The 240,000-nt window shown below is 36.2% G+C and overlaps 3 protein-coding genes and 1 long non-coding RNA gene across 18 annotated transcripts in view; 2 read left to right on the plus strand and 2 right to left on the minus strand.

Moving 5' to 3' along the window:
* Positions 1–24,519: 24,519 nt before the first annotated feature.
* Positions 24,520–119,859, plus strand: BMAL1 (basic helix-loop-helix ARNT like 1). Of its 9 annotated transcripts, none has more exons than XM_074273138.1 (21): positions 24,521–24,706; positions 58,405–58,578; positions 66,105–66,224; positions 69,240–69,374; positions 73,990–74,137; positions 74,719–74,739; positions 76,265–76,303; positions 76,592–76,633; positions 78,507–78,664; positions 83,975–84,054; positions 94,617–94,709; positions 97,934–98,051; positions 103,535–103,684; positions 104,389–104,632; positions 105,870–105,976; positions 107,152–107,302; positions 110,452–110,540; positions 111,064–111,172; positions 112,507–112,600; positions 118,062–118,164; positions 119,179–119,859. In XM_074273138.1, the coding sequence occupies exons 5-21, from the start codon at positions 73,998–74,000 to the stop codon at positions 119,337–119,339; spliced, it is 1,899 nt and encodes a 632-aa protein (XP_074129239.1). In that variant the 5' UTR covers positions 24,521–24,706; positions 58,405–58,578; positions 66,105–66,224; positions 69,240–69,374; positions 73,990–73,997; the 3' UTR covers positions 119,340–119,859. The 9 variants fall into 9 exon arrangements, with proteins under 9 accessions (XP_074129242.1, XP_074129239.1, XP_074129247.1 ...); XM_074273136.1 differs by having other exon boundaries at positions 24,522–24,706; positions 104,386–104,632; XM_074273137.1 differs by lacking the exon at positions 24,521–24,706 and adding an exon at positions 25,103–25,207 and having other exon boundaries at positions 104,386–104,632.
* A 582-nt stretch (positions 119,860–120,441) lies between these two features.
* Positions 120,442–203,207, minus strand: BTBD10 (BTB domain containing 10). 7 transcript variants are annotated; one of them, XM_074273151.1, is made up of 10 exons: positions 202,564–203,207; positions 178,003–178,054; positions 174,456–174,613; positions 143,947–144,143; positions 140,968–141,253; positions 137,095–137,197; positions 132,156–132,276; positions 128,845–129,042; positions 126,396–126,506; positions 120,442–121,570 (listed from the first exon to the last, which is right to left on the minus strand). In XM_074273151.1, exons 3-10 carry the CDS (start codon positions 174,554–174,556, stop codon positions 121,260–121,262), a joined length of 1,428 nt encoding a protein of 475 aa, XP_074129252.1. In that variant the 5' UTR covers positions 174,557–174,613; positions 178,003–178,054; positions 202,564–203,207; the 3' UTR covers positions 120,442–121,259. The 7 variants fall into 7 exon arrangements, with proteins under 7 accessions (XP_074129252.1, XP_074129249.1, XP_074129250.1 ...); XM_074273148.1 differs by lacking the exon at positions 178,003–178,054 and having other exon boundaries at positions 202,564–202,909; XM_074273149.1 differs by lacking the exons at positions 178,003–178,054; positions 202,564–203,207 and adding an exon at positions 175,167–175,344.
* A 16,068-nt stretch (positions 203,208–219,275) lies between these two features.
* On the minus strand, positions 219,276–223,342 carry PTH (parathyroid hormone). The gene is made up of 3 exons (XM_074274882.1): positions 223,221–223,342; positions 220,072–220,162; positions 219,276–219,915 (listed from the first exon to the last, which is right to left on the minus strand). The coding sequence occupies exons 2-3, from the start codon at positions 220,155–220,157 to the stop codon at positions 219,630–219,632; spliced, it is 372 nt and encodes a 123-aa protein (XP_074130983.1). The 5' UTR covers positions 220,158–220,162; positions 223,221–223,342; the 3' UTR covers positions 219,276–219,629.
* Positions 223,343–229,743: 6,401 nt separating this feature from the next.
* The window catches only part of LOC141547986 (uncharacterized), a 106,517-nt gene continuing 96,260 nt past the window's right edge, over positions 229,744–240,000 (plus strand). Inside the window, exon 1 of the long non-coding RNA XR_012483714.1 lies at positions 229,744–229,844. This is a non-coding gene — a long non-coding RNA (uncharacterized LOC141547986). The remainder of the gene's footprint in view (positions 229,845–240,000) is intronic.

Here is a 240,000-nt window from a genome sequence, read left to right on the forward strand (position 1 = left end):
TTGCCTTGTGCATAATAACAATTTAATAAATGGATTGAATTTATTGGCTGAATTTGATAACTCATATTTTTAGTACAATTATTTGCTACCACCAGATATGTTGTGTTTTCAACATTAGATTGAAATCATTTTAAAATCTGAAGTCCCACAATGTCTTCTCCACATCCTATAAGGGAAATGTCCACAAATAATGGCAATTTCCCTAGATCTGCAGCTTGATCCCTCCAGCTCTTCTGTGCAGAGCAGTTGGAGTTTAGGTATGGGGAATAAATGAAAAGGGCTGCTGTATTGAGGAATAAGAGTAGGGAAGAGGGATGGATATAAGAATTAGCAATGTCAGTGGCAAGCTTCTACTTGCCTGAGGCAATGGCTGAATCCACTTATTCTGTTCTGCAATCCATTGGCTAGCTGAAGGTTGGAAAAGGACTGTATGGAGAAAAACACCTATCTTTCCCTAAAAAGACACTTCCCAGAGAACACTATGTCTCATTGCCTGGAGGCCAGTTTCCTTTCCTCCCTCTTTTTTCTCCAGAAATTAGATTTCAACTCGTGACTGGGGAGCTCCGACCAAAAATATAGGTCACGATACCCTCCTTAGGCAGCTCCATGTTGTGTCATGTTCACTTAGCATCCTCCTATTAGAAGTCAGACCCTTGAGCTTTAGCTTTATCTACTTGTCCCTGTTCTTCTATATGTGTTGTTTTCTCCTATTTGAAAGTTTCTCTAAGACAAGGGAGGTCTTACCTTCTTATATTTATACTACCAAGACTCAGGTCTAAAATGCTTTCTCAATTCATTAATTCCCAAGTTCACTAAGATCTTCAGTCCTATTTCCTGGACTGGAGTTGCCTGGAGTGTGTGCATCTTCTCTAGATGACAGATCCTGCTAGATTCTTATATTGAATCTCATATGGAAACTTTAAAAAAATATCCATTTGCTGAATTGCAGAGACATACTATATAGGGAATGAACCAAATTCATAAAGGGCATTTCCTGGAACTCCTGAGTTTGAAATAATTTCTGAACCATTATGAAGGACTTCTGTGTTCTAAAGGAGTGGTCATCTCATAGCCACGTGAAAGATGGTTAGTTTTTATGAATTTTCTTCTTATTATAAATCAATTATTTATTTATTTGTTTGTTTGTTTGTTTTTTCTGAAGCTGGGGTTAAGTGACTTGCCCAGGGTCACACAGCTAGGAAGTGTTAAGTGTCTGAGACCAGATTTGAACTCAGGTCCTCCTGAATTCGAGGCTGGTGTTCTATCCACTGCGCCACCTAGCTGCCCCCAATCAATTATTTATTTACCTGTAATGAGCGTAAAGTAAAGAACTTAAGCATGTTTGTCTGCTTTTATGTATATCAGTGTCCATGTGCCAAGCTCAAGAAGGAAATGGGGGATGATCAATAGATATGGGCTTAGAGTTACACTAATTGGGTAAATCCACTAATCAATACATGTTGCCTAGAGAAAGAAGTAGAGCTAAAGGACAGAAAAATTCTTCCTTCTAAGAGAACCATAGATGATCTGGTAATTTAATCCATGATAAACACTTCTTTCCAGAACAGCAGCAAAAGACCATTAGGAACAAGATCATCTATACTGAACTGAATAGTAGTAATGAAAAGTTGTCAGTACAACCTATAAATAGGTATAATTTAAGCTACTTGAAAACCTGGATTTACACAAAAGTCAATTAAGAAAGGGGTAGGTATTAAACCAGTTCCAATTGTTCAGTGATTAAGAGAGCCATCTATACCCAGAGAGAGGACTGTGGGAACTGAGTGTGGAACACAACATAGCATTTTCACTCCTTCTGCTGTTGTTTGCTTGCATTTTATTTTATTTTTCAGAGTTTTTTTTCCTTCTTTACCCGATTTTTCTTGTGCTGCAAGATAACTGTATAACTATGTATACATATATTGGATTTAGCATATATTTAAACATATTTAACATGTTTTGGACTACCTGCCATCTAGGGGAGGGGAGAAGGGAAAGGAGAGGAAAATTTAGAACAGAAGGTTTTTGTAAGGGCCAATGTTGAAAAATTACCTATGCATATATTTTGTAAATAAAAAGCTTTAATGAAAATTTTAAAAAGGAAATAAAAAGAAAGAGATAAGTGTTTTACAAGAGATCTCCTTACAAAAGGATTCATAGAGTAATTTTAAGTAGTAAGAAGATCTGATCTGATTAAAATTTGAGTCAATTTACAAAGTTTCAATTTTTTGCTATTTTAAAGGATTGTCATTTTGTAATGGGTGACATCTTGTGATAGGATAAAAAGTATATAATAAGTTATAGTTAATTATTCTGCACAAGTAAATCTCTCATTGTTAAAGTAATCTCCAAAAAAAATCAGAAAATATTATGACAAATTTTCAATCTAGCAAAATCCTTGTTAAGTGATGAATATATAAATCTCAATTATGTTTAAAATAGGATAAAAAAGCAAAAGAATAAATCAGAAACTCAATAAAGAGAAGTGGAACCAATGGTAGAAGCAACAGAGAAGTAGATTTCAGCTCAACCTAAGAGGGAAAAAAAAAACCTGTTTAGAAGAATTGTAGGTGAATGATATCTCAGCAAGGAGGCTGCTGAGATGGTGTATGTCTCCAGGTGGTTGGAACACACTCCTAAGATCTCTCTCAACTCTCAAGTTCTATCACTCAGAATCTGCTTACTATACGACTACCTATCCTTGCTTTCCCTGCTCCAAAGTCCTCTTCTAACTCCCTTCCGATATGATGATAAAATAATGTGCAATCCATCACAACAACTCTTAGAATTGCTCATGAAGCTTTTCATAATGAAAACAATTTGAATTTGTGATTTTAACAATGAAAAACTATGGATACAATTTTTAAGTATTCTTCTTTCTTGTAACTCTCTTACAGGGATTACAGATTTTTCAATAAATAAAAAGATCTTTAGAGAAATTCAATTCAGGTCACATAGTGACATCAAGCTGGCACAGTGTATGATAACTTTGGTACCGGAGTCAAAAAAACCCAAGATAAAATCTGGCATCATTTGCCAACAATTGCTAGCTGTATGACCCTGAGCAAATCACTTAACTTTCTTTCCCTCAGTTTTCTCATCTGTAAAATGGGAATAATAATAATAATAATAGCACTTACTTTCCAGGGTTGTTGTGAGAACAAAAAGAGATTATACATATAGAGAACTTTGCAGACCTCATAGTTCTATATAATGCTAGCTATTACTATTACATGAAATAAAAACATTTTCCTTATATTTATAAATTAGTAAATGTATCATTTGAATATCATAAAAGGAAAATACTACATTTTATATTATTACATAAGAGGAAAGATAACAGAGTGTGATAGAAAGAGTATTAGACATAGCATACAATTGAATTCAAATCCAGCATTAGCTACTTACTGGTTATAATCTTGGAAAAGCCATCAACTTCTCTGAACTTCAGTTTTCCCATTTGTAAAAACAAAGGAAGTACTTGTGTTACTTCATTTCACAGGGTCATTGTAAGTACTAATGTAACAATAGACCATGCTTTAAAGCCATAATGCATCATTTTCTTTTTTTCATCCAGGGGAAATAAAAAAAAGGAATTCTATGAGAGAATTTTCCAGGAAGAAATTTTGATCCATGATAATATATGACTTGAAAGAAGAGTTTTATTTCTAAAACCCCTGAATGAGGTTAAAGGGCTTGGAAGGAAGGAAATATTGATACTAAATAAACCTCAGATGGCAGGTGCATACTCAAGTATCACACTTGAGTATGCACCTGCCATCTGAACTTTGTCATATGTTACTACTTCTGATATTCTCACCATCTCTACCTAAGTATGCATAGAAAGCATTGTTTTGGATGAATGTGAAGGAAATCTCAAACACATTTGAGCAAAATTGTTATCCTCCTTCCTGTTATAATTAGCAGAAATAATTGTGTTGTTCTTAGTATTCATTAGGTTTTGGTAGGTATCCTTTTTTGTGGATTTTGAAAACAAAAGAATTTTCCTGGAAAATGAAGACATCAGGAGATGGTTTATGGATGACCTATGAGTTTGTCAGTATGGGAAACTCCTTCCACCTACACAAATTTCAACCCATCTATGACTGACTAGTCTCAGAATGACTTGCCCGTGGTTTCACAACTAGTATGTGTCAGGAAAACCTAGGTCTTCCTAACTCTAAGACTCCTGCTCTAGTCACTCTTTTACTTAGAGAGTAAAACTTCCTTTTCATATAAAATATTAATTAGGCTGGCAGCCAATGCATTTTTTCTGACAATTTTTTATCCGTTAGAAATTCAACCCTTAGAATTATATAGCAAAAATTATATTAAATAATCCTACCAATGACTTCAGCATCACTTCAGCATCTTCTGATTTAATGGTCAATCAATAGACAATTTTAATATAATCCTATTCATTCAGCCAAAAATAAAAGGGAAAATGTTTCAAAAGAGCCAGTATTGAATAGATTGGGTATTGGGGATGGTGAAGAGAAAGAAGAAGGCTGAGAAGCCTTAGTTCTTTTCCTGGGTACTCAGACTGTCCCTGAGTTATGGAGATGGAGGGAGGGCCCTAGATAAAAAGAGAACTAGGGTGTTGTGGAACTCTTTAGTCTTAAATATTCCTTTTGAGTATAGCTATTTCCAGAGCCACTGATCTCAGCAGCAGAAAAACTGCTCAGCACCATTTTCTTCACTATCTTTTTGCTTTGTTTTGTTTTGCTCTAGTAAATTTAGCTTCTATTGTGGAAATTTAAAAGGCAACTCAAAATTTTTTAAATTAATCATTCAATAAATATATGGGACTCACAGCCTTAGGTTCTTGACTGGAATTTTCCAGGGATTCCTTTCCATCAAATACATGTTATCAAGAACCAGTTCTACTCCCTGTTCTTCCTACACCATTAAGAAAAGAAAAAGGGGCAGTTGGGTGACACAGTGGATAGAGCACCAGCCCTGAAGTCAGGAGGACACGAGTTCAAATGTGACTCCAGACACTTAACACTTCCTAGCTATGTGACATTAGGCAAGTCATTTAACCCCAATTGCCTCAGTAAAAAAAAAAAAAGAAAAGAAAAAAAGAAAGAAAAAGAAAAAGAAAAAGAAAGAAAAAAAGAAAAGAAAAAGGAAAAAGACAATAGTCTTAATTTAGCTTTCATTTAGGGAAACTGACAAAGCATTCTAATGATAAATCCCTTAATTTGTTAAATCTGTCATTATTTGATTAGGCATGAAGATTCTGGCTAAGCACCTCTAAAAAGTATAATAAATAAAACAAAGGGCTTTGCTTGGATATTTTGATCATAAGCTGTTTGGGGTCAAGGACTATTTTGTTTTACACTCAGTGTGTAGCATTGGGTTATTAATGAATGTTTTCTGGATTTAATTGAATTTACTATCATTCATATAACACAGACTCTCTAGGTCTTATCTGTGCAAATCTTGGTATACACCATAGACCCTTGATAATGGAATTACTCATGAAAGACATGATATTGCTGTCTCTCGATAATGTCTGTCATTTCACTTCTTGCAAGCTGGTTATCATAAGTATTATGCTGCAGCCTGTTTACATAGGTTATGCATTTTTCAGAATCCTTTGACTTGTCTATCATATTAATTCTTAAAACAATGATAATTTTCCATATTCACAGCCATATAGTATCACTGGAGAACACTGGTATTAAATAGACTCAGTTGCAGTCAACAAAAGGACAGGGATACAGGAAGTCCTAATCTCTCAAATGCAATCCAGCTTTATATCATCCTCCTATTCCAATGTGGACCTAGTTTATTATTATTTGCAGTATTTATCCATCTCTCTCTCTCTCTCTCTCTCTCTCTCTCTCTCTCTCTCTCTCTCTCTCTCTCTCTCTCTCTCTCTCTCTCTCTCTCTCTCTCTCTCTCTTTCTTTCTCTCCATATAGATATATATGAATCTATCTGTCCAATCACAACTCTATTTGATCTTCCTATATCTGACTACCTTTCTACCTATTTCCGACTATATATCTCTCTCTCTACCTATCTACCTATGGATCTGAGTTCTTCTAATGGCAAGGGGACAATGAAGAAAGTAGGAAAAATCATAGGGGCAAGCATTTACCCATAGCCCCAAGTTTCATTTTTTTGCACTTGGAGAGACTTCCAGTCTAACATTCATTCCATTCCATTCTATTCTTTCCATGCTGTGGGTGGGAAGGGTGTCAACCTGTTGCCAGCATGCTACTTCAGCATTTTGCTGAGGCTGCCAAACCTGGGGCCACTTGAGTCAGGAGAAGCAAAAGGCGAGCTGGGACAGATCCTGGAGAGTTATGGTAGTATAGAAAGGGCCCTGGAATGGAGATAGACCCAGGGTGTTTCAAAGGTAAGAAAGATCAGCAAAGGTAAGAAAAACCGATACAGAATACCAGTTTTATAAGAGACCAACTCCTGGTAACTCCTATTGAATTTACACTGGGAGACTGATCTCAACCCTTACCCCCACCCATCCCCATTTTCTTGGTTGTTGTACATCTTCTTCTAGCAAGTTCCCAACATGCAACTTATCACCTAATCTTTTTCCTCATGCTTCCAATTGGGAAAGACTATCAATCAAAGCAATCTATACTTTTGCTATTTTACCACAACTTTATAGTTATTTAACATTTTAACAAATCATTTTGGACTTTGAAAAGCCAATCATCCAAGTCTTGTGAATGAGGTTGTTAGATGGAGAGTAAGAGTTTTCCTAGACCCAGGATAGGGATTTAAAGCCATATTGAGGTTTCAATAATTCTAATGTTTCAGAGTGCTATTTCATTTTCTTTTCCTATATTCCTAGAATCGGTATCAAATAAGGGCCAACCACATATCTTGAGTCCTGAGAACATAGAGTGATGATAGGAAAACTAAGCTAAGAGTTTAAAGGTAAAAGCACTCTGGTGAGCAGTGCAGCCTTTTGGAAAATCCACACTTGAACACTAGATGCTCTTCCATGAAACCAGTTGATTGATGGTTTAAGTTAGTGTCCTCTGGTGGACAAATTATATGTTACAAGCCTTTGCTAATTGTTTTAATGACAGCCTGCTCTTCTGTGGGTTTACTGATAGTAGTAAATGAACTTGGTGTGAGCTGCTACTGCTATGGCCGTATCACAAATGTTATCTGGAATATTCAAGTGTATGTAATATACTGATACATCGATTAGATAGGCTGCCTACCTAGCTGCATGCATCCTATCCAGGTCCTGCTCTATCACAGCCCTTATGTCTATACTATCTCCTTCTCCTTAGCTTTTATTACAATGTCAGATCTTTCCTATTATAAGAAGAGCCCTTCTTTCAATCCTTCTATCACTTTCAAGCTATTTTTTTCTCCTATCCTTCACTACCAAACTTTTGGGAAAAGTTGTCTATAGTGTTGCTTATACTTCCTTATTCACTGATTCCTCAAGTCCTCTGTCTCCATCACTCTACTGAAATCATCTTTTCAATATTATTGATAATATTCTAATTTCCAAATCCAATAATGATTTATCAGTCTTCATTCTTTTTTATGTGGGCAGTATTTTATTTTTTCTAATTAGATGTAAATGTGGTTATCGATACTCATTTTCAGATGATTTGGAATTCCAAAATTCCCCTCTCTTCCCCAAGCAAGAAATCTATGTGAGCAATCATGTTAAACAAATTTCCACATTAATCATATTGTGATAGAAGAAAGCAAGCAAAAGGGAAAAAGTATAAAAATAACTAAAGAAAATGAAAAATAGCCTGCTTTGATCTGCATTCAGACTCTATCAGTTCTTTCTCTGGATTTGGATAACATTTTCTATCACCTCATTCTATTTTTTTAATCATTCAGCAGCATCTTATCCTGTTGGCTGTTGCCCTCCTCAACACCCTCTTTTCTTTCTATTCACAGCCCTACAATCTCATGGCATTCCCTATGACAGCTTCATCTTTCTTAGTTTATGTCCCCTAAGAGAAAATGCTCCACAATTCAGTAACATCAACATCAATAAATGTGTTGAAAGGAATCAAATTTATTGTAACTACAACATGCAAGGCCTTGTGCTATGAGGTTAGGGATCCAAAGATGAAGAATAATATGATAGGAAAAAATTAGAATCCCTCAGAATTGGAATTGAAATCTAGAGATACCTGAACTCAAATCCTGCTTTCAATAATTATTACCATTTTGACCAGAATGAAATCATTTAACTAATCTAAACCTAATTTAAGGGGGAAAAAATACCTATCTGATAGTACTATTGAGTTTGAATGAGTAAGTGAATGTAAAATACCTGGTAGACCTTAAAATATTATATAAATGGCATGTATTATTGAAGACAGTCACTGTCCTAGGAGTTTGTTCTACTGGGGGTGGGGAAGGGAATCAGGGAATATACATTTATTAAGTCCCTACTGTGGGCCAGGTATTATACTAAGAGCTCTTACAAATATCTCATTTGATCATTATTATCTCTGTCTGCAGTTGAAGAAACTGATAGACAAAAGTTAAGTGACTTGTCCAACATCACACACATGGTCTTCCTGATTCCAGTCTCAGCCTTTTACCCCTTGTGCCACCCTTCACAATGTGGATAGCATTTTCCATCACCTCATTCTGTTTTAACCAAAGGGCAGAGTCTGGAAGTTCTGAGTCCTGCTCTTGTTTCAGACACAACAGTTGTGTGAATGTTGGAAAGTTCTTTAATCTTTCTTAGTCTCATTTGAAAAATGGAGTTAATAATGTTACTTACTTCACAGGGTTACTGTGAGAAGTAAATGAGATCATTTAGAATGCTGCAAAAGTCTTAGTGCAAATTTAAGCTTCAATTACACTGAAATCTTTGAGACACTATGTGTGTGTGTGTGTGTGTGTGTGTGTACTATATATATTATATATGTGTATATATGTATTATATATATTATATATTACATATATAATATGTATATATAAGATTTTAGGGTCAATCTTCATATTTACACATGATCTAGTTAGAGTGATTATCTCTCTCTAGTCTGTTATTATCCCATTTTCCTTGTCATATATGTTTTGACATTTCTCGATTAATCACTAAAATTATAATATTTATCTCATTAATCAATTAGCTCTGGGCTCTTGCTAAATTTGTGAAATATTATATATTTTAAAGAACCCCAGAGAAATCTGTCTGTATATCGATCTCCTGATCTCCTAGGTTTAAACATAAAAGTTATTAGCTATGTAATTTAGTTATAGTATAACATATAATAAAATTTTAAAAAATATTAACTACATGAGCTAGAGGAAGATAATAGTCAAAGTCACCCTTAACCATCATTACAGATGTTGACCTCCTCAATTCTAGAAACACAGTCCAGTTTTCTCGAGAATGCAGGCAAAGTCTTTTAATAACTCTCTTTATACTGTTTCTTCGGAAGATAAGATTTAAAATTATTCCTTTAGGGAGAAAAAAAACATTCTCTTCATCCTCTTTAATTATAATGTAAGTTCCTTGAAGAATCTGTTTTTATCTTTCTCAGTATCCTGGAGCTCACTATGGTCTGTTGGCTTGGTGGCTTGCCTGATTTTTCTCTGTACTTCACTCAGTCTTTCTTCTGCCATGCTAGGTACCAGTCTCACTAAAATGTCAGTTAAGTTGCCAGTCTTTCAATGTACAATATAGTCTCTTAAATATAGAGTAATTGTGTCTATGATCTCTGTGGGAGAGGCTATTAAAGCTGACAGTATCTCTGAAAGGAATTTTGGAAACTTTAAAGTGTTATAAATGGCTGACCATGGAATGAAGACAGGGTAGAAAAGGAAGTGAGGCTAGAAAGAGAAGAATTGCTAATTTATGAAATTATGAAATGGGACAGGTATACTTGATTACTTGGATATTCTCTAAGAAAAACTATGATGGGAGGAGGAAGTAAGGCTTCAATCTTAGTTTAATAAAGCTCAGGGGGTAGGGATTAGTAGACAAAGAACGTACAGAGACAAGAGTGAAAGGAGGAAAAGGGTACAGAGATGGTCAGTATGGGACTGGGGATTAGTTGGTGGAGGAATGCAGGAGTAACTCAAGTAATCATGGATTTTCATTGGGAGCACTTAGAAGCATGGATCCAGTGGTGATGAAAGAATACTTGGGGGCAGAATTTTTGTGGGGAAACAGACTAATTCTTATCCATGCCACCTTGGGACTAGTCTATTAACATATTCAAATTATCTTAAATCTGCCAGTAAAATTTTAAACTTAACATCTCCATATCTTCTCAAAGTTATTAGTAGCATTTGGTATTCTACTAATCTTATTGGGGAATATCTAAAACTTGATGGCTTTCCTTCATTTATTCTCATTTTCTTAGGATATGAAATTTGCTCAATGTGTGATGCAGTTTGCAAATTGTGCTCCCTTTATCTTTGGAATGATCTGCATGTGACTTCTAAATTCTCTTTTACAATATTACTTCCTTCTATTATTCCTTTATACTGGTGCTTTAAACTTACTATACGTCAAATAACAATGAAAAACTAGGAAAGGCTTAAGATCTAGAAATCATGATAAGGACAAACAATAATTTTTTTTTTAAATAAGTAAATGAGAGAAGATATAAAACAAAATATCTTAGAGAAAGAAATTTCAGAGTTCAGGGTCTTGAAGGTAGAGCAGTTCCAGGCAATGGGAATATCCAACGTATGATAGTTAGAGGAAGAGCTGAAATAGAATAAGAAATCAAAATGTTGAGGAGGACATCCTATGATCTATATTCTAACCTTTGCTCAAACTGGAAATTCTTTAATATCCTTGAAAAGTACTTATTTAGCTTCTGATCCAAGACCTGCAATGATAGAGACCTCACAACCTAACAGTTTGAGAGATCAAGAAATCAAAGGTAATCAATACAGATGATAAAATCATTAAGGATGGTTAAAATAGGAGCTGAGATGGACTAGAGTAGAAATTGTAGTCATTAAGGTGGGTGGGATATTATTTTTAAAATCAGCTTGTTAGTGACTAAGACAGAAAAAAGCTGGTCAGAGAAAGCCACAGGAATTTTAAGGAGAGGTTGCTGATGTACATTGGCCATTGAGAAATGTACCATCTCCTTCTCGTGTCTCTGTATTCAGGGGAGGAGAAGGAATGAATGAGAGCCACATGTGCTCTGTGAGAACTAGATTTCAGTGAGATAGGAGTGAAATAGAAAGAGATTGAGGAAGGGCATTAATTTACAACAAAATGGGAATTCCAAGGAGCAAAGTCAAAGGGAGAGGCTGTTAGATAGAGTAGACAGAGCACGACTTTATGGAGTTAGAGAATATGGATTTAAAACTTCTATTTACTCACGCTCTGTGGGCAGATGCCATTGTCTTCAGATCTCTATTTTGACTTCTACAGCAAAATGAGTAAAGAGGAAACTCTTGAAGGTATTTGTATCCCCAGCCTTGAGCTGAATTTATATAAGACTTCAATAAATGCTTGCTGAATTGCAATAGAGCATCTCTACAATCCCTTCTAGCTCTATATTCATGATTGCTTGGGCTGGCTAAAGATGGTACAAGGGTAAAATAGACCTGTGGAATGAGATTGGTAATTAGGGGAGGGGAAGAGCAGAGAGTGAGTTTGAACCTAGAAAGCAATTCAGGCTCACACATGAGCAGGAGTTTTAGAGGCAAATTGTAGGAATGCTACTCCTAGGCCGCTGGATGGCACAGTGGATCAAAGCCTTGGCCATAGAGTCAAGGAGATAAGTATTCAAATATAGCCTTAAATACTTATTAGCTATGCGATCCTGACCAAGTGCCTTAATCTTGTCTGCCTTAATTTTCCCACCTATAAAATGAAAATAATAAATTGCAGGGTTGTTGTAATGATAAAATGGGATAATAATTGTAAAGCGTTTTTTCAAACATTAAGACAGTGGTCCTCAAACTTTTTAAAGAGGGGGCCAGTTCACTGTCCCTCAGACTGTGGGAGGGCCAGATTATAGTAAAAACAAAACCTCACACTCTGTCTCCGCCCCTCAGCCCATTTGCCATAACCTGGAGGGTTGGCCGAATGTGGCCCCCTGGCTGCATTAAGGTATTAGGTAAGTTATATCTATTATTCATAAGAGAACAGCCAGGTGGTGCAGTGCATAAGTTATCAGGCCTGGAGTCAGGTCATCTTCCTGCATTCAAATCCAGTCTCAGACATTTATTAGCTGTGTGATCCTAAGTCACTTAATCCTGTTTGTCTCAGTTTCCTCATCTGTCAAATGAACTAGAGAAGGAAATGGCAAATCACTTCAGGATCTTTGCCAAGAAAACTCCAAATGAGGTTACAAAGAGTAGAAAGTAGAATAACAAAGTATTCATAAAAGGAGGCAGCTAGGTAGTTCTGTAGATAAGACGAGAAGTCTTATCTACTGGACTTAGAGTCAGGAAGATTTGAGTTCAAATCAATTATTATCTGTGTGACCCCGGGCAATTCTATTAGCCTCTGTTTGCCATAATCCACTGGAGAAGGAAATGGCAAACTATCCCAGTATCTTTGCCAAGAAAACCCCATTAACAGTATGAGGAGGAGTTGGACACAAGTGAATGACTAAACCACAACAATTATTCATAAGGGAAGGCTAGTACAGAACAGACAGAAGTTTGGGGAAGCAATGCTGAAGATATGAAGCTGAGGTAACCATTCATTTATTCAAAAAGCATTTATTAAATGCCCTTTATGTGCAAGATATTCTGCTAGGTCCTGGGAATACAAAAACCAAAGTAAAAGAGTTTCAGTTTGTAAGAAGCTAATATTCTCCAGGGGGAGATCATATGTATTCAGTTAAGTAAAAACAATATAAATACAAGATTTTAGAAAAGGGACAAAATAGTAACAATTAGGGGAATCCGGACAGGTATCTTGTAGAAGGTGGCAATTGAGGTGAATCTTTAATGCAGCTAAGAGTTTCAAGGAACAAAAGTGAGAATTTCTAGGAATCCAGTTCAGCATAATCATGGTTCATCAATACTAATGGAAGTAGTAGTAGTTCATCCTTCACACTCAAAGATGACCATTATATTTGCATCCATGACCTCTAGTTGGATTTAGACAAATGGAAGATCATATGAGAGGCTTAAGTCTTCAGTAGTAAGTGACCATTGCTGTGGCTGTTTCCTCCCAAGGAATTCCTGCCAAGCCTGATAATCTGTGCCTGATCTATGGTGGTTGTTTTTTTTTTTTTTCCTTCTTTCATCTCTGACTTAGATTAAGCTAGCTATCATGTGCCAGTCTTATTTCATTCAGAGCCACTATTTGGATGTAATATTTACTAAGCTATCTCACAATAAGAGCCCTTTGTCTTTCAGGTCTACTTCATTTCATGTTGTACATGAGCATGTGAACATTCTATTTACCAGTGGTATTATTGGTGAGTAGAATCATCTTTGCAAAAAATTTTTGTATATTATTTTGTATTTTGACTGCAGAATAGGATTCTCTCTTCCCCAAATCACTCCCTTTTCCCCTACTCTTGTGCTGAGGTAAGCAGACTAATGTTAGGTAACTTAAAAGACAATTTTTTGGTCACCTTTTCTAGCCCCTTCCTCATTCCAGGAGCAGTGGTGTGGTCCTTAAAAATTACTATTTGGCAATTTTCAACTATGCCTTAAGGGCTATAAAAATGTGATACTCACTGATCCAGCAATATCATTACTAGGTCTATATATCTAAGAGATTTACTAAAAAATAAGGGAGGAAGCATCTATTTGAAATAAAACATTTATAGCCATTTAATATTTTGTAGTGGTAAAGAATTGGAAATTGAGAGGACTCTCATAAATTGTAGAATGGCTGAACAAGCTACAGTATATTATTATAATAGAATATTACTGCACTATAAGAAATGATGAGATTTCAGAAAAACTTGGAAAGACAACACAAACTGATGCCAGGTGAAGTGAGTAGAATCAGGAGAGCATCTATATAGTAATAACAATACTATATGATGATCAGCTGTGGATAAATTAGCTCCTTCTTTGTTGATCCTTCCTTCTTGAAGGAAGAGGACCATAACATCAGGGAGGTGATACCATAATATGAAAATAAGTTGGATTTAAGTGAGGGTAAACTGTGCAAAATCACCAGCCTCACTTTCTCCTCTAAAGCTATCTGTGTCCACTGGCCAGATATAGATCAGGACGATTGGAGATGGCCTTGAATGAATTGGGAAACCTTGGCCTTTTAAAGCTAAGGACTTTATCAAAAATAATTCCAAAGGACTTATGAGGAAAAATGTTATCCACCTCCAGAGAAAGAACTGATAAGTCTAAATGGAGACTAGAACATACTATTTTTTCACTTTCTGTATTTTCCCCCTTTGCGTCTGTGTCTTCTTTCATAACATGACTAATATGGTAATGTTTTGCATGATTGAACATGTATAACCTATATCAAATTGCTTACTGTCTCATGAATGTTAAAAGTTGCCTTTACATGTAACTGGGTAAAAATTATATATATATATATATATATATACAGACATACACATATATACACATATAGAAACACACAAATATATATTTATATATACACATATATATAAATATATATGTACATACAAATATATACATATACATATACATATACACAACACACACACATGGGGCTGCCAAATGTCATTGCTGTTTCAGGGCAGTGAGAAGTTGACTATGTCCTGGGCCATCTGGGTGCAGGGTTATGAGTATAGCTTCCAGTATATCCATACCTGCTGTTTGTCACTAGCCCATCACCATAGGACTTTAAGATGGGTAAAATAGCAAGACAGCAAAATAGTAGCATAGGGAATTATGGGAGATGTCTTGACTTGCATGTAAATTTGATTTAAATGAGGCCAAATCACACAAAGTCATAAACTTTGCTCTTTCTTCCAGAGTCACTGAAGTACAGTGACAGGACAAAGATGACTAGCAATGACTAGGATGTAGTGGATGACTTCGATGTCTGACCAAACTCTAAGTCCTTCACTTGCTTATTTCAGTCATTTTCGTGATTATTGGACAAATTGGACAAAATTTTTATAGCTTTTTATTGACAAAACATATGCATGGGTAATTATTTTTCAGCATTGACCCTTGCAAAAACGTCTGTTCCAACTTTTCCCCTCCTTCCTCCCACCCCCTCCCCTAGATGGCAAGCAGTCCCATACATGTTAAATATGTTAAAGTATATGTTAAATACAATATATGTATATATATTTATACAGTTGTCTCGCTACACCAGAAAAATCAGATTTAGAAAGACGGTAAAAATAACCTGGGGAGAAAAACAAAAATGCAAGCAAACAATAACAGAGTGTAAATTCTATGTTGTGTGGACAAATTATTCTTATTAAGCCAGAGGAAGTCTTCACTTGGGGTAGATATCCCCCTAACTCAGCAATGGGTTTTAGATTTGCTGGTTGATCACAATCTGGTTTAACCCATGACAGTTTTACTATATTATGGCTACTATACATCCTATAGTTTCTTGGAGCCATAGGTGAGAATTGGGTGACCAGCTAGGTATCAACGATGGATGGCTGCCCTAAAAATGGCTTGTTAAGTCCTCACACCAGAGATGTTAGTCTCCCTGAATATACCATATACCCCCATAGAGGAGGAGGAAGAGAAGGAGGAATAGCAGGAAGAGAAGGAGAGGAGAAGGAGGAGGAGGAAGAGAAGGAGGAGGAGGAAGAGGAAGAAGGGAGGAGGAGGAGGAGGAGGAGGAGGAGGAGGAGGAGGAGGAGGAGGAGGAGGAGGAGGAGGAGGAGGAGGAGGAGGAAGGAAGGAAGGAAGGGAGAGGAGGAGGAGGAAGGGAGAGGAGAAGGAGGAAGAGGAGGAGGAGGAGGAGGAGGAGGAGGAGGAGGAGGAGGAGGAGGAGGAGGAGGAAGGGAGGAGGAGGAGGAGGAGGAGGAGGAGGAGGAGGAGGAAGAAGAATAACGGCAACATTTGTTGCAGTACTAGTCATGATGGTGGTAGTGGTGGTGGTGGTGATGGTAGCAGTAGTAGTAGCATTTATATAGCCCTTTAAGGTTTGTAAAGTGGTTATCTCTTTTGATGCTCAGACAACATTGGGAAATAGGTTCAATTATTACCCTCATTTTAGAGAAGAGGAAACTGGACCCAAGGATTAAATGTCTTACCCAGGCTCACATAACTAATAATTCTCTGAAGTAGCATTTGAATTTGGAGATCTCCTGATTCCAAGTCCAAATCTCGATGCACTGTACTATCTAGCTGTGACAGGAGATGAAATGATGTATACAGGGAATAAGTAGATCCATTTTGGTAGAATACAAAGTATGTAGGATGAATAATTTGTAACGAGCTTGGAAAGCTAGGTTGGAGCCAGATTGTGAAGAGTTTTAAATACCCAAGAGAGGAATTTATATTTTGCAATCAAAAGCCACTGAAACTTGAGCTTCTGTGACATGCTCAAGTCCAGTCCTTTCAAAATGTCAGTTTTAGATGTGGAAATATGTATAGAAAAATTGCACATGTTTAACATATATTGGATTACTTGCTGTCTAGGGGAGAAAGGTGGGAGGAAGGGAGGGAGAAAAACTTGGAATACAGGGTTTTGCAAGGGTGAATGTTGAAAGCTATCTTTGCATTTATCTTGAAAATTAAAAGCTATTATTAAGAATAAAAAAATTATATATATATATATTTTAAATGTCAGTTTTAGAAATGATAAAAGAGATGACTTTGGAAAAGCTTGGGAAAACTTCTATTAATTGACACAAAATGAAATGAGCAGAACCAGGTAAACAGTATGCACAGTAATAGCAATATTGTAAAGATGATCAATTGTGAATTGCTTAACTACTCTGATCAATATAATGCTCCATCATAACTCCAAAAGACCCAAGATATAAAATGCTATCCACATCCATCTAGAGAACTAATGGACCAAGAGTCCAGATTGAAGCATATTTTTCCCTTTATTGTTCTTGTATTTTCCCCCAGAACATGTTCATAACTTAATATATATGTGTATATATATATATATATATATATGTAAATATGAAGTATACCTGTGATTTTACAGGTGTAGAAATTCCCTCCATCAGAGGTTACATAGCAAAAGTCCTCTGATCTAGTATATGATTTTTTGAGAGTCATTGAAAAACTGAATTTGTAGAGTTTACCACTCACAGCCAATCAAATCTAGTAATGATCCTTTTTAAGTGTGGCAGGGTTGGACTTGAAAAATACACACACAGTCATTACCTGAACATGTACTTGAACTGAAGCCTTAACTTCCTGATAAGACCCACCAGAGATTGAGCTTTATTGTCATTGATGCCATCCCGTGCCACCCAGCAGGAAATCAGGGCCTATCTGGGCACCTTGCCATTTGTCCTACACAAACAACCTTTTTCTTTTCACTTAGAAAATCCTCTTACTTAGACCTCTAAGATAGATCATGTTCCTCCCTGCAAAGGGCAGTAAAACTGCTCTGGTCTAGAACTAAGCTGTGCTGGTTGGTAGTTTGGGCATTTTGCCCTCTGCACTGCCACCACAAGTCTTTCACATCCCACTCTACCCTAAGCCCTGGCTTTTTACATCTTGCTCTTACTTTGAGAACATTAATAAATTGGAAAGGACCCTAATTATACACTGACCCATGGCTCAACTCACAATTCCTGTTTCTTCCCAGGCCAAAACTCCCTTCCCTGGTTTACTGTTGCTCTATATGTGTGGTATCCTGCTTTTGGAATGTAAGCTCCTTAGCAAAGGAATTGTCTAACAGCCAGCTTCTTAAACTGGTTCATGACCCCATCTGGGATCCCATAAGTGAATGTGAGGGTTGCAAAATTATGAGTATCCATCAATGTTTGATTTATATACCTATTTAATATATTTGTTACCTGGGGAAAACGTAAAAATTTCTTGAGTGAAAAGGGATGGCAAGTGGAAAAAGTTTAAGAAGCCCCGTTTAACCACACACACTGTTTGGCACATCCTAAGTGATTAAATTATTTTTTCTTCCTTCCTTCATGACATAATGAGTCACTAGAGGATAAAGATCTAAGTGGAGGTATAATATAAACTGTACTCTAAAGGAACTGAAGCTTTATTTATTTGCAGTACTTATTGCTAATTGTTCTTGATATCTCTAGTGTACTTTGAAATACAGATTTGATGTAATTAAAAATAAACTTGGCTAAAATAATTTTCAGCTTTTTTTAATTCTGCTTCATCCAAGTTTTTATTTACATATTATAATACAATATTTTTATGGAAAGAAGTAAATACCAGGAAAAGGCTTCAGAATCTTCTGGGAAATAAATCCCTCTATGATTACTTCAATTTATAATCCAATTTAAAATCACTTCATTTATTATATCTGCACAGGATATAATGAATTGTTGATCATGTTAATGCAACATGTGGAATCCAAGAGTAGGAAAACGGATTTTTTTTTAAGTAAAATAAGTGTCTCTGTGATGATTTGGCAAAGTCTTTGATACATAGCAAAATCATTTTTCAGTTCAATATAATAATTTATTAAACATTAGCATATACATAGCACTATATTAGATGCTGAGTATATAAAGACAAAATGAAAATGACTCCTGTCTTCAAGCAGCTTCCATTCTACCACAAGGAAGCATTCATTGGAGGCCTCAAGTTACCCTCCTCTAGCTCTTCTGCCTTTTTTAACCATACTCTTAGAAAAAGCTGCTTCTGCTTCCTCTCTTCTCTTCTCTGTCACTCTCAATGACTTCTGAACCTTTTTGCAATTTGACCTCATTGTTTATTTGAAACTCTCTCTCTCTAAAGTTAGCAATGATCTCTTAATTGACAGATCTGAGGGCCTTTTCTCAAACCTCATTCTTTTCAGCCTCTTGGCAGTATTTGACACTCATGATCATCCTTTCTTTCTGAATATTCTCTTCGTTTTTGTGATACCATTTTCCTTTGGGTCTCCTTTTGTCTGACTGCTTCTTGATTTCCTTTGCCGGCTCATTATTCATAATGTGGTACCTAACATTGGGTAAACTTCAAAATTTTGGATTGAGTTCTTTCTCCACATTTTTTTTTCGGTGACCTATTAGTTCCCATGAGTTTAATTATCATCTCTACACAGATGATTCCTGCATTTATTAAGTACTTACAATGTGCCAATGACAGAGCTAAGTACTGGAGAATACAAGGAAAAGAAACAGGCCTTGCTCTCAAGAAGTTCACAATCTGTTCTTGGAGTTGTCAGATTTTCCTGATGAACACTGGCCTTGCCCTTTTGCTTCAATGTCAGGACATCATAATCATACTTACTTTTCTAAACATTGGGAGCATGACTAATGCCAGTCACTGAAAATTGGTAAAAAACCCCAATATGGTCCAGATCTCATACTGCATACCAAAGATCTTTGGAACAAATACTTTCCTATTCCTATTCTCGAATTTAAAACTTCACTTGCAACTTGACTTATGGTTTTGTTCTTAATGGAGTATACAAATATAAAGAAAAATCAATCTCTAAGGTGTTCTGCACAGAAGTTTGTGTCTTCTTTGAGTGATTGAACAGTGCTCAAGACTTACTGGATTCAGTGCTGTCTAGAGCATATGTTCTCTACACAATGGCAAAGCAAAATGGCTTTAAAACTCTCATCAAATAATAGGTCTTGGTGTTATTTAAGGTGTTTAATTCATTATAATTTGACAGTTGTGAGACAGCTCCAAAGAAATGTGAAAGGTTTTTTTTTTTTTGGGGGGGGGTTGGTATTTAACACACACACACACATACACACACAATTGCAGCATAAAAATGCTTCCTAATCTAAAACTTGAAGCATTTTATAGGCTTCCCAATAATTTTAGTATTTTACTTTGTTTCATTATGTACATTTATTGCAGATATCCTTGTTAAATATTGAAAAGTAATAGTCTATCATTTTTGTCTGTATAATTTACAGGAGTTTAGGCAGAAAATAAACTTTGATTCCAGTATTACTGTTTCGTTTTGTTTTTAAAGAAATTCACAGTCTAATAGAAGAGACAACAATTATGTACAAATGATTTACATATATGATAATACACACACATATATGACAAACTGGAGGTAATCAACAGAGAGAAGGCTTAAGCAGTAAGGTGGAATTGGACACAACTTCCTGTAAAAGGTAGGATTTTAGCTGAGACTTGAAGAAAGGCATTGCAACCAAGAGACAGAGGAGAAAAAGAATTCTAGGCACATAGTACACACAATAATACCCAGTGTCTTGTTCAAGTAACAAACAGGAGGTCAGTGTTCCTGGATGGAACAGCCACAGGAGTGAATGAGTTATAAGATAGGAGGAAGTGGGATTAAGAATGGTCTTGAACAACAAACAACTACTTATAAAATACTGCAAATGTATTTGCCTTGTAGGTATCTCAACATGTCCAAAACAGAATTTATCATCTCTGTCCTCCAAGCTCAGCTCTCTTGTGAACTTCCTGGTTGCTTTGGAGACCATCATTATCCTTGTAGTCACCTAGGTTTTCAACCTTAGTATTATCCTCAACTTTTTACTCTCCCTCATTCTATAAATCCAATCAGTGGCCATATGTTGTCATTTCTGCCTCCGTGATATCTCTCATATCCATCTTTTTTGTCTTAATCACAAAGCCACATACTAGTTTAGAACCTTATCACCTTTCACCTAGACTAGACTTCTAATTATTCTCCCAACTTCAAGTGTTTCTTCTCAACATGACTCCCCTACTTAACAAACTGCAAAGACTTTTTGTTCTTTCACATAGAATATAAACTGTTCTGCTTGGCTTTTAAAGCCCTCCAAAACTTAGCCCCAGCATACTGTACATTATTCTGGAATCCAGGTGACAGGTAATCTTGTTCCTTATACATAATATTCTAATTTCTTGTCTCTAGCATCCTTTTTTTTTTTTTTTTTTTTCCAAATTTAGTCAAGAGTTCCCTTCCATATGAAGTCCTTCCTGGTCCCTCTCTACTTACTCCCCCCCTCAAATTATCTTATATATACTTGGAAATAGATTCATAGATTTAAAGCTGGAATGGATATTGGAGGCCAAGTACAACCGTTCATTTTATACTTGAGGGAGCTAAAGCAGATACAGGTTAAGTGACTTGTTCAGAGTCATTCAGCTAGTTAAATGTCTGATGCTGGATTTTAATTTAGATCTTCCAGATTCCAAGTCCTCAAGTGCTTTGTCTACTGTGACAAAATACCACAATGCTGTGACATAATTAGAGCTTAATAAATGTTCTTTGTTTTTGTTGATAGTGTGGCTTTTCTAACAGGGTTGGTATAAAGGCCAGATGGGATTCAATTCTTCAAAAATGTATAAAGGATACTTGGTTAGTCTGGTATAACCTGTTTCTGAAAACGCCTTTCTATTTATTGTAATCCTCACTTCCTTATCTAAATATTCACTACTATATCTTTAATAAAACATTCTAGAGTAGGGATTCTTTTTTTGTATGGCATGGGCCTCTCTTTGGGCAGTCTGGAAAAAGCCTATAGACACTTCAGAATAAAGTTTTTAAATGCATAAAATAAAACATCTAGCATTAAAAGGGAACCAATTATGTGGAAATGCAGTTACCAAAATATATTAAACAACAATAATTCCACAATGCAAAGCAAGTTTCCCAGACTGCAGTATTATATATCCTTTCAAAACGTGGTTGATATAAACTGGGTTTACTGAACCACTTTTTTCTTATTCCTTTTTTCAATAATGTTTGTTACAAGGTGTAAGGAGAAGCATTTCCAATCCCACTCATATGTAAATACAGAAGGCCTAAGCATCTTGTTGACTCATGAAAAGTAGATCTGAATAACTTTAACAAATTTGAGGGGCAGCTAGATGGCACAGTGGATACAGCACCAGCCCTGAAGTCAGGAGGACCAGAGTTTAAAATCTGGCCTCAGACACCTAATGCTTCCTAACTGTGCGATCCTGGGCAAGTCACTTAACCCCAATTGCCTCAGCAAAACTGAAACAAAACAAAACAAAAACCTCTGTTCCCTGTTCCAAAGAGATCAGAGGAAAAAAAGGACCAAAATAAATTTGAAAGGATTTTCAAATCAACTCAAATTAAATCTGTAGACTTTGGGCTATTGGATGAAAGCAAATAACCCGCCCCCCCAAGAAGAAAATGCTAAAAGCTATTTCCACATGGGTAGATAAAGGAGGGGTATATTCTGAAGTGAAGGTAATGCCAAAACAAAACTTAAAAACAAAAAAAAAAGACATTAACCATTTAAAAAAAATCTCACCTGCACTTTCACTGTTGTGGAAAGCTACAAGCAAGGAATTTCCTCTGCCAAAAGAGATCAGCAACCCCTCCAAAATCTTAAAAGAGATTTGCCTGGGGCAAATTAATAAAATTCATAGTATTACAAGAAAATAATTATTTTGAAGTAAAATTATCAAAAGAAATTTAAGTTAATGAATCCTAGATTAAGAACTCCTAGATTACATCAAGAGAGGGATTAGGACAGCATTTTTAAATTTGAGAGGAAACAAGCTGAGTTAGGTTGACTGCCCATCCTATCTCCTCATTCCTGCAGTAATCCCTTTTTAGATTATAAAATAAATTATCAGCACCTTTCTGAACATCTCTTATCTAGATGCCTGCTAGGTATCTCAAACTCAACTCAAAATGGAACTCATCTTCCCCCCTTTTAAACCTGTTCGTGCAGATTTCCCTACTTCTACTGAGGACAACATCCTTCTAGAATCAGTGGTCGTCTAACTGTCCCTCAGACTGTGGGAGGGCCGGACTACAGTAAAAACAAAAACTCACACTCTGTCTCCGCCCCTCAGCCCATTTGCCATAACCCAGCGGGCGGTATAAACGTCCTCGGCGGAACCCCTGTTCTAGACACTTCTTTCTTCTAGACAGTTCCTTTCTTCATTCATAGCAAATCTCTCCTCCTTTCCCCAGATCCTAACCGTTAACAAGTATTGTCAATTCTATCTTCCTAAGAGTTTTCCTGTTTTCTCTTCTCACCTCATACAGATAACTCCTTTCGATCAAACCCTCATCAGCTTTTGGTTGGGACCTCAGAAGCCTCCTATTTGGTACTGTTTCCAGTGTTTTCCTTCTCCCATCCTTTCCCCCCCATAGCATTAATTCTAGTTAATTTGATTAATTTTAATTCAGATCTTCCCTGTTTGAGAATCACTTCCCTATTTCCATATCACTTCTATTGAAGAATCTCTAGTGCCAGTTCCCTTTTGCTACCCCTGACATCTAAAACTCTTTCCAGTTTAGCCCTAGTCAACCTCGTCCCCTACACATATTTTTCCTTTCTACTTGTTCTTAGAAACCATAATTCCATCTTCCGCCTCCATGTCTAGGTCGGGGAGTTTCTCTGCCCCACCCTCACCTCACCAAACACTTTCTCCTCCCCTTTGCTTCTCATAATCCATAATTTTCCTGGAGATTTCTGTTTGGCATTAGGTCCTAGTCCGTTTCTTCTCCATTTTTCTTGCCCATTCTTGTTTATATCGCCGAAACCTACAAAATAAACCTTAGGAATGGATTTTTTTTAAACGTTTGTCTTTGTAGCTTTAGATCCCAGCACCGCGTTCTGCACAGGGTTTGCACCTAATCAATTTCCTGCTCTGGGAAATTAGGGGTTGGCCCGACATTCTTTCCAATTCAAAATCTATGGACCTGAAAGAATCACAAAGTGAGCGCTTAATAAGTGCTTGTGGACTCACTCTACCCCCCTCTCGGGGGAGTCGAGGACTGACAGATGCTGAATTTGCTAGAAAAGGACCGTGCTGTTTTTATAGGTCAGTTTTAATGTGTAACCTCGGAGAAGGCTCTGTAACTACTGCGTGCCTCAGTTTCCTTATCTGCACACACAACGGCTGCGGTAACCTCAAGCGCCCAGGCTTCAGGGAGCTCCCGGGAGGCAGAAAGGGTCGGTGGGCTAGAGAGCTCCCGGAGTCTGCAGGGAGAAAGCGCCGAGGGTGGCGGCCAATTCCAACGGCGGCCGCCGGGTCGGGAGACGCCGCAGCCCCGCGGCCAGCCCAAAGGAGCCGGGACCAGCTGGAATGACTCGGCATCGGACAATGCAGGGTCACCGAAAGCAACAGGTGTTCAGCCCGGAGCTGACTGAGGAATGCGGACTAGAGGGGCAGTGGGGTGGGGAGAAACATTATGGAAAAGGAAGCGTACGCGCTGATTGGAGGCTTCTCCAGGGTGTGAACTTAGGTGCGTTTGCTGATTGGTTGGGGTGAAGCGTCAGGTAGACCGCTCGGCCTTCCTGCTGCCCCGCCTCCTTAACCTCCCTCCATTGGCCAGAACCGCTCCCAAGACTCTCAATGATTGGTGAATCTGATCCTCGGAGCCGAGAGCCGATTGGCGAGTGTTGGCCGCCGAACCGGGGTCCCTCTGGGCCTTCTGATTGGCTTGCGGAGAGAGGCAGGTATCCGGGCTTCCTGGCTCCTCCATTGGAGGGAGGAGTAAGGGGGGTTGGGCCCTACGATTGGTGGGTTGGGGGCCGGGCCTGGGCCGGCGGGGAGCGGATTGGTCGGAAAGTAGGTTAGTGGTGCGACATTTAGGGAAGGCAGAAAGTAGGTCAGGGACGGAGGTGCCTGTTTACTGGAGTGGGGCTCGCAGTTGCCTCCTCCTCTGCCACCGCCGAGCTGCCGCCGCCGCCGCGGAAACTGAGGAGAGCTGGGGCCCCGGACCGCGCGCCCTCCGGGCAGCTCGCCCGCCCACGGTGAGTCCCTCCGGCTGGCCGGGTGGCGGGGAGCCGAGAGGCTCTGGGCCCCGGCTTGGGCTTCTGCTGCCCTCAGGGACCGTTGACGCCCTTAAAGGCACAGTGTCCCCGGGCCGCCGAGCACCCTCGGACGGTCTGTCCCCCTTAAAGGCACAGACCCTCTCCCCTAGAGCTCCCCCCTCCCCCGGGACAGAGAGGGCAACCTCTCTTAAAGGCGCACAGTGACCGTTCTCCCTCCGGTGGGTTGTCCCCTAGCTGGAGCGGGGGAGGGGGGAGCGGCCAGGGTTCCTGCTGTCACCTTAAGGGTGCGGAGTTCCCAATTCACTCACCAGACCCTCCCCCTTCCCTCTCCAATTCATTTCTACCTGTAATGGGGGAGGGGAGGCTGCTTCTTCTTAAAGGGACAGTCCCTCCCCAGAGAGAAATTATTGGGAAATGGGGAGCTGTGGCAGCTTGCGCGAGTGTATTTCAGGGAAGCGGGGAGATGGACGTAAGCCTCGGGTAGGTTTCGAGAAGGGGAAGGAATCCTTCTATTCTCCATCCCCTTCCCATCTTCTCTTTGAGCAATTCAATTCAATTCAATAAACATTTATTAAACGCCTGCTGAATGTCAGCCACTGCGCTGAGTGCTGGGGACATAAAAAGAGGCAGAGAATGACTTGCTCCTGTGGGGCGGGGTGGGGTGGGGAAAGGAGTGGAGATGCCAGGTAGTGGTGGGGGACGGGGCCTCCCACCCCTAGACCCCGGCAGGTGTCCGGCTTACATTGTGTTGGGGCCAATTACTGCCCCCTGCCCGAGCGTTTTGCAGGCAGGATGGCTGGATCGCCTCCCAAGCCTGAGAGAGCCATCGGGTTGGACTTCCACCCGAGATCTGCTAATTGTTTGAAATTTGGACCCGGGACGGTTTTGCCCAGAATTGTCGCGAGCAGCTCGGAGTGGAGCTGGTGCGTGTGAGCCCCTCGATCCCTGAGACGGCCTCGGTGCTCCTCGCCGAGGCCGAACGCGGAGGTTGAACTTCCAGGGTTTGACAGATGTCAGATGGAGAGAGGGAGGTTCTCGTGTTTGTCTGGTGTCAACAGCAAAACTAACCCTTGTTTGCTCAGTGAATGGGACCGAAGATAAAAATAAGACTGGCTTTCGGTGACTCTCATGACATAAGTCTTTGCTTCGGCTGAAAAGGGGAGGGATTTAAGACTGGGAAGTGTGTTTTGGGGGTGGAAAAAGTCATTGCACTTGATATGGCTTTAGTTATGTTTGTTTCTCTTTTTTAAAGTTTAGGTTGAGATAACTGACCTGAATTAAACTCGCTTGGCATGGGTCCCTGCCTACTATTTACGTTCCTCTACCTTCAAGGTTTCACCCTTCAAAATACAGAAAATCAGGATGAAAGTTTTTTTAAATTGTGTTTTGAAGAGTTGATTTAGTATTAATCGACAAAGATTCCCAACTACTTGATTTTGAAAAGATACTTTTTAAATTTGATGTTTAAGAACTACATTTTAAGTATCATTCATTCTAAGAGGTGTCTGTCATTTATTCTCTCATCTTCCATTGTTATGTGATAAATTATAGATAAAATGTTTATTATACTTGGTAAAGACTTTTTCTTCTGATGTAAATTTAGCTTGGTGGGATTCTTGATTCATTGATTGTTGCATTTAAAATAATTTTTACCATTAGTGATTTTGAATTATCTCTTGATTTTCTTCCAAATTATTCTTCTTTTGAGTTGATTTGTTTCGGGTTTTTTTGGCAAAGATACTGGAGTGATTGGCCATTTTCTTCTCCAGCTCATTTTACAAGTGAGGAAATTGAGACAAAGGGACGAAGTGACTTGCCCAGAGTCATTCTAAGTTCCTGAGACCAGATTTGAACTCATGGAATTGAGTCTTCCTAATTCCAGACGCAGCGCTCTTTCCTTTGTGGCTATGTACCCACCCCTTTCCTTCCAAAGGAAAAGCGTTTTTTAAAAATTTGGTTATCATCTCAGTGTATCCTGAAATGTTGAAAATTTCAGTTTTCAGTTCACATTATGTATTGCCAAGTCTTAAAAATGATTCACTTAACATATTTGAAATGAATTTTAAAAATTAATTTCTGATGCAGGATTTGAAAATGTGTACAGACAATTGGAAGTCTAGAATTTTCATGTTCTAGATATAAAATGTGAATAGCTTGAATTAAAACTATAATCCTTGGCATGATTTAATTTTGCACTAATTATTACTTTAACATCAAATGTAAATGCACCTACTTTGTGACATATAGCCAACCTTTTATAAATGTAAGAAGATTAAGGTGGAAGTCAGGAGATATGAGTATAAGGTACAATCCTGGCATCAGCTACTCTTGTGCTCTTGGGTAAGTCATTTTAACTGTAGTGAGCCTTAAAGGTCTCTTATCTGTAAATGAAGAGGGTAGACAAGATGTTCTCTAAATTCTGATCTTTTGAGCTCTAACTTTCTAAATATAACTAATTATAAACTCAGAAAAAAAATATTTACCTGCTGAGTATCTCTGAAATGTCTTTCTTTGAAAATTATTCTGAGGTAAACATTTTCTTTAGGCTGCAAGATATAGATGGCATATTTATTAAATTTTGAGGAGATTAAAAACCTAGCCAGACTATTTAAAATTCACTTGGGATCTGAAAGAATCTGCAGCGATGACAGGCAAATTTAATCAGAGCTAAATTTAATCAAATAACAGAGATAAATGTAAAGTCCTCTATTGGGGTTAATATTTGTCAGCTGAACAAACTATTAAAGATATATAGGATGAGGAAACCATGGCTAGCTGGGTTCATGTAAAAAAGACCTTAGGGATTTGAGTGTTATTGCAAACACATCAGGCCACATTGTTTCAAAGCAGCCAGCAACACTAATGTGATCTCAGACTGCACTAATAGAAGCCTTCTAGATAGAAGGAAAAAGTTATACTGTATTCTGTCTTGGTCAGATCACACCTAAAGTTTTGTGTTTAGTGCTGAGTTCCACATTTTAAAAAGGACATTGACAAAGTAATGTATGTTGAGAGGAAGGTTATGAAGATGGTCAGAGTGGTAGAGATAGATATGCTGACATTCTCTCATCGGATGAAAGCTTGAAGCAAAAAGGACTTGGAGGGACTATAGTCACTGTCTTTGAGAGATGGATGAATCTCCTGCTTGGCCTGATAACTGGAGGAACTTTCAGGGGCTTGCTTGAAAGAAGAGGAAGAGGAAAAAAATCCTTCCTAACAAGGAAAGCTGACAAAAAAAAAATGGAATGGACTGTTTTGAAATATAATTTGTTCTCATTTGACAAAAGTGTTGCAGAAGAAATTCATGCCTCAGTTGAAAAATTCATATCCTAGATGTGGTCTGATAAGAATAGAGTTCATTGGATTTATTAGTTCCTAGGTTTAAAGTAGATGAACTCAAAAGTCCCTTCTAATTCCAAGATTCTCTGTTTCTGTATTTATGGAATCATTGAAGTAGAATTGGATTCAATGTAACATTTATTAAGCACTCTCTACTTCAAGGCAAGCTCCCTCATTTTATAGACAAGGAAACAAGCCAGAAGTTCAAGTGACTTCCCCAGAGTGATACAGATGATATCAGGCCTAAAGCCCAGCCCTTCTGATTCAGCTTCCAGTCTTTCCATTCATTCATACTATGTTTATTACAGGGCAGGAAAAGAAAGTGAATGTGATTTCTTCCTTTATGTCAGTCATTTTTTTTTGCATTGTTTATGAATTTAGGTTTTGTGCTAGCAATATAGATTGACTTGGTTAATGAGAACACCGGGAGCATAATGATGTAAAAATTAAACATTTTCTGACCTTATTTTGAAATAACTTGTCTTCTGTCCATTATTTATTATTGACTTATTTCTGATGAAGTAATACTTCTGCTAGAATCAAAGGTCTTGCTGAGGAGATAGTCCTTGTCTAGAAGATTAAACAATTCTTGTCTACAATCATGTAAGATTTTAAATTTTAGATGTCCAAAACTGTTGTTTCTTTGATGTTGTATTGTTCTTCCATTGTAGACTGTGATAGCTTCACAACTAGGTATAATTCTCTTGAGAGTTGCAATTTTTTTCTTATTATTATTGTTTATGTGTATATTTGGGAGTTATTTGCATGGCAATGATCATTAAATCACAGAAAGCAGTTAATTCACCTAGGGAGAGAAAAAATTGGTTCTGGACAGAGTTTTAGGGGACATTAATGCTTGGGGGTGAAGGGTAGGAGATTGCTGTGGCTTAACAAAGGAAATGTTCCAATAAATAAATTTAAGACTTTATTCCTTAAAATAATGGCTTAATATAGAACTTTCCCCCACAAAGTTTATAAAACCCATAGTTGGTATTTTGATTATATACTTATGTAGTTCCCCCCCACCCTTAATGTGCTGTGCGTGATACAAAGTTGTGCTAAGTATTGTTCCTGATTCTCTAAGGAATTTATAGTTTAGTAGGAAAGATAAAATTCTTTATTTTGTAATACTCAGTGGAATGTAAGCTCCTTGAGGTCAGGGAATGATTTCTCTCTTTGAATTAGCATCTGGCCCATAGTGAGCCCTCAATAAATGTGTGTTGAGTCAAATTGAATTATATTTTTACATGTACACACTTATGTACACATATCTATATAAATAAACTTCTATATGGCTAGAGCAGAGAATCTATAGAATTCAGATATCTTAGAATTGGAATGGATTTTAGAGATTATTATTGTGAAATAGGAATCTCTTTTTCTAGAATTCCTGATAGATAACTGATAGCCCCTGTGTGAAGACTTCCAGTGATAGAAGCATGTTGTTTGATGAAGTGGGCAATCCCATTTTAGGAGAGCTGTGATTGGTAGGGAGGTCTTCCTTAAGCTGAAACAAAAATATTCTCTAACTTTTGACCTTTGACATATTGGACACATTTCTCCCCCCTCCCGCCTTTCCCCCCCCTCCATGTCAAGCATAATAAATGTAAATCTCTTTTCCACATGAAGACTGAAATTATGATCTCCCTAAATTTTCAGAGTTGCTTTTATGGCCCCTGAGACCTCCTTCAAAAGGGTACCCCCAGAGAACTACTACAAATCACTTTGATCAGTACGCACTCAAAACCATTAAGTCCACAAGCCCCCACCAACATATTGATTAAGAGACATCCAAAAAGTATGGAAATTCAAATGACATAGTTAAATAATTGACAAGAACAATTTTTCCCATTCATACATCTTGGCCTTCCACATGTTATCATATTCCATCAGTGATAAAGGAAGATATATAGGATCATGGCATAGAAGAGCATTACTGTAGGCAATATATATGGTCATATATGACCAGAGGAGGTCTTAACTCCAGTTCTGTGGCTGTTAATTCTCTGGTAGAATAACTTTCTGTTGGGATTTTCATTAAAGTGTTTCTGCTCTCTACTACCACCTGCTGGTCATTACCTGAAATTCAGCTTTTTTTCCCATAGGAGGCAGTTCTATGAGGTCCTTAGCTTATATTTTGTGATGCAGACCCCAAACACAGGCTTTTAGCTAGAGCTTAGCAGAGAAAGAGAGGCCAATAGATAATTTCAAATCTGTTTTTGATTTTTGTTTTGCTCTTTCCCATGTTGCTGCTAAGGTTCTTTAAGTCTTAATTCTTATCTCAACTGTGGCCACAAATTCCTTTCTTTTTTTTCCTTTTTAAAAATAATATTTTATTTTCCCTTCAGTTATATATAATGACAAATTAAACATTCATTTAGAAAAAATTTTTGAGTTCCAAATTTTCTCCCTCCTTCCCTAATACTGTAAGCAATTTGATTTAGGTTATATATATGCAGTCATGCAATACATATTTTTATATTAAGTCATGTTGTGAAGGAAGAAACAAACCAAAAGAAGAAAAGACAAAGAAAGTAAAAAATAGTATGCTTCAATCTGCTTCAGATTCCATCAGTTCTTTCTCTGGATGTGAATGACATTTTTCATCATGAGTCTTTTGGAATTGTCTTGGATCATTGTATTTCTGAGAAAAGCTAATTCATTAACATTCCTTACAATATTGATGTTACACTAGATTGTATATAGTCCACTGGTTCTAGTCACTTCACTTTGCATTAATTTGTGTCAGTCTTTTCAGGTTTTTCTGAAATCAACCTGCTTGTTATTTCTTATAATACAATAGTATTCCATTTCAATCATATACCATAAGTTGTTCAACTATTTCCCAGTTGGTGGCCATCCTCTCAATTTCCAATTCTTTGTCAGCACAAAAAGAGCAGCCATAAATATTTTTGTACAAATAGGCCCTTTTCTTCTATCCCTCTTCGGGATACAGTGGTATTTCAACTCCCATGATGACCCTGATTCTTATACAGAGCAACTTGGGAACAAGACTGAAGATGCTCTGTGAGTCTGGTAAAGCAAGCAAACTTTACCCTATTTTCCCAGCAACCAGAATTACTTATTCCACAAATTATGAAGCACCAGCCTATATGTTGATTGCACAATTGTTCTTAAGCGAATTTTATTCTCCCTCCCTCATTGATGAATTGTGCAGCTTATCATAGAGTAGGTTTGGTACAGTTTTGGCCTTTGTGCTCTAGAATTAGTAAGGATTCATGAGAGAAAACATGTTTTAGGAGAAATAGCATAGATCTGGGGACTTGATTTGGAATCCCATCCTTGTGTGATCATAGCTAATTTGCTTCTTTCAGAACTTTGGTGTCCTCATCTGTAAAGAGACATTTAGGGTAGATAGATAGCTCATCTCTAGGCTCTTTTCTATCTTTAAATCCTATGAAGCTGATGTAAATGTTCTTTTAAAAAAAGATCCCGTTGTGTATATTTGTTTCTCTTGATTTTTTTTTTTCCATCTTCCTTTCTCCTTTCACTTTCTTAATACAGGCCTTGTGGATCCTGTTCAGTCAGCTCTTTGGTGATGTGGGAGTTTAACAATTCCTTCAATTTCAGTTTTTTCCATATCTGAAAATCCCTTACCTTAAACTCCATTATTTCTCTTATTGAAGAAACGCCCCTCAGATTCTATTCCCACATTCTCTCCTTTCCCTCAGCTTTTCGGCTCCTTGCCAATTTCTTAATCTAAGAATGGGGGTTAGGTAGGCTTGTAGGATTTTAAAATACTGTCTGCTAAAAATAAATTTAGAGAGTAAGGGAAAACAATGTTATGTCAAGAACATGTTATATAAAATGTGCTATATGTAGTTCTCTTCTATATTATACAGGGAATTGATGTTCTGTATTTTTCCAAAGAATTAAAATACAGTAAAAGTACACTGAACATAATTTAATGTTTGATTTACATTTAATTTCTGGTGAAACATATCTACATGGTTTATATTTTAGCTTGGGATTTTTAGGATAATCATTCTGCTACATATACAGCACTTGACATAGTGCTTGGCACACAATAGGTACTTGCTAAACACTTGTTCACCTATATGTAGCAAGTATTGGACTTTGAACTGAGCCTGTTTTGTCCCTTGAACAGGCAGTGAAAGTGGTTTTGGTTTTTTTCCCCTTAAGTCTTAGCTTATTTACTTTTGTTTCTCTTCTTTGTTATTTTGTTGCTTCTTTGTTTCTTATTGACCTATTTATAGTATGCCGGAGCTTCTTGGCTTAATTGCTGCTCTGGCCTCCTAACTGATCTTCCTAGCTTCAGGCTTCCTCCCCACCCCTTTCACCCTCCTCCCTCCCCCCTTTCTTTTCTGCATACCACTCCAAACTTACCTCTCTTCCTAATTTACTTCGACTACTTAGGAGCATCAAGTCTGAACACTTATGCTTAGTTTTTAGGGACTCCCTCCATAACCTGGCCTCACTCTATCTTTTCAAACTTGTTCTTTTTCAACATAAAATTTCAGTTTTAGATACACTAGGAGTTTTGTGACTATACCTCACAATATATTATTTATTTTTATATTTTCTGATCATGATTTCTCTCTCCTTAGAATACTTTTTCCTTTGCATTTGAACCAGTGATTCAGCTCAAAAAGTAAAAGTCATCATGTTGAAAGTTGTAGTAAATAATACTTCTGGGTTTCAAAAGTACTCAAAATCTATGAGGTCAACATCATTCAGCAATGATAGTATATATATATTTTTAAATTAAATTGTGTTTAGTTAACAAAAAATCTATTTTTCTTTCCATCTCTTCTGCTCCCCCTCTTCCACTGGGGGGAAAAAAATGAAACCCTAAGGAAAAATATGTATAGTCAAGCAGAACAAATTCCTATACTGGCCACATCCAAAATATGTTTCATTCTGCATCTGAATTTTGTCACCTCTGTCAGGAAGTGGATCAGATACTTCATCTTTTCTCTAGAATTATTTTGATTATGGTGCTTAAACATAGTCCTTAAGTTCTTGCAAGTTGTTTAACATATTTAACCATATTGTTGTTGTTGCACAAATTATTTTCCTATTAATGTTTGCTTTGCTCAGTGTCATTTCATACAAGTCTTCCCAAGTTTCTATGAAACATACCTCTTATAACACAGTAGTATTCTATTATATCTTATATACTGTCTTACAGCACAGTAATATTCCATTATATTCATACACCATAATTTGTTTAACCATTCATCAATGATGGGCAGCTCCCTGGTTTCTAATTCTTTGGCTCCACCAAAAAAGCTGCTCTAAATATCTATCTATCTATATCTATAGGATGTAGGCTTAGTAGGTCAAAAGAGTGTATATGTGTGTGTGTGTGTGTGTGTGTGTGTGTGTGTGTATTAGTTTACTATTTTTGGGGGCATAGTTCTAAACTGCTTTCTAGAATGGCTTGACTAACTCACAATTCCACCAACAGTGCATTAATATCCTTTTTTTTCCCCTTATCACTCCTCTAATATTTATCATTTTCCCTTTTTAAAAAAAAAAAAAAAAAACAACTTTTCCAACCTGTTTTAACTTGTATTTTTCCAATTATTAGTGATATGGAGGATTTTTTTCCCCAAATACTGCTCATTCACAGCCTTTATCATCAGTTGAAAAGTGATCCTAAGATTTTTATACATTTAAGTTGGTTACCTATATATGTTAGAAAAGAAACTTTGCCAGAGAAACTATTAAAAAAAAAAAAAAATTTAAACTAGTTTCCTGTTTCCCTTCTCATTTGGCTGCTTTGATTTTGGTTTTGCAAAAACTTAAATCTTATGTATTCAAATTTGCCTATTCTATCATCTCTGATCTTTTGTTCCTCTTTTTTGGTCCTAAACTCTTCTTAAATCCATAGTCCTAAAAGATCAATTCTTCTTTGCTTCTCTAATTTGTTTATGACATTACCTTTGATGCCTCAGCCATTTGGTGCTTATCTTGCTACATAGTGTGAGATGTTAATATTAATCTAATTTCTGCCAGACTGCTTTTCATTTTCTTCTGTAACTTTTGCCAAATTCATATCTTATTAGATAGAGATTTTGACTTTATCAAAGCCTAAGGCATTCTATTCATTTGCTTCTGTAGTTATATACTTAGTTGGTCCTATTGATGAGCCCCCTCCCCATTCTGATGAGCCTCTCTTAAATAATATCAAATTATTTTGATGGTTACTTGATTGTAGTTTAGTTTGGGATCCAGTATTGCTATGTCCTCTTGCTTCTCTCTGTAAGTGAAAACTATTGCATCTTCACCAGTAATACTAATTTGTCTAAATAAACCCTTTCTTACAATTCTTCCAATAGGTACTGTCCTCTTCCTCCTTCTTTCTTCTCTTTCCAAGCAATTAAAGAGAAAGATGTTTTCTTGCTACTCCTTTGCACTTAAATTTAGAGTTATGCATAGCTAGAATAGTTAAACTAAACCCTAAAAATGATTAAGAACATAGTTCAATCATCTATGAATTCTGTATCCATAGTGAAATGTGAGACTAAGCTACTTACTTCCTCATTGATTTAAAAGAAATGTAGATAAGATTCTTGAGTTTCACAAAAGATAATAGATATATTTTTATATTCTTAAGTTAAAATGATAACTATAGTTTTCATTCTTTTGAAATGTACTTGAAGGTTTTTCAAGGGAAATGAATTAATTTGAGAATGAGAGTATGAAATCAGAAACAAGTTTGAAATATATTCATTCAGACTATTTTTGGTGTAGTTGGGAAAAATATAATGATAGTTATGGAAACTTTTAGAGGAGTTGCATCCTTTTTGCTCAGAAACATAAGGTTCCTGCTATTTTATATGGATAAAAACTTCCTGTTCCTATTAGCCCACATTTCCCTTTCTTCTCTTTTTGGAGTCTGGTTTGTCACTGTCATTACTGTGGGTGTTTCATGGTTATCATAGGTAACATTTGTAAGCCTTTCTTTGCCATTTTAGAGATTGTCTTTTGGTGACTCTAGTGATTATGGTCATCATTGAAATCTGTCTTCCTGCAATGTCTGCCTTTTCCTTGTAACTCTACAAGACCTCAGAAGGGGCTAAACAGAATAAGTCCAATCCAAGTCATAGGCTTTGATGAAATTAGTAGTTTTTAGATCTTATTTTCTTCTTTTTTTGAAAATGTCTTTGCCTGTTTCCATTACTATGGTTATTTTCATGTGTTTTCCATGACCTTTCAAAGATCACTGACAGAGCTAATAATCACAAAGGACATCTTGTTCTCATAGGACCATATCACTCTTTTTGTATTTATCTTCTGTTAACCGTATTTCCTTTCATCTTTTATGAACTTTTTAAAAAACCAATTGATGGATAGGTTCCCTATGTAGTTCCATAAGTATTTTTTAGACAGCTCTCCTTTTTCTGTTTCACATTTGTATTTATTTCTTCAGAATTTCATTTATCTTGGACTAATTGTGTTCTCAGTCCATGAGATCCTATCTATTCTTTGTCCAAAGCCTTTGGAATGAAATCCATTTCCCCAAAATGTGGATTGTGTATTAGATTATGCCTGACTTTCCTCATTTTTTCCCCTCATGGTCCATGGCATTTTTCCTGAAGCAGTTGGTCAAAATCAGAATAGCAGTACCTAGAATAGCAGTACCCATTGTTCACTCCACTTTTTGATAAATGTAATTGTTAATAAGGCAAGTCAAGAATTTTTCAGTTGTTCCAGTTTTTGTAAATGTCTGATACTTGGAGTCCCCCATAAAAATAATATCCTGTCTTTGTGCCAGATCAACATAGTCTTCTGAGAGTCCAGGTGGTCTAGAGCAAATATGTTAAATCAAGTGGAAGCTGTGGGCTACTTAATCCATACAGACTGCTTATTGACTTAGTTTTAAAATGTAATATTTTCTAGGTCTTTCTATATTTTTATTTCGTTTGTTAAATATTTCCCCATTACATTTTAATCTGCTTTGGGCAATGTTTGAAAGACTACATCCTTGGCATCTCTGAACCAGAGTATAGTCTGTTCCTTTTTGTTTATTTTTTTTTACTAGGTTTCCTCTTTCTATTCCTGTATTTTCTCATAGGTATATTTTCAGAAATGTAAAATTTCATTATGCCTTTATATTTATTCTATTATTTTTCAATAATGTATACTCTTATTAGCTATATTTATTCATGAACTTCCCACCAAAATTCAGAAATACCTGAGTTTGCCTTCTTGTATTAGGATTTGTTTATCTGATCCATTATTCAGACTTCATGCATTTATTGTTCTTGGCTTTCATATTGGGCATAATTTCCTGTATTATCCAGCTTCTATTGATTTTCTTTTATTTTTGTAATAGCTACTTTTTTTGATGTCTGGTTTGGCTGATGCATGTGGACAGCCTTCTCTCTTCCCTTCAAATTTCAACTTAAATACCTCTATCATTAGATTTGGAAGACTCCATGCAACTATATTTTTACTGGTCCTTAATAGGTAGGTTATATCATTGAGCAAGAACCACTCGCTATATAAGTTGTAGTACAGAAATCTAAATATTATTCTTTTATACAGCTGTTCTCTTCTTAAATCATTGTTTCTCTTAAGAAACCCCTACTTTCACCTGGCAGTGGTGATGAAGGCACCATGATGAAGGTACCCTGTGGTCTTCATTTTCTGTCCCAGGATTTCATCATAACTAGATTGCTTCTATTGGTATTATTTGTGCCTCTTATTTATAAAATCTGAGAAAGTTTTCTATTTCCATTAGATAGATACCGCCCCCCAAGAAGATGGCAATCTTTTAAATTATTTATATTATGTTAGCTATGATCAGCATCTGTACCCTCTCATCATCAGGGTGTTACTATGTCTCATTACTCTTCTCCTTTTTTCCCTCTGGCAGCTAATGACTAGATAACCTTTATGCAGATGGTACCTGTGGGTCTACATCATCATTTTTTGAACAAGAGAAGCTGCTTCTTGCTCAGGAAATCCAGCTTATTGTTCTCTGGTGAGGTGAGAGCCTCATAGATATTAGTAGTGATCTACTCTTGTTCCTTTCCTTAGGTTATCATCCTTCAACTTAACTGGCTCAGATTCGCTCTTCCTTCACCTCCTTCAGAGAAATTTTTTAAAAGCTTTCTCTTTGAAATATGGTTTTTATTCTCTCAAGTAAGATAACTCACTAGTCTCCTCAACCCCATCTCAACTTAGAGAGGAGAGAGGTTCTTCCCCCTTAACTTCTCTGGTAGGGAGGCCAGTCTGTGTTCTGAATATCTATGGATGTTTATTTGTCACTCATAGAAATACAAATGTAGTAAGTATACTTATCTCTTAATGTTACTACAACATTTTTAGTCCTTTCCTTGTTGTAAGTAAAAGCCTCTGGTTTTCTTAATTAATTTGTAGATCTCCTAGCTCACTTTTGTAACCTCCTGAATGTGTGGACAAGTACAGATTTCTCTCTCTTTTTGTGTATGTGTGTGTGTGTGTGTGTGTGTGTGTGTGTGTGTGTGTGTGTGTGTGAGACTGTTGTCTCTCTCTCTGTCTGTTTCTATCTCTTTCTTTTCTTGTCCGTCTCTATCTCTTTCTTTTCTTGTCCGTCTCTATATCCATGTCTGTCTCTGTCTCTGTGTTTCTGTCTGTTTCTCTTTGTCTCTCTGTTTCTGTGTCTGTCTGACTCTCTCTTTCCCCCACTCCCTCTCCCTCTCTCTTTTTCCCTTTCTCTCTCTCCCCTCTACTCTTCCCTTTCCTTCCCAGAAGAACCTCTGACCTCAAGGTTGCCCTGGAGGTTTAGCAGTATTATCTCCATACAGGGCTAACCTAGATATTCTAGGCAAAATCTAGAACAGCTCTAGAAGAAGGCTCAATTTTCCATTATTTCTTGCTATTTCTAGCATTTAATACAGTCCCTTACACATAGTAGACAATAAATGCATGTTTGCTTAACCACATGCTGCACAATAAACTGGATGAAAGTACAAGAACAGTTTCCAATTTCATATCTACATCCCTACATGCATTTCCTGAATGACAAATGATCATCCAGCCTTGGAGCCTCTCCCAATAGGAAATCTCATCCCACAGTGTAGGACTGCCCTTTATGCTTTTGGACAACTGTATTAATTAGGAAATATTCACTTAGCACATCAAAATCAATTGCTTTAAGATGAAGACTTTTGGTTTTTGGACATGGACAATGTAGGAGTTAGTTTTGCTTGTTAATGCTTATTTATTCTGAGTATTTTTTTTTTTAAAGTTTTTTCCCCCTCCTTGAGGCAATTGGGGTTAAGTGATTTGCCCAGTCACACAGCTAGGAAATGTTAAATATTTGAGATCATATTTTAACTCGCGTCTTTCTGACTTCAGAGCTAGTGCTCTATCCACTGCACTATCTAGCTGCCCCCCAAAGAGGTTTCTTTTCTTTTTTCTTTTTCTCAATAGGGAAGTGGGAGTAGTGAAGAGAGAAAATTGATTATTTGTTCATGGGGAAAATTTTTAAATTAAGTTTTGGAAAAAAAATCTTCTTAGATGTTTAGTACTTAGTGCTTCATTTTAAATTTGTCTTGTTACACCAAGAAAAACAAACTTAATTCTTCTTGCAAAAGACAAAATTTCAAATATTTGAAGATAGCCATCCTTTTATCTCTCTTCTCTCCCCCTCCAATAAATATTCTCTTCCCCAGGATAAACACTCTTCATTCCTTAAGTTGATCCTCACATGGTTTGGTTTTCTAGTCCCTTCCTTCTTCATACCACAAGTTATAATATATTACCTACTTGGACACTGTTCTTTTAAAAAATATAGCCTAAGACATCATTAGAATTATTTTTGACTGCCAAATAACACTTATATTGCATTTGTAGTCTATTACAATCTCTAGAAAGCTTTTATATGAACTACTGTCCAACCATATTTAGTGCTTATGCAGTTGTTTTTTTAAAAGTGTAAAACTTCACATTTCTCTCTATTTAATTGCATTTTATTAGAGTTGGCCTGTTATTTTAGTCTCTGGAGACCTTTTAGTATCTCATATTAAAATTCTTTTGCCAACATGTTTGCCATCATTCCCAACTTTGTGTCATTTGCTGATCTGATAAGTGTGCCATTTATGGTTTTAATCAATGGCATGGTTAAAAATCTTGAAGAGACTCAGATCAAGGGAAGGTCTGTGGTACAGTTGACTACCACCCTCTAGTTTAACATTGATCTATTAATGCTTACCCTTTAGGTTTGAATGTTTAATCAATTATGAGTCTCAGTATATTTTCTATCCAGCTGATGTCTTTCTCTCTGGCCTATTAACATATTCTATGAAACTTTGTCAGATTTCTTTTTGAAATATAAATATATAAAATCCATAGCATTCCCTTAATATGCCAGTTTGACAGATGTCAGATCATTGACCCTGTCCAAGATAATGTGTATCCTTCCTTTGTTCTCAGCCCAGCTAAAGATATAATCAAAATGTTCCTGAAATGCAACTTCTACTTGCTTCCAATGGATAGAATCACCTCCTATACATGTTTCTTCAAAAGTCAGCTTCACAGTACTGTATGAGGATGTATTCTGATGGAAGTGGATATCTTCGACAAAGAAAAGATCTAATTCAGTTCCAACTGATCAATGATGGACAGAATCAGCTACACTCAGAAAAGAAATACTGGGAAATTAGTGTAAACTGTTTGCATTTTTGTTTTTCTTCCCAGGTTATTTTTACCTTCTGAATCCAATTTTTCCTGTGCAACAAGAAATTCTGTTCTGCACACATATATTGTATCTAAGATATACTATAACACATATAACATGTATAAGACTGCCTGCCATCTAGGGGAAGGGGTGAAAGGAAGGAAGGGAAAAATAGGAACAGAAGTGAGTGCAAGGGATAATGTTGTAAAAAATTACCCATGCATATGTACTATCAAAAAAAAAAGTTATAATTATAAAATAAAATAAAAAAATTTAAAGTTAGCTTCAGCCCCAGTCTCATAAGAAATCTTTCCTGATTTCTTACCCTTCCCACCTCCCAGTGCCTTCCCTTCCCCCTCCTCATAGTCATATATTTCTATATGTACCTTTGGTCTCCTCTGATAAATTGTAAACTCCTTAAGGATGCTTTTGTTTCTGTATCCTCAGTATCTAGAAAGTTTCTGGCACATAGTAGGGTAGGGATTGAAGCTGCACTTTTAATTTCTTTGGTATTGGAAGCGTCGCAGTGGGGAAAGTTTCCTTTAACGTATAGCTAGAAATCTTCCCCTTAACCTAGAACTGCCTGTAATATTTAGAAGTGACTTGGCTAGAGTCATAAAACCATTTTTTTTTTTCAGATGTTGTCTTGAATCCAGGTCTTCCTCTACTTTGCTGTGCTGCTTCATAGGTGTACAGAAGGTATACAGAAGAATAGTGGTTGGTTGGTGATTCATTAAACCTTTTTAGACCTAACTTTCTTCATCTGTAAATAAATATGAGGCTATTGTACTAGATGATCTTTTAAAAAAACCTTTCTGATTTTAGTATTTGATGATTACAGAGTGATACTATCTTGGATTTTGAGTCACAAGTGACCTATTTGCTTCTTTTAAGATAAAAATATACCTTTTTGGTCAAGAATATCAAAAGAATTATTGAAAAAATGCAAAGAACTCTTATTATAAAACAATAGTCCTCAAAACTATCTGGAATTGGCTAAGAAACAGTAGTAGATCAATGGAATAGGTTAGATACATGACAATAATCAATGACTATATTAATCTACTGTTTGATAAACTTAAAGACTCCAGCTTCTGGAATAAGAATTTAACAAAAATTGCTGGGAACATTGAAAAATAATAGAAATAGAAATTCAGCATAGACCAACGTCACACCAAAATATCACATCTTATGTCAAAATAAGATCAAAATGAGTACATGATTTAGATGTATAAAGAGTGATACAATAAGCAAATTAGGAAAGCAAGGGATAGTTTGCCTGTCAGATCTTTGAAGAAGAAAGGAATTTATGGCCAAAGAAGAACTAGAGAACATTATGCAAAATGGATAATTTTGATTACATTAAATTAAAAAGGTTTTGCACAAACAAAACCAATGCAGCCAAGGATTAGAAGGGAAGCAGAGAGCTGGGGACAAAAAATTTACAGCCAGTGTTTCTGATAAAGGCCTAAATATAGAGAGAACTGAGTCAAATTTGTAAAAATATAAGTCATTGTATAAATTGATAAATGGTCAAAGAATATAAGCAATTTTCAGATGAATAAATCAAAATTATCTAGTCATATAAAAATGTTCTGAATTACTATTGCTTAGAGAAATGCAAATTAAAACAACAGTGAAGTGTACTGCCTTACAATTATCAGATTGACTAAGATGACAGAAAAAGGTAATGATAGTAGTGGTGAGGGAACGGGAAACTGAGTGTATGTCTATCAGCTGGGGAATGGCTGAATAAGTTAAGGTATATGAAAGTAATGAAATATAATTATTCTATAAAAAATGAACAGGTTGATTTTAGAAATGCTTAGAAAGATTTATCTGAACTGATGCTGAATGAAGCAAGCAGAACCAGAAAAATATTGTACACAGCAACAGCAAGATTGTGCCATGATAAACTGTGATAAACTTCGTTCTTCTCAATGTTCCAATGATCCAGAGCAAACACAATAAATGCCATCTACATCAAGAGAAAGAACTATGGAGACTGAATGTAGATCAACACATACTATTTTTACCTTTTTTTTCTTGTTTTTTTGTTTCTCGTTTTTCCCTTTGGTTCTGATTTTTCTCACTCAACATGATTATTATGGAAATGTTAAAAATGAATGTACATGTATAACCAGAAAAATTATTTTACATGTAACTGAGGAAAAAAATAATAAAAATATCTTTTTTCTATCTATCACCTACTCCAAGAATTAGTTCTTGTCCAAGATTGCAAATAGATAGTATTTGCTCACTAGCCTATTACCAGCAGAGTTGACCTCCCTTTTCTTGACCTCTTGGAGTTCCTCCTCTTTTCCTATGTGGCCTATTCTGTAGAGCAGATGACTACCTGGGAGTATTAGTCCCTAAACTAGACTTCAATTAATTCAGAATGCCAAAATTTTGCTGACCAGGTCTAGTTTGATCTGCCATCTTAGTTTGGGAGATCACTCTGCAAATTTGAGCACTAGTTTGTAGGCCTGTGTCTGTGTGATGAGAAAGTAAGCACTGGCTTCTCTTCCCTGTGCCTGCAATTCACTGCTGATTCAGTCCATGTTGGTCCAGTTCAAACCTTCCTGTTAGCCTTTAGCACTACTGAGTTCTTTGTACAAGTCGAAATCAAGTTAGAGTTTGTGGTTTCCTTCATAATTTCCATTTTAGTTGTTATTGATGCCAGAAGTATTACTCAATAAGGGTAGAATGGAAAAGACGAAAGAATTCAAATGTCAAACCTGGAAACCTGTTGCCCATTTGTATGTGAAGCTTCCATGCTCTCCACAAGCTCAAACCCCACTCTCCCAGGGATCATCTCAGAGGTTGGGGACATTGACCCTCTTTTAGAACTAATAGCTTTTTATCCTGGCTTACATTCTTGTTGTGTGGCCTTAATCATACTGTTATTAAATTATTTCAACTGAATGCTTTTCAGTTTCTTTAGTGGGGCTATTGTTGGAGGCTGTGCAAAGTCACTAGTCTCACTTTCTCCTCTGGAGCCATCTGGATGATTGGGGGTGACTGGATGCAGTGGGATTACCTTAGCCTTTTTAAACTCAGGTCTTTAACAGGTCTCATTTTGACTTAGGCAATACCCATTCAATGATTAAGGTTAGGTAAGAAATGAGACAAAGAATGGCCTCTTTTACCTAGTCAAAAAAAAAAAAAAAAAAAAGGCTGCCCAATGCCTTCTGATTTATTCTTTGAACTTGAATCAGTCCTTAGAAATATCTTTTTAATGTTCAAAACAAATGGGAGCTTTGTGGTTTCAAGTAATATCTGGCCACATATTATTGTTTTGCCTTAAAAAAAAAAGAGAGAAAAGAAAGTTCTATAAGTTTTAGTCACTCTTCTGTAGAACATGAAGTCAGTGGCAGCAGAAAGGCTAAAATGGGTTGATCCAGTTTGCTGTCATAGAAACCTTTTATATGAGCTTTTGATTAAAAAACAAAGTTGCCAGTTGACTAATTTGAGAAAATTTCCCCCTTCATTTTGATCATTTAATAGTAATTGCCTGATCACTTCAACTGAATTTGCTTCCTGCCTAATTTGAACCATGCCTGACTGACTGAATGCTCTTCTTTTGAAATTGAACTGAATTTTTACAACACTCATAAGAGTTGGAAGGAATTTCAGAGGCCACCTAGTCCAACCTAGAAATGAACAGGAATTCTCTTTATAATAGACTCAACAAGTTGTCATTTCTTTGTTAGAGATTTTAAAGAAAACATTTTCCTTGCCCCTTGATAATCCAAAATAGAAAAATAAAATTTCTGTTGATGGCATGATAACAAAAAGGATCTCTCTCTCTCTCTCTCTCTCTCTCTCTCTCTCTCTCTCTCTCTCTCTCTCTCTCTCTCTCTCTCTCTCTCTCTCGACATTTCAGGTCTGATTGTGTTTTTATTGTAAGAAGCAATAATCAGTTGCTTCAATAAATTCAAATATTAATATATAAATAAATTCAATATATAAAATAAATTCAATAAATTCAAAAATCAAGTGGGAAATACGCATTATACTACATGCTACATGTTGAAGGTTGGGACACTCAAGTTTAAGACTTTTATTTCTGTAAATTTTATCTACTTAGATTAGCTTAGTTTTGCATTGATTAGATATTTTAAAATTCAAATATGTTAGCCAGCTTATATACAAATTTAATAAATACCCTTGAGTAAAAATGTTGACCCAAACAAAGCTGATAATTGAAATTTTGATATATCATTAGAAATTTTCCTTCAAATGGATTGAATCAGTCTGTTATTAAATATTTATTAAATGCCTACTGTGTACTATATAAGCATTAAGCACTGGGGATATAAAAAAAGGCAAAATGCAGCCCCTATTCTCAAGGAGCTCACAATCTTAAGAGGGGAGACAATAAAACAACAAATATGGACAAACAAGCTTTATTCAGGAAAAGTAGAAGCTAACTAAAAAAAGAAAAGAATGCTAAAATTAAGAGAGACTGGGAAATGCTTCTTGAAAAAAATGAGATTTAGTTGGGCTTTAGAGAAAATCCAAGGAAGTCAAATTCATTAATAATCACCATTTGTATATAGTTGTTCTTCCAACTATGAATTTGTAGTTTTTTTAAGCTTTTGTTTCTCTGTCTTGTCTACAGGAATATATCTGAAAGACTTTATCATATACCTGGACTAAATCATAATACATAATCCTAATATTAAATCTATACTATTTCTCTTATCTGTCAATCTAGCAAAAAGATAAAGGCACTAATTTAGTATGACTTGTTCTTTGTGAATCCATGCTAGCTCTTAATGATGACCCATTTAAGTTCTCACAAACCAATCATTTAGTAATCAGCTCTAGAATTTTTCTGAAAATTAAGATCAAGGTAACTTCTGTATAGTTTCCATAATCTGCTATTGCTACCATTTAAAAATTTTGGACATCATTTGACCACTTCCAGTCTTTTGGCAATTTTTTTGTCAACACTTATTTATTACAGTTCAGCAATCAAATTGATTTTTTTTTCAGTATTCTGAAATGTAATTTTATATTAACTAGAGGATTTGAATTCATTTAAAAGAGCTATTATTATTTTATTAGCTCCTCGCCTATGTTGGGATTCAGTTTCCCATGTTTATTCTTTCCTTTCCAGATTGATTATCATTTTCTTTGGCAGATTAAATGAAAGCAAAACAGGATTTTAAAAGCAGCTCCGATTTTCCTGTCATCAATTAATACTTTTTTTTTTTTTTTAAATAAACCATCTGCCCCAAGGAAAGGGCCTCTGTGTTCCTGGTTTTTCTTTCTTCAGACATACTCAGAAAAACTCTTAAATTTATCATCAGTATTTCTTTCAAGGCTCAGCTCATTCTTGACTTTAGCCCTTCTAATACTATTCTTGCAAATCCATGCCACTCATGTATTTGTCTGTTATGTATTTGTTGTTAGATAGTGCTTTTTAGTTTAGTTTTTTGTGTGTGTACAAAAAAGGAAGCTAGATGATTCAATGGATAGAGCGCTGGGCCTAGATCAAGAAGACCTGAATTCAAATGGAGCCTCAGACATTTACTAGCTATGTGATCCTGGGCAAGTAAGTCATTCAACCTCTCTTTGCGTTAATCCATTGGAAAAGGGAATGGCAAAATACTTCAATATCCTTGCCAAGAAAAACTTGTGGACAATATTGATGTACTGTGGTTCTGGTCAGGAAGAGTTAGACATGACTGGATAACAACAATGTATACAAAGGAGTAGAATTACTTAGAGAGCTTCATATATAGCCATATTAGTATTTCAGATGTGTTTTTTTTTCCTTCTTTTTTAGAAGCTTTTGAAATAATATCATTAGAATTAAATTTTTTAAGACCTCAGGAAAATTTCCTTTGCAGTCTCTCTTGTTTAAAAAACTTCTTCATTAGATTATAAACTCTTTGAGGGTAGCAGACAGTCTGATCCCCAAGATAGTACCTAACATATAGTTAAGCATTCAATAAATGCTTATTGACTTTTCTCATATAGAAATGTCTGGTTATGCGTATCTTATTCTTAGTGTAAGAAGGAGCTCCAGACCATCCCCCTTTTTTTATTAAAGCTTTTTATTTATAAGATATATACATGGGTAATTTTTCAGCATTGACAGTTGCAAGACCTTTTGTTCCAATTTTTCCCCTCCTTTCATCCACCCCTCCCCCAGATGGCAGGTTAACCAATACATGTTAAATATGTTAAAGTATAAATTAAATACAATATATGTATACATGTCCATACAGTTATTTTGCTGGATAAAAAGAATCAGACTTTGAAATAGTGTACAATTAACCTGTGAAGGAAACAAAAAATGCAGACAAAAATAGGGAGATTGGGAATTCTATGTAGTGGTTCACACTCATCTCCCAGAGTTCTTTCACTGGGTATAGCTGGTTCAATTCATTACTGTTCTATTGGAGCTGATTTGGTTCATCTCATTGTTGAAGAGGGCCACGTCCATCAGAATTGATCATCATATAGTGTTGTTGTTGAAGTATATAGTGATCTCCTGGTCCTGCTCATTTGACTCAACATTGGTTCATGTAAGTCTCTCCAGGCCTTTCTGAAATCATCCTTCTGGTCATTTCTTACAGAACAATAATATTCCATAATATTCATATACCACAATTTATTCAGCCATTCTCCAATTGATGGGCATCCACTCAGTTTCCAGCTTCTGGCTACTACAAAGAGGGCTGCCACAAACATTTTGGCACATACAGGTCTCTTTTCCTTCTTCCAAGATCTCTTTGGGATATAAGCCCAGTAATAGCACTGCTGGGTCAAAGGATAAAAGTTTGATAACTTTTTGAACATAGTTCCAAATAGTTCTCCAGAATGGCTGGATGTGTTCACAATTCCACCAACAATGTATCAGTGTCCCAGTTTTCCCACATTCCCTCCAACATTCCGCATTATCTTTCCCTGTCATTCTAGCCAATCTGAGAGGTGTGTAGTGGTTTCTCAGAGTTCAGATCATCCCTTTTAACAAGATCAGAAGGTTTTGAGTTAAAAGGTAGTTTAGATATCATCTTTTTTAACCCCATTCAATTTCACAGATGTCCCAGGAAAAATTAGAAAAAGAAGCTTAATATATGAATAAAAGTTCATATAGTGCTGAAATCACCAATCTCACTGCCTGTCCAAAGGATATTCTTTGCCATGGGGTTGTTTTAGTCCATTAATAAAGGGTCAATAGGGGACTCTTCAGAAGAAGAGACCCCTAAGTCTCAGCTACCAAGAGTGAAGGGAGTGAGAAGAGAAGAAAAGAAAGTAAACGTTATTTTATGACTTTTTTTTACAGTTCATTATTTGGAGCAAGAAACCAAATCTCTTATAGTAAAATGAGACAAGGGTGGGAAAAGGCTCAAAGAATGCTGAATTGATTGACCATAACTCAGAATGTTTCTGACCAAAGTATATTCTACTTGAATCTGGAAAATAAACTCTGAATTAAATTAAGCATCATTTTTACAATAGTTGAGGTTTCATAAGAGGAGATACTATCTGGCTCAGTGTTTCTTACTCTGGAGTCCAGGGAACTCTAAAGGAGGGCTTCCCTCCAAAAAGTCCTTAAATAAATTTTGAGTCTGTGAACTTGCCTGAGGAAAAAATTGCGTATTTATTTTTTACTAATCTCTAATTGAAATCTAGCATTTACTTCAATTATTTTAAACTATTATTCAGAAAAGACTAGAGTTTTCTAGATTGCCTGAAGGGACCATGACATATGAAAAACTTAACAATCTTTGCTTTGTAATATTTTCATCAAGTGGTTATTTGGTCTTGTGCCTAACAAATACTTTTATTCTTTTATAGAACTTTTAGAGTGTCTAATTTCCTAATGTCATTAAGAATTTTTTTTTTTAAAGTGGATACCTGCTTTGGCCTGTTTTATAAAAAGCTGATGGAGTCAATAAATATCTCAATATACTGTGGCTTATAGTAATTACTTAATTTCCCAAATATACATCTATTTTACTTTATTTTAATCTGAATTTAATGAACACCAAAAAAAAGAAACATTTCCATATGTGTATAAAATAGATGAGAAAAAGAATATGTGTATGAACTAGTGACTCTTTTACATACAACTTGCTTTAAAATATGAGTGTATGTATGTGTATATACATATATGAAATAATTTGACATGTTAACTGTCAAAGCTGTCTGCTTATCTAATATCCTTATGAACATTTGTGCATAAAAGTCGCTTCAATAAAAATTCTCCTCTTCCTCCTCCTGTTCCTCTTCATGATCACTAACTCCCTTCATACTCTAAAATAGAGGGTTTGAGGAAAGAAAAACAGCATTTTTGCAACAAAGATGCAAAGCCAAGCAAAGCAGATTCTTGCATTTGGCATCTTCAGTCAGTAAAGATATATTAAGCACCAACTATATGCCAAGCACTGTTCTAAGCTCTGGGAATACAAAGAAAGGCAAAAAATATTACTCAAGGAAATTACAGTCTAATGGAGGAGACAATATGCAAACAACTACATACAATTTAGATAGATACAGGATAGATCTGAAATAATTAACAGAGAGAGAGCAGTAGAATTAAGGAGAAATGGGAAAGGCTTTCTTTGGCTCAAAATTATGTCACACTCTGCACCTTGAGTCTTATGCTCCTTAGCCAGAAAGTAAGTAATGGCCTTGCCATTGCATTGGTCTTATAAAGTTATGATTGGTTATTGTATTGATCTGACTTCTATAAAATCTTCAAAATTATTTGTAATTTATATTGTTGTTTTATAAGTTATTCTGGTTCTTCTCACTACATTCTCCATCACTTCATACAAGTCTTCCCAGGTTCTCTGAAACTCTTCCTTTTATCATTTTTTATGACATAGGAATTAAAAAACCCAACTTTTTATCATTAACAAAGAATTATATTCTCTCTTCTCTCTCTGTCTCATCACACACACACGTACACACCACATACATACAAATACACACATGTACACACCACATACCACCCATTTCCATGGGGATAAAGACAACAAAAAACATCTACATAAGAAATATGCATAGCCAGAATCATAATTAGTTACTGGATTGATCTGAGTTCTTAAGTCTTTTAAAATTGTTTCTTTTTAGAATATTGTGGTTGTATTGATTATTTATTTGGTTCTGCTCATTTCATGTGCATTAATTCATATACATCTTTCCAAGTTTTTCTAAAACCGATCTTTTCATCATTTTTTTTTCATTTCTACATGTAACACTTTATATAAATTATCTTTACAACCAACCCCAAGATAGATAGTATGAATATCTCTTCATTTTACAGATAACAAAATTGAGGCCTATAGTGGTCCCTAACTAATGGATACTCCCTTGATTTCCAGTTCTCTTTCACTAGAAAAAGAACTGGTTTAAGTATTTTTGTACATATAGGTCCTATTTACTTGATGTCTTTGAGGCATAGCTCTAGTAGTGTTATTGCTGTGATAGTATGCCAATTTATTGCCTTTAGTTCCAAATTCTTTCCACAATAGCTTGATCAACTCCCCACCAACAGTGACTTGTTCACTATCACATTAGGTTACAGTAGATGACTAGTTGACTCAATTCCTGGGTCATAGGATCATTCCATTACATCAATGTGCTTTCAACCTGATAGTCATTGATTCCTATTAAATTATTATGAGCTATATAAGATATATATTAGGAACTTAGGATATTAGGAATTTAGAAACAGCATAATAATATAGGATAATTAATCATTGTAGCATGTAAATTATAGGAATTTAGACTTCTTAATCTACCATTAATCCACAATATTTTTAATATAAGTGATGATAAATCTTGTCTCTCCTGTGATATCCCACTGTATTTGTAAAAAATAATGATGTTTTCAGTGGCAAATCATTAAAGATCTGTTCTGATGCCTTGTCATGGTACCCTTGCATCATTTCTTATAGTATGATAATATTTGATCACTTTCAATCATTTGTTCAGCTGGTCCCCACCTAATGGATACTCTCTTGGTTTCCAGTTCTCTTCCACTAGGAAAAGAACTGCTTTAAGTATTTTTGTACATATGGGTCCTATTTACTTGGTCTTTGAGGCATAGCCCTAGTAGTGTTATTGCTGGAATAATATGCCAATTTATTGACTTTAGTTCCAAATTGCTTTCCAGAATAGCTTGAGCAACTCCCAACCAACAGTGAACCAGTGTTCCTATCATAATAAATAGTTCCTAATGTCAAGGAACTTACAATCTACTGGGGGATACCACATATAAAGAGACGAAAATATGCATGATCATTTAGGAATGGGGAGAAACAACTAACAAGGGGAATCGGCAAAGTCCATACGAGAAAACATGTGAATCATCTCTTTTTAAAATAAAATTTATAGGTACATTGAATTTAAACTACAAACATTTATAGATTACTCTTACTTTTTGAGAGGTCTTTTTCCCCCAAGTAAAACAATTAAGTCAAATTAATAATACACTGATCTCATCTGAAAGTGTGTGGAATATTTCTTATCTTTAGCATTACTCTTTTCCCCCCATTTTTCTTTATTAAAAATCTTTAATAGAAATCTGTTGTTTTTTTTTTCTTTCCCCCCAACTCCATAGGGGAAAAAAAGATTTAAAAAATTATTGTAAACCAATATGTATCATAAAGTAAAGTGAATTCCCTCAATGACTGTATACAAAAATATATATGTCTCATTCTACATCAAAATGGATAGCATGTTTTATCATTATTCCTTTGGCAAAGGCTAGGAGTTGGGAGTGATGAATTATTGAGCCTAGTTTGGCTGAAAATGTGAAGAGGAGTAATATTCAGCAAGCCTGAAAGGTAAGTATGAACAAAATCAATCATTTTTAAAAACCAGGCATTGTACTTATCTTCTCTCCCTCCTCCCCGGCCCGCCACCTTTTAATAATATTTTGTTTTTTTTTTTTCAAACATATGCAAAGATAGTTTTCAACATTTACCTTTGCATAACCATGTGTTCCAAATTTTTCTCCTTCTCTCTCCCAAGACAGCAAGCAATCTGACAATGGTTAAACATATTCATTTTTTCTAAAATATTTCCATATTTGTCATGCTGCACAAGAAAAATCAGATCTAAAGGGGGGGAAAATGAGAAAAAAAGAGCAAACAACAACAACAAAAAGGGGAAGAAATTTTATGCTTTGATCCATATTCAATCTTCATAGTTCTCTCTCTGGATGCAGATGGCACTCTCCATCACAAGTCTGTAGGCATTGTACTTATAAAAGGCTTTAAAAGGCAGTTATCAAGCACCTACTGTGTACCAAACATTGTGTTTGTAAAAGCTTTAAAGGTTAAGCGTGATAGCACATTCCCACTCTCCATGTCCCTGCTATTGAGGAGATTGAGGTTAATGGATTGCTTGAGTTCAGGAATTCTGAGCTCAGTTAGTAAACCAGTTAGATGTACGTGTTTAATAAGTCCACCACCAAATTGGGAGAGTCCTTACTGGCAGAGGTTCCCGAGGCTGCTGTAGGAGGAGCAAACTGATTGGGTCAGACAAGGAGCATATATCAAAGCTTCTGAACTGATCAGGATTGAGATCTGACCTGTAAGTGGCTACTGTACCTAGCCTGTGTAAAATGAGGTGAGGCTCAAATCAATGACAAGGAGAATGCTCTGGCAATGTCTTTGGCTAGGCAGGTGCATCAAACCTGGGACTGGAGCAGAAGGTCTCCACTCATCTTCTAGTAAACTTGCTACTTAAAGGTGCCACTGTAATAACAGGAGTGAGACCATTTTACTCTTATTTTTATTCTTATTGACCCATAAGTTCTTCCTTGCTAGTACTTCTCTGACTTTGGACTCAGCTTACTCATCCACCCGCCCTATTCACGTACTCAGAGAGTGTCTACATGCTCTTAGTGATCAAAAATGAAGCCAACTGCCTGTCCATGTGCATTTTCAGGTGTTGACAGTGGTATCACAGAAGATTATATATAACTATTACAAAAACCTGGGTATTTCCCCCCCTCATTTTGGGGATTTTATTTTTGTTTTGCAAACAATTTTTATGTATTAACACTTGGAGTACTTAGTTATTTGAGAATATCAATTGACCTAATCTTCATGTAGTTATTGTTAGTGAAGGAAATATGCATTGATTATGCTGGAAAAAAGTTACTTGTCTTTTCTTCCTTGTGGTTCTTCTTAATTATTCCCATATGGTATTTTTAATATTTTAAAGTCATCTTTTTATATATCAGCATTATTTGTTCATTTCATTTGAGGTTGGAAATGCTCATTATATTTAGCAGTATTTGTACAATGCTTTTGGGAGGTGAAGAGCGATGGAGACAATGACCTGCAGTGTAGTCATGCCACCAGAGGCTTTAATTTGGCCTCTGATTTGCTGGAAAGGAAGTTCTGTGGGTGTAGCATTAATATGATGTCCAGAATAAATGAGATGATAGTCCCACTGTATACTGTGAGCCTGATGGACCATATGTAGAACATTGTCTAGTTCTGGATATGATGTTTTAGCAGTGATAATCACAAGCTGGAGCATGTTCAGAAGAGGGCAGTCAGCATAATGAGGACTCGAAATCATGTCATATAAGAAGGAACTTGGGACTATGAGGGACTGGGAGGTCAGAGTATAGGAGGTAGGAGGAGATTTCCCAACTCTAAGCCCCAAGACTACCTATCCAATCTTTTCTCGTAATACACACTTGCCAACATGAACCATCTCTTCTAATGAACTGCCCTAGGACATGCTCAGCTCATTCTTGCTTTTGCATTTTTCCTCCTATTTTTCTCTCGTGCCTCTCATCCTCCATTCTTGTAATAGTTTCCTTCTGCCAAATCTGGATCATCTTTAGTGTTATATCCTCCAAGAAATCTGATCTAATTCCTAGTATTCCCACATTAAGTTGGGCCCTTAACTAAAAATAACATCAATGAGAATAATTCCTGGAGGGCAAGGACTATTTCATTTTTGTGTTTGGAGCTACAGCATCTTACATAGTGCCTGACATACAGTTGAACATGTCAGTAAATGCTTCTTAAATGATTGAATATATGTATATATTTCTAGCTATAGAAACTTTAAGATTGATAAAAATTATCTCTATTCTCTGATTGTCCTGTGAGGTGAGTCCTTCATAGGTTTTATCCTAATTTGTAAAATAAGGAAACCAAGGCTTAAGCAAATTAAGCTGATTGACCAGGTACACCGTTAACAAACTGTAGAAGTAGAATTTAGGTTTCCTAAAATCAGCCTAAGCACTTATTTCTTTTGTCTTGCAGTGTTCTCTAATTGTTTCATCATATCTCCCAAACAACTTTTAAAAGGCACTAAGGTTCAAGACCATGTTGTATTCTTTTGACCTCTCACAACCGGAATACATAGCAAATAAATATTCAGTTAATACTTGAGTTGAAAGTCAGTCAAAGATTTTGGTATTTAAGATGATTATATGAGGATTAGTTTATAGCTGGAAACCATTTTATTACAAATAATTGCTTCAAAGTCTTGATTTTTAAGTAGCAGCCTAAAGGACAAGTGTTAAAAGTAGTGAAGGAACTACAAATATAATTTCTTTGGAGGGAGTATTCTCAGAGTGATGCTTCTTTGGAAATATGAAAATTCTGTTTCCTGCTCGGACAGTTATTTTAGCAGTCTATATAAACCATATTAAGGCCATTAGCATTTGTAAGGTCATAACTTCTGTATGGGCATAGAAGTAGACTTTGACAAGATCTTAATAGAATGGTCTCTGGCATGGCCGATCTTGGCCTTGGCAAGCTCTGTGGCTTACCACATGATGGTGATCTCTGAACGCTAGTGATCTTTATTGATTTGTGCAGATCAGAGGGAAGGGATTGATGCAGCTTTTGTTGAATTCACCAGCCACTTACAGACCCTACTTTAGTTGACCTACTTTGGGGTTGACCTTGATTTGCACAGTGAAATGTTATTAATATATCCATGATTAAACCAGACATGTAATAAATCAATGTTTTTTCAACACACATAAAGATGTACAGTGGGAAATTTTAGGGTTTTACTGCTCGCGCATTTTAACTACTTATAAGGAAAGAGTCTCATTTAAATAAAGTGAAGCAATTATTTGAGTATGTTTAGGACACTGGGCAAAGACAGCATGCTTTGATTCTTTTCTAGATGGAAGCTTAATCAGGAAATGGCCTAGATGGCATTCTTTCAAGTAGGTCCTTGAAGTATCTTGGCAACAGTCTCAGGGTCATAATTGGAAGAATTTGGCTCTGTTTGTCTGTGGGTGTTTACAGTGTGTTATAGGGCACTGTTTCTTTTATTTATAGAATGTTATAAGCAACAAGCAGCTGAAGGCTGAAAAGTCACTAAATGTGGATTTATTTGGAGCAGATTCCATTTTAAAAAGCACCAGAATAAAAACAGAGTTATTATAAAAATATATTATGGCGGCACTTGACATCTATAACTATAGGGTTGCCAGTGTTTGTTGGAACCACATTTTAAAGGCTTTATAAATCAACTCTTGTTCAAGCCATGAACTTGGATTTGAATCGTCTTCATTTGGATAGAGAGTATAGTTATATCTAAGTGAATAATAGTTTATCTAAAAAAAATGCATACTTTCTAAATGAGGAAGGTGAGGCACATGTCATTGTGGTCCTTAAAGGCTGTGGTAGTGGAGGGAAAGTTCCAAAGGTCCTACCAACCCAGAAAAGGTAACAGTTGACCAATAGAAATTTTTTTTTTCATTTGAGGGTGGTGGTCCACAGCAGTTCATGAAGATAGCCTACAAGGCTTTAGAAGAGTTTATGCCTTGATAGAGGAAGTACCAGCACTAACTGCCATTTATTCTGTCTTCTCTTCTCTAAGCTTAACATTTCCAGTTCCTTCAGATGGTCATTTTTAGCACAATCTCACCATCTTGGTTCCCTTTCTCTAGCTTATCGTGCACTTTTAAAATTCTGGTACCTAGAAGTAAACACAGTGTTCCAATTATGCCCCCACTAGAGCAGAGAATAAGATTGTCACCTTCCCAGTGGTAACGATACTATATCTCTCCTGCTATAGCCAAAGATCACATTAGTTTTTTTGGCTACCATGTGATACTGGTGACTCATGGTGAACTTTAGTTCACCAAAATTCTCAAATCTTTTTCAGACTACCAGCTGACTAGACACATCTCTATTTTGTACTTAGTGAATGCTGATTTTTTAAAACTCAAGGATAAGGAATTTGTGAGGTGTAGAGGATAGAATGGTGAACCTGAAGTCAGGGAAACGGAAGTTCAAGTCTGTCCTCAGACATATTCTAGCCATGTGACCCTGGATCCCTAAATCTCACCCAGCCTCAGTTTCCTTAGCTGTAAAATGAAGATACTCTCATCTCTCAGGGTTGTTGTGAGGATAAAATAAGATTATTTGCTGAGTGTGTTGTAACTCTTAAAAATGCTGCATTAATAATGCTAGCTATTATCATCAAAATAATTTTCTTGGTTTTAAATTTCATAATATTAGCTTCAACCTAACATTCTAGTCAATCAAGACTGTTTTTAGAGCTGTATTTTATCATTCAGTATGTTGATCCACATTTGGTAAACACTCCAATTATGCCCTTATCCAAGTAACTAGCCATCTCTTTAATGATTAAGAATTTTTCTAAATTTTGATGATATAGTTTAGAATTTTTCTGAGATTTGAAGTCTAGCTCATTGTCCTACATTTTGCAGATTCTATTCTTTTCTTAGCAGGGTACCATAGAAAGTCTGCTATTAGATTTGATATATAAGATGCATGTTTGAATCCCAGCTTTGCCACTTATAGCCTTGGTAAGCCTGGGCAAATGGTTTCATCTATTTGGGCTTCAGGATTCTGTAAATTGAGGGTGAATGACCAGGTGATTTTTAAGGTTCTTTCTAACTCTAAATCTATGATCCTGTTGTCATTTTTTGAAAATCAGATTACTTTTTCTTTTCAGGATGCCAATTTTCCATAATCTTTCACAGATTTCTGACAGCAACTCAATTATCATATCTGTTAACGTCAGAACCTCAACTTGCATTTCTTTTGGATTTAAATTATTTTAACTCATCAAGAGCTGTTAACCACTTTTTTTGCAACCATCTTATTTGTTTTCAGTACTCTCCTAGACATCTTATTTTTGTCCTTTTCAGTCCAAAGACCATTCTCCTTAGCAAAGAAAACAGAAATAAACTAAGAGTTGAATGACAACTTATCTCAGCAAACTGAGAGAACAGCCATTGTCAAACATCCAGTGATACATGCATTTTTCATTGTGCATAAAGTTTGCTTGAAAGTTGAAGCCATCTCCCCTTGCTTCCCACAAGGCAATTGGGGTTAAGTGACTTGCTCAGAGTCACATAGCTAGTAAGTATTAACTGTCTGAGGCTGGATTTGACCTCAAGACCTTTTGACTCCAGGGCTGGTTACATTACACCATCTAGCTGCCCCTGAAGCCATCTTTAAATGTCAGGTGGGAAGACTATTGCTAACGTCAGTAGCTTTCTAGCACTGGACAGCAGCTTCCTGTAAACTCTGAATGATAAATGATACAATGGCAATTTATAGTAAACTATTGTTGTTTGTAAAGTTCAGTGCTAGGAATTTACAGATTATTCATGAACCTTCACCTTTGGATGATTAAAGAATCAGCAGCTCAAATACTCACCAACTATTTCCAGATAAAATCGGGGGGTGGATCTTTTTTCTTTATACTGCATCTGCCTTTAAAATATGCTTATGAGCTCTTAATTATTGATTTGTATAATGGAATCTTCCTAGGACCTTGCTACTGAGACTTATGTATTTGTAGGTTAACTGTCAATTACTCAGATACTTGTTATGGGGAAAAAGAAATTGATTCTTATCTCATTGACTTGACTTATAAAGGGAGGATTTGCTGTCATTCTTTTAGAAGTGCCTAGCCAGTTTTTTAAAAATCTGGAAAATGTATAATGGAATCCATTTTTCTTTCACTAAGTATGACACTTGTGTTATAAATTCTGTGCCATATTGTTATTTTTATTATAAAGGTAATTAAGTTAACCTGCCTCTTGGGACTATATAATATTTAGAGCTAGGAGAAACTTTAGAGATCATCTGTGCTGAACCTTGTCCCCATCTAATTCCCCCCCCCCTTATTTTTTTTTAACAGAAGAAGAAAGATAAGGTATATAATAGATTGTAAAATTAAATGACTCACCCTTGGTCATATACTTAATCAATTGCCAGAATTGTCCTTGAACTCATCTGTTGGGCCTTGAACTCATCTTTTGAATCTAAGATTATGTCTTTTTGATTATGTTGCTAAGTTCCTGTTTCTATTCCATTACAAAGTCTTAGAGTTGAAAAGGAACTCACTTAGTGTTATTTGTATGTGAACAGGATTTACTTTTATGATTTACCTCTGAAAAAGACTAAAGTGATGAAAAAACTGTTTATTAGGAAGGTTTTCTACCTCTCCACTCAAAAAGAATGAGATGAGTGAAAAATTTCCTAGGGCACTAAATTTGAGATCTTCTGCTTTGACATCAACCCAGTAATCAGTATTCAGATTTAGAGCTGGAAAGGAACCTTAGAGGCTATCTGGTCTAACCTCCTCATTTTACAAATATGGAAGCGGAGGCTTGTAGAGATTAAGTTATTTGTCCATGACCACACAAGTAGCAGAGATGAGGCTTACACCTTCATTTTCTAGACTTTAAGGCTGTTAATTATATCTACTGTGCCACAAAGTAACCCCACCTTTAAAATGGAGCTTACTGCCAGAAGAGGGCCATGAACTCTGAACCTTTCAGTTGAAAGTCTAATGCTTTAATTACTTTCAGAGTCATAACCTGATTCATTGAATGAATTCCAAATCTATTTAATTATACTGTCATCTAGTCCACATTTATCCATTTTGGCCAAGATCACATGAAAAATTTTGTCAAATGATTTGGCAAAATCTTTTTTATTCACTTTTCCCCCATTTTTCTGTTTGAGAGCAAATGGTGGGGAAGGAGTGGGAAGAAGGAGGAGAAACAGAGACAGAGAGAAATGCAGCAGAGGTATGGTGGATTTCCCAAAAGAGCATGACTATCAGAATCAACTCTCCATCTTTCCTGATGGGGGATTTAGGCAGAGAAAGTGGCAATATATGTTAAAAGAACATTGGTCTTATCTTCAAGCCCCACAAGAAGATCCTCAAGGGGACAGGAAATATTCCTTCACTAAGAATGCTTTTATTCAAGGCAGGCCCTTGTTTTGTATGTTTTCCCAAATGAAGATGATGAGCCCAGTTGTTGTCTGCCATGACTATCTGTGTTGTGTCCAAAAACCAGCCAGTTCTAGAAGTCCCAATAGACTGGATAGTACCCATCCCTTAGAAGGTGGTTCACAAAAGCATCCTGGGCCAAAAGGAGCCCCAGAAATTCTGAACGTTTCGCATACTAGTAGTACATGTGTAGCTTAGCCTGACAATAAAAGTGTCTTCCATCAATAAATGACATATAATCTATGAGATTCTCCTGATGTGCCACTTTAGTGATCCTGCCCTCCCAAAAAGAGGATGAGAGGATGAAGTTACTCTCTCACAGGGTGCTCTTGATCTATTCATGTTTCAAGCATCATAAGAATAACAGAGAATTTTGTCAGAAATCAAAATCATATTCACGTCTATAATTTGAAAATTTTACTCTCTTCTCTTTTAGGAAATTGAGATGACATTTACTCACCCTGAGTTTTATAGCCTCCTCTCTTCACCATTCTTCCTGAGTTTTTGAAAAAAGATGAAGATCACCAGCAATCCTGACTGCCAGTTCTTTCAGTACCCAGCAATGTGTTTCATCTAGATTTGGTGACTTGATCACATCAGGAACAGCCAGGTACTTTCTCCATTTCCTTATTATCTTGAATTTCAACTTCCTGCTAAGCATTTTGATTCTATGCTTCCTAGAAATTCCAGAAAATGTATTCTTCACAGAAGAAAAAATTAGAACAGAGTGATGAATAGTTCTGCCATTTCTGTTATCTATTCTTATTTCATCCACTCTGGGACTCAGCCTAACTCTTCATTAAGCTTTTTCTTGCCCCCAACACAGCTTAAAAGCAAAAGAAAACAAAACCAACATTCTTCTATTTTTACTTTTACATTTGTTGCCAGCTCCAGTATATTCTGAACTTTAACATTCTTAATGTGTTGATATTTTTATACTACTGTGTTGCTTTTTTAATTCAGTTAGTCAATAAGCATTTTATGTTTTACTCTGTTAAGGCAAGGAATACAAATACAAGTAGAAAGTTAGTTCTTGACCTCAAGGAGCCTACATTCTGTTGGAGGAAGACGGTTCATAAATAGGAGCTGAAAAGAGGAGGGAAGGAATGACAAAAAAACCTGTGGGACTGATGATTTTAGTAGTAGAAGTTCATAATACCTCCAGAAGAAGAATGAGTCATGGTGCCTGTGTGCCCACCTATCAGGGAGGTGCTCTGAGGAGCCATCTACATGGAGGGAGGGATCACAGGGGCAGAAAATACTTCTAATGTATTTATTCCAAGGTTGGAGTTAGGGTTATGAATAAAGAACTGGGCAGTGGTAGAGCATATCTGGAAAGATGCCTTAGGCCTTTGTTTCCATATCTGTTCATACCTTTTTTAAAAATCCAAGTTGATCTTTCTAAAACAAAGCCAAGAGTGTTGAGTTTTTAGTTTTAAAATCCAAGTTGCTTGATAACTTTCTCATGCATCTACATCAGTCTCTTTTATTTGCATTGTTCCTCTTTTATTTTCTTCTAGAGAGAGTAATTTGTGTTTGTATTAATTCAAATTTAGAATTTTGAGAGCATCCCATCCCTCTTTAGTTGACTTACATTTTTATAATACAGAATACTATTTATTCTGAATTCTTTGGAATCCACTCTCCCAAACACTAGGAGCCTTTTCCTTTCTTTCCCACATGAATTTTAAGAAGCAATAGATATTTCTTTGCAAGATTCACATTTTTTCTACTTTGATAAATGTTTTCCTTCTCATTGGTTGAAGAACATAGAATCTCCAAGTTGGAAGAATCAGAATTGGATCCTGAATAGCAATTTCCCTCATGGCTTCCCCTGCTTTTCAAAGAATGAAATTATCATTAAAACAAGTCAAGAATTTCAGCTGCTTTGCCTTTAGCTATTGAGAGCACTTTAACAGATGGCTAGTTAACTAAACTTTGCCATCACTGTTGTATCCTGCCTCTGTGTTTGGTTTGTGATTTGTTTCCTGAATTTTCACATCTGGTCTTATTTCATAATGAACTTTTGTATTTTGTCTCTTCCCTTCTGTCTTCACAACCTTAATCCAAGCTTTCTGTCTGAACTTTTACCACTTTACCTCTTGACCCTAAATTTCTAGGATCACCGTTTTGTTTGTTGTCTTGACTATTCCTTCCTATCCTTAATATCAGTCAGTCAAAAAAGCATTTATTAAACTCTTACTTTTTTACACTTGTGTAACAGATTTTTTTTTTTAAGTCCAAATATAAAATGGGGGAAGCTTAGTTAAACAACCATCATTCCGTGTGAAGATCCAGAGGTTTAGTAGATTTTAAGCTAAAAGAGGAGTCAGCACTATGATGTAGCAATCACAAATGCCATTATGTCCTGTTTTAGTTGCTATGTTCTGTTAATGCAGCCTAATTCTCCTTTACCTTGAGGTTTTCTTGGGAAGATTGGATGACTAATTTTTGGATAAGGAATGGAGAAGATTTTTGGTTAGGTACCTATAGAGAGAGCCCCTGAAGTTTCTTCTAGCTCTTAAGATTCTCTGACATTTCCACCACTGTCTACCCTGATCAGTCCATATCTAAAATATTATATTTATTTAATGAAATAACAAATCTCTTTGAACATAGAGAGGCAGCTTAAAGTAGTGAATAAATATATTGGACTTGAAGCCAGAAAGGTATTAGTTCAACTCCTATCTCTGTTACATTCTGAATCTTAGTTTTCTTATTTGTAAGAATAATATGATAATACTGTAGTATTGAATTCCCAGGGTTATTGTGAGGCTTAAAAGAGATGAAATATGGAGAAGCAGGTTGCAAACCTTATTATTACCAGCCTCATAGAACTGTAGAGAGCCTATGAGATACTTATAAAACACTCTGAAACCTTTTGAAGTGCTCCATAAATGGTTGCCAGTATTAATTTTAGAAACTGACTTGTATAAATTCACACTGATTTAGTAGCCTGAAAGGTTTGCGCTTTGTAACTGAACTTGCCTCCTTCACCTCAGAGTTGTAGTAAAGTTCAAATGGAGTAACACATACATAAAGCCTTAAGTATTATGTTAAAGAGCTTTGTGATCACAAAATGCTCCAGAAATCTGAACTGCTTTGGCATAGGCATGAGTGAGAGTCTAATGACTCTCTCTAACTTCTCTTCGTTTAAAAAAAGTAAAGACTCTCAAACATATCTGTAACATTAGCTTTATTTTAAACATTTGGTGGTGTTTTTTTTTTTTTAATTCCTAAACCTAGATAGGTACCTTTAGTTCCCTTATGTGTTTGCCGAGAAATTCAGATTAGATAAACTAACTGAGTTTTGAAAATTACACAGGTTATATTGGTTGTAGAAGCCAATCAAATCCTTGATTAAATGCATAAACTGGGAGTCTCTGAGACACTGGATTTGGTAAGCTTATGTCTTTTGAGAGAGTGTATTGGATGTTGTGTGCTGATTTACGTACTGCCATAAGTGTTAGCATGTGGAGCTGGGATCATTTTGAAGATTGTAGTGCTGTCCTTGTGCCATCTTCTTTTGTGTCACCTGAAGCATACAGAATTCAAAATAAGGTTTCATTATTATTATTTTGACAAATAAGATTTCATTATCTTGAACATTATTCCAGTGAATGAGCGTTAGTGTTATTTTTTCAAATAACCAAATAATTTCCTTGCCCTATGGAATGCCATAGAGGAACAATCATACAAAAACACCTCTTCCCCACTTCTACCTCCCTCCATTTATGGATAAATGATTCAGGGTTTGAATATCATTTGCATTGTTGCAACCAATCCCACATTCTTTCCTTGCATAGTGTGGCAGCACTATTGTTATACCTTGGCAGGACTCTTATATTTCTTATAGAAAAGCATTTCTGTATGTAGAGAAGGCTGACCCTCACACACAGCATGGGGGGATATTAGTTGTATGACTCAAAGAGACGCAAAATAGACATATTTAGCTTCCTTTCTCTCCACCCTTTTCCAAGGGAGATTTTAATTCTCACCAAGTAGAGAAGCAGGAGAGCAGAAGAAACTTGGCCACTTTGTTCTAAGAGAGAAGGAATACCAAATTATAACTGTCTATGTATATGATTTTCAGGTTCACATTAACTTTTTTAATTCATGAGGGAAACAGGATCCCAGCTTTCTATCCAAGGCTTAATTTCCTACCATATACATGTTCTAGAATGAACACACATTTCTTTGATAACACTATCAAAGAAATTCATTTATCCAATTCAGTAGCAAAACAGAAATCAGAGAAAGTATACATACAGAGTGAAGGACCTCTCCTACTGGGAGTAAGGTAACTCAGCTTAACCAAGAAAGAAGGTCCCAGATCTCTACCAAGGGGAAATTTCCAGAAGTCTCTAGTATAGCAAGCTGAGATAAGGACGTCATTGAGACCACCAGCTGTTTTCATTTCAGCTTCTTCCCAGAGTTTTTTCCTTTACCATCTTGGAGTGGGCCTAGCTTCATCCATCTTTCAATTCAAGCCAAGAAGTGCCTAAAGTCCAACAAGACTCAGTGACTACAGAGCTCAAAAACTCTGCCATTTCAGCCCTACTCCTCACATCTGTGCAAGGAATTGCTCTCCATGGGATTTTAAGAAGAGGATCTCATACTAATGGGCTTCGGGACTGGGCTCACAGTTATTAATTATAGCACTCAGGGAACACAAATGACAATGGTGATGTCATCCTGGTAAGCGAAATTCTTTAGGTTGAGTATGTAGGATAAAGTGTTAAGTGATAGACCCAAACTTAGATAGTAGTAGAGCCAGGATTCAGACTCTTGCTGATGACACTTACATTTGGGGTTCTTTTTACTTTATCAGGCTAGCATACATAAGCATAAACAAAAGAAAACGAGCAAGTAAAAATATACTCAAAAATAAAATTTTGAGAGTAATTCCCGAGATCTGTGGGAAATTTATGTGGAAAGGACTGGTGATTTAATAGATTGCAAACTTAGAATGAGATGCTGGTTTAATGTGGCTGTCACTTAAACTTAGTCTTAGGCAGCACTAAAGGAACTGTCATTCTGTTACCTTCAGTGAGAAAGGTAGTAATCCCATTGTATAGTACCTTAATCTAACTCATTATGGAGTATAGGCATATCTTTGCCCTATGTTGTTCATTAGTTCTTCAAAAATCTAACTTTGAGTCTAGAAGTATTTTAGAGAGCTTTCCACTTCATGGAAATATTGTACATCATGTGATCAGTTGAAGAACATTACAACAGGATTCTTGATATTCAAATAGTTTGGCTACAACATGAAATGATTTTGGTTGGGGCAGTATCATTTAAGGTGTTTCGTTTTGGTTGCCATACTTTGGTATTGACAAGTTAAAGTATGTCCAAAAGAAGGTGACTCAGGTGATCAGGAGCCTGGAAAACTTAATTATATGAACAATAGTTATAGGAACTGGGGATGTCTAAGAAAAAAAAAAGAGAGAGAGAAAAGAAAACTTATGGGAAGACATTATTATTTTCAAACTTCTTAATGCCTATAATGTGGAAGAAAACTTGATTTTTACATGGGATTTGTGAGAGGACAGAAATAAGAATTGCATGAAATGACAAGGTATGGCTGGCTAGAGAGGGCTGTTTTAGAAAAGGTGTTCTTATTGATGGAACAGTGGATCCACTTAGTCTTAAAAGTATTTTCTCAGTCATTTTTTATGATTGAAAGGCAGGGAACATCACAGTCTTAGAAGAAGCAGAATTGCAGGTGACCCAAAAGACCATAAAGTGGTATTTATACATAGACTCCAGCATATTACCAACTGTAATTTGCAGGCAAGCCAATTTTTTTTATTAAAGCTTTTTAATTTTCAAAATATATGTATGGATAATTTTTCAACATTAACCCTTGTAAAACCTTGTAATTCAACTTTTCCCCACTTTCCCCCCACCCTTTCCCCTAAATGGCAAGTATTTGTAGTTATCTTGCTGCACAAGAAAAGTCAAATGAAAAAGGAAAAAAATAAGAAAATAAAATGTAAGCAAACAACAAAAAGAATGAAAATGCTATATTGTGATCCACTCTCAGATCCCAGAATCCTCTCTCTAGGTGTGTATGGCTCTCCTCATCACAAATCATTGATAATGGCCCGAATCACCTCATTGTTGAAAAGAGCCACATCCATCAGAATAGATCATTATATAATCTTCTTGTTCCTGGTTCTGCTCATTTCACTCAGCATCAGTTCATGTATATCTCTCCAGGCTTCTCTGAAGTCATTCTGCTGATGACTTCATCATAGAACAATAATATTTCATAACATTCATATACCACAATTTATTCAGCCATTCTCTGATGGTGATTCACTCAGTTTCCAGTTTTTACAGACAAGCTTATTAATGTAATGGGATGAGAGTCATTTAGTGAGACCAAGGTGGACAACTGTGTGCTGGATTGTTACTGCCAACATATTTTCAAAAATCAGAGAGAGGCCTCTCGTGGTTTGGATAGAACCTCTGTGGAAAGGTATGCAAGATCATGACACAGGATTCAAAATTCCAGATAAGCTGAAACCCACACTTGGACAGAGTTTTTCTACACTAATGAGATGATCATCATTCTGTTGAAGAACTCATTTGAGCAAAATTCCATTAAAAATATTAGGTGCCCTATGAAGTCAGTTTAAGAAGAACTTTCTGATTTGGGGGTTCTTAGAATGCCACAATTAGCATTAACAACTTTAATAATTGTTATTGTTGTTGTTATCATTTTTATCATGTGATAAAAATATGTGACTTCTTGGGCTAGAGATGAAGGCGTAACCCATGGAAATAATCTTTTAAAAATCTCTTTAGCACATACTGTGCAATACACAAAGGACATGGTTAATGAAATCAAGTAGGTTTCTATCCAAGGGAAAGCGAGCCAGCCTTCTGTTTTCTGGATGTGACTGAAAAGACTGGCTAGATGAGAGAACAGAATAGATTTGATTCTGAAACAAGCTGTTAAGACTCTTTTAATGAAAAGGCAAGATCCAAATGAATCTTGTGAATGAATCAAACACAAGAGAAACCATAAAATTTTAAGTGCCAGCAAGTGCTGTTTTATAGTCGGATGAAAAAGCACAGATATTCATGTAGGTCTCTGAGGCAGAATGGGGGAAGGCGGAGGATCAGCAACATGTGTAGGTGCAAAGAATCAGCTGTGTCAAAAAGAAGGTGAAGAAAAACAAGTTCTCTATGGGAATCTGAAGAGAAAAGAGGAGGAAATTGCTTCCTTCTCAAATCAACTTTAGTTCCTTGGAAGGAATAGAAGAAATGGGTAATGGGATTCAGTATAGAAATCTCATTAAAATTAATTAGTTCTTGGAATTTCTTTCCTTTGACTTCATATGTTGTTCAAAAGTTATAACAATTCCTTAGATTTTTATTATGAATTCCATATAATATCTTTAGTAATAATTTTCAAGTGTTATATTAGGAACAGCTAGATGCCATAGTAGTTAAAGGCTGGGCCTGGAGTTGGGAAGATTTATCTCCCTGAGGTCAAATCTGGCCGCAGGAACTTGCTAACTTTGTGACTTTGGGCAAGTCACTGAAACCTGTTTGCCTAGTTTCCTCATTTTTAAAATGAAGTGGAGAAGGAAATAGCAAACTAGTATCTTTGCCAAGAAGACCCCAAATGGAATCACAATAAGCCAGATGCAAAAATGACTGAACAACATTATAGTGTTATCATTTTGTTTCAGAAAATGTTTTCACCTCCATCTTTACCCAGTTGTCTACTATAGGAATATTACCTATATGGGTAAATGGACATTAGACTAAACATTTTTTTGAAGTTAATAAAACAAAAAAAATCTGTCTTGCTTCCTTTTGAATTGGTATTTAAAGAACATAGGAAATATTCTTTACAGACAGCACTCTTCACCAGGCCCTCTCCCTCTTTTTCCTATTATAGCCATATTTTTAAGAAGATAATTGTAAATATAAATTGTAAAATAATTGGTTAGACTGGAAAGAGATGGGATCAGGAAATATCTGATTGTCACTATCTATATATGAAAGCCCTGTAAGTGAACCAAACTCCCCCTTATTATTCTTTCACTTACATTAAAATTATCTTAGTGGTTTTTTTTTTTTCTTCTTCTTCCCTTCATGTATTCCCCTTTCTAGGATTCTGTGAGAAGTTTATGGACTGGAAAACAAGAGGATATGAAAAAAACCTTTAGGTGACAAGCACACGGTGGAGAGCCGGTTCCTAGTATAAATCTGGATTTCAAAAAATATTTTCAGGTAAGGAGTTTATCCCCAATAGATATGCTCACTTTGTAGCTATTTTAGTGGTTATCACTAAGGTTGAACTATTCATTTCAGAAATGTAGGTCAAGTAATAATAGCTCATTTTTCTATAATGCTTTCAGGTTCCTTGCCTTTAGAGAATGTGTTCACATTAACTAGCTGTATCTGAGTTTAAAAAACAAAACAAAACAGAATAAAGCACAGACTTTCCACCTTCTAGGTCTGATTCCTTGGTCTCTTTGACCACATATTCATTCTTTTGCCAGTGGGTAGCCCTAAAAGATATTATCTGAGATTGTATTTATCCTCCATGGTAATTGTCTTAAATATTAGATTTTTAAGACAATAGGCTAAAGGACCAGGTACTTGTTGTGGTTATGAAACAGGTGTCTCACTTGGTTGTGATTAGACTACCTGTTTTCTGTCTGAGGTTCTTCCACCTCTGAATTTATATAAGTTTATATCCTTTGGTTTTCCTTTATTTTTACATGCATATGAATTCCGATAAATGGTTAAGATATGATTGTAGTTCTTTACACTATGCTGTCTTTCCCCCCAGTGGGCTATTTTTGCTCTGTTTTTGTTGATTCTATCCTTTATTTATTTCATCAATGTGGGTACTCCCTCCATGCTTTAACAGATATGAATTTCTGTGACCAAAAACATTCATCCCCTGATGAACGACTCTTTGATGGTGAATCTCTATAGTGAGAGTTTCTTTACCTCGGATTTCCCTGTATCGGTGACATCACAGGTCCTAGGTTCTATCCCTACTCTTAATTATAGGTACATTGGTCTCTAATTAGAGTTCATCTTTACAATCCTCCACCCCTTTGGCATAATTGCTTTGTGTAATGACGATTTGAAAATATGGTGGGATGCATTGGACAGAAGACATTTAGTCATTTTAGCAGATACTAATCCTGACATGTTCTCCCTCGCTCTTCATCTCTATTTCTCCACATCAGAATGAGGGTGCCACTTTCTCTTTGAAGCCTTCCTTTGAACTTGTGCATGCTTGCACATACTCATGTACATGAACATAGACATATACTCATGCATGCATGCACAAACTCTTTTGTACACAATGTTTTCCCTCTTCAGATTACCTTGTATTTGCTTGTCTCAGTACATGTTCTATTCCCTACGCAATAGAATTTAAGTTCCTAAAAGGCAGACTTGTTTCTTTTTTAGGATTCTACTACTTACACTATAACTTTGCTTATAATAATAGAAACTTCATAATTGTTTGAAATAAATAGAATTGAATTGAGTTTTAGGAAAGCTGGGTTCTATCAGACATTCCCTGCTCTTGTGGAGCTTATAGCATAACTCTTGCAACTTTAGGTAAGCCTCTGCCATTACTAATATTTGGTTTCTTTCTCGGTACAATAAAGGATGCAGATAATCTGTAAGGGCTCTGCCAGTTCTAATATTTTGATTCTTATGTTTCTCCTTTATCCTTGATCTCATCCAAAGACTCCAGGTAATGCTTTGTATTCCAGGCACTCTACCTATATAATACTACCTTATTCCCTTCAGAGAACAGTTTGGAAATGGAAGTCTCCCTAATATTCTGCTATATAGGCTACAGCAAAGGGATTAGTGACTGGGATATTCTTTTGCTCATAACAGTCACGGGATTACCTTTTGCCCTCACGGTAATTTAGGAATGCCAGATTTACTTAAAGAAACTTTTTTTTCTTCTTGGATGTCATTCAAAATACTATTCCTAATTTCATGGCCCTTAAATTCTAAGTAAAATGAAATCTAGTTTTAAGTTTTTTCAAGGACCTACTAAATTTAACAACTCAAGAAGCACACAAATTGCTGTAATGTTAGAGATGGAGGAATATCCTCACAGATCTGATGGAAACCCTTCCCCACACAGCAGAAGAAATTAGTAAACAGAGGAAAAATTGAGGTTTTGTAATGTTTTGTAAGGTTTTGTAAAATAGTCTTCTATGGTTGGTTCACCCATTATGCTGGGGTCTCTCTAAATGTCTTGACATAATGTAAATACAGCAGTAAAATACTTGAGCTGCTATTATTATTATTATTATTATTATTATTATTATTATTATTATGCCACTTCTCATGTTATGACTGCTTTACCTCCTTTTCCAATTAGGCATTTCTTAATGCCATTCTTTGGGCCACCATTACATTGGTTAGACCAACTCTGAAGAATTTATGAGGTTATGAACAAGAGTTACACAGGATGAAACATCAGATGGGTTGAAATCTTCATTACTGGTAGAAGTATTCATGTAGAGCCATGATGCATACAAGCAAGCCAAGACATCAGTATTTTTTTTTGTGTAATATACTACATCTTGTTCATGATTATACCATATTGTATCTTTCATTAACCCTTTGGGCAATTAAGTTGAATTCTTTGGAGATTGTCATATTCTAAGATTTGCTATTATATAGCTGACAAGAAAATTTTTTATGAAAACAACATTACGATTATTTTTGTTGTTTTTTCATATCATTGTCACTTCTCAATTACTCTTACTGGCCCCAAAAACTAATAAGTGCAATTAAGAAAAACAAATCAATACCGTGCTGTGTCTGAAAATGTGTGTCCACCTACTTATATTATATACTTATCCACCTCCACTTTTCTGGGAGGCTAGAGGAATGCTTCATTGTTAATCCTCAGAAGTCATACTGCTTACAGTTTTGATCAGAGTTCTGAAGTCTTTTGATGTTATTTTCAAAAGAATATTGATGTGAAAAAGTTGGGCCATTGTGTCAGAGAGAAGACATGGAATCATGTAAATTTTAAAAATGCTATCCAGCTTCTTTCCTCCTTTTCAATTCTAGAGGAAATTCATAATCTATTATATCTGTTCAGGATAAATGCATTGATGGTGAACCAGCTTTATGGATTGTCTATCCAGCTGCAAGTCATAGCCTAGCAACTAGGCATTCCTCATCCAGTTGCTTTTTCTTGTATTAATAATAAGGCCAAATAATTGAGTGATTTGGGATTTTGTTTAGGAGGCTCTACAATGTTCTGGGACTTGATATCATCTGCAAAGAGGAGCATATCGAGGACCTCACCTTCTAGAGGGAATTCCTCTTCATTTTAAATTCTGTATTGGACATCCTCTGTGACCCTAATAAATATCTTTGGTGAGTATATATCTCTGTGTTTTATGCCTCACTTGATCTCAATAATCGATTTTCAAACTGTTATACCTTTTAAAGAATCTCATATGATTTGAACACCTTTCATGGGAGCCACTTTGCATAGTGTAGAGCCGTTAAGGTTCTGTCAAAGAGTATTTGCTGATTAGAAGAGAACAGATGTGATGGGATCTTCTGTTCACCAAACTTTTCAGTCAGTTATGTAATGGATGGAGAATGTGACTTACGAAAGCCTGTCTGTTTGCTTCTTCATCAAATATACCTTTTGTAGGTTATTCTCATAAAGATTATATAGAAGTGAGAAGGTAAGCACAAGACTATGTAATTATTGATTTTTTTACTGTCCCTTTTCAGGTAAGAATAACAATGTCTTATATTCTCTCCAAGCATTTGGTATCTTTCAGATATGTACTTTCATATATCTTGAGAACTGATCCCTCAGCACCTTTAAAGTTGTATTGTTTTAAGCATGAAGTTACTTTGTGATTACTAGGGCTAATCTGATTCCCAGCTTTGTTCCCTTTAGTATAATTTCTATCTCATTGTGTAATATGTCAGGGACTGAATTTAGAGTTCATTCATGGTGGCTCCAGTGTTATTAATGAAGAAAAGCATTTATCATAAAAATCTTGATGACTTTTTTTCCATTTAGGAGTTTTTCTAAGTCTTTGATATGTTTGTTTTTCCTCCATTGATTTTTATTGCATATAAATTTTATTTGTAATAAATTGTTGTTTTTGATTGATATCTTTCTCTGCTGGTCAATAAAATATAGAATAAGTGGATGGAAATGGTTTGTAAGCTTCTTCATTGTAGCAATTGACTGACACTAGTTAATTTAGTTAGTCTATTCTAGGAAATGATGATAGTCTCTATAGTTCTTTTATCCATTTCCCATTTTTGGTGGCAGTAGTTAAATCAGTGAGATTGGATTTGTATTAATTGTACTCAGTCTTCTCATTTTCTTCTAATGTAATTTTAATTTTGTTTTTTGTCTTAGAAGCTGAATGATTCACATGTGGATTATCAGTTTTTTTCCTATCTTTCTATAAAAGTACAAAAAATCTATAAATTATAATTTCTATAAAATAATAATTTCTAAAATAATCTTTCTGCAAAATTCGAAAAAATAGATTTCATTTATTGCGATGCTGTATGTATTTACCATCTATAGTAACTCCCAACTTTTTGAAAAAAGTATTCATATATGTTTATGGTTCTTTTGTTTTTTGTCTTAGAAGCTGAATGATTCACATGTGGATTATCAGTTTTTTTCCTATCTTTCTATAAAAGTACAAAAAATCTATAAATTATAATTTCTATAAAATAATAATTTCTAAAATAATCTTTCTGCAAAATTCGAAAAAATAGATTTCATTTATTGCGATGCTGTATGTATTTACCATCTATAGTAACTCCCAACTTTTTGAAAAAAGTATTCATATATGTTTATGGTTCTTTTTTGCATAGAGTTAGAGAAGCTATCCCAAATGTTCATATGGACTATTTATGCCTAACCTGTGGCAGAGCATTCCAAGCTCATTTTGGTCTGATCAGCCATAATTGGATACAATGTAACTTGATTCTAACATGGTGATATCATTTTGGTCCTCTTCAAGAATGAGGAACAACAACCATCCAACCTTGTATTAAAATATATAAAATATATATTGATTTAATTTAGAGGGACTTAACAGATTTATTGTAGAATTTCTCTTACCTCTTTTACCTCCTCATCCTCTATAGCAGTTGTTGGTGTATAGGGTGTATAAGGAATGGAAAGCTTTTACTAAGCACCAACCATACAAGTATTATGTCATTTTCTCCTCACAATAACCTTGTGAAATAGGTGCTATTACTATTCCCATTTTACATTTGAGGAAACTGAGGCTGAGAAAGACTAAGTGACTTTTCCAGAGTTATACATTAGTAAGTGTAAGGCTGAGTTTGAATTTGGGTCTTTCTGACACCAGCCTCAGTACTTTATCCATTGGTCTATCTAGTTTCAATTGTCTTCATGAAATTATTTTTGCAAATGCTTATCCTGAGTATTGTACTATAAGTGACCAAATGGCTCATGAAAATTTGTTTTTTTAAATTGTTACCTTTGGACCCACAATAAAACTATCATTTATTCTATTTCTCTAATCAGAAGCTGAGAGTTATCTCTTCTGGTTGCATCTAAAATGAAAATATAGATTGATATAATTTTCTTCATGTAGTTCTATGTTTTCTTATTGGTCATTGGATAAAGATTTCACATTTAGAATACCAACAGTTAAGTTATTGTTTTTAGATGGTTGAAAAACATTCTTTTGCACGTATTTAATCTAAATCAAATTGCTGTCTCAGAGAAGGAGAGCTAAAAGAAGAAGGGAGAAAAATTTGGAACAATTAAATGAATGTTGTAAATTATCTATACATGTAATTGGAAAAGTATAATGTTCAAGCTAGCTTTCTAGAGTTCCTTTGGATGGGCCTTAGTCTCAGCAGGATAGATACCACGAGAGTGATCAAGAATAGAGCCTAGATTCTTTATTCTGGCACAGTCTTAATCTTAGTGCAGGAGGCATGAGAATCTCCAGGAGGATGGTCAAAGATAGAATGTCTATCTTCCAGACTTTCTTAGCCTTTATATACCCTATTACAATTACATCATTACAGCATACTATGTATATGTGACCTAGAGAATCATTACATCACCATGCTAAGTACTAAGTATATGTATGAACTAGAGAACCATCATCTCATCAATTCTACTGAGTTAGCACCTTGTTTCAAGTATACTTCTCCAGAGTTCTCTCTACAGAAAAGTCAAATGCTATTGAAAATTTTTAAAAAGGACAACCTGCTTCTTATCATCTGTTCCATTTTCTGCTACTTTGCCACCATCACTGGCAGAAAAATTCATACAAAACTGAGGGTCATTTGCTACTTTCTTTTGGTTTTTATGGCCAAATGATTATTTACCAGATGTCTGATGAGCCTTTTACCATTTATCAAGATGGTCCATGGACACCAGATATTATACTGTGTTTCTAGAGAAACCATTGCTATATGGCAAAAACCTGCCAATGCTTATAGTTCTCTGGAAGTTTTCAAGAACCTAGGGCCATATGATGAGTATTAGAATATGTATTTTCAAATAATTTTTCTCTGCTCCCATAAATAGTTTACTTCATTCAGAGTTTTCTTTTCTTTCTTTCTTTCTTTTTTTTTTTTTTTCTGAGGCAATTAGGGTTAAGTAACTTGCCTAGGGTCACACAGCTTGTAAGTGTTAAGTGTCTGAGGTCAAATTTGAACTCAGGTCCTCCTGACTTCAGGGCTGGTGCTCTATGCACTGCACCACCTAGCTGTCCCTTTTTTCATTTTTAAATCAAGCTTCATTCTCCTTTCACTTACCCCTACCACTTCTAGTCTACTTCCACCCTCTCATTATTATTCACTTCCTTTTATCACATTATTAATTTGTCTTTTACCTTTCTTTTTTTACTGCTGTTTATGGCCCCAGTTCCATCATAAACTTTGTGCCCCACACCAAAGTTTATATTCTCAGTATTATTCATTATCTCCTGCAAATACATTTTATAGTACAGTAGTATTTAGAAATAGCTTTCTTGAGCATTATTTAGGATGTGTTTAGTTAGAATAGATACAGTTTGAAATTTCTTTGTTTCATGTTCTCTTTCCCTCTTTCACATGCCTTGACTGTCTATATTTCACCAAAAGGGAAGTGAAAGGAAGGTTATTAGTTTTCTGTTCGTATTATGTCATGGATAAAAAATGAGTAGGCCAAATCATAAGCATGATAATATACTTTTCTTCTCTATCAGGCCTGGACCAACATCACCCTTTTTGTAATATAAGGAAATGAAGCCTACCTGTCCAGTGTCATTCTTACTAAATAGTTGTAGATAGAAGTCCTGAATTTCTTACCTTTATAGATAATCTTATAGTATCTATATGTACACAACAGAGATGGTAGAATTGTACAAGGCCCCAGTACAAGGCACTTATTACTCAGGAAAGGAAGAAAAGAAGTGAGGGCAATTCCTCTAGCCATTAATTAGGCTTAATCCTCTTAGCATATTAATAAATTGTCACATTAGAAAGTATAGTGACCCTAACATAAGAGAATGATAATAGCTACAAAAAGTTCTGGTGCCAAAGATCAGCATGGTGTGCTAGCTAGAGGGGATAATAGGATGTTTGATGTGCCCTCTAGAATAAGCTTGGCTGTAATGGCATGGTGTAATGGAAAGACTCAGAGCACAGGGACTTAGATTCTAGTTTTGTCTTTACCACCTTTTTGATATTAGGTAAATCACTTCTTGATTGGTCTCATTACTATAAAATGAGAAGATTGTACTGAGGGCCAGTTTCCAATCGCCAATCTCCAAACCAATCCAATCTCCAAGGGCCAACCTTCTGTAATTCCACTTCATAATTTGACAAGGACCTAGGAATGAGACTTGCTTAAGAACTTTGGTTGTGAGATGTTTCAAAATTTGGGATATTGTTGGGTATTTTGGGTCCCCTTAGTCCATTTGAATATGATATTTTAATAATTGGACTTATTTACCTTTCTTGACATTTTCAGAATATTCAATGGCTGACCAGAGAATGGACATTTCTTCTACAATTAGTGATTTTATGTCACCAGGTCCCACTGACCTCATCTCTAGCTCTCTTAATGCTACTGGGATGGATTGTAATCGAAAAAGGAAAGGCAGTTCAACTGATTATCAGTAAGGATTTAGGGTTTTCTTTCTCTTATTTAAGTTTGTTTAAAAGTGGTCAAATTTAAACTTTAAGCATTGCCTTTTGTGTAACCTTGAGGCTGTGACCTTATTCATTGTAAGGAAAATAAAAAATCATTCACCAAGACAATTATGCATTATTTTTATTTTTGTGTTTTCTTCTTTCTCACTGACTTGTGTTTTATCCTCTCTGCTCCTATATAAGCTAAAAGAGGAGATTTAAAAAATAGATTCTACAATTTGCTAAAGTTTTTCAATTTCCTTCTAGAGTTCAGGTCTTTAATATTTTAAATAAGATTCTCAGTAAATGTTTGTTGAATTAAATGAATGAATATTTGTGCATTTTGTCTGTGCACAGTTACCAAGTGCACCCTTTACTAAAGAAAGGTTTCTCTTCTGCCTGTATAGTTGATAATCACATCTAAGATCATTCATAAGTGAATGTGGTAATTTTTCTATTTTGAGAGCAACATTAGAGCACTTGAATAGGATTCAGATCACTGACATTTTGCTGAAGATACTATAAGCTTGTATCTGTTATAATGAATAGTATTTGTGTTTCTTTTCAGACTCGATGGCTTTTCTTTTGAGTAAGTAAATTTTCACATTAAAATTTACACTTCTACCATATAAAAATCTAAGGAAATAATGTGAAAAAGTATTTATCATTTATGGACAAAGTCAAAGTGGAACATTTTTGAAATCTTAAATTTTAATAACTTAAAACTTCACTAAGACTTTTGTGACAGCCTGTATTTGTTTTGTTTTCAGTTTGTTGAATGTTTGAATTATTGTCCTAATATCCATTTGATATTTTGGGGGGTTTTGTTGTTTTTTTTTTTAAGGGAAAAATAGAATTCATAGAGTAGCATATCCATTAGATCATATGCTCTTTTTTGCTGAAGAATTATGATAGAATTAAAGATGTTAGAATTTCTTTGGAGATGGTTAGTAAATCTGCATTTATTAAATTCAAGATAATTGGAGGGGGGAAGCGCAAGTGGAATAATGAGTGTGAATCTAAGAAGCTGCTTTCCCTTCCTTAGGAAGAGTTGGACGTGCTTTAGCTGAGATCTTTTTCCCTGATTATTTTATGTTGTTGACATGATCCAAATTTTAGATATTCTAGATTGCTCCCTATTTGCCTTGATATATATAAAGTTTTGCCTCTGACATTCCTTTTCTTAGGAAGTTTCTCTAACAAAAAGATGAGGCCCAAAAGAAAAAGACTTCTTTATTTAGCCCTCCCTTGTGGCAAAATGTTGTTATTCTAATGAACCTTTGGAACCACTAGGTTTTTAGTTTTTTCCATGGACTTTCAGAGTTCAGTGAGGTATCCATAAGAATTCCCTGAAAGCAAAATAAGACTTATAACATTTGATTTATGCCTGTGAGGTCATATTAAGACACACACACACACACACACACACACACACACACACACACACACATACATTGATTTTCTCTCTCTCTCTCTCTCTCTCTCTCTCTCTCTCTCTCTCTCTCTCTCTCTCTCTGTCTCTCTCTGTCTCTCTCTCTCTGTCTCTCTCTCTCTCTCTCTGTCTCTCTTTCTTCCCCCCTCCCAAAGAAGGAAGGTTTCCCCTTCTAAAAATTTGAAAATTCATGGTACTCAAAACTCACCAAATAAGAAGGAAGCAAAACATATCAGGGCTTTATGTCATTCTCTGGTCTTAGTATTCAAATCTCTTTCCAGTTCTCATAGGATATTGTTTTTGACCCATCTTGGTACTTTGCAAATAGATGTTCATTTATCCAGAATGATCAGGAAGTGGAGTGTGTTCTGGTTACATTAATATTCTGTTTGACTGAATGGTGCTCTGTATGTCATACTGATTTAAAAAGAAAGCACAGTAAGACACTTTACAATTTATGTTAATACCATATACCCAAGTATAATTTTTCTTTGATCTGAAAGAGTTACTCTGTTTCATCACTTAGGAATATCCTTCACTTATTATTCTTCTGGGGTTGAGGCTCTTGTGTAATTTGATTAATTTGGCTGTTGACTTCTAGACAATGGGAGCTTTTCATATTATGAAAAAACTTTTTTGAATATTTTATTAATGAGTTTGAATATTTTTGTTTTGTTTTCAGAGAAAGTATGGATACAGACAAAGATGACCAGCATGGAAGGTATATCATGCATGTTTATGTTTCAAAAGACTTGCTGCTGTTATTTTTTATGTTTGCTTAATTTGCATATAAACCAGAGCAGTTACTCCCCTTCCCCTCCAAATTGTGAAACAGACAGTAATGACCCTTATCTCAGTCACAGTACCACTTCATGGCATTGCTCAGGGGACACCAGGGCCTAAAGGTAAATAACTTAGTATGAAGTAGTTAGTTGAGAAAAGAAATGGGAAAGAAAATGACTGACTCTACCACTAATCTTCTGGGCTTTGTGGGGTTTTTCTCTTCTAGGTTGGAATACCCAGACCAGCAGGGCAGAATCAGAAATGCCAGGTAAATATCCAAACTCATCACATGTTTTACTTATGATGACTGATCCTGATGGATACCAAAGAAGCAGTATCATTATATCCATTCATTAGGGACAAGGGAGGAGGAAGGAGTTGCTGTGTAACCTGCTGGGCCTTGTGCAAGGCTCTTTTCTCCAGGTTAAGTTGGCCCCAGTCTCAGCTCTTTTAGCAGATTGAAGGCTCAGGGGACCATGGAGGCAGCAAAAGATGTCCCAAAGCTAAAAATAGCCCTGCAGCTTTAGCAGATTATAGATTATTAGAGGGGCTTTTACCTGCAAGGGCAAGGAGGTATCCCTAGATACATGGACTTTCCTCCATTCTGAGCCAGAGCAAAGCCTTTATTAGAACAGGCCAGTGTTTAAGCCCAGATTTGGCTGCTGTTCTGCTGTTGTAATAAGGCCAAATGGTGTATCTCTTACCTATGCACACCGTTCAAAGCTGACTGCAGATGTTTCCTGAAGTCAGTTATCTCTACCTTGCTTATTGTTTTTAATAGGGATCTTTTTTTTTTTCTTTACTATTTCATCATGCCATGAATACAGACACTTAGGCTGTGTCCTAGCAAACAGGATGTGAAGCCGTGAAATTTGTTTGAACTGTGTCACCAGGGATTTTCCTTAGGTTGTGTAAGTGGCAGAACTAGTGCTTCTGGTGCCTCCCGTATGGATCTTCTGTCTAGATCAGCAGAGCACGTTTTGATTCTGGTTCTGTTTGCTCTCCACATACAGACCCAGCCTTAGTCTCTGTTTGAGAACAGTTATAGAAGGATGGTGATCACCTCTCAGGGAGATAGTGTCTGCTAGCAAAGGAGATATGACCTGAAAGGTAATGTTAGTGTTTATGGTGTTATGGCTTAGGAAAAAAGTTTCTTCCGTGGCTCTGAGTGATTGGCATGTAGGTCATCCCAAAGGAGAGCGACTTTTTCCAAATAAAACCCTAGGTCAGGTGGCCAATCCATTTGCATTCTAGGGGTGGGGGTGGTAGGGGTAAAGCAGTTCATAAAAGGATGTAAGGGTTATTAAACTGTGACTCATTGAATGAGTCATTGACAGACTATTTTTTAACTAGAAAGATACCTGAAATATACTTCCTAAAGAAAACCAGTGAGGTCTTTTTTAAACTGAAAGGATGGTTAACTGATACAGATTTCCAACTAACAACCACTGTAAGAGGAGGGGAGGAAGTGTTTTTCTTTCTTTTCTTTTTTTTTAAAGGACAGAAAGTAAGAAAGTGAAAAGAGAGTTGAAAATATTCATATTACCACATTAGTTTGAATCTAGGCCATAACCCTAAAATGAGATCTCTTTTGAAGGCAAAAGTACATGTAGTTAGTATAATGTTCTAGAGCAGTTTATGTGAAAAGGAATTAAATTTTTAAGGAAGTGAAAGCTTTATTTTTTCCCCCCTACAATCATGAAATGCCAATTGAATATTCATTATGGCCAGCAGTTTGAAATATTACTTTGGGGGCAATAGGAAAAGAAGCTTTTGTACTAAAAGTATAATTATAAACTAAACATCACATTTTATCAGATTTGGGGAGTGAAAATATAGTTTTTATGTGTGCTAAATTAGTAAATTAAACAAAAGAGATAACTGTTGTAATGTTCCAGCTAAGTCTAGGACTAAGTAAAATAAGATAATTATAATATAATTAAACATTGAGCCAAGAATTAATATGTATGTAAAAACATTTTGCAAACCTTATATAAATGTTAACTATTACTATATAGTCAAACCTCCAGTTTTGAAAATTGTGTAAATTTTAAATTTGATGTCAGATGAATATTTTAAGGATTTTAAGAATATTTTGACTATTTTGTCCTGTGAATAATCATTTTTATGTTATTGATTAGGGAAGCTCACAGTCAAATTGAAAAAAGACGCCGAGATAAAATGAACAGTTTTATTGATGAACTAGCTTCTTTGGTACCAACATGCAATGCAATGTCCAGAAAGTTGGATAAACTTACTGTATTAAGAATGGCTGTTCAACATATGAAAACATTAAGAGGTGAGTCATTTTTGTCAGAGAATTTGTGTTTTATTTGTTTTCTTTTGCACTCTAAATAGCATATTTTCCCATATTTATCTTAAACATTTCAAGGTACCTAAGCAAATATCAGTTGAAAATTTTCATTCTTTAAAAAAATGTATTGCCATTTTATCAATGAATGGGCTACTAAACGATCAATTTCTGCAGCTATATATTAAAAACAGTATGTTATATTGCAACAGATGTTGCTCTTAGCATCAAAATACCTGATATCAAGTTCAAGCCAACTTCTATTGAGTTGTAGAAACAACATTGGAATTCAAGTTAGAAAATCTGGCTTTAAGACCCAGAACCATCATTTCATATATATATATATATATATATAGTGACTAAAACAAATTGCTTTAGCACTTCTGAATCTCATTTTTTTTTCATCAGCAAAAATGGAGATAATGATACTTGCAGGGTTTTTGTTTAGTACATGAAAAGATCTTTGTGACTATTCAAGTATATATATATATATATACATATATATATATATATATATATATATGTATATATATATATATATATATATATATATAGTATATACATACATACATACATATATATATAAAAGAACCTTTCATATGTATAGAAGACATGGTATTAATTTTGTCACTTCCTAACATATACATGTGGAGCTATATGCACATAAAAAAGAAACGTTGTTATTGATTCACAAAAATAGTACTCCAATATCTCATTTCCTGGAGGTAACCTAGGATTTTTGAAAGCTATGTCAGTTTAGGGGAGGTAATCGGGAGAAGGAGGAGATAATTTGGAAGAGAAGGCTTTGCAAGGATTAATGCTCAAAAATTATCTATGCATATGTTTTGTAAATAAAAAGCTTTAATAAAAAAATTTTTTTAAAAAAAAGAAAGCTATTCAGTTTTGGTAAATTTGGTTAATGAAGGAAGACTGTGTTTGCTATCTGCCATCAACCTAGTTAATCCCAAGATTAGCAGGTGATAGACTTTTTTGTTTGTTTGTGAGGGGAAAGTTCAGCCATACAGAACCATTAAATGAAGAAGATAAAACCCAAACTCTCTTTGTAACTTCATAGCCCTCTTCAGCTTTCTACTGTAGCCGTAAGAAGGCACTAAGAATCATTTTTAAACCGCAAGCAGTTTAAAGATCAATATTTGGTCTTTGTCTACCAAACAACAAGTTGAAATAGTTGGAAGAACAGAACTGTCACAAAGACAAATAAAAAGTAGTAAGAGATTAGTTGCATCTCATCGCCTTTGGGTGCACAAAACTTCATTTCACAGCCCCCTTGGTTATCATAGAGATTAAGCAAATAGACTCTCATGAAAATATTTGCAGTATATATATACTCTCATAAATATATATATGCCTCAATAACCATTGCAGAGGATGAAGAAATAGAAATACTATTAAGAATTTGATAATATTCTTCAAATCAAATCAGCATATACCTTGGTGTATTTTTTTTCCTTAGGCAATTGGGATTAAGTGACTTGCCCACTATCACACAGCTAGGAAGTATTAAGTGTCTGAGACCAGATTTGAACTCAGGTCCTCCTGACTTCAGAAGGGCTGGTATTCTACCCACTGCACCACCTAGCTGCCCCATACCTTGGTACATTTTAATGTAAATATGGGCACAGAAAAAGACAGGAACTAATATGTTGGGAAAGTTGATTGGGGTTTAAGAAAAGAAAAGAGTTTAAAGGCTTATAGATTCCTCAAAACCTTGTATGTTGTGAATATATTCTTCAAATAGGAATGTTTGAATTTGTTGAGTACTTTACAACTTAAACCATTGAATTATACCTGAAAAAGGAGAAAATGAATCATTATAGGTTTGGCAGTTATTTAAAAAACAACTATCTGTGGTCAGTTTTACGGAAAAGAAAAAAAAATCAAGTAAACTACCAGATTTTAAAAAAAGATAAAAATTAAAGGAGATAATACTGTGTGCCATTAGAGCAGCTTAAACTTGGTCATTTTGAACAAGATTGTGACTGTAAAAAATGCAAAATGGACGGAGAAAAAATCATTGACTTTGACACTCTTTCTTAGAATAATTTAAACAAAGCAGTCACCACATTATGGAGGCTCAAAGTACCCCCAAATTTTCAGTTTATCTAGCAATTACTGTAGACATGTGGTATTTAAGAGCAATACTGGTTTAGAGTAAGAATTTACCTTGAGAATATTAAAGAACAGTAGGAAACAAAACAGGAAAAACTCAGTCAATTATCATTGATTAGGTGCCTACTCTGTGCCAGGGATCATAAATCCTAACTCTTAAGGGACTCACAATTTTGCGGGGACTTTGAGAAAACAAATTTGCAAAGAGCCTAGCAGGAGAGCTAGGTAAGTCACAGGACCCAGAAAGGATTTAAAGAAGATATTCAAAGGAAAACAGGAAACCAATGGAAGATGAAGCAGTTGTTGGCATTTCTGATTTGATCTGTTCTCATCAGTAACAGTAGTGGAACTACCACTTTACCATTGTAGTACATAAGGAAAGGGTGGTGCATCTACAAAGTCAGGATGAGTGTTTTAGCCTGACATACCTGCAAAGGAAAGTCTTTTCAAGGGACTACAGATGGAACAAGAAGGTTGATTTTCACAATGTGCCCAAAAGGGCAAGAAGCTAAAAAAACAGAACATTTTAGATGGTGCTTTTTAAAGAAATGGATGGCCAAGAAGATGCAATTAAAGTCTATCTAGATAGCTCATCTTTTATGAGAATGATTTCTGCACATATGGAGAGGATCTTTATTGAATACAGGAGATGAAAACAGGCTTTCAAAGGTCATTTTTAAAATTTAGTACATTTTTATAGTTACACAACTGAGAAAATTAGACACTCTTACTGTGTCTGTTTAGTAAAAGCATTTAACTTGACAAAACAAGATGTTGCTTTTATAGTCCTCTTTAAGGTGTCTTTCACACATATGTTAAAACAATTTTGAAATCTGACAGATGCAACTCTGAAAAGTACCTTGTTCAGTGACTGAGTAATAATATTCAGTTAGGTATAAAATAGAGATACATATTTATCTTAAGTATTTTTCAGTGTCAGGGAAGATGATCTGCACAAAGTCTAAATAGAATAATTCCCTGTTAGTATGTAGTGAAGTTTTCCAGATCCACATCCATCAATGTCATGATGCTAATTATGTACAACTTTGGAACACCACAGGCTTGTATGGTGAAATAATATAATTACTTTAAAAACATCGTTTTAGCCATCCACACAGGCAAAAGAAAATGGATGAAAACCATATTATTCAGATTGTGATTTGCAATGGAATAGATATTTCATTAAGTATATGTGTTCTTTTAACTTTTTTCATTGGCTACTCTTCAGATATTAGAGGCACTATTTATACACACATTCTGATGCAGTGAGTATTGATACTCACTGATACAGATCCATAATCTATGCCTGTTATTAATAATATAACATTAGTTCCTTGTATGTGTATACATATTAAGGCAATATATGTATTAGAAGATATAGCTGATGTCATAAACTATATGTGGACACATACGTGTCCATTTGGATTACACCCAGATACCTTATAAAAATCAGAAATGTAATGTACATCGTGACAGATAAGGAAACTTCAATTGTTAGAAGTTAATTAATTCTGATTCTGATAAAAGAATGAGCCTTATACTGCTTTGGACATTTTATTTTATCAAGCATGGGCACTGATGGTATTATTTCCTTCCAAGGAGAAATCTCTATTGAAATATTTAATGCTAGAAATCTCTTATTTTTGCTCTCACATTTTCCTTTAACCAGCCTTCCAATGTAGGAATAAATTGGGAGGCAGGTACTGTGGTGTAGTCATGTGGTTGGAAAGATTACATATTTAACTCACAAACACATAAAGTTTTCATTTAATTCAGCCTCCTCATTGTACTAACAACAACGAAAAAAAAATTGAGGGATCAGTAAAATCAGAAATTGATCTAAGGAAAGAATCATAGAAATCATCTAGTCCAACTCTTCTCATTTTATAGATGAGGAAAGTGAACTGCAGAAAAGTTAAGTTACTTGGTCATGGTCACACAGGCTGCACCTAGCACAGACTCTGAATTTTCCAAGGTGCACAGCTGATTGAAGTGGGCCTGAAACCTTGATCACTTGGTTTCTAGACCAGCATTATTTCTAGGCCACCAAGTAGCTGCTCTATAGCTATTAGAAACACAGACCTAAATTCTTTCCATTTTTTTTTTTTTGCTAGTAGTTGGAAAGGAACTAATATATTCTATTCTACTTTGATGCTGATGTTTTAAATTTGATAGAAGATTGTGTAATAGGGAAAGAGATGTGGGAGGAATTTTTAGAAATCTCACACAACTGAAAAAGAAAAGAGTAGAAAGCTTGAAATTGTGTTGAAGAGTTGTGGATCAATATACTATTGTTCATTAATTCATATGCAAGTCTTCAATTCAGTTATATATACTGCTTTCCCTTCCATAATTCATGTTGGTTCAATCACACTATTTCTTTTCAGTATTTATTCCATTAACCAGGCAGAAATTCAGGGTCATCTAATAATAATAGTGATAATATAACTTAGTTTTTTTTTTTTCTTTCTTTTTTATAAACTGCTGACTTACTCTTCCTGAAAGAGTTTAGAAACGGCAGTGTCTGGACACAGAAGTCCTGTCTTTGCTCAGACACTTGTTTTTCATTGCATTTCTCAGGAAATGTATCACTCTACATATTGCCTGCCACATTCTGTTCATTTAACCCCCTTAAAGAGGGACCATCCCTAAGTTGTTTCAGGCAATGTCCCTATTTAAAACCATGACTGGTGGATTATATCTTCCAGAAAAAGTCAGAGTCATTTACTAAAGAATGATTTGCTTTTCTTACCCCCCCAAAAAAGGTCAAAATCTTTTGAGGTTTGGTTGGCAAAAAAACCAAAGCCAAAATCAAACCTAATTTTACCCAGCCTGTTTCTAGAATCAATTGAATGACTAAGAAGTTAAAAAGTTCAAACTTCCCTTAAATATTTCTCAGTTTTCATTTTAATGAGAGAAGCACTTTTTTCTTCCTTCCCCAAGATCCCAGAACACAACAGTATTCACTGTTAAATGAATTATCTGATATTTTCCAAGACCAAATTCAGACCAGTTAAAGAAAAGAAATGCTTTCAATTTCAGTTCCCTTTGTGGGCATAGTCGTTTCCAGAAGGTTTGAATAGTTTTTTGAAACTAGATATTAGAACAGTTTCTCTGTGTATTTTTTTTTAAGAATATGAACTGTTTGTTTTTTTTTCCCCTTCTAAGGTGCCACCAACCCATATACAGAAGCAAACTACAAACCTACTTTTCTGTCAGATGATGAGCTAAAACATCTCATTCTCAGGGTATGTTGGGATTGCTTCTCACCTTTTCCTTCCACCCCATAAATCAATGAATTATTTACCATTATAAACTTTTAAAACATGATTATGTATAAAATTGGTCTTCAGGAAAACATAATGAACTGATTTAGTTTTGAACTATCAAAGCTTCTTTTCATGACCTTCCATGTCAACCTGATATTCCCTGTCGTAAAATTTTATTTTATTAGACATTATCATTATTAGTCATAAGATGCTAGACTTTTAGAAATGGAGTTAGTTATTTACAAGTCATCTGTTTATGTGATTTTTCCAAATGGGGACAAGGAACATTTTTAAAAATTACTCAACAGTTTTATCTTTTTTAAATGACAAATTTTGGTCAAATCATAAAGTAATGGTAATAAAGCAAAATTTATATTGTTTGTAGTCACTGATCCATGATAGGGAGTAGAGAGTGATAGAGAGAAAGCTGGGGATTCTGCTAATCATTTTTATGCTCTTTATCTGGGTAGTAGTAAAAACAAATGTATCAAAGTTTCTCTAAGTTACTATTTTACTATTCACTTTTTTGGCAAAGTCATTATATTGGATAAGAATTATACCACTTCAGGATGATCAAAATGTAACCTGGAATTGAAAAAGACATAATAGAACTAGATTTAACCAAAAAAAAGTCCCTAACTTTAACAGAAATTTAAGCTGAAATATGCAGTCGTTTCTCAAAATACCCAAACCCTTACCCACAGGAGAATAACTCCACAGCCCTTCAGCCACCTTTCTTAGGGCACACTTGTCTTCTATATCTTGAAGAGTTAATCCGTCTTCAGGACCTGGACTTTTCTTTGAATATTGTCATCCCTATGTGATCCAGCCCACTGATAGGCCAGATTTACTGCTCCTTGTCCTCCCTTCTTGCTTTGCTTTACCTGCCTAGGCTCCTTCATACAGGCTTACCACCTTCTTATATTTGCAGCCAGGAATTTTATGCTTATGCTCCCAAAGTGGCTGGGTTCAAATCCAATGCCTATTAGAAAGTAAGCTCCTTGAGGGCAAGGGCTGTCTTATTTTTGTTTTTTAGTCCTAATAACTGGTACAGACCTTTGCACATAGAGGCTAACCATGTGTTTAAATTGAGTTAGACTGAAATCTATCTCTGTGAAAGAACTAAAGTCCCAGATTTTATTATGGTTGATAAACAATGGGTCACCATATGACAGCTACAGACCAATCCATGGTGCTACAGTCTCTGCTTATTCAGGATTAGTCCGACCTGTGTGTCTATTTATAAAAACCCTGATAAAAAAGTTCAAAGCCTTGCTTTATAATTTAGTTACACTGTTATCTTGTTTAGTTACACTGTTATAAAATGGTTCTCTTCTAGATTTCTCCCTCTTCTAGTAAGCAGGCCTGCAAAGCTTGAGACTCACAAGTCTGGGATTGTATACTTCATAAAGGCAAGAACAATGCCATGTTTATTGTTGCCTCTTTTAGTGTCAAGCACTATTATTCACAGATAGTAGACACTTATATGGTCACATGAATCAGGAAGTGAAGAACAAGTATACAGCCAGTTATCATCAGCTTCTCTTCACTAATAACCTAACCTACACAAATCATTTCCATCCCCCCCCCCATCTCCCAGCCCTTAAGAGACAGATACCTTCATAACAGGGCCAGGCTGGTCATCTGAAAACCTGTGTTTTTGTTGAAAACACATTCACAGCATAAATGCTTTTATTACTGAGCAAAACCCCTTTTCCCTCTGCTAAAGTAGGAACCCCTTGCTGGCACTTTTATGAGTACAGCTGCACAGAATTGTTACCAGATGGATAGAAGGAGTGGCTCCCTTGAATTGGCCACCTCTCTGAAGAGGAGGGAATCATTTGTTTACCTGCTAATAGCAAGTGGACCTTTTAGATCTTGAACATTTATATTCTTGCTCTGGCAGGAGCAGGATTTCAGGACCATAGACAGTGTTTGGTTGCTTTCAAGCTTTCTGACTATCATGGTGAATAGTAATTTCCCTGTCTTTAGAATTCCTTTAGCACTTTAATATACCTTACAATTTAATACTTACTTACATGTAATCCCACAGTGTTTATTGTTATATAGTCAGACACTACCAAGCTGGATGCAAGACCTTTCAGTTATGTTCTACATATGAGGAACTAAGTTCTGGAAAGGGGAAATACTTTGCCTGGTTCACACATCGCTTTCAAACAGTCAAGCTAAGATTAGAATTCCAGAATTCTTTGCATTAAGTCCAGCATTCTTTCCCTTAGGCATAATTTCATGTGTGTAATTAAATCTCCATTATAGACTCTTTCTGAATAAACACTACTTCTATATTCCTCACAGAAGTAACTCAGATAGAATTAGATCCCTGTGGGAAATGGGATTTGCTTATTGACTTAGAAAACCACAAATTAAAATTATCTGTTGCATTTTTATTTACATTTCTGCCTTACAATGCCTTATACAGAATTGAACCCACTGTAGATGGTAGACTGAGTGACTAAGCTAAAAATTAAATTCCTGAACACTAGCAATGAAAGGTCAGTTTACTATCTAGCCTTCTACCTATTGTAATATATAAACTGATTAGCTATTAATTACCATACCAGTCCAAATATTTTCATTATAATTGGGACTTGCCCTGTTTATATAATCATCTGGTAGGTTTAGTAATACTCTTCAATGAAGGGCTTGGTGAAACTCCATTGTGAAACTCTGTTTCAGATTATGGAACACTGGAAATGTTTTGTTGTGATAGAATTTTGTTCAAAACAACACAGTATGAGAAATTATATTCCCAGTCCCCAGGCTACAGAGATGGAACATGAAAAGTTACCAGGGTTCTTTTTGCTGATTTAGCAAATAGGATGAGGAAAGTTGGGGAAATGAGTATTTGTTGGCAGCTACTCTGTGCCAGGTACTGAAGCACTTTACAAATATTATTTCACTTGATCCTCCCAACAACCCTGCAAAATCGATACTGATTTTATCACCATTTCATAGTCGAGGAAACTGAGGCAAAGTGACTTGCCTCGGGTTACACAGCTTGTGGGTATCCAAAGTCATATTTGAATCTGAGTCCTCTTGACTCAGTGCTTGGTACATTGTGGCACCCTTAGCTGCCTCAGGAAAGTATGATTTAATGGAAAAAATGAGAAATACCCCCCATCCTACATCTGCTATTTTTGTTCCTTCAAATGACTAGAACTTTTCCACATAGCAGTAATGTTGGTTTAGAAATACTGAGAAATGGTTGGGTTGTTTTTTTTTTTTGTTTGTTTGGTTTTTTTGGGGGGGTTCCCTTTTCTCATGGTAAGATACCAGGGAGTGGTGATTTGGGACATGTAAGGTAGGAAAGGTCATAAATCAATCAATTATTTATTGCCTACTCTGGGTCAGACACTATGCTGAACTCAGGATATGTATGAGCATGGAAATGAAAGAGTTCCCTCATTCAAGGAAGTTATCTTTCAATAGGGGAGACCACATATATGTACATAAGTACTTAGAGAATATAAACCCAGTAAATCCAAGGTAGTTTGTTAGGTTGGAGGCACTAGCCCCTGAGGGAGTAGACATCTGGAAACACTTTATGTAGAAGGCAGCCCTTGAGCTAAACAGCTAAACTACTTTTATTAGAGAGTTAACATGACTGAGACAGGAAGTCTATTTGCCATACCCAGATCAATAAAGCCCTGTTAGAACTGGTCATCTGCTGGGATTATGAAATAGGTATATTAGTACAGTGTTTGACATGTAGCCAGTGTTTGATAAATGTTCATTTATTATGACAATTTGGTGTGCAGAATTTGGAGTCCTGAGAAAACCTGCCTCTAACATTGTTGGTTTGTCCATGGGCTAGTGACCAAATCTCTCTGAGTTTCATTTCCCTTGCTGTAAAATGAAGATAATAATAACATTATTTCAGAAAGAGTTATGAGAGTTAACTGAGTATATATGTGTGTATATAGTAATATTATATATATACATGTACTTATTTACAAACATTTTGCAAACCTTAAAGGACTGTAAAAATTTCAGTTATGTTAATAAAATTCAAAGAAAGAAATAAAAGGAGGTAAAAAGAACAAATGATAATTGTAGAATATTTTATGAAATCTTTAAGTTGGAGAAAGTGGCTTTAGAGGCCATGGCTCCTATTTTATTTTCCCACTGCTGCATTCCCACTATTTATTTATTTAACTACACTTAATTCTAGTGCCTTCCTTTTTATTTATCCACTATATTGTGCTTGTATTTACTTGTTTGTATGCTGTCCCTCTATTTAGATTGTAAGCTCCTTGAGGTCAGGGACTATCTTTTCTACCCTTTTTGTATCCCTGGTGCTCAGCACGTGCCTGGCATATTGAAGATATTTAATAAATGTTGATTGATTTGTCCTCTTTCTTTTTTCAAAGCCCCTTAGCATTTTCAGATCCATCTTATACATGGCTGCCAGATCTCAAATGCAAATCTGATCATGCGATTTTTGATATTCAGTTCATTTTGGAGACTGCCTAAGTCACTAGGGTAAAATACTAGCTTCTCTCTTTAGCTTTTATAGTCCCATGCAATTTGGCTTTCACCTATCTTTTCAGCCCCAGGGATATTGCTCCCTCTCCACCATTCTCTCAACTAGCCAAATTTGTATTCCTTCTCTCATTTGTGTTCCCTACACACAATGTTCATCTGCTCCATATGTGCGTATCCATGCTTTCCCCTTGGCTGTCTCACACGCCTGGAATGCTCTTTCTCCTTACTTCTGCCTCAGAGTCCCTCTCTTCCTTTAAGATGCTTCTCAAGCACTATCTTCATGAAGCCTCTCCTGATCCCCTCAACTGTTAGTGCCCCTAGAGTACTCCCTATACACAGTATGTATTTACTTTATATTTATGTTGTATATTCTACATACATTCTTGTCATCTTCTTTATTAGAATGTAGATTATTTGCTAGCAGGAATTATTTCATTTTTTGGTTCTCATCTTACGTGCCTGGTACATAGTAAGTGGTTAATAAATATTTGTCAGCTATTTTTTTAAATGAAAATAATAATCTACTGATTCCTATTTAACCCCTAAACTTCAAGAAATTTTCATTTGATCCCCAGATGTAGAGCTGAGAAATACTATTACCTGAAATTGAGACTTACAGTCAACTAAAACTCCAAGACCTTTTTCACTTGGACTGCTTTTAATCCATATCCATGCAGTATTTTAAAACATATAAGTATGATATTTTACATATATATGTTAGAAATGGCTTGTTTCTACCCATTCTTCTAGCTTGTCAAAAACATTCTGAATTTTTGTTCTGTCATCCCACCATCCACCACCCCCTCCATAATCTTCCAGTTTGATTAGGGCAATGCATGACTATGTAGATAGAGGCTTCCATCCAGGTGGGCATTGATTCATTACTCACAAATCTTTGGGTATGATTACTTATTCTACATGCTGTGTCTGCACATGATAGTTCACATTTTTTCATTAAACTATAGTAACATTCTCTCATCAAAATACATTAGATCTTTAGTAATTACTTGTTACACTACTCTCCTAATTGTATAAATAAAGGATTTAAATGTATTAGGTATTATTGATTTTCATGAAACTATACTTTTTCCCAGCCCTAATTTCCTTTTCTAAATACTCATAAGTCATCTATTTAATAACCCAGGCTAGTGCAGTTCTGTCAATCTAACCAATCCATAAATTCTCACATCAACTGTTCCTTACTCTTCCTTTCCTTTTCAGAAACTGGGGTGATGTTTCCATCTTTTGGTACCTTTCTTCTTCTGCATGATTTTTTTAAAGATTAATGAAAATAGCCCTGTAATCAGATTTGCAATTTCTTTCAGTGCTCTGTACTTATTCTTTTATTTTTATTTTCTTTTCAACAAAGATAGATGCTGAATTATATTGCAAGTCTTTTTTGCATCCACGGATAAGATAATGTGATAGTTGTATTTTGTTTATTGAAATTATTCATATTGATTGTATTTCAAATACAATTGTATTTGTCCTATTTTTATGACTCAATTCTTTTGATTATAGTTATTGCCCTTAAAAAAGGATTGCTATCTTCTGTTGTTGACTTTTTACTATTAAATATTTTTGCATTTACATTCATTAATGAGATTGTTCTTTATATTTTCTTTTTTCTTATGTTTATCATGTTGCCCCTGGCAACTTTTAATTGTGATCTTATTTATGTAGATTGAGAGACTTCCCCTACTGATATAATTGCTGGTCCTTAATATACTGACATATTTACCAAGTAAACATTAGAATCAAGACCACATGAGTTTCATAAAAAGAATTGAGTAGCAGGCCATCCTTTTTGCTCCCTAGAGAAATGTTTATCTAATATGGCAGTTCTTTGAAAGGCTGAGAAATTCACCCATAAACTTTTGTGGAACATGTATAAAGTTTAAGAAAATGATTTAAAATTTCTTCCTCTGAAATTGGTCTAAGCCATTTCCTGTCTTGTCCTTTTTTAGGTAATTCATATTTTTGGAAATGGTTTTCTATTTCATTAAGGTTCTCCAATTTCTTAGCATGTAGCTTGAATATAATATTCCCCAAGGTTCTTTTAAATTTCTTTTATTCTTCTTGTGATCTCTTTTCCCCTCACTTTAAAATTTTGATCATTTGTGTTTTCTTTCTCCTTTTTTATTGAAATTAGTTAATGCTTTGTCAGTTTTATTGGTTGTATTTTTAAAATTCTTGGACTAAATAATTGAATTGAATTAGTTTAATAGAATTTTTCCATTTTTAATCTTTTTTTCTTTTGTCTCTCTCTTTTTCTACTTCCCTTTGTTCCATTATTACTTGGTTCTTTTTCAAATTTCTTTAGATACTAGCTTAATTTCATTTCTATTTGCTCCTCATTGATATTGGATACATTCCACAGATTATGATAAGTAGCATATTAGGGTTATCATTATCATTTAAGTATAACCATTAAAGCTTAAAACTACTAAGACTTTTAGGACACCCTATATTCTGATATTATTTTTTAAAAATTTCTTCTCTAATCCCCTAATTGTTTCCAAGTAACCTTTTACTTTACATGATTAAATAAGTATTTTTTAAGTGTCTGCTGTGCATGTGGATTAGCAATACAACACAATATAGCAACACAAAACTAAAATAGCTCCTCCCCTCAAGAATCTTATGTTTGACAGGGCAGGAGAAATGTTTCGGAGGGATTGAGGATGTGGACATAATAGGCACATAAGTATAAAGTCATTTGGGATAGGGTGAAAAAGCATTGACAATTTGGGGGATGAGGGATGGTTTTATGTAAGAGCTGAGCTGAGCTAAGCCTTAAATGTGGTTGAGGATTAGAACTATATCAACCCTGGGGAACAGCTTCATTCAGTAACATGTATCTATTAGGTATATGATATGAGCCAGACCCTATGCTGAATGCTAGAGCTGTTTTCACTTATTTCTAGCTTTATTACATGATTGAAAATATAGAAGCAGAATCAGAACACAGGGCTTAATGACTCCAAGGCTGGCTCTAATGGCAAATGTTATGTGTCATTTTTGTAGTCTCTCCATTGTGATGTTCCCTTTCCTCTCTTTGCTGATTATTTCTTGTCACATTAAAAAAAAAAAATCAACTGACCATTTAAAAATAGGCATAATCACAGGTTTTTTATCTTTTCCTTATTATAATGTAGCTATTAAAAATTTTAACTTATTTATATTTTTCTTTTGAAACCTATGTATCTTGCTTGAAGTCTTAACTATAGATAATGACAGATAATTCTAGGTACTATAATAAGAAAGGTGGGGAGAGGAGAAGGACATTTAGCTAATCAATCCCTAACATTGTGGCATTTATTAACTAATATAAGAGGAGGGGAAAAAATACCATATTGTCTTTGTTTCAAAGAAGGATTTATTTGGAGGGAAGCTAGCAAGGTCAGGGACATATATAGTGAAATTACTGTGTTGTAAAATATATTTGTAAAGCTTGAATTCCTACCCATCCTTTTTCATTTCTGTTAAACAGATAAAGAAAGAATATGAATCTTCTTTCATTTCTTTGATGTGTTTCTTATTCTTATTTATTTTTCATATTTCTTTGGACTTAATTTAGTAATGTAGAACTTAGTAGTTTTTTTTTTTCTTTAAAGTTATTTTAATGGCAGGTTTTTTAAAAAGTCAAATTGGAGTGTTTTTGACCTGTTCATTATCACTTAGGTTAGTTTTGTTTTTTCCCTTGGGTTTTATGGATTTTGTTTTTATCTAATGTATTATGAGGAAGAGGACCCTTGTAGTCAATATGGTATAGTGGAAAAGGTCCTGGTGTTGGGATCAAGAGACCTTGGTTCCAATCCTGGTTATATTGCTTACCAGCTGTGTGATCATGGGTAAGATGTTTCTTCATGTGGGCCTGTGTTTCCTCATCTGAAGAATGAAGGTGTTGGACTATATGATCTTTAAGATTGTTTTTAAGTTGTAACAGGCTGTGCTTGGAAGAATCCTCTCTTCTCCTTGATTTTTTCAGAAATCACTGAAAGTTACTCTGTAATCACCTCTGACTCTATAAGTGTGTTTAAGTTTAAGTGCTCTTGGGTGGGCTTTATGTGAGCCAGGGAACAAACTCAGTGAGGACAGCTAAATGTGTAGCTGCCTCCCCTCACATCATCTTGAGGTGAAGCTCCTTATTTACCATTTTTTTTTTTTTTGGTTCCATCCTTCCAAGTGCAAAGATTATTCTCCTTAGTAAAGAAAACAGCAGAAAAATAGAGGTTGAATAGGTCTGCTTTCTCTATGATATCATACCTTCTACCTTTCTTTGATTATCTTCTTTTTTCTAATATAGCTTTGCTAGCCGAGCAAAAATACTGGCAGGGCCAACCAACTATGTCTCAAGCATAGGCCTTGCTAAAGACTAGATATGCCTTTTTTTTTTGGCCTGAAGACCAGCTAAATCAGTTTGAAGAGGCTTATCATAAGGTTGGCCACAGAGTGATTAGTTTTGGGTATAACAGCTCATGGAGCCCTTTTACTAAAGGGGTGAAAAACTCTATTAGTGAAGGAACCACTCACCCTGAGTCTAGGAGGAGTCCTAGATCTTTGAAATGTACTAAAGGGTCTGCTTTAAGTGTTCTTACCAATAGGTGCCTGTCAGTTGAAGTTCCCTCACAATCATATGATCCCATATCAAAATTATTACTTTCTCCTTCTTGTGAGATGATCTTTCCACCATAATCTGACTTCTCTTTCACCCTCCATCAATACAAACCCATGGTGCTCTCTCCATATGCTTCCCACACTATTCATGTGTCTCCTCCCATGTGTATGTTCTTAATATACAATACTCCCTGCCTCCTTTTTATTACTCTGCACCTTGTGGATGAAGCATACAGTTCCATAACTAAAAGTTAGAGAAAAGTCACATCCTATTTGGCATATCTCTGTGATACTTTGAAAGTCAAAATTGCCTCCTTGTTTTAAGATCTGCTTTATATAGTTTATAATCCATTCTGTGCAGTTGCTGATAAATATCTGAGGCTATTTTTTTTAAATAAGTAATTTTCTTGGATATTGTCTCCTAAGAGCAATATGCTTATCCTTTTTTACTAGTATCCTTTTCCCCTCGCCATATCTACTATTCTGTGGTAGTATTTGGATGTAATGCTGAACATTCATAAGCAGCTTAAAGCTCTCTTGATCAAGTCAGACTTCATACTCTTACCCTATAACCCCCAATATGTAGTGGTTTGCGATCCCCATGAATCAAAGGAAATCATCTTGATTTGACCTATTTGGTAATTACTATTTTTGAATGATAGAATTGAAGGGGAATTGCTATTTACTAAAAAGTTTTCCCTTTCCTATATCAGATTACAGTAGGACATAGTAATCAATTAGTTGCAGGATTACTTACTATTGATATAGAGTACATGGGATTTGATGGAGAAATCATGACTTCTACAAGGCTTCATCTAATGCAGGGATGGGGAATGTCTGGCCCAGGGGCCATACAAGGCCCACAAAATCATTTATTAAAGCAACCATGACTAAGGATGGAACTGAAAACTAGGTAGAACAATCTCCCACTGTTTGGGCTCTATAAGTTGATACTTTTGTATGGCTTACAAATGATGTTATAAATATCCAAAAGTCCCTTGGCAGAAAAAAGGTTCCCCAGCCCTGATCTCTAATAGGAAACTACTTTGAATATATAGCCTCCTGATTTATGGTGGGACTTACCATCATTATTTCACATTTAGACTTGTAGGTTAGTATGGGGTGTGGGTTTGTGGGTGTGTATGTGAGAGAAAGGGAGAAACACAAGAAATAGAACTTTAAAGAACATGTATATTTGCCTTGGAAAGGAGGATAGTGCCAGAGAAGACTTATTTCATGTATATAGAGTTTAAATTTATAGATTTTTTTAGCTTTCTGTTCTCATGCATGTGTAATTTTAGTGAAAATATTTGTTTTGGGGCTTCTTATGAAATGAGTATTTGATTCCATTTCAAAATTACTGAGAATCTTATTTTGTGAATGTGCTAATTTGACAATCCATTTTTCCTAATTAGGCGGCAGATGGATTTCTCTTTGTCGTTGGATGTGACAGAGGAAAGATACTATTTGTTTCGGAGTCTGTCTTTAAAATTCTCAACTATAGCCAGGTACTGTTCATATTCTTGTTGATGAGCAACTTTAAAGCTGTCATAATTATGGTGATATAATACCCTATAAACTTCAACTCTTTTCCACAATAATTGTAGTGTACAAGCCACATATAAAATGTTTTGACTTTTTATTAATATCTTCCCTCTGCAAATTGCTGCTTCTCTTAGGGTAAGTTAATTAAACCTGGGGATCTGTGAAAGTGCATTTTTCCATAGGAATGTGTGATTCTTCTCATTAGTGAATCATTTCTTTTTTTTACTACTATAAAATAAACAGTTTGTTTCCATGTTGGGGATAAGGAAACATAAGGCGAAAGGGGGAAAATCACAAAATGCACATGCACGTGCTTGGAACACATGACATTAATCAGTGAATGAATAAGAAGAGTATAGAATATTGAATCAGAGGATTTGGGATAGAGTCTGTGTGGGTAGAGCCTTATTGCCTGTGTGACCATGGACAATGTTTTAATCTTTTTGAACCTTAGTTTCCTTCCTTCCTTCCTTCCTTCCTTCCTTCCTTCCTTCCTTCCTTCCTTCCTTCCTTCCTTCCTTCCTTCCTTCCTTCCTTCCTTCCTTCCTTCCTTCCTTCCTTCCTTCCTTCCTTCCTTCCTTCCTTCCTTCCTTCCTTCCTTCCTTCCTTCCTTCCTTCCTTCCTTCCTTCCTTCCTTCCTTCCTTCCTTCCTTCCTTCCTTCCTTCCTTCCTTCCTTCCTTCCTTCCTTCCTTCCTTCCTTCCTTCCTTCCTTCCTTCCTTCCTTCCTTCCTTCCTTCCTTCCTTCCTTCCTTCCTTCCTTCCTTCCTTTCTCTCTCTTTCTCTCTTTCTTTCTCTTTCTCTCTCTTTCTTTCTTTTTTTCTTTCTTTCTTTCTTTTTGTAAAAATGAGGGAATTGATTAAATGCTCATGTTTGTTGGAATTAATTTAAAAAGAACATTGATTTAAATTTTTAAAGGTGATCTCTCATGTCCTATTCATCTTTGAATGTGGTAATCCTTATGAGCTTTCCTTTATAGTAAGATTTTTACATGCAAAAAATTGCAGGGTTATAATCCAAATCTAGAAAACAATAATTTTTGTATTTTTATGGTACTTTTAACTTTTTGGAGGTGCCTTCACATGCAATAGATCATATATTCTCACAGTAATTCATATATATAATTTATTATCATAGCAATTCTTACCATAACAGTATCCTAAAAAGAAAAACCTAGAATGTTATAGAATATAATTGTTCTATAAGAAATGATCAGCAGGATGATTTCAGAAAATCCTAGAGAGGCTTACATAAACTGAAGCTAAGTGAAATGAGTAGAACCAAGAGAACATCATACATGGCAACAAGTTCATACATTGATCATTTCTGATGAACATGGCTTTTTTCAATAGTGAGGTGATTCAGGCCAATTCCAGTGGTCTTATGATGGAGAGAGCTATTTGCATCCAGAGAAAGACTTTGGGGACTGTGTGGATCACAACATAGTATTTTCACTGTTTTGTTGTTGTTTGCTTGCATTTACAGGTTACAGTGTGTGTGTGGGGGGGTGTCTTTCTTTTTCCTTTTTGATCTGATTTGTGTGTATGTAGCATGATAACTGTGGAAATATGTATGGAAGAATTTCACATGTTTAACAAATATTGGATTACTTGCCATCTAGGGGAGGAGGATGTGGGGAAAGGAGGGGAAAAAAACCACAAAGTTTTGCAAGAGTGAATGTTGAAAACTATCTATGCATATGTTTTGAAAATCAAAAGCTTTATATATGTATCAACCTAGATCAAAAGAGTAAATTACTTAACTTCTCAAATGTCACATAGACAGTGACTAACTAATAGAGGGAGGTCTTGTACTTAGGTCTCCTGACTTCCAGTCCTATGCTTGCCATCAAAAGGAAAAAAAAAAAAAAAAATGGCAGAAATTCAAAAAAGGAAGTATATATCACAAGGCTGCTCCAATAAAATCCTTCTCCAGTTTTTTTACCTTGACATGAACATGACTTTAATTTTTGAACTTGTGCCAGTGAAGTTTAAAGTTTGGAAGCCTTCATGTACTAGAAGAAAGGATCGGCCTATCTGAGCTCAAAAAACCAACTGACGTCTTGGGGGGGGGGAAAGAACTCACCTTAAATGGATGTTTATCAGCATTGTTAGAAGTACTTCATTATATCAATGAAATCCTGAATCTTTGGAAGTAATTAGAATTACTTAGAATTTAGGAGTAATTGTGTTATACTGCCTCAGCTTAATATAAACCAATTTTGCAAGCATAACTACCTTCCCATTCAGTAATTTTGTGATTTATTTTTTTATTCTTTTATTATAAAAATTATATAATAGCTGCTCATGTCACTCTCCTATCCAGAAGCTTGCTTCTATGGTAAAAGGGAAACTCCTCACCCTAATGTTTAAGAATCTCTGCCATCTGGTTCCCACCTTTCTTTCTAGCCTTACTTCATATAGCTGTCATTTGCAGGCTGCATTCCAAGCCCAGCTGCACTCCTGGCTAGGTCCCGAACTTGAACTTGATACTCCCTCATCTTTGCCTTTCAAAATTCTTGCCATAAGAATAACTTGCATTTGTTTGGTTTTTTGACATTTGCAAAGGATTTTTCTTATAACAAACTTGGAAAGGTAGGCAGTGTAATTATCATTCATCTTATTATTGTTATTATTATCATCATCATCCACATTTTTAGATGAAGAAACTGAGATGAAGTGATTTATCTTTGATCATAGTAATGATGGAGCACTTCCAACCCAGATCCTTCCTCCAATGAATTCCCTCCCTCCCATGCCTAGAACAGTGCCTTGCATATAGTACGTGCTCAGCAAATGTTTATTGAATTGAATTATAATAGTTTCTAACTATAAGACATATGGCATTTGCTCCTTAAAACAACTCTGGGAAATAAGTGGCATCAATATAATCTCCATTTGACAGATGAGAAAACTGTACTTTAGAGAAAGTGGGTGATTTGGCACCAAGTCACTCTTCTCGTAAATGATGGAGCCAGATTCATGTCTGGGTTTTTTCCATTAATACTTTGTTGGCTTGATACAAAGAGATATTATATATTCTGAAGAGACTTTTTAACTGGAAAACTCAGGGAGTTCTCATATTTAAACTATATGACAAAATGCACAGATTTAGTAATGCTTATTTGATGATTTCTATTCAAAGTGCTATTTATATTTAACATCAGTTTTTAACATTTCATATCTACAGAATGATCTAATTGGTCAGAGTTTGTTTGACTACTTACATCCTAAAGATATTGCCAAAGTTAAGGAACAACTGTCTTCTTCAGATACTGCTCCAAGAGAAAGACTAATAGATGCAAAAAGTGAGTAATACTATTTTCATTATTTTATTCCATGCTCTCAGCAGTCTGTGTTTTCATTGGAGTGGGTAGTTCTCCATTGGAGTAGGTTGCAATCTATGCCTCTTAGATGAGTTGGTGTATCTGAAAAAAAATTACATGGCCTGGTTCTTGGAAACACACATAGAAGCCCATCCCTAGCCCCCAGTCAGCACCATTCCAGTTCGGTGTAGGGCTTCCCAGAGTATTTTCTTCACTGGCACAAGCTATTAAGAACCTAAGGTTGCTTCTAGGCAATGATAAGGCACAAGAGGAAGAAGCTGTTGCAGGAAGACAAATAAAAATCTTGAATTTAAAAAACCTTGTGAAGACAACGCTTCTCTGGGCTTACAGTAAAGCAGATGGTATAAATGTTATTGTTCTCATTTTATAGAGTAGGAAATGGATAGAGAGTTTGAGTGACTTAGGAATGCCAAGATGTGGCTGAGTCCAGGCTTTGGATTCAGAAGTGTTTGAGGCAGACTGTGCTGCCTATCAAATAATGACTCACTCCTCCTACACACAGAGCCTTTCTGTAGCAGACTTAGATAAAAGAAGTCATGTTCTTTATAGAATTCCTCCATATCCTTTCAACAAAGTTAGTATTTACCTTGATATTTCATTACTTAATTGTGATGGTGTACACTGACTGGGAAGACAGTAAATTGGTTCAGGGTGAAGAATGGCTTCAGAAGTTTTATAGTATATCTTCTTCATTTTGAAGCTGCACTACGTGGCTTTAAAAAAAAAAATGAATTTCTTTGGTTTTTATATCCCATGTATTTCCCAAAGCGTCTCTCCTCCCATTACTTTCCACCTAGAGCCATCCCTGAAACAAAGAATTTTTTAAAAAGAAAAAAAAATTAATAACTGTTAGAAAATAAATTGTTGAAGGACATGGAAGTCATTTTAGGATCTATTGTCTGTGTATTGTCACTTCATCCAATAGTTTGAACAAAGGTTGAAATCAATCTCAAATAAGAATATGAGAAGACACTGGGTATAATTTTACACTTGCTCCCATCTGATATGCTTAATATGCTATCCACTCTGAAAAACAGGAAATGGACAAAGTTAGACTTCATCTCTATTACCATTTGTTTAATCAATGGAAAAGTTACTTTAATGAAGAGGTCAAAAGAGTTTGGAAGGAGGCTCAGCCAACAAACACTCAATCTCCTTGTCAAGCCAAAAAAAAAAAAAAAAAAAAAAACAACTGGCAGCCAGAGCAGTTTAGAGTATAGGCTCATTTTAAAAATATTATGGATGAAAGATTATGAGCCGTGATATTTCAAAAAATAATCGAAGGGCTAATGAGCTGACAGGGACCTTGGTATGAGGCTTTTGCAAGTCATATCAACCTGATAAGTTTTCTACATGAAATTGCAAGGAAAACAACAAATAGGGAAATAGGAAAGCAGTTTGACCTTGCTAAATACATACAAAAGAAGCCCATACAAGAAATAACTTTTAAAGGCATTCAAGAATCTGCTGAAGACATCCCAAAGAGATGAAGTTCCAAAAGAAAAAATATCCAGTAATAATTATCCATTTCCCCAAAAAGGGGAATGAAGACCAGCAACTACAAACCTTATTATAATATAGCCTACTTTCTTATCTCTCTAAAGCCTTTGAGAAAATCTATATAGTATGAAGATATTATTTTTAGGATATGAGAATGATAAGCTTTTGGTCAATAATTTTTTGGAAAAATTTGCCCAGATCTTTTGTTTTTGTATCAGAAATTTTTAAATATATGCCTCCCCCCACATAGCACACTTTATTATAACAAGGAAAAACATCTAAACATAAACAAGGATATAGTGTTGATACAATGACCCCATCTGAAAACATAATCAACATGTTTTCCTGTTTTTTTTTTTGTTTGTTTTTTAAGCAGACCATTTTTTATGCTTGCAAATAGCATAGCAACCTTTTTTTTCCCCTCTTAACTTGGGAGAACATTTTTCTTGATAGAGAAAACAATTTTTTTAAAGGGTTTATTAGTACTGCCTTCTTTCCATTGCTTGTTATTATCACCTAATCCTGACTTCACAATAAGCAGCAGTCTTATTGTCCCTTTTGATTTTTTTTTTTTTAATCTTTTGCTTACCTCCACTGTGGCTTTTTTTGTGACTTGGTAATTTATTGAGAAAGGAGGCATAGCTGTGGTTTTTATACTCTATTAGTACTTTGGATGGTATTTCGTGCCATCCCTCCCTGCCATCTCTACCCTTTTGAGACCAAGGATTAATGAAAATCTGTCCTTTATCTTCACATATAAATTCTTTGAGCAGGATAAATGATTTTGGTCAAGTGCTTTAAACTCTAGAATGAAAGCAATTGTATTTTATTTTACTTTGTACTTCCAAAGATTTTTGAGGTAAAGAGAAAATTGAAAAATTAATTTTGCTTCCTTTTGTTTATTTCTGACTTTGGAGTTAATTATTAGGGGTGCCAAAAACTGAAAAGATCACATAAATAAAATGTATTTTCTTTTAATATCTTCATTTTCTAAGATTGACATGACAGATTATAAAGAGAATAATAAAACAATCTCACATCTGTACGGTATTTTAATACCTGAAAAGCTTTATTCCCCAGTTATTCTTCCTGATTTATTTCCACACTATTCAAGTAAATAACCATTCATTTATTTATTTGTTCATTCCTTTATTTATTTCCACATTGTCCTTGTCACCTGGATTTAAAATCTTTTTTTTTTTTACCACTTTTTCTCTTGTCCACAGATTCATTTGTATTCTAAGTTCTTTTGATTTTTTCTTTACAAAATCTTTCATACTCATTTCTTCCTTTTCATTTCCACTAACACAACCCTGGTTCAGCTCATCAGCACTTCAAACCTGGACAACTGTAGTAGCCTTCTACTTGACTTACCTGCATCTTATCTTTTCCTCACTCCAGTCCATCAGGCAGATGGTTGATAATTTTCATTATAAAAGTTGCAGTGGTTTTTAAACTGAATCATGTGGATCTCAAAATATTTCAGGGGTTCCCCTTTGCTTGTAGGCTAAAGTTCAAACTCCTCCTGGTACCTACCTACCTCTTCCTGTCTTATCTCTTACTGCTTCTATTAGTTTTCTCCCCTTGTCCTCCAAATAGGCCTTACGTTTCCCCATATTTGGACCTCTTCTTATGCTGCTGCATTTTCTACAGAATGTCTTATTCGACATTTTACAGCACAGAAAATTGAGGCTCAGAGAATGAAAGGAAATTGCCCAAGACCACACAATTAGTGAGGGGCAGAACCTAGTTGGGGCTTTGGATTTCCAGGCCCAAGCACTTTTGCCTTAGCACTGAACTCTTTGCCAAGATTTATCTCCCTGCTACCCTATTGGGAAGGGGGGCCTTTCCTTCTGAATAATGCTTACCCCATCAATGAATTGGGATCTAATATGAACCAAGTCAGCAAGCATGTAGTCAAGACCTACTCTCTGCCAGGCACTGTACTAAACACTGGGGATACAGAGAAAGGCAGTAACAGCTCCTACACAAACCGTTCCACAGTCTAATGGGGAAGACTGCAGCCAGACAACCATGTATGGATGATATAGATGGGATAAAGGAGAGAGAATCTCCGAGAGAGGGAGTGGCTTTAGGGCCTGTATTAGTTTCTTTTTTTCATGTGTCACTGTTCTTTCTAGATTGTGAGCCCCTTAAGAGCTAAGGGTTATGAATTTTCTTTCCTTGTATCCTCCATATTTCTGAAGATTGTGTTAAGCAAAAATAAAAGTTATTTAAAAACCAGTTGACAAGAAAACACCCTGTGTTTATTCTCAATTCTTGGCAGTAGGAAAGAATAAGTAATAGGATTCTCATTTTCAAAAAGTTATGTGTTTTGCCCAAAGTTATTCCTTTGGTCCATTAACAAGCATTTAAGTAAATATCTACTATGTCTCGGGCACTAACTGTGCGAAGTACTGGCGATAACAAAGACAAATGTGAACTATTCCCGGAGTGTGTGCACGCATGCATTTGTAAAATAAGTAGAAGGTAGTCGGTTGTGGTTGTTTGTGGGAAGAGTAGAAGAGGATAGGCAGCTGAGAGGATCAGGGAAAAAACCTCACTAGGAAAAGGGGCAGTGGCGAGAAGGGAGTGTAGTGCCTGCCATAGGACAGTCAAGACAAAGACACAGATGGGAGAAAAAGTACCACCTTGGAACCCGCTTGACTGGAGCAGAATTTGTGAAGGCAGAAGTAATGTCACTCAGTCTACTTAGTAAGCATTCATTATATGCCAGGCTCTGTGCTAAATGCTGAGAATATAAGGAAAGTCGAAGATAATCCCCACTCTCAGAGAGATCAGGCTAATGGAGGACTAATGAGGAGTAATGAGAGATGTCAGACTGAAAGGATAATTCTAAAGCCAAATAGAGATGTTTGTATTTGATTTCAAAGTAATAGGGAGCCAGTGGAATTTGTTGAGTAATGGAATAACATGAGCAGATCTATGCTTTAGGAAAACCACCTTGGTAGCAACATGTACAGTGGGTTGGAGTGAGGAGAGGCTAAAGGTAGCAGCTTCAGTTGAAGTATGTATGGGCCTGAAGTAGGTGATGGAACACATAGGGGAAAGACAGGACAGATTCTAGAGACGTCGTACAAGGAAATATAAAAACATTGGATTTCTTTTGGCTGGGGAGAGGGAGGCAAAGAATAGCCATTACAAAAGCTTAGTTAGGAGAAGAAGGAAAAGTAGAGTAGGATAGTCAGACCATGAATGTGCAGAAAGGAGTAATCTGTAAGAAGTCTGAAAAAATAGAAAGAGGCTTGATTTTGGAAGAATTTTAAATGTGAAATTCAGAAGCCCCAATTTTTTATAGTAGATCATAAATAATTCTTAGTTAATAATGAGGGTAACATGGTCAGGCTTATTCTTAAGGAAAATTACTTTGGTCATTGAAGATGGATTTGGAGTAGTGAGAGACTTGAAGAAGTAATCCAGTTATTGCTGTTGCATTCAGTAATGTTGCAGTAGTTTGTAAGAGCTACCCTAAGGACCTGAACTAGGGTGGTAGCTGTGAAATCATTAAACTCATGGGCACAGAGGAGGTCACTAAGTAAAAATAGAGAAAAACAGTAGACCGAAGACAGAGCCTTGGAATATACCCACAGATAGGATAGGTGCTGAGTTAGCACAAAAGGTAGAGATGGAGTAGTCAGGTTGACTACAAACAAAAATCTCAGAGGGGAGAAAGTATCCAGTGATTTCGGTGTTAGATGCCACGGAGAGGTGGAGAGGGATGAGAATCAGAAGAGGCCAGACTGGACAGTTTGTGATAGCCTTGGTGCCCCACGACCTGTTGTTCTGCTCTGTGTTCCTTCCAAACAATAATTCATGGAGGGGCCAATGGATTAGATAGACCTAAGACTCCTTCCCAAGCAGAGATTGTGTGATTTTGTAAATGACGCTTTCTAGTGGTTACATTCTTATGTATTTCTTTACAGCTGGACTTCCAGTTAAGACAGATATAACCCCTGGGCCATCAAGACTATGTTCTGGTGCCAGACGTTCATTCTTCTGTAGGATGAAATGTAATAGGCCTTCAGTTAAAGTTGAAGAGAAAGATTTCCCTTCAACCTGTTCAAAGAAAAAAGGTAACATTTGATCAGCTTTTCAGAAATGGTACACAGGGTGGGATGTTCACGTGGAGATGGAGTGGAATGTGAAGCTTTTTAGGTAGTTTTCCTATCGGCAGAAGACTTACTTTAATGATCAGTTATCATCAACCAAATCAGTAGATGGCATGATGACGCCCATTACTCTGCACTTCTTGGGATTTGTGGGTACTTCATGTGACTATTTGGACAGGAGTAGGTGAGGAACGTGGCCCCGTAATTATCAGCTTTAAAATGGAGTATCCAAAAGAGCCTCTACTACTATACGCTAGACTAGTTTTCAGAGCACATTTCACAAAAATCACAAAGTGAATTCTTTTTTGTTCCTTATTCATGCAATTCAGCAAGTCTTCCTGCAGGTGGGAATGTCCCCTATTTGTAATGAGGTAAAGGAGCCAGAACCGGAAGCAGTAACAGAACAACTGACATTTGGACTTGGGCCAACACAGACAAAAGGAAATGCTCTTACTTTCTGGGGTTTTTCCTCTTTGGCTCTGTCCTCAGGAGCTCCTCTAGAACCAGCCTCTTTGCTCATGAGGCCCTGATGTGCAAGGGCACCTAGGGAAACAATTCTTTTGCTTCTCCTTCCCTGACCCAAATGCTGTAAGGATGACCACTACATAGGCGATCGCTGAGCCCCAAAGGCTGTGTTGACACCAACTGTGGTCTTTGTTCTCTAGCAGACCGAAAAAGCTTCTGCACCATCCATAGCACGGGATATTTAAAAAGCTGGCCACCCACAAAAATGGGCCTGGATGAGGACAATGAACCAGATAATGAAGGCTGTAACCTCAGCTGCCTTGTAGCAATTGGACGGTTACATTCTCATGTCGTTCCACAGCCAGTGAATGGGGAAATCAGGGTGAAATCTACAGAATATGTTTCTCGCCATGCAATTGATGGGAAATTTGTTTTTGTGGACCAGAGGTAAGAGCCTCCTTGTAACACTGAAGTAAAAAATGGTGACAGAAAATATGCACTTGGTAAAACTGAGCTAATTCAACCATTTGCCTTTTCCTAAGCATGAGGAAAATTAGGGGGAAAAAAAAAGTTTGATACAGTGATGATTTTTGATACTCAAAAATGATAACTCACCAACAGTCAGTAAAAATGCTGATTATTAGATAATTGCTCTGTGTCATTTATAAATACATGTGGACACATTTATTTGATGATTACAATTAAATGTGGTTTCCCTAGTAATTTCTAGCACACCTCAGAAAAACCCAGCATCTTGGAACTTTGGAACTAATACGCATAGCATTATACCTCCTCAGATTTTCCTAGGGTTCTTTATGTGGATCTTTTTTTTTTTTTTTTTTTTTTTTTTTTTTTGCTTCCACTACTCCCTACCTTGTATTTTATTTCTTAATATATATGCTAAGCTCCTTGAGAATAGGGGACTCTTTTTTTTTTTTTTTTTTTTTGGTTTTAGTATCTCCCATCCTTGCTCATAATATATGCTTAATAAATACCATTCTGAATTAAACTTCTAAGCTAGAAAGACCCTTAGAGATTCATCCAATTCAAGCCCTTTACAGAGCAAAAAACTGAGGGCTGATTAAGGGAAGTGACTTGCTCAGAACCATTCAGGGAATTAGGGATGCAGCTGACCCTCAACTCAGATCACTTCCCCAAAGGCTAAACTCCCCTGGCTGCCAAACAGGGCCTGTAAAATCCAAAATTCTTTGATTTCCTTTCATGCTTTTTTCCTTCCCCTACTACCTGCAGATTTATGCCACTGAAGACAGCTATTGGATTGATGCAAGAGAAGATTTTTATAATTTGTGTTTGAATTTAATGTTACCAAAGGTCTAAAAATTGAGTCTTTAGACCAATATTTGGACTTTATGAAGATCTGTCTTTTAACTTGTATGAATACCACTGTAATGTTCTTAAAATATTTTAAATAAATTAATTAAATATTTAAATATTAAATATTTTAAAGATGCTTCCTTTCCTCCTGTTTATATGCCCTTTGAGAGCTTTTAAAATCTTTGCTTAAAGCTGAAGAAAATATTTATGTATGAAGCTATTTTGGGAAAATCAGCATGGCTTTTATTTCTGCAGCATCCTGCTCTTGTCTTGCTTCAGGAGACCCCTCTGAAGGGGGGACACTTCAACCTCTGAACTCATTTTGCCTTTTTCCAAATGTCATTTTTAGGGCAACAGCAATTCTGGCATATTTACCCCAAGAACTTCTAGGCACTTCGTGTTATGAATACTTTCACCAAGATGACATAGGGCACCTTGCAGAATGTCATAGGCAAGGTAAGATATCCAGTGTGAACTTACTCTAAAAACAAACAAAATCACGTGTTCTCAAGATAAAATGTTTTCTAAGCAGTGCAAGGTATTTACTTCTGGAAGCAAGGCCCCCCAGGCTAAGATCCATTTGCAGGGCTGTGTAGCCCTGTACCAGCACTCATCCTCCTCTGAGGCCCTCTTTGGGGCATGGACCCCAGCAGTAGGGTATTTGGGAAACTACAGAATCTGATTCTCACCATGCATTTCCAGTCCTGCCAGACCGGAAAGACTTAGGCATGATGATTCTTAAAAATTACAGCAGTGGCTAGCATGTATGCTGACTGCATTTAGATGCCCAAGTGATGCTACAGGCCCAGGGCATTTCATTGGTGTAGTCTCATTTGATCCTCACAGCAGTGCTGGGAGAGAGGTGCTGATATTCACATTTTACAAATGAGGAAGCTGAGGCAGACGGAGGGTAAATAGCTTTCTATATTTATATCCTACTGAGCGTCTGGGGCTGGATTTGAGCTTAAGACTTGCTCACTGCAGCCTTTCGTTCTGTAGTAGCCCCTGATAATTGTGCCACTCGAACCAGCTTCACTAAGCTCATAGGGTTAGAGTTGGCCACCTGGTGCCATGTTCTCCTCAGTGTCTCATGAAGAGAGTCACTGAAGTGGCGTGAGATGGGGTGTTGGAGGCCCCAGGGGAGACAGTCACCGCCTTCTGTGAAGCCCCACAGTTCAAATGGTCCAGAATAGCTGCTGCAAACCTGCTCTGTCTCAGAAAAAGAAAAGGCTTAAAGAAGCACAGGTTGTCCTTGGACATCATCCAGTCTAATCCTCCATTTGGAACAGGAGTCACTGAGCTTGAGAGAGGGGGAAACAGCCTGGCCCAGAAGCCTAGTGCGGCTATGCTGCCCTTGTCCTCCTCTGATGGAGGTAAAGCAGATCACGGGGGTTGAATTTTGGTAGGTTCTGGGAAGTAGTCATGGATTTAGAGTTCAATGGAAACACTGTCTTCTAAAGCTGATGAAGGAGCACAATTCTCCCATGAAGCTTTTACTGCCATAATTTTAATACCATAAATTTAACAAATTACAGTGTTCCATACAATCCTTAGTTGTCTTGGTAATCTTTATGGCATTTTCTCTTCATGGTGAGGAAACAGCTATGTTCACATTCTCTTTACATTTTCAGTTTTACAGACAAGAGAAAAAATTACAACTAATTGCTATAAATTTAAAATCAAAGATGGTTCTTTCATCACATTGAGAAGTCGCTGGTTCAGTTTCATGAACCCTTGGACAAAGGAGGTAGAATATATTGTCTCAACCAACACCGTCGTATCGTAAGTGTTCCCTTTTTATCAGCTGTGCCCTTCTTTCAGAAAATGAAAATGACTCTGATTTGACTTTGCTTATCGGGATGGGACCCCAAGACTTGTCAACCAAACTCATGCAGGAATGAAAGGAAAGGCAGTGAGGAGAGGGAATAAGCATTTAGACAGCACTTCTTATGTTCCAGGCCCTGTGCTAACAACCCTATGAAGCAGGTCTCATCTCCCTTCTCTCCCCTTCCTATCCCAGTTTGTATAATGTAATAGGAAGTAACTAAATTAGTCTTCATTTAAAGCACAAAGATACAGATATATTTTTTTTAACTTTAGTACAGGTCTAAAGCTGTAATTTTTAAATATTCATGTTGGCACTAACTTTTAGCTGTTTCATAAATTCACTAGAGGCAAAATCTATGCAGTATAACCTGAAATATTATCTTGAAGATTATAATCACTAGTTATAATCTTCAAGATTGAAACACTGGAGTAGATGGAATTCAGTGGGAGGGGTGAAGCAAAGTCTGTGTAAGTACCCTTTTGAGTCCCCCCTACTGTGACTACTGAACAGTCAGAAGATGGGCAAGGAGCACAGTGTAGATTCCCAGAAAAGCCCCTAGGGGAGACAGGTATTGCTAATACCACTGGATGTTGGACTAAAAAGACCCATAGAGAAAAGCAGCTGAAAGCCATATATCACCCATTATAAAGAAACCCATCCTAAAACATCTCATTTGCTGACCTGTCAAGGGCCAGAAATAGAATCATGCAATGTAATGTTAGCAAGGACTAAAAAGGCAATTTGGTCCAATTCATACCTGATCTCTGCAGCATCTCCGACAAGTGGTCATCCATTCTCTGCTTGAAGAACTCTAGTAAGGGGCCATTTACCACCATTTAAGGCAGCCCACTCCACTGTTGAATAGCTCTTATTGTCAGGAAGTTTTTCCTTAGATCAATCCCTAAATCCATCCTCCTATAAATTCTACCCACTATGCCCACGTCAGGCTTAGATTCACTGAATTAGAACTGGAAGGAATATTCGAGGCTTTTTGTTCCACTCCCTCTCCCCCCCTCCCCAATTTTATTGAGGAACCTATAGAGGCAAAGATGAAGTTCCTTCTCCAGGATCACAGTGGTAGTAAAAGGCAGCCCCAGGATTTAGCTAGAGCTCTTTTGCTTATATCCCTTGGCTCTAATCTCTCTGTACCTACATGGTCCTTGGCACATAGGAGGACCGCTCTCGTGTTCTCTTCCCTGCCCAGCCTCTAAGTTTCTCTTCTCTGGGCTGCCTAATCAATCCTCTCTTGGCCATCCTGGTCGCCGTCCTAAGACATTCTGTAGCTGATCAATATTCTTCCTAAAAATGTGTTGCCCAGAGATGAACACCATGCTCTGGCTAGATGGGTTCTGACGCCGGAGGACGGCTGAAGGCTAAGGTTTTATTGGCTTTCTTGGCTCCAGCTCATGCAGCTGTCATGTGGCACTGTTGACTGATTGACTCCGCCTCTAGAGCTTCACAAGATCTGCGACCTAACACGCTTCTTCCTGCATCTCACATTTTTGAAATGGATTTCTTGAACTTCAGGGTAGGACTTTACATTTATCCATATTAAAGTTCATCTTAGTAGGTTCAGCTCCATATCCCGGCATATCAGAACTTTGGATTCCAATTCTCTCAGACTTATTTGCTCTCCCTCCCAGCTTGGTGTCATCTGCAAATGTCATAAGCATGCCATCTGTGCCTTTATCCAAATCATTTATTAAAATGTCAACTAGCAGAGGGCCAAGGTCTCATCCCTGAACACTCCACTTGAGACCTCTTTGGAGCTGACTATTCAACCAGTTCTGATTACATTAGACTTGCCTATCGTAGAGCCCGTATCTGCTTCTTGTCTAGAGGCTTAGTGTGAAAGACAAGCAAATAAATGCTTTGCCAAAATCTAAGTGAACTGTAGCATGGCCTTGCTCGACTACTTTATGAATCCTGTCACAAATGAAAATTAGGTTAGTCTGACATGAACTTGTTTCAGAGCCAGACGGTTTTTTCATCACTGCTACCCTTGTAGATGTTCATTAATTATCCCCTTGATTTCGTTTTTAGATTTTGCCAGGAGGAATCGAAGTCAAACTCACTAACCTAGTTTGCCCAGTCTCTTCCCTTTTGGAAAATGGGAAACTTGCCCATCTCTAGTCCTGTGGCATCTCTGTCAGTCTCCAGGATCTTTCAAAGATCATTGACAAGTAGCTCAGTAATTCCGCCTGCTGGTGATTTCAGTACACTGGAGTGGGTTCATCCAGGCCTGGGAACTTGACTTTGGGACTGGCGTCTAAGTGCACTCTTACTGCCTCAGGATATTCCTGCCTGCTGCTGTATCCCTCCTAGAGGCTTGGGAGGAAAAAAGAAAACAGAACCGAACTAAGAGTGGAGCAGTTCTGTCTTCTGTCACATTAAATTATCCTCTAGGCACCCTGATTAGTGTTCCTCTTCCTTCTTTAATACCATTCTTTTGCCTGATAATTTTAAAGCCTATTTTTGGTTTGTTTTTATTTTTATTTTTTAACACTGTCAGCTTTGGCCTGAGCTTTAATACTTCTGACATCTTTTAAGACCATGCCATGCTTTTGTTTATTACATCATCTTGTTAGCAATTAGCCCATGCGTCTACCCTCTGTGCATGCTTTTAAAATCCAGGTTGGTCAATGAGTTTCCTATGTATTCATATAAATCTCTTACACAGCTCTCCTTTTTATTCATCACTGGAATTATTCCTCTTTGTGTCTTCAGATTTTTGTTCTTGAGCTTCCCATTCCTCCAAGGCTAACTTTGCCTGTAAAATTTAAAATCATGGAAACATACTCATCTTTTTTATGGACCTTTTGAAACCGGAGAGCATGTTAGACAGTACCTGGGATTTCTTTTCTCTAGTACCAATTCGAAGATATTATGGTCAGTACCCACCAAAATTCCTGGCATTTCTACCTCCATAGCTACTTGTGGGTGAGAATGAAGTCCAGAATAGCAAAACTCCTTTTTTGGCTTCCTCTGCCTTTTAAAGCTAGAATATTAGTAAGGCCAGTCCACAATCATTGATTTTGTGAAGATGAAAGAAAGTTTCTAAACAGGAATGACTCATTTTATTTTATTGCTGGGATGTTCACAGAGCCAACGTACTAGAAAGCGGGGACCCAACTTTCCCACAGCTCACAGCTTCCCCCCACAGCATGGATAGCATACTGCCCTCTGGAGAAGGTAATTATGTTCTTTGGGGATATTGAGACTAGCCTCACATCACATTCTCTATTCTAAGGGGAGGGAGGGAGGGAAGCAGAGAAAGGAGACACTTTCATTCTCCTTAAACAGACTGGGAGTATCAAAGGATCCTTATAACTTAGATTTTTCTGTGGATCCTAAAATTTTTAAGCAATTAAATGTAGTTGTTGAGCCTAATCTTCCTCACACTACCACCACCCTCCCACATACAACTATCCATGATGAATTTCTCCATCACCCCCAGCAGGACTTGAAGATTATTTACAATCATAGAGGGGCCATTGACCTGTGCCAGTAGATGTAACCACCCCAGTGAAGTTGTAGATCTTTGAAATCTTAAACTAAAATAGTTTAATATAGATTCTTGGTGTTCACTTAAAATGTGTCATAGATCTAGGCCATTTTTATTTATTGAAGTTAGTTACTCCAAGGGAAAAATGCATTTTCCCATTCCTTCCCCTTTCCCTTGAATGCTCTCTGTTCCTTCCTATCTTTGTTATAGGAGGACAGAAGAGGAGCCATCCTACTGTCCCTGGAATTCCAGGTGGAACAAGAGCTGGTGCAGGAAAAATTGGTCGAATGATCGCAGAAGAGATCATGGAGATACATAGGTAGGTAACAGCCTACAATTTGCTTCCCTTGAAACAGTTGAAGAAATTTGCCCTTAATACAGTGGTACATATCTTAGGTATCCCTAAGAAAATTGCAACCATCAAGCATCATGAAAAAGGATTCATTTGGAATGCCTCAGATGCATTTTAGTGTTTGAGACTCAATTTAGCTGTGTGCCGGATCTCATTCCGTCCCAGGCTCTGGGGCTGCTTTGAGGGTTGGGAAGAAGAGTTGGTGCTTGTGATAGAACCCTTTACAACATATTACAACCCCTCATTGGGAAGGGAGTTCGGCTCTCCAGAATTCATGCAAACCAACCAGACTAGTTCAGAATATTAGGGACCACCGAGAAGGAAGGAAATTTAGTTAGGAGGGGCACATGACAGTTCTTTATGAAGTGATTTGATCCTAAATTTAAAACTTAATGGACCAGCCTCAGAAGATAAGCAGTCAGTTATTTAATCTTGCTTCCATGGGAAAGGAAGCCTTAGGAAGACTCTAAAATTTTCCTTTTGTGATGAATGTTGGTGTCTAAATGTAGGAAGCCCAACTGTAGGTTATTGAGCAACTAGGCCACAGCAAACACCAAAAGGACAGAGGGTGGAGTCTGGGCTGAGAAGAATTCACCATGTAAGTTTTAGCAGGATTCCCTTGAGAAATTGTACAGACATCTAGAGGCATGCTGTGTTGAGAAGAAAACTTAAGTTTAGCAGTTGTATAGTCCTAGTCGTCTGGCTAAGGTGTGTTTTTATAAAACAAGCACAGTGAAATATACCCGAGTCTTAGCTGAATTAACTAAGTGTGGCAAAAAGGACAGACCACCAAGCTCTCACTACTAAGTTCATAATCACCATGAACTTGGAGGACCTTTTTGGACAAGTCCTTGCTGATGCACACAAGAGTAATTTTCCTGGGGTCTTACTCAGTCCCACCCACCCTACCCTTTTCCTTTGCGCTCTTTCCCACACCAGAGTGGTGGTTCAGATATGAATCTTACAGTGAACAGTGTGGTTTTACAAACATAATGGCTGAATCCAACAACTTACCTCTTTGGCTCTGGTTAAGGAGATCAGGGGAGCGAGGATAGGGGAAGGATAACTTAAAAGGTTTCTCCAGCCCATGAGACAATGAATGAAACCAGCTGACCTTTTGAGCATGTGCTAATGGATTTGTAGTTGTTACAGTGGTCCAAGTCCAAACACCAAACCCAAGATGTCTGAAATGCTTTACCATCAAAGGAAGTGTTCTCGAACCAGAGCTTGAATCCCTTCTCTCTTTCCTTCCCAACCTCTCACTATGACTTTTCCACTTAAGTCTTCCCTTTCTGTGATAGGATAAGAGGGTCATCACCCTCTAGCTGTGGTTCCAGCCCATTGAACATCACAAGCACGCCTCCCCCTGATGCATCCTCCCCAGGAGGCAAAAAGGTAAGACTTCTGTGGGCTCCATTTCCCTAAACCTTACATCTCAAAGAATAGGATCATTAGCATGGAACTGAGGTTGCTGAATAATATAAGAAAAGCTTTCTGAGGAAAAACTAGAATTATTTTGATTCTTAGCATTGTAAGACTATACATGCGTTTGTGCTCATGTATTTTCATACAGCAGACATTCACACACATACATGTATTTGCTTAAAGAAATTGTTGCATGTGAACAGATATGGGGTCGTGTATGCATGTTTACAACAGCATGTGCATGTCTGCACCTCTGTGACTCTACATATTCCTGAAGGTTAGTTTGGAATGTTTGTTCTTTCTGAGTTTAGAAGGGTGAAATTATGTTCCTGTACTTCGTGGCAAAATCACTAGTTATTCAATTACTTCAAGACAGCTACCAGTCCTATACCTATCTCCTCTCCTCCAGTTCCATCTCGTCTTCTCCATGTTAAACAGACCCTCCACTGTCTCCAAGAGGGAACCAAGCTGAAGACTGTGACCCACTCATCAGCCTTCACCGAGAGCTCTCCTTAAAGAGGTCTCTTCCTATGCCAGCTGCAGGGCCATTTCCCCCCTGCTTTGTAAACTGTTTTCTGAGCATATATCCATTCATCTGTTTGCATATCTGTCCAAGAAAAGGGCTCAAAAACAGCCCAAAAGTATAAATAGCACTTCCAGAGTGTATGTGGGAGTTGGCCACCCACAGCACAAGCCACATGACTAATTTCTCCTGGCATATGGACTGTTCCCTCGTCACCAACCTACCATACCCCAAAAGTCACTAAAAGAACCTCTTATCCCAAATGAATCTATGTACCCACCACTCTATTCTAGGAAACAGGTGGAATTTGCAGTAAGCAGTAAGTAATATGAACCAAATGAGTAGAGCAGAAGTGTTATGGAATCCAATGAGTTGGAAGGAACTTCAGAGGCCATTGAGCCCCAGAAATAACTGGAAAAGAATCCCTGTTAGACGACATCTGACAAGTGAGATCATCTCACCTCTGCCTGGCAGTAATACAGGGCTCACTAGCCCCTAAGGCCATCCATATTTCACTTTTGAATCTCAATTGTTGAGAAGGATCTTTTTAAGTTAATTCTAAACTTGCCCCTTGGTAATTTGTAGCTGTCATTTCCATCTCTGCATGCTGGTGCTAAGCAGGACGTCTGATCCTTCCAATTTGACAGCTCCTCTACTACTTGAAGGCAGTTATCATTCCTGTACCTTCCTCCCCTCCTCCATCTCTAGGTGTTCTGTATTCCAGATTAAACAGACTCAGTTCTTTCGCCACATCCTCCTATGGTATAGCCTCAAGCTCCTTCATCCTGTGATCATTCTGGTGTCTGCACATCTTCTGAGTGTCAATGGGTTAAGAAGCCACTTTTTGGCTTTCTTAACCCAGAATGAACATATAATCATAAATTGTCTGACCAGAGCAGTATCCAACAATGTAGTTCATCTTGACCAGATAACTTGAATTCATATTTCCAAATTCATTTGTGACTATCAACTCCCCATAATCCTATTTTTGGCCTGTCCTTTTAGCCAAAAAATTCTTCTTTCCAGGGAAAACAGCCTAAATAAGCATGATACATGTAAATGTGCCTTCTCTTTTCTTATGTGGAATCTCCTCTTTCTCCCCATATAACTTCACAAAACCAAACAAAACTCCCATCTTTTGGGTAGTGCTTAGCATGCCCTAGAAGCCTCAATATATTCTGAACTTTAAAATTCCTGACTCTTAATTACAGCCACTGTGGAAATTCATCCTGTTTGTAAAAGACCTTGTTTTCATCTTCTATATGTTATCTCTTAAAAGTATAAAACAGTAGTTACTGAATGCTTTAAATCCACAGCAGTCTCCTCAAACAAAACCCCACTTTTCCTCATTATTCACCTTCATGTTTTCAGAATTCCATTCTTGGGTTTTGTTTTGTTTTTTTAAAATCCCTTTTGGGCTAGAATTTTATTCTATTAGAGCCTACCTATCCCTTTCCCTGTGCGATTGTTAAAACCTAGGATGCATAATTACATTATATCTGGCTTTCCTGTCACAAACTTTTAAATGTAATGGTCATTTCTTCCTAATGCTCCCTTCACTTCCACTCCAGCAACCAATTTTCCTTTCTCTCAGAGGTAAATGACATCATTAGAGTTAAGTCAAGAAAATCTTAATAGCTCTGGTTCCAGGAGATGGACGGATTAGTTCCCAACAGTATCATATTTTTTTTATCAGGCTCGTAATCTTTCTCCACCCTCATCTGTGTCCTTTTTCTATGCAGGTGGTCTGTCATATATAAAGACAAAATCCCTTGTGTTTGGTCCTCCAGCGATTTTCACATAAATATTCTCCAACATGCTTTTCCCCGTGTATCTTATTTACCAGGCTGCTTCTTCACCCTCTTCTCCCCACCCTACTCAGTCTCAGTGATACCTAGGAAGTCTATTTTTCCTCTGCGTTCTTCTTACTTGTTGCTTATTCTTTGTATTTGTTTGTAGAAATTTGAAGCCATGGTTTTACTGCTGGCTTCTTTTTTGAAGTTTGTCTCCTGGGAGACTGTGCATCTCAGGTACTATTCTAGCTTCATTATAGTTATACTTCTCAGCCTTCTCCTGTCTTTTCAGTTTTGAAGCCCTTTTGATTAGATATTTGTATAGCAAAATATCATACAAATGCATTCCTACTAGCCTTTGCTCGCTATCAATGCTATATTTTAATCCATGGTTTAGAAATCCACATCTCAGTCTCATACTTCCTTTTCTCAACCTCACTTCTCCAATCATTTCCCCTCTTTTAAAGCTCTCCTTCATTGGGCAGCAATGAAGAAAATACCATCAGTTCTGAGTGGCCTTCAGCTTTTCATAAAAGTCTCAGTAGCCTTTGGCAGTATTAGCACATCCAATCCAGAAAGCATTATTTGTACAGATATGAATCACCAAAAACAGTAGTACCCTTTCGTCTTAACTGTTTTATCTTGGATATATGCCCCAGAAAGATAAAGGATCTTCATATAACAATATTATTAGTTGCCCTGGTACCCCGTTTTCTAAGTTCAGTTTCCTTACCACATTCATAGTTGGTTCAGAGAATGAACTCCTAGCCAGCTGTATTTCAGGACCTCAACAAACATACATTAACTATATGGTTCCTATTTGTGGGCAGAGTAAAATGCCTGAAGAATGAGATAAGATTGGTTAAAAGGTAAGGCATTTCCAGCTGTGGTGCCAGTTAGAGGAGTCTGACCTTGATTCATTAAGTGTTTCTAAGCAGATGTTAGACATGACAGTCAGATTGGAAGGGGAGAGAGCTGAGGCAAGATGACTTGTTAGAAATCCACTGTGATCGGTAAAATAGATGAGATGAGCCGAGTGACCTGTTATGGGCCAGAACTAGAAACAAGGTGCTAAGACAGTGGGATTGATAGAGACAATGGTTATTTAGGATGGTGCTTAACAGTTCTCTAGTTCAGTACAGGTACTTAGTAGTTCTACAAGATTCACACTTTTGATAAGAAGACCATATAAGCTTGGACAAGCTCAGCCAGAAAGAGAACTAAAGACCAGAGAAATGGTGGCAGGCTGTCCTCCTTTGCTTCTCCACTGAAATCAAGATCCGGAAGGCCTCCAGAAAAACTAGCCAAGCCCCAAGTGAAGGGGACAAGGCTTTGAAGGAGACAATAAAGGATTTGAACTCTAACTCTTGGCTGCACTTGTGATTACTGAACTGAAACGAAGGCTGCTCCAGAGACCCCAAGGAAACCTCAACAAGAGAAGATTACATTTTAGAGAAGAATATTACAGTGACCCACTCATCACTGGCAGTAGTGGGGAAAAAAAGAGGAGGGATGAGAGATGATATGTAACATTTAAAATTCACAAAGCATGTTCCATCTGTTATGTCATCTGATGATGTTGGGAGGTCTGGGAGAAAAAAAAATCAAAGATAATCTCACCATTTCATACAGGTGCCTAAAGTTATGAGGAAGAGCAGGGTTTGGGGAGTAGATAATCTTGGTGTTCAGTCAATCCAAATACAAGTTAGTATGCCATCTTCCTGATGAATCCTAAATTCATTTCCTCCCCTCTCTGCATTTGCCAATCAGCTGATTAGAATCCATTAAATCCACTAATTCATTAGCAGCACTTTAAACACTTCACAGAGCTGAGCTGGGGGAGGGGGGAGATGAAATTTTTAAAGGCAAATTTCAGTTTAATATCAATTAAATAACTATTCATAGGCATATGTTCATAATAAAATAAATACAAGAATTAGAACCTTTTCAATTCGGACCCATTTCTTGAATGGTCTTGGTTAGCTGCTAGGACACCAAGGAGATACAATGATACTTATGAAGTATCCAGCTTTGGTGGATACAGACATGGACATGAACTGCAGAGTATGAGAATACATGGATGGATTCTAATCTTGTTCCACTGGAGACACCCATAGTAATAACCTGAGATGCAGGGGAGGACGTATCTGGGTGCAAAGGTGAAATAAGGTATAGTTGTTTTCTTGGAGCATGTCTGCATCAGAGAAAACAGGGACCCAGTAATCAGAACAGAATGGTGTTGTGTTCAAGGTTAGTACAGTGTTACGGAAGCATGAAGGCGATCTCTTCTTTTTGGAAGAAAGTCTGAAATGGGAGCCAGTACTAGGCACAGGAAACAATTCAGCAAAGGTAAAGAGGGGCAAAAGTGTGGGCTGATTGGAATTTGAAGCTTTAATGTTGAAAATTATTTTGTCTGTTACTTACCTGGAAAAAGCTGCAGAGCTAGTAGTTCAGGAGTCTTAGTTTGAAAATTGAAGCATTGCAAAGGTCCAAAGCCATAAAAGAAAGCCTCAAAAGACTTCCCTTCAGGCATAGAATTTAGCTTATTTCTCCACAGCTAGCTTCTCATCATGTCCTTTTTAAAATGTCCACCTCCTGGATGCATAGTAGAAAAGGGCAGAGAAGAGGGCCCCCGCCATTGTGCCCCTAATCCTGGCACAAGGCCTGGTGTGTAGTAGGCTCTTAACACTGGCGGGTTCATTTAATAATTCTAGGTTTGAAGGCAAAAAATAAGAACATTCTTTGAGTTCCATCTTATGGCTTGGAGTTCCTTAGCTCAGAGATGGTGGAAATAGTTCCCTATCATTGTGAAAGAAAGACAACCTAGAAGATGTTTTACCCACATGCAAGACTGGGCATTGAGCATTCAGTTCTAAGATGCTATTAATACAGTATGGTGTAGATGGTGATCCTGAACCAAATGAATAGAGAATAAATTTTTAAATGAAGGTTTTGCCCCACTAACTTTTCTAACATTAAATTTCAGCATGAGGAATCTTTCAAGTTAAGACTATTTCAGATGGCCTCTTAGGTTTTTTTCTCCCTTAGTAATCATACTGCTTGACTGAGATTTGCATTTAAATCACAAAAACTCTTATGTTTTCCCATTTGATAGATTTTAAATGGAGGAACTCCAGACATTCCTTCTGCTGGTCTTCTCCCAGGCCAGATTCAAGATAATCCTGGGTATCCATATTCGGACAGTTCCTCTATTCTCGGTAAGTAGCAATGACACTAATTATTTCAGTAAGCCTGCAAAATCCAGTAACAGGGGTTTTTTGGGTTTTTTTTTTTTTTTCCATATCTTTTAAGAGAGTTTTTAACATAAATCAGCTTTGTCTTCCTGAAAGTGTGTCCTACTACCCCTCCCGTCTCACAATCTACCACCCCAAATTTTAGCAAGTCAGGATAGTACAAACTAGCTAGCTGGCCATCTGGGCTAAGAGTTTGAGAGGAGAATTTAATGTTTTGGGGAGAGAAATAACAGCTGAAGAGTTATAAAAATAGTCACCCAACTTCTTCAAAAAGAATCTATTCAACTTTCCCCCCCCCCTAGTCTACCTAAAGCCTTCCTCTTATAATCAGTCTCTGATCTCCTTTTTGTGTTTCTCCTCAGTAATAGCCCCTTCCTCCTTTTCCTGGATTAATATGGAACTGAAATGTTTTAAATGTTTCTGATTCCTATAAAATTTAGCTGTGCTCTTGAATCTAAGAAATTTGGAGATTTTATCTTTCTCCTAAAATCTTAGGGGAAAAGGGCACCCCCTTCATTAATAAATAGATTTGCTTAAAACACTGAGTTCAACCATTTACACCCAGCGAAAGAACTCTGGGAGATGCCTATGAACCACTACATAGAATTCCCAATCCCTCTATTTTTGTCCACCTGCATTTTGAATTTCCTTCTCAGGCTAATTGTACACTGTTTCAAAGTCTGATTCTTTTTGCACAGCAAAATATACATAAATAGTATTTAACTCAGTTTTAACATATTTAACCTGTATTGGTCAACCTGCCATCTGGGAGAGGGGATGGGGGGAAGGAGGGGAAAAGTTGGAACAAAAGGTTTTGCAATTGTCAATGCTGAAAAATTACCCATGCATATATCTTATAAATAAAAAGCTATTTATTAAAAAAAAAAAAAAAAAAACGAGTTCAAAATACCAAATGTTTGATGTAGGAAAAACCACAGGAAGTAATTCTGACTACTAATAAGTTTGTCTTCTATTCAGGTGAGAACACCCATGTTGGTATAGATATGATTGATAACGACCAAGGTTCCAGCAGCCCCAGTAACGACGAAGCAGCCATGGCAGTCATCATGAGCCTCTTAGAAGCAGATGCTGGTCTTGGTGGCCCTGTGGACTTCAGTGACTTACCTTGGCCACTTTAAACATCATTACTGCACAGTTGCTTCAGCAACATCTGCAGTATCAAAGTGCATTATTGGTGGAGTTTGACCGTCTGTGAAGCTTCTTGGATAAAGAGATAATAGCTTTTATGTTCAAACTTCATAAAAGCCATCTCAAAGCCATTGATACAAGTCAATCCTACTATGTGTAACTTAAGACAAAGTGGAACTAAAACCGCTACAGTGTTTCTGCATCATTGATTATTGAGCTAGCTGTGAATAGCTTGCATTAATTGTATATTTTGGATTCTGTTCGTGTTGAATTTTTAAATCATTGTGCACAGAAGCATCATTGGTAGCTTTTATATGCAAACAGTCATTTCAGATGTATGGTGTTTTTACACTACAAAGAGGTCCCCCATGTGGACATTTCTTATACTAATTGTATCATAAAGCTGTTTATTCTTTCTTGTAAGAATCCTTTACTATAAATATGGGTTAAAGTGTAATGTATTAGACAGTTAAATATTTTTAAAATAAATGTTTCCTTTGTTCTATAAAATACCATCTACTTTTTTAAACAAGTAATTTAAAGAGAATATTCCTGTCACTAAACTTAACTGTCAATCACAGATTCAAGAATGACTGATTGATTATCATGTATTCCATCCCCTCTTTACTTTCATAGTAAACTATCTAGACTGTGCTTTCCCTTTCTTTGGCTTGGGTACTCATAGATTGTTTTCAGTAAAACAGAGCTACGATGATTCTGAAAGCAAAAATGATGTATCACAGACATTTTAGCAAAGATGTTTCAAATTTAAAGTTCAGAATTTTAAACTTAGCATTATTTTGGTTTATGACAACTAGTCATAGATATCAATGATTGTTTTTTCCACTGGCACCGTCAGGTAATGTTAAAACTCAACTCTAAATCACCTAATCTTTCAGGATCTTTGGAAATCAGGAGGTATGTTACATGCAAGTTAAAGTTACCATTTATTAATTGACGGCAGTGCCATGACATGATGTGGCTATCTATCGATCATGACTATTTTTAGGGGCCTGCCCTTATGCCTTCCAAGTAGTAATGACTGAGTAAACAATCTGCTAATTCTAAGAATTAATAATCTGGTCAGAAACATGAAAACAATGTAAGTTTATTTCAATGAAAAACTCAAGTTTACAATCATTTAGTAAACGAGAAGTGAACACTTCATTCCTATCCCATGACATTTATGAAAACACCTTGTCAGTAAATAAATATCTGTGAACAGATTAAGGATAAGGCAGACTGGATGATAAATCACCTCTGCTGTTCACATCCCTGCATGTGACTCACACAAAATGAGTGAAAAACTGCACTGGGAAACAGACTAAACAGCTACTGAATATCATCCTAATCATTCAACGAGCCCAGTGGTAAATACTTACTTACACTTTGTGCTCACTCAACAGTGAGCGGCAAAACCTACAAACAGATGCCAACTGCATTTCCACCTTTTGCTGAAGAGGCTTTGATAGGAGCACTTGTTTAAATTTGTATTGTGCATCACGACTATAAAAAATGGCTTTAAGAATTCCACAGAACCACCATTTATAAAGTGCTACTATCAATATCGTGTTACTGCATTTTGTTCGGGCTGTGGCCAAAGTCTATGGTAAAGGTCCACCAGTACCCCCTACTGTCAATCCCACCATTTCTAAACGTGAGAGAACTGTCCAGCTTACAAAGAACCAATTTCACAAACCTACTGGTAAACAAATACATTTATATAAGTGGAACCTCAGGATGTCAGACTGATACCTTTGGTCTTTTTAAAAAAAAGTCCACACTGCAATCTCCTAAACACTGGTGTGTGCATTTCACAATGAAGAACAGCGGCATTGCAGTGCCGAAGAACGAGGGCAGCATCACTGGTGAGAGGAGCATGCTAGCATTTGTAAGATGGGCTGCCTCCATCACAGCATTGGACTCTGTCCCTCAGGATCCATCTCATTGCTGCCAGGAGGAGGAGGAATAGGTAGAATATCCAGCTCATCCACTTGAGGTGTTGGATGCATGACCACCAGCTGGTCCTGGGGAATGTCTGCGGCAGCTGCTGCTAGGTTTGTGATAGACTTACTTTTCACACATTGGAAGTCCACATGCCGACTTTTTCCTTCCTCCTTCTCCCAGGACATGCGAATAAATGGTCTTTGGACATAGTTATAGATTACTTCTGGGCGCCCACCAGGCCTTTTCTTGACTTTCTCTTTGTAAGTGGGATACCCTAAAGGAAAGATTTTGCATAAACTGATGAAATACATTAACTTCTTTGAATCCCAATTTTTCTCATCTACACTGAAAATGAGACCAGAAAACTTCTAAAATATTTTCTTGCTCTTTCATGATGTAATCTATACTTTTAACACATCAGAATAGCAGATACATGACAAAGGAAGGAGGCTAGCCATGAAGTCAGGAAACAGATCCATAAATGACTTTACACACTATAATTGCCATTGTGGGAAAGAATAGCCTTCGATCCTCAGTTTAATTATGATAATACTTGCAAATAGCTACTGTTTCAAGATTATAATGAGGAGATGCCCACAAACCTTAAAGCCCTATTAAAATAATCATTAAGGAAGGAAGTATTTCCTTTTGCAAACTAGATGATCTACACTCAACATTTGACTAGTTAAATGGGGCTACTTTCAAATCCCTCTCCTTGAAAAAAACAATTTAAGAGAAAGCAATTCCACCTACCCTAAAATATACTTTCAAAAACAGGTGGCTATCCCCTGAATAAAAATAAATAAATAAATAACTTTTCCTTGTTGACTTTTTAATGTAACATCATCTTCCCAGTCCCCAAGCTCACTAAGCCTCTTTATTCAACCAGTATTTATTGAGCATTTGCAGTAAATAAGCCCAAGTGTAAGAGGTATCCTGGCTGTGTTTGTGATAAATGCCAAAGATTGGGGTAAGACAGTAAATATTATCAAGAGTTCAGGACAGGAAAGATGACTGCCCAGAGAAGAGGTCGGGGAAAGGTAACATTGAAGAAAGCTTTGAGGGATGGGTAAGTATAGAGAAAGGTGGTAAGATTGTATTAGCAGACAAAATCGTGGATATAGGATCAGAGAACAAGAAGGAACTTCAGAGGACATCTAGCTCAACTTTCTTATTATAAAGGAGGAAAAATAGGACCTAAAGTTACATATAGTGTCAAAAGTAGGGTATGAACCTCTGACACCAGACTCAGTTGCTTCCTGGAGAGTGTAAACTCTACACACTGAGGAAAATTTGGGGCATGGGATGGAAGGGACACAGGCTGGGCAACGAGAACCACAATTTAGCAGCATCAAATGGTTTAACTTCAGGACAATTTTTTATCAGGGGTTACTTTGTGGCAAAATAAAATAAAGTCCCAAAGAATGCCATGAGTCATATTTGAAGGTCAACAAGTGGCAAAGTTCCCTTTTCACTAGACTCAAGCTCCGTGATAGGGTTTTATTTTATGACAGTCTTTCTAACCCTATACTAAATTCTGGACAACACAAGATCTTTCAAAGGCTGATTACGGGGCCTACCACTCAAAGCTTACCTGCTCCAAGTTATCATTCACACCATCCAAAAATGGACATCAAGCATGAAACTGCTATTTCTCTAAATAGAATCCTCCACATATATACAAATCTACATCAAGAAAACTATGTGAGTTGTTTAGCTTTATTTTTGTTTACATCTCTGGAAAATTTCCCTGGAACAGAAGTCTAGCCTTAATATGGTATTTGTCCACTAGAGGGTGCAGCAAACCCTCTCAGCTCTATAAACTCTGCCTGAGGTCGTCTCATTCAGACCCTCACATCAACACTTGAAAACCTGGGTGATCTCTGGGCCTCACGTTTCTCACCTGTAAAATAAGAGTACTGGGCTCCAAAGTCCCTTCAAGCTCTAGTGCTATAAACCTAGTAAAATGCATGTAGTTGCATCAAGTATGAGTGATTTTTTTTTCTTTTTTAAATAAAAACTGGCCTATTTTGTAGTAATTGGAATAGAAAGTAAATTGGCCAGAATGCCTCATTTATTTAAAAGGAAAAGAAAGCCAAGACCCAAAATAACATTTTCTCAAGGCAGGAAAAAGGCAAGAACTGCCTTTACAGTAACAGAAAGCAACCCTGTTGCCTTAGTCTCATTTCCTCCCACTATTACATTTTCCTCCTATTACTTTATCATTACTTTGTCTATATCGATGAGAAGATTCAACTTCAGGGAAAAGAGGAATTGAGAAGGGAGGAAGAAGGGATGAGTGTGTTCAATGAAGCAACATTTAATCTTTGTTACAAAGGTGGGTTAGACAAATTGAAGAAACTTTAGGGGAGATTTTTCCAAATTTCTCTACCAATCCATCGTGGGTTTACAACTTTAAGGGCAAATGGGAAAACAAACTTCAGGGCAAAATGTGCCATTGCAGAATGGTAAGTTAAGTGGAAAAGACAAGTAGTCCCTTCCAGGAGCACAAACAGAAATGTGAGTATTGAACTAGGTGATTTCCCTATAAAGTTCCAGAGTCCTACAACAGCCTTCAGCATCCAGATAAATTCAGTTTTTGTGGCAGCTCTTTTTGTTGTAGCTAGAAACTGGAAGTTGAATGGATGTCCATCAGTTGGAGAATGGTTGGGTAAATTATGGTATATGAAGGTTATGGAATATTATTGCTCTGTAAGAAATGACCAGCAGGAGGAATACAGAGAGGCTTGGAGAGACTTAAATCAACTGTTGCTGAGTGAAATGAGCAGAACCAGAAGATCATTATACACTTCAACAATGATACTGTACGAGGATGTATGCTGATGGAAGTGGAAATCTTCAACATAAAGAAGATCCAACTCACTTCCAGTTGATCAACGATGGACAGAAATAACTACACCCAGAGAAGGAACACTGGGAAGCGAATGTAAATTGTTAGCACTACTGTCTATCTACCCAGGTTACTTATACCTTCGGAAGCTAATAATTAATGTGCAACAAGAAAATGGTATTTACACACATATATTGTATCTAGGTTATATTGTAACACATGAAAAATAATATTCTTTCTATAATTGACATCTTCATATCTTCATATGCATTTCTCTTTGTGGGATGGGAGAAGTAGAGAAGGAAGGGATACTTGTATGTTCTTGATATTTTGAAACAGTGCCATTCAGCCCTTTGGTACCCTATCATTCCTGTTAAGCTTAGAAGGTGGTTTGTCATAAAGTTACTCAGACCACTGCATCCCCTCTCTTTTTCCTTTACAGTCTATCCTCTGCAAGGTTATAAAACTGATAGTCTCCTAGGCCCCATTTCTGTTATTTTGTTTCTCTGAGTAATTCTGTTATTTTCCTATTCAGCTCTCCAATAGCTATTACCTTCAGGACAAATCATAATTATCTTCAACCTGGTATCTCAATCACTTCAATGTCTTCTATTTTTCTTTTCAATCTTCTTCATGAAATATGATTCTAATCAAGCTGCTCTCCAAGTATGACTGGCCTTACTTAACAAGTGCTCCCTCCTTCCCTATGTATGGAATTCCTTTCTACTCCCTTCTCCTTTCTGCCATGCAAAATCCCTTGTTTTCTTTATGGCACAATGTAAGCACCACCTCCTATACAAATTCTGCCCAATTCATTCTTTTAGTAGTCAATGATCTTTCCCACCAAAATGGCTGAGTAGGCAAAGAGCTGCCCTGGAGATCAGGGACCCGTTGATTCAAGTCCCACTTTTTGTATATGCTAGTCCATCCTTTAACAGATCACTTCCCCTTTTCAGTACTTTGGGCAATATTCTAAAGAGTCTAAAAGACAGAGAAAGTGCCAAGTAGCATTGCTGGGAAGAGCTTCCCCTTTCCCCTGCCAAGAGTTCCCTATATTTACTTATCCAGATAGATGTTGTTTCCCCCAGCCGACGGTATGCTCCAAGAGAACAAAGAGAGTTTCATTTTTGTCACTTTCTACACCACTACTATCTACAAAGATGCTGCTCAAAAGGACTATTTTGTGAATTGAATTATGCTACATAACTCCTCCCAGTTGTGCTTTGTCATTTCATCCCTTGTTGTATATAATAAGGATAATAATTATGTGTAATAATTAATAGTGATACAAGTAGGATTCCTATTATTTTATGGTGACAAACCTCTCATCAATACTACTATAGAAAAGAGCACCAGATTGAAGTCAGAAACCTGTATATAAATCATGGCTCCAAAAGTTCCTTGCTATATGACTCTAGTTCTCTGAACCTCACAGGTTTCTCAACTATAAAATAAGATTAATGTTTTTACTATTGTAAATCCTATTAAATTGGGTACTGGAATCACAAAGACTCACCCTCCAGAATTCAAATTTGACTTCAGACACTTAGTTGTGTGACCCTAAGTAAGTTACCTGATTTTGTTTGTCTTAGTTTCTTCATCTATAAAATAAGTTAGAGAGGAAACGGTAAACAACTCCAGGTTCTTTGCCAAGAACACCCAAATAGGGTAGGAGAACTAACTAAACTAAAACAACTGAGCAACAACACACAGTTGTGGCTGTTTTATTTAAACTTTTTCTACTCTCAACCTCCTTCCTCTCAAGAAATATTTACATGACCTCATTTCGAATGTTTCTAGCACCATTTTTGCATGTGCATAGCAAAGTGTATGTATCGTGTGTTCAGAACCAAGGATATAGTGAAGTCACCAGATAAAACATGGGCAAGCAAATCCTAACAGAAACATTTTGGATAGATTTAATTAATTTTTGGTTGTTCATTCAGAAATTTTTTGCCAAAATTTTTACAATCTTCATATTCAGTTATATACCCCTAAATGGGATCATGACCATAGTTTAAAAAGCTTTGATTTAGAGAATAACTCTAATAACAGTAACTCATCAGACCTTTTTCTTAAGCTTACACCCATATTCTTAAAGGCTTCTGCTTTTTTCAATCCATTTTAACTAAACATATTAAAAAGGGGGGGAAAAAAAGCATAAATACTACTCTCTTACCTCTGTTTAAAAAAAAAAAAAAAAAAAAAAAAAAAAGCATTAGAAAGAAGACCCATGAATATGTCTTACCTTCTATACCCAATCGAATCTTCTTAAGACCTCGCTCCTTCAAGACAGATTTGGCCACATCTCTATTTTCAATGTATTTGAAAAACCTATACAACTTTGTGCTATAAATAACTGGGGACAAAAAGCAACAGATTTTAGAAATTAGTAACAGAAATAAATTTACTGAAGCTTTTTACCTTAAATTCATCTTGCTCCACAATCAGCAGGGTCTGATCACCCTAAATCCCCACAATGGATGCAGTAATGCCAAAGGATGACTAGCGAACATCACAGAACAATAAGTTCAGTAGAGTTAATATACAAGCAAATCTCTAACAGGGTGGAAACCAGAAAAGCTTTGAGAATCCATCAGGTTACTGCAGCTTAATATTGAAACCCAATCCATAGGAAAAATAATCCAATTCTTTAAAAAAAAAAAAACAAAAAACAAACAAAAAACACAACTTTAAAGACCTGACAAAAAGAGTGTGTTTTTAAAAAAACAATTGCCCAACATAGGCAGACTGAAGAACATGGTATAAACCATTTAGATGATTATCAATCCCAAAGGGTAGAGACACAAAACACTATTTGCATTTCATGGATTGAGCTACGAAGTGTGCAGACCTCCCCCCAAACTGTTCTCCACTGAGGTGGCCATCCCACTCAATACTGATGTTAAAAGGCAGAATCGAGCAAGTTCTGCCCAGGTTAGTCTGTTTAGGTCAAACAGGCTTTGCAAAGGACAGAAACTCCACTGACAACATGATGAATCTTCCAAATGTGCTGGGGACTTCAGGGAGTTAGACAGATGGACCCTCCTCGCCTTCTCTCTTTCAGGTGGAGTTATCTCCCTTAAAAGGTGAACTGCAAAGGTTTTTGCAAAAAAAGAAAGACACGCTCACAAACCAAACACGCTGGTTTATAGGATCCAGTTAAAAGGAAAATAAATACTTGCTTTCTCTGGAATAAGTTGGTATTGATTTCTACATCCTTAAAAATGTTGAAAATTTGAGATTTGTCATCATTTCACAGAATGAATGATGTCATAAACCACCATCATTTTATACTACTTTCTAATTAGAAGAAAAAGGCTGGCAGAACTATCTTCATCTCTTACAAATGAATCCTCTTTGGTTAAAATATCTTCTTTCTCAGAGCAAAATAAGAATTGACAGGGAAAAAATGTTTAAGTCTTTAATCTTCAAAGTTTAAGTTTTTAAAATCTTCTTTGAAGAAGGTGAAAAAACAAAAACAAAACTGCATGCTTCAAAATGATTAGATAAATTAATTTTAAACTTTTCTCTATCTTCTGCAGGTGAAAGTTTTGGCTTTGAAAAACAAATCCTAAAGTTTAAGAAATGCATTTTACTAATTTAATCTTTTGGTATCTCTTTAGTTTTTAGGGTTTTTTTTTTAATTATTCATTTTTACTGTATTTTGTCCAACTTAGGCAGCAAGACATCATAAAATCAGGTTAGCAGAGCCCAGGACTAAGGGTTTGTACAGCAATATCAGATATCTAGTACTACTACTGTTCACAAGAAAGACCACAACACTCATCTGAGCACATCATGCAACAAAAATTCTTTAAGGAACAATATGGTAACTTAATAAATAAAGGAAATAATTTTTAAACAAAGAAAATACTTTTAAGAATTCCAAAATATTTTCTCCATCAAACAGGAAGAAAAGACCACCAACTAGCTTAAGTTCTTTATTAGATTCTGAAAAGCCTTGGCCCTTATAAAATTGGCAATTTGAGTGACTAAAAAAGTTCTATCAAAAAGACTAAATGAAGATATTTATAAAAATCTAAATTGTATTGGAACTCTACCCTATTTTCTTCTGATTTGAGAGGAAACGTCAGTCATTTCTAGGAAACCTGCCAAAGACAATATGTGCTTAATTAATGTGTGATTTACCAAAAATATGAAAAGCTCTGTCGGGGGTGGGGGGGGGGGGTGGGGGTGGTGTTGAAAATGGAACAAAACTGCAATTAGAAAGAGAGTATCTAAATAATTAGATAAAATGCTGATATTGCCTTAGAGGGAATAACGAGCTTTAAAAAAGCAAAAATATTCTGGTTTTCTAAAGATATTTGTGGGTCCCAACACCATCTACAAATAGTCAGGTTATCAAACAAAATGAAGCTCCTCCAGACCAGGATTCACTTCTATAGCACAGTTCACTTAGACTTCTGGATCAAAAAAAAGTCACTTTTAATCTACAGTGACCAAAATGCATTCTAGCAAACTATTTTACCTTTACAGGAATGTTTCTAAGAGTTACTCATTAATTTAAAAAAAAAAAAAAAAAAAAAAAAAAAAGGCAGCTGTAATGTGTAGCAAAATTCCAAAGTAAAAATGTATTCTTTTTATAAACTGAAGTTAAATATCAATATTCATAAGATAAGGTGATAAAGCAGCAGCATTGGTCCAACAGACAAAAGACATCTTCCAATACTTACTCTGTGAATATTCTTCTCCCATCTGTGGAGGGTATTCTTCATCCCAATCAACCACGTCATCATCTGTGAGTACCACTATATGACACTCTCTTTCACCACTTTGGGCACTGGCCACCATGAGAGGGAGGATCATTTCCTCTAAATAAAATTCAAATTGTCTACGAGCACCATCATTTGATAATTCATGCATGAGGGCACCTGAAATCAAACCCATAAAAAATATCATGATTTTTGGATGATTTATTATGAATATCAGGCAAAACATATAAAAAAAGACTGATACATCTTTGAAAGGCTAGTCTCTATAATATGCCTTCCCATCCCTCTGTAATTTGGACTTTCTTTCTGGCTAAAGAACATCTTTCATGACTATATATAACTCTTGTCTCCTACTTTTTGTTAGATTGATTATAAGCTAAATGAAGGAAGAAGAGGTTTTACATAATCATTTCATCATGCCAAACATCTAGTAGCGTATGCTGAGCTTAATAATGAACGGCTGAATAAATGAATGACTCCAGTTCTGATTATGTTCCTTAGTGACATTATTACTGAAGAAAACTGGGGAAGTATAAACCTAGCCTCTGATATAAATTGGCTGTGTGACTCTACTGTAGGCAACTAAAATTCTAAGTTGGAACAGTATCAAACTGCATTGGTTGAGAGAATTCAGCTGAGAGCATTCTTTACAGTCATGGAGGAATCTAGATGTTAAAGCTGAAAGATTAAGGACCAAAAGGTCCTGGTTTCCCCAGTTTCATTAGCTCTCCTCCTCATTATCTGCCTTCTAAAAATTGCTCTTTTTACATTTCATTACTTTATAATAGTTTACAACAATGCGATTTCAGGAAAAGGATAATAGAAATGAAAGCCAGATAACTGCCTACCTTCTATATAATAACCAACTTGAAGCTTTGAGAAATATTCATGGGAATCAATAACTAGTCTATGTCATACACTCCCCTCTAAACAACTATATAAACAACCCCTACCCCTCATTGGAGCTCCCTATCATTTCATCAAATACAAAATCCTTTGGTTGGCATTTAATGGCATTTAAAACTCTTCATAACCTAGCCCCTTCCTATACTTTACTTCCAACCACCTACTCTTCAATTCAGTGACACTGGTCTCCTGGCCACTCCACAAATAACTCTCAATTCTGAGCATTTTCTCTAGTTGTCCTCCATGCCTCGAATGCTCTCCCCTCCGCAAGACCTACTGACCTTCCTTGTTTCCTTTAAGTCCGAACTAAAAATCCCATCTTCTACAGGAAGCATTTCCCAACTTCTGTTAATTCTAGAGACTCTTAATTACTTCCTAGTTATCTTGTATAGAAGTATGATTGTATATATTTGTTTGCTTGTTGTCTCCCAGTTTAGACAGTGAGCTCCTTGAGGGTGGGAACCACCTTTTGCTTCTTTTTGCATCCTAGCATTCAGCATAGTGCCTAGCTCATGGTGGGCTCTTAAAAAACATTCAATGACTTATTTTAAGGATGAGGAAATAAGCTCCCAAATTCAAGTGTCATCCTAAAAGTGATGGATTCCAGAACTCAAATTCTCTAGACACCAAATACAGTTCAGTGTTCCTTCTGAATATGCTCAAATTTTAAAATGAAAATATATTTCAGCTGAATACCTTTAAAATTTAAACCCCCCCCTGTTCCAAAGGCAGCATTTGCTCCTAGCAAGTCAGTCACTCTTTCTAAAAGCAATGTTTTAAATTAAAATATTAACTTCTGGTGGGCACTCTATATGCATGCACATGTGCACAGAAATCTCTCTCTCCCCCAACCCCCTGTCTTTCTTTTATACACACACCCCCTATACATATATATATTTGCACGTGCACCACTTTTTCTGTATTTAGGCATTCCTTTCTACTGTGACATCCGGTCTGACCTGAAGACCAGTGAAGCCTGTTTTGCTACAACCCTGGCTTATGGCCAACCAGAGTGTTTTTTCCCCTGAGAAAACAAAAACCAAAAATATTTTTTTTCTGAATTTAAACTAGTAGACATGAATTAGTAGGCCAACAAGATCCAACCACCTCTAACTTTTCTCTCTAGACAATGTTTCAGTTCACTGCATTCTTTCAAAGTACATTCTCTTTTATGAAACCACTGAAACCAAAACCGAGAATGAGTATCAGGGATAAAGATTTAGTCAAAACTGAGACATACCTTTGCTGAGCTATCAAACATCAATACTTTTATGGATCTTTTCAAAACTGATGAATGATTAACACTAGACTTTCAGTTATGTACTTATGTCAAATTAATGTTGGTTTATACTAATTTTACTCACTTTCTTATTAGTAGATTGTAAAACTAACAGTCTCCCCTTCCCTGTTCTCAACAAAATTCTTTCTCTGTTTTTTTTTTTTTTTTTTTTTTTTTTTAAAGATGAGGAAACTAAAGTGGGAAGGGACATGACTACCAGAGTAACTTCTACTTGAAAAGCTAAGGTGATATGAATGAAATTAAGTTACTATATCCTACAATGAAACAATGCATTGTGAGATATAACTTCAAAGTGTTATTTAAAGTGTTAGTACAGATTATGCTGAATGCTAAAATTATGTATCCCATTCATCTGATTGGATGAAAGATGATGAAATTTTTGGCCCTAGCAATTTTGAAAGACTAAATTTGTGTGAGCTCCTCCCTGGACAAGGGACTGTAGCATGCTGACAGAGAGGCAGTATCAAAGCCAGAAAGACCTGGTTTCTGTGTCACCTGTGACACCTGCTGGCTGTGTGATCCTGATTGAGTCCCTTCCCCCTCTCAGTACTCTAAGTTCCTCTCTCTTTATTAGCTGCAGAAAAGTGGCCAACCTGTGATGGTAAAAAAAATTTCCTCATCTGGGAGTCTCTTGTACTAATGAATCACAAACCCAGTCAATATAATTTAAACTGACAAAATATGCACACACAGCAACAAAAAATTACAGATTCTTGAAATGTGGAAAAAAGAATTCTATTGGATGTTAAGAGTCGGACATACATATGCTATTAGCTTTCAAGCAGTACTGTCACATGGCAGATAGTAGCAATGATTGGGTATATCAACAATGGTCTTTTAAAAATCACTAGAAAGTCATGTGTATAATAGTCTACAATTAAGAATACTAAATTTTAAAAGTTCAAAGTTCAAAAACTGCATAAAGACCCTGAAGACTCTAAAATGGAAATCTTTAAATATTATACTGAGTTAAGTAATTCTTTTCCTTCAAATATATTACAGTTCCCCTTAAAAACAATCACTGCACTTTCTATATAGATTTTTTTTTCATAGATATCATACTTACTGAGATCTCTACATTTTATAGTACTATATTCAAAAGAGATACAAAGATAGTCACACGCTTCTCTTAGCTCAGGAATAGATATGCCATCAGGACAACGGATTATTCCAGTCTTATAGTAATCCTGAAAAAAAAATTATCAACAAAAAATTAGCAAAATATCTAATAGTCCAAAACACAGCAGCCCTGTTTTAGCCATGGCATTAATAGAAGTAAAAGAAGAGAATGTGCACTGACAATCCTTTATCACACCCACAAAAAAAAAAAAAAAAAACAATTCAACAAATTTGTTAGTTAAATGCTTAACATATTATGCTCAGATTCCCAAACACAAAAAAAATTAAGAGTTAAGCATTTATTAAGTGCCTATTAAATGTAAGGCACTCTTAAGTTATAAGGATACAAAAACAACAGTCTGTAACCTCAATAATAGGATAGATATATCATGTATATAAGTACTAATTACAAAACACTGAGATCAAGACTATATGTTCAAACAGGAGATCATTATACATGGCAACAACAAGACTATACTACAACCAATTCTGATGGACGTGGCTCTCTTCAACAATGAGATGATTCAAACCAGTTCCACTTGCTCAGTGACAGAGAGAGCCATCTACACCCAGAGAGAGGATTGTGGGAACTGAATGTGGAACAAAACAAAGCATTCTCACTCTCTGTTATTTGCTTGCATTTTGTTTTCTTTCTCAGTTTTTCTTTTTCTTCCTTCTTGATCTGATTTTTTTTGTGCAACAAAATAATTGTATAAATATTCATACATATGTTTATCTAACATGTATTTCAACATATTTAACATGTATTGAGTTACCTGCCAGGTAGGGGAGAGGGTGAAGAAGGGGAAAATTTGGAACAAAAGATTTTGCAAGGATCAATGTTGAAGAAATTACCCTTCCATATGCTTTGTAAATAAAAACCTTTAACCCCTAACCTGATCTGAGCCAACTTGGGACACCACCCACAGACCCCTTTGGCTAAATCCCTCATTATAAAAGAGCCAAGCTGGAGCTGTCTCTTTGCAGAGAGGTTCCTAACATGGCAGCCTTACGCCTGGCTGCCAAGGATCTCTGTCCACTGGAATCCTATTTATGCCCTTTTATCTCTACTTCACCTTTTACTAACTAGACTTTAATTTTACTTACAAACCCTATAAAATACCTTTTATTTATCAATCTAGGTTTTCAGGCCTGCAAATTCATTTTACAGGGGGTACTGCGTCTCATGGGATCTTTGCGCCGAGAAATGGGGTTCTCCCTTTCCTTTCCCTCATTAAATAGATACATATCAAAAATGAACCTGGTGACTGGAAAGAAATTAACAGAAATAAGGAAATGGCAAGGAAGAAAGTAGAAAAGAAGGGATAATGAGTCAATTTTGGAAATATTAAGTCTGTGTCACTAGTGGGATATGCAGGTAGATTATATTGAATAGACAACAAGATGTGGGACTGGAGCTTTAAGTAGTAATATATTTTTTAGCAATAAAATCTCAGGAATTATTTGCATAAATAAAGAATACTGAAGACCTGGCTGTATTGGATCTTACCAAAGGAGAGAGTAAAGCTAGAAAAAGATGTGGACAGAGCCTTCTGCATTACCAACACTAAGGAGGAAGGTAGAATCCATTGAGCCACTCCAGAATAAAAGTGGTTACATATATGGAAGAAGCAGTAAAGACACTGTCAGAGAATTCAGTAGAAGAGTTTCCTTGCTGCCATTTGTCCTTCATTCTCATAAAGAACCAGTGACTTCACAGAGTGACTGGGAACTGAAATTAAGCGAGGCAGAGTTGCACAAAGTCATCAGTCTCATTTTCTCTTCCAGAGTCACTGAAGTCCAACAGCAAGACAAAAGTCAAGATGACTAGTCATGGCCCAGGATGCAGTGGATGGTCTTGGTATCTCTCAGAAATGACCAGCTCTAAGCACTCCACAGTGTCTGCTTCAGCCCTTCATGGAAGTTGAAATCAACTGTTCTCATCTGTCCATTCCACCACTTGGGGTAGACACCCTCTAAATCACCAACAACTCTAAGGCCTGCTGAATGCCTTCAACCTAATTTAGCCTCTTCTGCTGAGGTGGTTCTCAAATCCTACTTTCTGCAAGAAGCCTTTCCTGGTCTCCTTTACTACTGGGGCCTTCTAAGATTACCTTCCATTTACTAGGCACACATCATTTACTTTCAAAGCTCTTAGTATTTTGTCTCTTCCATTAGAATACAAGATTTTTAAGATCAGAGTCTGTTTTAACTTTTTATTTCAACTGCTTATTTTAAAAAGTTCCTTTCTTTATAAAGCAAGTACTCAGTAAATGCTAGGTGATCGTTTATGTCTTTACATTAGTCATCCCCTCCCCAATCCCACAAGCTCTAAATGCATGCTCTCTTTAATTTCATCCTGTAAAATTCTTTTCTCTCTTTATTAAGGGAGACCTTACAAATACAAAATATAACCAAAACAAAAAGATCCCAAGTCTTGGTAGCTTCTTAGACCATACAGAGTGGCAGTTAACAGGAAATGGTCTGAATTTTGCAACCCAAACTACTTTCAAAGGCAAGTAGAGAAGGGTACTGACAGGATTACCCAGGTCCTTAAGTGGACCTTTTCTGCTTAATTAGGCCTTTTGTTGTCTTAAATGGACTTTTACTTCAATTTTGCAAACTGACAAAATCATCAGGACCCCACAATAATCTAACCAATCCTAAAGAACAAGTTAATCAGAACATGCTAACAAACCTCAAGGTACTTTACCTAAATTTTCCCCTGAGGCAACTGAGGTTAAGTGATTTGCACAAGGTCACATAGCTAAGAAGAGTTAAGTGTCTGAGATCAAATTTGAATTCAGTTCTTCCTGACTTCAGGGCTGGTGCTCTATCCACTGCGCCACCTAGCTATCCCTACTTTACCTAGTTTAAAAACCCAAATCTATGGCTAAGATGACAGGAACAAATAATGATGAATGTTGGAGGGGCTGTGGGAAAACTGGGACACTGATGCATTGCTGGTGGAGTTGTGAAAGAATCCAGGCATTCTGGAGAGCAATCTGGAATTATGCCCAAAAAGTTATCAAACTGTGCATACCCTTTGATCCAGCAGTGCTACTACTGGGCTTATATCCCAAAGAAATACTAAAGAAGGGAAAGGGACCTGTATGTGCCAAAATGTTTGTGGCAGCTCTTTTTGTAGTGGCTAGAAACTGGAAAATGAATGGATGCCCATCAATTGGAGAATGGTTGGGTAAATTATGGTATGGAATATTAGTGCTCTGTAAGAAATGACCAGCAGGATGAATACAGAGAGGTTTGGAGAGACTTAGATGAACTAATGCTGAGTGAAATGAGCAGAACCAGGAGATCATTATACACTTCAACAACAATACTATATGAAGATATATTCTGATTGAAGTGGATATCTTCAACATAAAGAAGATCTAATTCACTTTCAGTTGATCAATGATGGACAGAAACAGCTACACCCAGAGAAGGAACACTGGGAATTGAATGTAAACTGCTTGCATTACTGTCTTTCTACCCAGGTTACTTATACCTTCAGAATCCAATTCTTACCATGCAACAAGAACTTTGGTTTTACACACACATATATTGTATCTAGGTTATACTGTATCACATGTAATATGTATGGAATTACCTGTCATCTAGGGGAGGGAGTAGAGGGAGGGAGGAAGCGGAAAATTTGGAAAAATTAATACAAGGGATAATGTTGTTAAAAAAAAAAATTACTCATGCATATGTACTGTAAAAAAAAAATTATAATTATAAAATTAATAAAAAAATAAAAATTAAAAAATAAAAACCCAAATCCCCATTTTTTTGTGTGTTCATCAGGAACTGTCTACCTTATGACAAGTTCTCTAGAAACTCAGCCTGCCTCAACAATATCTTCCCTCCTTGCTATGGTCTACATCTGTGTTAATGGCAGATTCCACTACGGAATTTAGCTAAAACTTTCCCTTTATTAATGGATAAAATTCTCTTTCAGAACTTAGTGTGACAATCAAACAGCATAATAAAATCTCTGGAGTTGGTCTAAGCCAACAAATTCTTTAGACATAATACGACATCGTCCCAAAATCCCACTATATTTTGGGGGTTCAATCTTCACTCACTAATGATGCAGGTTGTTCTCTCTTTAAGAAACTAATCCTTTCAGATGGATTTATTCCTTTCTGATTCCCAGCCCTTCCTAGCAGATACATTATCAATTCAAGAAGCCAGGACCTTTGATTCACAAATACTGGTCAAAACCACCTTTTTGAATTCCAATAGATCTGGCTCTCACAACTCCTACCCAGCTCTGAGCCAACTTGGGACTCCACCCATAGGCCCCTTTAGCTAAATCTCTCATTATAAAAGAGCCAAGCTAGAGTCCTTTACAGAGTCTTTACAGAGGTTCCTAACATGGCAGCCTTACACCTGACATGCCAAAGGATCTCTGCCCTCTGGAATCCTATTTCTGGGGCCCTCTTCTCTTTACTTAACACCTTTTACTAGTTACCTAGACTTTAACCTTACTTCCAAATCCCATAATAAACCTCTTGTAGGTTTTCGAGTCTGTAAATTCCTTTACAGGGGACTCTTGTACCGCCTCTAGACCTCATTTAACTCTGTATCCTTGTGCCGAATCCAAAGGAGTTGCAGAGGAGCTCTAATGACTCCCTGTACCCCGAACCTGGCATTAGAACCCAATTAAACCCTTATTTCATTTAGATACCCCAATTTTAGACCTCATCACTAATATTTGGTGGACCATATGAGGAGAGCATGAAACCCCAATGTTTTGGAAGTTCAGCATTTCTGCACCCCCACACCTCATTATCATCAAAACGGTACCCAAACAGAATGCAACATCTAACTATTTATAGTATACAACTTAGTCCATACTCCTGAAAATACTTAAAACTCACCAAAATAGCTCGAAATACAGTAGAACCAATTCCTTCAGCTACTTCATATTCTCCTTTCTCATTAGGACGTGTGAAGTTGTGTTCTCTTCCAGATCCAAACATCCTATCATATAAAAAAATGAAGACAAATCAAAAAGTGGGATAAAAAACTTTTAAGTTAAAATGATTTATCATCAAGGTAAAATGTAAATATTAACTCTCATTACATTAACTTCAGAAATTTCTGTAGAAATATATTCTGACAAAGTGGAAGTGAAAGCGCTCTTAAAAATAATTCAGTGTAGTTCTATCCTAATGGGAAAGAATTAGTAAAGAACAGTAGCAATATGAATCATAGTAACCTCGTTATCTAAAAAATAGCAATGAAAATTATGCAATATACATATTCAAGAATTTCTTTCCAAATGTCACAGAAAAATAACTATGGATCAACACTGGGAGAAAAAAAAGTGACTTGTTTTTTTTTTTAACCCTGAAGTTATGATCTCATCAATTTGGGAGCCCTCTCCCAAACTACAAATTACAATTTATCCATTAAACTTTGTAGAAATGAGAAGGAGTAAAAGAGTGGTGTTGGCTAAGGGGTCCTTTAAAAAAAAAAAAACAACCTAAAACTACTCTCACATTTTTCCTTTAAAATCTCTAGCCTTATCATAGAGAATAAATAGCAAAAGACTACATATATACGCCAGAGAACTCAGGGAATTGATGAGATAAAATTGTGTTTTTCATAATAATCTTTTAATGATATATAAAAATATTATGTCATTTACATAGAAATGAATAATGAACAATTAGACAGGACAAGGAAAAGGTAAAAGATAAAGATATTTAAATCAATATCCCAATAACAGTATTGAATTTCATTAAAAAAATTAAAAAGCACAAGTATAAAATATGAAAGGATTGAATTTTTGCAAAATACACATCAACTACTTTTGTACTACTAATAAAGATACCCTTTTTAAAATATTCATCTTATATATTCATCTTTTTATCTAAATGTCTTGCACACACATAAGTGTGAACAGATACTGGTTGCACAAATGCTTTGTGGAAGTTAATTTATTTTTAAAAATCAATGTCTAGAAATTTAAAAAGGATATTCTCATACCAAATTAAAAGGTCTGATATTTATTATAAGAAAGTTATAGTTCTAAATGAAATGCATCTTAAAAAGTAAAGATGGCCAAGTATCCAAAAATTCCCCAATGCATAAGGTTTCTACATTCACTGTTACAAGTGAAACCCATACAGAACAAAGCCTTTTTATTCAAAAGTTTCCAAAAGCAAACCAAGTACTTTTACAGTTCCCATGAATATTAATTTCCACTTACAATGATATACTGTAGTCCTTTTAAATGAAACTATGCCTTCATTTATTTTTTTAAAAGACTTTCTTTCAAGAATTAAATGCCACACAGTTGTTCTTAAATACTTGAACTCGACAAAAAAGGGCAAGCTTATATACTTAGATCGGTTTGGAGATTTTTAACAAATTTCACAAGCACTTTGAATTAAAATGCAGAATTACAATTTTAAATACAATTTCAAATACTGGCTTTTTACCCTTTCTAAAATTTAGATAAGCACGTATAGTATTAATAAGTCTTATTTCCTCAAAACACTTTTTTTCATGTATTTCTTAGAAAATAGATTTCTGCCATGTATTCCCCCAGGTCTCCAACCAACATTACTTTTGATCTTTAGAATATCCTGAGTACTATTTGTTTCATCTCATTATCTAAAATGATAACAAATCCCAAAAAGAAACAAAACATTCAAATATATTACAAACCATTTCCACACAGGAAGTCTTAAGTGTCTGAGGCCACATTTGAACTCAGGTCCTCCTGACTTCAAAGTTGGTGCTCTACCTACTGTGCCATCTAGCTGCCCGTATTTTGAAATAATTGCTATTATGCTTTTTGAAATAATTGCTATTATTCTCATCTTACAGATGGGACAATAGACTATGAGAGGTTAAGTGACTGACTTGCCTAATGTCACACAGCTAAAGTCAAGTATCTGAAGTAAGTAATGTGAGTGTTGAACTGATAATCATTCTTAATGAAAGATATACAAGCTCTTGTGAAATAAAAAGAATAAAAAAGCATACTGGATATCCCTCCTCCTACCTGCCCCTCAAAAATGGATGGGTTGTCATCTACACATCATGAAGGAAGAGGTTTCCTTTCACCAAAGGTCTTCAATTAAGTATGGGATAAACTACTTCTCTGACATACTAATACATAGGGCATTTCAGTTTGGATATAAATTGAACTCAAATACCCTATGAAGTCTCTTTAAACCCAGGTTCTGTGAGATCAAGAAGCCAAGGAAGTACTATAACACATCAGAGAATTTCTTAGGTTATACATTTAGGTTCTTTAGGTTATATATTTCAAAGGTTAATATATTTCAGAATTTGACCAGGCTTTCTTTCTTTTGGCATTTATCAAAATGCTCATGCTTGCTATTAAGCTTTATGTTAATTGCTTCAAAATTATTAAGAAAAAAAGATAGAGGAGGGGGGAAATCTAGTAGGCTTGTGATGATAAAATATATATTGGACATGAGTTCTTAATTTTTTTTTCTTTGCCCATTTAGTACAGTGGTAAAATCTATAAAATTCTTCCCAGAATAAAAAGTGAAGGAAATGCTAAATTTCCATTAGAACTCAGTGAAAATAAAGATGTGATTTTTTTTTTGATCCATCCAAGTTCAAAGATGTCTTTAAATTTTATTTACAAACCCCTTGGGGATATATACATCCTAGGTTAAGAATCCCAGTGATAGGGAATATTAGGGAATTTTCTGCTGCACTATAAAAGGGGGGGGAACTCCTAAAACCTGCCATCCAAATGAAAGCCATAATAAAATCTTCCATATGATTATATTTTAAAATTCTGTTACTGCTTAAGGATGGGTTATTTGTTGTGGGTCAGTCATTTCAATGTCTGACTCTCCATGATCCCATTTGGGGTTTTCTTGGCAAGTATACTGGAGTGGTTTGCCATTTCCTTCTTTAGCTCATTTTACAGATGAAACTAAGGCAAACAGGGTAAATTGACTTGTCCAGGGTCACACAGCTAGAAATGTCTGAGGCCAGTTTTGAGCTCAGATCTTCCTTAATCAAAGCCCAATGTTCTATCCATTATGCCATCCAGCTACCCCCAAAATAAAATTATAAAGAAGAACATTTGGGCTCAAAGAAGTTCAAATAAATTTAAGCTGTCAAAGAAATGAATGGGCTACATTAAAGAGAACACCTGTCACTTTAAATCACTTTAAATGTTTAAGCAGGTGCTGGATGACAAAAGATTCCTACCAAAGGTTAGGACCTTCCAAAGTCCCTTCCAATTCTAAGATAATAGGACACTTAATTATTGATTTGGGGACATTGATAACAAAAGGAAATAAATAGTGGTAACCTTTTCCAAGTCTCAGATAAAAGAATATATTTTCTCAGATATATAAATGTGCTAACTAACAAATCCTGTGGGACAAAAACCCCTTGAAAAGTTAGCCTGGGCATAGATAAAAATGGATTGGAAGAAATTTTAACGTTTAAGATTGGATACAAAATGGACTACATTTGGGTGCAATTTGTGGGCTTCTGATGGTCCCAGGGTAAGGGTTACACCAAAGGGAAAAAAAAGTCCTATCTCATAGAAGAAGAATTTATATTCTATAAGACTCATATACTGACAAGAACTTACATACTATAACATTCATATACTATTACAAGCTTCTGGCAACAAAATTTCTAACTGTGAAGTATAACATTGAAACACATGTTCTTCAGTAACACAAGTCTCACTGTAGTTTCAAATAATTAATAATTAGACTATTATTAATATTAATACCAACCTGCCCAACATTGTATTTGGCTGTGCAGTAAAAATAGATGGATCTACAACAAATCTAGTATTATCCACAATTAGTGTTACTCGCTCTGACGTTCTTATACTTCGAGCTCCCTCCTTTGCATTCTCGTACACAAATATCATTTCCCCAGAAGTCTTACAACCACCATCTGAACTTGACTGACTACTGTTTCTGCTGTTGTTTCCAACACTGCTACTGGAACCATTGGGGGATGCTTTCTGAAGACGAGGACTGCTTGGGCGGGAAGAACTATGATCTTTTTCTCGTTCTGCAACAGAAAAAACATGTATACACATTTTATACATACATATAAAGAAAGATATCTTTCTTTGTATTTTCAGGATTTTTAAAAGTGTAGAAATCTTGATATCTAGTAATTTGATTATGTCTCAAATTACTCAAGGGATACACTGATTTTTTCAGATCATAATTTTTTTTCATTGCAAATCAGCTATTAATTCTTGCTTACCTTTTCTGATTAGACCAATGCAAAATGTTAACTTGTTACTTCTCTAGGATAAAGTGTCAAAATGAATTGAATGGTTAGACAAAGTCAAAGGTATATGGTCCACAGAGACTAATTAAGCCAGAGTAATAGTAGAAAGAAACTACATTAATTCAATGCTGCCATCTGACCTGGATAATTCCACAGCTAAAGAACAGCATGTTTTTATATAGCAAGCAAATACAAACACTGAAAATTCAATGATAATTCTATTAAGAGCATCAATTTTACTGTGCTATATCCTAAAAACTAAACTTCTCAGGGCAGCTGGGTGGCACAGTGGATAGAGCACCACCCCTGAAGTCAGGAGGACCTGAGTTCAAATTTGGTCTCAGACACTTAACACTTCCTAGCTGTGTGACCCTGGACGAGTCATTTAACCCCCACTACCTTAACAAAACAAAAACAAAACAAAACAAAACAAAACAAAAACAAAAACAAAAACAAAAAAAAAAAAAAAAAAAAAAAAACTAACGACCTCTTAGAATGCTTGAAGTATTAATTCTGGCATTATATCAAGCAGGAACTTTTTTCATAAGGAAGATTTAGTAACCCATTAAGGACACTAGGGCATGTTCACTTTTCAAACATCTACTAAAGTGATTATTAAAGTGATTGCCAAATACATTGGCTTTTAGATGGTATAATGCCATATCTTTCCTGAATTTTTCATAGAAAGCACTACTGCCAGTTTCTGAGAATAATGTTTAATTACTTCACATCTGAAGAGGTAAAACAAATTTATTAAATCTGAAGATTTGGTTTACACACACACACACACACACACACACACACACACACACACATGGGTTTTTTTTTAAATCAAGATTTTTTTAAATCAAGATTTTTAAGAAATTTAAAAGCATAGTGACTGGAAATTTTAAAAAATCTATCATTTTCACATTTAAAAAGAACACTTATTAAAATTGCCATTGATGTTTCTTTTACTGATTAAAGAGGATATAGTTTTATGATACATTTGAGAGATCCAAATAGAATTTTCTAATACTACAAAATACTTTTGACTGCCAGATTTCTTTAAAAAAAAAAAAAAGCCTTTTATTTTCAAAATATATGCAAAAACAACTTTCAACATTCACCCTTACAAAACCTTGTGTTACAAATTTTTCTCTCTCCCTTCCTCTCACTGCCTTCCTCTCGAAAGCGAAGAATCCAATATAGGTTAAATATCTGCAATTCTTCTGTACATATTTCCACATTTATGATGCTACATAAGAAAATCAGATCAAAAAGGGGAAAAAATGAGAAAGAAAAAAAAGCAAACAATAACAAAAAAGGTGAAAATGCTATATTGTGATCCACATTCAGTGCCCATAGTCTCTCTTTGGATGCAGATGGCTCTCTCCATCACAAGTCTATTGGAATTGGTCTCAATCATTTCATTGTTGAAAAGTTCCCCAGCTAATTATCCTCATCTTATTCTCTCCTGTTCATAATTTGCATTTAAGACAAGCAATATACACAAATTACTGTCAGTTCTCAAATCTTTTAAAAGCTGAAACCTAACACTGTCATCTTTGCTTTGTTTTTTGGTGCCATACATGATTTTTAAAACTGCAATCCATTAAGTGGGAGATATTAAGCCAAGGCATATCAGATACACACCATACACTTTCCTTTCCCTCTCCAGATCTCTGCCCTCACAAGTAGTCCCCCCTTTACCCCACTAGGAAAATGTAAATATAAATTATTGAGATTATTTTATGTTTGTCTGGGAAACTGACACTTTGTGATCCCAACAACAGAATAGATATAAGAAATAAGGAACATTAACAAATATGACTAAGAAAGGCTGGATTTTTGCTAGTTTGGAAATCAGATCACATACTAGCTTTATTGTTTTTAACTTAAGCATTACAATTGCTCCAAATCCAAAAAAGTGATACAAGCCACTACATCTCTTCTAGACAATTCTGAAAAACATATTATTGCTTTAAATCTGAGAATAAAATTTACTTTAAAATATTTTCAAATCCATAGTTAAGAGCCAAACTAAAAAGACATTTTTAAAAATCCCAATTATCACTAGTTCCAGAATATGAGCATACTCTACATACATTGAGCTCACTATCAAGTTCATTTTAAAGTTGTCTTTTCCTAGAAAAAACAATCTTCTAGGCTAAGCAAAAACAGATATGATAGGATGCAACAAAAAAAGAATGGATTTCTCGCTCAAATATTTAATTTAATTATTTTTAAATTTTAATACATATTAATAATTTATTTTTTATTAACATATGTATTATATGATAATATAATAACAATATAATTATAATATAATAATTAATAGCTTATGTTTAATTAATATTAAAATGATAAATTTAAGACAAGAATTCAACTCCATTACTATAAATGGAAAAGTTAAATTCTTAAAAAAAAAAAAATACTTTTGATTTAGCTTTTCTAAAGAATGAGAGAATATTATTCTGATATACCAATGTGATGCTGTCGAGTGGGAGAAGTAACATTTCTAATACATGGAGTAAGTTGCGATTCTGCTCTCTCATGGGATGAGTCACGAGATCTGTCGCTTGACCTTCGTCTATCTCTGGATCTCTCATGTCCACCACTAGCACCATGTAAGCTCATTTTGGTGTGGTCCACTCCTCCTTTAGCAACACGAGATGGGGTACTAAAAAAAAAAAAAAAAAAAAAAAAAAAAAAAAGTTATTCACATATTAAAAAGTTTAAATTATTTTTAAATTTTTAAAGAAAAATTTTAAAAATCATAAAAGCATATAGACTTATGAACCAAATATATTCAAAGCTGGAAAAGGTAGCTTTGAAACTCCTCATAGATTCTTTTTCACTACAAAACACACCTTGGAGATCACTTATCTAATCTAACCTTTCAACTTAAAAATGTTCTAAATCACTATTGATTAGAGAAATGTAAATTAAGACAACTCTAAAGTATCACCACATACCTCAGAAGATGATAGGAAAAGATAATGATTGTTATGGGCTAGAACTCTGAACTTGAAACAAAGGATGCTTACATGATACTAAGTGGAATTGAGGAGACTATGGTTAAATCTATTTTAGCATTGATTTAATCCTACAACAAATAATGGTTTCCTAGTGATACAATGATTGGTTTGTACTCAGTGTAGAAGCCTCAGCCAAGGAGATTCAGAGAGAAGGCAAAGGACTGGCAGCAGCAGCTTAAGCTCTCAGAACCAAGGGGAGAAATTCAATTTTCACTCTTCCTAGTGGCTGGCCTGGACTCCTGCACTTTCCCACTAAGACCAAGGCCAGACTGAAAGCTGCCCAGCCCCAGGAAGGAGATAATAAAGGATTTGGACTAAAAGAAAGCTAACTGGGGCCCAGAAAAGCAGACAAGACTTGGAAAGAGACAATAAAGGATTTGGATTTTAATCCCTGATTGCACTTGTGATTGCTGAACTGAAAGGAAGGCTGCCTCCAGAGACCCCAAGGAAACCGAAACAGAGAACATTACATTTCAGAGAGAATATTACAATGATAAATGTTGAAGGGAATATGGGAAAACTGGAATACTAATACATTGTTGTTAGAGTTGTGAACTGATCCAACCATTCTTGAGAGCAATTTGGAACTATGCCCAAAAGGCTATTAAACTTTTGATCCAGCAGTCTCTCTTTGCTGAGTCTATATCCCAAAGAAATCATTTTTAAAAAGAGAGAGAGAAAAGGACCTACATGTGTAAAAATATTTAGCAGTCCTTTTTTGTAGTGCAAGAAACTGGAAACTGAAAGAGTGCCCATCAGTTGTGTGGCTGAATAAGTTATGGTATGTGAATATAATGGAATATTGTTCTATAAAAAACAGCCAGCAGGATGGTTTCAGAAAGGCCTGGATAGCTTTACATGAAGTGATGCTAAGTGAAATGAGTAGAACCAAGAGAACATTGTACACAGCAAAAGCAAGATTATGTGATGATCAATTCTGATGGACGTGGTCTTTTCAACAATGAGGCAATTCAAGCCAATTTCAATATATTTGTGATGGAGAGAGCCATTGTAAGAGGCTCTTGGATGTGTAAGAGGACTATGGATGTGGATCACAACATAGTATTTTCACCTTTTTTTGTTGTTGTTGTATGTTTTTTTTTTTTCTCTCATTTTCCCCCATTAATTGTTAAAAGTGATATACCTGGTGTCAGAAGACCTGGGTTCAAACTTTTTCTCTGACAGTAATTATTAGGCAAGTCAACTGACCTCTCATCTGATAAAATAAGGGTGGGTGGGTAGAGCAGATCAAGTGATCTCACAGCTCCTTTCTAGCTTTAAGTATATAATTCTATAAATACAATAGATCAAAAGGTTTTTGAATGTCATGTTCAAGAATCTGAACTTCATTTGTTATGCAAAAGGCAGACACTGAAGAGTAAAGTGATTGATTGTAAAATCTGGCAATGGTGTGTAAAAGAGCTTGAAAAAGTGGGAAATACTGAGCGCCCACGAATCAATTTGGAAGCTACTTAAATATAATAGATTTTTTTCTTCTGCAGATGGCTTTTGGAGGGAAGGCAATGGCATTAAGTGACTTAAGGAGATGGCATGTGGACTGAGCTTTGAAGGAAGCTAGAGATGCTGAAGGTGAGGAAGGAGGTTATTCATGACACTGGAATCTGTCTGTTCAGGGCACAGTTGTTAAGAGCTGGAAAGATAAAAGGCAACAAGAGAGGTTGTCGGGACAGAGTAAAGTGCATTAAAGGGAGTAATAAAAAAATAAACCTGGAATATATACCAGGCAATAAGCCTGATTAAACCTGGGAAGAAAGGACTTTAAATGTGAGGGCATTAAGTTCTCTACTCTTGGTTTTGAGTAAGAGAATGACATATTCAAATTTGTCTTTTAGAAAGATTACTTTAGCAAGTATATGGAAGATGAATTAACAAAGACTAGACACAGTCCATTTAAAAAGGTACTGCAATAATGCATATAATAATAAAAAGGTGAAGAATCTGATCTAAGATGGTGACATGTGAGAAAAGAGAATATGGAGGTATAATTGACAGGACTTTGCAAAATGACAAGATACAAGGAGAGATGAAGAAAGATAATAGGTAATTCCAAAATCTGCGACCCTACATAGCTATACAGTTGCTAGCTTCCTCAACAGAAAGGGGGAAATTCAGAGGAGGAATGGTTATGAGGAAAAAGCCAAAGAGGTCTGCCTTGATGTGCTGAGATTAAACTGTCCATTAAGCAGGAGTATACTATCAGCAGCACACATTGGATGTTAAATTTTCAGCATGTGCATTTATAGCAGCACTACAATCAGGACTTGATATATTTTGTTGATTGCCTAGATTTAATAAAGCAATGGGGGAAAACATTAAAAATTAACATTACACTTAAAACTATGTCAAGTTTTTTGTTTGCTTTGTTTTCTCTGGAATCAGATGTTATATACCCTTCCTATAGGTCTTACAGTTGGGAGATATCAAACAGTCCAGTTGATGAAGAGAGAGACTGGAGTCTCAGGAGACACACACATCTGGCAGTCATAAGCAGAGATAAATGAATCTTTGTAATTGATAAGATCACCAAGAGAAAGATGAGGTCCCAACAGAACACGATTTTTTTTTAAGTATACACATATCACATCACTTCTCTACTTAAAAAAAAACTCTGGTGGTAACTTACTGTCTAAAGGATCATTATCTAACTTCTCTTTCCTGGTCTTTAATTTAAAAGTCTTCATAAATTTGCAATCTTCTACCCCCCCCTCCCTTTACACTACTCAGCAATCCAGTCATAAAAGCCTCCTCAGTTTTCTGCATATACCACATTGCATGTCCCTATTTCTGTACTTCTTATTTCCTTCAAGACTCAGCTTAAAAACTACCTTCTTCAGGTCTTCTTTCCAGGTTCCACCAACTACTAAAGAACCTCTTCCAAAAATAAACTTGTACTCATGTTGCACAGTCCATACATATGTGTATGTGTATGCACTGACTCATATATATTTTCACGATTTCACTCATTAGAATTTAAGTTCCTTGGGAGCAGAGATTCTTTCACTCTTATCTTTGTTGTCCCCCCACTCCCCATCTCCCTAGGACACCAAAGTACTTAAGAAACACTTATTGACATCTACCCCTAAAATTTGTCCAAAACTGATGTGTAATTTTGCATTAAGAGATGGCTAATGATTTTTTTGACACATTTCTGCTGCATTAAAAAGTGAATTACATCACTATCAAAGGATTATAATACAAAGGCAACAATAACGCTTTTTTTTTCCCAAAAGAATAAATAGCTTGAAATCACTATAGACACAAAATAAAACCTAAGCAAAATGAGAATGGATGAATATTGAAATAGGAAGTAGAGAACTAGTATTTGCAGATATGTAGAAGCAGAATTGCAGTTGGCCTGCAAATATCTTCTAGAGATTAAATGAACATAAAATAAATATATAAATATATATACATACACAATATGTACTGTGATTATGTAGGTAATGTGGTTTATATTATGATCTAACAAAGTTGCCTGTGAAAACATGGAGTATTTGACTAGACCACCTTTAAAATCAATCCGCTCAACCTGGCAAATGAAGATAATATAGCACAGAAAAGTTAACCTAGCCAAAGTCAAGTTGGGAGGAGAATACCTGAAAATTCGCAAAATTCACTTTCTATATCTCATTTGATCTTCACAACAACCTTATCAATTAAATTCTACAAATTTTATCCCCACTTATGGGAAACTAAGACTCAGAAGAGAGGATTTCCTGACTTTCTGTCCAGTGATCTACTATATATTCTGTTCTCTACCTCCATTTACTATGATGAACATTGTAGTGCCTCATCAGAAAATGCAAACAACACTGGATCTCTAAGATTATGCTAACAGGTTACAAATTCTAGAAGACCCTGTGCCAAGGTAGAAAGGCTTCAAGTACCACTCACTTACTTATATGCCTGCCATCTGAGAAACAGCCTGGATCTCTGGGAAGTGTCACCACCAGAAAGTTAGGTGAATTTTTCACCTCCAGGAATTCTCAAAGACAATATACTAAGTCATAGAAGAGTTTAAAATTGAATGAGGGAATAGTTTTTTGAAATATTCCTATACATATGACAGCATATAAGCAACTCCTTAAAAAACACTTAATTATAGTCACTGCTGAAATTATATTGAATACATGAGCTTAATGATTCAAAAGTCATTTTGATTTTAAAAAATGCTTTAGGGTATTCATTATTATATGAACTATGATTTTGGTGTATAAAGTATAAGAAATTGAACTAAGTGTATATATATATATATATATATATATATATATATATACACACACATCCCAGAGTTTCCTTTTTTGGAATACCTGTTATCTGTTTAATCATTTGCAATCTGTCTCTTATAAAAATAAACTGCCTTCCTTCCGGCTACCCATTCCCAGGAAAACAAACTATTTGTTTAAGTTACTCAGGTGTTTTCAGTTTTTGATGAGAATTGGCACTTAGTATTTTCATTTGAAATTCCTCATACCTAAGTACCAAAAGGCTCTGTGTACCTACTTTAAAAAAATAAATAAATAAAAGATTTGAGGGTCCATTTACTCAATATTTAGCAAATGAAGGGATTATTAAAAAGCAAAATCAATGCAGGTATAATTTTTACAATTCTCTGAGCTGCCAGATTTTAATACCCTAAATAGTAAAATCAAATGAAATATTTGTGATTCACAAACCTTAAACACTCTGTAAATTCGAGCTATTATTATTGTTAAGAAAGGACCCATTTTCTGTTTGTGAAGCTGATCATTTAATGCATAAAGTAAAAGTGTAAACACTGCTAAATTCAGTACAAGTGCCAAGCATGTTCATTGGGATGTAGCTCAATAAAGACAAACAGTATTAAGTGGTAATTTTGGATCAAAAAAGGAGGCAGGCCAGTCATGTTGAAAGAGGAAACAGATGGAAGTCTCCATACTATAGTAGTAAATATAAAATATAAAAAGATACAGAGGACAGCTTCTACCAAATAGATCCCCTATGGAAATTTTCTGGGAGAAAACAGGCAAGAATCGCACAGAATGAAAAGGCATAGAGAGATAATGATATGCCCTAATAGAAGCCTCATAGAACTAGTTTTTAAAATGTCCTAATAGCTAACCTCTATACAGTGCTTTGAGGTTCCTGTGTCTTTGTCTGTCTGTCTGTCTGTCTGTCTGTCTGTCTGTCTGTCTGTCTCTCTCTCTCCATATATATATATACACATATAGATAGAGATATCAAACCCTCTATACAGCATTTCATTTGATACTCAAAAACAATATTGTGAGGTAAGTAAATGAGAACAATGAATCTATTTCAGTTAACCATAGTTCTGCAAAAATTAACTTTTCAGATCAAGGCAGAACTCTTCACTTAGTGGCAGCTTGCTCTAATTGCTGATAAGAAACTCAGGAGGATATAAAAATCTTCCATGCCAGCCTTGCAAACTCAAATCTATAAAAATGACAGCAAATATCAGTGTCTCATTTTAAAAAAAGATATAAAACCCTAGGTGTATAACTTCTCGGAATCCCTTTCTATATAACATTAAGGGAATTGTTGAAATAGCTTGTTCTGGGACAGTGCACAAACTCTTATTTGGCACCAGTGACCACTTTAATCTGCAGACCAGTTTCAACTCTGACCATATCCAGCTTATACCAAACTAGCAGTAGAGAAAATATTTGCAATTTTATTTTGATCATTGACTGAAAAAGTCTTCTTTTACAGGAGAAAGTACTTGTTTTACAGATTTTTAGAATATTATTAGTTAAATATTTCACTGGCACTTGAAAGGAAAATATTTAAAATGCTAATAATTCCATTAATTCAATAAAGAACGTTAAATCAGACTGAATTTTGCATCTATAGTCCTAAGTTTTGAACAAGTCTTTGATTGCTTTAAGCATAAGAATCACCTATGCCTGTCAATTCTGTATTAGTAATGGTCTCTTGCATTGGTTTATTCTTTTATTTATATTCCTATTAGCACTCAACAAAACTCTTCATAACCTGATGCTGTACCTCTTGCTCTACTTATCTTTGCCAACTAGACCAGTTATCAGAGCTAATAATCATTTCTCCACAACTGCAGCACCACTGTCTAATATGATTTATTTGGTATTCATTTTCCACACAATGTTATTATTATTCCCATTTTTAGTTACAAATCCATCTCTACAACTAAATTTGTAAGACCTTTGTATACACAAAGCACCTTTATTATCTTTATCATTAGTATTTGATAAGCTGGTGCCATCTACTATCAACTAAGCTTGTGCTTATTGGACATCTTAACATGGATATTCTACAAGCATCTCAATTCAACTTGTCCCAAACATAACTGACCATCTTTGCCCCAAGTCCTTATTAACTTACTCATTACAGTAATGAGAGCTATTATTCCCCTAGTTACCTAAGCTTTCAATCTCCCTCAATTTCTCACTCACATTCACCTCACATACTTAATCACTTTGCAAATCTCATCATTTCTACTTTTGCAACATCTCTACTGTATGTTCCCTTCTCTTCCCCTGTAGGCAATAACCTGCTGGTTGTACTCCCTGCCTCTCAACTTGAAATAGTTGTTTTCTTCTTATTTAAGTACCCCAAACTCCAATGCATCTGCTCTTAATAACAAAACAGAAACAAACAAAAAACACTAGATAAACAAGAACTTCTCATCCTGTAAATCAGAGCAAAAGAAAAGAAAAAGAATGAATGTAGCAAAGATAATGTAGAAATAATTTTTGTAATTCCTTCTGCTGACAACTTTTAATGACCTCAATAATAAACCCATTTTTTATGTGTGAAGCTGATAATTTTAATATAGTTCATCTTACACTCATTTAATAAAGACATCTTTTTAAGGAAAAAAATCTGGCCATTATCTCTATCTCCTTTACTTCCTAATTCAATTCCCAACTCTAGTGGTTCTACTATCTTCAGGATCAAATATAAACAAAATCCTCTTAACTTTTAGAGCTCTTCATAACTTATTTTCTTCCTAACTGGATAATCTTCTTAATGTGTTTCTCCCTAATTGTGGGTCTTCTATTTTCCAGGGAGACATTGGTCCTCTTGCAGTTCTCTTTGCACTTGTTAACAACTCTTGTTTTCATTGGCTATCCTCCTACTTTCCCTCCTCACTCCTACCTCCTGACTTCCTTTAAGATCAATTCAAGTCCTATCTACAGAAAAAAGACCTTTCCCTTTCAGTCACCCCAATTCCCTACTGCTAGTGCGTTCCCTCTAAGATTACTTTCGATTTATTTTATTTAAAAACATATGTATGTCATCCAAAGAGACTGTTGAATCAAAACATAGTATTTTTACTTTTTTTGCAGGTATGTTTGATTTTTCTTCACATGACAAATATTAAAATATCTTGTTCATGGTTTTGAGGAATTAATGTACTTAGCATTTTTTACACAATAGCAAAGGTAACCACAAATTAGGAATTCATTATTTGTGTTTTAGCAGCAGCAGCAGCAGTATCCTAACTGACAAACTTCAAGGTACTAAATAAAAGACTTTACTCAAGTTTTATTTTCATCCAATTATCTTCCTCTTTGGGATAACCAGTTTAAAAGTTCACTGTAAATGGAATGAAATAATGCTTATTTCATTATCAGCTGCTCCTCTAAAATTTCTGGGAATACTGTTTTTTCTCCAGAAGAGAAGGCAATAAAAGGTAATAATCTAGTATAAATTTGTAGTGATGATCTTCATTTACATGTACACCTAGCTAATTCCTTTGTTTATTTTAAACTGCCTTTTCTTTCTTTCTTTTTTTTTTTTTAAATACGGTAAATGAAAGTTTCCAAATATATTCAAACATACTTTGATTTTACAGAAGGAAAGCATTGATGTTTTCTGTTAGGTGTTACTCTGAATGCCTTTTTAGATCCAACAGAACATTGTTCTTCAAAAATCAGGTGCCTTCTCTGAGTTATAAAACTGCCTTCTCAGCACCTAGTATTTTCTAAATACAATCGGGTTTATCTACTAGCAACAAAATCTATCCAACAGTGACAAGAAGATGGTATTTGACAAGAAATGGTATTTGAGAATAGAATTTGAATTTCTGAACCATACTTTAAAATATAGAAATAATAGGCTCCCATTTAAGCATGGGCTGTTGTTAATAGAAGTCAATAAGTGTGCCTTCTTGAAATGATCAAAGATGAAAATGTTACTGGGAACTAATTTATTCAGGAATAAAATCTGGTACCATACTAAAAGTCACTAGACTATAAAAAACCCCACAATTCAGTAAAACTATTGTGGGGAATTACCTGACAAAGACAAAACATAGGGGAAAAGGCAAAAGTACAAAAAATATTGACAGTATCAATTTTTGTGGTAGCAAAGAACTATAAGTAATGGCCATCAACTGGTAAATTGAACAAACTGAGGTGCACTGATGTAACTGAACTTTATCCCTCCCTATGAAACAATGATTATGAAAAATTTAGTGAAACTTGGAAAGACTTTATTAACTGATCCCAGGCAAAAAAAAAGCCAAAAACATGGACCCACACTTAACACCATATACCAAGATAAGATCAAAATGGGTTCATGATTTAGGCATAAAGAATGAGACCACAAATAAATTAGAGGAACATAGGATAGTTTGCCTCTCAGACTTGTGAAGGAGGAAGGAATTAATTTGTGACCAAAGGAGAACTAGAGAGCATTATTGATCCCAAAACAGAAAATTTTGATTACATCAAATTAAAAAGCTTTTGTACAAACAAAACTAATGCAAACAAGAGTAGAAGGGAAGTAACAAACTGAGAAAGTATTTTTACAATTAAAGGTTCTGATAAAGGTCTCATCTCCAAAATATATAGAGACTCTAATTTATAAGAAATCAAGCCATTCTCCAATTGATAAATGGTCAAAGGATATGAACAGACAATTTTCAGATGATAAAATTTAGAGTGTTCCAAATCACTACTGATCAGAGAAATGCGAATTAAGACAACTCTGAGATACCACTACACACCTGTCAGATTGGCTAAGATGACAGGCAAAAATAATGATGAATGCTGGAGGGGATGTGGGAAAACTAGAACACTGACTGATACATTGTTGGTGGAGTTGTGAAAGAATCCAACCATTCTGGAGAGCAATCTGGAATTATGCCCAAAAAGTTATCAAACTGTGCCTAGCCTTTGATCCAGCAATGTTACTACTGGGCTTATATCCCAAAGAAATACTAAAGAAGGGAAAGGGACCTGTATGTGCCAAAATGTTTGTGGCAGCTCTTTTTGTAGTGGCTAGAAACTGGAGGATGAATGGATGTCCATCAGTTGGAGAATGGTTGGGTAAATTATGGTATATGAAGGTTATGAAATATTATTGCTCTGTAAGAAATGACCAGCAGGAGGAATACAGAGAGGCTTGGAGAGACTTACATCAACTGATGCTGAGTGAAATGAGCAGAACCAGAAGATCACTGTACACTTCAACAACAATACTGTATGAGGATGTATTCTGATGGAAGTGGACATCTTCGACAAAGAGAAGATCTAATTCAGTTCCAATTGATCAATGATGGACAGAATCAACTATACTCAGAAAAGAAATACTGGGAAATGAGTGTAAATTGTTTGCATTTTTGTTTTCCTTCCCAGGTTATTTTTACCTTCTGAATCCAATTCTTCCTGTGCAACAAGAAATTTGGTTCTGCACACATATATTGTATCTAGGATATACTATAACACATGTAATATGTATGGAATTGCCTGTCATCTAGGGGAGGGAGTGGAGAGGAGGGGAAAATTCAGAACAGAAGTGAGTGCAAGGGATAATGCTGTAAAAAATTACCCATGCATATGTATTGTCAAAAAAAAAAAAAGTTCTAATTATAAAATTAATAAAAAAAAAAATTTTAAAGCCAAAAAGAAAAAAATTGTAAACTTTATACAATAATTTCAGTAACACAAAAATAATGCTGAAATAGATAAAAATTGATCAGTGTTACAACGAATCCTGATAGCAACTATGTCTTATCTTCTCAGAAGAGAAACTATAAACTATAGGTACAGAAAGAAGTAATACTTTATTAGACATGCCAACATACATAATCAAAAAGCATGCATTAAATACCTAATAAATTTCAGAAGTGAGCTATTTTGGAGAAAACAGTCAAAAACAAAATAGTATCTTTCCTTCAAGGTACTTATAAAAGGGGAAGGCAACAGGTATATATGTAAGTATATACAAAATAAAAACTAGGTAACTTAAAAGACAAGACACTAGTAGGGGAGTTCAGATCTCATGGAGATTATAGGAGATAGCATGCCTTTGAAGCTTTGAAGGAAGCCAGACTTCTAGAAAGCAGAGATAAAGAGAGAATGCATTCCTGCACAGTAGAGGGGAGACAGGAGTTGGGATTACATATGAAAAACATCACAAAAGGGAACACAATCTGATAGAAATTAGGTTAAGATCAAGACTTCATACCATATTCCACTGTAAGTTCCCACTAGATACATAATTTTCAGCAAGTCTCTGATAAAACTCCCATATCTAAAATACATAAGGAACCAATTCAAATATATAAGGATGACAGTCATTCTTCTTTTGGGGAATGGTAAAATAAAAACAAGCAATTTCTAAAGGAAGATATTCAAGAACCATATGGAAAAAAATGTTTCAAATTACCAACAATTAGAAAAATGCTTTCCTTCTTTTACTTATTTTCTACTTATCCTATACAGTGTCTGAAGATTATTTGTTCACTTGTCTCTCCTATCAATGAAATTTCTTGAGGATAGAAACTGTCTTTTTTTTTTTTTTTAATATCCTTAGTGCTTAGCACAGTGTCTGGCACATGGTAAGTGCTTAATAAATGTTGACTATCAGACTGGCAAAGATGACAAAAAAGGTAAATGACAAATTTTTGGAGGGGCTGCAAGAAGAAAGATGAAACTGTACTATGCTCTTGGTAGACCTATGCACTGGTGCGGCCATTTTGGAAAACAAGTTGGCTACGACCACAAAGTCAGTAAACTATGAATAAATACCTTTTACATTTCTAAGCCTAAATCTGAAGGAGAAAGAAAAGAATTTATTTATTTAAAAATTAGTTACACAACAAATTTATAACATAATATATACTGGCCTATTATTGAACTGTAAGAAACAATAAAATAAACAATATCAGAGAAAACTGAAAAGGATTTGTATGAATTGATATAGACTGAATTGTGAGAACCAAGAGAATAATGTACACAGAGATGTAGAGGGCCAGAATTCTGAAAAGATATACTTGAATCAAGGACAGCATGATGTTTATGGTGATGTAATGATTATGCATGCTCAGTGTGCTGTAGTGATATAATCGTACTGAAATATTTAAGGAGTCTCCAGAGAGTTAGTTGGGACATTACATTTTGGCACTCAACATGGGGCTAGCTTTCTTGAGGATCTGTTTCTGTCTCTGTCTTCTGTGTCTGAGTCCTCATCTGTGTCTCCTCTATGTATGTGTCTGAGTCTGCATTGAGCATATTCTCACTCAAGTCTCTCCTGAGTCTGCTTATTTCAAGTCCTCCCAGCCCTTATATACTTTAGTACAATTACATACTAATCATATGCCAACTGTAGAACCATTACATCATCATACTAAGTACTAAGTATATGTAAACTAGAGAACCATCATCTCAATCAATAACATTGAGTTTACATCCTGCAGTAAGTATCTTTGCTTCAAGTATACTTTTCTCAGAGTTCCCCTATATCTGTGATCAACAATCAACAATAACAGAAAAAATCCTGGAAGACTTGAATTCTGATCAATGGATTAACCAATCACTACTCAGGAAGACAAATAATGAAACACTCTAATCAAAGAATGATAGACCTAATATGCAGAATGATCTATTGGGAAGTGACTGCAATTTTTTTTTTTAAGGACTAAAATTATCCATATGTATATGTAGTTTTAAAAATGTACTTTTAAAAAATGAGCTAAAAGGGAAGGGAGATAGGAAAATGCTTATATTTATCTACCAAGTTATAAAGAGATAATCATGTAAGGAAATCCAGAACCAGAAGGAAAAGGACTGTGAAAGATTTGGACAAAGATCAACAGAAGCACAAAAAGAAGATCATTAAAATATACTACAGATCATAAAAAAGACAGATAAAGGAAAGAGATGAAGAGCTCAAGAAAACATTACACTGATAAAATCCTGAAGACCTCTTAAGAGCAGTCCTTTCCAATTTTGGACATCTCTAGCTCTAAGAGTTCTTTACACTAAGCCAAAAATATCTCTTCCTATATGTAACTCCTGCTTCCATCTAGTTTTGCTTTTTATAAGTACATAAAATAAGTCTGATTTTTTCTAACTGAAAGACTTCAAATTTTTGAAGAAAATTATTATAAATGTGGCACCTCAAAGTGAATATATGGTTCCAAATAAATATAACTTGATTAAAGCGAAGTATATATATATATATTACTTTCAATGTTTTTAATCATAGTTAAATGTTTTAATGAGCACTAATTAGTTGCGATCACATTAACTTTTCTGTAAACCACAGCAAGCTAAAAACATCTAAAAATGTCTTTTTATTTAAACTGCTATTAAGTTCTATCTTCCTGAAATTTAAAAAAAAAAAAAAGCTATACAAATTTAATCTAAATTCTTATCTTTACATTTTTCCTATTTGATTTTCTTCTCATCAGTTGGAAAATATCATGTATGACTACAACTGAAAAATATTTTGCTATAAGAAACTATGAAAGAGAATTTCAGAGATAACTATATGAACTGTGATTAAATAAATCACAATCCCAAAGGACTTATGACAGAAAAAAAAAAAACTTTATTCCTTTTTCTATGAATTAAAAAGGAATATCACATGACTAACAAGATGGAGAACTAAATACTTTTTTCTGATCCTCATAAGCTCTAAACAAAAGTAGTATCAGCTGTCTCCCCTGTATTATGGAACACCAAGAACCCAAATAAGGTAATAATTTAACAAACATTAAAGACAGCAATTACTTTACTCCAATGTACTTTCTCAGCATTCTACTTCCTCCAACAACCAACAATATAGTTGCACAAGGCAACCCCAAAACGACTTAAAATAAAACACTTTTGTAGCACTACCTTCCTTCCTGTGATAGAAAACCAAAAAGCAGAAGCTTGCTCATGTTAGAATAGCAGTAAGGCAGTATTGTTCTACTGAAAAGTAACTTAGCTAGAGAAGTGAAGAGGGGGGCAGGGATGGGGGGAAGAAAGAGAGAGACAGAGAGGGAGAAAGAGAACTAAGGCAATCAAAACCTGAGTTACTTAACATGGGGGGGGGAGAAATAAAATGGGGGGAGGGGGGAGATATTATTATGCCACAGTTCTCTTTTATTGCTCTGACTCAGTTTCCCTAATTATCCTGATTCAGTCCTGCCTCAGCTTCTCAGTTCTGCAAAACCTCCCCTCCCTCTTTATCAGAATACTTGATAAGGATAAAAGATCTTAAGTTTTAGACTATCAGAATACCTCTCCCCATTCCAAACTATAAGAATATCAGATATTGTCTTATCAAGATGCCTCTCCCTGTGTCAGGGTTGCCTCTCCCTGATTATGTCATCCCATTGCCAGTGGCTCACCCCACCCAGTCAGAGTCCTATTCCCCCTCTCAGCACCCTGACTCCGTCCCTGCCTCAGTCTACCCCCCCAATCCAAGACAAGTATAAGTCTTTGAGAACTCTCGTAGTTTCCTGGATTTAGGAGACCACAGTCTCAATTCAGCTCTGGGACCAAACCATGGATTCATTTGGTTCCAGTATATCTCTCCATTTAATAAACTATTAAATACTCTCTAATCTCTATCTTGCTCAGTTTCTCCAGCATTACAATATGGTGTGGAGAAGCTAAAACAGCCAGATGAAATTATCAAGGAGAACTAGAAAGTTAAAAATTTCAGGAAGAAAATTCAGTTAAATACCTTGAGAATAAATAAATTGTCAAGGATGATCTATGATATGAGGTTTGTCACCAAATGATGGCAGGCACCAAAAGTTGGGGTCCAATCATGTGAAAAATTCATAGTGACCATTCTCTTTGGCAAAAAGATTTATTTAGGGGAATAGGTTACAGACAAAAGAAGGGATACAAGAGATACTGAGAAACTCGGAATTACTCAGTAGAAAGGGAGTATCCCATGAAGTTGGGACAAGCCCTCAGCTGGCAGGCTAAATCCTGAAAGGGACTTAGTACACTAAAAAAGTTAGTTAGCTGTAAGGAGGAGAAATGGAGTTGAGAATTATAGCTGAGTTAGGAAAGATGTCTCATGGAATGGGGGAGAAGAGGTAAGGACAAAGATACCAAGAGGCAAAGGTGGACTGACCCAAAGGAGAGTAGCAAGGGAAAGTTGTTTTACAGAGAAATTTTAGCCTCAGGGTCTTGACATAAATTGGATTTTTAACTGGATTACCTTTACAAGGTAAGAACCAAGAAACTAAACAGATCTCCATTATCAGAGCCTTCTTCCTGCTTGCCTAAGGGATTGATTTTTACCAGTTCCTCTGCTAACCACAAACACTGAAGACCCCTTCAATATTAATGACAGAAGAGAGTCAACATATATGAATAAATATTTCAAGACAATGGAAAATGAACCAACATTTGGTGAGGCACAGGACCCTAAAGTTTCCCAAGAGAACAAGAAATCACATAGGATGTTCCTATATGGTTTTTAAAAATAAATAAATAATTAAAGCAAAATTCATGGCTTGTTCAGCAGAAATAATTGATACAATAGAAAAATCTGAATCCATGGAGACAAGTTTCAAAAAAGAAAAAAAGGATAACTGACAAAAACAAATATATAAAACTGAAAGTTGTCCTAGAAGCGAAGTAAAAAAGGGAATAATATTGAAAGAAAATGTCTTTGTACAAACAATTTATTTCAAGGAAAGAACTATGGAGGTATCTCTATGGATAATTTATGTATACTAGATCTCTAAGAGAAACAAAACTAAAAAAAAAAAAATCTTAACACAATAATGCAAAAAATAATACAGAAAACTGACAAAAACTTTAGAACACAAAAGAAAATGCTAATCAAAATAATGAGGGAAAGGAAAGGGGGAGCCCCATTTCGCGCGCATAGATAGTAATTAGATAATCCCATGAGGCGCAGTGTCCCCTGTAAATGAATTTACAGGCCCAAAAACTAGATTGATAAAAGGTTTATTGTAGAAATTGGAAGTAAAGTTAAGTTAGAAAGACACCAGGGCCAGAGGTGGCTGCTGGACGGGCAGGAATCCTTACATGGCTGGAAGGATACCATGTGTTGGGGGGAGGGCTCCTGCAAAGAGCGCTCTGGCTCGTTTCTTTTATACCTAGAAGATGATGGGCGGTACCCCCAAGTTCTTGGTGGGCTTTTCAGATAGCTCAGATCAGGTGAGGGATGGGGGAAGCTGAGCTGATAGTGGGGCTGGGCCCCGATATTCAAAGGGTGTCTTTGACCAGGATTTGTGAATCAAGGTCAGCCATAGGTTGGGCAATTAGAAAGGAATCTTAAAGGGACCTCAACCCTAATCAAAAAGATTCCAGATTCAATAATTTGGATACTTAAATTTAACAATTACAATGGCAAACAACATATTCAGCAAGCAACCAGAGGCAAGACTTTCAAAAATAAAAGAAAGGAAATAATACCTCACTGTAGTGATCAACCAGAAACCACTGGAGGAAGTGGAAAAAAATAACATTCTCAAAATACAACTCAAAGTGATATCTTGCAAACCTCAGTCTAACCACTAATGAAAAAAAAATTGTACTTCAATTAAAAAAAGAGAAGAAACATTCTAAACATTTTCAGAATAAAAATGAGAGCTGAAGTAAAAGAGTTTAAGAATGGTCTTGGGTTTTGAATCTCAAGTTAAGTCTTACTAAGACTTAATATCAAGCTATTTTGATGGGGGTTGAGGTCCCTTTAAGATTTCCTTTCCGATTTCCCAACCCCCATGGCTGAACTTTGATTCACAAATCCTGGTCAAAAACCAGACTTTTGAATATCCAGGCCCAGCCCCCACTGGATCTGAGCTAAGTGAAAGCCCTCCAGGACCTTGGGACTCCACCCATCTTCAACATCACCAAGACCCTCCCATTATAAAAGGGCAACAATAGACTCCATGCTTTTGCAAAAGTTCTACAATAAACCTTTTAACTAATCTAGGTTTTCGGGCCTGTAAATTCATTTATAGGGGACACTGCGCCTCATGGGACTATCTTGCTATCTTTGCACCGATCAAAATGGGGTTCCCCTTTTCCTATCTCTCATCAATTTGAGCCTCAAAATGATCTTTAAAATGAGAATAATATTCAGATTAATTCTCTTATAGGATTATTGAATATATAATGCAGAAAATCTAAGCAAAGATCTTTTGTGCTCTAAAAATGTATAACAAAATTATCTTGAAAAATAATAATCAGCATATGTAGGCTTATCTAAAACCAGTTTTAAAAAACTAAATTCAGTTTTGTACATTTTTTTTTGTGATAGGAAAAATAAGCCTCTAGAAGGGAAGGAAGGGAAATGTAAATAGCAAATTTTTTAATGATCATATAATTCAAAGTAAATGCCATGCTTTTTTTTGGCTTTTTTTTTTTTTTAAATAGGCTGTGAGGGCTAGAAAGACCCTTAAAAATAAACTAAATATTTTTCTTTAGGAAACTAAAGTGCATCTCTATCATTATAACAGAAATCTTCATTATAGGATTCTATTTTCCATTTCCCCCAGTAATAATAATTATTTTTGTCTTTTTCACCATGTAGCTAAGAACACAACTATCTTCCTTGCTTTCCCCTTCTATGGGTCTTGATTCCTGTGGTTAAGCATCAAAGAATTAAAAACAAACAAGCAACTAAGTTTTATTTTGGGGGGATTATTGTTTGGGTGGATAAAATTGGATGATAAAGATTAGTGTCATTTCCCTTCATTTCTCAGAGCTAATAAGAGTTGCATTAAGATCAAGACCATGAAGAAGGTTATCATCAAAAATATGACACCTGTCTGTTGTGACAACACAAGCATGCTCATTTATCATCATCAACAATCCCAGCAAGAATCTCCACAACAAAATCACAATACATGGAAATACATTTCATTGGATGAGTAACATGTATTGTGACTGACATGTATATCAACTGACAGAAAGAAGAAAAAAGGAGGAATAACTAATTATGTCCCCCAAATACTTGTTTTGAATCAGATCACTGAAGGACCTTGACAACATAGAAATGTTGAAACTTCTATTTATCCTGGGATGAGCTACAAAACACACCAAGAGAAACTGTTTAATATTTACTTTTGCCATCTTTCCAATAAACTTGATAACATTCTCCCTTCCTCCAAAAAGTTAGCTACCTTTTTTGTTCTTTATGCAGCATAAATCTAAATGAGGTATTCAAAAATGTATAATACTTTAAGAGTTTAGAAATTTAATAAAGGTTTGTATCTTTTAGGTATTATAGAAATTTTTAGGAAGGAAATGAGAACACTTTCTTTTATTACATGAAATATTTTATCCATTATTCAATATAAAATTTAATTTAAAAATTTAAAGTAAATATGATGTATCAAAAAGTCCTTTCAACAATGGTAAAAAGATAATAATATTCACTGAAAGGAGATGACAGAGAGGGATGAGAGAAAAAGAAAAAGTTAATATGAGCAATAAAGTTTTAAATTAAAGTTTATTTTAAATTTAAATTAAATTAAAATTTTAAATTAAAAGTTTATAAATTAAGCAATTTTCTTTCATTCTATTAAAACAAAAAGGCATGATAGTAAATAAAACCTGTCCCATTTCAAAATACTATATTGACCATCTTTTAAATCAAATCAATTTGTACCATCTTTTAAAGAAAAACTACGTATAGACTAATTTTTGTTTCAAATCAAGCACCTAATCAACTTATTAACAATTTCTATTTTTCAATGAAGCACAGCATTATTTTAACAATAATTGGTTATACTGATTCAAAATGTTTTTTTTTTAAAAGAAACATTTAACTTTTTGCTTTTTATAAGTGATTTCATTTACTTTATTATTCTCCCCTTGGATTTAATTTTTTAAAGATTCAGCAAAAACAAATTTCAAATTAATCTTTTTAAAAATAATTTTTGATCATATTCATACAAAAAGATTACCAAATCTAATGCATTCTCAAGTTTTAAGCAGATTCCACTAAGGTTTTTAAACAAAAAGCCACTCAAAACACAAAAGAAAAACCATACATGCCATTTATTTTAAAACCACCAGCCACTAAAGTGAGAGAAAATAAATGACCTTTAGCATTCAAAGATGGGGAGGTGGAAGCACCCTCAGGGCAGGAGACCAAGCATTTCTCCTTGTTTATCTCTTATTTAACCTCAGAAATTATCACATAATAAATAAATGAATACACACCTTCCCGTTGAACATGCCAAGGTGGACACACAAAAGCAAGGAAAAATTTTTGAAATCAGAGCACAAAGGAGCTCTGCTCTTTCAAACAATGCAGCAGTGAAAGCCAGGTCAGCATCCTTGAGCATTACTAGCAAAGTTTAGCACACTTGATATTTCCATTATCTTCTCAAGATTCCTTTGAACCATTCAAAATAATCTTATTGCTCTTACATACACCCAATTTCTCTAGCTTTTCTCCTGCTTCTCTGCCTTCCATATGCAATAATCCTGTTGCAGTTATTTAGGCTGATTAATGTTTAGAGACGCAACCTCCCCAAAGATATTAATTCAGTTCATTTTCTTACAGTCACTGACTCAGCCGTGGGTAGTGCAGCACTGACGTCTCTAACCTAACAGCATCGTATGAGCTGTGGTCGGTCCATTTCTCCATCTCTGAACAGCCATTGGATATTGTAATTGACAGACAGGAGAAAGGAGGCTGAGAGAAGAGAGCTTAGTGGTACACTGCCAAATGCCATCTGTAAAGCTAATTCTAACCTTGCCAGCCTTCCAGGTTTCAGTAAAAGTGGGGAAAGCCAATTGAAAATGTTACAGCAAACTTCTTTTCTCGTTAAGTTTTTTTTTTACATTTTATTTTATACTCCTTCAAGATATAAAGCTTTATTCATTTGGATTTAAGACCAATAAATAGTTTGAGAAATGCCATTTGATTTAAAAAAATTATTTAAGTTATTACTCTCCAAAGGAACAAAACTTTTTTTTCTTCTCAACAGCTATGAAGAGTACAATCTATAATTCATAAAGTAAATGGTCAGCTCAGTCTTCATTCAGGCCCAGATAATGAACAGAGCATGCGCTCCCCTGTGTGGGAGTGAAACCTTGCGGCAAAGTCTTATATTGAATGTATGATGCATGTATCTTTGGTAACTTGAGCAGGCTGCAGATTTTGAGTTTGATATAGTGATTGTCCTCCAAAATAGCTCTATTCCATAGTTTAGTACTTTATATATCTTAATTTGTGTCATACAAAATGAAATTCTAGTTTTTAAAAAACAAAGGCATCTTCTGACCCACAATTTACGGAACACAACTACCATTCTGGCTAACTTAAGAAAAGGAATCAGAAGTTTCTTAGCAAAAATTCCAGCTAAAATAGTGAGGTAAATTATCAAACCTCAAGAAAAACCCCAAAACAAAACAAAACAAAAATCACCCTATTTAAAACTTATGTTAAATTTTATTGGTTTCAAGGCTCTTTGCTTATCATCATATTAGTCATGCTTGTCATTGGAAAATAATTTAAGCCCAAAGAATCATGTCTAATATATTTATATATAGCATGTTATATTTTATAATACATTTCTAACAAGAAACCAAATGTGATACATATCCTCTAAAAGAGATCACATTTATAAAAATATTGTTTACAAAATATTTTACATATACTACTTCACTTTCTAATACCTTGGAATTAAGTATTAATTACCTTCTGGATAACACTCAGACTACAAATGTTATCATTTCCCTTTTATAGATAAGGAAAACTTAGCTCCAGTGAGCTGAAGTCATACAATTAGTATGTAGTAAAGCTAAAACACACACACACACACATACATACATATGAAAGTTTATATTGTAACAATTATATATATGTTATGTCAATTAACATTTATGAGATGCCTATACTATGTCAGGCATTGTAAGTGCTGGAGATACTAAAGAAAGCTTGTTCCCCACCCAAACTTCCACTTCCTATTCTCAGGGAGCTCAGAGTCTAATAAAGGAGATAACATGAAAACAATCATAATCAAACAAGCTAAATATAGGATAATTTGAGGGCAGTCTCAGAGGAAAGACTCCACTAAGGAAAACTGGAGAAAAAAAAAATCATACTGAAGGGTCAGACTTTAGCTGAAACTTAGGAAGCCAAGGGAGCAGAAATGAGGGAGAAAGAGCATTAGTAATATCAATAAAGAAATCTAATGTAAAACTACAGTAACCTTTTCAACTTAAAAAAAAAAAAAAAAAAAAAAAAAAAAGCAGTCGGAACTCCAATGACAAAAGAGAATACCAAAAAGTCAGCAACACCATCCCAGCTTAGGAGAGACTAGTCAAGAGAAATGTGTGGTCTAGAAGCAGCAGCAAACTCTCAAAAAGAAAGGTCCAAAGTGGTCAGAAAACCCCAGCGTGAGATTTTTTTTTAATGCCCCAGTAGTAGAATTCAGCTAAAAATAGCTCAGGTATTAAGGGACTTTAAAGAACCTCACTCTTCATCCTAAGAAACCAGAGCAGATACTGAAGAACCAGCACTGTAAACTGCAAATATGAGGAGGGGGAAATATGTCATGAAGACAAGGTCAGGGCAGAAACCCAGAAGACCTAACGGTGAGAACAAATACCTCGATATACATGAAAACATAGGGTGGTGACAGGGCCAAGGTTTGCCACAAAACCCCATTCAGAAATTAAAGTTGAAGAAATGAGTAAAGAAAACCCTAACCAATATCAAAAATTATTGCAAATTTAAAGATTCCCAAAAGAAACAAGTAATACCAAAACAACTATAAACAGCAACTAAAAAGAAAAAATGGATTTCTTACAAGGACTACATGAATATCTAGACGAAATAAAGCAAAAAGATAAAAAATGAAATAATGCTTGTGGAGGAAAGAATTAGAAGAAAAAGTTTGGAAGAGAAAAGAAGTAAACAATTCAACAGACTCCCTAAAAACTAAATAGACCAAAAAAAAAAAAAAAAAAAAAAAAAAAAGAAGAAGAAGAAGAAGAAGAAGAAGAAGAAAAAAGGCAATTAATTCCAAAAATATATGTATGTTGGAAAAGTGAATCCACTGATATGAATCCATTGATCACTTCTTGGAAGAAACTCTAAATATTAAAGTTTCAGAAATACCATAGCCAAAATCAAGAGCTCCCATATCAAAGAAAAAATACTTCAAGCACCCAAAAAGTAGCAATTTGAGTATCAAAGAATGATAATAAGGATCACATACAATCTAGTAGTTTCTATCATGAACGAGAGATTCTGGAATACAAATACACACACACACAGAGTCTTACAAAAAATAGCTTACCCTTCAGAGCTGAGAATAATCCTACAAGGGAAGCCATGGCCCTTCAGTCAGAGAACATTCAAGCATTTTTGAATAAAAGACTACAGTTGTGTAGAAACTCTGAAATATAAACACTGGAGTCCAGAGAAATCTAGAAAAATAAATTTGAGAAAGTGAAAGAAGCTGGATGACCCAATGCTTCCATTCTAATAAGGCGGAACTTAACAAGTGCACTTTCAGAACCTAAAAGTCTTCAAAAGATATTGAGTTAAGAAATATAGAGAACCTTGAGGGTGGGTTATTGTTTTGAGTGTTTTAAATATCAGAAATAGAAAGGAGGAATATATTAAGTAAAAAAAGGAGGAACCAGAGGTAGAATTATTATTTCTTATAATAGTTTCTTATATAATACAAAATTCTTATGTATATGAAAACATGGAAGAATGAGCAATTAGGCTTCAGATAAATTTCAATCATCTCAAATGGACAAAGGAAAATTAAAACACACACCGTTGAATGGAAATAAATCAAACTCAACAAGGAAGTGGGAGAAGTGGAAAGAAGGTCAGCAGCAAGCAATACAAATTTCCTGACTGATGAAGGAAGGGCAGAACAACAATTGAGGAATAGCTGAAGTAAATAACGAAATATTATTGTGCTATAACAAATGATGAAAAAGATGATTTCAAAGAAGATTGGGTATGAACTGACAGAATTTACACAGGGATAGCAATATTGTAAACAAAAATAACTTTAAAAGATTTAAGAACTGTGATCAAGGAATGTCTCCAGGAAATCTTTAATGAAGCATATGCTACTCATTCTCCAATGAGACACATAAGATATGCAAAGAATCATATCTTTTGGACATGGCTACTATGTAAATTTATTTTCCCAGACTATATTTTTAACCACAGTGTTTTTTTCTTCCTCTTTCCAGTTTTTAATGGAGAGTGAGGGAGTTAGAGGAAGTGTGGGAGAAGGGCATCAGTAACAGTAATGCACAAAAGTGAAAATTCATGATTCTTAAAGATTCCTTTTTAAAAATTCTGCTGCTGTATATGCAAATCCTCTTTAAATTTAGAATTACAAAAAAACCAAAATTTTAATTTCACTTTCTAAATCAGATTCAAAAAATGATTATGACCCAATATAGGCAGAGAGAAGAATGGATAGAATAATTTGCCGGGGAAAAAAAGGTCAAAATCTTAATACAACTTAAGAAACCTTTTCCTTTACTTTTGAATGTGGTCCCCTTAGTCTTTTCTGTTTCTACCTCAACAATGGTCGAGTCTCAACCTTTACCTCGACTTCATTCTCTCTTGAATGACAGTCCTGCCTAATTTACTGAGAAAATTTAGGAAAACAAGGGGTGGCTAGGTGGCACAGTGGATAGAGCACCTGAGGTCAGGAAGACCTGAGTTCAAATTTGGCCTTATTTCCTAGCTCTGTGACTCTGGACAAGTCACTTAACCCCAACTGCCTCAGAAGAGAAAAAAAAAAAAAAACAACAACTTAGGAAATCAAGAAATCTTTTATCTCAACCTTCTCCACTTCAAAATTTCCCCCTATCTTTCTCATATCCATATTCTTCTCTGGTCCTATATCAGAGTACAGCTTTGCCAAGGTTGTACCCTTTGTGCCTATGTTCCCCTATGGGAGAAGCAATATCTGCTAGGTAGGCTGAACTAATTTCTCCTTAAAAGGAGGCAAAAACAACCCCAAGACTTCCAGTAAATAGTTTAGAGGAATAAGACCTAGGTGGCTGATGTAGCTTCCCACAGGCCAAAGTATAAGGCAGCATTCCCAGAATCACCAGCTCTTCCCTCAGGCTAACAGACAGATTAGGCATGACCAACACTACTGAGGTAGAAATGCTTTATTTAGTGTCTCTGCTGAATATCTTTCCTCTGCTATGACTAAGTAAATCTTTTCTTTTTTAACTGTGAAATGTCTAAAATGTCTCATTTCATCTCATTTAAACCTGAACTACCAGATCAGTCTGAATCTGACCTGACCAACCCCATTATGCCACTTCCATCAGTAGTCATTCCTTCCTACTCTTACTCTCTTCTATGTCTCCTAATCTTTTCTCAATGCTTACAAAACCATATAAACCACCTACTTTTGAGAACAAGAAACTTCATCTATACCTCCACTTTGGCCTCCTATTTCCCCCTTCATTGCTAAATTTGTAAGAAAAAATATCTGCACCCAACTATCTCTCACCACCCACACTGTGAACTTAAAAAAACTATAAACAAAGGGCCAAAAAAGGGGAAAGAGAGTGATGGATTTGTAATCATGAAAATCTGGATCAAAACTTCAACTCAGACACTTTACCAACTCTGTGACTGATCTTGGGCAAGTAACCATTCTGTGCCTCAGCTTCATCAGGTCTAAAATGAAGGGGAGGTGGGGGGTGGGCACTAAACTCAATGACCTATAATGTCTTCTGACTACTAATCATAAGAAACCACAGGCTTACAGTTTTTTAAATATGTTTTAACCATAATAGAAATAAAATTATTATGTGCTTCTGATGTGGCTGATATAGACACCAGATGACGGTTGGCACCGATTGTTAGATTTTGGTGAAATGAAGAATTCACAAGGGCCATTCTCTTTGGTAAAAGGAAGTTTATTTAGGGGAAGAGTTACAGACAAAATAAAAGGTACAAAAGACCCCCAAAATGGTAAATATGAAAAAAAATAAGAAAGCATATGAAAGACAAGATCCTCCGTGTAATTCACAATTACACAGTAGAAAGGAAGTACCCCATGAGGATGGGGCATGCCCTTAGATGACAGGCTAAATCCTGAAAGGGACTTAGCATCTTAAAAGAATTAATTAGCTATAAAGAGAAGTGAGGTTGAGAAGCATAGTGGAGTGGAATGGAATAGAACCATGTGACATGAAGGAAGGGAAAAGATACCCTGAGGCAGAGTGCCAGTAGCAGACTGACCCAAAAGAGAGCAGTAAGGAAACCATGGGCCATTAGTTGGAAAATTAGAAGGGAAAATTTAGCCTCAGGGACTTTACATATTTGGGTTTCTAACTACCTCCAGAGAGTGGGACCACACAACTAAACTGATCTAGATTATTCAAGTATTTTTTATAAATTTTTCAGTTTCTCTCTGTCAATCACACCCACCATTTAGGCCTTTATCACTTCCTTATGAATTTTTATATTTAAAAAAATATTTTATTAGTGCTTTTTATTAAATCTCTATCATCTACTTACTAAATAACTCAAACCAAGTGTCTCATTGAAACATTTCCCTAAAACAGAAAGTAGTCAAGGATAGTCAAACAAAACACTTCATTATGAAGGTTATATCCAAAAAGATCATCTCATTCCATACCTCTAGTACAGGGGTCAACAAATGTGTAGACCAGCTGTTTTTTCCCATATAGGCCCTATTAGTTTAAATTTTTTTTTACATTTTCAAATAAGATTTTATTATATTCAAAGATATAAAATCCATTATTAACTTCAAGACTATCATCAGATTTAGCCTTCAGGGCTGAGCCCTCTCCTAGTCTATCACTTTTCTATCAATAGTAAATAGTACTTCATTATCAATCAGTCTTTGGAAATCATGTTTGGTGACTGAAATGATGTTATAGTCTTTAAAAGATGTTTTCCTTTGCTTTGTTTTAGTAATGTAAATTGTTTAGTAATGTAAAATGAGTTTTTTCTGCTCATTTCACTCTGTATTGATTGACACAAATTTTGCCAGTTTTCTTTAAATTCATCATTCCTAAGATAAATTTCATTACATTAAATATCACAATTTGTTCCTTCATTCAAAAAGTCCCCAAACTGATGGGCACCAACTGTGTTTCCAGATGTATGTGAAAAAATGCTGCTATAAATATTCTTATACATATAAGTCCTATCCCTCTTGAACCTCTAGAGATAGAATACTAACAATGGTAAAAAGATATGAAGTTATTTTTGGAGTTCCAAACTGCTGTCCTTTTCACCATACATTTCTCAACCTCTAGCAATCTAAACTTCTAATCTCATCCTTTTATTCAAAGTATTCTTTTAAAAGATCAGCACTAATCAATGAATATTGACAGTAAAGCTCTCTCAGTCTTCAATACTGTTGAACCCAACTTCTTCCAAGATAGTTTAATTTCTCATGGTTTCAATGACACTGCTCTGCTAGTTATCCTATCTAGAAAAGCTAAGCTAAACTTCTGAAAACTTGAGACTTTAAGAGGTTAAAATGAGAGGGAAATGTATTCTGAACATTACGAAGACAGGACATGGAATAGTCAAAAGACCACTCTGATTGAACCAAGGAAAGCAAAAGGTATAAAAAGTCTGAAACAGCAGATGGAGCCATAATGTTGGAGGCCATCCATGTCTAACATAAAAACTTGTATTTGATCCTAAAAGAAGGATCCACTGAAGTATTAAGCAAAGATGTGTTATGAAAAACTTGTGCTTTTGGAAGAACATCATTTGTCTGACAGTGTACATACATATATGTGTGTGTGTGTGTGTTTTGTGTATACAGTCTCCCCTTGATAGAATCTGAGCTCCCTGAGGACAGATACTATTTCATTTTTGCCTTTGTGACTAGTACAGTACTTAATATATAGTAGATGCTTTAATAAATATTTATTGTTTGATTGAGATATATATCATTAGGGCAAAGGACATTGTCAGACCACATTAACTAAGAAGAACAGAACAAAAGAAGCTGCAGTGTCAGAAAGAAAAAGAGTGATACAAAATTCCAAGTGCTCCAAAGACGTCAAAAAAGATGAGTACTGAGAAAAGGTCACCAGATTTGGCAAGAGATCATGTGGTAACCTGAAAGAAGAACAGAAAGTTTATACCTCAACTCTTTTTTTTTTTTTTTTTTTTGGTTGTTGTTGTTGTTGTTGAGGCAATTGGGGTTGTGACTTGCCCGAGGTCACACAGCTAGGAAGTTATTAAGTGTTTGAGGCTAGATTTGAACTCAAGTCCTCCTGACTTCAGGGCCAGCACTCTATATATAGGAATATGACTGTAAGAAAGAACTTAGAGAAAACTAAAGATAGGAAGATCTAGACCTATTTGTTATGGTGGTGAGAGTTGTCATTCATTCTCAAAGAAGACTATGTCATCAGGGAGGTGATGCCATGACATACATGCAAGTGAGTTAGATTTAAATGAGACTTGTAAATAAAAAGCCAAAAAAAAATTTTTTTTTAATAAAAATAAAATTTAAAAAAGATTTAATGAGGGAGGACTGTGCAATGGCACCTATCTCACTTTCTTGTCTGGAACCATGTAGGTCCAGTGGCCAGATAAGTCAGGAAGCCTGGACATCATGTTGAATATAGTGAGAGATCTTGGCCTTTTTAAGCTAAGGTTCTTAACAGGATTCGATTTGACCAAGACAACATTCATTCAATGATTAAGGCTAGGTAAAAAATGAGATAGAAAATGGTTTCTCCAAAGAATGGCCTCTTTTACCTACTTAAATATACACACACATATATATATATATATATACAATTTGAGATGAGAAGACCTAAGAGGTTTATGGCCAAAACAAAAACAATTGCAGTTTGCATTTACTAGGAATCAATCTGATCCCCACAATGACTAAGCGAGGCTGCTGCTTGGACCTATAGTAGGTTAATTCACAAGTCAGAGCATCTGGATTTAAGGCAAGGTCTTTAAGAAAGAAATCTGTCCTCTAAACCTCAAAATATCTTGAAAGGTTTCAACAATCTAAAACAAACAAAATGAACAAAAAAACCCAACCCAACAACTATTACACTGGCAAAACTTCATTCTCTGGATGATTTTAAGGCAAGGATTACTGGTATAATCCTCTCAGTCATTAAACAACAGCTGATGAAAGTTTTTACAAAGTTCAAAAATTGATAAGAGATATATATAGCAGCAGTCTGTGGCTATGTTAAATTATAACATGAAACATTTGAATAACTTTTCAAATGTTTTGTAAGCTGTAACATTCATAATTTATAATATATAAATCATTACAACACTAATTTCACTAAGATTTTTGTTACAATGTATTCTCCAATTGTGCAAAAGTTCATGAAGTTATCCCCAAGAGGGACTGTGTTCCCTTCTTCAGAACCACAATTCAGAATCTTTTACCTTCGAAGCTCAAACTCTTCCCTACAAAAACCTTTAGAAGGATTCTTCCTTTATATATAGCTCCCCCCCCCTCCCTAGCAGTACTCTCCATTTTCAATTTGTTTATAGCATTAAGTGTATCTCTACAGGATCTTATCACAGTCTATCTATCTATGCATATGTCATAGCAGAAAATAAATTCCCTTGAGCAAGAACTCCTGGTTTTCATCTTTGTCAAACTAGAAAAACTTGAAAGAAAAACTATTGGCTATCTGTTTAAAACAAAAACAAAACAGCCTGAAATGAACACTAAAACATATGACAGTATTTATACCTTAAAATGAAATCCTCTCAGATGTGAAAAGTGATCCATTTCTTTGAGTGTAGTTATCAGATTCAGAAGGGGATCTTCAAATAATGTTTTTAATCTTTTATTAAAAGATTTTTAGATCAAAAATCCAATAATGCTATTTATCACAATTTAGTATTTTAGATGAAATATTACTTAAGAAAATCATTCCAAATCTAAATTTTTTTGTTTCCATTATTTTAGTATTCAACACTGCTTTATAAAGAATTATGATTCTATTTAGTATTCTGTTGGAAAAAACAAATGGAATAAATTAGTGTTTTCCTAAACTTTCTACATATCATTTTTAATCAACTTTGAATGCTTGCTTTAATAAAATTATCAAAATTACATATTTTAAATTAATTTTTCCAAAGATGGGGCAGCTAGGTGGGGCAGTGGATAGAGTACCAGCCCTGAATTCAGGAGGACCCAGGTCACAGACACTTAACACTTCCTAGCTGTGTGACCCTGGGCAAGTCACTTAACCCCAGCCTCAGGGAAAAAAAAAATTTTCCCCAAAGTTAAACAAGTCAAAAAGATGAAGTTTGGACCTGTAATTTCACTGATATAAAGCTGTCAGGTTTAAAAAAAAAAAAAAAAAAAAAAAATTCTACCACTATAGGTAAGCACCTTCTTCATTTACTAGTTTTAAAGAGTTGATGTGGAATACTGAAAGGTGAACTGATTTGCCCAGAACGAGAGAGATTATCCAAGTGTATGAAATAAGACAAAGTCTTCTTCCTGACTTCAAGGCTGTTTCTCCATATACTGGCTCTCTTCAGGATTGGCTCTATATTAAACGGTTTATACCCAAGTCAAAAAAGTAAGGGACTTCTTCTCTAAACAATGTTTTTTCCACAGTATCAAATTATCTCTCAATTAGATTTCTGATTAAAAAAAGGCAAAGTATATTTCAAGTAAAATGAAAGTAGACTAAATATTTTATGTGAGTCAGCAATGATATAATAGCCACAAAAAGTTCATATTCTTAAATTGCAGTGCTTAGAAAGGGTACAGTATTGTCTAGGAAACCAACTGCTCTTTGGCTTCTAATCCAACAGATACCTACCTCAAAGTTAACTGTTCCCTTCTGGGTGCTACCTTTTAAGAATAGATAAACTATTGCTTGTGGAAAGGTACCTTTTATAATAAGCATGAATCTTTTGCATATTTTAACATAAATTTCTGGTATCTTTATCACAATGACAAGAATGTATTACAAGTGCTTAATAATCACTTGTTGCCAGGTCATTAAGAGTAGCCTTGGCTAAAATATATGTATACCACAAGCTGAAAAAACCCAGAATTTTCAGGTGGCACTGAAAAAAAGTATCCCATATTTAATTTAACAACAAACCAGGAGCTCACTCTCTATAATAATAAAATCTTTTAGTAATTAGGATCAAAAATGTAATGTCTCATAAACTAATGAAGACAGAGAAAAATTTATGGTGGCAAACACAAATTCAGACTTATAAATCATCACTTATATTAAAGACTTTCCATTACTGATTTCAATATCTCTAATATTTCAAGGTTTACAAAGTACTTTCTCACAACAACCACCCAGAGCTGTACACTCAGGCCAAATATTTTTATCTCCATCTTACAAATATGGAACTGAGTATCCCAGAAGTCAGGTGTTACACGACTAATGTTAATTAATGCAGAGCTGAAATGCACTAACTCCCATATCTTAAGACCTGTGTTAATTATAATTAGCTCAAGCACAACATTTACACCAATAATAGGAGTGCAAGATCCAGTTCTAGAGAACATGAAAATGAGTTGCAGAGTTTAGAGATCACCTAGAGCTGACAAAAATATCAAAATTATCCAAATAAAAATACTCATTTTGCCTTGTATTTGTAATATCCTATTCTTCCAATAAAGATGCTACAACCAAATGCAGTAGTCTTCATAATCAATTTTATCACAGCTTTGATATGTGAAGTATATATTTTCCACCTACCTTGAGTGTTTATAAAGTTTACGAGGTCTATTATGCAATTTCCGATCCCAATTCTCTGGATCACTGGAGTTACTGTCATAAAGATGAAGGCGTCCTGCCATCCCACTTCAAGCTTCCTCACACTACAGCTCTGAAAGCATACATGTAGCACCCACAACCTACATAAGAGAGTAGTGTGCACCTTTAAGTCTAATTCCATGAAGAGGAAAACAAACAGAATTTTAAAATCTTTTCAGCAATTTAGGTATGTTTTTTAAAGGCCAACAGTCAAGAGAATAAAAGCCAACAAACACACTAATAAAGTATGACAATAGGCATCATATATAATTTAAAGAGGATTTTTCAGCAAGCTTTCAACCCTGTTTTTCTTTTATTATTCATATTTAATATAGTACTACTTGGTAAGCATGTTCACATTTTTAATGAACTTAGTAGAACCTAACAATGTCTACATCTTCAAACAGTATTTTCAACAGTAAAAAAAAACTTTTTTTGGAAGATGAGATTTTATATAAATAAATGTCATCCAAGCTGAAAATAGATATCCTGTTTTGGAAGGAAAGGGTTTTTTTTTTTTTTGGGGGGGGGGGTTGGCAATATGTAAAAGGCATTTTTGTTAGAAGCCATTTATAACTTGGACTATCTGTAGCCCTTTTTCTTCCCCTTACCTCCCAAAAAATGCCACCTAAAATATATATACAAAGAAGTTACCTGGGTTTCTAATTATAAGATTATCCATGAAGGTAAATTCTGTTTTAGTCTAGACTTGTGATTTCATTCATATAGGATGAAGAAATTCCATCTAGCAAGAAAAATCATTAATTCTGCCACTTTGATGCTCTCATGAATATTGCCTGGAACATTGTCCTGTGAGACATATTGAATTCAAGGGTAGATCTGCATCCACTGTCTTTCCTTTGATATTGTAAAAGAACGTAAAAATCAATGTAAAAGGAAAAAATTCACTAATGAACAAATTATAAAATTCCCAAACTGCTATCCTTGCTTTTACACTAGACAATTCTTGCCCATTAATAGCAAGGTCTTCACTGTAAATCAGTAATTGACTGAAAGCAAGAGTTTCAAATAAGAATGATTTGGAAATCACAGGAGTTAAGAGAATACCTGAAGAAAACTGATAGAATCCTCCAATATTTTTTTCCAAAAGTCAAAAGTGAAAGATATTAGTTCATGATATTAGAAGTACTACCAACAGCAATAATAAAAAAATCAAAACTTCATTCATCCCATTTGTTCTAGCATACAGATGTAATTATAACCTAAATTTTGGTAAAGATAAAATAAATTTTGTTTTCATACATTTTAGTTTTATTTATCAAGATTAGAGTTTCAATCAAATTTTGGGGTTTTTCTTTTTCATTACTTAGTATGAAATGCTGGTCCCTGGTCTAAATTGATTCCATTGATATGGACTTTTCCAGTACCAATTATCCTCAGATAATGAAGACTTCCTGTGTTTAATGTGAGGAAAGGCTAAATTGTAACAACAAAAACAAAAACATGGTACTTTAATGCAAATAATCTGAAATATATTTTCATAATTAATATAAAATATTTCATTAATTTTTCTCACATTTTTCACATCTCCATTTTTTTTTTATGAAGGTAGAAATATATAAGTACAGCATTTCTCTTACTGGTAGCCTTCATTTTATAATTCTGCATATCACAGTAATTCATTTTATAACTTGATTCATCAAATAACTTGAAATCTCAAAGACCTAATTAATATTCAGACTGTAGAATATAATCTGTTAGCAATAGCATCTAAGAAAAATTATAGCTCAGCTTTTACATATAAAGATATAAAGATCATTCTTTACTAGCAAATCTTTTCCTTCTTCTCTTCCCAACTTCAATCTCATTCCTATCCTGGAGAAACTTCTGATAGATGGCAAGTAATCCTTGACATCAATACCAATACATTCATGTCTTGAACCAGGACAAGACCCAATCAATGCTGCTGTTATCCCTGTATAGAATGTCAATGTACTCTCCTCCTTACTTAATTATACCATTATGACCCTCTCTAACTAACACTCTTTTGGCACTTTCTCTCTCTCATAATATAAGGTCTTAAGTCAAGAGACTTTGCTTTTTGTTTTAGTATCTCCCCATTTCTTAGCACAGTGCTACAAAATTAAACATAGTAAATATTTAATACATGTTTTTCATTTAAATATTTATTCATCAGAGTTAGAGCTGGAAGGAATCTCAGATACAATGGCAAAAAAGAAGAATATATGGTCACTTTATTGTTATTTTTTCCCACCTCTAATAGTTTAGTAATACTTACAGATCCTTTCTCAGAATGTTGACTTTATTTTTTTTCAAGTAATTGAATGAAATGCTGAGTTAGGGACTAATGAAAGTAAATATCATTTTGCCCCATCCATATTTATGGACCACATGACATCCAGCTAGATTTCTTGGGGTGTTAAGGAGTATAGACATCAGGTTAAAAACCTTTGATATAGATCAACACCTTTCAAGTTATAGATGAAGAAAGTGAAGTCCAAAAAATGACTAAATATCACAAGCTTAAATGGTAACAAGGTTAAGAGTAGAAGGAAGCTTTCCTTTAATTATGAGACTCAATTGTCTTTTAATTCCCAGCATCTTGCATCCAGTAATTTATGCTTAATAACAGATGAGCTGACTACACCAACTTTCAGCTTAAGATTCTTCTCATTTTATCATTCATTCTAGTTTTGCACTGATACAAAGGTAGTGCACATAAACACACTAATGTTCATCAAATAGCACATTTAATACAACTATGGGATCACAGATTTAAAGCTAGAAAAGAACTCTGAGATCACATTTAATTAAATGCCTTCATTTTATAAATGAGGAAATAAAGTCCAGACAGACCAACAGATCAAGTATGATAGGCCTTATTATTTACCAAAAAGCTTCAATCTAGCATATCAAAAGATTGTTTTTCTATTGGAAGATAGCTTTCACTTTATAGAAATCAAAGAGTACATTAAACATTTTCTATACAGAAATTCTCTATCCTTCAAATTGTCCTTAAAAATTATTCCACAATGCGAAATCTTCAACATAAAGAAGATCCAACTCACTTCCAGTTGATCAATGATGGACAGAGGTAGATACACCCAGAGAAGAAACACTGGGAGGGGAATGTAAATTGTTAGCACTAATATCTGTCTGCCCAGGTTGCATGTACCTTCGGATTCTAATGTTTATTGTGCAACAAGAAAATGATATTCACACACATGTATTGTACTTAGACTATATTGTAACACATGTAAAATGTATGGTATTGCCTGTCGTCGGGGGGAGGGAATAAGGGAGGGGGGGTAATTTGGAAAAATGAATACAAGGGATAATATTATAAAATATATATATATATATATATATATATATATATATATATATATATATATATATATAATAAAAAAAAATTTAAAAAAAAAAAAAAACCTTCAGGCCTGCCAAAAAAAAAAAAAAAAAAAAAAAAAATTATTCCACAATGCAAGTAAAGGCCACCTATACTTACATGTCTATTTTTGTTGTTTTCAATTTACACAGGGCCTTCTGTACCAAAAAGCCTAGAGTATGACATAGAGAATTTGAAATAAGGAACATTTAAATGTCATAAGTATAAAAATAAAGTCAGCAAAGGAATAAAAATAGAACAGGAAAGAAATGAGTAGAAGGAATAACAAATGCTATCTCTGATAACTTAATTATAATTCAAACTTAAGTCCCTGTTCACATAGAGATAATTTATAAAATGTTGCAAGGATGAGAAATCCTCTTTCTACTGGAAAAAACAACAAACACCTTTCCAAATGGAAATGACACATGCTGAACAATAAACATAAAAACCATATGAAAGGGGAAAGGTTTTAGGTTATTACAAGTCCAACAGAAATTTTTTTAAAGGGTCCCCCCCATATAACTTTCAAAGATGCAAATATATATACTTTAAATTCATTAAGCAGAGCCCTTAATCTTGTAGATCATTAAATAATTCTGTGAAGTACCTGCACTAAACATTCACTGTCTAATCTCTACAATAAATCCAAGAAAATAAATTAGGAAGAACTCTTTGATAGGAACTGTAGCTAGTCAATCTTATAGGTCATTAAATAATTCTTTAAGGTTCCAGAACTAGAAAGTTCACTATCTAGTTGATATGAAACTAAAACCCAACTCCTCCTGACAGAAGATAGTTTGGGAAAAGAAAATCCTTTCAGCTGTGCCTACTCAGTAAATACTAATTCTAAATAATCGGTTCTTTCTGAGATTGTAGAACTGAGATTTGACTTGTCATTCAGTAACCTAAACAAACTAAAAAGAGGTTGAAAATTTTGTTTAAAACCAGTTCTACCATTTAAGGAACTGGATATTTTAAGAGGAAGTTACTTAAGATAATATGGCTATCATTTATGAAAATTCGAAGACTAAATTTTGAAGAGTTACCTGAAATTGGTGATTGAAAATATACTAAGTTATTTGAAACTATTTTCACAATTATAAAACCTAAAACTGGTAATTACAATTTGTAGAACAGATAATGTTTAGTGAAATCATTTAGTGAACTCTCTTCACATTAGTACTACATCTCAGGTCTTGGTTACTTGGCTACTGGATTTTGCTACTAGAGCAAAATCATTTGAGTTATGTTGAATTTTAGATGATCTATTACCAATCCAAGATTATAGTCAGTATATATAATTTAGAAGTGGATCTCAAGTTCTGATATGGGGACTTGCTATATGAGATAAAATCTCTCAGTCAGAGGGATGGTTAAGCCAGTAATCCCTGAAGGTCCCACTTAAAGCTAAAATGATCCTTCCTATCAGGACTACTCCCTGTTTGCCTCAGGGCTTAAGTAGGGCTTCCAGCTGCTACAGAGATCCAGGCTTTCTTTGCTAACATCCACCTGGCTATCCAGGGCCTCATAATAAGTCTTTACAATAAAATGAAGAAAATAAATTAGGAAGATCTCTGACAGAAACCGTTGTTACTTACAACTGGAAAATAGTTCAACGGAAACTAAATTTATATCTGTTATCTTATATACCACAATAAGCTCAAAATGGATACAAACCCCCTCATCATGAAAGATCACGGCATAAAAAAAATTAGAGCAACATTCAAATACCTTTCATGGTCATGATTACATGGAGAATTCTTACCCAGAAGATAATCAACTTGTACAAAAGGAAAATAAATTTATTTCAATTATAGGAAATTAAGTATTTGCATGAGCAAAAACAATGCAATTAGCATAAAAGGAAATTTAATTGGGAATTTAATTTTTTGTGAAATTCAATATTTCATTGGGGAAAAATATTTTCATATCAAATATATCTGGCAAGACAAAGAATTAACAGAAAAAGAAAAATAAGCCATTCTCCAAACACTGAATGGTTAAAAAAAAAAAAAAAACAACAACTAAGTTTTCATAATAATTTCAATCTATTACCAACCATATGGAAGATTACTGCTAATAATTTATAAGAGATAAAAATCCAAACAGGTTAGTTTTTATAACCAAAAAGAAAATTATTATTAGCATTTATCTATAAATATAAGGTTTTGAAAAATGCTTACAGAATATATCATTTTATCTTCCAGCACCAGCTTATTTTTTTTTTTTTCCCCTATTTTACATAAGAGGAGTTTGAGAGTTTGAGAGAAATACCAGAGGCAGGATTTAAACCCTGGTTTTCTGGACAAGTCCAGCCCTCCATCCACCATCATTAATGTTTTGGGAGGTATATGAGTCCGTGTAACCATTCTTGAAAACAAGAAAGAAAAACTTGTTTCTATTACTTGTGCAAAAGATATTCAAGAATACATAAATTAGTGCCATTTTTTTGTTTGAGATTTCATCACTGAAAAATTCTAATTCTATGGACAATCAAAGCCCTAACCACATATGGAAAAAAAGAATATGAGGGTATTTATAAAAAAATCACCTTGATTTCTACATTTGTAAAAATGTTTATAAAGTTAAAATTTAAATGGCAAATGCTAGGATAAAAAGATCATGCCAATCCCATTTTAAAAAGCATTTAAATGTTTAAAATTTTAAAAATACATCACCTACAAGGAAAATGAGAAACTTCATTAGCTATCAAAGAGAAATAGATTTGTTGCAGTAGATTCTTAGGTTAAAATACCCATTTTGGTTGCATTTTGACTAGTAGTTAATCAGCTCTGTTTTCTATTTTATAGTTAGGTAATGTACATATATATACTGAAAAATTGGCCCAACAAGGGAATGGTAATACTTATTTAATTAATGCTAATAAATGTCACTTAAGATAGCATGGCAATATTAACCTTCTTGATTTCTCATTCCTCTAATATTATTAAAATTCAAGTATTATTACCTACTTTTAATGATGTGTAGAATTCCTAAGATGAAAAAAATACTTGCTATTTGATTCCAAGGAGATGGATTTAAAAGGGGGTAAAAGGATTTATGCAAACACATATAATTCAAAATGGACTAGACAGAAACAAAGGAGAGGTCTGGGAAAATGCCAAAGAAAACTTGAGAGTGGAGACATCACTTCTAGGTTGTGGATGGGAAGTGGTATTTTTCAAGATTTTCCTGGAAAAAGTGGAACATGAGTCAGACCTTTGGGGAAGATCCAAGTATCAACAAAGAGATGGAAGAATATGGTTTAAGCATCCTGGCACCTACATGAATGCAAAGGAAGGAGAGGTCCCATCTGGGTTAGAGAAGTTTATCCTACTGCCAATGGACAGCCAGTAACAGCTTCTGAATAGATAGATAGACAGACAGACAGACAGACAGAGAGAAGATAAGACAGATATGTAAATAAATGAAGGAGCGAATGAATGAATGAATATGCATTGAGAAAACTATATTGGTAGATTTGTGATTAATGAATTAGAGCAGGAAGATACTGGAAAGAAAAGAAGATTTATGATAATAATGAAACATCTGACATCCTTATGCCTTAAATTTTTACAAAGCACTTGTTATTTTCTCATTTCATTCTCACAACAATCTTTTACAAATGAAAAAAACTGAGGATCTGAAGGGTTAAAGGACTGCCCAAGATCACACAAAGAGTAAAAGAGCAAAGCAACCTTTGAACTTGACCCCAAGATAAGCCTACTTGATATTATACTATACTGCCTCAATATTATAAAAAGAAGTGATTATAGGTAAGAATGGAAATATGCTAAATCAACCTCCCAGGATTTTAAAGAAAGTGTTCTAATAAGTTCTTTTATATAAATTATATATGATGTTAAGTCCACTTAAGTATTTTTCAAATTATATCCCACAATTCCAAGAACAAGAAAAACAGGGTAAATTGGTTGTTGTGATGTCAAAGTTTCTGAAAAATATCCGAGTCCCTTTCACAAGCAACGACTTCATCAAAATGTTTTGTCCTACAATTGGATCTTGTCTACCCCCAACAGTGGATATAATAAGTAAAACTACTCAGGGGGCACAGGGAGCCACAGCCTATTGTCCAAGTCCAATTCAACATACATACAAGATTCATTGTTCTTTCTCAAAAGCTTCAGAAAAGAAACAATTGCTTTTTTCTACAATAGCTATTATAATAAACTTTATAGAAATTATTTTTGTTGCAGCAAAGGGAGATATAACTGTTCTGCCAGAACAGATCTATTTGGCTTAAACAGCAGACCTGAGTTCAAATTCTACCACAGATACCTATTAAACTGTGTGACCTTGGGCAAGTCACTTAACTTTTCTCTTAAGTTTCTCTATCTGTAAAATTAAGATAATTATAGCATTTATTACCACATCTATTACTGAGATAACAAATTTAATCACTTTGGAATATAAAGAATGATGTTAATGTTTTTTATTATTATTATTATTACTGTTATTATTATGGACTACACAATGTGGAAAGGACCCAAGACTTGAAAGTTCAAAGACCTACATTCTACTCCCAATTCTGTCATTATTTGTTACATGATCTTGGGAATGCCACTTAATATCTCTGGGTCTCTTTCACTTTTCTGTAAACATAATTTTAACTGTTTCCAGAAGACTACAATTCATTATTACAGGATTAATTGCCTCATAGACCACATGGGCATTTGAGAGATAAAGATAAAAAGACTACAAAAATGTGTCATTTCTCACAACTGCCATTTTTACCTATCTCTTAGCCAAGACTAAAAATTATGGCTTTAAAATGAGAATTCAGGAACATTAATGCACTGGTGGTGGAGCTGTGAATTGGTCCAGGCATTCTACAAAGTAATTTGAAACTATACCCCAACATTTGACTCAGTAATACCATTACTAGGCTTATGCCTACAAAAAGACTGAACAAGAAAAGTACCATATATACAAAACTATTTGCAGCAATCCTTTTTGTGGTAACAACTTAAAAGTAAGACCACAAACTAAGGAAAAGACTGAACAAATTATGGTAATGATGGGGTTTATGAGTATAGAGATTTTGAACCCATAAATATATTGGGGTTTTAAGCTCTTCCCTATGATTTACCAAAAGTTAGGGAGAAAACATTTTGGACTCCAAAAGTATATTGAGGTGTCAGGCCAGTGTCTTGAGGGGTCTCAAAAGAATTTATAGCCTTAGACCATCTCCAAATCAAGAGGCAAAGATTTCACTATTATGCACTGACTAGTGTATTAAGTTCCAAAAGGGAGTTAGCCACTAACATGGGGAAAGATTGGGCACTAAGTTCCCATACACCAGTATGGCTGGCTAAACCTAAAAAGGATTTAGCATCCTAAAAAGAGTTAGCTACAACAAGGAAAAAAATCACCATAAGGAAGGCTAACTTCCTAAAAAGGAGTTTAGCAGGCAGAAGATTATGGTACCAGTAGGTTTTTTTATAGAGAAAAAAAGCCCTGGGGGTGGACATCATAACTTGGCCTTCTGACTGCATTCAGTAACAGTATTTGTCAAAGCAAGGAACTGAACAAGGAATTCAACCAGGGTCTAAGGTATGCACAATCAAAACTAAAAGGTCCACTTATTATTCTATCAGAACTCTTCCCAGCTTGCCTTAGGAAGTAACTAGCTTTCCAGAGAGTTTACAGTAATTAGGGATCAATCAATTAAAATCAAAGTCCTTCTAGCTACTAAGGATCACCTGTTAAGAAATTAATAAAAAGAGATTCAGAAAAACGGGGGGGGGGGGGGGGGGGGGAGCCCGAAGCTAGGTGGTGCAGTGGATAGAGCACCAACCCTGAATTCAGGAGGACCAGAGTTCAAATCTGGTCTCAGACACTTAAACACTTCCTAGCTATGTGACCCTGGGCAAGTCATTTAACCCCAGCTTCAGAAAAAAAGAAAAACTGGGGAAGACTGACATGAACTAATATAGAATAAGCTGAAGAATGCAAAACCAGAAGAGCAATTTTTATAACACTTTTGAAGGGAAATAATTTTGAAAACTAAGAACTTTCAGAAATGTTCTTTTTTAAAAATTTCCTTAAATAGGGATAATGAGGAGTGGAAGAAAGAAGGAAAGAATAGATTTTTGTAACTGAAATATGTATATGCACATACAAGAATAAAAATGGTCAGATAGCCTAGGATATGGTTTTAGGTTTTTTTTTGTTTTTGTTTTTAAATAGTAGCTTTTTATTTTCAAAATACATGCACAGATAGTTTTCAACATTCACCCTTGCAAAAACCTTGTGTTCCAAAATTTTCTCCAATCCCTCTCCTGGACAGCAAGTAATCCTATATATATACATGCACAATTCTTCTATACATTTTTTTATACATATTTCTTTTTTTTTTTTTTTTTTTGGAGGCTGGGGTTAAGTGACTTGCCCAGGGTCACACAGCTAGTTAGTATTGTCTGAGACCAGATTTGAATTCGGGTCCTCCTGACTTCAGGGCTGGTGCTCTATCCACTGCGCCACCTAGCTGCCCCCATCTATACATATTTACACATTTATCACCCTGCGCAAGAAAAATCAGATCAAAAAGAAAACTGAGAAAAACAAAAAGCAAGCAAACAACAAAAAAAGGTGAAAAAACAGCACTGTGATCCACATTCAGTTCTCTTTCTGGATGTAGATGGCTCTCTACATCATAAGTCATTGGAATTGGCTTGAATCATCTCATTCTTGAAAAGAGCCACATCCATCAGAACTGATCATCACATAATCTTGCTGCTGTGTACAATGTTTTCTCTTGGTTCTATTTATTTCACTTAGCATCAATTCATGCAAGTCTCTTCAGGCCTTTCTGAAATTATCTTGCTGATCATTTCTTATAGAATAATATTCTATTACATTCATATACCTTATTCATATAATCTCCAACTGATGAGCATCCACTCAATTTCCACTTCCTTTCCACTAAAAAAGGACTGCTACAAGCATTTCTGCACATATGGGTCCTTTCCCCTTTTTTATGTTCTCTTTGGGATACAGGGCCAGAAGAGGCCTGCTGGATCAAAGAATATGTACAGTTTAATAAGTGCTAGAGTTTTAAGACAGTTATTTCAAATGCTCAGAAGCCTTTTCCCCTGTATTTTCCTTCCTGGTAAAAGTTGCAAAAAGCGTGAAATATTACGGTACTTTTGTTAAGTAATAACTAGTTGTAGCTTTTATCTATACAATTTTTAAAAGAAATTTTAGTTTAACATACTTCAGAAAACAAGTATGAATATTCAAATTTATTACATTTGAAGCTAAAATTTATGAATGGATCAAGAAACAGACCTTATTTCTGAAAAAGGCCTCATTTCCAGAATGTATAGAGAATTGACTCAAATTTATAAGCAGTCAAGCCATTCTCCAATTGATAAGTGGTCAAATAATATGAATAATTTTCAGATGAAGAAATTAAAACCATTTCTAGTCATATGAAAAAGTGCTCCAAATCACTATTGATCAGAGAAATGCAAATCAAGACAACTATAAAATACCACTACACACCTCTCAGACTGGCTAAGATAACAGGAAAAGATAATGATGAATGTTGGAGCGGATGTGGGAAAACTGGGACACTGATAAATTGTAGGTGAAACTGTGAACGGATCCAATCGTTCTGGAGAGCAATTTGGAAGTTATCAAATTGTGCATACCCTTTGACCCAGCAGTGTTACTACTGGGCTTATATCCCAAAGAGATCTTAAAGAAGGGAAAGGGACCCTACATGTGCAAAAATGTTTTTGCCAGCCCTCTTTGTAGTGGCTAGAAATTGGACACTGAATGGATGCTCATCAATTGGAGAATGGCTGAAAAATTATGGTATATGAACATTATGGGATATTATTGTTCTGTAAGAAACGACCAACAGGATAATTTCAGAGAGGCCTGGAGAGACAACATGAACTGATGCTAAATGAAATGAGCAGAACCAGATCATTATACATGGCAACAACAACACTATATGATGATCAATTCTGATGGACCTGGCTCTCTTTAACAATGAGATTATTCAAATCAGTTCCAATTGTCCAGTAATGAAGAGAGCCATCTACGCCCAGAGAGAGGACTATGGGAACCGAGTATGGACCACAACATACATAGCATTTCCACTCTCTGTTATTGTTTGCTTGCATTTTTCTTTTCCTTCTCAGGTTTTTTTTTTTTTTTCCCTAGATCCGATTTTTCTTGTGCAGCAAGGTAACTGTATAAATATGTATACATATACTGGATTTAACATATAATTTAGCATATTTAACAGGTATTGAACTACCTGCCATCTAGGGGAGGAAATGGGGGAAAGAGAGGAAAATTTGGAAAAGAAGGCTATGCAAGTCAATGTTGAAAAAATTACTCATATATGTGTTTTGTAAATAAAAAGATATAATAAATTTTTTTAAAAAAAGAAACAAGACCTTGTGAAATTCAATAGATAACTTAGAAATTTAAGGAACATATTAGGTATTTGGAGTTACAGAAACTGAAGGCTAAAGAAGCTACATTAAAATATTTCATGTTGGGGGCAGCTAGGTGGGGCAGTGGATCAAGCACGAGCCTTGAATTCAGGAGGACCCGAGTTCAAATCTGGTCTCAGACACTTAACACTTCCTAGTTGTGTGACCCTGGGCAAGTCACTTAACCCCAGCCTCAAAAAAAAAAAAAAAAAAAAAATATATATATATATATATATATATATATATATATATATATTATTATATTTCATGCCTCAAAAAGAAAAAAATAATCAGGAAAGGGCTTGTGGATTTACTGAAAGTGATAATAAGAGAAAATTGTCCTTCCACATTCTCGTCTTCATTTTACTGATAATTCTGAAGCTCCCTTTATTTTAAAAAGCACACAGAAGTTAAAAAACATTTCTTTAAACTAAGTGCTATTTGTATAGGGTACTCCCCAAGTTTTAATGCATTTTTATGTTATTAAAGTTTAATACTTCTGACACTTTGAAAACATGGTAGTATTCAATTTAAACAAAAAGAACAAGAAAACAAATGCTAGATGGAGAGCTGGCCTTGGAGTCAAGAAGGCATGGGTTTAGTATCACTTAGAACTTCTACTCAAAAGGCCTGTGTGATTTAAAATGATAGGAAGCAAAAGAGGTGATGACCTGCACAGAAGTGTTTCTTCATGCAGGAGTTCCTACATAAACAAAATCATAGAGCCAAGACCCTAAACTCTACAGGAAAAATTTAGCCATTTCTCCATCCCACCCCTTACATATATCCGGACATGTGCGTGAGAATACTGTGAAAATGGAATGGTTAATAACTTTACTAATCACCCTGATTTGCTTCAGCTTTCTTACGATCCAGAACAAGTCAGACCTGGGTTATCAGATAAAATTACTTAAGGTAAGTGTATCTTTTAATGTAGGCTCTTTAGTCTTCAGTTTCTCTAACTCCCAATGCCCAACATTTTCCTTAAATTTCTAAATTACCTATTAAATTTCATAAAGTCTGCTTCTTAGTACATTCATCAATATTAGCTTCAATGCAATAAATTTGAAGTTTCTTGCAGTATTAGCATACTGAACCCAGAATTTTCCCAGCTATGCCACATAACCAACTCAGACTAAATCATATCAACTTCCAGTTCGGAAAAAACAACCTAGTCCAGAAAAAAAAAAAAAAAAACAACCATAGATCTGCTATAGATCAGTATGCAATTATACCACCACTCTCTCTGTAATTTTTGTCTTTATAACTGCTGCTGTCTATGTCCACCTGGAATTCAGTTCTAACTCTTCCCATGTATACATGTCCATTTATTTAGGAGGAATAAAACCATGGATGTCTTTCTTAAACCAAACTCTGGGGGAAAAGTTGACAATACATATTCCAGCATGTACCTGAATAACAATCTTTTTTACAATAAAAGTCTCTACATCAAGACATTCAGTAAGACAAAGCCCTATTTACCACCTGAAGTAATAACCTCTTGCAATTTTGGATAACTCTGCTGGAAAGCTTCTCTTGACATCAAGTTAACTCTTCAACTACCTGAAAATTAATCACTCCCCCTCATCCCAAGTTCAATCAATCCAAAAGCACCTATCTTGTGTCTACTAAATGCTTGAATGAGAATACAAAGACAAAGACAAAACAGTCCCTGCTCTGAAGGACCTTGTTTTATATTGGGGAAAACAAATACATACAGAAGTAATTGAGTAAGGAGGTGTAATGTTCTCTCTAAAATGTAAGGTTCTCTGTTGAGGTTTTCTTGGGGTTTCTGGGAGCAGCCTTCGTTTCAGTTCAGGAATCACCACACAAGTAGGCAGGGGTTAAAGTCCAAATCCTTTATTGTCTCCTTCAAAGTCTTGTCTTCCTCACTTGGGGCTCGACTAGTTTTTCTGGAGATCTATCTCTCTCCTTGGTTCTGAGACCTTGAGTTCCCTCCTGCCTTCTCTGGCTTCCCAATCTCCCGACTTCCAAGGGTTTGTGCTTCAGCCTCCAGCCTTAACAAAGGTGGAAGATGGAATGAAACTATCTCAAACCTCCTACTTCCAGTGCCCTTGTCCTTTCTGGCCCTGAGAGTTTCTAGTTTATATGCCCCACACTGAGTATACACCAATCATTCTATCACTAGGAAACCATTATTTGTTGTAGAATTAAATCAATGCTAAACTAGATTTAACCATTGTCTCCTTAATTCCATTTAGTACCTTGTTTCAAGTTCTGGCCCATAACATCTCCTTGTAGGATTAAACTAATCATACTGAACCATGCTAGTAAGTACTTGAGGCAGTATTTGAACTTAAATCATCTGATTCCAAGTCAGGATATTTCTACACTGTGCCACCTAACTGTCATACTGATTTGATTAGTGATGACGCCATAGAGAAATTTAGAAATAGAGATAACTTTTTTTTTTTAATTTCAAATTGATAATTTGAAATAGGTTTTTTATGGGTTGTCATAAAGAATTCATCACCAAGTGGCCAAATAAGTATTTTCAATGTTTTTAAAATATTATTTTTGTCATTTCTGACAGTGCTAGGTTGTCTGGTACTTATTTTTAAATTCACAGCCAGAATGATTTATTTAGAGACCTAATTTCCTTTATTCTAGCTGTAATGCAGGTGTGTCATTGTGAATCATTGATTGAAGTGCATGATTAAAATTGTGAATCATACTTCTCTAAGGTCAGTTAAACTTGAATACATTCCTGTTTGGAATGTCTTATTGGTAAGTCAATGTTAACCCCTATTACTTCTAAAATGTTTACTAATTCAGAGACAAAAATACTTTATCAGAGCTGGTTTGAAATAGAAAGTTAAGCATTCTTGGAATCAATAAGATACTATTAAACCTACTAGTGACAGTCAGGCATATGGGTGATTCTTGTGTTTTAAAGTTTTTTAAAGTTATCTGAATTTCTTGTGGCTTATTGAAATTAATGGGTTCTGCTTTTTCAATAAATGTTACCTTTCTAGACCAAGACCCATAGAAAATGAATAAAAAGTTTTATTTTTTTTTTAACAGAAACAATATGCTTCTAAGTTGGATCAGGTTCTGATTAAAAAACTTTTTTCTTAGTTACATGGCTTGTTAAATGTCAGTTTAAAGATACAAATCTAGATGCTTTTTCAGTACTGAGTTTAAAAATGTAAATTGAGGGGCAGCTAGGTGGTATAGTAGATAGAGCACCAGCCTTGAAGTCAGGAGGCCCTAAGTTCAAATCTGGTTTCAGACAGGTAACACTTCCCAGCTGTGTTGACCTTGGGCAAGTCATGTAACCTCAATTACCTCAACAACAACAATAACAAAAATGTAATTTGATTAAAAATGAAATGCCATTGTAATATATTCCTGTAGGATTAGGAAGTAGCAATTAAACCTGCTTAGTCCTTTAGTTGATTCATTCAAGATTATTTTAACATGAAAGATGAGCGTAGCATGGAAAATGGATTCTGGGGCACTCATTTTGATTTTCTTTTTAAAGACATCCCTCATTTTCTCTTTTAGAAGAGAATTGCTTTTAAATATGAATCTTAGAGCTGAGAGTCCAGAAGTAATTTAACTGAAATCCTTTGTTTTAGACTCAAAAGTATATTTTATGCTTGATGATTTGCAGATCACTTTACTTATTTGTGGTGTCAAACTCAATGAGAAATAGAAATGGGACACACAAGGTTGGGGAGAGTATGTGTGGGTATATCTACTTAGTTTTAAAATGTGACAACTATATTACATTTATTTTTTCCAATTATATGTAAAAATAATTTTTAATATTTAGGAGGAAAATTGGAGTTCCAAATTCTTTCCCTTCTCCCTTAAATAAGCTTTTAGAATGGTCTTAGATAATTTTATTGCTGAGAATATCTAAGTCAGTCACAGCTGATCATCTTACAATATTTTGTTACTATGTACATGCTTTGGTTCTGCTCATTAGTTCATGTAAACCTTTTCATATTTTTCTGATATCAGCAAACTCATTTCTTAAAACACAGTAACATTCTGTCACAATTATATACCACAATTTGTTCAACTACTCCCTAATTAATGGACATTCCCTCAATTTCTAATTCTTTGTCACCACTCAGAAAGCTGCTCTAAATATATTTGTACACATAGGTCCTTTTCCTTTTTGTTTATCTCTTTGGGATACTGATCCCAAATGGTGGTATTGCTTGTTTTAGAGCCTTTGGGGAATAATTTAAAATAGCACTCCAGAATGGTTGAATCAGTTCACAACTCCACCAACAGTCTCATTTTTCCCACATTCCACATCCATCATTTTCCTTTTTTGTAATATTAACCAACATAATGGTACCTCAGAGTTACTATATTTACATTTCTCTAATAGTGATTTAGAGAATTTTTTCATATGACTATAATAGTTTTGATTATTTCATCTGAAAGCTCAGAGGACTTTCTGAGAGTTACTTTTTTACTTGACCAAATCTGCCTTTTAAGGAATTTATCAGTGTATTTTTGTGCCTCTTTTTACTCTTTGGCCTATTCTATATAGGTAAGGTGTTATTTCCTTTGTGCTATCTTTACCAAACTGTTGTATAATGATCTCTTCATGATTTTTTTTTGCATCATTCTCATTTCTTTTCTCAATTTTTCTTCTTCCTTTCTCTTTTGATATTCAAAAATTTTTATGAGCTGCAGGAATTTTGGGGGGCCTTAAACCAATTCACTTTTTTTCAAGGCTTTGACTATATAGCTGTTTTGACATTATTTTTTTCTGAATTTATGTTTTGAGCTTCCTAATCAATATAACTTTCTATGCTCATTTTCCCACCCTATTTCTTGCCTTTTTTAACTTTATATTAAAGTTGGGCCTTTACTTTCAGGGTAGAAGGGGCATTGTTCCAAGCTTCACATATTTTGTAAAGCTGTTTTCAGAACTTGTTTTGGGAGCCTATAAGTTTTCAATTCTTCTAAGGTTGCCACCTGTAACTATAAATGGAGATTGTCCTAAGTGTTCCTGTTATGGGCCAGAACTTGAAACAAGGTGCTAAGTCAGTGGAATTGATAGTGCTTAACAATTCTCTAGTTCAGTAATGTACTTAGTACTTACTATAGTTCCACAAGATTCACACCTATGATGAGAAAGGATAAGCTCAGACAAGCTCAGCCAGAAGAACTAGGGAAGACCAGAGAAGGGATGGCAGTCCTCTTGCCTCCCCCCACAGAAACGAAGACACATTCAGTAGGACCTCAAGAAGCTGGCAGAATCAGAGAAGACAAAGGACTGGCAGCAGGAGCTTAAACATAAAACAGATACTGAGAAAAGGATAAAAAGGTATGTTTTTTGGAAGTAGTGGTATTTGTTTCCCTAGTGATGATTTAGTTTAGCATCAGCTTTGAGCATTATTTCCTCAGTGAATGACAGTTCAGAATTTGGTTTAGTTAGTAAGGTTTTTTGGAAATAGTACTTGAAAATAGATATCATGATATTTCATAACTGGGATGAGATGAACTTGTGTTTTAAAAGGGCTAGTAGGTGTAAATTACTGTATCCATTGTCAATGATATTTGAAAGATACTGAGAATGGGAAAGATATCCTAGAACTAAGTAAGGGCAAATGTCTTGATGTTCAAAACAATAGTATTCTATTATATTTATAACTTGTTTAACTATTTCCCAGTCGATAGGCATCCTTCTCAGATTTTTATTCTTTGCCACGTCAAAAAGAACTATAAATATTTTTGTGTATCTTTGTTTTCTGGAGTTTGTTTTGCTGAGGACTAATCCCTCTCTTAATTTGTCTTCTCTGTAATTTTCCTTTTGAATGAAATGTATTTCTGTACCCAACTATGTATATATGTTCTTTCATCCTTTGGCCACTTAAGATGAGAATTAATTACAAATTACATATTTGTGTAGACTTCTGGTTGTATAGACAAGGGCTTGTTGTCCCTTGCTCTTTAGAGGACCAAAATGATTTCACTGTTAGAGTCCAGTGTGTCCAATTGTGGCTGATCAGGCCAATTCAAGCTCAGAATGCTTTCCCATAGTTTGGGCACAAATAGTTCCTACGATATTTGGGATAGATTCTCTATGTATTTCACATTTCTTCTGAGCTAATTCAGTTCTGCTTTATTAAAAGAATACAGCACCTTCTCTAATGTGGTATTCCAGTGTCTTCCATGTTATACAATTAATCCTAAAGTTCTTAAGAGGGACTTAGAGAGTGTCCTTATTTTGCTTTTTCTGACCACCTTATGAGCACTTACTCTTCATACAATAGTCTTTTTGGTAAGGGTACATTTGGGATTCGAACAATGTGGCCAACCCAATGGAGTTGTGGCCTCTGCAGTAGTTTGGATGCTTGGCACTTTGGTTTGAGAAAGACCTCAGTGTCTGGTATCTTATCCTGCCAGGTGATCTTCGTTATCTTTTAAAGCCAATTCAAATGGAATTGATTTTGAGTTTCCTGGCATGATGCTGGTAACTGTCCAGGTTTCACAAGTATACAGCAAAGAGGTCAACACAACGGGGCTCTGTAGACCTTCAGTTTAATAGTCTAATATTTATCCTGTCCCACACTTTCTTTCAGAACCTGTCAAAATGTATGATTCTATGATCTAATGTGGGTCTTAACGATTGTAAAAAGGTAGCCAGGTATGAAAGGAAACAGACTAAGACTAAAAGAAGAATAGCACAAGAGAAGAATGCAATATTAAATAGCATTTAAATTAATGAATAATACTACAGGTAGAAGCAAAAAAAAAAGAGGTAAAAAGGATAAAAAGCACCAAAAGAACTCAAAAAATGATAAACATTCTAAAGAGGGCTTCTTTTTTTAAAAACATAATTAAAAGAAAAAGCTTTGGATGAAGATAATGTCATGTTACCCCCTCCATCTCTCCCACATTTTTCTGTGGATTGCTCCCATTAATCAATAAATATATAATAATAATTAACATTTATATGACACTATGTTCTAGGCTCTGTGACAAGCATTTTGCATTATCTCACTTTATCCTTACAATAATCCTGAGAGGTAGATGCTATTATTATTGTCCCTACTTTACAAATGGGGAAATTGAGGCAAAAAGAGGTTAAATGACTTGCTCCTCAAAGACTTTACAATGTAATGGAAACAACAAGCAAATAAATATGTACAAAACATGTTGTACTATATAATAGGATAAGTAAAAAAATAATGAAAAGAGGAAAAGCACCAGAATTCAGAAAGGATTTGAAGGATGCCAAGGAAGCCAACACAGAAATGAGGAGGGAAAGCATTCTAGGCATGGGAGACTGCCAGGGAAAATATCTAGAAAAGAGAGACTGAGTGTCTTGTTCATAGAACAGCAATGAGGCTGGTAGTAGATCACAAAATACATAGCATGATTAAGATTTAGGACTTAAGAAAGGTTAAGAGGACTAGATTATGAAAGGCTCTGAACAAGAAACAGAAGATTTTAGATTTGATCCTAGAAGTGAAAAGGAACCACTGAAGTTTAATGTGGGGGAAGACTGGGGGAGTTGTTAAACAGTCAGACCTATACTTTATTAAAATTATTTTGGTGCCTGATTTCAGAGTAGATTGGAGAAGGTGAAACTTAAGGCAGGCAGGACCATCAGCAGGCTAATCACAAGAGTCCAAGTATGAGTTTCTTAGCACAAGCATCAAAATGGTAGCAGTATCAATGGACAGAAGGGGTTATATTAAAGAAATATTGCCAAGGTGAATTCAAGACTATTCCCTTTAAGATATGACCTAATCGAGTTCTACTCAATGAATTAAATATTCACTAAGCACCCTCCTATGGGCCAGGCACTGTGCAAGGCCTAGGGACACAAGTATAAAGAATAAAATAATTTCTACACTCAAGGAGCTTAACAGGGGAAAGGTGTGTGTATACACACACATATGCAAGCATTTATGTTTAAGACATTATAACAATAAAATTTATATAATACTATGTGCCAGATACAACGAAAGTGTTATATATTGATATAAGTGCTATTATTATAAAATATGTAATGTAAAATGAATAAACACAAACATATGCAAAGTAATTAAACACAAATTAGTTTGGGAGTGAAGGCACTAGGATTCTAAGGGGCTATGGGGAGATTAGAAAAGGATGCATGCAGAAGATGCTTGAGCAATGTCTTAAGGAAGAGAAGAATTCTAAGAGATCTAAGAGGCATTATAAAAATGTGGAATGGCCAGTTGAAAGGCATGGAACTAGGAGATGGTATATCTTGAATGAAAAACCCAAAGAAAGTCAGTTTGACTAGACTGCTTTTTTGAGGGGGAATAGGGAGCTGGGAGAAATAAGCAACAACTAATATCTAGTGAGCAGTCAGTCAATAAGCATTTACTATGTACCAGGTACAATAACAATACTGGAGATACAAAAGATAGTCCCCCTCTACTCTTAAGAAGCTAAGCCAAATGGGAGATGAAATGTAAACAACTATGTACAAGCAGATAAACTGGAAGTAATCAAGAGACAAAATATTAGAATAGAGATCAGAAAAGGCTTCCAATACAAGGTAGGATTCTGGTTGGCATTTCAAACAGATGAAGATATCAGGAGAAGAAACGTCTTTGTCAAGTCATATCAACAACTATTTATTTAGCGCACCCATTAAAGGTCAAGTACTGTGCCAGGTCCTAAGGATACAAAAAAAAAAAAAAAAAAAAGGCAAAAAAGCCCACACTCTAATAGGAAAGACTACATGCAAACCACCATATACAAAACAAGGTATCAACAAAACAAATTAGAGAAAACCCCAGAGAGAAGTCATTAAGATTAAGGAGAACTAAAAAAAGCTTGCAGAGCCTTCAGATGATATTTGAGAAAAAGTCCATAAAACTGAGATGGTGAAATAAGGAGGAAAAGTACTTGAAATTTGGTAGATAGCCAATGAAAATGTCTGGAGTTGAAAGATAATATGTCATATGAGAATTCAGAAAGATGCCAGTGTTACTGGATTGCCAGTGGATTGAAATACACTGGGTGGAAGAAGGGTTTGGGGGGGAGGTAGGAGAAAGGAAGAGAGGGTATATGATCAGAGTTATGCTTTAAGAAAATCAAATGGACATCTGAGTTGAGGATGGATAGAAGTAGGGACAGACTGGAGTCAGATGATCAGATTTTTCTCTCCTCTCTCCACCTCCTAGATTCATAGGCTTTCATTAATTATGCCTCATTTTCAATTGTATCAGGCCCTATTTGGGTTTGTTTGTTGTTATTGCTTTTTTCAAAGACACTGGGTTTGCCATTTCCTTTTACAGCTCATTTTACAGATGAGTAAACAAGTAAGGTTATCTGACTTGTCCAGGATCACATAGCCAGGAGGTGTCTGAGGTCAGCTTTGAACTCAGAAGATGAGTTCCCTACTCCAAGGCAAGGCACTCTATTCACTGTACCACACCTAGTTGCCCAATTCTGCTATGGCTATTGTAATAGTCCAGGCATAAAGTGATGAGAGCCTACACGGGCAGGGTAGCAGGGTTGGAGGAAAGTCTATATGAGAGATGTTATACAGATAAAATCAACAGAACTTGGCAACTGATTAGGTATGGGAAGTGAAAATGAGGAGTTAGCTGAGGAAGTCACCTAAGTGAGCTATTGGGAGGATGGTGGGACCTTCAACAGTAAAACAGAACTTTAATCATGAAAAGTTAGTTAATAACAGTAAAGAGATGTCCACAATACCATGAGGAACACCAGAGGTTAGTGTAATTAGATCTAAGAGTACAGTATGAAGGAGAGGACCAGTTAGGAAGGGCCAGGAAGCACCCCTACCCAGAATGCTCTGGCTTCCCTGACTTCAATTCCTAACTACAATTCCATCTTCTTAAAGAAGCCTTTCCCATCTCCTCTTAATCCTAGAGCCTTTTCTCTCAATTACTTTCTATTAATTTTATGTATACAGCTTTCTTTGTAACTAAATAATACTGGGATAGAGAGGAGGAGAGAGAAAAATGTAAGGTGACTGGGGTAAGGGGAGATCTGAAGAGCTTTAAACACCCAATAATTTATATCTGGTCCTAAGGTAATAAAGAGGCACAGAAGTTTACGTGAATCAGGTCACTTTAAAGAACAATATGCCTATATTCCATTTTCCATCTATGTGTGAGGACATATTTCAGATAAATGTTAATGGAAATTTATGAAATTTATCGCTACCACTAGATCAAATCTACCTCCCTTATTACAATGAGAGCTCCTGGAGGGCAGGAACTGTATTTGTCTTTTTTTTTTTTTTTTTTTTTTTTTTTGTATTCCCAGAGATTAGCACAGTTTGCTGATTTTAGGCATGTCTAATTCTTTGTGACACCATTTGACATTTTCTTGGCAAAGGTACTGGAATGATTTGCCATTTCCTTTTCCAGTTTATTTTACAGATGAGGAAACTGAGGTAAATAGGAATAAGTGATTGGCCAGAGTCACACAGGCTGGAGTTGAACTCAGGTATTCCTGACTCTATGTCCAATACTCTATTCACTTCATTATTGAGCTGTCCAAATTAGAACACAGTAAGAGCTTAATAAATGTTTGTTGAATGATATCACCTAAATCCCCTAATTGGCTTTCCTACCTTGTCTCATCCAATCATCATCTAAATTACTGCAGAACTGATAATTATAAAGCAGTTTTTAACCATAGTACACCCCTTCAAGACACTAGCAGTTTTCTAATAATTTTAGAGTCAAGTCAGGTCATAGGCTCAAAGATCTAGAGAAGAAATATAACTGAAGAGGTCATTAAATTCCAAGCCCCTCGTTTTATAGACAAGCCATCTAGATTCAGAAAGGTTAAATACTTTTCCTGAGGTCACAAAAATAACAAGGGTCTGAAGTAAGATTCGAGCCCACATCTTCCTGACTCTAAGGCCAAGGTCCACACAGGAGACAGACACATCCTGAGTCTCAGGAGACATTTCTTTTCTTTATTTAAAGTCCTTCAGGATTTGACTCCAACCAACCTTTACAGCCTCATTATATATTGTATCTCTCTTCCTACATCTGATGGGCCGCCAAATTAGCTATCCTGCTGCTCCTCACACATGCTGTTCCATCTGTCATGTCCGGGGTTCAAAATGTTCTCTCCTTACTGCTTCTCAGAATTCCAAGTTTCCTGAAATTCAGATGCCATCACCTACATGGATTGTTCCTTCCTGATCCCCTCAGCTCAATTTTCTGGGTTCTTTCCATAAATAAGAAAAAAAAATTCCCTATACCTGCTGATCTAAATGTATGTTGTCTCCTAAAATAAACTGTAAATGCCTTGAAAGCAGATATTGTTTCACATTAAATTCTTCTTGGGCCCCTTTCCCGGATCTTTATCTGAGTCATGCCCTCTAACTGGAGGTATCCCTCATAAGTCTGTGTGGCATTCTCTTCACTTCTCCCTTCCTTCCTTTGGTGATCCCATCAGCTTCCACGATTTAATGGCCATGTCCATGCTGATGATTCTGAAATCTATCAATCCTATACTGAGTTCCAACTTTCTTATTTCCAAAAGCCTTTCAAGTAGGTCAAATAGAACTTCCAATAGACATCTTAGATTCAACAAGTTCAAAACAGAACTCATCATTCCACTCTGTCCTCCTCACCTAACTTCCCTATTACTGTCAAGAGCAATATAATCCTCTCAGCCTCCCAGGCTCACAACTGATGGGCCATTTTTGGCTCCTCACTCTCTCGTGTTCTATTATCCAGTTTATTATTAAGGCCTGTCAAATTCATAATTGCAATGTCTTCTTAAATCTGTCCCCTCCTTGGACACTGCCTACAGGTGTTTATTACTTGACAGGAACCATTCTAATAAGAGTGCCTCAAGTCTCTTCCAACTCCTATTGTCTTCTATTCAGTCACCAAAGGCATTTTCCTAAGGTACAGATTCCTGTCACCTCCCTACCTGTGATTCCAATAGAACCACTACTTCAGGAACAAAGGAACACACTACATGTGTTCCCCATCATCCCCAGGACAAATACAAAATCCTCTGTTTGATATATTCAAAGCTTTTATTAACCCAGTACCCTCCTATCTTTCCAGTCTTAATTCTTACTCCTACCATGTACTCTTTTACCTTGTGGCACTTACATTTTGGCTGTTCTATGAATAGGACACTCCACCTCTTGGGTCCTGGCATTCTCTCTGGCCGTCCCTCATGCACAGAATGCTCTCCTCCTTAACTTTACCTACTAGCTTCCCAGGGATCCTTTAAGTACCAAATAAAATACTACCTTCAGGAATCCAATTAATTATATTGCCTTCCTTCTCAATTATTTCCTACTTAATCTATATATAGTTTGCTTTGTTCCCCCTATTATATCCTGAGCTCTTTGAGAGCAAAGGACTCTTTTGCCTCTTTTGTATCTTTAATACTTAGCATAGTACCTGCACTTAGTAGGCATTTAAATATTTCCTTTTTTTGTCCTTTCATCCTCAGTAACTGGGACAATGTCTGGCACATCCTTAATGGTTCATAAAGGTCTGGTAATTAAATCATCTTAACATCTTCAAATATCAACCACCTCAACTGTTTTATTCTTCCAATAAATCTTTTCATGGTCCCCTTTAAGGATAGTTAATGTAGCAATAGTACTAATCTTGGAGTCACAATTCCTTGATTTGAGTGCTGACTCCAATATTTAGTACCCATGTAACTCCTAGATAAATCACAAACTTTGACAACTTTGGGCAATGAGAATTTATTAAGTATTTTCCTACTGAAAATCAGAACAGTGGCTTAAGTGCTACAGATAGATTCTAAGTTACAATACTCTGTGGTCAAAAATCAGTTGTGAAATTCGAATGAAATAACATATAAAATCTCAAGGTTTGACACTATTCTGAATTAAGTTTAATTAGAAATTTAAACATTTTCTCCTTGAGTATCATCTTCCTCAATTCTAGGGGATCATATAAACAAAGGCTTTGTTTGCAAACACAAGCTCCGGGTTTTTTCCCCCTGAGGCAACTGGGTTTAAGTGACTTGTCCAGGGTCACACAGCTAAGAAGTGTTAAGTTTCTGAGGCCAGATTTGAACTCAGGTTCTCCTGACTTCAGGGATGGTGCTTTATCCCTGTGCCACCTAACTGATCCCTTTTGAGTTTTTTTTTTAATTAATTTTGTTGACACTTTTTTCTACCTTTATTCTTTATTCAAAGGAATAGGCAGGGAAATAAAGAGTGATGTAAAAACAAAAATTATTAATAAAAATGGGATTAAAAATTAACATTAAAAAGAGTTCTTCCTTATTCTAAGCTGAAAGCTGTCTACATCACATTACCTACCCATTATTAAGTCAAAAGTTCTTTAAGAGCTTACTATGTGCCATGCACTCCAGGAAGCCCTTTAGAGAGAATAAATCTAAATTTCCCCCTTTTCCATATCATAGCTCTTCAAATTTTAAGAGATCTATCAATTTCATTAAAAGCCTGGAAAGACTTCTATGAACTAATGCTGAGTGGAAGTAAGCAGAACCAAGATAACATTGATCACAGTTCAGCAAGATCATCAACTATGACAGACTTCGTCCCAGCAATGCAGTGATCCAAGACAATTCCAAAAGACTTGGGATAGAAAAATACCCTCTACATCCAGAGAGGAGACTATGGAGGTTTAATGTGAATCAATACATAGTTATCTTCACCTTTTTTTTCTATTTGTTTGCTTGCTTGCTTTTGCTTTCTTGTGTTTTTTTTCCCTGTTCTGATTTTTCTTGCACAACATGACAAACATGGAAATATGTTTAAAAGGATTTGCACATATGTAACCTATATCAGTTTGCTTGCTGTCTTGTGAAAGGTAAGATAGGGAGGAGGGAAAATTTTGAAACACAAAGTTTTACAGAAATAAACATTGAAAACTATCTTTACGTACATTTGGAAAAACAAAATACTATTGAGAAAAAAAAAAACTAGAAAAGAACCCACACGTACAAAAATATTTATAGCAGCTCTTTTTGTGATAGCAAAGAATTAGAAATTGAAGAGAGATTCATTAAGTAGGGAATGGCTGAAGAAGTTGGAGTCTAAGAATGTAATGGAATACTATTGTGCAATAAGACATGATGAGCAAGCAAATTTCAGAAAAACCTAGAAAACCTAAAATGAACTGATGCTGAGTGAAGTAAGGAGAACCGGAAGAACACTCTTAAACTGCAACATCAACATTAAGCAAAGATCAACTAGGACTGACTTAGCTCTTTTCAACAATACAATGATCCATAACAATTCCTAAAGTCTCATGATGGAAAATGCTATCCAAGTCCAGAAAAAGGACTATGGAATCTGAATGCACATGGAAGCATCCTGTTTTCACTTTTTTTTTTTTTTTTGGGGGGGGGTTCTTTACCATTTTTCTCTTTTGTTCTGTTTCTTCTTTTAAATCATGACTAATGAGGAAATCTGTTTAACATGATTTTATACAGAGATCACATATATCAGAAGTCTTGTGGAGTAGGGCTGATACAGGGGTTGGGCCTTCTGTGGCTGAAGGGAGGCAAAGGTGAAGGCCAAATTGGGCTGATTTACTGGTCGCAGCAGTAAGACCTAGTAATGCTAAGGTATCACTATTTGTTATAAGGATTTGTTGAATATCTCAAGAGTTACTATGTCTTTGGGAGAGCAGTGAATGGGGAGGGAGGTGAAAAATTTGAAACTCTACATCTTGCAAAAAAGTAACATTGAAAATTTATCTTTACATAATTGCATACATAATTTATCTTTACTATTAATTGCAAAGACACAGAGAGGGAGAGTGTAACAAAGCAAGGAGAAGAGAGAGCCATCACGTTATTCACTGCCTAATACCCACCTGCTCCAACATCTTTCCTCTAGACAATCTTTCTTTGGACATACTCCTCGTCAATGTCCTCCTTAAAATGCAGCACTGGATACTCTGCTATGAGCTGAGGACTTTAAGAATCCATCAGAACTATGACCCATCTCCTAATTCAGGGTGTAATAGTTCTGTAAATCCAACCTGATTCCTATCAAATCAACTCAAGGATTCTTTCCCGAGGACTCCAGGTAAACTAAGCTTGCCCCCTTTCAGTACTTAGCAACAGCTGAATTCTCATTCTAAGTGGAGCTGTGTGTAATACAATTTGGGGATATCTGTGTATTTCTGATCCCATTAGAGTGCTTCCTCTCAGATTGGCCTAGTTAATATCAACTCTTCTGTCATGTTTCCATCCACAGACATATGTAACATACACATAACACACACAGGTGCAGAATACACCTCGTACCTATGTGTGTAACCTGCACACATTTTACACATGTGTATAACATGCGTGTGGTTTTCTGTAGATGCAGGCTACACACTGTCTATATGTGTGTCCCATACGTAGTTATAGATGTGTATTTCTATGCTATATTCAAGTGTATGGAGAACAGCCAGGGGACAAAGCAGATCAAATCTGACCCCAGATCCTTCCGAGCTGAGTAGCCCCGGGAAAGTCACTTTATCCCGTTTACCTCAGTTTCCCCATCTGTAAAATGAGCTGGAAAGAGAAATGACAAACTGCCCCGAAAATCTCAATGGGGTCACCGAGAGCCGGACCCAAGAGAACGCGACACACGTGCATCCCAGTTACAGGAATAATAGGACTCCGCGAGAGCCACCCCCCCCCCCAACAAACCCGCTCACGCTCCCGACCCCGGGAGAGCGCCGGCGGGGGTGCCGGAGCCCACAGCCGGCGCTCACACCTGCTACCGCGAGGCGGACGCGTCCACACCCAGCCCGGGTCCCACGGCGCCTCCGGGTGCCGCGAGCGGCACCAAGGGATGGACGAGGCGCCGGACGGCTCCAAGGAGGGCGGGGGAGCCCCACGTGAGGTTGCTGTCACTGAACCCAACAGGGCGGCCGTGGGCAGGTTTCACATCCGCGGGTTCCCCGGGAGCCCTTCCCCCTCCCCGGGCCGCGCCCCCATTGTGATGCCAACCGGCTCTTCTCCCCGCCGACGTGAGAATGACTGCGGGGGGGAGGGGTCGGGGCGTGGAGAAGGAACACGAGTGGGTCTGTCTGAAGAGAAGACGAGAAGCTTGGGTTCCCCCAGCCGCCCAGCAAGGGGGAAGACCGGGGACCCCAGGCCGTCCCCACAACGTCTGCCCCCACCCCGCCCCCAGTCTCCCGGGTCCATACTGCGGCACCGCCCCTCAGGTGCTCCCTCCCTCCCGACCCAGCCCGCCGCGCTCCCCTACCTGCAGGAGGCCCGGACGCGTCGGCGGGGGTCGGGGGGCCGCGGGCGGGCAGCGGCAGTGGGAGCGGCGCCTCCTAGCTCGCAGCCCGGGGAATCGCCCCTCCTCAGCCGGCGCGGCCGCGGCGGCCACTGCTGAGGCAGGAGCTGCCAGGGCCAGCCCAGGAGATTGCAGGCCGGCTCCGCTTCCTCCTCTCGCGAGAGCCTGTGGGCCAGAAAAAGCCAGGGCTGCCGCGCTCTCGCGAGAGGCCTCGGCACCGGAGCCGTAGCGGGAGGAGTGGCGGGAGGGAGGCCGTTGCTGAGGGGCGGGACCCCTGGGCGGGGCCTGTCCTTAAACGACGCCGCCCCGCCCCGCTCCGAGTCAGCTGGCCAGTGACGCTCCGTGGGGCCTCTAGAGGCTCGCGTGCTCTCAGGTCACAGTTGAGTTTCCGGGGTGGGGGTGACCCCCAAGGTTTCCTCTGTCCCGCATCTCGCTTCGAGAAGCCCACAGCTTCCCAAAGCCATGGACCCTCGCGTGGAGGCCATAGTGGCTCTGATCGAGCTCGTGCGCAGACTGGGCGTGGGCCACGGCCCGGCCAAGGGAGAGCGGGACGACCTCCTCGGGGGAGGAGGGGACCTCCGGGGCAAGACGCCCGACTGCAAGGCCCCGGGTGACCACCCCGGCAGGCCGGCGCCGCGTGCCAGGGCTCCCGCGGCCGGCGGGTCCTTGCTAGTCCGAGACCTCGGCGCCCCGGACGGCGCCGCCCGGGTCCAGGAAGCGGCGCTCCGCCTGCAGAGCCTCCCGAGCCGCGATCCCCGCCGCGTCGAATGGGAGCCGCCGCGAGTGGGTCCCAGGACCGCCCCGGCCGGCGCCCCGTCGCTCCGGGACCACATCGAAAAGCTGGTGAAGAACCAGTGCGCCCTGCACGAGTCTCAGAAGTCCCTGCAGCTGGCCATCAAGGACCTGTCCGGCAAGGTGGACGTGCTAGCCAGGACAATTCCATGCGCGCTGGACTCCATCACCAACACCCAGACCAACCTGGGCAAGAACCTGAGCTACCTCGGGAGGCAGCTGTCCTCCATGGAGTCGGCCCTGGATCGCTTTCAGGCCAGGACGAGCCCCGCGGCCAAGCCGGACGTGGCCTCGGCCCCCGGGCCCGATCGGGCCGACCTCTACCCTCTGCGGGACGGCGCCGGGGGCGGCTTTATCTTTGATTAACGCATTAAAGTTTTAACTTTCAAAGGATAACCCGGGAGGGCTGGAGGGACTTCCTGCCCCAAGCCCAGCCAGCTTCGGGTACGGGGGCGGGGAAGGAGGGAAGTTCAGTCGGCTCCCGAAGGGTCCCTCCTCAGCTTGTGTTCTGCCCGGGGCAGGAGGAGGGGCCTCACCGTGCTCCCGAAAAAAAGTCCGAGACGTTGGATGGAGGGGGTCTCGGGCGGGGCGGGGGAGGGGGGAATCTGCGAGGACAGTCGCGTTCTGCGGTGGAAGATCTAAGTATATGGTTATCCCTCAAGAAAACCCGGAAGGAGAAAATAAATTATTGGGGAGGGCCAGATGGAGAGAGGCGAGGGGCTAAGCCTGGCCTTTCTCTTATTAAAAGCAGAAACTCTTCTACCATTAGAGTAGTGCCTCAGGGGCCCTTCTGCCTATAACTGAGAAGAGGGCAAGCCTCCAGTATGGAAATGCATGCAAGATAGACAAGCACGCACACTCCCGCACAAAAATACATGGTAAATACAAATATATCTGTAGTAGGACTGCCCTGCAGGCAAGGCTAGGGGAGTGTTACAACAAAGTGTGTGGCCTGCCCAGCGACCTCCCTGCAGCAGTGGGGGAGAGGCGGGACCCTTTCCCACTATGGCAAGCTTGAGCTTGTGGTGGTCAAAGCAGGCGCATGTATCTACCCAAGCCTGCATTTGGGGTTGTCTCTAGTGTTTTAATGTGTTTCTAAACGCAGGTCCCCGAGTAGGGAAATGAAACGGTTTCCAACCTTAAAGGGAACCTCATGAGTTCCACCCTAGAAATCCTGGTTCCCTCAGTCAGCCAAGAGGCAGCAGGTGAATGTTCTGTCAACTCTCCCGGTGCTCCTCTGAGATCACTGAGAGGAAGGAAAAGTGTCAGCATGGTCTGGCTTTGAAGACATGGACCTAGAGAGATGGTTCAGAGGTGAAATGAGAAATGCGTATTTAGCAGTCTCACAAATGGCTTCCAGAAGAGTATAATAGTAATATTACTCCTTAAGACTATCAAAGAATGCTTGTGAATCTTTTAGAGTGTTTTGTATAGAGAAAATAGGTAGCCATATACCTGATGATGTTTGAATATTGAGTACCTCATTTCTCCCCCAATTTGGAGGACACTCTAGATGTAAGCCAAGATCTTAGCTTCATTACTCCAGGTTAGAGGTGTAAAGCTGAACCAAAAGTGAGGAAGAAAAAACCTTGTCCCTTTATGAGCCAGGCTCCCCAAGAATGAACCCAGTCCACATTCAAGGGTGCAGAGCTAAAAAGGGCTCCCTTAAAGAGAAAAAGGAATCCTACAAGATGCAATTAAGGAGAGAATGAATTCGGGGTACATGAGATTAGGGAGTGGCTGTTGTCCATGACACCATTTGGGGTTTTCTTGGGAGAGATACTGGAATGGGTTTGCAATATTTCCTCTATTTCATTTTATAGTTAAGGAAAATAAGTGATTCCCCCATGGTCATACAAGCCAGTAAATGTCTAAAGACAGATTTGAACTTCAGAAGATGTTCTCTTGATTCCAGGTTGGGCATTTTATCCACTGTGTCATCTGTCTTGGAGGGGGTGGCTAAAGTAAAGGCAAAAAAAAATCAGACATTAAACACCTACTATGTGAAAGGCCCTTTGCAAGATAGGCACTTTGAACAAGAAAAGGGGAAAAAACTCTGAACTCAAGGATCTCACCTTTTAATGCGAAAGACAGACAACATACAAAGAGTTAATGTCAGTACATGACATATGAGCTAAATGGGAGGTAATCTCCGAAGACATTAGCAGTAGGGAAATAGGAAAGGCTTCTTGCGGGAAATGGATTTGAGATGTCTTGAAGCCAAGAGACAGCAGAAGAGGGAGCATTGTGGGTATGGTCAGAGAAAAGGATGAGTCAGGAGAGATCTTCATGTGGGGGAAAAAGGGAACAGATAGCAAAAAGACTGAAAATGATATGGTACTTGTGCTTTTAAAATATTACTAGGGAAATGGGGACTTGACAGTTGATTATTCATTTGATATTTGATTATTTTGACATTGATATTCATTATTCACTTATTATTCAATATAAATAAAATGGACTCAAAGCAGAAAGACTAAGCCAGCAAGCATAAGTTGTCAAGGACCTATACTAGGATGTCAATTCTGAGTGAAGAAAAGGGGATATATAAGATAGATTGTAAAATAATGGGTAACTGATATATAGGTTGAATGGAAATAAGGAGAAAGACTAGTTGGTGGAAAGACACCTAGGTTTCAAGTCTGGGTCCATGGGAAGAGGATGGTGCCCTCGCCAGTAGTAGAAAAGAAAGAAGGGAGGTTTTTAGAGGAAAAGGTAATGAGTTCTGTTTTGGACATGTAGCTTTTTAAGATGTTGATGTGACTAAAACTACCCTGAAATTTCACCTTACACCTACACTTAGACTAGCAAAAGATGAGAACCAGTGTTGAAGGAATTGTGAAGAGATAAACACACGTGCATTGAGAATCAAGCTATGAATCATCACTGCAAACATCCATTTTGGAAAAGACTTTGCAATTAATGGAAATAAAGTGACTAAAACATCCATACCCTTTGATCCAGAGATTCCACTCTAAAACATATACTCCAAGGAGGTCATTAATAAGAAATATGTATTGATAGCACTTTTTATAATAGCAAAAAATTGGAAATACTAACATGCCTGTTGACTTGGGACAGTTTAAGCAAATATATGTAATATGTTATGCTGTAAGAAATTATGACTGTTGAACAAAGCATGGACCTATGAGCAGAAGGAAAGGGCAAACTGGTCTCTTTGCCAAGACCTCCTCAGATAGGGTCGTAGTTGCATTTGGGTGAACAATAAAAACCCTCTCAAACAGATGAAGAAAACAGGCCAAAAATCAACTTGTTCATGTTCACACAGGTATTAAAGTTGCACTATACAGAGTCCAAATAGAAAATTCCCTATAAATGTTTAAGAGCCTCCAATGCCCCTATTTGTGAGTCATCTGAATACATGAAATCTGGGCACATGGTAGAGCTTCTTAAATGAAATCTATAATCACTTAAAAAGTTTGATCTATTCCCATAAGAAAAATCAAGTGGATGAAAAATACTTATTGTCCAGACTATGAGATGCAGTTAGATTGACAAGTCATAGAGTCAGTCCCCTAGAATATTTACCTTGGACAGACACTAGGGATGGAAATTCCTGGAATTGAGCAAGAAGTTTGGTTACTTTGGGGAAACTTTATGGTTTTAATGAATCTAAGTCTCTTCTTGAAACGGATCCATCTATTCATCAATATTATGCTGATGATGTTGTATGACTGTGAGTCATGTAGTAAAACCATCGTCTGCAAAGAATTAAAGTAAATGACCACCCAAAGGTCATCATAGTTGCATGATGGGTGTGAGTAGGCTGCAATGTACCACCAAAAAGAAAAATGCACATCATCACTATTAAGGATGTGATCAGAAGAAGAGGAGGGCTGGTCATAAAACAAAAATGAACAATAGTGGACAACAGTGGACAACCTTCAAACATTGTTTTACAAGATGAATCAATATAAGGCAGCATAGCATACTGAATATAGTTGGAATTGGAGTCAGGAAGTTCTCATTTAAATCCCACCTCTGCTACAAATAGGCCATGTGATCCTGAGCAAATCATATAATCAATCCCTTGATGCCCCCATTGACTCCTAACCTTAAATGCTTAGAAGCTACCTGGCTGCATCAGTTGAGGGAGTTTTCTCATGGGGAGTTCTCTACACCAAAAGAATCACAGGTTTAATTCTGTTCCTTTCCATCAATAGATTTAGCAGAAGGCTTCCAGCACATCAAGAAAACCTAGAATCTAGTCCTATGAAGACATGGCTGCTCCATTGGAGGGAATACTAGCATTGATGTGATGACAGATTCATTGAATCTTGTGGCTAAAACATAAATTTCACTAAAAGTATTTTGAGGGATATGCATCTAAGGAAACAAATGAATTGATTTTAAGTAGGGCCCCCAAAAAAGTAAAGTTTAAAGCAAAGCCTTCCAAAGCAGCTTTAGGGAGATGCCTATAAGAAAGACAACAGTTTTGCCATCTTATAACAAAAGTGTGCTGCCATATGTTTAATAAATGTATGTTGAATTGGAATAGAGATAACAGGGAACTCTGACCCCTGAACTTAGAGTCCAAATCCATATGAAGGATGTGCCATTCCTTTCCATAAAAATGTCAAAGACTATTTTATGTCTATCCAGGTGACAGTTGTACTCTACTAGTCATATCTCTTTAAGAATTAGGGGGAGGGGGCAGCTAAGTGGCGCGAGGGGGCAGCTAGGTGGCGCAAGGGGGCAGTTAGGTGGTGCAGTGGATAGAGCACCAGCCCTGAATTCAGGAGGACCCTTCAAATCTGGTCTCAGAGACTTAACACTTCCTAGCTGTGTGACCCTGGGCACTTAACCCCAGCCTCAAAAAAAAAAAAAAAAAAAAAAAAAAAAAAGAATTAGGGGGGGCCTAAGAATTCTGGGAGATGACTATGAACCACTACATAGAATTCCCAATCCCTCTATTTTTGTCCACCTGCATTTTTTATTTCCTTCTTAGGCTAATTGTACACTATTTCAAAGTCTGATTCTTTTTGTACAGCAAAATAACTGTTTGGACAAGTATACATATATTGTATTTAACTTATACTTTAACATATTTAACGCCCCACCCCTGCCATCTGGGGGAAGAGGTGGGGGGAAGGAAGGGGAAAGTTGGAAGAAAAGATTTTGCAATTGTCAATGCTGAAAAATTGCCCATGCATATATCTTGTAAATAAAAAGCTATAAAAAAAAAAATTAGGGGGGCTTTCCCTTTCCTTGAAGTTCCCTGACCAAAGTATTTTGAGCTGCCCAGTTAAAAGTTTTATTCAGTGGAAGAATGTAGCAATACAGCTTGCTCAGAGATTTACTAGGGACTGCTAAATTGCTGATCCTTTCTGGCTTACTCTGCTTATATCTTTTCTGTCAAAAACATGATTTACATGCAATTAAATCCATAACCAGAAGGAATTTAAAAACCTATTTGTGTCTACTTTGTTGTTTATCGAGATAAAATGAAAGATAATCTCAAAAGGGAAATATGTCTAACCCAGTTATCCTAGTTGCAACACTTTGCAGTTGAAATGTTTAAGACTTAGAATTTCATCATTGTAAGAGGCCTAGTTTTTAAATTCCTCAAAACTAAAAGAAATATTACACCTTGGACTTTGTCTTCACTCGAAACTTCTCAACTTCCAAAATCTTAAGCAGAGCTTTCCTCCTTGGCTACTTGCCTGGTTCCTACAATTCCTTCCTTTCTTCTGGCTACTTCCTCTGCTTTCTGCTTTCCTATTCCTCTATGTTCCTGATCTCTAGCTACTTCATTAAATTTTTTCCTGTTTCCTAATCTACCAGTCCTCTTCTAGCTTCATCTAATTTCCTATCCTGGCCTGGATTCTATGGCCTTGCAGAGAGCCTAAAATTCCATCCCTTAATTTTAGGCCTTTCCCATCTTGTAAATCCTGAGCCCTGCCCAGAGAGCACTAATCTAGAAAGTCTTGAAACTGCTGGCAGGATTTATCATAGCTTTATGCTATTTGACTTTAGGTCATCTGCATAGATCTTATTTATCTATTCTTGTTCAGTCACATCCAACTTTTCTTCTGAAGGGTTTTCATGATAAAGATACTGGAGTAGTTTGCCATTTCCTCTTCCAATAAATTAAGGCAAAGTTGCTTAGACTTGTCTAGGGTCACATAGCTATGTGTCTGAGGTTGGATTTGAACTCAGGTATTCCTTACTCCAGGCCCAGTGCCTGCCTATCTTCTCTTGTTGATTCCCTATCCCCAGTTCACCATCCCTGTTATTTTCTAGATCAAACTGATACTTAGTCCTATATGTGTTGTTTGCCCCATTAGGATGTAAGCTTGAGAACAGGGACTATCTTGGCTTTTATATTTGCAATCAATCAATAAATAAACATGTATTAAACATCTATGCTGTTACAGTATTTAGTAAATAGTAAGCATTAATAAATGCTTTTACACTCATTAACCTTCCATTTCCTCACTGTCAACAGACATTTCCTACTGAGGAAATAAATTGACCTGCATACATTCATATACATTCACAGACACCTCAGAAAATATTACCATTCCCCTTCAAAAGTTATTTTCTTAAGCATCCACAATCCTTCTCTCTGAGAGAGAGATTTTCCTTTATGACTTGCTGTTTCCCTCATTCAGTCTTTCTTTCACATGGTCAATCTGTCCATCTCATTTAACTTATAAATAATCTCAGTTCTCCCCTATCCTAAAATTTGTTCAGTCATTTCAATAATGTCTGACTCTTCAAGACCCCATTTGGGGTGTTCTTGGCAATGATACTAGAGTATAACATTTCCTTCTTCAGCTTATTTTACAGATGAGAAAACTGAGGCAAATGAGATTAATCAACTTGCCTGGAGCCACATAGTTTGTGTCTGAGGCCACATATAACATCAAGAAGATGGGTCTTCCTGATTCTGAACCTGATACTTGAGGCACTGCACCATCTAGTTTCCTTTATCCTAAAACTCCAATGACAAAAATTCAACCTCAAGAAGTTAGCTTAATGCCATTAAGAACTAGATACTTGAAATGAAATTGTCCATTATCACCATTATTATCCAATATTGTACTAGAAATGTTAGCTTTAGCATTGAGAGAAAAGAAATAATTGAAGGAATTACATTAGATAAATGAGGAAATAAAATCACTCTTTGTAGATATATATTTAAAGAATCCTAGAGAATCACTAAAACTACTAGAAACAACTTCAACAAAGTTGGAGGATATAAAATAAACCCATATAAATCATCAGTATTTCTATATGTTACCAACAAAGATTAGCAGCAAGGATAGAGAAATCCCACTTAAAATAACTATATAATATAAAATATTTGGAGTCTGCCTACTAAGACAAAGCCAAGATCTATATGAACACAATTACAAAGAAAAAGGTACTTGATAAATTTATTGAATGAATAAAAATTAAAGAAATTATTCATTTTGAGTAGGACCAGGAGATCATTGTGTGCTTCAACAATACTATATGATGATCAATTCTGATGGATGTGGCCCTCTTCAATAATGAGATGAACCAAATAAGTTCCAATGGAGCAGTAATGAACTGAACCATCGAAAGAACTCTAGGAGATGACTATGAACCACTACATAGAATTCCCAATTCCTCTATTTTTGTCTGCCTGCATTTTTTATTTCCTTCACAGGCTAATGGTACACTATTTCAAAGTCTGATTCTTTTTGGGCAGCAAAACAACTGGTTGGACATGTATACATATATTATATTTAATTTATACTTTAACATATTGGTCAGCCTGTCATGGGGGGGAGGGCAGGGAAGGAGAGGAAAAATTAGAAGAAAAGGTTTGGCAATTGTCAGTGTTGTAAAATTACCCATGCATATATCTGGTAAATAAAAACTATTAAAAAAAAAAAAGAAAATTTTCATTTCCATTCAGTTGGTAGCCTTAGATTTTTAAGTTCCATTTTAATGTCACTATCAGATGTCCGTTTTGCTTAAATCCAAACACTTGAAAGTCATGACATCATCTTCCCAAAGTCATGTTTCCTCTTCTAGAGTGGAGGATAAACAACAATCCATGAATAAAAGGGGACTCAATTGGCCAGTTCCAGCAGAACAATACTGCTCCCTCCTTCCTGTCCTTCCTTCCTTTTCCCCTCCTTCCCTCCCTTACTTCCTTGCTTCTTTCCTTCCTTTCTTTCCTCCTTTCCTTCCTTCCCTCCCTCCCTTCCTTCCTTCCTTTCTTCTTTCCTTCCTCCTGACCTTCCTTCTCTTCTTCTCTCCCTCCCTTCTTCCCTCTTTCTCTCCTTTCCCTTTCTCCATATAGAGAATCATACCAATTATTTGCAATGTATATATATATATATACTCTGACGAATATAAATTTTGATCTCTTAAACCTCACAAGATAGCTTTTACATTTTACAGGTCTTCAGGACCATGGCTAAAACCCAAATCTTTTTGGCTCTCATTGATTGACCAACCATAGGTCCCAGCTAGACCCCCTCTTGATCACTGTTTGGGCCCTGAGTGGCTCACATAGAAGGTAAATAGCAGTTGTTTCTGTTTTGGCCAGAAACCCTGAAAAATCCCCTCCCTGATTTATTTATTTATTGAGGTAAAAGAGGCTATTTCTTCCCGAATTTCTAAGATAGCCTTAATCACTGATTGTGTGACCTAACTCAAACAGATCTGTTAAAGACATTACCTTAAAAAGGCTAAATTCTCCCATTGCATCCCAGGCCATCTCCAGTCTCCCTGATCTCTATCTTTTCACTGGAACCAGATGGCTTTGGAGGAGAAAGTGCAGCTGGTGACCTTGCACAGCCCTCTAATGTGGACTTTGACAAAGCTCAGCTTGCTATTATCAAACAAAACCAAGCTCCAGACTATCCTATTTATATAGAATTACTGTGAGGATGGAACGCTCTATCACCCTCCATAGTCTATCTCTCCAACCTCTGGGCGGCTTTAAACAACCTTTGGAATATTGAATAGTATGTCTTTTAGATAATCTGGGACCTGGTGAGCAGGTGCATGTGCCCCCTTGATCTCTGAGCTACCAAATTCTTTCTTGGTACTTTCCCTCCTCCCCTGGGAAACCCCCAAGGTTGTATTCCCCCTATAAAAGCTGTCGCCACTGTGAAGATCTTTGCTACTTTTCAGGACTAAACACTATGAGCTTCTCTCCCTCATAGTGCCTTCCTTTTAAAGGCATCTTAGCCTTACTCTACCATACTATTATAGCTAACTGGTTAAACTTGTCAACTTGTCCATGGATCTAACCTGCCAGTCAAGGGCATACTCAGCATATTTTTTAATGGATTCTTTCAAACTTTTTTTCTTTGGTAACCCTATTACTCTCCCAAATTTATTTCTTATTTGCCACTCCTGGTGCCTATTGTACATCTTTCATTTTATCTGTAATCTCTTCTCCTAAAAAACCCTATCTTTTTGGCAAAGAGATGGCTATTGTGAATTTGTCACCTGTTTATCTCAAACTAGCAGTTGCTACCCTGACCTTATTACCTCCCTCACTTAAATCCAATTCACTTGTGTGTCATGGCGTCCCCTTCCTGATGTCATGGTCCTCATAGAGAATGAAGGACAAACAGCAACAATAGCCTCATCACTTCTCACCTAGACTATAAACATGGTCCTTTCTGCTTTAAGGCTCAATTCTCTCTCCTCTAGTCCACTCTCAACACAGATTACAAATTGATTTTCTTTTATGTATACTTTGGATACTCCATAAACTCCAGTGACTCCTCGTTGCTTTTTGGATCAAATATAAACTCCTTTGTTTGACTTTTAAAGATCTCTGTAACCTGGTTTCTGATCCCTTTGATTCTAAGATCAAATGAAATAATATTTGTAAAATTATTTAGTAAAATACTATACTAAAAAAAAAAAAAATCTGGCACTTTGTAGGAACTTAATTGTTGTGCCACAGTTCTCTTTTAAAGTCCTGACCCAGTTTCCCTAATTGTCCTATTTAGTTACTCTGCCTCAGGCTATAATCATTCCCTTTAACGTTTGATAGGATAAAGGTCTTATATCTTAGACCTTAGGCTATACTTATTTCCTCTTAATGTTTGATGGGATAAAAATCTTTATCCATTTTCGACATCATTAGAATATCGGGAGCCTCTCCAGTGACTCCCTAAATGTTATCCTAGGTTCCTCCCCCCATTAGGTCATCCCCATCCAGGTACCTCCCCCATTAGGTCATTGTTACCCCAGTGGCACAACATAATAAATATTTGTTCCCTTTCCCCCCACCAATACCTTTTCAATAGCATATTACCTCTTGCATTCACTCTGCAATCCAGCCAAACTATCCCTCTTAGTTATTCAAACATTGTATTCTATCCCATTTCTATTTCCTATTTCACTATCTATCCCTTTCCCTTTCTCTCTTCACCTCTGTCTCACAGACCATCTCTTTCAAGACCACCCCTGGTACCAACTTCTACATGAAACCTTTCTTGATTAACCCCAATTGCTAATGCCTTCACTCTTTTAAAAAAAGTTTTTAATGATATTTATTATTTTATCATTATTCACATATAAAATATATTTCATTATATATAATAAACATAATTCTTTATTATTATTTTATTATTTATTTATTATTACCTGTAATATTTATTCCCTTGAAATTTGTTCTGTATAAATTTGTACTATTGTTTTTTTCTGCCTGAATAAAAAGCTTCTTAATAGCAGGGACTGATTCTTTGTATTTATATCTGCATTCATCTAGCACAATGCATGTAATACTATTTAATATTTGTCAATTAATTGTGGTCCTGTAGTATGTAAACTTGTCTCTAAGTATCTATGTCTATGGAAATGGAAAGTGTCTGTGTCAACTCCATGGAAATGCTCTATAACAACCTAATACAAGACTTTGCATGTAACAGGGACTTAATAAATACTAGTATTGTTTTGTTTTTTAAATTAACTTTGTAGACACAAATGTTGGTAAAACTCTTGATTAAAATGTAATTGGGGAATATTTAACAAAATAATTAAAAATAAACTAATCTAACATAGGTGTTAATTTGAGATAGATTTGTTTTTTTTTTTTAAGCCAATCTGGGGCAAGTAAGTGGTACAGTTGAAAGAGTAATGGGCCTGGAGTCAAAAAGATTCATCTTCTTGAATTCAAATCAGCTGATGATTCTGGGCAAGTTGTCACCGAACCTTGTTTGCCTTAGTTTCCTTCTCTGTAAAATGAAAGGGAGAAGAAAATGGCAAACCACTCCTCTACTAAGAAAACCCCAAATGAAGTCATGATGACATGAATATGACAGAAAAATGACTGAACAAAAACAATCTCTAAATCCAGATTGATCACACATTGAAGAACTTTTCATTCTTAGAGACTCCTCTGAGTCTTAAAGGGTTTGAGATCTTTTTGTGTAGAGAGAATACCTCCACGCAGTCTCCTATATCCTTGAAATACTGTAGAAAACATGGTTGATTTAGTTAGCATTTTATGAAACAAGGACTCCATCTAGTGACCAAAAGAGTGTATACATTTTGGAACTAAAAAGTTTATAAGTATAATCAGTATTTTGCAATTATATTTTATACAGCCTGGTTTCCAAGAATATATTGAAGTGATATCTAAAACTGGTTCAACATACACGCACACACTTTTACACATACACACACTTGTAAAAGACAATTATCTTTAAGTGAAAGAAACTAATGGAATTGAAGCTCTAAAACCTCCCCAACACACTCCACCTAGGCTGACTGTTAGCTCATCAGTGCAATTAATCTACAACCTTTCTGTCTATGGAATCTTGGGAATTTGCTAAAACCCACACTGCCTAAATCCTAGCACTTCTTAACTTCTTAAAAATTCAACAAACATCTATTAAGTACTTCCTGTGCAAGTAGCTGTCAATATGGAGACTCACAGGGTCATATTCTAGTCACTTGTTACATCACTAGTCCAGTTTACTAAGACCCAAAATATCATTGATCTCTTCCCTGAAGGGTACAAAATCATACCTTTAAAAATGACAGAATCTCAGAACTAGAAGGGATCCTCAAGTTGACCCTGTAGTTAAACAGAACTCTTCTCTGTACATCCCAGTAAGTTGCCATGAAGCTTCTATTGGTGATGGTGAGCTTCCTCTTTCTGGAATTACCCTTTTCATTATTCAATAAATATAATAATAACAGTTAACATATAGTGCTTTCCAGGTCCCAGCTACTACAGTAAGCACTTTTGCAACTGTTATCTCATTTGATACTTGTAACAACCCTGTGAAATATGTGCTATTATTATTATTTACCAATGAGGAAGCTTGAGATAAATAGGGTCACACAGTAAAATATCTGAGATTGGGACTTGAACTTGTCTTCCCGAAGTGTTCCTGTGACGAAGTGTTCTAATTCAGTGGAATCCAGCAATTACAAACATTTATTAAATGTAATGCACCAGGGCACTGTAGACATCAGAATTTAGCTATTCAACTCCTCCCCAATGAGCCTAGTTCTTCCCTCTGGGATCAATAATAATAATAATATAATTATTATACATAATATTATATATAATTATATTATTATATATATTATTATATAATGCTGAATAATAATATAACAGTAGCAGCTCACATTTCCACACTGCTTAATAGTTTACAATGTACTCTGCTTCTAACAGCCTAGTGAGTTAGATAGTAGAAATATTTTGCAGATGAGGCGAGTGAGAAAAGTTACTTACCCAAAGTCAGAGACTGGTTGTAAGCGGTAGAGTCCAGATTCCAGCCCTGGTCATGCTCTTTTCATTAAACCATACCACATTCACTACTCTAATATCTCTTCTAAAGCATATCTCTTCAAATAGGAGGATCCTGATAACATTCCCCTAAGTCTTCTCTTTCACAAACTACACGTCCAGATTTCTTTCTATCAGTCCGGCCTTGTATAAAATGATTTCTGAATCTCCTCTTGTCATCTTATATGATTCTCATTGGCTCCATGCCTTAGTCAGTCTCTAAATGCATGCTGAATTAACTGGCAGGTCATGATGTCCTCTCAGTTAGCCTTAGAGGCTTAGGATACTTCTTATTCCCTTTGAGAGGACTAAAAGATTAACAGGGTGTACTTTATGCTATAACCTTCTCTTGAGTGAAAATATGTCCTTCCTAGAGATTTGAGTCCAGAATAGAAGCACAATTCATCCACAAATAGTGGAGCTGGAACGGGAAGAAACCTAAACAACATAGCCCATCCACCTCATTTTAGGGATGATAAGGAATTCACGCCTGGCAGATCTGGCGATGGTCATGTGCCTTGTTTTTTCTACTGTCAGACAACATTCCTGTCTTTTGGGTAATTCTAAGTAAAAATGAACATGACAATCATTCCTTCCTTTCTAAGATTGGAATTCAAGCCCTGGCTCCCTACCTCTATAATGCTGCATTTCTCTAGGAACTTCGTTTGCTCAGAAAGTGGGGATAATATTAATATTTGCATTTCCTAACTTAGAGAGTTTTGAGGAAAGTATTCTTCTAAATTTTAAAGTGTTATCCAAATGCATGATTATTGAGAGAATTAACCCTTAAGAAATGTGAAGAGATCTAAGTACAAGTTTTTTTATGAAAATTTTGATTTTCTTTATACAGGGAAAGATGATCAATGCTTCTAGTCTCCCAAAGTTGCTTGGACACTAAGAGGTTAACCACTTTGTACATAGTCCACACAGCCAGCACTTATCAAAGATAAAGCATGAACCCAAAATGTCCCATTCTGAAGACAACTTTCTTTTTTTCTTCCTCCCTTCTTTCCTTCCTTCCTCCCTTCCTCCCTCCCTCCCTCCCTCCCTCCCTCCCTCCCTCCCTCCCTCCCTCCCTTCCTTCCTTCCTTCCTTCCTTCCTCCCTCCCTCCCTCCCTCCCTTCCTTCCTTCCTTCCTTCCTTCCTTCCTTCCTTCCTTCCTTCCTTCCTTCCTTCCTTCCTTCCTTCCTTCCTTCCTTCCTTCCTTCCTCCCTTCCTTCCTTCCTCCCTCCTTCCCTTCCTCCCTTCCTTCCTTCCTCCCTCCTTCCCTCCCTCCTTTCCTAACTTCCTTCCTTTCTCCCTCCTTTCCTTCTTTCCTTCCTTCCTTCCTTCCTTCCTTCCTTCCTTCCTTCCTTCCTTCCTTCCTTCCTTCCTTCCTTCCTTCCTTCCTTCCTTCCTTCCTTCCTTCCTCCCTCCCTTCCTTCCTTCCTTCCTTCCTTCCTCCCTTCCTCCCTTCCTTCCTTCCTTCCTCCCTTCCTCCCTTCCTTCCTTCCTCTCTTCCTCCCTTCCTCCCTCCCTCTCTTCCTCCCTATATTCTTTTTCTTTGCTTGCTTGTTTGTTTGTTTGTTTCTCCTTTCTTCCCTCCTTCTTTCCTTTCTTTTCTTTCCTTCTTTCTTTTTTCTTCTTTCCTTCCTTTTTCTTTTATGTTTCTTTCTCTTTTTTTTGGTGAGGCAATCAGTGTTAAGTGACTTACACAGAGTTATATAGCTGATGGGTTGGTTATTGTTCTTCGTTCTGTAAAAGAACCAAAATGACATCACTATGCTAGAGCCAAGTTACAGTTTGTTCAATGTGACTGATCCAGCCAATTCAAGCTCAGAATGCTCTCCCATAGTTCAGGCACAAATAGTCCTTGTAAACATTTGGGGTGGTTTCCCTACCTTTGTGCATCTCCCATTTCTTCTGGGCTAATTCAGTTCTGTTTTGCTCATAGAGCACAGCACCTTCTCCCATGAGGGCACGTCATGCTGGGGGTTCCTGTGCCAGCGTCTTCCAGATCATAAAATCAATTCTAAAGTTCTTGAGAGTGTCCTTAAATCACTTTTTTCTGATTTCCTTGTGAGCAGTTGCCCTGTGCGATTTCTTCAAGTGTCTGAGAACAGATTTGAACTCAGATCTTCCTGACTTAGAGGCTGAGGCTCTACCCACTGTGCTACCTACGCCAACTTTCTATAGACTATCCCACACTACTAGTGGGATAGTGGGCATAAAAATGTGACCAAGGACAGAACATGGGATTTCACTGGTATAGAGAACTCCCAGACGAGGAAGCTCCTGCCAACACATTTTGGTATCTATTCTGTAACTTATAGTCTTAGAGAGAGTTGAGCAGTGCACTGAAATCAACTTTAAGTGACTTCCTTAGGGTCACATAATATGTGTCAGAGACAAGACTTGCTTAGGGTCTGCTCTCATTCCATTGTGCCATACACTTTCTCTTAATATAAATACGTTGTTGTTATTGTCATTATTCCATGGTAGTTTCAATTGAGCTCAACTCTCTATAACCCCATTTGGGGCTTTCTTGGTAGAGGTATTGGAGTGATTTGCCATTTCCTTCTCCAGCTCATTGTACAGATGAGGAAACTGAGGTAGACAGGCTTAAGTGACTTGTCCAGGGTCGCACAGATAGTAAGTGTCTGAGACCAGATTTGAGGAAGATGAAATGGGCCAGGCCCAGCACTCTTATCAGTTACTCCATTTACCTGCCATAATATATATACACATATGCATATACACACATATGTGAATATATATACACATATATCTACTTATATATGTATATATGTAAATTATATCATATAATTGTAATATATTACAATAACAGTTAAACACATTTTAAATTAATATATTAAAATAGAAATATAAAACATTAATTTCCACCTTATGTGCTTTAACTGTAGTAGTTTAAAATGAGTCAGACTGGGATAATAGAAAGGGAACACAAAATGAGAGTTTTAGGTCTTGTTGTATGACTTTAGAGAACCCCCCCAAAAAAGAATTCCCTGGGCTTCAGTTTCCTCCAGTAAACATGGAGGTGATTGGACAGCCTTGTCATTTTATGACATGAGCCATAACTCAATATACTCTATCACAAATGATCACAAACACTAAGTTTCATGTTTGACATTACTCATTGGCAGGGTTTTATTTGGCATTGTAAAGTAGAAAAGAAGTCTGAAAGTGCAATTTTGTTCCTTTATAGGTTGTACATAAACATACATTCAAAAAAATTAGCAGTAGAAATAGGATCATTGAAAGTGCTTTTAAAAATGAATACAGATGGATAGGATCAAAACAGGCAATAAAGTGAACTAACTGCGACGATTCTTATTTGCCCGAAGCTGGTTGGGGTGGGACATCCAATGGACTGTGGTCATTTCAACAAAGCCAGGACGATCAGCAGCATGGACAGCGGTGACAGGGGTCTGGGCCATAGTGACCCCACCTCTTGCTGTATCTATTCTAGCTAAGGATTGACTTTGGACAGGATGTCCACATCAGCCTTGTCAGCCTTCCCAAGTGTCTTCTCTCCTGGAGCTAGCTGGTGATCCTGATTTGCAATTAGACTGGTGTCTGCTCTCTTTCGGAGCCGGACCTCTGCAGGGGCCACGAGGGCCCTAGGGGCCCCATGGTGGATGGTATTGGGGGGCAGTATCTCCGCAAGCTTCTTTCTCAGCCATTCCAACCTGGTTTCCCTGTTCAGGTACTCAGCCCAATCATGCATCAGTTGTACTTCAGTCACAGCCCTTTTCCTGGGGAGGAAGGGGGTAGCAGGGAGAACCAAAGAGTAGAAAGTAAGAGAAGAAAGAAGAGAGAGCATAAACCATTTGGTTCACCCACTCCTTCCCATTTTCCAGAGCAACTGTTGTCCCCTTGACCAACAGGGCAAACCAGTCTGTAATACTTACATAATTGATTTTCCATCAGCATTTGTAAGGAAGCCAATTACATACAAGACCATGATGGCTCTTGCTATATCTTTTGCAGAAACCATCTTCACTAAAAGAAAAGGAAAAAAGGAAACATTTAAAACTTAAACAATTCCAAACAAATCTTTTTAAAAAATCTATATAGTATATATACTCTATATCAAATCACTTGCATTCTGAAGGAAGAACAAGGAGAGGAAGGAAGAGGATTAGAAACTCCATTTTTTTAAATGTTAAAAAATTTTACAAGTATTTTAAAAATTAAAAAAAAATTAAATCCAGGTTAAGCATTTTTACACACACACACATACACATATTCACAGTGCACATATATCATGTAACTTAAGAATGAAGTCACCAGGCAATTTTTTTCCTGAAACAATTGGGATTAAGTGATTTGCCCAGAATCACCCAGCCAGGAAAATTTTAAGTGTCAGAGGTTAGATTTGAACTCAGGTCCTCCTGACTTCAGGGCTGGTGCTCTATCCACTGCGCCACCTAGCTGCCCCATCTGGCAATTTTTCTTCAGGATATTGTTTGGGCTTTCTATATAAGTAGGAAAGTTGCCAGTACATAGGGTAAGGTTTAAAGACTTGCATATGATGATAACTATTTCTATTTTTTAACATTAGACTAAGTGGATGATTCTAGGTATTTTATACCTGATTGTACCCTATAAGGATGATGATGATGATGATGATGATGATGATGATGATGATGATAGGCTTTTAAGGCTTGCAAAGTACTTCACAAGGGTTATCTCATTTTGTTCTCCCTACAATCCTTCAAGGTAGATGCTACTCTTATCCCCATTTTTCTTATAGGGAAACTGAGGCTGAAAAAGATTGAGAACTTATGTTTTCCTGACTCTATGTCCAATAATTCCTTAATACCAAGAACCCCCTTTTTGAAGATATTACCTCCAAGCCCCCACAAATAATCATGAAAATTCAGAATGAAGTCACCTTGCAAGTTAAATTTTTTCTTGGGTATGCAGGTTGGGTTTCCTGTATAATTAGGAAAAGCAGAATTTCCAGTGTACAGAGCGAGGTCTGTGGAGAAGTCATCTGTGATAATTTTTATATACAGAAGAAGGATAGTTCTAACTTAGTGAATAAGAGGGGACAATTTAAATGCCCAAGATAGAAGATTAAGTCAACAAATACAGTTATATACCTGAGATATGAAGAGTTAAGAAAAGAGATAGACATAATAGAACTTGGAGAGGATATGTAAAGGCAAAGGAAAATGGGCAAAATGTTCTCTTATCACATGAGTAACAAGTAAAAACGTACACTTGTGGTCAGGGCACTTATTCTTGCAAAACCTTCTGTTCCAAATTTTTTCTCTCCCCCCATCCTCCTCTAAACAGCAAATTATTCAAATACAGGTTAAACACGTGCAATTCTTCTAAACCTATTTCCACATTTGTCATGCTGCATAAGAACAATCTATACACATTTTTTAAAAGATTCCCTGTTATTATTTTTGTCATCAGTGGGAGACTAATAAATAGCCAACAATTGTTCTCTGTGGACAAGCTGGGACTTTTAAAATGCTTGAAATCTTTGGTTCTCCTAATAAAGCAAACTGTCCTCACAATTTATTTGCTAAGCAACCCACTACCCCTCCATGCTAATAAACTTTAATCTAACCTCCGTCCTAAGTCTCCCAAGTCCAAAATTAGCCTAATTTAATGAGTTTTCTTGACTAATGTTTAGTTTTCCTGAACTTCTCCAACAAGTATTTTCCAGGTATTTGTGCCATGACTGGTCCTCCTGATTCCAGGCCTGGCACTCCATCCACCGTGCAACCTAGCTGTCAATGACTAACCTTATCTTAAATAACTGCATGTAAAGTTTGCAAAATATTCTGCACAATCTTTTCACTGGAGCCTCACATTGACCCTCTGTGAAAGAAACTATAGAGTGAAATGCAATTTATTTATGGAATAGGAACATAAGTTTCTGAGTCTACATTTTTTCTCTTTGTTTTAAGGACAAAAGCATCCTTCCTCCATTGCTTATGACCTTTTCCCATCCATGAGATTGCTTACCTGTGGCCACATCTTAAGCATTTCAAGGGCAATTAATATATGTACATTTTTAAAATGCTTATTTTTGTGTTGTTTGTTGAATATAGAAATAGAATTCTTGAATGAATAACTTGGATGGTTTTGTGCATTTTAATTCTATCCTTTCTTGCCAAACTTATTATTATATAATATGTATGTAATTATTATTATAATTATACTTATTGAGCTATACTAAAGGAATCCTGCGGTACTAAGTCTGTCAATAAAGCAATAGTGGACATGACCAGAAGGTATCTGTGGATAATGAACTCAGACCTGGAAGCTTTGTTTCCTTGTTCCTCAAAAGATGATAGATTCTCATAGAATAACATAAGAACTAAAAAGAGGCTGTAAAACATATTTAAAATATAGGGCATTAATCTTTTTTATTTAAGTGGATACCTGATATGAATGATGCTAAAACATCTCCAGAATTCAGATTGCACTTGTGTAATAAATACTCGTGTATAAAGCAGTTTCTTAGGGTTTTTTATAGTATTAACAACTCCTTGGGCAGTTTAGGGAAGCCTATGGATCCCGTCTCAGAAAAAAAAAAGTTTTAAAATGCATAAAATAAAATACATGGGATTATATGGAAAATTAATTATGTTGAAATACAATTATCAAAACATATTTGAAAAAAAAAAAAACAGTTCACAGACTCCAGGTTAATCATGCTTGGAGAAGATTACCTTCAAATCCAGCATTCTTTATGTGGGACTGGAGGATGGAGGAAAAGTCATGTAAATCTTTACCTTAATCAATGTTCTTTTGTTACTGAAAGCATTCTTCATGAGAATATTTAATTTTCTACTTTTATCCAAGGAACCACCACATATTTCATGCCAAATTTTCATAGATTTTTTTAGATTAATGCATTAAAAAAAATTATAGCATCTCTAAAGACAAAATTGAATTTTTAAAAAGACTTTCTTTTGCTTTGCAAAATTTTCTAAGATATCATGCCATTGGAAAGAACTTGTACCACCTAAGTAATCGCTTGATAATCAAATCATGTAGCTGATTGAACCCACAGGAAATAAATTTTACTCACCCAGGAATATCTGAGGAAAAGTTTTTTCCTTCAGAGGGCTTGGCTTGGTAGCTGGTGATCTGTTAATGCTGAGTAAACTGGAGGAGGCTGCTGAATTACACTTCAGGAGCCTTAAATGTGACTTTTATATATAGGTCTTCCACACACCAAAAGAAGTCCTTTTATTTTTTCAGGTGATGTCACTCCCATTTCTCTGGATCACAAACTATAGGGGCTGAACACACCCACCCAATCATTCTCCCTTGTCCACTCTTCTCTTATTGGACATCAAGAAAAAAGTGAGGTGGAGGGGGATGGGGAAAAGGTCAGAGGGGAGAGGAAAGAATCCTAGAAAAAACTACTGGATAACTCAAACGAAGGCTGGGCCAGGCTGGCAAATCTGAAGTTAGATTAGGAAAAGAGAGCCGGTAAACTGGCAAGGATTACAATGTAATTTACGGGGCATCTTTAGAGGAAATTCAAATCTTAAAGTGCAAAATAACAGATATTGGTGTGGTTGTCATGAATCACAGTATAGGCGAGTAAGAAAAGGTGAAGGAGGATGTACAGCAAATCTGGAGAGGTGATGTGCTTTGGGGACCCAGACCTGGAAGTCAGGAACACTTGCGTTTAAGTCCAATCTCTTATATATTAAGGCTGTTTGATTAGGGACAGGCTACCTAAATTCTCTGCTCTAGACAACTCTTTAAGATGTTGTGGTACAGAACAATCTCTGATCTGCCTTGGCAGATCCCCTCATCAGAAAAACAGCAGGTCCAGAACCCCAATTTCTTTTATTTTTAAAAAATATATATAGCTTTTTATTTACAAGATTTATGCATGAGTAATACAACACAGACAATTGCCAAGCCTTTTGTTCTAATTTTTCCCCTTCTTCCCTTCTTCCCCTCTTCCCCCAGATGGCAGGTAGACCAATACATGTTACATATGTTAAAGTATAAGTTAAATACAATATATGTATACATGTCCAACAGTTGTTTTGCTGAACAAAAAGAATCAGACTTTGAAACAGTGTGTAATTAGCCTGTGAAGGAAATAAAAAATGCAGGCGGACAAAATTAGAGGGATTGGGAATTCTATGTAGTGGCTCCTAGCCATCTCCCAGAGTTCTTTCGCTGGGTGTAACTGCAGAACCCCAATTTCTTAAAATAAAAAAGGAGCATCCACTTTCAATCATAACATCAACCAATAAGCGTTTATTGTGTCCATGACATACCAGACACTGGGGAAATGTAGACAAACTGCTTTCATTCTATAGGGGAAACAATCTGCATATATAAGTACATTTAGAATAATCTCAGGGTAATTTGGGATGCAAGTCACAAGCCTTTGGGGATAGGGAGAGATCAGGAAAGGCTTCCTGTAGCAGGTGGTGCATCTTGAAGAAAGGGGATTTTCTGAGAAGGAAATAAAAGAGGGAACACTTTAGGCATGGGAGACAGTGGATAGGCAGGAAGTAGAAAAACCTGGGGAGAGTGGTATTATGAAAACTTGGAGAGTAGAAAGGAAAGTCAATAATATCAAATGCAGCAGAGAGACCAAGAAAAATAACTGAGAAAACCCTTTGGGTTTGGCAATATTATTATTATTATTATTATTATTATTATTATTATTATTATTATTGATAACTTTGGATTTTCAGTTGAATGATAAAAATCAGAAAGGGTTGACTAGTGAGTGTAAGAAAAAATGAAAGGAACAAATATAAACCTTTTTCTAGGAGTTTAGCTTGGAAGGGAAGACAGAAGTAGAACAGAACCTAGATGTAATTTGTAAACATCTTTGGCCAGAACCATTAAGACCCATCAGAGATCCCAGCCATCAGTTTGTTCCTGGGTCATGACTACACTTGGAAATCAGGCATCTTACATTCACCTGAGAGCAGTGTTGATTTTCCAGAATGCCATTGGAAGGGGACACAAGACTTCCATCTGGGTTGTTGTGAACGCCAGTGTGAGGAGTCAGGTCAGTGATTTGTTCCTAGAGGGATTAATGTTTGTATGATTAAATAAGTCAGTAAAAGAGGGATGGTTTTTGATGCTTCTGTTCAGAACTCTATATCATTACCCTCTAAGACAGGTACAAAGAGACCAGTTTCCATAACAGCAGAGAAAAGTCTTTTATACTATTTTTTTTATTATTATAACTTTTTATTTACAACATATATGCATGAGTAATTTTACAGCATTGACAATTGTCAAACCTTTTGTTCCAATTTTTCCCCTGCTCCACCCCCCAGATGGCAGGTTGACCAAAACATGTTCAATATGTTAAAGTATAAGTTAAATACAATATATGTATACATGTCCATATAGTTATTTTGCTGTACAAAAAGAATCGGACTTTGAAATAGTGTACATTTAGCCTGTGAAGGAAATCCAAAATGCAGGCGGACAAAAATAGAGGGACTGGGAATTCTATGTAGTGGTTCATAGGCATCTCCCAGAGTTCTTTCACTGGGTGTAGCTGGTTCAGTTCATTACTGCTCTATTGGAACTGATTTGGTTCATCTCATTGTTGGAGAGGGCCTCGTCCATCAGAGCAGATCATCATACAGTATTGTTGTTGAAGCACACAACGATCTCCTGGTCCTGCTCATTTCACTAATTTTATACTGACTATTGTACCTATCACCCACATGGATGCTTCAAGACAGAAGAGCTTGTTCTTACATGACTGTTTCTTAAATCCCACAGATAATCCAAGACAGTGGACTCTCTTCTACAGCTACAGAGATCACGGTGACAGCCACATTTTGCAGTCATCTTCCTCCTCATCCCCTAATAGCATGTGCTTCATAAATTCTCATTAACTTGAATTTAATTGAATTATCCAACTTTGGTTACAACAGATAAACAGGAATGTTAGTCACATCTCAGCTTCTTAAAGGAAATTGCTGTGCTCAGCTCTTCCCTGACCTTTCCTGTCATTGCCATCAGCATGTCGTGGCTCCTAGAGCCCCTAGCCCTCTCTCTTCTAAATGCTTTCTCTCTGCCTTATGCTTACTACTCTAGAATCCGATGGCTGAGATAAGCCACTGTATTTTAATTTATCTGTTGCTAACCTCCAAGAGCCTGAACTCTAGCCAAATAGTGAATATAGCACAGCATGCACATTATTACCAATTTCCTACTAAAGCACAGTTCTGAACAAGTCACCCCTATACCCAGTATAATCCAACATCTCCCTGTCACCACTAGAATTAAAAAAAAAAAAAAAAGATCTCTGTCATTTAAAATCTTCATACTTTACTTCCCCCATCTCCCACCTTTTCAATCTTATGACAGAGATTCTCTCTCTCTCTCTCTCTCTCTCTCTCTCTCTCTCTCTCTCTCTCTCTCTCTCTCTCTGTCTTTGTCTCTCTCTGTCTCTCTCTGTCTCTCTGTCTCTCTGTCTCTCTCTGTCTCTCTGTCTCTCTCTGTCTCTCTGTCTCTGTCTCTCTGTCTCTCTGTCTCTGTCTCTCTGTCTCTCTGTCTCTCTCTGTCTCTCTGTCTCTCTCTGTCTCTCTCTCTGTCTCTCTCTGTCTCTCTCTCTGTCTCTCTCTGTCTCTCTGTCTCTCTCTGTCTCTCTGTCTCTCTCTGTCTCTCTGTCTCTGTCTCTCTGTCTCTCTGTCTCTCTCTGTCTCTGTCTCTCTCTCTCTCTCTCTTTCTCTCTGTCTGTCTCCCTCCTTCTCTCTCTCTCTCTCTGTCTCTGTCTTTGTCTCTCTCTGTCTCTTTGTCTCTGTCTGTCTGTCTGTCTCTCTCTCCTGAGATTCAGTGACATTGTCTTCCTTGCTTTTCTTTAAGCAAGAAACAACATCTCCCAACTCAGGGCATTTTCACTGGTTAACCCTTATACCTAAAATTCTCTCCCCAATCCCCTCAACTCTGCCTCCTAGCTTCCCTGGCTTCCCCCTAGCTAAAAACCCATTTTTCACAGGAAACTTTTCTTAGCCCCCTTAATTCTAATGCCTTACCTCTGGTGATTGTCTCTAATTTATTGTATATGTAGTGTATATGTAATTGTTTGAATATTAGCTTCTTTATTAGACTGTGAGGTACTTAGAAACAGAGATTGTTTTTGTCTTTCTTTGTATCCCCAGGGCTTAGCATGATGCCTATCACACAGTAGGTACTTAATAAATGTTTATTGAGGGACAGTTACATTGTGGTGGATAGAGCACCAGCCATGAAATCAGAAGGATTTGAATTCAAATCCAGCCTCAGACACTTAACATTTACTAGTTAGTTATATGATCCCAATCTCCTCACCCAAAACTAAATAAATGAAACAAAACAAATAAAAAAAAAACATGTTTATTGATTGACTATAAAATAATAAAAGCCATAGTGGGCCACATCATAATAATTCTGATTCATAAATCTCTTCTCAAACATTTCCCTACTTTGATCTTCAGAGTGACCTTGGGGATGAGTACTGCAAATAACATTACAGATGAGGAAACTGAGGCACAAAGAAATGACTTGCTTGAGATCACAAAGTCATAGAACCAAATACCCAGACCTAGGTCTTCTGTCTATAATCCAGTGTGACATGAAAATAGGAATGCCAGAAATGAGTTTGTTTTTGTTATTGACAACCTCCTGTGTCCAGGATAGCATTAGAGAAAGATCATTGGCTAGTGCTTGTAGACAGCTGTCTTAATATCATATAGAGAAAGGCATGATTTTGTAGCTCTCCAAAGTGTATGTAGAAAACCCCATGCTCTGTTTCCAAACAAAGTTTTTTCTTCTTCTAACGTTTCCAAAAGAGCACTTTAGTTTGCCAACTTTCCACAAATGATTTCTAGGAAAGAGAAACAGAGAAAGCATTAATCTTGTTCTAAGAAAGCTGTCAATGTTTTGTTAAGCTCTTTCATGAATAGGAGATAATTGTGATGGTGATTTCATTGGTAGAGTGACTAGACCTGAGGATGACGAGGTCAAATGTAGACTCAGACTCTTATGTAATTAAACTTCTCATTGCTTTTATCTCCTTAATCATAAAATGGGGATAATAACAAAACCTACTTCCCAAAGTTGTTATCAAGAACAAAAATGAGATAATGATTCTAGAATACTTGGCACGTAATAGGCATTTAATACATTCTTATACTCTTCCTTTCTCCAATGAGGAAGGTTGGTACCTGTTCAGTGACTATATGATTATAGACATAAACCTTTATTGCACCCATACAAAACAGAGACAGATACAGACAGACAGAGATAGAGACAGAGACATGGATAGGGAGGGAGAGACAGAGAGAGACAGAGAGACAAAGAGGAAGAGAGAAGAGAGAGAGAGAGAGAGAGAGAGAGAGAGAGAGAGAGAGAGAGAGAGACAGAGACAGAGAGAGACAGAGACAGAGAGAGAGAGAGAAAGAGAAAGAGAAAGAGAGAGAGAGAGAGAGAGAGAGAGAGAGAGAGAGAGAGACAGAGACAGAGACAGAGAGAGACAGAGACAGAGAGAGAGAGAGAAAGAGAAAGAGAAAGAGAAAGAGAAAGAGAAAGAGAGAGAGAGAGAGAGAGAGAGAGAGAGAGAGAGAGAGAGAGAGAGAGAGAGAGAGAGAGAATCTTTCATAAGAAGATTGGCTTAAGACGGTGTCTTGAGACAAGTTCCTGAAACTCTGAGCCTCAGTTTCCCATAAAGTGACTCCTATAAGGAGGCTTCCATGATTCAGTAAAGAAGCTTGGATCCTCATTTTTCAAGATTGTTTTGCCATTAGAGGTTTTGATGGAGGTCCCAGGTGGTATTCAGGAGCCTAAATAAGAAGTCATAGTAGACGTCATCTTCCAACAATGAGGGGAATCCAGGCTTGGTGGTCGCTGAACAGAATTACCCAGAGGAATGTTGCAATGTTTTGCTCAGACAGTAATGAAGAGGGGATATTGCATATTCTTTGAAGAGACATGCCCTGGATGGCTAAGTGGGATGCCCACCAAATGGGGACCCACCACAGCAGCATGTAACACCTCACACAGATGATGGATGGCAGGATCTCTGTGAAACTCATCACTCCAAGCTGTCTCCGGCCCATCCTCATTCCTAAAAGTCCACATTTTCTTCATTCACAGAGCAACCCTCCCCCAGTCTCTTTTTTTCACTTGAAATAATTAGTGACCTGCCTTCTACCTCTTTTTAAACTTTACATGAGCAAGAAGAGTTCACTGGTATGGAGCTAGGCTTGCCATCCAAGTGTCTAGTGGGACCACTTTGGGTGGTTTAACCCAAAGTTTACAAAATGCTTTTTCCATGATATCCCTTGAACTTGGAAGTACAAATGTTATTATATCAAATCAATTTAACAAGCCTTTTTTTAATTATAGTTTTTATTTACCAGATATATGCATGGGTAATTTTGAAGCATTGACAATTGCCAAGCCTTTTGTTTGTAGTTTGCCATTTCCTTGTCCAGCTCATTTCATAGATGAGAAAACTGAGGTAAAAAGGGTTAAACTGACTTGTCCAAGGTTACTCAGGTGTAAATGTCTGAAGCCAGATTTGAGCTCAGGAAGAGACACTCTCCATTTTGCTGCCTAGCTACCTGAATTCTATCTCTTCTCCCCCAAGACCTCCCAGAAAAACAAATCCAACAATGTGAACTTTGGGCAAATCACTCCACCTCTCTGGGCCTCCTGCTAAAGTGTAAGTCTTGAACATTGAAGGTTCCCTTCAAGCTCAAAATCCTTATTTCACTTCCTTTAAGCTGTGGCTCTATTATTCACTAGAGACCTTGAATATCATTTTCCCATCTGTTAAATGGAGATGATTCATTGATTGGAAAGCCTTGAGTTACAGTAATTCCTCCATTTTTTTTCCTTTGTCCATCATATCTTCTGCTTTTTCTCTTTTTTTTTTTCTAGCAATTTTACAATTAAATTTTACTTTCAGATCCTTTTTTTCCCCTCTCCCTTCTTTGATCAATTGAGAAAAAAAGAGAAAGAAAACCTATATTACAAATAGGTATAGTCAGGCTCGACTGGGAAAAGAGAAGGGACTAAGGGTCTGGTAGGGGGGGAGTGATTATGTGAGAAAAGAATGGGTTCAATGGCAGAATAGAACCGCACAGGGTGGTTTGCACTGCACATTTGCTCCACATTCTGTACATGTCTATGAGTAGGAGTAAAGGTCCTTAGGGATTGAGACATTGCTGCTCTTTTCATTGAAGAGAACTATGAGAAAGAAACCCAGTGATGACATGAAAGGAAGTTGAACCATGAACTATATATGACAGGTGCCCCATAAAACACAATGTGACAGTCAAATATAAAAATTACCTGGGATGAAGTGGGGCAGAGGAGGGATAGCACTGAGCTAGAAAAGGATGAGCCTTCTATAGGGGAAAACAGATGAAGGGAGAACCCAAGCTTGGAAATGCAGAAATTAGGGAGACCGGTGATGGAAAAGAAAAGACTGAAAAAATTTCTGCACGGGACAAGGTCTGGCAATTCAGCATGGATACCTCCTTGTTTCTGCTGGTTACAAAATTTCTCAAGGTCAGAGTCTCATACTTTTGTGCAATCTCTGCAGATTGGAAGATAATTTTAGAGGAGCTAAGGAAGCAGTGAAAGATGACTTGATTATGATGAAACTGCAGATCTCTTAGTCTGTACGAAAAAAACCTTGCTTAAAATCTTTCAACTGTAAATGTTTTTCCAAGTAGATTGGTTGGTAACTTGATTTTTTAGAGGGGGGATCAGCAAAAGGTATCCATTTTCCATTAGTCACTAAACAATACAGGATTTTAAAAAAAGATGCAATATCACACTCTGTGTGTTTTGTAAACACTTTTGAAGAGAAAACAAATTACATACAAATGCAAGAGACCAAGTGTCTTGCTCAATATATTCTTTCAGCACCTATAATGGGGTCACAGGTAATTTTCAGAGCCCTGGACTCAAGACTCTAAAGACTTGAAATCAAATCTGCTCTCTGATACTTATGAGTTGAACAATCTTGGGTTGTTATTTCACTTCTCTGAAATCCATTTTGTTTATCTATAAAATAGGTATGATAGTTATGTCACAGAGTTGTTGTCTAGAAAGTGCTTTTTGTAGAACATTCAAGCTGTGTAATAAAGCAAAATCAAATGGTAGCTTAAAAAAATAATTCAGCTCACTGGGAGAAAAATCACATCCATTTTTGATCCAATACCCTGCAAACAGAGCACAGAGAGCTGGCTTCAAGATCAGTAAGACATGTTAATACTAATTTCTGACACATATTGACCATATGTCGCCTGGGCAAGTCATTTAATTTCTCCATGCTCTAAGCAGCTCTCTAAGATTATAAATTGCAGAAAGGGTATCAACCTGCATTGTAGAGGAAATTTCTTTAAGTGAAATAAAATTAGGTCTAGGCCCTATCTCCATCTATTGTTTGGTCATGACTAGACATAACTGGACAATTAATGGCTTCTTTTATATTTTTTAAAATTTCTTTCTCCCATTCTTCCTCTCCCTTTCCCTTTCTCCCAGGGCATTCCTCTTTATCCCTCTTCCTCACTTATCCCTTTTTTTTCCATCATAACTCTTATAGAATTATCTTGGAATCATTGCATTGCTAAGAATAACTAAGTTATTCATAAGTAGATCATCATACAATATTGTTATTACTGTGTATAATGTTCTCCTGGTTCTGCTCATTTCACTTTGGATCAGTTCATGTAAGTCTTTCCAATTTTTTTCTGAAAATATCCTGTTCATTTCCTAAAGCACAACAGTATTCCATAACAATCATATACAATAACTTGCTCAACCATTCCCCAAATGATGGACATCTCCTAAATCTCCAATTTTTTGCTACAACTAAAAGAATTGCTATGCATATTTTTGTATGTCATACAGATTTTTTTCCTTTTAAAAAAATCTCTTTGGGATACAAACCTAGATATCACTTAGTCAAAGGGTATGCATTTTTATAGTCCTTTGGGCACAAGTTCCAAATTGCTCTATAGTATGATTGAATAATTTCATAACTTCACCAATAATACATTAGTATTTTAATTTTCCCACATCCTTTCCAAAATTTATCATTTTCTTTTTCTATCATATCAGCCAATCTGACAGATGTGAGGTAATAGCTCAGGATTATTTTAATTTCTCTTATCACCAGTGACTTAGAGCATCTTTTTCTTTTTTTTTAATTAAATTTTTTTTTAATATTTTAGTTTTTCAAATATATGCAAAGATAATTTTCAACATTAATCTTTGCAAAACTTTGTGTTCCAAATTTTTCTTCCTGTCTTTTTCCCTCCTGCTTCCTCAAGACAGCAAGCAATCTGCTATAGGTTAAACGTGCAATTTTTCTAAACCTATTTCCACATTCATCATGCTACAGAAGAAAAATCAGATCAAAAGTGAAAAAAAACCACAAGAAAGAAAGTGAAAATACTATGCTTTGATCCCCATTCAATCTCCATAGTTCTCTCTCTATGGATGCAGATGGCACTTTCCAGTACAAGTCTATTGGAATTGTCTTGAATCATGTCATTGTTAAAAAGAGCCAAGTCCATCACAATTGATCATCATACAATCTTGTTGTGTACAACAAGTGGTTCTGCTCACTTCATTTGGCATCAGTTCATGTAAGTTTTTTTTCTGAAATCAACTTATGCATCATTTTTTTGTAGTACAATAATTTCATTACATTCATATGCCATAACTTATTTAGCCATTCCCTAACTGAGGGGCATCCACTCAATTTCCAGTTCCTTGCCACCACAAAAAAAGCTGCTACAAACATTTTTGCATATGTGGGTCCTTTCCCCTCTTTTATGATCTCTTTGGAATACTGCTAGATCAGAGTATGCACAGTTTAGTAGTCCTTTGGGCATAGTTCCAAATTGGAAAACATCTTTTTCATGATATTTTAGGTAGCCTTTATGACTTTGTCTAAAAATTACCTGTTCATAACCCTTGACTATCCATGAAGTGAAAAAGTCTCTTATTTCTATAAATTTGACTCAAATTTTTATGTTTGAGAAATGAAGTGTTTATTAGAGGGACTCAGTGTAAAATTTTTTTTCACAGTAATGATTATCAACTATGTATTTCCCTCCATCCTATTTCCTTCTAACTTCTTCTCTCCCTTTACCTTGTCTACTCAAAAGTGTTTTTCTTCTGACTTTTATCTTCTCCAAAATGACTTCTCTTGGCTCTTCCTCATTTCTTTTACTCCCTTCCCTTTCTGTTTTCCCATATAGTAAAGTAGATTTTCAACTGAGTGGGTATATCATTTTCTTTTGGATCTAATTTTTTAAAAAAGAAGAACAATTCTTTATTATGCAGTTATTTTCATAGGTAATTCTGGGAACTTTTAAGTTTGGGGTTCTTCCAAGGTGAGTTACTACGAGCACTCTTGATGTCAGCAAAGGGACCTGGTAAAATTCCCTTTAACCTATTGTCTGATCTCTTTATTGTCCGTGGGCTGAGAGGTCTAAAGACCACCATTGCTGACACTGATTCAATTGCCCTGAGACCTGCTGTGTCCTGGTCTGTGCTGGACTGCACTTCTTTCTTATCCTGCTCAATGGACCTTTCCTGCTATCCTTCTATGTTGTCTTGGGCTAGAAAATTGTTTTATTCTGTCTTTTTGTGGTTCTGCATTTGAGGGTAGCCTTTGCAAAAATGAGATGGGTTCAAATGAACATACTGGGTAAGCAAGGCTATTTCTACAAGGAACAAAGAGTGCACTAAAGAGGCAGGGTCATTGCCAGGCAGCCATTACCTAACGATCTCCTTCCTGATCCAGAATGGTCATCAATAAAGTCACTCTCTGGAAGCTGACAACAAGGGTGAAGGGACCTTGTTATGATGTGTATTATTGGAAGAGAAGGAGTCTGGGGTGTTTTTGAAATCATAAAATCCCAAGGATATTTCCCACTGTGGGAATATACTCAATTGGGGCATGTTCTATCACAGTAAAAACTTTACTGATTCTGGAATCAAATGATCTTACCTTTGATGCTTACTTAGACATTCCTGTGCATTACCTTTTTCATCTGTAAATTGAGGACATTAAACTAGATGACTTCTGATATTCCTTCCAATTCTAAATCGGTAATCCTATGAACAGTCACTTGGCAGAAAAGGAAGTATGAATCAACAAGGATAGTCTTGGCCAACGTCATTTTTCTTCAGACCAGTCTTTTTGGGGAATATCCATAATCTCTTCAATGCTATATCCAAGCCAGGACAGGGCTAGAGAATAAGCCAAATAATGGATTAGTTCCATGAAAGAACAAAGACAGCCTAGCCCGGCAGTAATCCTCTCATATCAAAATAAACAGAATTTTTCTAAATCTCCAATATGATCAGATCAGATTAGATCAAAGGATACTTTACTGGTTGTCAACACTATCCCTGTAGAGAAGCAGAAAGATGGGGGAAAATTTTTATACCCAGTGTTAAGGACCACACCTAAGTGTGAAAGGGCAGATGGATTCTCCGAAAAAGCCCCCACAGCTGTCAATCATAACACTTGAAGGAATTGCAAATCAGACTTTACTGACTCAAATGTTGCTTGTGAATTGGGAATGAAATAAATTGGAGGCAAGGGGGGAGAGGAGAGGTCAGATAATGCACCTGCCTCTCAGGATCCTTGTATCGTTATCATCCTCTCACAGTAAGGGATCTATTCTGATGGTCAGAATTAGATCCTCAGCAGCCACTGGCAGGTGGCTCCCGTAACAATCCAATGTTTCTGATAAAAGGCTTCATTTCTAAAATATATAGAGAAATGACTCAAATGTATAAGAATATAAGCCATTCCTCCATTGATAAATGCTCAAAGCACGTGAAGACAATTTTCAGAACATGAAATAAAAGCCATTTCTAGTTATATGAAAAAATTCTCTAAATCACTATTGATTAGAGAAATGCAAATTAAGACAACTCTGAGATACCATTTCACACCTCTCAAATTGGCTAAGATGACAGGAAAAGATAATAATAATTGTTGGAGGGGATGTGGGAAAACTGGAACACTGATATATTGTTGGTAAAGTTGTGAATTAATCCAATCATTCTGAAGAGGAATTTGGAACTATGCCCAAAAGGCTATCAATCTGTGCCCATCTTTTGATCCAGCAGTGTCTCTACTGGGCCTATATCCCAAAGAGATCATAACAAAGGGAAAAGGACCTACATGTGCAAAAGTGTTTATAGCAGCCCTTTTTGCAGTGGCAAGGAGCTGGAAATTGAGTCGATGCCCATCAGTTGGGGAATGGCTTTATAAGTGTTGTTTGCTTGGTTTTTCCTCATTTTTTTTCCTTTCACTTTTTGATCTGATTTTTCTTTTGTAGAATGACGAATATGGAAATTTGTTTAGAAGAATTGCATATGTTTAACCTATTAAAAAAAACAACAACAACATCTATACCTCTACAATGACAGCCAAAAAAAATTCCTTTATCTATTTTTTTTTTTTGTCATGTTGCCCAGTTGCAGCATTCTCATTTGTAAATGAGCCAACCTTTCGGAAATTTAAATCTGTCTCAAAGGTCAGACCAAAAGAACAAAAGGGAATTCTTCCTTTTCACCATCTCTGAGCCCACAATGAAGTAGCATCTCCTGAAATTCCCACTAGAGTAGAAATAAGCAACCTCACCATGGCCTACCCTTCATTCCACTGCAAGAAGTATTTTCCTAAAATATGTCTGACCATGGCACTTCCCTATCTAATAAATTTTAGTAGCTTCCTATCATTTCCAGTTCAAATATAAAAATCCTCTGGCATTCAAAATCCTTTGTAATCTATCCCCCACTTTGCTGTTCCAGTATTTTTATCCTCTACACCCCACCCCTACCCCCTATACACTTTAAGATACACTGATGCTGGCTTTTTAGCTGTATCAAAAGCATAAAACTTATCTCATCTTGGCTCTGGACATTTTCACAGTCCTGCAATGCCCAATCCTGCAGTTCTCTGTGTTCATTTCATTTCTACCTTCTGACTTTCCTTCTTTAAGTTCCCACAAAAAACCTACCTTCTACAGGAAGCCTTTTTCAGTCCTCTTTCATTATACTGCCTTCTCTTTATTTTAAATTTATCTTGTATATACCTTGTTTGTGCATAGTTGTTTGCATGCTATATCCCCAAATTGGACTGTGAGTTCTTCCAGAGTCACTTAGCATAGTGCCTGGCATATATTTAATGCTTAATAAATGTTTATTGATCGACTGATCAATGCTATTTATCTACTGACTGCACATTCACCCTGCAATCCCATCGTCATTCAGTTGTATCAACCAATATTCTGACTAGAAAATAATTAAAATACAATTTTTAAATTTATTTTTTATTTATTTATTTTATTTATTTAAAATTTTTATTTTATTTATTTATGGAATAAAACAAGTATTTCTGTGATATAACATAATAAAAAAGATGATTACACATGAAACTGAAAATCTATAAAGTCCTTTTTAACATATAAAGTTATTATGTATGTTTCTTTTTTTTTTCTCCCCCCAAGATGCTAACCATTACATATAAATTAGAAAGTAGCAGATTCTAAAAGTAAACCCAAACTGTCAAGATACTTGTTATATTTCATAGAACCAAAGATGGAAAAATCTCAAAGGCTATGTAGTTCAAGATATAGTTGGGCAAATATCACCTGGCTCTAATGAAGACCTCCAATGAAGTGGAACCCATTCATTACCTCCAGGGGAGTCATTTTTGAACAGCTCTAACTTGTGAAATTTCTCTTTGCAGCTAGCCAAAATTGGCTTCTTTGCAACTTCCATTTCTCGTGAATAATTAGTTTCTTTGGAACTAAAGAAATCCCTTTTCTACATGATAGCCTTTTAAATGCTTGAAGGCAGCCAACATGGTCCTCCTAAATCTCCTCCAAAGAATTAAATATTTCCAGCTCATTTAAGCAAATGCATGATTATCAGTTTTATCTCCATTTTGGTACACTCAGTGTAGTATGCCTTAATAAGTTTGTTAATATCCTTCCTAGATTTTGCCATTCAGACCTGAATAAAACACTTCTTTATGTGGTCAGGTCAGGTCAGATTAAATAAAGTATTCTTCATTTATCTCAACATTATACCTCTTTAAGGACAACCAAAAAGAACCCTTTAAATTACTTTTTTTTACATATCATTTTGCTCAGTTGCCTTATTTCAGCTTGCAGTTCATTGAAATAACCATATCCCCACCACATGAACTCGAGATATCTCCCAATCTTGTACTGTGTGTGTGTGTGTGTGTGTGTGTGTTTTAACACAATAGCAGTATTTTGTTTTCTTTCATTTTTACTTTATTGATTTTTTTGTTTTAATATAGAAATAATTTCCTAGTAAGCACAGAAATAAGGCACATCATAAAGTCACTCCCTATCCCTATCCCAAAGCACAATTCCCTGGCAGATAGTAAATGATTAATAAATGCTTTCCTTTATCTTCTTGTTCTGTTTTGTCTATTGTTTTAACTTGTACAGACCTTTTGCTATACTAATATTATTACCCCAATTTATTATCTCTTTCCTAGATTAGCATCATTTGCAAATTTGATTACTGTCACCTGTTCTTTCATCTAAATTACTGTAAGTGTGATCAATTGTGAAAGACTTGACTAATCTGATGAATACTATTCCAAAGTACCCCTGAGGAAAAATGCTGTTTATTTCTAAAGAGACAGTGACCCAGAAACAGAGACACAGAGAGATATAGACACACACACACACACACACACACACACACACACACACACACACACACAGAATTGGTGAACTCTGAGTGGAGATTGAAACATAGCTTTAAAACAAAACTTTTCTTGGGAGTTTTTGTGTGTTTTCTTTTGTAACATGGCTGATATGAAATTATGATTTACATGACTTCTCATGTATAATTGATAGCATACTACTTGTCTTCTCAAAGAGTAGGGAAAGGGTGAGAGGGAAAAAAATTTGGAACTCAAAAAAAAAAAGAGTTAAATTTTTTTCATGTGATTGGAAAATATTTAATGAAATAAATAAAATATATTAAAAATAAATTAATGGAGACACTTTACTAGAGACCTTCCTTTGTCTTGACACTGGTCTATCAATCTTTAGTGTTCAGGTCTATTCTTTCGCTGAATTCCAAATCTACCTAACTGAACTGACCATATCTCTCCATCTTGTCCATGAAGATACCATGAGAAGCTTTGCCAAAAACCTTACTAAAATCTAGGTATACTCTGTCTATTACATTTTCCTGATCTTTAAAGGTGTCGAGAATTGAAATATTTGAGAAATATTGACTCTTGTAACTTTTACAGAAAAATCATATTTCCACAGTATAATAAAATTGGAAAGGTTGAATTGCATTGTATAGGCAGAAATGCACTGAATTTAAAGAATCTATTTTCAAATTCCAGTTTTATTATTTATTACATATATGACTGAGGGAAATAGGTTTTAGTGACTTGCCTAGGGTTAAACAGCTAATAAATACCTGAGAGCAGATTTGAACTAGTAAAAGGAGACTCCCTTATTATTATTATAGCTATACCATGTACAGCAGCTATCTCAGCAGATAGTCTCGACCAGCTTGAGGGTAACCAATGAGCTTCAAACCTATTGTTCCCCCTGGCAAGATGGGCTGATAAGAACAATTTGTACCAGTGGCCATGCAGGCACCTGAAGTGGCAGTTCTGGAAAGCTTAGAGCTTAGTCAGACATAAAAAACCCCCAAGGTCATCCAATGCATATTGGGTCATTGCCCAAGACTTTTGTCTTGCCGTTGGGCTTCCATAGCTCTGAAAAAAAAAAAGAGTGAAGCTGGTAACTTTGTGCAATTTTGCCTCACTTAAATCCAATTCACAAGCATACTAATTGATATCACCCCATGATGTAACTGATCCTCTTCCAAAACAAAGGATGAACAACCATGACAAAAGAACAACCTGATTCTGAAAATGTTATATAAGTTTTCTGAACATCAAGTTCCTTATCAATAAAATGACAGTTTGAACTTGAAGATTGACATTTCCCAATGTACAGCTATTAGACTATGGCCTCCTTGAGAACAGATAATATGTTTTGCCTTTATTTTTATACTCTCATACTAGCATAATTCCAGGCATATAATAATATGTTTTTAATAAATGTTTTTTTTAACTAAAATGCTATGATTTATGATATTATTTCACAATAATAATTGTTCCCAATTACACCGTAGCTATGGTTCTTTTATAACACTATGCAACATGGAAGCATGTATTTTTTACAAATAATGAAAAAGCAACCCAGAGAATGATCTGTCTTCAATACCATGGAATCAAAGTCAGTTCTTGAATCCAAGTCTGCTGATTCCAAGCCCAGTATTCTTTCCAATGTACAAGGATTTTTCTATTAAATTATATGGTATAACCTAACCAAAGTGGGGAAAGGCTCTTAAAATAGAATTCTGCGATCAGAACATAGTCCTCCTCAAAATTCTGTCATGTGATCACAGGTGGAGAGGAGGAAGAACAAGGTGGACATGGCATTCCAGTGATCTCATTGGCAGATTTTACTCCATAGGAAGATTCCTTTCCTCTTCTTAATATTCCATATTCCCTACATTCTCTCTCCTTGAATAATTGCAAATACTTACTAGTGGCTCAGATGATTGATTAGAGTGGGAGAAAAATTCTCCTTTTTTTTTTCTTTCTCTTTTAAAGCACTGGGAACCCAGTCTAGTCTCTCTAATACAGGTCAGAGTGGTGCTCAATCCAGAAATTAATAAGATTTTGCATGTACTTTTACAATCACCTTGATTATCTAGCTTTTATAGCAATAGGAGCCTCCACCCTCTATAAGATT

This window comes from Sminthopsis crassicaudata, chromosome 6 (genome assembly GCF_048593235.1).
Source record: "Sminthopsis crassicaudata isolate SCR6 chromosome 6, ASM4859323v1, whole genome shotgun sequence".
NCBI classification, from domain to species: domain Eukaryota; kingdom Metazoa; phylum Chordata; class Mammalia; order Dasyuromorphia; family Dasyuridae; genus Sminthopsis; species Sminthopsis crassicaudata.

Coding starts and splice junctions, on each gene's coding strand:
- PTH (XM_074274882.1), bottom strand. CDS start 220,157: ATGGTTTCTGCAAAAGATATAGCAAGAGCCATCATGGTCTTGTATGTA. Junction 219,916..220,071: donor GCTGATGGAAAATCAATTAT/GTAAGTATTACA, acceptor CTTCCTCCCCAG/GAAAAGGGCTGTGACTGAAG.
- BTBD10 (XM_074273147.1), bottom strand. CDS start 163,069: ATGCTCAAGGATGCTGACCTGGCTTTCACTGCTGCATTGTTTGAAAGA. Junction 129,043..132,155: donor TATAAAATGTAGAGATCTCA/GTAAGTATGATA, acceptor GTTTGATTTCAG/GTGCCCTCATGCATGAATTA. Junction 121,571..126,395: donor GATTCGATTGGGTATAGAAG/GTAAGACATATT, acceptor TCTTTCCTTTAG/GGTATCCCACTTACAAAGAG.
- BMAL1 (XM_074273136.1), top strand. CDS start 73,998: ATGGCTGACCAGAGAATGGACATTTCTTCTACAATTAGTGATTTTATG. Junction 78,665..83,974: donor ACATATGAAAACATTAAGAG/GTGAGTCATTTT, acceptor TCCCCTTCTAAG/GTGCCACCAACCCATATACA. Junction 118,165..119,178: donor GGACAGTTCCTCTATTCTCG/GTAAGTAGCAAT, acceptor TCTTCTATTCAG/GTGAGAACACCCATGTTGGT.